Genomic DNA, 288,358 nt, shown 5'->3' with positions numbered 1-288,358 from the left:
TCAAGTTTCACAACATTCTTCCTAAAGGAGGGGGACCAGAATTGCACACAATCTTCCAAAACTGACCTAACCAATGTCCTGTACAGCTGCAATTTGACCTCCCAACTCCTTTACCCAATGCTCTGACCAATAAAGGAAAGTATATCAAATGCCTTCTTCATTATCCTATCTACCTGCGACTCCACTTTCAAGAAGCTATGAACCTGCTGTATGAGTCCTGCTAAGATTTGCTTTCCCAAAATGCAGCACCTCGCATTTATCAAAATTAAACTCCATCTACCACTCCTTGGCCCTTTGGCCCATCTGATCAAGAGTCTGCAGTGATTTTAAGGTCACATTTAATCTGATACAATGCTGAGCAGTATTATTTGCCTTTAATCGATTACATATTTGTTGGACTAGCTGGAAGTCAACGTTTCAATAAAATTGACCTAAGTTAAGACTATCTCCAAATATATGTAGATCCTGAGTCACAGAAATACTTGTTGATTATAACACATAAAGGAGAATTGAAATACAAGAGACTTTCATTTGGAATCACACCTGTACCTGTATTATTCCAATATGCCATGGATCAGATTTTAAATGGATTTTAGTGGATGCCTACACAGAATTTTAATCATGATGACAAATGAAAAAGAGCATCTCCAAAATTTAGACACCACTCTGCAGACATTTGAAAATTATGGCCGACGGGTGAGGAAAGAACAACTTGCTTGCTTTTTAAATCTTTCACTGAATATCTAGGCCATGTCATTGATGTTAAGAGATGAGGCAAGTCACTTGAAAAATAAAAGCCATAATTAGCATAAAAAATGTAAACCAACTACGATCAATTTTGGGCTTGCTAAATTACTATGGTAGATTTGTTCCAAATCCTGCAACCATTCTCAAGCTGGTTCACAACTTATTATGCCAAAACAAAATCGGAAATGGGAAGATCAATGTAAAAGAACTTTTACATAAGCCAAAGAATCTTTATTAAAGTCAGAAGTCCTGATACCATTTCACTCAAGGTTACCATTGCAAGAGGCAGTAATTTCTCACATATTTCCAATGAAGAGAAGCTGTTGCAATAAGATTGTTAAACAAAACAACAACGAACTGTGCACAGATAGAGAAAGAAGATCTCGGAATCATGTTTGGCATTCGATAATTCTACCAATACCTGTCGGGCTGGGAGTTTACCCTACCAACAGACCACAGGCTATTGACCACAATATTTGGGCCTCATTCAGGGATACCTTCTCTAGCTGCAAGCCATATGCAGGATTCATGTTGTTCTATCAGCTCATACTTACACAATTGAGTATAGGCATTCTGACTTATATGGGAATGCTGTGAGCTTGACAGATTACCTTTGCAAAGGAGTCAACTATAAATATCCTCATGTAGACATTTTCTACTTCAAACAAGTAGAGAACACTTGGTAATGGCATGTCAAGTTAAGAAGTACACTGGAAATATCCAATATCAAAAGTGGTGGACATGGTACTTCATGGAAAGATCACAGAACAATTCCAAAATTGAAAATGTACACCACAAAGAAGCAAGAACTATCCGTACAAGCAGGAAGTCTCCTGGAATGAGGGTCATCATTCCAGCAAAGGTAGGGAAACCAGAGTTTAATCAATTACATGAAGGACACCATGGCATTGTCAGAATGAAGCCAGAAGCTATATTTGGTGGCCTGGGCTTGACTCTGAAATTAAGAAAATGGGAATATGTGCAGCTTGCACAACAGTTCCCAACCTACCTCCATTAACACCAGTGCACCCATAGGAAGGTCAGAAAGACCATGGCAAAGAATCCACATTGACTAGGCCAGATATTTTGAAGAGGAAATGTTTTCCATTGTGGTTTACATATATGCTAAATGACCTAAAGTTGCCATTATGAAGACAACATCTTCAGAGAAAACAATTAAAAGATTGAGATTATGAGGTTTGGTTATCCAGAACAACCTGATCATGATAAAGGTCCATAATTATTATCACACAAACTTACTGACTATCTAAAGCAAAACAGAATTCAATATATCCAAATCAGCTCCCTATCAATCAGCACAAATGTTTGTTAAAAGATTTGTTCAGACAATGAAACATTTCTTAAGTGTAACTCAAGAACAAGGATCACTAACTCAAAGATTGAGCCAATGCTTGTTAGCGTCCCAGAATACAATCCACTCAACGACTGAAAGTTCTCTGGCATTTCTCGTGGTAAAGTGATGTGGAGGTGGCTGTGTTGGACTGGGGTGGAAGCTGAAAATGTGTTGCTGGAAAAGCGCAGCAGGTCAGGCAGCATCCAAGGAGCAGGAGAATCGACGTTTCGGGCATGAGCCCTTCTTCAGGAATCCAGAACTTCCCCAATATTGATTGGAACCTCCTTAGTGCAGATGGTCTAGATGGAGTCCATTTTGTCAAGTGTGTCCTGGAAGGATTCCTGGCTCAATATGAAGTTAGACCAACTAGAGGGGAGGCCATATTGGATTTGGTGCTAGGCAACGAGCCAAGCCAGGTGTCAGATCTCTCGATGGGAGAGCATTTTGGTGACAGTGACCGCATTAGCCTCACCTTTACCAGAGCCATGGATAGGGATAGAAACAAACAATATGGGAAGGTATTTAATTGGGGCAGGGGAAATTATACTGCTATTAGACAGGAGTTGTGGAGTATAAATTGGGAACAATTGTTCTATGGGAAATGAGCAACAGAAATGTGGAGGCTGTTTAAGGAGCGAGTGTTGGATAAGTTTATCCCACTGAGATAGGTAAGAAATGGTAAGGTGAAGGAGCCTTGGGTGACAAGAGAAGAGGAGCTTCTCGTCCAGAGGAAGAAAGAAGTTTGCTTAAAGTTGTGGAAGCAAGGATCTGGCACAGCTTTAGAAGATTAGATTAGATTACATTGCAGTGTGGAAACAGGCCCTTCGGCCCAACAAGTCCACACCGACCCGCCGAAGCGAACCCACCCATACCCCTACATTTACCCCTTCCTGAAGAAGGGCTTATGCCCGAAACGTTGATTCCCCTGCTCCTTGGATGCTGCCTGACCTGCTGCGCTTTTCCAGCAACACATTTTTCAGCTCTGATCTCCAGCATCTGCAATCCTCACTTTCTCCTCCCTTAAAGTTGTCACCCAAGTTGATAGGGTTGTTAAGAAGATGTATGGTGTTTTGGCTTTCATTAACGGGGGGATTGAGTTTAACAACCACAACATTTTGCTGCAGCTCTATAAAACCCTGGTTAGACCACATTTGGAATATTGTGTCCAGTTCTGGTTGCCTCATTATAGGAAGGATGAAGATTCTTTAGAGAGGGCACAGAGGAGATTTCCCCGGATACTGCCTGGATTGGGTGGTTGTCTTCTGAAGAGAGGTTGAGTGAGCTCAAGCTTTTCACACTGGAGAGAAGACAAAAGAGAGGTGACTTGATAGAGGTGTACAAGGTAATGAAAGGCATAAATAGCATAGATAGCCATTTTTGCCCTGGGGAAAAGTCTCTGGCTGTCACGAGGAGTCATAATTTTAAGGTGATTGGAGGTAGGTGTAGGGGAGATTTCAGAGGTAGGTTCTTTATGCAGAGAATGATGGGTGCGTGGAATGGTATTAGAGTCAGAGACATTCGAGACATTTAAGCGACTGCTGAACAAGCACATGGATGGCAGTAAATTGAGGTGTGTGTAGGTTAGGTTGATCTTAGATTAAGATAAATGATCAGCACAACATTGTGGGCAGAAAGACCTATATTATGCTGTACTTTCTATGTTTTATGTTCTAAGACTATCCTGGTTTCCTACATCATGCAGACGAGAGACAAAGTAATATGAAGAAGTCATGCAGATCAATATATGTACTTGGCAACCAAATCAAATGTGCCAGCAACATTAATTGAAGATCCACTAAATAACTGTGCCAAATGAAGACTAGAATATATCTGAGGAAGAATACTATCTAGAACATCTGAGGGAGACAGTATCTTAGTGGAGAATGTCACAACATTGTTCAAATCTCCAAACATTCAGTATTGTCAGGAAAAAACTGAATGATGACATCTTGAGTATACCTAAAGCATTAGAGTTTAAAGCCAACAAGAAAAATAAACAGATGCCTGAGATGTGCTGACAGCCTTACAGGAACAGACATCCTCTGGAATGTCTTGTGGACTGATTTGTATAAATGATTGCAAATATTGTGAAAGATTTCATTGCAGGAGCCTCTGATGTAAAGGGGAGGGATATTGTACATGTACTTGTGTGAGTAATGTGGACTGTCATTTTAAGAGTCTGATCACATGGCATAATAATGATGTCATCAACAATTTTGGGCAGGAAATGGCTTAGTCAAAGCTTGTTGCCTATAGAATGAACATCTCTGTCATAAAACTTATGTTGTTAACTCTTTGGCCTCTTGGAACTTGACAGACAGTCAATGTATTGAAATATTATTCTCAGTCACGTGAATTGCCTTTTGTTTTTAATAATCTCCACAAGTTTGACTGGACTGTTCTGCTTCTTGAACTACCACAACTGCTCCTCACCTTCTTAATTGTCCTTGTTCTTTATATCGTAGACAGATCATCACTTCCTGATTCTAACTGTGCATAAGGCACTAGTTTAGCCTTGCAAACTGTCAGCTGTACACAGTGATTCATTTTGAGTTCAGTTTTGTGATGTCTAATTTTAATTGCTTTTCTCACAGACTGGAAATAACTCAGCCCAGTTTAATTGTACCTTCTTGAGCTAATTATTTCTCTCTAATTATTGAGCTCCCTGTGTCTGTGTGGGTTCTCTCGTTTCCTCCAACAGCCCAAAGATGTGCAGGTTAGGAGCAATGGCCAAGCTAAATTGCCCATAGTGTCCAAGGATGTGCAGGTTAAATGGATTAGCCTGGGATAGGATAGGGTTACTGGGGTTGAATGTGAGTGCAGGGTTGAATGTGAGTCCCAAAATGCAGGGTTACTGGGATAGGATAGGGTAGGAGTGGTGAATGTGAGTGGGATGTTGTTCGAAGGGTCAGTGCGGACTCAATGGGTAGAATGGCCTGCTTCCATATTGTAGGGATTCTATGATTCAATTATTGTCAATGACAAGTAATTCCCAATACCAACCTCATCTAAAACTAAAATGCTGTCATGGAAATAATCAGTTGGTTTCTCACCAAATTAGTGCAAGGGAAGGTAACTTTGCAATTTCTTATACTCTCATTCAATAAAAGTAAGTTGTAAATCTCTGACTTGCATCTTGAAAATGAAAATAATCCTCAGCACTACAGGGTAGATGTTGAGAGTGGCGTGCCATTCCCAGCAGTGTAACTGAAAGTGTGTGGACCACTTCTCTCTCTTGCTTTTTCCTGTTTCCCAAATAATCACAATTAAAATTTAAAGCACTGGCTGTGTGCACAGGAGACAAGTCTGATTCATGTCGGTTTCTGAAAATATGGTGAAACTTGCTATCAGGTGAGAACACAACAGTTATAAGGGGGCCATAAAAAAGCATCCTGGTCAACCAGGGGGGGGGGCTGCATTGTGGCAAAAAGTATTCCTGTGAATTACATTGCAATTATCAAAGGATTTGAGAGCACAAAGATGGCACATGTGTCTTTCAGAATTTAATTTCACTGATTTCACATCTAGTTAAATATATTGGTACTGTAGTGTTCTGGTTTGCAATCAGTCATTTTCTGATTTTAGTTGGTCCGAATCATCACCAGATCCCTGGTTCTAGACTCTGGACTTTGAAATGAAGGAGTCAGTAGACAGGTATTTCAGGGGCAAAAAAATCTGTGTTTATTTAAATACAAAAAATAGGGAAATATAATACATGAAATACAAATAAAAGCAATAGACAAGGAAATGGACAATCAACTATACAGAAGTCATTAATACTATTAAATACATTACCAGCGAGATAAATACTACTAGAACTTAAAATCAACAGTTTTAATCACAGAAACTTTAACCAGGCTTCCTACCCTTAGGGTCCTAATGCACTGTCGCACCTGCCTTCCCCTCCCTGCTAGCTAGATCAGGAACATTTGGATCTCAGGAGTTTCAGTTCACCACTGAGGAAAACACAATTTGAAGTATAGCAGCTGTTCCCGCTCATCCCGGAGCCTGGATGAAGACTTTGGACTGCGGAGGCTTTTTGGTTTGGATCGAGACAACTGATGCAGTTATGTGTGTAGCAGATCTATTGAGTAAGTACTTGGTTTTTCTTACTTTCTACTGGTTTTGCTGGTCTGGTTTTCACCTCAGAATGTGTCTGAGGCCTGATGGTGTCAGTTGGGTTGGTGGTTTTCGGAGTTTGTTGGTTCTTGGATCTGCTGGTTGTGGTTGGTTGCTGTTGGTTCCCCTGGTTCAGAACAGGCCTGTGTTGGTAGCTCTTGGAATTGCTGTTGGCATCCCCCGTCTGGAGATAGCGCTTGGAAATATTCGCCAGAATAAGCTGTTGGAACTCTTCTTCTGGAGATAGCTCTTCGTAAAAAATGTGAGAAGCTGTACCTCTTACTTTATCTTGAAAGGACAAAATATTTTTAAAAAGTTTCATGTTCATTCATTGCATGCAAAGGTATTACATGGAGAATCCCACTACATGCCAATGTGAAGCACAACATACTGTAAACTTGCCCTCTGCATAGTAACGTGCAGGAAATTCAAATTTCACATCCCATCTAATTAAGTCAAAAGAACCTAAGAAATAGGACCTGAAGTAGGCCTTTTGGCCTATTGAGCCTGCTCTGCCATTCAATAAGAGCATGGTTGATGTCTTTGTGGACTTAGCTCCACTAACCCACCCACCACAACCCCTTATCTGCACCATTACTCTCATCTTCCATGTCCTGTTTACCTGCTCGATAACTTCAAAATTTCTGTTTCCATGTCTATCATATTTGCATCTGAGCATTTCCAGTCTCCTGAACTAGCTCAAGATCACAAGAGCTTGGCTGTAACTTGGAGCTTCATCACAACCTGGAGCATTACATGTAACCTGCGTGCTGACTAGAATCAACAAAATTTCCCAAGACATGACATTTTGACTGGGAATACAAGCATTTAATTAGTTGATGCCTACCATGGCAGCTGCCTTGCAATTTGCAGTTATTTTCTCTTGCCATTTTCATGGCTGCTGCCTCATCATAAGCCACTTTCCATGAGACTCCATTTCCTTTGCTTAGAAGCTTGGGTTTAATTATTCTGCCAGCCTCCTATGAAAACGTCTCTAAAGTTGATATTTAAGTAACTGCCTCAGCCAACAGTGACCACGACTTATCTTTAAATTGAGAACATAACCTGCAAAGAGCTGCTTTTGGAATGGCTTCCTGTGACAGAAAATAATTCTCAGTACAATTTCATCCTTAATCATGCTTTAACATGTGCACAAAACATAATTAATTTCAGCATATTCTATCAAACTGTGTTCTTTCAGATCCCATTTGTTAAGATCTACATCAAAAGCATTTGGCCTCATCATGGTCAGAAAAAATATTCTGCATCTTCAACTCCTATTTTATTCACTTTCAGCCAATGTAAAACTTTTAATTTTATAATTAAATTTATAAGGCTTTTTAAGGTTAAATCCTCCTTCAGGAGGATTTAAATGTACCTTCAGTGCCATTATTTTTCAATTATATTCTGTGCTAATACATTGTGCACCTAAACATGATGTGCACACAAAACGAAATCAAAGCAAAAAATGTGGCTCAAATTCAATGTATTAGAAAAAATTCAACCTATCCTCATCACCGTATTTCTGTTGTGTTCTGCACTGAATAAGATGAATATTTTGCCATGTGATTTGTGCTTACATGTAAGATTTGAGCTCAAAACAGACTGGTCAAGAAGGAGACAAGGTCAAGACCTGCCTCAGGCTTGGGCTTCTTTAGAGCTCTGTTAATTGTATATTAATACTGAAGACATTTACACAAAGTAATCTCTGAAAAAATAAGATTTTCAGCCCAGAGGGTTCAGAGAATAGTCTCTTAACAATGTAACAGTAAGATTAGTGCCAGGTATATCTCATAGAATCTTAGAAATTGTACAGTAGAGAAAAGGCCTTTTGACCCATCAAGTCTGTACAGCCAAAAAAACACTATGTTTGCAGCAGTCCCACTGTTCAGCTATAACACATTTCGTTAACGCAAATTCGTTGTAATGTGATTTACGAATCCAGTACACTATTTCTAAAGTGTGATATTTCTGTAATGCAAGATTGCACAAGAACGCAATCGTTGCATTATAGGAGAACTACCTGTAGGTCCATAACCTTGAATACTATGATACTTCAAGTGTTCATCCAAATACTTCTTAAAGGTTGTGAAGTTACCCACCAATCTCCCAGGCAGTGCATTCCAGACCTCCACCACCTTCTGGCTGAAAATTATTTTCCTCCAAACCCTCTAAACCTCCTGCCTTTCACCTCAAATTGTTTTTATCTCTTCAATTGAAGGCAACAGCAGCTTTCTATCCACCCTCTCTGTGCCTCTCATAATCTTATACACTACTAACCTGTTCCCCATCAACCTTTACTACTCCAAAGAGGAAACACGTGCTTATCCAGCCTCTCTGCATGGTTAAAGTGCTCCATTCCAAGCAAAATCCTGGTGAATCTCCTCTGCATCCCTCCAGTGCAGTCACATCCTTCCTACTCTGTGGTGACCAATACTGCATGAAGTACTCTAACTGTGGGCAAACCAAACTCCTGTAAAGCTCTGATATAACATTTAATCTGTGCCAAGGTTGCTAAATTCAAATGTCCCACATGCTTTCTTACTATTTTATTAACCTTCCCTTTTTTTAATATTCATTCATGGGATATGAGCGTCACTGGCTAGATCAGCATTTACTGCCCATCCTAATTGCCCAGAGTTAAGAGTCAACCACCTTGCTGTGGTTCTGCAGTCATGTGTAGGTCAGAACAGGTAAAGATGGCAGTTTCCTTCCCTAAAGGACATTAGTGAACCAGATGGGTTTTTTCAACAAATCGACAATGAACTCCCAATTCCACCATCTGCCATGGCATGATTCAAACCCAGGTCCCCAGAACTTTTCCTGAGTCCCAGGATTAACAGATCAGTGATAACACCACTAGGCCATGACCTCCACAAATCCCTGAAGGCGTCAGGAGTTACCAGGCATCCATGTCCCACTAAATGAGTATGCACTGCTCTTCATTCCACTGCAACCCTCACAGTAACCTGATGGGTAGCCATTGCTGACTGCTTCTCACCACTTGCCATGATGTCATCTCTCTCTATTCTCTGAAAGTCATTGAGTTATAGAGACGTACAACACAGAAACAGATTCTTCAGTCCAACTCGTCCATGTCGACTAGATGTTCTAACCTAATCTAGTCCCATTTCCAGCAGTTAGCCCATATCCCTCTAAAGGAGAAAGTGAGGTCTGCAGATGCTGGAGATCAGAGCTGAAAATGTGTTGCTGGAAAAGCGCAGCAGGTCAGGCAGCATCCAGGGAACAGGAGAATCGACGTTTCGGGCATAAGCCCTTCTTCAGGAATGAGGAAAGTTGTCCAGCAGGCTAAGATAAAAGGTAGGGAGGAGGGACTTGGGGGAGGGGCGTCGGAAATGTGATAGGTGGAAAGAGGTCAAGGTGAGGGTGATAGGTCAGACTGGGGTGGGGGCGGAGAGGTTGGGAAGAAGATTGCAGGTTAGGAAGGCGGTGCTGAATTCGATGGATTTGACTGAGACAGGATGGGGGGAGGGGAAATGAGGAAACTGGTGAAATCCGAGTTCATCCCTTGTGGTTGGAGGGTTCCTAGGCGGAAGATGAGGCGTTCTTCCTCCAACCGTCGTTTTGTTGTGGTCTGACGATGGAGGAGTCCAAAGACCTGCATATCCTTGGTGGAGTGGGAGGGGGAATTGAAATGTTGAGCCACAGGGTGGTTGGGTTGGTTGGTCCGGGTGTCCCAGAGGTGTTCTCTGAAACGCTCCGCAAGTAGCCGGCCTGTCTCCCCAATATAGAGGAGGCCACATCGGGTGCAGAGGATGCAATAGATAATGTGTGTGGAGGTGCAGGTGAATCTGTGGCGGATATGGAAGTTTCCTTTGAGGCCTTGGAGGGAGGTGAGGGGGGAGGTGTGGGCGCAAGACTTGCACCTCCTGCGGTTGCAGGGGAAGGTGCCGGGAGTGGAGGTTGGGTTGGTGGGGGGTGTGGATCTGATGAGGGAGTCATGGAGGGAGTGGTCTTTACGGAATGCTGATAGGGGAGGGGAGGGAAATATATCCTTGGTGGTGGGGTCTGTTTGGAGGTGGTGGAAATGATGGCGGATGATGCGCTGTACATGGAGATTGGTGGGGTGGTAGGTGAGGACCAGTGGGGTTCTGTCCTGGTGGTGGTTGGAGGGGCGGGGTTCAAGGGCGGAGGAGCGGGAAGTGGAAGAGATGCGGTGGAGGGCATCGTCGACCACGTCGGGGGGGAAATTGCGGTCCTTGAAGAAGGAGGCCATCTGGGTTGTGCGTTTTTGGAACTGGTCCTCCTGGGAGCAGATGCGGCGGAGTCGAAGGAATTGGGAGAATGGGATGGCGTTTTTACAGGGGGCAGGATGGGAGGAGGTGTAGTCCAGGTAGCTGTGGGAGTCGGTCGGTTTGTAGTAGATGTCCGTGTTGATTCGGTCGCCTGAGATAGAAATAGAAAGGTCGAGGAAGGGGAGGGAGGAATCTGAGACTGTCCAGGTGAATTTGAGGTCGGGGTGGAAGGTGTTGGTGAAGTGGATGAACTGTTCAACCTCCTCGTGGGAGCACGAGGCGGTGCCGATAAAGTCATCGATGTAGCGGAGGAAAAGGTGGGGGGTGGGGCCAGTGTAGTTGCGGAAGATGGATTGTTCCACATATCCCACGAAGAGGCAGGCATAGCTGGGGCCCATGCGGGTGCCCATGGCTACTCCTTTCGTTTGGAGGAAGTGGGAGGATTGGAAGGAGAAGTTGTTCAGGGTGAGGACCAGTTCAGTCAGTCGAAGGAGGGTGTCAGTGGAAGGGTACTGGTCGGTACGGCGGGAAAGAAAGAAGCGGAGGGCTTTGAGTCCTTCGTGATGGGGGATGGAGGTGTACAGGGACTGGTGAAAATAAGGCGTTGGGGACCGGGGAAGCGAAAATCATGGAGCAGGTGGAGGGCATGGGTGGTGTCCCGAACCCTCTAAACCCTTCCTATTTATTAAACCATCCAGATGCCTTTTAAATGCTGCAATTGTACCAGCTTCCACCACTTCCTCTGGCTGCTCATTCCATACATGCATCACCCTCTGTGTGAAAGTATTGCCCCTTAGGTCCCTTTTATATGTTTCCCCTCTCACCCTAAACCTATGCCCTCTAGTTCTGGATTCCCCCACATCATGGAAAAGACCTTGTCTATTTACCCTATTCATGCCCCTCATGATTTTATAAATCTCTATAAGGTCACCCCTCAGCCCCCGATGTTCCAGGGAAAACAGACCCAGCCTATTTAGCCTGTCCCTATCGCTCAAATCTTCCAACCCTGGCAACATCCTTGTAAATCTTTTCTGAACCCTTTCATGTTTCACAGTATCCTTCTGATAGGAAGGAGACCAGAATTGCACGCATTATGCCTAAAGTCCAATGTCCTGTACAGCCGCAACATGATCTCCCAATTCCTATACTCAATACTCTGACCAATAAAGGAAACCATCAGTATGTCTACCATGTCTGATGTAAAAAAGAGCTGACTCCTCCAGAAGTCTTGATCCCTGAGGCAAGAGTACTGAGGTAACAGAAAAAGTATTGGCCGGTTCCCTCCTGCAACCCTCACTAACCTAGATACTGACACCACAATGGGAACTTTGGGTTTCGAAGGTGTGAGAGTACATTGTGGTGAGCACCTCACAGTGACAGCTCTACTGCTGGCTGAGGAAGAAATTCCTAAGCTCTGGCACTCAAAGGACTGCTGGAGACCATGCACCTGATCAGCTTCAGGCAGGAGAGGACCCTCTGCTATCAGGGACTTCATCTGAATATCGAAGGAAGAGCAAGAATAACTGATAGGGATGTGGGACACACTGCCTTTTATTGCCCAGAGGTTTCAGCAGTGTAGTGAATCATGTTGTCATGTGTCGACCTCCATGGACTGGTTGGCAGCTGTTATGGAGAGCCAGGTTCAGCACTCTCAGAATCTACTGGAGAGGGCCACACACCTGAATTCCATCGCCCAAGCCACTGGTCCTCAGGACCAAATGCACAGCGCCCTCGGAACTATCCTTACAAGGAGTCAGGATGGTGCCAAGAGGCACACATACGGAGGAGGAACCGCTTGGAGGTCTCTGCTCAGAATACACTACAAAGGGTGAGACCCTCCACCTTCACCCTGCTGATGCCCTTCAACCCTTGAAAGATCACACTAAAAAAGATCCAAATTCCCCCGGAAAGAAGGCCCCCAACATGTCAGACTGTCCAAATACAAATGCCCCAGGAGTCACCCAACCAAACCTTCAGATTGCACAGCTGAGCAGTCTCACTGCACTCCTGCTGTGGAACCAAAGTGCCCACTAAGACATAATGGAAGGGAGATGAAGAAGAAAACTTATTGAGGACAGCTGGTGGCACAGGTGACAAAGTGCTGTGTATTATTTGGTACGTTTCTACAAATTGCACTGTTTGACCTTACATTTGGTTGTTTGTCTCTCTGTGTAACTCTGAATGTAACTTTGTCAGCATGATGCCTAACCTTATTGTCATACAAGATGTACCATGGATTAATGTCTGTCCTGAGATCCTGCTACAGCCTGTGGAAGCAGGTACAATTGACACCATTGTCATTCATCCTCTAAAATCCCTATCCTTTCCCTGGCCTCTGTGTTGAAATGTATTAGTGTAATGAGTAAGTCAGCAATGTCTAGGGCTGTGTGCAAAGATGGGGGAAATGAGCTAGGCCAGTCAAGGATTAGGATTCTTGCAGCTTTGTGTCCTGAACACTGCACGGGGTTGTGTGCAACATTTCCCTTTAAGGGTCCACCTATCTGTGGGTCCTGCAGCCCCCTACCTCACACTTGGAGTGACTCTGAAGGAATGGCAGTATAATTCCAAGTCAGGACGCTGAGCGGTTTGGAGGGGAACTTGTAGGTTCTAAGCTTGACATTCTGGATGGTAGTGGTGTGGATTTGGAAGGTGCAATTGAAGGAATGTTGGTTAAAAAAAAAGGAAAGAAGATTGTGCTGAGTATCAGTAGTTGGCTAATGTTATTTCTATATTTATTAAAGGGCAATGGAATAAATAAAGAATTGTAGACCAGAGGTTCAGTGGCAGAGGAAAATATGAAATCATTATTCAAAGATGTGAGGGAAAAACATTGTATTTCTGAAAAAATAATAACAGTCAGCAAGTTTTCTTAAGATCAGGATTCTTTTTTAGTACTAGAAAGGGTAGCCAAGGCTAATTCAGAACCTGTAACATATTTTGATTTACAAAGAGCCTTTACAAAGGTACCATACAGCAGAATTAGGAGCAAGAATAGGTCATGTGGGTCTTTTCAGACTACATTCCAGATGTGGGTTTTGCCTCCTGCAGGGAATCCTTACCTGGTGTAACAGTGCCTGGGTCACATGGTGTTGAAGGAATCCAGCAGGAATACAACTGCATATAACATACCAACATAGCATTCCTCAGGCTGGGTCAAGGCTAGTTTATCAGTTACAACAGAGCCACTTTCAATAGTGTGACATGCTTCAAATGATTCCCAAGTAAGATTCCATATTAGACCTTTATGCCCTATGAGCAGTCATGGTATCTTAACTATGTCTCAGAAAGGTACATTGATCATAAGACAAAACACAACATGTTCAGTTCAAGATCACCTACTCCTTTGATCCTAAAAACTCTTAGTTTACATTATTTTGAAAAGTCGATCTTGATCTTGAAGGCAAAGAGTATCTGAACTCTCTAGAATAGAGAATTCTGAAGATATTCAGTGAAGAAATTCAGTGAAGAAATATCTTCTTAACTCAATCTTAAGTTATCTCACCTCCTAGTTCTAGATCTGCTAGTCAGATTTATGGATGCTATCAGAATGTGTGGAGTTGTGCAGCAGCAGAATTAGTAATAAACCAGCTACAATACTTATTTACTACCACTGTGTTTCCTAATTGTCAAATAATAAACAGTTAGGATTGGTGCTGGAACCATTGTTACTCTCTATTTACAAAAATGATTTGGACTCAGGAATTAGCATACAATTGTAAAATTTGTAGATAAAATCAAATTGTTGGCCATAGTTAACACAGGAGGACAAAAGATATCAATTAATTTGCGGAATGGCAAATAATCAGCAAAGCAGCTTCAATAAATAGATACAGATAAATATGAGGTGATGTAAAACATTCTGTTACAAGAATAATGAGTATATTTGTGAATTTGTATTTAAATATGTTATAAGCACTGAGGGATCAGAGGTACAGATATGGACTAATGAAGTTGGAAAAAGCAATCAAAACACTGGTATTCCTTCTAAAGGGATAACATTTAATAGTCAAGTTACGATACACGTTTAAACCTTTGTTAGACTATATTTAGAAGTTAGTGAACTATTCTGATCTCCATATTTTGAAAATGATATAGCAGCACTGGAGAAAATCCAGAAAGATCTAATAAACTGAGACAGAACCATTGTTATATCCAGCAGGAGGAATAATCAGGCTAGAGATTTTCTTCAGAAAAGGGAAGACTGAAAGGTGACCTGATAGATTATGATATAAATAGAATAATGGCCAGTAGCAACATAGATGTAAAATTGGCTGAGTGGCAGGAAATAATAATGATTAATGGATGTTTTTCAGACTGAAATAGGTTTATAATGGAGTTTCCCAGGGGTCTTTGTTCTTTCTGATACATATTAATGACTTAAATCTTAGCATACAGGGCACAATTTCCACGTTTCCAGATAGCATTAAAGTTAAAAGCATTCTGAACTGAGAGAAGGATGGTGTACAGCTGCAAAGAAAAAGTTGATGGAATGGGCCGATGAAATTTAATGCAGAAAAGTGTGAAACGCTTCATTTTGGTCGGGAGAGAAAAAAATAAAAGATGCAACTCTAAAGTGGCTGAAGGAGCAGAGGGACTTGGGTGCATGTGTGTGTAAATAATTGAAAGTGCCAAGATAGATTGGTAGAGCAGTTAATAAAGAATATAGTTTAAGGTTTTATGAATAGAGACAGTGTACATGGGAAAAGGTATTATATTCAATTTGTATAATGCACTGGTTCAGCTTTAACTAGAATGTTATGTCCATTTATGGGCTCTGCATTTTAGAAATGATGTGAAGTACGAGAGAGAGTGTTTCCAAGGATGAGGAATTTCAACTACAAAGAGAAATTAGGATTGTTCATCTTGGGGAAGAGAAGGTCAAGGGGAGGTCAAGGGGATTCTATTAATCCTTTAGAGTGCATCAACTATGTTATACTGTTATGGCATGTGGAAAATGGAGAATGGAGAAATATGTACATAGTTTATCAGAATTTCAGAGCTAGGAGTCTAATATGTTGTTCCCTCACCTGCTCAAAGAAAATGCGAAGAGCGTCTTTTCTGGTTTTATGTAATAAATGATTTGGTGAGGTTGGTGATCTAAAGATGCTAACTTGTGTGAATGAAAGGGCTTGTAGGAGGAGCATGCAAGGAGGTTGTTGTGAAGCAGCAGTTGCCAAGTTAAGTCACCACAGTCTTACCAGACCATAGGGCTGCTGTTTTATTGGAGCGAGACAACTGGTGGAAATTTACCCTGAGGGCCACCATACTTCAAGTGAGGGAGAGAGGTTGAAAAGGCAAGTGCTTCATGTTAACATTAGCCAGGGTGGGAATTGGACCCACACTGCTTCGCAAACCATCCAGCAAACTGAGCTAAACTGACCCCCAAAGAAGCAGTTGTATGATGGTCAGTACAAGTATTCAATGAGCAACAGTTGCAAGGAATCCATTCTGATTTACTTGTCAGGAAGTTCTAGCATCCCCGGGAACATCTTGATGAGCTTCTTCTGTACCCCCTCTTGTGCTATCACATCCGTTCTATAGTGAGGTGACCATAACTGCACACAGAACTCCAGTTGTGGCCTGACCAACACTCTGTACAACTTTAACATTATCTCTCTGTTCTTGTACTCTATGCCACAACTGATGAAACCAAATATCCTCTATGCCATCTTACCTGTCCTATTCAAGTGCTCTGCTGACTTCAGGGACTTGTGTATAATTACCCTAAGATCCCTCTGTTCCTCTAAGCTACCGAGTGTCCTGTTTTCATTAAATACTCCCTCATCTTGTTTCTTCCAAAGTGCATCACTTTGCACTTATCAGGGTTAAATACCGTCTGCCAATCTGATCAACCCATCTATACCTTCCTGAAATTTACAACCATCTTCTTCTCTATTAATCACTCTGCCAACCTTCATGTCATCTGCAAATTTGCTTAACGTTGCCCCCCTCCCCCCCCACACACATTTTCATTTATATAATTTATATATATAAAATAAACAATTATAGTCCTAATACTGATCCCTGTGGTACACTGCGAGACACTGACCTCCATATACTCAAACAGCCTTCTACCACTACCCATTGTGTCCTGTTACTGAGCCGGTTTCTGATCCATCTTGTTAAGTTTCCCTCAATTCCATGTGCTGTAACCTTCTCAATCAGTCTCCCATTTAGGACCCACTCAAAAGTTTTGCTAAAATCTATATAAAGTGCATCAACTGAACTTCCCTCAACCACACGCTTGATCATATTTTCAAATAAATTCTAAAACTTTGTAAGGCAGGACATCCCTCGGCCAAAGCCATGCAGACTAACCCTAATTAAGCCATGCATTCCCAAATGGGTATTAATTTGCTCGTTCAGAATTTTCTCCAGTAGTTGCCCTATCACTGATGCGAGATTCACTGGTCCGAAATTTCCTGGTTTATCTCTGTCATCTTTCTTTAAAACGTGGAGCCAAATTAGCTGTCCTCCAGTCCTCAGGCAGTTTCCCTATTGCCAGAGAGGAATTAAATATCTGTGGCAGAGCCCCTGCAAATTCTTGCATCGCCTCCCCACAGCAGCCTGAGATGTGATTCATCCAGGCCAGGAGATTAGTCTGTTTATAAGCCTCCAATTATTCTCCATTTTCTATGTCAAACTGTACAAGTTCCTCAGTCCTTTTTCCTGAATTCCATATCTATCTTCTCCTTTTCCATTGTGAGGACAAAAGAGAAGTATTCATTCAACACCCTTCTAATATCCTGCCGCTTCCCCCTTGGTCCTAACGGACCCTACTCTTTCCTTGGTTAACATCTTTCCCTTTTATATACTTACAAAATATCTTAGGATTCTCCCAAATCCTGTTTGTAAGCCATTTTCCATGTCCCCTTTTTTGCTCTTCTAAATGATTTCTTAAGTTCCCTCCTGCACTTCCTATAGGGCCACAGCTGAATTGCTCCCTTTTACTTGTAAAAGCCCTACTCTTCTTCCTCATCCAGGGCTCTCTGAACTTATTGCTCCTACATTTCCCTCGACAGGATATGTGTACTCTTGAACCTGAACTCTCCCAGGACCTTTATGAATACTCCCATTACTCCAGTTATAGACAAGGAGCTGTTCCCAGTCTACTTTGGCCAGTTGCTGCTTTATTTTAATAAAATCTGCCTTCCCTCAGTGCCAAGCCCTCTTTTGCAGACCATCTTTTTTGTTGTCCAGAACAAATTTGAATCGGACTGTGTTGCGGTCACTATTACCAAAACACTCCCCCACTGTCACATTGGACACTTGTCTAGCTTCTATTGATACAATCTGTCTGATATGATCTGTTGATACTGTGCAGACATCAGAGAAATTAACATTTTTACAAATGACAATTCTTGAAGAATAAAATGGTGAAACAGGTGAAAGCTCTGAGTAGCACAGGCTTCACAATCTATTTGATATCATTATGTTGGCACAATGGTTCAAAGTTGTACAGTCTCTCTTAAAACAAATTACCAGTGGATGTGAGGCCAAAATGTGTTCCCCTTGCCATACAATCATAGATAATAAAGCTGTGTTTGCTGTATTTATAATATTGTAGCCTAAACTGTGAAGTGGAGGTTAGAAATTCTTTAACAAAACTTCCACTGTGTCTCAGTTAGCTAGTTGGTTGGATAGCTAGTTTGCAATGCAAAATGATGCCAATAGTGTGGGTTCAATTCCCATTGAAGCTCAGGTTCCCATGAAGGACTCTGATTCTCAACCCCTCCCCTTGCGTAAGCTGCAGTAACACTCAGGTTAAATCACTACCAGTCGTCTCCCCTCATGGGGGGAGCAGCCTTATCATCTGATTGGACCATGCAGTTTTTCTTGTGGTATATGGGGCAGCATGGTAACTCAGTTGGTGGGATGGCATGGTGGCTCTGTAGTTAACACTGTGCCAGGGACCTGGGTTCAATTCCAGTCTCAGACGACTGTGTGAAGTTTGCACATTCTCCTCGTGTCTGCTTGGGTTTCCTCTGGGTGTTACGGTTTCCTCCCACAATCCAAAGATGTGCAGATTAGGTGAATTGGCTGTGCTAAATTTCCCATAATGTTCAGGGATATGTAGGTTAGGTGCATTAATCGAGAATAAATGTCGAGTAATAGGGTAGGAAAATGAGTCTGGGTGGGATACTCTTCAGAGGGTCAGTGTGAGTTTGTTGGGTGAAATAACCTGTTTCCACACTATAGGGATTCTATGTTTGTAACATGTACTTCTCTTTAAATAAATTTGTTAGAAAATTCACACTCTCCATATGGTCATTGCTTAGCAGGCCTCTCTCCTCAAAGCAAATCTGGATGCACTATTTAGTTGCTTTCTTTGGTGTTTGGTGGTTTTGTCACTAAAAGTGAATTGGTTTCCCTCCTAGTTTGTGGTGTCTACTTTGACCAGAAACACTTTTGGATACAGACCTATCAAAATCGGGCGGCTGATCAGCATCCAAATCTAGATATAGTGCTCTAGTGACTGCTTCATTTGTGGGTATGATGTTCAGTGCTTAAAATCAACCATGTCTTTTTACAGATTACAGATTCGGCCCAACAAGTCCGCACCGACCCGCCGAAGCACAACTCACCCATACCCCTACATTTACCCCTTACCTTACACTACGGGCAATTTAGCATGGCCAATTCACCTGACCTGCACATCTTTGGACTGTGGGAGGAAACCGGAGCACCCGGAGGAAACCCACGCAGACACGGGGAGAACGTGCAAACTCCACACAGTCAGTTGCCTGAGGTGGGAATTGAACCCGGGTCTCTGGTGCTGTGAGGCAGCAGTGCTAACCACTGTGCCACCGTGCCGTCCACCGTGCCGTCTTCATGCAGGTCTGCTGTAATGTAGGGACTTTTTAGGTGACTGATTCAACACCACCCTCACTCCGACTGCTACAGCCCCTATTACTACTACTACTGGTGAATTGGCCATGCTAAATTGCCCGTAGTGTTAGGTAAGGGGTAGATGTAGGGGTATGGGTGGGTTGCGCTTCGGCGGGGCAGTGTGGACTTGTTGGGCCGAAGGGCCTGTTTCCACACTGTCAGTAATCTAATCTAATCTACTGGCATCATTCTTAGTACATGGAACTTCTTTCAGCTACTTGCTTTTTCCTTTTGATGTGTAGGACGATTGCTTCCAAACGTCTTATGTGAGAGTCTATAGTCCCTTTCATCTGCAGATTTCTTTGGTACTGTAGCTTTAACTTTAGTTTTCCCACCCAACTCTGGAGAGACAGCTGCTGTGCTCTCTCTCATTCTTTCAGGGGCTTGAGCCTCCCTCTGTCTGCTGAGCTACTGCCTGACCCTACCTTCCTCTGATTGGAAAAGCATTGCTAAAACCCATAGGTACTCCTTTTCATGTTTCTTTTGTGATCTTTCTTCCAGAAAACGTTTAAAAAAATACAAAATCGAAACATTTTCTCCAACTTTTTGATAAAATCCCTCACAACCTTGTATTTAATGCAGCAAATCTTTGCAATGTAAAATAAAGGATGATGCATGCACAAATGGGATCTCATTCTGGACACAGTTACAAAACAAAATATTCAAAAGACATGATGGAAGATACTTTGTCATATATCAGTACTGTAGAAGCCATCTCAAAGAGTAACAAATGTTCTAATGAAAGGTCATCAGCCTAAAATAACTTGTTTCACTTTATATGTACACTGTTAGACCGGAGAAGTTCCAGCATTTTCCACTTTTACTTCAGAGTTCCAATATCAGCTGTATCTTGCCTTTGTGAAAGAGTTACTACATTTCAGTTTACAAACTATCACGTAATTCCAAAAAGCAACAGAAGATTCTTTTAGTTTAGTTCGAGATCTTATGTCACATCAGAGGACTGGGTAAATGCATCATCAAATCACCATGTACATCATACAGAAAAGCTATTAAATTTAAAAGTGCACTACCTACTGAGAGTGGTGATAATGGTCACTTTAAGAGTATGCACTATCCTGCAATGGATAGTGTTGATTATAGTCTCCTCACTGTGAGTTTAACACGCTGCACACATTAAGCTCTTCATCTTACTATACCTTTTTTATTTCTGATGCTATATCAAATATTGTGTCAGGCTTGGGCCATTGCTTATGTAGACTGACAAAAATTGATTCCAGCATGTTATTACAGGTACACAATTCTTCATCTGAAATCTGGAAAGCTCCAAAGTTTCTTTCGGAAAGTTTTTTTTCCTGTATAACAAGGTTGTTTGGCATGCGAACAGGTGATCCAACTCCACACCCATTCGACCCACATCACTCAGATGTGAGGTGGCGGCGTGGCCCAGCACTGGCAGGCGTCAGTTGTGTCTCACCACTTGCACTAGTCACACGTGGGTCTGCTTTCGGTAAGACTTTTCTTATTTTACTGTGAAAATGTCATTTATTCTGAAATCTGAAAAGTTCCAAAATCCGAAAAACAACTGGCCCCAAGGATTTTGATTAAAGGATTGTGTACCTGTTATAACTGATGATTAAGAAAGTAAATCCTTTTAGACCTTGGGATCTCTCCTATTAACTATTGTTGCTTCTTCCATTTAAACACTGTAGTTGGTGCTCGACCAGAAAATGTTGCAACATTGCATCACGAGCAACAGAATATCAAAAACACAACTTTGAATATTTGGTTCATAATTTATATGCTTTAGAATTTTTTTAAAATTTTAGGATCCAGTGTTGAAACAATGAAGAGAAATAAGAAATTCATGAGGTTAGTAAAATACCTTTTTGAGCTGATCAGTAGTGAATGAACTGTAAAGATTTTGTAAGATGAGGAAATCGTTGGAGGGAAATAAAAAGTACAGCAGGGTTTTTCGCAGTCTTTATGAACCATGGTTAATTAAGGTTGCCTTATTTAATTTTTTTTAACATGGAACTTTGGTTTGGTCTAATTCTGTCAGTTAATTGCTGGTTGTTCAGATATCTTATCTAGCTGTTGAGTCCCTAACAGGATAATACTTGAATAATATCTTTTTATTGTTGATGTATTGGATGTACAAGAAGTTTGGCATTCATGAATCAACAAACTTTTTTCAAATTTCTTTGTCACTAACATTAATGTTAATTAACATAATCATAATCAACTGACATCAAAATTGATGCCTAATTGACTTTAAATAATTTTAAAAGCATAGCATACTACCTAGAATAACTTCATATTATTTTAAAATAGTAAATTAAACATCGCCAATTCAAAAAGTCTTTACACCAGTGGTTAAAAAGTCTTTAACCACTTAGTACTTTTGAAGTGTAGTCAGTGTTGTAATGTGGTGAAATCAAGAGGAATGCACTGGAAGAGACAAGACTAAAAGAACAGGTAGACATAAGTATCTTATTGAATGGTTCTGAGGAAAGATGAATCATTTTGACTTCCCTGGAGCAATATACTCCAATTCAATTCTTTCAGTTCAAGTTAATTAATAACCAGCCAACTGTTCATCATGGATCCACATGGAGTAGTGTACAATTACAGCTATCTAACTGCACTATAATTCAGGAAGCTTAATTAGGTGAATGAATAGCCATATAGACAACAGAATCTTAATGTTGGTTTTTCATTTGCTCTGCTAATAGAATGGTTGAATTGAATAGTTGAAATTGGCCTAATTTCTTTAGGATTATAGGGAAAAGAAAATGTTTTGGATTCCTGATGCTAACCAATATGTGATGACTTCTGCTGGAAGTTGCTGAGTTGGCAAGAAAGGAAGATGATATCAAGCTTAACTAAGATACTTCCCATCCAGTAAAGATTGTCGCTTATGGTTAAATGTATTTATATTGGGTTGTCCATATGGCTGCTGATCAATTCACTAGTGATCATGTGATATTTGACTGCACTTTTAATCATGTGACATTCCGGATGTTGAATGAGGAGCTCAGTAATACTTCTCTCTCACCTTTGTTTGTCTATTCTGAGTCAGTATTGTTTAGGAGGATGAGACTGTGCAACCCCTGATCTATTCACTGCTGACTTCACCACCAGTTCTAATTACATGACATTTGATCGCGTGAATTTGTTATGGAGAATGAGCAGCATTAACTCTTTGGAATAATGTAGTACAGTAACCCTTTGTGCCTGTGGTACAGTTAGTCCCATTCCATCTCTTGCCTTGTAGACCAACAATTACTTTTCCCTTCAAGTATTTATCCAACTTGCTTGAGCAATTATTTTAAATCTGACCCTTCTGTTTAACACCAGTTCTGACAGCTCATTTATCTATTGTTAGGAAGATACTTCCTCCTTAAGTATATCTTGACGAGTCATGTTTGAAGGATTGTGGGCAGTGTTCATTTAAAAAGGCTAAAGAGATGCATGAATACTTTGTTTAAAGGGGATCATAAAAGGACATTATGACTTTGTTAAAGACATTTCTTAGAAATCATATGGCTTAAGCTAAGTGATTGAATTTATTTATTGGAAATCGCAATTGGGATAGTGACTTTGTTTTGGATATTATTTGGAGTTCAGTTGGGATAGCCTGTCTATGTGTGCCAGGATCAAAAAGTGTGATGCTGCAAAATCACAATTGGTCAGGCAGCATCCGAGGAGCAGGAGAATCGACGTTTTGAGCATGAGCTCTTCATCAGGAATATGGGAGGGGCGGGGCCAAGAGGGTTGACAGATAAATGGGAGAGGGTGGGGCTGGGAGGAAGGTAGCTGGGAATGCGATAGGTAGATGAAGGTGGGGGAGTGATGATTACAGGTTGGAGTGAAGGGTAGAGTGGAATAGGTGGGAAGGAAGATGGACAGGTAGGGCAGTGCAAGAGGGTGGTGCCGAGTTGGAGGGTTGGATCTGGGATAACGTGAGGGGAGATGAGGAAACTGGTGAAATCGACATTGATTTTGTGAGGTTGGAGGCTCCCAAAGTGGAAAATGAGATGTTCTTCCTTCAGTCATCGGGTGGCTAGGATCTGGTGGTGGAGACGGCCCAGGACTTGCATGTTCTTGGCAGAGTGGGAGGAGAAGTTGCGAAATGTTTCAGAGAACATCTCTCTGGGACACACGCAGCAAACAACCCCACCACCCTGTGGCCAAACACTTCAACACCCCCTCCCACTCCGCCAAGGACAAGCAAGTCCTGGGCTTCCTCCACCAACAAATCCTAGCCACCCAATGCCTGGAGGAAGAACACCTCATTTTCCACCTTGTGACCCTCCAATCACATGGAATAAATGTTGATTTTACCAGTTTCCTCATTTCCCCTACCCCCACATTATCCCAGATCCAACCCTCCAACTGGGCACCGCCCTCTTGAACTGTCCTACCTGTCCAGCTTCCTTCCCACCTATCTGCTCCACCATCCTTTCCTAACTATCATCATCACCCCCACCTTCATCTATCTATCACATTCCTAGATACCAATCTCCCTGCCCCGCACCCCCTCCCATTTATCTCTCAGCCCCCTTGGGCACTCATACCCCTCACATTCCTGATGAAGAGCTTATGCTCGAAATGTTGACTCTCCTGCTCCTTGGATGCTGCCTGACCGGTTGTGCTTTTTCAGCGCCACACTTTTTGACTCTGATCTCCAGCATCTGCAGTCCTCACTTTCTCCAAAATGTGCCAGGGTGCAGAATGAAAGCCATTTTGAACATTTTGTAGCTTATCCTTTCTCTGTTCAAGAATGAACAATTATTGGCCAATGTTGTTTCTTCAAATTAATCTCTGCAGTGAATGTTTTTCTTTCTTTTAATTGGTATGTGTGTTCATTTTGTAAAAGTAAAGAGTGAAAGTTCATACTTTTCTATTTCAAACTGCGTTAATCAGCTTTACATTTTTGCCATGTAAGTCCAGTTTTCACAATAAATCAATAATTTTGTTCTTTATCAAAGAAATCAGGTAGATTTTTTAAAAAATCTAAACCTAATTTGGATAAATTTATATAACTGATGATAAGTTACGCATTTAAATTTATGTCATAACCTGAATAATATTAGGACTACAGAGTGACAGTGCACTCTCCCACTTTTGTTTTACACTATCGAAGTCATTTATGATTCTGGATATCTGTGAAACCTCTCTGAACCTTTGCTGCTCTATGGAAAACAGAAGAATTCTACAAGTATAATTCCACTCTCCTCCACTTTCCTCATCATTCTGCAAATTCTCATCTTCAGCTGCTTATCCAATTCCCTTTTGAAAGCCACAATTGAATCACAAACTCCTTAGGCAGTACAAACCACCTGATGAAGGAGCAACGCTCCGAAAGCGAGTGTGCTTCCAATTAAACCTGTTGGACTATAACCTGGTGTTGTGTGATTTTTAACTTTGTACACCCCAGTCCAACACTGGCATCTCTAAATCCTCAGGCAGTGCATTCCAATTTCTCATCATCCTCTGCATAAAAATATTTTCCTTTTGTGGCATCTTTGAAACTTTTGTTAATCACTTTAAATCAGTGTCCTCTGGATTTTCAACCCATCTGCGAAGGGAAATAGTTTCTGTCTTTTGCCTCTCTCTAATTTTCTCAGGATTTTGAGTATCTCTATCAAATGTCCTCTCAACCATGTCTTTCAGGAGAACAATGCGATCTTCTCCAACGTACCCTTGTGATTGAGGTCCCTCATCCCTGGAATCATTTTAGTAAATATTTTTTTAACCTTCTCCAAACCTTTTTCCACTTTCTTCGAAGTGCATTGACTGGAAATGACACAAGACTCCAGTTGAGACAACACTATTTTCTGATAATTTTCATCTTAACTTGCTTGCTTCTACACTGAATTACCCTATTTATTTTGCTCAGAAAACCAAATGTCTTCTAAATGCTTTCTCAACTGGCTCTCATATCTTCAGTGATTTATGCTGATATACCTCTGCGCCTCTCTGTTCCGACGACTCTGACAATTGGACTCGTTCTTTAGTTTCAATTGTCTCTCCCCATTTTTTGTGATCAAAATGTATCACCTTATAATCTTTGCATTTAAATTTTATGTGCCCACTCATGAACTAATCTTAACCAACCTATGTTCTCTTAAAATTTACCACAATCCACAATATAGCCAAGCTTTGAGACACCTGCCATTTTGACACAATGCCCTGGACATTCAAATCTATATCATTCATCTAGTACCAATTGCTGGGGAATATCATTGCAAATCTTCTTCAGCAAGGGGGATAATTGTCAAGATATGTCTTGTGCACAAAAAGCAGGACAAATCCAAACAGAGAATGACTTCCCTGTCGGGCTACTTGTGATCATCAGCAAAGTGGTGGAAAGGGTAGTTGACAGTACTATCAAGCAGTACTTACTCAGTAACAACCTGCTCACCAGTCAATGAAGGTAAGCATGCAGGTACAGCAGGTAGTGAAGAAGGCTAATAGCATGCTGGCCTTCATAACAAGAGGGATTGAGTATAGAAGCAAAGAGGTTCTTCTGCAGCTGTACAGGGCCTTGGTGAGACCACACCTGGAGTACTGTGTGCAGTTCTGGTCTCCAAATTTGAGGAAAGACATTCTGGCTATTGAGGGAGTGCAGCGTAGGTTCACGAGGTCAATTCCTGGAATGGCGGGACTACCTTACGCTGAAAGACTGGAGCGACTGGGCTTGTATACCCTTGAGTTTAGAAGACTGAGAGGGGATCTGATTGAGACATATAAGATTATTAAAGGATTGGACACTCTGGAGGCAGGAAACATGTTTCCGCTGATGGGTGAGTGCCGAATCAGACGACACAGCTTAAAAATACGGAGTAGACCATTTAGGACAGAGATGAGGAGAAACTTCTTCACCCAGAGAGTGGTGGCTGTGTGGAATGCTCTGCCCCAGAGGGCAGTGGAGGCCCAGTCTCTGGATTCAATTAAGAAAGAATTGGATAGAGCTCTCAAGGATAGTGGAATCAAGGGTTATGGAGATAAGGCAGAACCAGGATACTGATTAAGGATGATCAGGCCATGATCATATTGAATGGTGGTGCAGGCTCGAAGGGCAGAATGGCCTACTCCTGCACCTATTGCATATTGTCTATTGCTCATTAACTCTACTTGGGTTCTGCCTAGGCCATCCAGCTACTGAACTTATTACAGCCTTTTTCTAAATGCCGATGAAAAAGCTTCACATTCATACTGCCACTGTCCTTATTATTATTGTTATCCCATAATTCCTTCAACTTTCTATATTCTGTTCAAATTTGTTCTTCTATATCTTATCAGCCAGTAACTTAGAGAATACACTGAGTAAAGGCACCTCTATTGTGTCTTAAATGCAACCAAAGAGCTATTGACCTTGACAACTGCAGGATATTCTCTTTCCAAAAGTAATATTCCCCTTTCTATTGCCACACCTCATTGCATTCTTTCCATATCTTTACTGAACAACTTACATATTTGTACCTGTAGCTCATCAAAGCCACATTTTGGTATTTACATACAAGTGTAGATACCTGAATTAGTTCTAATTTCCTCCTGGTGTGATCTTATTTAATACATTATTACTTCTTACCAAAGTGCTATTTGTCTGAAAGGGGGAGTTGGAGGATGGGTAGCAATATTATTTTCTGGAAAGTGATCAGGATATGAAGTGATTCCATTATGCCTCAACAACTGGACCAAGTCAAGAAAGCATAATTTTGTATTTGCATGTCAAAAAGTCTAGTTGTTGATCTCAAGACTGCCCTATCTGAGTCTGTGCTACAGAGTTGTCCTTACTGCCACACTTGAGAGGGAGTGTGGGATCCCACCACCCGTCCCACAAGCCCACTCAAGTTTGGGTCACCCTGTACTACACCAGGGCTCCCAATTCCCTACTAAGTTATTCAAATTGCCCCAACAGCAAGAGAAAACCACCTTATAAGGACATTGGGCCCAACTCTGGTGAGATGGCACGTGATTTGTTTTGAGCAGGTCACACAGAATTGGTCCCAAAGACCTATGAATGGAAAGCTTTCCTAACTGCGCTGTTCTCTCAAATTATGCAGTCATCTCAAATGTACAAATTCAATACTAATTTGGAGTTCATTACTGTTGAAATCCTGCTTTTCTCTTGCGACCTTTCCAATTTTCCTCTGGGCCTCATTGACAGTAACAGACACTGGAGCAAGAATAGGAGCATTTAAAATCAATGACAGCTGCAAAAGAAAAGTACTATTCAGGAGCTATCCCTCCTTTGTTCTTTTGGACAGTTCGTTTTAGCTACATCTGATCTTCTCTAATGGGGTTCAGATGTAATCTAGGAGAAGGTGAGGATTGCAGATGCTGGAGATCAGAGCCATAAAGTGTGGTGCTGGAAAAGCACAGCTGGCCAGGCAGCATTCGAGGAGCAGGAGGACATTCCTGATGAAGAGCTTATAGTCTTCTGCTCCTGCTCCTCAGATACCTCCTGACTGGCTGTGCTTTTCCAGTGCCACATTTTTTTATTCAGATGTAATCTGCTAAATACAGTCACACAGCAGGAATGGATCCATTATAAAGGGAAAGGAATGCAAAATTAGATTTTCATGATGGGTTTCATTCTGTGTATACATGAGGGAAGAAACAATGATAATATTAAAGGTAAAAGATTCCAGGACTCATTAACAACTTTCAGGGGGAGGCAATGGCATAATGATATTATTGCTGGACTGTTAATCCAGAGACTCAGGTAATGTACTGGAGACACAGGCTTGAATCCTGCCATGGCAGATGGTGTAATTTGAATTCAATAACTGGAATTAACTAGCCTAATGATGACCATGAATCCATTGTCAACTGTCAGAAAGTAACATCTGGTTCACTAACATCCTTCAGGGAAGGAAACTGCCATACTTAACTGGTCTTGCTTACATGTGACTCCAGACCCACAACAATGTGGTTGACATTTAACTGCCATCTGGGCAGTTAGGGATGGGCAATAAATGCTGGCCTAGACAGTGATGCCCTTATTCCATAAATGGATAAACAAAAACCAAAAATGGCTCTTGTTAGTACTGAAAAAATTATTCTGTTGTAATTGTAGAAATGTATTGTACCAAAATTAAAATCATGTTTCAAATTGGAGAGGGAAAATTGGCAATGGGGTAAAGAACAAAGAAAATTGCTCAATGAAACCATGTCAAAGCTGGTGTTAAATTGCAGCTAATGCTTGAGCAATATATCCGGATGGCTGAGAGTCCTAGGAAGAGAAAGAGAGAAGTGTTTATCTCACAATACAACAGGAAAGTTGAATAATGTGTTTGGTTTCATTGCTTCATGATGGCGCACATAGTACAACAGATGTGACTCAACTATTTCATGTAAAACTGAGATCTGTGTCTATGGCCAGATCTTCTACCTAGACTGTTGCATGTAGGAATATTGGAGGGTTCCTCCTCCTGTGTCAGATCTCGCAATAGTTTTGTTCCTTTTCATAAAATTGGATTTCATTAGCATCATGTTCTTTACAATTGAGATGCAGTCTCTGTACAGATGGATTGGGAGCCAATGCGGCTTCACAAACATAGGGATAAAAGCCAATTAGAACTTGCTGCAAATCAGAATACAGCAGTCAAGTCTCCGGCTGAGCGTACAGCAATACAAACACTGCGGACAGAATAAGAGCCAATTTTAGATTGCAAGGGAGAAAATGACTCAATCTTGCCAACAAAACACAAGCAGCTCATGTTCGTGGATCCAATATCCAAAACAACATGAACAATTTCTGTCTGAGTTCAAACCATAATCCAGAGATTTGTGCATAATCCAGACTAACACTTCAGATGAGGGGAGGGCTGCAACTGTTTGAGTTGTCACCTTTTTTGTTTGAGATTTTTGACTCTCTGTCATTTTAGCTAATAGAAAAGTCCCATGACACAGTTTTAGAAAAGCAGAGAAGTGCCCAACATGACAAACAGATCCCCTGGTCATATATAATATCCCTTACTGTGGGACCTGCTGGCTGCAGTCTGTTGATATATCACAGTGACTTCAAATGTGTTTCATTCAATTAAGCATTATGAGCATGCTGAGGTCATGGAAGATGCTCCATTAGTAAAAGCTCTTTGCTATCATTATATTGGACGAAGTCCAATCAACTTAGTACTAGCTGGTCTACGTTGAATTTCAGTCAACCAAATTCTCATCCTAGTATTTAAACTTCTCCCAAACTACATGTATTTTTCTTAAAAACTCTTCATTCCTCCAACATCTCCCATTACCTGCACCACAAAAGGCTATGACCTCAACTATCTAGGCTCAAGCCCTGAAATTCCCATCTCAAATCTCTTGGCTTTACCATTTGTCTGTCTTTTTAAGACATGACTGAAAATTGAGCTCTTTGACCAAGAATTTGTACATCTGTCCTAATGTCGCCTTGTTTGATTAAGTCAATTTTTTCCTAATTACACACCTGTGGAGCTCCTTGTGATGTTTCAATCTGTCAAATGTATGAGTTGTCAGATAAACAAAATTCATTGCTCATCAATTACCATAATCAGTACAGAATAATCACGTAGGTGTGAATTCCAGAAAGTTATTTCATGCCTATGTAATAAGCATCACTCAAAACAATGATCCATATTTCTGAGGAGTATAATTATTGCAATTACTTGGCTGTTAAGAAAGTATTTGAGGATCATTCAAAGAAAATTGTTCAATGGTATTGCTAAAAAATTTTATTTCTGTTTAACCATACATTTGCACTGCATTTAATGGCTTCCCTAAGATGCTATTTGCTCATAAAATCTCTTAAGTTGGTCATCATTTGTTAGTCACTTATTTAATGAACATCCTCTTCTGTTTTCGGTCTCATGTTGATTCCATTAATTTTCCTCATGTTGAAGTTAGTACACGGTTCTGTACCATCTATTTCAAACACAGTGATTACTATTATTGCTTCCAATTCATGTAAGCTCCTCTACAATTTTTTTTAATGATCTTTTGCCCTCCCTTATCATTAAGAATACAGTACTGTATAGAGAAACTGAGGTTTCATCCCAGATTGTGTTGCAAATAAAATTTAGCCTAACTGAATTTAAATTTGAATGACCATTTCAGCCTGTATTTATTTAGGGACATGAATTCACTTTAGCAGAATAATGAATTTCATTTTGCACTCTTTGTCTCATATAACTTACTATGGGCAATACATGAGGAGTTCCAAAAGGATCCATTAATACCCATGTGCCACTGTGCTCTGATGTCACATTCCAGAAACTGATTTTGATACAGATGTAAAATAACCTTAACAATGCTAACTGCTTTCAGTTTCAATCAGACATTGGCAAGCACTTTCCGGACAGTTATGATCAGCCACACTCATACAAAACGGTGACATTTGTCACCTAAGTACATGGGCAGAAAGTAATTCTGTTGGTTGGTGATTTTAATAACAATTGAAGGATATATGCCTGAAGTGTCAAACTAGTTAATTTAAAGTAGTTTTAATGCAAAACATTATTGGAAAATAGAATGTTATTGCAAATGGTTAATTAAGGTAATTTAGTTCAATGTAAGTGGAACCTGGATATCTTGAAGCATATAGTAATTGTGAAGCAGGAGCAGTGAAGTAGAACAGGTCTGGAATGGAATTAACAGTGGAATAGTTACACTGGGCTCCTTCTGTGCTTACATTTTTATAATCGTAATTAGTATTTTTTTATTCAGCAATTCTAAATAATTTGCTGTTTGATACAGAAGCAAAACAAAGAAAATGTGTTTATTTTTCTTTGGTACGTTGTTTGGCTTTCAGTATAAAAACTGAACTTTCAAAATGCAAAATGTATTCGATATTGTAGACTATTGATTATTAAGCATTTGTTTCTGATTTGTTCTGACTCAAATAGTCCATTTTATGCCTGTTACATTGCTGGAAATAGAAGATAATCTGTAACTCAAAACATTGTGCTTCAAAGCTTCAAAAAAACGAGTGTAGCCTGGTTTGTGTTTTTAGTTGTTTTAAGAGACAATATTAAAGTTACAGTTATGTTCTTTGAAGCAATAGGTTAGTATTAGACAGAGAGAGAGAACCAAAGACAGACTGAGACACAGGCGACACAAATTTAAACAGTTAACTTTAGCACACTCTATCAATATTTTGTTAGCAATGTAAAGCAGTCTTTAAATATGGACTCTTAGACATACAAGTATTCAGATCTACGTTTGCTTGGACATAACAATTCGTAATCCATTAGTTGTTGTTGTCTATTTTGAGCATTGGCCTTTCTGGACAAAAGAGTTAAACAACCATGCACCAGATATGAGCCAACCATAGTGCCATGCACTAGAAAATATGTTATATTTATGTTTAGTATATATATTTTATGAACAATTTATTATAATTAGGAATGAAAAATGTTTTTAAAGGAACTAAACACTTCCTTGAAATTAAAAGGGAACTGAATCTAGTATAACTGCCTGATAATAGAAAGGTGAGTTTTGTATATGCTTTGGTTTTGCTCAGTTTACTTTTATTGTCACATTTCAATCTCTATTTATGTAATTCTCTTCAGTTGCACTTTGAAAATTTAATTATTATTTTAAAACAAATATATTGTTATGATGAAATAATATCCATTATGACTGGAAATTGAAGAAGGTATTGATGCTAGCCCTCCCACCATTGTTTGAGCTGCTGGAAAAAAGATACTGGAGAATCATATTTTTGATTCTGTATGGAAGGGAATGAGTGACTCCATACATGAAGTCTCACCAGATCACGTCTCTAACCAGCAGCTTTAATACAACATGGAATGACAGCATTACCTAGACTTCCCTAACAAGTGCACATAACATTCTCTCTGAGCTTGAGTGAGAACACACCCTTTTCATGTTCGACTAAAAGCACAAAGCAAACCAAACTATTAAAGTGGCCCTTTGATTGTTAATGTAATGTAGAAGCAGAGTGTTTCACAAAGCCAACCTTTGCAGTAAATTCTTGGTTATAAAATATAACACTTACCCCAGTCTGCTGAAGGCTTTTGGTGCTCCACATGATATATTTTCACTAGAAAATGTAGTTACAAGGCTTGATCCATAGTTGCTCCTGCTGAAAATTGAACATTTTTAACATAGTAATCCAAATGGGGTACTGGAAAATCACATCATGACCCTCACAGCAATGGGTACAAACTCTGATCCACAAACACTGAACGGCTTAGTTCCAGCTTGCATTTCTAACAGCTGTTACTTCATAGTGAAGTATTCACCACAACACTTCTCTTTACTAATGCTAGGGGAATAGTGCATTGTACCATGTGGCTAATGGCAATCTGAGTGGTTATCTTCGATGAGTTGTTGCAAATCAGGAAGTACAAAAAGCTATTAAGACCATGGAGAAGCAAGGCAATTTGTAGCAAAAGAACTGACATGTCCTCAAGTATCCACTTCCCACAGTATCAGTAGTTACTGGATTCTCCTGCACCTATGTTGCACTTTGTAAATAATGTGAATTGGAGAACTTAATGTAATCACTACAGGAAGTGACAGAGCAGATTTTTTTAAAAAGCTGCAGTGGCCTTGAATAATATGTGTTTCTTTAATATTTCTGCAGTACTGTGCACTAAAATACTGAAACCATTATCACAATAGGAAATTAAGCTGAGGGGATTTGGGAGATGTATGTTGACTTGTACTGTGCTTGATGGATGCTCATCACAGCCTCCAGTGGACATTCAAAAATGTTTTCTGTTCTTACAGATAGACAAATTCTACTGGGTCTTTTCAAATAGTAGGTTTGCTAATGCTCATATATCCTGTTACTTTTGATAACTCGGCCCAGTCAGAAATATCTATTTGCAATGAACACTATTGCAGATGTTGATTCATTTATTTTAATCTGCTGATGGTTGGTTAGTGTTCAGTCCTATTTGTAATTTGCAAGACCAGGGTAACATTTCTGTTTGGGTTGATAAATAGCAAATAATATCAAATGTCAGGCAATTACTACCTCCAATGAGAGTATTTAATCACCTCCCCTTCATTTTCAACAATATTACAATTGCTGAATTCTCCAACATCAGCATTTTGGGCTTACCATTATTGGCCAAAAAACTAACTGGATCAACCATAAAATAACTTTGTTACAAGAGGTGTCAAAATGTTGGAAACTCTCCAGCAGTTAACTGACCTCCTGGTTCCTCAACCTTTAGGTACAAGGCACAAGTCAGGACTGTAATGGAATATTCTCAATTTACATGGATAGCTGCAACTCCAACAATATTCAAGAAGCTGAACACCATTCAGGGCAATACAGCCTGCTTGCTTCGTGCCTGAATCACCAGCACATAAACAGCAGTTGGCACCAATCACAAGATATACTCCAATAACTCATCAAGGTTTGTCCAACAGCAAACTCTGCAACCTCTACCACCTTGAAGAACAAAGGCAGCTGGAACATGGGAACACATCCATCTGCAAGTTTCCATCCAAGCTGCAAATGATATTGCTGTTCCTTCACTGTCACTAGACCAAACTCCCGCAACTCCCACCTTAAAGTACCATGGATGTATCTATAGCAAGTGGACTGCAGTGGTTCAAGAAGCTCATCAACCATACCTTCTAAATGGCAGTTAGAAGTGAGCAATTAATGCTACCCTCGTAAGTGACACCAAAACTCCGCTGGTGAACAATAAAGCAAAACATTTACAAAAGGAAAAGGGAGCAATATACGGGGTGGAGTTTCCACAAGGTGTTGTTTTCACCAGAAAAGTTTACTCAGTTGGCAATTAATATAGAAGAAGAATTTCAGGTCATGTCTTGCACAAATCAAGTCTATATTGGTTTAAAGTGGATGGGTATAATTAGGCGAGAACAGAATATGCTGGAACAAGACAACTGACATGAGGATCCCATGTGATGCAATCTCCAAGATTACATCCATACACCCTAGTTGACATTAAGCATTGAGAGTTGTTGGGAGGTATTGGTGATTTGATGTTATGGGGGTGGGATGGGGTGCTAATTGTGTTGGTACACAAGACAGAGCAGAAAGAAATTAAATGGAACTGTTTTGAGGTCTAGTGCTTCTAACTTACATAAATGAGAAATTCAGAAACTCGGTGTAATTTGCTTACACTCAGAAATACTGTTACAGGGGAAGAGGACATTGACCTGAGTGAGCAACCAGTGATGTGTAACATATATTAAATAACTCTTATAAAAGGGCCAACAGTAATAGAAATGATGTAGCAGACATGTATTGTGCCAGAAAGTGTGGTATGTGTACCTCACGGCACTGTTGACATAGTTACAGTCAGAAGCAAATGCATACTATTCAACAATTGCCAATGTGCAGTGGCTGTTATCAAAGCAAGTAGAATTCTAAAATGGAATAGCATATATGAGCAACAGAGCATCAAATATCAACTGTGGCCCTCCAGTTGTACAACTGATTGATTGATTATTGTTCTGGGTACTGAGGAAATGAGGAGACAAACCCTAGAAGTGGCAGAGGGATGTGCATAAGACTGATTCTTAATGTAAATATTGAACTAATTTGGAGCAGTGGAGGCTGCAAGTGGTTTTCAGCATCATCTACTCAGCTATGCTAATTATGTCAGATTTTGAACTAATTTGACAGTTAGTTTGGTGGAAATGAGAACAACTGAGTCTGTGAATGGCGTAGATCATGTCCTTTTAGTTCTATTATTCAAATCGATGCTGTGCGGGTCAAATCCAAGACCAGCTTGAAAAGCCAAAACTGAATGAACATCGGTACAGATGCAGGCTCAGTTTTTGAAGACTGCATATTGGATTTCAAGTGTTCCTTGACATCATCCTGCTGGGTTTAATGGATTACAGAAAGGTTAACAAGAGAAATAAGAGCAGGATTAGGCAGTTAACTCCTGAAGTTTGCTTCATCATTCAATAAGATCATGGCTGATATGACCGGGACTTCAACTCCACTTTCCTGTCTACCCTGAAATTGTTAACTCCCCTTGAAGATCGCAGCAGGTCAGGTAGCATCCAAGGAGCAGGAGAATCGATGTTTCGGGCATAAACCCTTCTTCAGGAATGGTTTATGCCCGAAACGTCAATTCTCCTGCTCCTTGGATGCTGCCCGACCTGCTGCGCTTTTCCAGCAACACATTTTTGAGCTCTGATCTCCAGCATCTGCAGTCCTCACTTTCCCCTTGAAGATCAAAAATCTAATGTAGTCTTGAATGTATTCAATGATTTCACCTTCACTGCTTTCTGGAGAAAAGATTCCAAACACCAACATCCCTTTAAGAGAAGAGGTTTCATTTCATCTCCATCTTAAATGGGAGACTGTTTATTTTGAAACTATGGTCCCGAGATCTAGATTCCCTTAAGATAGGAAACATCCTCCCAACATTTATCCTGTCAAACTCCTTTAAGATCTTATGCTTCAATAAGAACATCGCTTTATTATTTTAAACTCCAATGAGTATAAAACCCATCTGCTCAGTTTTTCCTTTTAAGAAAGCCCTTTATTCCAGGAATGAGTATTGGTTGAGTCTTCTCTAAAGCATCCGCAATGAAAACATATCCTTCCTTGAATAATGAGGCCAAAACTATCCACACTACTCTAAAATGTGGTCTCACGAATGGTGCGTTCAATTGCAGCAAGACTTCCCTACTCCATGCTTCTTGTGAATGAGATCAGACATATTTTTATCGAATTCAGCTGTAAATTCATCCTTTTTTAAATGAATGGTAAGTGCATGCAGATACAAAGCCATCAATTTAATTCTCCCTCCCTTTCCCAGAGCCTTATCTGCAGGCACAATAAAACTGTATACTCTTGCTACCTGCTAAGTTCTGATTATCATTTACCTTACTTATACCATGCTCTCTTGTCTTGTCCCCTATTTTATCACATTCTCTCCAATTTGCTTCTTTACATTCATTATTTGGTACAAAGCTCTCTCCACCAACCTATTTATACAATTCACTAAAACACTAGTTCCCAGCATGGTTTAAGATAAGACTGAGTCAACGGTTCTGCTCTCATTTTCCCCATGAATTGAAAGCTATTGATTGTATCAATCTTTTAATTCCCTATTCTGGTTTACCCAATGGCAATTTGCATGTTGGGCAGGAATTAATATAGAATGTATTACCTTTTGAGAATCTGCTTTTTAAATGTATCCCCTAGGTGTATATACTTCCTCAGCAGAGCCTCTTTTTAGTTTTAACCATATTATTGGCACCTACATGGACCACAACTATTGGATATTCTCACCCTCCTACTGCAAGATATTCTCCTGCTCAGAGCAGATACCCTGCACTCTAGCATTGGTAAGCAACACAACCTTCTGAATTCTCTCTCACTCTTGGTTGCAGAGATCCGTGTCTATCTCCCTGACTATACTTAACCCCACCACCTGCATTTTTATTACTGCTCCCAAGTTGATAGCTTCCTGTACCCTCAGTTCGCTCCTCCATTCTGAAGCTGCAAGAATTTTGAATTTCTTGAACAATCTTGAGAGATTGGTGGTCAGATTTGAGTAAGGTGTCATGCCAGAGTTCCAAAGCAGTGGTCAGAGAATGAGTGGACCCCATGTGGAACCGCTTGGTCTGTGGACTCATCATGTTCTGAGAAAATTTAACATGTGATATCATAGGGAAACAATAGGTTTGTGAATACAGACTCTGCGAAGTATCAGGGAAGAGGCATGGTACATGGACACACCATTCCAAGAGGTAGTCACCTCCTTAAATAGGATCTTCCAATTTGTTCTCTGGTCAGTGATAAGAAGTACGACTATGAATGAGGCAAGTACAGGGATTGAGGGGGTAGAAGAGCCGGAGCCTTAAAAACTAAGCCACCCCAATACTCATTATTTCCCTGTGATATCACGTTCTGAATTTTCTTAGAAAGTGATGAGCACAGACCAAGCATTCACACGGGGTCCATTCATTCTCTGCCCAGTGTTTTTGAACTCTGGCATTACACCTGACCATCAACCTGTTAAGATTGGATGCACAAAGATGGTGTCCCAAGATTCCCCCACATTAACCAAAGTCACAGAAGCTTTTCCTGGGGTCCATTTGTCAAGTCCTGTGGCCATGGAGAATTGGCATTGGCAATAAGACTGTGAAAGTGGGATTTTCCAGTCGAGAACCTTCTTATGGACACCAAATACATGGAAGTTGTTGGACACCCGTGTTTGGGTAGAGGTGTCTTTTGGTAGTTACTGAACCCAAATGGGGAGTGCCTAGAGAAGGTGGCTGAAGAGCAGACAGTCACATTTTCTCTTTGTTGGGGAATACTGGCTGAGGAATCACTATCTTTTGTGCACAAAGAAAGAAATTCTAAATTTTGCAACTTGTAATGTGAAAACATTCATGAATGATCTTCAAGACTAACTATCCAAAAAGACAAACTGTAATTTGTATCATATTAGCCATCAAGATATTGCAGAATTGACATTGGCATTATCAGTGAGAACCATCCTCCTCGGGTGGGGAAGCTGAAAGAACAAGCAGAAGGATAAACCTTTGACTCGGAAAAAAAAAGGTTGACATCAAACTTTGTTCAATTTGTCAGCCAACTGGAATGGGATTTTGGATGCGCTGTCACAACCCCCCAATTGTACAAGTGAAAGAGAAGGGTTTTTCGTTTTAAAATGCTAGTGTCATCAACAATTAAGGATTGACTCAGGTGAAATGCAAACAAAAAGTCCTATTCTGACCTTGATGGATCCTCAGAGCCATTCCAAAAGAGGATAATCTTTCTACACACTTTAATGCTAGGGTTGGGTGGTTATCACTCTGATGCCTGGCGCAGAACAATGCAAATATTGCTCTCTTGGTGATGAAGTATGTTCCTGATGAAGGGCTTATGCCTGAAATGTTGACTTTCCTGCTCCTCAGAAGCTGCCTGACCCGCTTTGCTTTTCCAGTGCCACACTTTTCGACGATGAAGTGTGTTCAGCATGGCCTCAAATCTCAAACACACTTTATTGCTGGAAGGTCAAATACAAAATCACATGGAGGTATCTGACATCAAAACAATTTCATATCCTGACTAATGTCATTATTCAAGTCAAAGATCTATGTGATGGTTGTATCCCAAGTTCACGCAAGTGGCTGATGCCTGCTCGATAGATCTTTGATTTGTTAATCTGCAATGAGATCTGCCTTTCACCAAGACATTGCAACATCCAAAGGTTCAAAAGGAAATTTAAAAATTAATATTCTGTTGTAAAGTAGCCTGAACAAATGCAGCTCATGAGCAAACTTGAAAATCTATGCACACACAATTTTAAATCCAGAACAGTGTGATTGAATAAAATCAGCTGTACAAGACTCATTTGTCCAGACCTTTGGGTTGAATCACTGCTGTAAACAGGACTAGTTTGATGAAAACAATGTCAAATATGTGATATCTTAGAGGAAGAAAATAGCAGCTGATATTGCTTGGCAAAACAACCCAACATTGCAAAGCTGTAGCATCCCCACTGCTCAAGGCAAATGCCCAAAGTCAAATCCAGAAGACAAATGATATGTGTTTGGAAGAGAAAGCCCAAGATTTCCAAATATATGTTGACTATGATGACACACAAAGCATGTTTGAAACCATCAGGGCTTGCAGGGTGGTGTTTCTCTTTCTAAGTTTGAGAATTCCATCCTTCAACACTGGAAACGAGTAATTTCTCAATTGTGAATCCACAAAGACAGTTGATACTATTGACAAGATATTAATGTTTCATAATTGTCCACAGCATGATTTATCTCCCTGGCTGAAGATAGTTACAATTGTTGCATTCCCAAGTTGGAGGGGGATTTATTTTTCCTCCCAAATCCAGAGGAACAGTGTGGATGTGAAAAAAAACCCACCATCTTGGAAGTCTGCAGCTGGAATACAACACATCTGTGCACCCTTTTCACCACTCCCTCTGATTGGGGCTATCTGAGGTCCAAGCACTGATTCCTGCAGTTCCCCATTAGTCACTTGCTGCAACTTATTCCTATTCATTGTTTTCTGTCTGCCAAACAGTTCTCTATCCATGTCAGTATACTGTCCCCAATCCATACACTTTAATTTCACATGCTAAACTCTGATGTGGGGACTTTTTGGAAGTCTTCTAAAAACATCCCCTCTAATAATTTCTAACCATAGTTTATGTCAAATGATTTGACTTTGCCTGCCTTAACTCTAATTGAGTGTGTAATTGAGGTTTTGAAGGCTCAGGTAGTGGATTGGAAATCCATCCTTTTTTTTGCTAAAAGTAAATGTATAATTTCGCTGTTACTGATAAAATGAGGTGTGAATGACCTTTGTCCTAAGTAGTAGTCAGTCAGGTGAATTGGTGATTTGGGCAGCCTCAGTGGAATTTTATATATTTATACATTGCTTGTGAAACATTACAGTTCTTCCCAGTTCAGTTGTGCCACTCTTCAATTTGCAGATTTATGATATTTGGCCTGTTCTTTGATTATTGCCAAAACCAAAACTGTCATCAGCTTAATCAGCCAAATATTCCCAATCCCAAACATATTAAAGGACAGACTCTAGAATATGTTGAATTTTTCCCATTCCTTGACAGTCTCCTCTCTGAAAAGGCCACCAAAGATGAGGATGTCCAATGTCTGAGCAGCTTAGATTTCTTAACAGCTACGACAGGGGAGCCTTCAACAATAAAGAAAATCAACAAAACCGCTAGTGTACAGAGCAATTGACATCATTACACCGCTGCACTGCAAAGACAGCTGCACTATGTATCAGAGGCATACAGAGCAATTGAAAAATTCAGTGAGCAATCTCTCCACTGTACCCTCCAGATTCAACAGAGGACCACAGAAACACTAAGATCTTCCTTGAAAGCAGATCAACAAACATTTAGGTAAAACCCCTCACAAAATTATTCCAATGGATTGAGCCCATTTCTTGGATGGATGAAAAGGAGCTCTCTTATCCAGTCTTGTTTTCTCAGCTCTCAAATAGCCAAGAGTCCTTTGAAATGTTTTCTTTGTCCTCAAAGGCACTTTGAAATTCTCCAAGATGTTTTGACATTATAGAGATCTAATACTGGTTGGAGTTTGCGAGCAATCACTCAAAATGGCAGCCACCTCCATCAAAGTACATCATGCTTTAATTTATGATGTCTTAATGACAACACAGAGTTACTACAGAGAAGAAAAGGAAGTAAATCCAGCACTCTAATCTTGCTATCTTGGATGGCATCTTGCCAAACATGCTTAAAGATCTGTGGATTGAGAATTAGTCTGAAGATCTGCAGTAAAAACTCATACCCCCAAGTGGATTTTATTATCAAACTGAAGTATTACTTATGACTATATTCTTATTCCTAATTTCATCCTCTGAGAACAAAATTTACTTTGTTTGCACTCTCTTCCTTTTAAGTATGTATGTCAAACTACTACCGAATTGTTTATATCTTTGTTAATTTCACTGATCTCCAAATTCTCCCCTTATTAAAAAAAACCCATACTGTGTGCTTTTCTAAATGTTTTCTAATCTTCTGGCTGACTAGATTTTATTCAATTTGAAAGTTTTCTTAACTTCCTCAGTTAGCCATAAATTATGAATCCTTCCTGAGAGACTGTCTTTCTAAATAGAAAACTTTAAAATATCTCCTTGAAGTCCGCCACTAATTACTTACCATCTTTTTTTCTTTAAACATAATTTCATAATTCATGACAGTCAAGTCTTTCTTCATATTTCTGTTTTTGTCTTTATTTAAAATCAAGGCGACATTGTCATATAGAGTCATAGAATCATAGTGATGTACAGCATGGAAACAGACCCTTCGATCCAACTTGTCCATGCCGACCAAATATCCCAACCTAATCTAATCCCATTTTCCAGCACCCAAACCATATCCCTCCAATTCCTTCCTAATCATAAAACCATCCAGATGCCTTTTAATGTTGCAATTGTACTAGCCTCCACTACATCCTCTGGCAGCTCATTCCATACACGTACTACCTCTATGTGAAAACGTTGCCCCTTAGGTCTCTTTTATATATTTCCCCTCTCACCTTAAAACTATGCCCTTTAGTTCTGGACTCCCCCACCACTTTGTCTATATATACTATCCAAGCCCCTCATGAGCTAATAAACCTCTATAAGTTCACCCTTCAGCCTCCGGCACTCTGGAGAAAACAGCCCCTGCCTATTCAACCTCTCCCTATAGCTCAAATCCTCCAACCCTGGCAACATCCTTGTAAATCTTTTCTGAACCCTTTCAAGTTTCACAACATCCTTCTGATAGGAAGAAGACCAGAATTGCATGCAATATTCCAAAAGTTGCCAAACCAACGTCCTGTACAGCTGCAACATGATCTCCCAGCTCTTGTACTCAATACTCTGACCAATAAAGGAAAGTATACCAAATGCCTTCTTCACTATCCTATCTACCTGTGACTCCACTTTTAAGGAGCGATGAACATGCACTCCAAGGTCTCTTTGTTCAGCAACAGTCCTGACCTCCTTACCATTAAGTGTATAAGTTCTGCTAAGATTTGCTGTCCCAAGATGCAGCACCTTGCATTTATCAGAATTAAACTCTGTCTGCCGCTCCTCATCCCATTAGCCCATCTGATCAAGATCCCGTTGTAATCTGAGGTAACTTCTTTGCTGTCCACTACACCTCCAATTTTGGTGTCATCTGCGAACTTACTAACTACACCTCTTATGCTCACATCCAAATCATTGATATAGATGACGAAAAGCAGTGAACGCAGCATAGATCCTTGAGGCACTCCACTCGTCACAGGCCTCCAGTCTGAAAAGCAACCCTCCACCACCACCCTCTGTCTTCTACCTTTGAACCAGTTCTGTATCCAAATGGCTAGTTCAGAGGTGGGGAACCTTTTCATGTTGGAAGGACGCATTACGTTAGTTGTAATCGCATAAGGCCGCATCCAAGAAACTTCAATTATATATTCTTCAAAATTCATATTATTTTGTAAAAATCTAACTACTATGTACTAACGGAAAAAAGGAAAAAAGTTAATCTAAAGTTAACTAACCTTTTAATGACTTTGTTGTGACTGCTTTTTGTAGGAAAGCATTTGAATATTTGGTTGCAGCATGGAAGTCTGCAGTTTTACTCTCTGGTATTTTAAATACATTCATTTTAAGATTAAAATAAAAATAATAAAGGACAAAAAATATATTAATAAAAAATAAAAGATTTGTTCTGCAAAATTTGGATTCATTCAAAAGGCCACACACAATGGCCTAGAAGGCCACATGAGGCCTTAAGGCCGCAGGTTCCCCACCCCTGGGCTAGTTCTTCCCGCATTCCATGAGATCCAACATTGCTAACCAGCCTCCCATGGGGAACCTTGTCGAACGCCTTACTGAAGTCCATGTAGATCACATCTACCCCTCTACCCTCATTAATCCTCTTTATTGCTTCTTCAAAAACCTCATTCAAGTTTGTGAGACATGATTTCCCACGCACAAAGCCATATTGACTATCCCTAATCGGTCCTTGCCTTTCCAAATACATGTACATCCTGTCCCTCAAGATTCCCTCCAACAACCTGCCCACCACCGACATCTGGCTCACCAGCCTACAGTTCCTTGGCTTGTCCTTACCACTTTTCTTAAATAGTGGTACCACGTTAGCCAACCTCCAGTCTTCCGGCACCGCCCCTGTGAATATAGATGATACAAATATCTCAGCAAGGAACCCAGCAATCACTTCCCTAGCTTCACGCAGAGTTCTTGGGGACTCCTGATCAGGTCCTGGGGATTTATCTACTTTTATGTGTTTCAAGACATCCAGCACTTCCTCCTTTGTAATATGGACATTTTTCAAGATATCACCATTTATTTCCCTACATTTTATATCTTCTATGTCCTTTTCCATAGTAAACACTGTTGCAAAATACTTGTTTAGTATCTCCCCCATCTCCTGCGGCTCCACACAAAGGGCACCTTGCTGATCTTTGAGGGGCCTTTTCTCTCCCTAGTTATGTCCTTAGTGTATTTGTAAAAATTCCTTGTATTCTCCTTCACCATATTTGCCAAAGCTATCTCATGTCTCCTTTTTGCCCTCCTAATTTCCCTCTTAAGTATACTCCTACTGCCTTATACTCTTCTAAGGATTCACTCGATCTATCCTGCCTATACCTGGCATAAGCTTCCTTTTTTTTCTTAACCAAACCCTCAATTTCTCTCGTCATCCAGCATTCCCTACACCTATCAGCCTTTCCTTTCACCCTAACAGGAATATACTGTCTCTGGACTCTTGTTATCTCATTTCTGAAGGCTGCCTGTTTTTCAGCTGTCCCTTTACCTGCAAATATCTGTCCCCGATCAGCTTTAGAAAGTTCTTGCCTAATACTGTCAAAATTAGCCTTTCTCCAATTAGAACTTCAAATCTTAGATCTGGCCTAAGCAAGTCATATTAACTGTCATGCCCATCTTTATTATATTCTGAGTAAACTGTTATCATTTCAAGTTTTGAAATGCATTCAATGATAAGCTACTTAATATAACTGTAAATTAATTAAATCATAAATTTAATAAAGGTCTAAAATATTCTTAGTACTATATTTAAACTGGAGCATTTAGAATAGAAGGGAACATTAAAACTCACAAGCCAACAATTATCTGCTTGCATAATTATCCCACTTGAGGTCAGTTCTCAAGTCTCAAGGTTCCCCTCCTGCCCCACAGAAGCCTTCTCTTTTTTTTGGAAGACAAGCAGAGAAGAGCACCAGAAAGCAAACAGATGCAGCTGGAAGGAGCAGAGGAAGTGAGCTGGAGTGCGGTACCTCACTCCTGAAAAATTGATAGACTTGGTTTTTTTATAGAAAAAATTACTTGTGGTATGTGGGCATAGCTGACTAGCCAGCATTTATTGGCCATCCCTAGTTGCCCTTGAGAAGGTGTTAATGATCAGGGCAGGAAAGGGGGGGTGTCATTCCACACTAAATTGCAAACCCCAGTCTTTTCTATGTATCACTCTTCAGCACATCTTTTATATGAATCTATTCCTCTCTCTTGAGGCAGATCGGACATCTTAATGTGACCAGTTTTTGGTAATGAACCGGGACAAGTGATGGGCTTTGGTAACGAACCGGGACAAGTGATGGGCTTGTTAGTGGGTGAGCATTTTGGTGATGGTGACCACAATTCTGGGACTTTCACCTTGGTTATGGAGAGAGATAGGTGCGTGCAACAGGGTTTTACAACTGGGGGAAGGGTAAATACGATGCTGCAAGACAGGATCTGAGGAGCATACATTGCGAGCATAGGCTGTCAGGGAAGGATGTTGTTGAAATGTGGAACTTTTTCAAGGAACAGATAAGACGTGTCCTTGATATGTATGTCCCTGTCAGGTAGGAAAGAGATGGTCGTGTGAGGGAACCTTGGTACAAAACGAGGGAGGTTGAATGTCTAGTAAAGAGGAAGAAGGAGGCTTACATAAGGTTGAGGCAACAAGGTTCAGACGGAGGGATATAGGATAGCTAGGAGGGAGCTGAAGAAAGGGATTAGGAGAGCTAAGAGGGCATGAAAAATCTTTGGCGGGTAGGATCAAGGATAACCTCAAGGCCTTTTATGCGTATGTGAGAAACATGAGAATGACGAGAACGAGGGTAGGTCCGATCAAGGACAGTAGTGGGAGACTGTGTATTGAGTCGGAAGAGATAGAAGAGGTCTTGAATGAGTACTTTTCTTCAGTATTTACAAATGAGAGGGACCGTATTGTTGAAGAGGAGAGTATGAAACGGACTGGTAAGCTAGAGGAGATACTTGTTAGGAAGGAAGATATGTTGGGCAGTATAAAAAACTTGAGGATAGACAAGTCCCCCGGGCCTGACGGGATAAATCCTAGGATTATGTGGGAAGCCAGAGAGGAAATTGCAGAGCCGTTGGCAATGATCTTTTTGTCTTCACTGTCAACAGGGGTGGTACCAGGGGACTGGAGAGTGGCGAATGTTGTGCCCCTGTTCAAAAAAGGGAATAGGGATAACCCCAGGAATTACAGGCCAGTTAGTCTTACTTCGGTAGTAGGCAAAGTAATGGAAAGGGTACTGAGGGATAGGATTTATGAGTATCTGGAAATACACTGCTTGATTAGGGACAGCCAGCACGGATTTGTGAGGGGTAGGTCTTGCCTTACAAGTCTTATTGAATTCTTTGAGGAGGTGACCAAGCATGTGGATGAGGGTAGAGCAGTGGATGTAGTGTACGTGGATTTTAGTAAGGCATTTGATAAGGTTCCCCATAGTAGGCTTATGCGGAAAGTCAGGAGGCATGGGATAAGTGGGAAATTTGGCCAGTTGGAAAGAGAACTGGCTAACAGGTCAAAGTCAGAGAGTGGTGGTAGATGGTAAATATTCAGCCTGGAGCCCATTTACAAGTGGATTTCCGCAGGGATCAGTTCTGGGTCCTCTGCTGTTTGTAATTTTTATTAATGACTTGGAGGAGGGAGTCGAAGGGTGGGTCAGTAAATTTGCAGATGATACGAAGATTGGTGGAGTTGTGAATAGTGAGGAGGGCTGTTGTCGGCTGCAAAGGGACTTAGATATGATGCAGAGTTGGGCTGAGGAGTGGCAGATGGAGTTCAACCCTGTCAAGTGTGAGGTTGTCCATTTTGGAAGGACAAATAAGAATGCGGAATACAGAGTTAACGGGAAGGTTCTTAGTAAGGTGGAGGAGCAGAGGGATCTTGGGGTCTATGTTCATAGCTCTTTGAAAGTTGCCACTCAGGTGGATAGAGCTTGTAAGAAGGCCTCTGGTGTAATAGCGTTCATTAGCAGAGGGATTGAATTCAAGAGTCGTGAGGTGATGTTGCAGCTGTACAGGACCTTGGTAAGGCCACATTTGGAGTACTGCATGCAGTTCTGGTCACCTCACTTTAGGAAAGATGTGGAAGCTTTGGAGAGGGTGCAGAGGAGATTTACCAGGATGTTGCCTGGAATGGAAAATAGGTCGTACGAGGATAGGTTGAGAGTTCTAGGCCTTTTCTCATTAGAACGGCGAAGGATGAGGGGTGACTTGATGGAGGTTTATAAGATGATCAGAGGAATAGATACAGTAGACAGTCAGAGACATAAATTTAAGGTGAAGGATGGAAGGTATAGGGGGGATGTCAGGGGTAGGTTCTTTACCCAGAGAGTGGTGGGGGCATGGAATGCGCTGCCTGTGGGAGTGGCAGAGTCAGAATCATTGGTGGCCTTTAAGCGGCAATTCGATAGATACATGGATAGATGCTTAAGCTAGGACAAATGTTCGGCACAACATCGTGGGCCGAAGGGCCTGTTCTGTGCTGTATTGTTCTATGTTCTATGTTCAGTTACCGCATTTCATTGGAGGCATTTCAGAGAAGGTTCACCAGGATGATTCCGAGAATGGAGTGATTGTCTTATGTGCAAAGGTTAAACAGGTGGAGACTCTGCCCATTGGAGGTTAGAAGAATAAAAGGATTTCATTGAGAAATATAGAATTCTTTAGGGGCTTGATAGGGTAAATGCTGAGAGGATATTTCCCCCTCAAGGGAAAGTCTAGGAGTAGAGGACATAGTCTCAGAATGAAAGGGTGCCAATTTATGACTGAGATAAGAACAATTTCCTCTGTGTGGGTTGAGTGCCTTTGGAATGCCTTGCCACAGAGAGCTGTGCAGGTACAGTCCTTGTACATATTTAATGACAAGATAGCCCTTGATTCCCCAACTGATCAAGAATCTATGGAGAAAGGGTGGGAATGTAGACAAAGGAATGTAGGAACAACCACAATTCCATTGAATGGCAGAGTGGACTGAAGAGGTCAAATGGTGTACTCTGTTATCATTTCTTGTGGTTTTATAGTCTTTATGGTCTTATGACATTCACCTTCATCGTTCTACCATATCTCTGCCTCCAATTCCAAACATTCTATATTGGATATTAATAATCTTCTTTCCCTCTTTCAGGAAGAACATGTGTGCAACATCAGGGAGATTGTGAGTGTGGGGGAAGGGTGGTCCCCAAACATAGCCAACCTAATAATAGTAGAGCTGCAGCAGTGCATCCCCAGGTACCACTTTTTAAGAAACGTGGGCGAGGGAAAGCAGGAAATTATAGACCAGTGGTGGGAAAGATGCTGGAGTCTATTATAAAGGATGAAATTATGACACATCTGGATAATAGTAACAGGATAGGTCAGAGTCAGCATGGATTTATGAAGGGGAAATCATGCTTGACTAATCTTCTGGAATTTTTTGAGGATATAACTCTGAAGATGGACGAGGGAGATCCAGTAGATGTAGTGTACCTGGACTTTCAGAAAGTTTTTGATAAAGTCCCACATAGGAGGTTAGTGAGCAAAATTAGGGTGCATGGTATTGGGGGCAAAGTACGAACTTGGATTGAAAGTTGGTTGGCTGATAGGAAACAACGAGTAGTGATAAACGGCTCCATTTCGGAATGGCAGGCAGTGACCAGTGGGGTACCGCAGGGGTCAGTGCTGGGACTGCAGCTTTTTACAATATATATTAATGATATAGAAGATGGTATTAGTAATAACATTAGCAAATTTGCTGATGATACTAAGCTGGGTGGCAGGGTGAAATGTGAGGAGGATGTTAGGAAATTACAGGGTGACCTGGACAGGTTAGGTGAGTGGTCAGATGCATGGCAGATGCAGTTTAATGTGGATAAATGTATGGTTATCCACTTTGGTGGCAAGAACAGGAAGGCAGATTACTACCTAAATGGAATCAATTTAGGTAACGGGGCAGTACAAAGAGATCTGGGTGTTCTTGTACACCAGTCAATGAAGGTAAGCATGCAGGTACAGCAGGTAGTGAAGAAGGCTAATAGCATGCTGGCCTTCATAACAAGAGGGATTGAGTATAGAAGCAAAGAGGTTCTTCTGCAGCTGTACAAGGCCCTGGTGAGACCACACCTGGAGTACTGTGTGCAGTTCTGGTCTCCAAATTTGAGGAAAGACATTCTGGCTATTAAGGGAGTGCAGCGTAGGTTCACGAGGTCAATTCCTGGAATGGCGGGACTACCTTACGCTGAAAGACTGGAGCGACTGGGCTTGTATACCCTTGAGTTTAGAAGACTGAGAGGGGATCTGATTAAGACATATAAGATTATTAAAGGATTGGACACTCTGGAGGCAGGAAACATGTTTCCGCTGATGGGTGAGTGCCGAACCAGACGACACAGCTTAAAAATACGGGGTAGACCATTTAGGACAGAGATGAGAAGAAACTTCTTCACCCAGAGAGTGGTGGCTGTGTGGAATGCTCTGTCCCAGAGGGCAGTGGAGGCCCAGTCTCTGGATTCATTTAAGAAAGAATTGGATAGAGCTCTCAAGGATAGTGGAATCAAGGGTTATGGAGATAAGGTAGGAACCAGGATACTGATGAAGCATGATCAGCCATGATCATATTGAATGGTGGTGCAGGCTCGAAGGGCAGAATGGCCTACTCCTGCACCTATTATCTATTGTCTATTGTACCTGATGCTAGACCCTAAATATGACCCAGCCACATTAAGTGCAACAGTCATGAATGTTGATATGATTTCAGCACTGAAACATGACGATCTATACAATAATTGGAACTCCTCACCTTATTATTTCTATTAAAGTGTCCCTGAGCATGAACTGCCAGAGGAGGAAAATGACCCACCATCTTCAAGCTGGAGGAAGCTTTGCATGAGGGTTTTGACAGTTACTTTTCCATTATTGGCTTAATCTGAGGTATTTAGCCTTGAAAAGAACCACTCTTTTAGATTATAACGATTGCCAAGGTCATTGGAGGAAACGGAAATCAGAAAACCATTTAAAACAAAACCTCTAGCGAGACAAGGCACAAAGAATAAAGCTAGCAAAAAAAGCAGTTTAGGTTTCATTGGAAAGCTCTTCTCCATGTGGTTGATCATGTGAGAAATCCGTTTGTGGACAAGGATTTCAGGTCAAAACCCTGCAGCCAATTCGAAGGGAAATACCACAATGACGGTGGATACTTTACTTCCTTGTTTAAAACCTGTTACATATTTCACTTTTGCCAGTTCTGATAAAAGTTTAATTGACCTGAAAGCACATATTTCCTTTTCTTTTCACAGATTTAGTCTGATTTATGTAATTTCAATATTTCCAAATTGGTATCTATTTTATTGCAAAAAATAGATTTTAGAATAGAATATGCTTTATTGTCACATGTACTCCATTGTAGAAGTACAGTGAAAAGCTTTTACAACATCTGCCTCTTATGGCACCATCTTGGATACAAAAGAAGAATAAAAAGTAGTTGCATTACTTTATAGAGTTTAAAAAAGAAGTTTTAAATAAGACATCATTAAAGGATTAACATTACAGTCAGGTAAAAAAATTTCAAATAAACACATGTAGCAATTCAGGGCAGGTCCTTCGCGTGTGATGTGAACGCCTGCACCAGGTCCCAGTTCAACAGCTGTTCCTGCTCTGCTCCAAGCCTCCAGTCTGTTCTGTACTGGCATTCAGCTGCTCCAAGGTACATTCCAGGACTTGATCCCCTCATGCTGCTCCAGAACTCACTCCTCCAGGGCTACTTCCCCATGCGCAGCTCCAGGGCTCTCAGGCTCCAGGGAGAGACCATCATGACAGGTATAAGTGGAGTGTCCTTCTACACTTTGTGGTGCCTTCAATTGTGGTTTTTGGACACCAGCAAATATAAATACACTTGCAATATGTTTAGAAAGAAATTAAGAATGGACCAAGTGAAATAACAACGGGGGACATACTTGAGAAAGGATTACCAAATGGTGGTGTTCTAAAATGTGAAAGAAGTACAATACATACAGAAAGACTGAACCACCCTGTACACTTTAAAGGATATGTTTTTTAGGTACGGTTCCAAATCAATAACATTGAGGCGTACGTATGTTTTGGAATGGAAAAAGTTGAGTATTTTCCTTCTAAAAGATTAAACAACTATTTCTGCCCTGTAAGATTGGAACAAGTTTTGAGCTAAGGAATAATAAAATCAAAACTATCTGGAAATTCCACCAGCTTGATACAAACCTTTCTCGATAATTTGGATCATTAACTGGAAATCTAGTCAGTATATCTAAATTTTATTATACTTAGAGTCACTGCTAATGTAATACTAAGTTATCCTCCCACTTCCTCCAAACGAAAGGAGTAGCCATGGGCACCCGCATGGGCCCCAGCTATGCCTGCCTCTTCGTAGGGTATGTGGAACAATCCATCTTCCGCAACTACACTGGCCCCACCCCCCACCTTTTCCTCCGCTACATCGATGACTGTATCGGCGCCGCCTCGTGCTCCCACGAGGAAGTTGAACAGTTCATCCACTTCACCAACACCTTCCACCCCGACCTCAAATTCACCTGGACAGTCTCAGATTCCTCCCTCCCCTTCCTCGACCTTTCTATTTCCATCTCAGGCGACCGAATCAACACGGACATCTACTACAAACCGACCGACTCCCACAGCTACCTGGACTACACCTCCTCCCATCCTGCCCCCTGTAAAAACGCCATCCCATTCTCCCAATTCCTTCGACTCCGCCGCATCTGCTCCCAGGAGGACCAGTTCCAAAAACGCACAACCCAGATGGCCTCCTTCTTCAAGGACCGCAATTTCCCCCCCGACGTGGTCGACGATGCCCTCCACCGCATCTCTTCCACTTCCCGCTCCTCCGCCCTTGAACCCCGCCCCTCCAACCGCCACCAGGACAGAACCCCACTGGTCCTCACCTACCACCCCACCAATCTCCATGTACAGCGCATCATCCGCCGTCATTTCCGCTACCTCCAAACGGACCCCACCACCAAGGATATATTTCCCTCCCCTCCCCTATCAGCATTCCGTAAAGACCACTCCCTCCGTGACTCCCTCGTCAGATCCACACCCCCCACCAACCCAACCTCCACTCCCGGCACCTTCCCCTGCAACCGCAGGAGGTGCAAGACTTGCGCCCACACCTCCCCCCTCACCTCCCTCCAAGGCCCCAAAGGAAACTTCCATATCCGCCACAGATTCACCTGCACCTCCACACATATCATCTATTGCATCCTCTGCACCCGATGTGGCCTCCTCTATATTGGGGAGACAGGCCGGCTACTTGCGGAGCGTTTCAGAGAACACCTCTGGGACACCCGGACCAACCAACCCAACCACCCTGTAGCTCAACATTTCAATTCCCCCTCCCACTCCACCAAGGATATGCAGGTCTTTGGACTCCTCCATCGTCAGACCACAACAAAACGACGGTTAGAGGAAGAACGCCTCATCTTCCGGCTAGGAACCCTCCAACCACAAGGGATGAACTCGGATTTCACCAGTTTCCTCATTTCCCCTCCCCCCACCTTGTCTCAGTCAAATCCATCAAATTCAGCACCGCCTTCCTAACCTGAGATCTTCTTCCCGACCTCTCCGCCCCCAGCCCAGTCTGACCTATCACCCTCACCTTGACCTCTTTCCACCTATCGCATTTCCGATGCCCCTCTCCCAAGTCCCTCCTCCCTACCTTTTATCTTAGCCTGCTGGACAAACTTTCTCCATTCCTGAAGAAGGGCTTATGCCCGAAACGTCGATTCTCCTGTTCCCTGGATGCTACCTGACCTGCTGCGCTTTTCCAGCAACACATTTCCAGCTCTGATCTCCAGCATCTGCAGACCTCACTTTCTCCTCTGAAAAGTGTAAAACAAGTTTAAAAATATAAAAAGCTAGAGCCCTGTTTAAAACATGTTCATCCCTGGCCTGGTTGAGAAGCTTCTCCATCCTGAAGCTAATGCTATTAACATTTGATTCCTTCCTAATTAATCTCTCAAGGTAAACAATGAAGATGGAATAGCATTAATCCACACGGAAGACAATTTCAAAATAGCTTAAGTTCAGCCTTACCTGAACAATCACAAATGTGCTATCAGAAGTCAACTATTACATAATCACTGTAATGCAGAATTTTTAAAAACTGCTTTTTATACTTCTAAAAATGGCAATTTTCATTTCTATACAGTTATCAAGTGCAAATTTAATTTCTGATTTTTTTTTTGAAATTCAAATTTCAGAATTTAATTTTTCACCTGCTCTCCAGTATGACTCAAAAACAGAAAAAAAACATGTGGAGAAGGTAGGCAACATTTAAGCTGTAGCTCCTTCATGTAGTTTCTGCTTTTGCTTCAAATTTCCACTGTCTGTATTCTTTGCTGTTTGTTTGATATAAATATTGGGTTACGCAATGCACTTCAATTATTCCCTATGCAATTACACAATTATGGGAACTCAGAAATGCACTTAAGTGAAGTGCAATATATGTATGCTTAATGTGGTTTACTGTTCAGACGTATCTTCAGTAAAATCTATTTTCTATCTGTTTTCAGACTACCTCTACAATTTATTGTCATCAAAATGTTTACATTACCTATCAGCAACCAAAGATTAGAAGACTGATGGCAAAACTAATTGCTCAGTTATTTTACTTCTGGCAGAGATTCAGAGTGAAATCTGATCAGGGTCTGCGTAATGTGGGCTGTGGTGAGACTTGTGGCACAATCGAATGAAAACGCCAGTGAAACCCATCTCAACTTTGGGAGCATCTTGTTCCATCTTTTACGCTTTTGACAAGTGCTCGGCACGGGGTGTTGCCAAGTGACTGCGTGGTTATTGCTTGACATACACCTTGTTCATAGCACAGCATGTGACATTAATATTCAGCCTCCTATTTTACCAAGCAAGCTAGACGTTAGAGAAATTTGACATGAAAAATAGCGCATGTATCTAGTGGATTCAGCTCACCAGTTGCTCTGGACAAATTCCTACAATCCAATATTCAAACCACAGGCCCGGCATTATGCACAGGCATCAACTGCATGCTCTCTTCCTCCACACATGTTGACACCTGGCAACTGACAGCCCTCATGACCATCCTGGCATCTCTCCAAAGCACTGGCACACGGGCAACTACCATTGAAATGGTGTATCACAGGCACTTTGTGCAAAGGAACTAGTAACCAGCTTGCATGTTGGGCTAGGCTGGATCTGGATCTGCTTGCTTGCTCGCTCACTTAGCACTTCCCTATGCTCGTAGCTTTCATGTCTTGCTTTGCCTTGCTTTACCAATTAGAGCAGTCACATAACCAGGCAGCTTATTTTGTGAGTCAGTAGTCTTCAGGAAAGAGAATATACATTTTGCTCTACAGAAGCATGCAACATCTCTCACCCACACCATGTACCAGCAGATTATGGCAAACAAGCTGCATTTGCAGAAAGCAGATAGCCAGGTCTCTAAGTCTGAGGATAGAAATTCTCACTAAAATCCATGGAGACGTCCGTCAGCCAGGGGTCTTGGCATAGTAAGTGAAGGGCAACCTCTGATATCACTTCAGAGGATTGGCCATGATCAGGCATCTGGTCAGGGTATTGGTGCTTAGGTGTACTGGCAAAGGAGGACTTACCACTACCTTCCATCGTGCAGAAAGAAGGAAGTGCAATGAGGAAGAAAAATGGCTCTGGGCACCCTCAGAGTGGATGGGGTAAGTCACTCAATCAATGAGAGAGGAGGCTGCAGCAAACAACAAGTATGAGAAACAGGCCCTTCGGCCCAACAAGTCCACACCGCCCCGCCGAAGCACAACCCATCCATATCCCTACATTTACCCCTTACCTAACACTACGGGCAATTTAGCATGGCCAATTCACCTGACCTGCACATCTTTGGACTGTGGGAGGAAACCGGAGCACCCGGAGGAAACCCACGCAGACATGGGAAGAACGTGCAAACTCCACACAGTCAGTCGCCCGAGGCGGGAATTGAACCTGGGTCTCTGGCGCTGTGAGGCAGCCGTGCTAACCACTGTGCCACCGTGCCGCCCGGCTTTTGAAAGCAAAAGAACGTTGGTCACAGACCCATGGGCACATAGGCAGCTTATTTCCTGGCCATTTGGCAGCATTGACTGTCTCTTTGTGTTGCACCTTCTTGGCACAACCACTGCTGGATACTGCAATGTCTTTGTGCACAGAGGGGGCCAAACATGAGGGCTGTTTAATGAGGAGGATCAGAAGTATCATTATGACCCAATGCCATATTTAAGTGTTGTTCCCCTTCTTCCTGTGGAATTCTCTGCCACAGAAAGTGATTGATGCTGAAATGTTGAAGTTTTCAAGAAGGAATTCCTAGAACTAAATGGATCAAAGAGTATGGGAAGAAAGCAGGAAAAGAGAGACAGAAGAGAATAATTAGTCATGGTCCTATCGAATAGCAGAGCAGGTTCAATGGGCCAAGTGGCCTACCCCAGCTATTTTCTATGGTTCTGTGGTGCAGTAAGCTGTCAACATGGACTTCCATCCATGGACCATTAATTGTGGCCAATGAAGTGATACTGGATGGCGTGACAATGCATTTAGCACCTACTCAGAGACACTGTATGTTTGAGGCGCTAACATTTACACATAAGCAGACAGTCACATATGACCTACTGTCATCTTAATAAGGTTCTCTTAATATGTTTTCTGCTTCCTCTCTTTCCCAACACATCTTTGTGTACTCCCTGGTTCTGCAGCTGGGGTGGAGTGTGGCTGCTCGGCAGTGGACTTCGTTGGCCCTGAAGGTTTGGACTGGAGATCATGGAAGAACTTCTCTTGTCAGGCCCCACCCTCCTCAGTCTGCATTTCCAAGAATCAGAGAGGATCAGGTAAGGGAAAGTGAAAGGGCCAGAGAGCCTGTATGTGGATTCACAGCCTCTTCGCATGACCCTGTCTCCTTTTGAGGAAGGGGCACCCAGGATTGTAGTTAAGGCTCTCCATTTCCTTGTTGCTAAGCCTTTGATGGATCGTACATCTCACCAGCAGATCCTGAAGATGTAGGATCTATAAACAGGATTATTTTTGCTTTCAAAAAAAAAGTCAACCAACAGATTGACAAGTTAATTTGTCCCAAAATACTGTTTAATGTTAATCTGAAATAAGGCTCAGTTGGATACACAGAAGCAACTCTGTGAGTCTTTTACATTTTACTTTACAGTGGAAACACAAAGTGGTTTGCTATCTCTACAGCATTCCTAAATCAGGGATAGTAAAAGCACAAGTCTGGTCATGATCCCCTACTATTTGCGAACAGCTGAAGAGTGGTGCATCGAGTGAATTGTCCAATTTCTAACATGAACCATTGCTGCAATTTATTGGTGTAGTGTGGTTCGAAATATCTTTCAGTTCCCCACACTGAATGTCTGTACAACCACAACTCCTGTAGTCAACGCACTGACCAATAAAATAAGTGTACCAAATACCATCTTCACTATTCTGTCCAGTTGCAACTCCACTTTTAAGGAATTATAAACCTGCACCCTAAGGTCTCTCTGCTCAGTAACACTCCCTAGGACCTTACCATTAATTATACCAGTCCTGCCATGATTTGCTTTATCAAATAGCAGCACATCGCATTTACCGAGATTAAATTCCATCTGCCACTCCTCGGCCCATGATTTCTGAGCTGAAATTAAACCCAACACATGGAAGTGCAAAATCAGACTCCATCTCAGTAATTCCCACCTCCTGGAAATGAAACCTGGATTTGAACAGCATTTGTATTTATCTCGGACTGCATTTGTATTTGGGACATTTCATAGATTTGATTAGTGACAAAACATCATCCTGAGAAAGTCTGTTAATTTGAGATGGGGTGGGGAGGAAATGTGTCATTATTTTGATCAGCATTTTCATAGTTTTTTTTTATTTATCCAGTGTGAAAATATTTGTGGCAGAAGCATAAATTAGTTTAATAACCAAAGATACATTTTTGAAAAAGAGGGGATTGTTACTTCCTGAAGAAGGTATTGCATGACAAATGATCTTTGGTACCAGGATGGAGAGAAACCTTTTACAATCTTGAGTTTAATCCACCATTTTTGAAATAGATTTTTGTTATCGCTCCTAAAAGTGATGCTTACTTTATTTATGGAATAGTCACAGTTGGATCCCAGCACCTTAGACAGAGGTCACTCTGCACTGAAATAACTTGGATATAGTGAGTGTCTGGAGAGTATAAAACCACGGGAGGGATTTGATCTTCATCTCACATCAACCTTTTTTAACCCCTTCTGAATGGTTCCAGAATTAGTTGGTACACAGCAAACCCAGTAGCTAATTGCTCTCCCCCCACTGCCCCACCAAACTATTGAGACCTATTGAGAAGCTCCTTACTGCACTTGTGTGCTATTTCGGCAATGAGCAGGAAGTTGAAACGATCTCCTGATCAATATGGTACCATCAGGGTGAGCATTATTTATATGGTTACAAACTGATTTTTACCATCTATGGTTCATTACAGTCCAATGAAACTTACATTGGAACTGAAGTAGGTCATTCAGCCATTCGAGACTGTTCTGACACTCCATGAGATCATGACTGATCTGTGATCTAACTCCATACACCTGCCTTTGGCCCATATCCTTTAGTACCTTTAGTTTACCAAAACATTATTATCTGATTTAAAAATAACAATTGATCCCGCATCCATTGCCGTTTGTGGAGAGAGTTCCAAACATCTATGAGCCTTTTTTTGTAGAAGTTGTCAATATGGACTTCATCGAGGTGTTCGTCAAGATTCTCCATGGTAGACTCGTTAGCCAGGTTAGAGCACATGGAATATTGGGACAGCGATTCAGTTGGATATTAAATTGGCTTGATAGTAGGAGACAGAGGGTGGTGGTGGAAGTTGTTTTTCAGACTGGAGGCCTGTGACCAGCGGTGTGCTGCAAGGATCTGTGCTGGGTCCACTGCTTTTTGTCATTTATATAAATGATTTGGATGTGAATGTAGGAGGATGGTTAGTAAGTTTGCAGACAACGCCACAATTGGTGGTGTAGTGGACAATGAAGAAGGTTACCTCAGTACAACGGGACCTTGATCAGATGAGCAAATGGGCCGAGGAGTGGCAGATGGAATTTAATCTAGATAAATGCGAGGTGCTGCATTTTGATAAAGCAAATCAGGGCAGGACTGGTGCATATAATGGTAAGGTCCTGGGGAGTGCTCCTGAGTAAAGAGACTTTAGGATGCAGGTTTATAATTCCTTAGAAGTGGAGTTGCAGCTAGACAGGATAATGAAGAAGGTGTTTGGTACACTTGCTTTATCGGTCAGTGCGTTGACTACAGGACATTGGTTAAGTTACTTTTGGAATATTGCATTCAATTCTGGTCACGCTGCTACAGGAAGGATGTTGTGAAACTTGAAAGGGTTCAACAAAGATTTACAAGGGTATTGTCAGGGTTGGAGGATTTGAGCTATATGGAGAGGCTGAATAGGCTGGGGCTGTTTTCACTGGAGTATTGGAGGCTGAGGGATGACCTTATAGAGGTTTACAAAATCATGATAGACATGGATAGGGTGAATAGGAAGTCCAAAACTAGTGGGCATAGGTTTAAGGTGATGACAGGGGAAAGATTTGAAAGGGACCTAAGGGGCAATTTTTTCCACACAGAGATTGGCGCAAATGAGCTGACAGCAGAGGTGGTGGAGGCTGGTACAATACCAACATTTAAGGATATGGGCCAAGTGCTGGCAAATGGGTCTAGATCAGTTCAGAATATCTGGTCAGCATGGACAAGTTGGACCGGAGAGTCTGTTTCTGTGCTGTACATCTCTATGACTCTAATGTCACTCTTGAACAGTTTGCCCATAATTCTCAGATACATCTCCTGGTTCTAGAATCGTCAACCAGTGGAAATAATTTATCTAGCCCATCTTTTCCTGTTAATACCTTGAAGTCTTCAATCGGATCACTCCTTAACTTTCTAAATTTTATAGAAAACATGCCTAATCTGTATAATCTCTCCTCATAACAGATCATTTGCTAGAATTCTATGATGACATTACAAGCGTGATGGACAACAGAGACCTAGGGGATGTGGTGTATCTGGACTTCCAGAAGGCCACACAAGATAAAGGTGCACAGTGTTACAAGCAATGTATTGGCATGGATAGTGAATTAGTTAACTAACAGGAAGTAAAGAGTGGGGATAGGTGAGTGCTTTTCTGGTTGGTGATCAGTGACTAGTGGTGTGCCTCAGGGATCAGTGTTGGGACTGCAATTGTTTACAATCTACATAGATGATTTGAAGTTGCGGACCCCTTTTGGATGACGTTAGGATGAGTGGTAAAGCAAAGTGTGCAGAGTAATCAAAGTTTGCAGAGGGACATGGATAGTTTAAGTGGGCAAAGGTCTTGCAGATGGAGGACAATGTTGATTAATGTAAGGTCATCCATTTTGTTAGGAATAACAGATAAAAAGACTATTCTTTGAACGTTAAAAAATTGCAGCATGCTGCTGTGCAAAGGCACCTGGATATCCTTGTGCATGAATCACAGAAGGTTGGTTTGCAGATCTAATAGGTAATTAAGAAGGCAAATGGAATTTTGCTAAAGGGGTTGAGTTTAAAAGTAGGGAGGTTATGTTGCAGCTGTACAGAGTGCTGGTGAGGCCACACCTAGAGTACTGTGTGCAGTTTTGGAATCCTTATTTGAGAAAAGATGCAGTGCACTAGAGGGGGTACAGAGGAGGTTCACTAGGTTGATTCTGGAATTGAGGAGTTGGCTTATGAGAGATTGAGTAGGCTGGGATTATATTCATTGGAATTTAGAAGAATGAGCGAGGAATCTTATAGAAACATATGAAATTATGAAGGGAATAGTTAAAATAGAAAGAGGGAGTTTGTTTCTACTGGCTGGTGAAAATAAAACTAGAGGGCATAGCTTCAAAATTAGAGGGAGCAGACTTAGGACAGATTGGAGGAGGAACTTCATCACCCAGAGGGTTGTGAATTTGTGGAATTCCCTGGTTGAGGCTTCCTCATTGAATGCTTTTAAAGGTAAGATAGAAAGGAATTAAGGCTTATGGTGAGAGGTGGGTAAGTGGAGCTGAGGCCATGAAAAGATTAGCTATGGCCTAGTCCTGCTACTGGTTCTTATGTAAGCCCAGGTGTCATTCTTGTAAACTTACATTGTACTCCCTTCAAGACCAATAATATACTATTATAAGGTGTGATGCCAAAATCTGCTCAATACACTGCAAGGGAGTATAATTTCTGCATCCAGTGCACTGGGTATAAAAGCTAGCATTCCATTTCTTGATTATTTCCTGCTGCTGTTTATAGCATTTTAAAGATCGATTTGTCTGAACCCCCAGGTTGCTTTGGACATCCACTATATTTAACTTCATGCCATATAGAAAGTATTCTGGTTTACTCATCTCAATCCAAAATGCATAACTTCACACTTGCTAGCAATGAACCTCCACCATGTGACTCACAAAGGACATATATTAACTGCTGAATTCCCAAACTCTGAATCTCTCAGGACTAAAAGTAGGTCAAGAAATTCAACAGGAATTAACACTACTGAGATGTCATAGCAAATTTGTTCCATTTTACCATTCCAATGTGGCAATTGCAGGTTGGACTTAGAATAAAATATCATCTGTAAGAAAAAGATGGTTAAATCATGTTTGGTATACACATGCAAGTGAATACCCCATAAACAAGTTTTTTAAATTCATTACAGGATGAGGGCAATGCTGGCTAGACCAATATTTATTGTCCATCCCTCATTGCCCAGAGGGCAGGTTAAGAGTCAATCACATTGCTGTGAGCCTGGAGTCACATGTCAGCCAGACCAGATAAGGATAGCAGTTTCCTTCCCTAAGGGACATTAGTGAACCAGATGGGTTTTAGATTACTTACAGTGTGGAAACAGGCCCTTCGGCCCAACAAGTCCACACCGCCCCGCCGAAGCGCAACCCACCCATATCCCTACATTTACCCCTTACCTAACACTACGGGCAATTTAGCATGGCCAATTCACCTGACCTGCACATCTTTGGACTGTGGGAGGAAACCGGAGCACCCAGAGGAAACCCACACTGACACAGGGAGAACGTGCAAACTCCACAGAGTCAGTCGCCTGAGGCGGGAATTGAACCCAGGTCTCTGGCGCTGTGAGGCAGCAGTGCTAACCACTGTGCCACCGTGCTGCCCACACGGTTATTCCCCAACAATAGATTCATAGTCATCTTTAAACTCTTAATTCCAGATTTGTATTGAATTCAAATTTCACCCTCTGCCATAGCAAGGTTCAAACCCACAGGACATAACCTAGGTCTCTGGGTTATTAGTCTAGCAGCAATGCCAGTAGGCTGTCACCTCCCCTAGATGAATGCAGATTATGTACAAGAGGCTAAAACACAATAAGACTCTGTTGGTCAAACCAAGAGAAAAGTGGTGTAAATTATCCATGCACTTAAATTTGGGTCAAGTAGGATTTTTTTGAAGATTTTTTAAAAACAAAACGTGATGGAAATTCTAGGAAGGCCAGTCAGTTCATTGGTATGCATTGCCTCATTAGGTCTTCATGAATCAACTCAAGATATTCTTTGATGTTAAAATGTGTGATAAAAATATGTACAGCTAGAATGGTATGAAAATGTCAATATCCAAATAAGCATGAGAGGATGTGATTATGTACAAGTGAGTAGTCCCAGCAGCTGTCCTGCCTTGAAGTTAGTCCTGAGTACAGTCTGACAGGTTTCAGGTGTAGACCTGGACAGCAACAATGACCAGCTGCTTCAACACAACACCCTCAGGTTGCCCAAGGCTAACCCACCTAACCTGCACATCCATCAGTACTACAGGGCAATTTAGCATAGCCAATCCACCTAACCTGCACATCTTTGGACTGTGGGAGGAAACCGGAGCACCCAAAGAGCTGGAGATCAGAGTGGAGAGTGTGAGTCAGGATGAAGGGTTTATGCCTGAAATGTTGATTCTCCTGCTCCTCGGATGCTCCACCTGCTGTGCTTTTCGAGCACCACACTCTCGACAGAGACAGTTGTCCAAGGCTAGAATTAAATTCAGATTCCTGGTGCTGTGAGGTGGTAGTGCTAACCACTGAGCCACCATGCCACTGGATGCAGATGTGAATGTTGATATTTAGTCATTGAGCATCTTCAAAGTTGAGAGCATTAAATTTGTGGACACTGGGGAAATTACAGGGATAAGGTGTCAAAGTGAAAATGAATGCTGGAGTAGGTTTAAGGAGCTGGAGTGCCTACTGCCTCTCTATTTCTTATTTTCATAATCCACTAATTCCTATGTGGATGTCATAAGTATCAGAAATAGGCTGATTTTTCTTTTTCACTCTCCTCTCCAACCACTACCGGTTTGAGATAAATTTTGTCTGCACACCTCAAATAAATCAGTCAACTAGTGTGTGCCTCAAACCTGAAACTAACCCTGGGCATTTTTGAAAAATACAGATATTTTGCATGTGTCTCATTCGGCAAAATAATGGAATAATTTATAACAATTAATACAAAGGTTCTGAATCAGAAGGTAACCTCAGGTAATGCAAATTGACAGCATAACGTCTCTTCCACCCTCCATCTACACACACAATTAATTAAACAGACAAAACCTACAATCATGTAAATGTGCCTAATTTAAGAGACAGTCAATATTGACTTAACTATTGCTGTTCTTGCATTTAAACCATTAAGAAATTCAATTATATACTGTGAATATGTACATCTTATGCTACTTTAAAACATTTGCTTTGGAATGAATTCTGCTGAGGCACACTTGCACAAAAGCACATTGAGGCTCCAAGAAATTGCGTCACTATCAACTAATAGATCAAATACTTGGGCAAGATTCTGGAAATAGTACTAATTTTTACCCATTTCCTGGTACAAGGCACAATCCATGAAAATAGTTTGCAGTACAATGTAAATTACAATGAAGAAACTAAATGAGCAGGACATCAATTTCAAACATTGAAGTATGGATGTCGTAGAAGACCAAATAAATCCAAAATGACAGATGACCTTAATTGTGTAACAGTCAAAGATGGAGCTTCAGTAGAATAACTGTCCCATACTTAAAAGATATTAATCTAAACTAAGTCAGTTTCATTACATGTGGAAGGTCACATTAAGACAGTGTGCTCAGTTCATGATTTGCAACATCCGTGCAGATATTAACTGCTGTTTAAAGCAGCACTTTTTTGAAAATATAAGAATAATGGGACAAAGGGTGAAACTATTTGAGCTCTGAGATAAAGCTGCCAGGTGTTTTGGTCAAATGCCTGAAAAAAGAATACTTCAATAATATTCAATTGCCCATCGGGCACTTTACTGCTGAACTTAAAACAGTTCGATTTCACAGCGCATTAGTGCTTCAGATTGAAATCTGCTTCAAGCTACACATAACTTCTCTTTTTAAAAAAGAAAAGTGGATCAGTGTTTAGCAGTTCTTCATAATTCTTAATGTCATCAGTATTCTAACTTTTGTAATACTTGTTCAGTTAAAAACTGAACAAATGAGAGTTCAATATTGTAAATGTGCAGTATTGATTGCCTATGATTCTTTAGTGAGGTTACCCTAAATAAAATATTTATATCTTAACTTTTCTGTCAGTTGTAAATCAATATTGAAGAGATACCTTAACATAATCATCTTCAAGCCCTGAAATACTTTGCTAGCCTTTGCTGGATAATCGGTGGCACAGTGGTTAGCACTGCTGCCTCACAGCACCAGAGACCCAGGTTCAATTCCTGCCTCAGGTGACTGACTGTGTGGAGTTTGCACATTCTCCCCGTGTTTGCGTGGGTTTCCTCCGGATGCTCCGGTTTCCTCCCACAGACCAAAAATGTGCAGGTTAGGTGAATTGGCCATGCTAAATTGCCTGTAGTGTTAGGTGCAGGGATAAATATAGGGGAATGGGTCTGGGCGGGTTGCGCTTCGGTGGGTCGGTGTGGACTTGTTGGGCCGAAGGGCCTGTTTCCACACTGTAAGTAATCTAAGTAATCTAATCACAAAACAAAAAGTGTCAAGACATAGCAAATCAGAAGGGGTTAAATAAATCAAATAGGGAAGTAGCTAAAAACAAATTGCCAAACATTGGCTAAAGTGAGGAATTTCCTTTGGACTCCTTTCCATCACTGGAACTTCAGTGGAAGTTCAGTAGAGGTCCTATTTAGACATGCCATAAACTTAGAGAAAGAGGAAGAAGTTCCACTAAATCCACCAGTCTGTGTTATTGGAGGGGGTGTTCTTGATGATAAAATCTTCCTCCCATTTTGGATCCATTGAAGAGACAGTAGGTACCCAATCCCCAAGGTTATTCCAAGCCAAATATGGGGTGATACATTCTTGTAATCTTTCAGGGGGAATGGCTTGTGTTCACTGACCACTTCCCCCAGCTAAGGCTTAGAATTCACAATATTTAAAAGTGAACTTTTAACATTCCACTTCATAATAGCTCAAAAATGTCAGAATTTCACATGACAAACAAAACTTAAGTACTTTTATATGTTTTTTAAATGCATTCTTGGGATGTCACGGACTGGGCCAACATATGTTGCCCATCCCTAGAGATGGTGGTAAGCTGAACTAAACAGTAAAGGTTGCTTTCAAAGTGTAATATATATTTCCTCACAAAGATTGTGCATGTAGCTATAAAAAAATTATATTTAGAGTTGGCATTTATAGAATTTATGGTTAATACTTCAAAATATGCTATATGGAATGTGGGTATTGCTGACTGATCTAGCATTTTTACCTGTCTCCAGGTTGTCCTTGAGAAGGTAATGGTGAGCTGCTATGTTGAACTGCTGCAGTCCATTTGCTGTAGGTAAACTCACAATATTATTAGGGAGGGAGTTTCAGGTCATTGACCCAGCAACAGTGAAGGAAAGGTGATATGTTTCCAAGTCAGGATGATTATTGGCTTGGAATGGAATGGTATTTCCAAGTATCTGCTGCCCTTGTCCTTCTAGATAGAATTGATAGTGAGTTTGGAAGGTGCTGTCTAAGGTTATGAAATTATATCTTAATAATATGGGTGCAACTCCAAAAATGCATTCTGAATTTAACTAGACTTTCTATTTGCATTTCCACATAGTAGAATATATAGAAAACTAACTTCTGCGTAAGTGGGCATCTTCCAAATTAAATATTTTGGACAGATCAAAATCCCAATATTACAAACTACTATGTTCCAAAGGATGTTACAAAGTCCTGGGTGGGGTTCACTATTTTCAGTTGAAACGTTTTGTTGAGTGAAATTCATAGTTTCTAGTTCACCATGGCTCTGAATAACTTTTCTGATTCAATCTTCTAATCTTCACTTTGTTGATGATGCCAGTATCTCAATACATGTGACAATTTACTATTGTCACATGTATTGAGATACAGTGAAAAGTGTTGTACTGCATGCTATACAGGCAGATCATACCATACAATGTGCATCAGTGTAGCAGAACAGAGTGCAGAATACAGTGTTACAGCCACAGAGAAGGTGCAGAGAGCAAAAGAGAGATCTGAATTAATATTTGAGAGGCCCTTTCTCAAGGAATTGTGCAGCAAGAGGGCCAGAATTGCTTCCCACTGCCAGGACCTTGCATTAAACACAGCACCAGCAGTGTGGGCAAAGTATAGAACATCTAGCAAGTTTGTCAGAGGCCTTCAGTAAACTGGATTGAAGGAGGGAGGGGTCCATCAATATTATCAGCACTGTACTTACTCTAGCCTGAATGCATTTGCCTGTCCCCTTAGACAGGTTTGCAACTGCTATGTAGTTCAGGTCCAGCAAAAGTCTGCCAGATATATGCAGGGACCTGCACATCAGTGCTGTAGTCACAGTATCAATACCAAGGCAAGAGGAGGACATAGGCCTCAATCTACTCCAGGTGCCCTATCCTGTCAGGGTGGGACCTTTAGGCACCCATAGGGAGGAAGAGAGTCACTCACGGGACACTAATACTTTTCTCCTCATAATACTCCAGAGTGCACCTCTAGGTGCCCATTGGCCGTGGTCATAAAGCCGCTGGAATTTTAAGCTGAGAAGGGTAAGCCTACATTTGGCAAGGACACTCGCAGCAAACCTTAGACCTTTAAGCCTAAATACCCCCAGAAGCAGCCAGCCAAGTCTTTCAGAGCAGACTCCATCTACCTCAGAATCAATACAATGCAGAAGCAGGCCCATTAAGTCCACACCTACCCTCCCAAGGAGGACCCATCCAGATTCCACCCCCGTACCCTATCCCTGTAACTCTACATTTCTCATGGCCAATGCACCTAACCTGCACATCTTTGGACTGTGGGAGAAAACCCCTGAGATACAGAGAGAATGTGAGATGGGAATCAAACCTGGGTCCCTGGTGCTGTGAGGCAACAGTGCTAACCACTCAATATAAATTGCTCCATAGAATTCCTACAGTGTGAGGACAGACCATTTGGCCCAACAAGCCCACACTGACCCTCTGAAGAGTATCCCACCCAGACCCATTGCCCTACCCTATTACTTTACATTTCCCCTGACTAATGCACCTAACCTACACATCCCTGAACACTACGGACAATTTAGCACGGCCAATTCACCTAAGCTGCACATTTTTGGATTGTAGGAGGAAACCAGAGTACCCAGAGGAAATCCACACAATTCGACTCTGGAATCGAACCAGAGTCCCAGGCACTGTGAGGCAGCAGTGCTAACCACTGCGCCACCATGCCACCCCATCTGTTGTTGAAGGAGACTGGCATATGAAAAGCCTTGAAGGCCACAATAATATTCAAATTTATACCTGGTGATTTACAAGACCAGTGCTTTAAGTAAGTTAGGGAGTCAGTGGGCTGTGAAAGTCAGGGCTGCACTTAGCCATAATAGGAGTAAGGGGAAGAAGAGAACCTACTGAAGGAACATAGGTTACCCATCATTGTAAATAAGTTTGCATCTTACAAATAAATCTCGCTTGCACTCTTAACATTTCTGTTACAGCACATTTTTTGCTGTTATACCTAGTTACATCACATCTATGCAGGATGAGCAGCTTCTCCAGCCATCCCAAGGATGAAAGAAGTTACAATTTCCAAGAATTGCGCATCTCTGACAAGCTACTGCTTCCTTCACTGCAAAAAGCCTCAGACATCAGTGATCTTTGAACTATGAAGTTCATGATGTTCAGGAAGTTCAGCCATGGTATTTTCATATGTGATCTGTGAGCAGATAATCTATGAGGAAAGACTTCTTTTCCTGCAGAAACTCCTCAGCCATTGAAATGAAGCCTCATGTTATGCCCTCACACAGCATAGCACACAGGCTTCCTGTGTCATGTCTACAGAAGAACTCCTGAAGAATGTGACATTATTCACTTCTATTTTGCAAAGTTTTTGCTAAATTGAATGTAGAAATGTGCCAGTATGCCACTGTTACTACCAGTCACTTCTTTCACCAAAAGAAAATGTCCATTCCACATTGTAAAACTATGTCCTTGCATGCTTACATTTCAATGTGAGGATGTGACATCTGCAGAGTGCCATCTTTTTTAAGGAATGTGTTTGGGAAAAGAGAACTTCAGGTTCTGCTTTGAACTGCCTTTGCCTGACTTCAGCTGTTTTGTTGACATGACAAGGAAGACGTTAATCTTGAGAATGATGCCCCTGATTGCCTGAGGCCAAGATTTGGAATGTGCATTCCTGGACAGTGAATGTGTTGGCAATGAGTTCAAATTGAAGCCAGATGGGTGGTGCTGCTGTATTATTGGAGGCACAATTACTGTAATTCTCCCAAACAAGGCCTCCAAGTCAAACAGTTTTACACCAACCCAAAGGAAATGAGGTAACTTGCTTTGCCCATTTTGCAAGTGGTGTCAGCCATTTTAAGCAATTGACTTTCAATCCATCCTGGCAAGGTGCCAACCTTGTGTTCTGGAGGAAGAGTTGCATACTCCGTCTGAGATGCAAGACTTTTCCTGAAAACATGTTTCATTTTGTGTTGCTAACCTTGCTTCCATTGAATCCCTTTACATAACTATTACTATCCTCATTATAAATGTAGTCAAGTCAACGTGTTCAGAGATGTTATTACACAGTTCTAGAGCAGGTGAGGCTGGAACCAATGCCTGCTGGTCCAGAGGTAGGGATACTACTATTACACCAGAAGAACCCCCAGAATATCACTATTTAATCCCAGAGGCCAAGGCTTTGCACATTTCCATGCCCTTGATAGCCCTACACCCTCTTCCCCCCCCCCCATATAAAAAATTGGAGTGACTGTCACCTGTTAGAACGTCAGTCTCCTCGAACTCCAAGCTCCCTTCCATTATCTATGAACACAGAACAATACAGCACAGATGTGGAGGAGTCAGTGCTGGACAGGGGTGGGCAACAATCACACAACACCAGATTATAGTCCAACAGGTTTATTTGGAAGCACTAGCTTTCGGAGTGCTGCTCCTTCATCAGGTGGTTGTGGAATATAAGTTCATAAGTTCACAGAATTTATAGCATCTGTGTCTTATGATCTTATACTTCACACCCACCTAATAAAGGAGCAGTGCTCTGAAAGCAAGCTTCCAAATAAACCTGTTGGACTATAATCCCATGTGTGTGATTTTTAACTTAATTTAGCACAGGTATGGGGCCTGCAGCACACAATGTTGTGCCGAACATGACACCACATTAAACCAATCCCTTCTGCCTGCCCTTGATCCATCTCCCTCCATGCCAGAGAAGCCAGGGAACTATAGACTGGTGAGCTTGACATCGGTGGTGGGCAAGTTGTTGGAGGGAATCCTGACAGACAGGATTTACATGTATTTGGAAAGGCAAGGACTAATTAGAAATTATGTCTCATAACTTGATTAGTTTTTAAAAGACGTAACAAAGAGGATTGATGAGGGCAGAGCGGTGGACATGATCTATATGGACTTCAGTAAGGCATTTGACAAGGTTCCTCGTGGGAGATTGGTTAGCACGGTTAGATCTCATGGAATACAGGGAGAACTAGTCATTCGGATTCAGAACTGGCTTGAATTTAGAAGACGGAGGGTAGTGGTGGTGGGTTGCTTTTCAGGCTGGAGGCCTGTGCTCAGTGGTGTGCCACCAGGATCGGTGCTGGGTCCACTGTTTTTCATCATTGATATAATGATTTGGATGTGAACATTGGAGGTATAGTAGTAAGTTTGCAGATGACACCAAATTTGGAGGTGTAGTGGATAGCAAAGAAGGTTACCTCAGATTTCAACGGGATCTGGACCAGATGGGCCAATGGGCTGAGGAATGGCAGATGGAGTTTAATTTGGATAAATGTGAGGTGCTGCATTTTGGAAAAGCAAATCTTAGCAGGACTTTTACACTTAATGGCAAGGTCCTGGGGAGTGTTGCTGAACAAAGAGACTTTGAAGTGCAGGTTCATAGCTCCTTTGAAAGTAGAGTTGCATGTAGATAGGGTAGTGAAGGTGGCATTTGGTATGCTTTCCTTTATTGGCCAGAGTATTGAGTAAAGAGGTCAAGTTGCAGCTGTACATGACTTTGGTTAGACCACTTTTGGAATATTGTGTGCAATTCTGGTCTCCTTCCTACCAAAAAGATGTTGTGAAACTAGCATGGGTTCAGAAAAGATTTACAAGGATGTTGCCAGGGTTGGAGGATTTGAGCTATAAGGAGAGGCTGAGTAGGTTGGAGCTGTTTTCTCTGGAGCGTCGGAGGCTGAGGAGTGACCTTATAGAGGTATATAAAATCTTGAAGGGCATGGATAGGATAAACGGATAAAGTCTTTTCCCTGGGGTGGGGGAGTCCAGAACTAGAGGGCATAGGTACAGGGTGTTAGGGGAAAGGTATAAAATGGACCTAAGGGGCAACACTTACATGCAGAGGGTGGTACGTGTATGGAATGAGCTGCCAGAGGAAGTGGTGGAGGCTGGTACAATTGCAACATTTAAAAGGCATCTGGATGGGTATATGACTAGGGAAGGTTTAGAGGGATATGGGCCAAGTGCTGGCAAATGGAACTAGATTAGGTTAGGATATTTGGTCAGCATGGACGAGTTGGACCGAAGGGTATGTTTCTGTGCTGTACATCTCTATGACTTTATTTGTGTGCTTATCTAACAGTCTCTACAACACCTCGATCTTTCAATTGGGCATTGTCCCCTTTCACTGCAATCATTCCCACAGTGATATAGCGCAATGAATTGCATTTCCAGATGCGACTTGTCCACTTTCCCCAGACTCCATGGACTGACCCTGATAAGATCTTTGACCATGATTGCCCAAAACCCTAGGATTGACTATGGCCAAATAGCTGAACTGATTTGGCAGGACAGTACCAAATGAGCATGCCCATTCTCTGGACTGATATCTCCACAATACCCTAGCTAAACTACCTGTGATCCCCAGACTGGCTGCATTTGACCTGCTGGACTAACTGGGGCCCAAAATTCAGACTAGAAGGACACAGATCCCAGAACTCTAGACAGATGAGCCCCTGTCTGACTGTGGTTAACCCCCTTGACTGAGAATGACTGAGTATACCCTGACTAACCATAGTGCCTCTCATCCAACTAAATAATGCTCCCCTTTGATTTTCAGACATGACCATTTGTTTGAAGCACATGCATGTGTTTGCCATGTAAGCTGCTAACATTTGTTGGTGTGGCACTGACACAGCCCAGTGTCATACAGTAATATCTCCAATCCCAAGACTGTTCAATTCTCCCAAAATTCACAAGCTGCCAGCCTCTCTCCCTTTAAAAAGCAATTCAAGACACAAAGGCTGGCAGTCTGTAGGTCAATTCTGAAGTCAGTGAGTGTGCACAATGAGGTGTAGACAGGGGGTGACAGCTTCCTAGTGAAGCCCAAATCAAGTGAGCATGAATAAAGTTAGCTAAACACCACACAATATATCCTTTGTAGATACATGAGATATGCATCTGTCTCTTTACACAAAGATATCCGGCAGAACATTCAAGTTATACTGTTTCCAAAGTAAAATGCTGAAAGACTGCAGTGGAGTCTGAACTCATCGAAAAGGCAGCATGGTGATATTGTGATTTGCTGATGCAACTTGCGGGGACAACAAGTTGTGGAAATGGTAGCCATGGAGCATACCAGGACATTACGGTGGAGATATTTTGAGCAATAGTTGAGACAAACATTCAATGAATTAAAACCAGCAATTCGCCATTCTGACTGACTTGTTGGAAATTTGTGCCATCTTGTTTCTTGGCAAAGTAGAGGAGAATTGGAAGTGGTGGATAAATTAGGTGAGTTGGGTTATTAATGAAATGCAAATACATGAAAATAAGGTGGTCACCCCTCAATAATGAGAGTAAGTCTTTACTATTTAAAGCTCAAGGGAAAAATCAAGATAGAATTTCAAAGAGAGTATCAGAACTTCTCATTCTCTGTATTTTCCCCAACTTTCTGCCAATGCCATGTCACATCCAGTAGGGGAAATTCTACCCTTCAACTTACCAGAGCAAAATCAATGCAATTATTTCAGTTTGCTTAACATTATGGACATTATTACTCAGGGAAGCATATTTTTGCCTTCAAGGGACTATAATGAAAGCTCACTCAAGTTTAGAAGTCCAAGAAATGGTCTTATTGAAACACATCAAAAGTGTGAGAGGCTAGGCTGGGTAGATACTGAGAGCCCCTGGCTGAAGAGTTGAGACAAGAGGTTCTCAAACTTTCATGAGCCCTCATTCAGTGGTAAAAGTCACGTTTGTGGTCACAAGCATGCTTTCCGCTGAGCAGCGAAGATGATGGTGGAGAAGATGAAACAGTCTGGATGTTCTGGTGGAATAGCCCTAGGCACACTGCTGCAATGCTACAATTTGTCAAGTAACACATGACAAATGATGAGGCCAAAGCATTCTTTACTCACTTATCAGTGAATGCCAGGCAGGCCTGATATGATTGTGTGCCAACTTGGTGCATCCTGAGGCTGGCAAACGTAACTCAGAACATTATCCCTTTTCCTGCCGTATTAGTTGGAGATGAGTATGAGTTGGTAACTAACATGTGACATTGGTTCATAAAGAACTGAGAAAAAGACAAAGGTGAGTACCACCCCCTTCACTGATATCCTGGATGTGAAAGCCTGCTGGCCAAGCTTAGTCCTCCGGAGTATTGACTGATTGATTGAGACAATTGGTGGTATCCCTAAACACAATAGGCAGGTAGCCATGGTTTCTCAGTCTAGAAAACAGACCCATTTCTCACCACTTGGAGGCAGGAGATCAGTAAGGTGGTGACAGGAGGCCCTTACCTGGTCAGCAACAGTCCAGTTATGGGCCTTAGTTGCTGATCACCTTGGACCTTCATACTCACTTAATTGTAAATGCTGCAAGAGAGGGGTGTGTTTCACTCCAGGGCAAATTCATTCAAATATTTCACTCACCACATCCAGGGAGGGTGAAAAATATCACACACACAATTACTGATGGAAGGGGGGTAAAACACTAGGAAGTTATCGAGCTGAGCCAGGAACCTAGTTGATGGTTTCCAACTATGTCATCTCCCTGACTGCATCATAGACTCCTTACCCCAAAATAGCCATTTTTATTAGAATTGATTTTGTGGAACATGGGCATCACTGGTTGACCAGTATTTATTGCCCTTGAGAAGGTGGTGGCAGTTGTGGTAGGATTGCAGAGCTTAGATCTGATCTGTTGTTTATAGGATCACTTAGCTCTGTCTAGAATAAAAAGGAAGGATATAGGTCCAAAGTGAGGGAATATGTGGAAGGGGGTTTGGGAAGATGGACTTGTTTGCATATCTAGGATAGGGGAATGGGTCGAACAGCAAGGTGTGTGAACTGGGGATCAACAGGGAGGTTAATTCTGCACGTAAACATTTCTACAGGAGTTTAAGTACTCATCTTTTTTAGGGTGTTGTGATGACAAAAACAAGTTAAAACTAAGCTCAGCTCCTACATGCCTGGACTTGTTATTACAAATTAAAATACTGTACAAATGAGAAACAGGTTGAAATTTACATACAGCACTCGAGGAACATCATTTGGGCATTGGTAGCAAAAGGATTGAAAAACCATTTATTTTTACTTCTAGGGCCTTAGCTCAAATGTAGTGCAGATTAATGAAATCACTGTATTGTGCCAACTGTAATGAATTCTTAGATTTTTTAGGATATAAAATAGCAGAAGAATAACCACCACAACTCCCACATTAAGAAGATAGAAATTCTGCAAACTAACAGCAGAGGGCACTCTGAGGTTAGTGTTCGGCTAGACTGCTTTATAGCAGAACAGGGTGGACTAACAGCAAAATTGCTGACGAGTTAAATTATGAAATTGGGAGTCCTAAAACAATTGGAAAATGTTCAGTTCTCCAGCATGAGCTGTGATGAACACAGGTTAAAAGTAGCAGAAATCAAACTAGCATTTTAAGTTTAAGAATCAAATTGTCAACATTCAAAGCAAAGGATAAAAATCAAAATTTACCTAGAGATTTACACTGTCTAAATTTTGCTAGTCTACCTGTATTTTAGCTCATCGGGCTTACCATTCATTCCCGTACACAGACTTGAGCCTGCTTTAATAGAAGATGATCATTCAGGAACTCCTTTCAAAAGATAACATGTCGTAAGTAGTTGCTGAATAAGTTCTTAAATAATTTGGCATGTTAAAATATTTTAAGAGGGATTGACATCAATTATTTCAAGGTCAAAATGGAAGTTTACCATAATTGCTACTTGGGAGCTACAAACCAGAAGAGTATTTACATTCAGCAAGAGAAAAATGTACATGGGGCCACTGAAAAAGTTACTGAAGCATCACTGATGCCTGTGGAATACAGTTTACTGTTCCCTTAATTTCTCTGCACACTTCCCCTCCCCACCCCACCTTACCAATTCAAACCTAGCTCCCTGTGAACTGACTGCATTCCATGCTCTCACTTCCAACCCTGACTTTGTAATTAAGCTTGCTGACAAGGGTGGTGCTGTTGTTAACTGGTAGGCTGACCTCTATATTACAGAGGTTGAGTGCCAGCTCTCAGACAACTCCTCCTATGTCCCTCGGACCATGACTTCACTATTGAACACCAAGGTATTGAGTCTACAACAGTCACTAATCTCATTTCATCTGGTGATATTTCGTTGCACCCCCCTCATCACTGCCTCCAAGTGCATAGACCACCAATCCTGCACAGCTCGCTTCCACCTCCTTTTCCAAAATCCAGGAACAGGACAGCCCAGGTAGACCTATTGCCTTTGCCTGCTCCTGCCCAACAGAACTCCTGTCTTTCTACCTCAACTCAATTTTTTTCTCCCCTTGTCCAATTCCTTCCCAATGGCATCCACAACTCTTTGATGCTTTACATCAATTTTAAAAATTCCAGTTTGAAGCAACCACATCATCTCCTTTTCACCAAAGACACGCAATCCTTTTACATTTCCATTCCCCATCAGGAGTGTCTCAGGGCTCTCTGCTTCTTCCTAGAAAAAAGGCCTGAACTGTCCACGTCCACTAAAAACCTTCCTTCACCTGGCTGAGCTCATCCTCACTCTAAACAACTTCTCCTTTAACTCCTCTCACTATCTTCAAGTCAAACGGGTGGCTATGGGTACCCAAATAAGTCCCAGTTAAACCTATATCTTTGTGGAGTACATGGAACATTCCTTGTTTCAGTCCTACTGGGACCACATTCATAACAGCGAGAGAGGCCTCCTGGTCACCACTAACCACCCCATCAGCATTCACAACCACAGGCATTTTCTCCATCTTCAGTTGGTTGTCACTACTAGACACATATTCCCCTCCACTCCCAATATTCCCACACCACCATGGCATCTTCCCATGAAGGTGTAGCACCTGCCTGTTTACTCACCTTCCTCCCCCCCCCCCCCCCCACACTATCCAAGGCCCCAGACACACCTTCCAGGTGAAACAACAATTTACCTGCACTTCACTCAATCTAGTCTACTGTATTCACTGCTTACAATGTGATCTGTTCTATGTTGGGAAGATGAAACGCAGGCTGGGTGACCACATTGTGAAACAGAAGTCCTGTCCATAAAAATAATTGAGCTTCCTGTTGCATGCCACTTCAACATATGTTCCCTGGCCAACATTTTTCTCCAGTGAAGCTCAGCACAAGAACAGCGCTTTATTTTTTTGCTTGGTGAACCCTACAACCTTCTGAAATCAATATAGAGTTCAATAATTTTAGGGCCTGAACATCTTCTCCCATATCCATACCCCAACACCCACACACCAGACCTGGTCATCACATGGGCTGTTACCACAACCATCCATTGTCTGCCACAATGGTCACCATTAGTAGCTATTGATTCCCCCAGGCTGACCTTTGCCCATTCCTTGGTCTGTCCAAATATTGTTGTCTCTCTCTGGGCTCCATGTTCACCTTCTCCCACCACACCTTCAGTATATATAACAACCCTTTCCTAGCTACAACTAGTTCAGGAGAAGGATCATTGGACCTGAAATATTAACTCTGCTTTCTCACCACAGATGTGGCAGACCTACTGAGATTTCAGAGTAATTTATATTTGTGTTTCTGATTTCCAGCAACCATAACTCTTTTTCTGTTTTTCCAGTTTACTGTCATCTCATGAACAGTGAATACTAAGGAGAACCAAAAAAAAGTTAAGTTTTTTTTAATATAAAGGGAAAATGCACTTATCTGTGGAGATTAATGACCCAAATGAAGGTGAACCTTAATCTTTCATTTAACAAAAAAAAAGAGTCATCACAGCTTCCTTAGATCCAGTCCTCTGTTGAGTGAGAGCATCAATAGCGATCAGAAGTAGTCAGCTTGGCTAATACTTTCACTCCCATAACCTGGGACAGAGGCAAATTACTGCATTGTAGCAGTTTTTGTCTCTCTATCTGAAGTCAATTCAACTAATCAGGCTTGGGATTTTACTGGAATCCACTGCAAGCTGGCTGGTTGTCAGAACCACAATTATTGTGGGCAGGGAACGTTGAGATGGAGCAATAAGAACCTGAAGTAGTTTGAAAGCTGGAGGTTGTTTTTCTTATAGCAATATGTATTATGATATACAGCTGGAATTCTTGATGCTCTGAACACCAAAGATACTCAAATCTCATCTATACCAATGCTCCAGTTAATCAAAGCATAAGCATAGAAGTCTTCAAAAGCTTTACGTATGATTTGCAAAACAAATCACAATCTACAATTCTGAAGTATTCCATCTTCATTCCAGGCCCACAATGAAATGAACAGTAAATGGAAATAGTCAAAACCGTATCACTTGAAGTCTTTAGATCATTTCTATGTCATTATCAGAACAACACTTCAGCAGGTTAGCTATCACTGTTCATATAAATGCTGCTTAAATATAGATATTAAGTCTGTAATGCTGACACCTAAATCAGAGGTCATCCCTGGTATCAATCCCACAATTTGCTGGCTAATTCTTGATGGTAACCAAATGTTTTGATGATCCTGGATTAGCAACTGAAGGCTTGACTTCTATCATAGCAAATTGTGAAAATGATTCCAGCAATTCCTTTTACTTGTGGGCTGGCACCTGAAAACAAAAATTGACCACAAACATTGCTGGACTTACATAGCGTAACTGATGCTCAGAGAAGAGACCTGTTATCCTGATCTGGTTTGACCAATAAAATCATTCCATTGCCATCACAGTGAGATAATTCACTTAAAAGATTCTTGCTCTTGAAGTTTAAACAGCTAAGAAAATACAATTAATTAAAAAACAAAACGGCTTTTTTAAAATAAAAGTTTTAAGATAAATTTCCAATTCAATACAGAGGTAATAATACTTCACATAGCCCTGGAACAACTTCACTCACACATAGACAAATGAACTGACTGAGAACGTTTCAGTTAACTTAGAAACAGGAGTAGACCACTCAACCCTTCTGATATTCTATACACTCATGGCTGATCATCCAACTCAGTTAGAACTGTATCTAACTCCTTGTTGAAACCATTCAATATTTTAGCCTCAACTGCTTTTGCTGGCAAAGAATTCCACAGGTTCACTCTTCACTGGAGGACAAAATTCCTCTTCATCTCAGTCTTAAAAGGACTAACCTGTATTCTTAAACTATGACCTCTGCTTTTGGACTGACCAGTCATCAGGAACATCCTTTCTGCACTTACTTTGTCTGGTCCTGTTGGAATTTTAAGTTTCTATGAAATACTCTCTTATTCTTCTCAATTCCAGTGAATATAGTCTGAACCGGTCCAATCTCTAGTCAGACCTAACATCCCACAAATCCATTTGATAAATAATCGTTGCACGCCCTCCATAAACACATCACTAATTCTCAGATAAGGAGGCCAAAACTGCACACACTACTCCAGTTGGGGTGTCACCAAGGCCCTGTAAAATTGCAGCCAGTCAACACTGCTCCTGTACTGTAATCCTCTTGCTATGAAAACCGACATATCATTTGCCTTCTTCACCACCTGCATGCTTACTCTCAATGACTGTATAGCACCATCCAGGACTCATTGCACTTCCCCATTTATCAATTTACTGCCATTCAGATAACGATTTGCCTTCCTGTTTTTTTTCCCACCAATGTGGATAGCCTCACAGTTATCCACGTTATACTTCATCTACCAGGCACTTGTCCTCTTATAGAGATGTACAGCACAGAAACACACCCTTTGGTCCAACCTCTCCATGCCAACTAGATATCCCAACCTAATCTAGTCCCACCTTCCAGCACCCAGCCCATATCCCTCCAAAACCTTCCTATTCATATACACATCCAGATGCCTTTTAAATGTTGCAATTGTACTAGCCTCTCCCACTCTCTGGCAGCTCACTCCAAACACATAACCCCCTCTGCGTGAAACATTTGCCCCTTAGATCCTTTTATATCTTTCCCCTCTCACCCTAAACCTATGCCCTCTAGTTCTGGACTCCCCAACCCCAGGGAAAAGATTTTGCCTATTTACCCTATCCATGCCCCTCATGATTTTATAAACCTATATAAGGTCACCCCTCAGCCTCTGACATTCCAGGGAAAACAGCCCCGGCCTATTCAGCCTCTCCCTGTAGCTCAGATCCTCCAACCCTGGCAACATCCTTGTAAATCTTTTCTGAACCCTTTCAAGTTTCACAACATGTTTCCGATAGGAAGGAGACCAGAATTACACACAATATTCCAACATTGGCCTAACCAATGTCCTGTACAGCCGCAACATGACCTCCCAGCTCCTGTTCTCAATACTCTGACCAATAAAGGAAAGCATACCAAACTCCTTCTTCACTATCCTATCTACCTGCGACTCCACTTTCAACGAGCTATGAACCCGCATTCCAAGGTCTCTTTGTTCAGCAACACTGCCTAGGACCTTACCATTAAGTGTATAAGTCCTGCTAAGATTTGCTTTCCCAAAATGCAGCACCTTGCATTTATTTGAATTAACGTCCATCTGCCACTTCTCAACCCATTGGCCCATCTGATCAAGATCGCGTTATAATCAGAGGTAACTTTCTTCGCTGTCCACTACACCTCCAATTTTGGTGTCATCTGAAAACTTACTAACTATACCTCTTATGCTCACACCAAAATCATTTGTATAAATGATGAAAAGTAGTGGACACAGCACTGATCCTTGTGGCACTCCACTGGTCACAGGCCTCCAGCGTGAAAAACAACTCTCAACCACCACCCTCTGTCTAATACTTTTTCAGCCAGTTCTGTAACCAAATGGTTGGTTCTCCCTGTATTCTGAAATCTAACCTTGCTAACCAGTCTTCCATGGGGGATCCTGTTGAATGCCTTATTGAAGGCCATATAGATCATTTCCACTGCTCTGGCCCCATCACTCCTCTTTGTTACTTCTTCAAAAAACTCAAGTTTGTGAGACACGATTTCCCATGCACAAAGGCATATTGACTATTCCTAATCAGTCCTTGCTTTTCCAAATACATGTACATCCTGCTAGTCAGGATTCCCTCCAACAACTTGCCCATCATTGACATCAGGATGTCTACAGTTTGTTAGCTTGTCCTTATCACCCATCTTAAACAGTGGCACCATGTTAGCCAACCTCCAGTCTTCCAGCACCTGTGACTATCAATGATACAGATATCTCAGCAAGAGGCCCAGCAATCACTTCCCTAACTCCCACAGAGTTCTAGGGTACATCTGATCAGATCCTGGAGATTTATCCACTTTTATGCATTTCAAGACCTACAGCAACTTCTCCTCTGTAATATGGACTTTGTTCAAGATGTCACCATCTATTTCCCTACATTCTATATCTTCCATGTCCTTTTCCACAGTAAACACTGATGCAAAATATTCATTTAGTATCTCCCCCATCTCCTGCGGCTCCACACAAAGGCCACCTTGCTGATCTTTGAGGGGCCCTATTGTCTCCCTAGTTACCCTTTTGTCCTTAACATATTTGTAAAAATCCTTTGGATTTTCCTTAACTCTATTTGCCAAAGCTATCTCATGTCCCCTTTTTGTCCTCCTGATTTCCCTCTTAAGTATACTCTTACTGTCTTTATATTCTAAGGATTCACTCGATCTATTGTCTACACCTGATATATGCTGCCTTCTTTTTCTTAACCAGACCTTCAATTTCTTTAGTCATCCAGCACTTCCTATACCTACCAGCCTTTCCTTTCACCCTAACAGGAATATAGAGTCTCTGGACTCCCGTTAACTCATTTCTGAAGGCTTCCCATCTTCCAGCCATCCCCTTACCTGCGAACATCATGCTCCCCCCCCCCCCCCCCCCCCCACCACCACTCCTACTGTTTCTTGGCTGCCAACTAGTTCTCTGTCTATACCAGTATTCTACCCACAATCCCGCTTTACATTTTACACATTAATTCTTGTATGACCTTACTGAAAGCCTCCTGATAGTCCATGTAAACCATGTTTACTGACTCTTCCTTATTAGCTCTATTAGTTTTCATCCACAAAACGTTTCAGTCAAGCATGATTGCTTTTTTGTAATTTTAAGTTTCTAAGCAATACTCCCTTATTCTTCTAAATTACAGGGAGTGTCAGACTCTGTCCTATCCTGTCACTGTTTTTAAGTGTTTTGACAATGAACATTTTCCCTGCCATTGATGTCAGGCTAACCGGTCTCATTATTTGAGACAGTACCATTGTACTACATGAGCCCCTCAGTTCCTGATTTCTCTCCATCGCCCTTTTTAAATAACAGGGTTACAGTAGCTACCCTTTAACCTTAGAAACTGTTTTAGAGTCCATAGAAATCTGAAACATGAGTACTAATGCATCCACTATTTCTAGTGCCACTTCCTTAAATAGTCTTGGATGTAAATTATTAGGTGCCTGGGGATTTGTTGGCCTTTAATCCCAATTTTACCAAAACTATTTCCTTACTAATATAGATTTCCATCCTCTCATACCTGGTGTTCCCCAATATTTTTGGGATATTACTGGCATCCTCCTTTGTGAAGTCAGTCCTCTCCTCTTTGGAAAGTGTTCTTGAATGAAACCAGGATCAGGATCAGTTGTCATTATGAAGCTACACTCAATCCCCATGAATAAACTTGCATGAACAGCCAAGAGGGAAGAGAGAAAAGGTATCACATTAGAAATGCACTACACAGAACCAAGGGGACCTCAAGTCAATTATCCAAACTTTGGCAAGATTTTGCTGAATTATTAGTGTTGGAGGTTACCGTAATGCCATTGAGTGATTTATGGAAGGAGTAGAATTAAACACTAATTCCAATTATGCACCCATTACATTCAAAATGAATTTTCAGCCTAAACAATAATGAATGTTTGCCATCTCGCACAAGATTGATGAGTCATCAGTTTAGAAACTGTTGAGGCAAATGCAGAACAATTTCAATAGTTAGATAATATATTGATTACAAATGTTGCGAAGTCATTGCTTTTAAGAGTTTGTTTTTGGTAGAGTGAAAGTAAATGTTAACAAGGCCACGTTATTTTTGTACATTGGTCCTCCAATGTTTTAGTAATGTCCAAAACTAGATATCAATAGTCTCCAGGTCCAATTCCTTTAAATGGCAACTGCACCTGAGTAACATAGTAAATCATAAACTGTGTTCTTAGTGCGGGATTATTGCAGATAAATTATTTATAATCCCTCCTAACTGATGATTGGGAACTATACTTTATTTACTGCAGGCTCAAAGACTGCCTTCTTGTTCTTTTTTTAAATATCATTGCATGGTCAAAGTATGATTTTACTTTATTTAAGTCTTATTTAAAGTCAGAGCAGTCCTTCATGATTAACCATTTACAATTTGCAATCAAGCCATTAAATTATAGGATGACGGTCAGACGTAAACACTTGGAGGTCAGAAGCTTCAGAGAAATAAGATATTAGTAAATATGAACAACTGCCGCACTTCAACATTAATTTCAGTTTCACAGGTGCATGGATCTCTAACTTACAAACCATTGATATCTAGCATAAAGCGTAAGATGATAAAAAGATCAAACACATCATTTAGTTTAATTAATAATTAGAAATGCTCAATTCTAATTTTGAATCAACATTCTTTCTGCAACTGACTAACACAAACCATTCTCAATTTTGAATACACTGCAATTTTTGAGAAGATTTGTAGCTCAGGTTGAGGTTCTGGATGTAGGTTTGCTCACTGAGCTGGAAGGTTCATTTCCAGACATTTCATCACCCTACTAGGTAACATCTTCAGTGGGCCTCTGGGCAAAGCATTGCTGATAATTCTTGCTTTCTATTTATATATTTGGGTTTCTTTGGGTTGGTGATGTCATTTTCTGTTGTGATGTCATTTCCTGCCGCAATATGCAGCAGGTCCATCAGCATTCAGGAAGACAAATGGAATATTTCAGCCAGAGCTCCAAAATGTAGAAGTAGTCTAAGTGATCCCCTGTACACCTCCTCTCTCCTGTAAAAGTGAACTGCGTGCAGAAGTTAACCCCATGACTTTTGATCTGGAAAAACAACTTTTTGTGCATTTTGTGTGTAGAAGTCCACCATTGTTTTATAAGGATCAAAGTCTAAAAATTTCACCAAGGCATAATCCTGGAAATGTTAATGACTTCATTTCAGTGTACATGCAAAAATAACAGCATTTATAAATGTTGAATTTATTTATTCAAATTATGACCAGATTATGAAGGACAAATCAAAAATTAAATAATCATAGTTCATGTTTATTAACCATGATTTTAGTCTTATTTGGGTTTCACATGGACCCAAATCAGACATATAATTCACCCCCTACCTATAAAAACGAACCCCATAACTTGTGATCTGTAAACATTGTTCTCAAAAAAACTTTGACTTCTCCATATTTGAAAAAAGTCAGCATTTGCAGTTTCTCCCTTTATTAACCTCATCTCAACTGCTGCATATCTTGTAAATATGACAAACCATTTAGTTCTGAAATCTTTATTGTTCAAATATATTAGACTAAATTTCCAGGTACATGCCAAGAAGAAACATCAACTGTTGGTAATGCAGACTGCAGCATTAAAGGTAGTTAACATCTTTTTCACTGTCTGTACGGGAAGATTTGCACCAACAGTTCCCATTAAGAAAATGGCTCCTTGGCCAGTTTCCTCCATCAATATATCGAAATGATAAATGCAGGCAATGACTTGTAGACTATTAGTCATGTAATGGAACACCCAGATTTTTAATAAACACAATTTATTCTGCATCAGAAATTGAACCAGTGTAAGTGAATCTTGAGAACCAATTCTTTAGATGTTAGGGCATCTTCACCAAAATAACACAAAATGAAAAGTGACAATTTTTGAAAAGAAACTGCACCTTTAATCAGTAATCCTGCAAGTATTAACACCATGTTTTAAACAAAGTAATGTCACAGTTATTTACACTCTGCAATGTGTTAATGATATTTCCAAATGATATTTAAAATGCAAATCTATGTTTTAACTCCATAACTGCCTCATTTCTTTCAGCCCAAAATAAATGTGTATAGACACTGGCTCCCTGAAACATTTCCACTCCCCTTGTTCTAGAAATGAAATTTGTTGGGGAGATGTTTTTTTAAAAAAAAAAACACTATAGGCAGCCAGAAACTTTGCATATAAATATTTGTATGCCTTTCTTGTGCAAATTTTGCCAATTTAAGCAAAGGGGCATGTCACAGAACTCTTTCTATCAACACACGTATTACAAATTAGTTTATACACTGATAGCCGTGGTAGACCATTGAATATTGTACATTAATACAAGTTAAAAACAAAACCGTAAGGCATTTTTATATATATTTAAATACTCTATTAACATCCAAATAGTTGTAAATCTACACAATCCAGTAATCCAGATGAATCATTATCTATTTGGCAAGTAAACTGCACATGCAGGTTTGTGTCCCATTTAACTGCACTTCTAGGCTAAACCTTGAAATTCCCGATCATTAAAGTCACCACTATAGAGATGCACACCATTTTTCTTGACCAGATTTGTACAGATGTCTCATTTCATTACATGATGTATATTTCCATTCATATCACAGGAAATTGCCCAGATGCTCTGAACTAGAGCTCATTGGCTGAATGAGACAAACACTCCATACACTTAGTGTGCATTCCAAACTTTGGTTGAGATTATTTTTGTTTTATAAAATTTCTTTACGTATTTGTACAGTTCAATTACCTCACTGCTGAAGTAGCTGCACATTAAGCAGTGGAAAGGGAATAAGAATTTTTTTTAAAAGAAAAGTTTATTTTAGTCAGTTCTATCATCCATTGCATCTAGTTCCTCCAGAACAACATTTTGATTGTGGTCTTTATGAGCTGGGAATGAGCAGACATAGATCACAACTCAGGATAATCAATGACCTTCTGAGGAACTGAAATCTGAATATCGGATTTTCTTGATCACAGTTCTTCAGGTATCTTTGGCTAAAGAAAACAAAAACAAGTTGTCCATCAAATAACTTCCACATCCCTGATTCACACGCCTAGAAGCATCTGTCTTCAATAAACCAATAAAAAAAGAGACTGATATTTGACTTGGACTTAAAGCCAACTACAGACCAATTAAAACTGTTCAATAATGGCCCATATATGCAAAATAGACACAAGTACACAAAGGGAAAATAAGCAATTTATCCCAATTCTAAATTGGCAGCATTCCAAAATGAAAGCAAAACTAACACTATCTTCAGAACAGTCTCAATGAGAATGTGCCAAAGCTATCAAAAAAAGAGAAATCTAGCATCAAAAACTAAATATCGACAGGTTGCAAGATTAAATAAAACAATCTAAAGAGAAACATACAAGTATAAAACGTATCAAAATTTAGAACTTGCATGATGGTAGAATGAAATTTGCTCAGTCACCAAGTCCTGTGCAAAGCTGTTTCCAGTGGGTTGTACAGGGTTCAGCGCTAGGTCCTTTGCCTTCTTTTTGGGTGTATATCAATGACTTGGAGTTTAACAGTTTCAGGCATTTTCATGCAAAAATTTGTCACGAGAGGTAGGAGCTTTCAAACAATTTGAGGAGAAAGTATTCCATGCAGAGAGTAGAGAAGATTTCATTCCACTGCCTGAGAAGTTGCAAGGGTCAAAAAATCCTCAAAATGTAAAAATTACTTGAATATTCACTTGAAGTGCTGCAACCTATAAGGCAATGGCACTGGAAAGCAAAATGAGGCTGGATGGTTTCACAGCAGCTAGCCTTAAAATGTTGAATGGTCTCCTGCAGAGCTGAAATTTTCTATGATTTCACTCAAGTGATAATAGATACCAATGATTTTATTTTTAAAAAATGAAGTAGCACTAAAAATTTCAGAAATCGGAAAACTCAATCTAGCTTGGTACGTGATACCAGTTGAATATGTCCTTTAAGAGTTTCTCTGTCCCTTCGGAATGCACTGCATTAAAGATTTAGCTAACTAACAATGCACATACAACTTAGGTCAGTGGTCTGATAAATGTAAACATCAGTTCACTCATGAGATCATTCACACTTCCTTTGGATTATAACAAGGTTGCTCTATCAGTTAATCACAAGAGGGGCATTAAAGGTATTCAGAACAAATGGGTTGCTTGGGGAATCATGTATTACAAAGATTTTTATATACATATCCACATATCAAAGTAATTGCATTTGCAAAACAATGTACACCGTTGCCCTGCTTTCAGTTTCTGTAACAAGCAAAACATAATTTAATCTCCAATTCTACTTATTACTGAAGAAAAAATATGCAATTGCTACAAACATCAGTCGAGAGCTAATTTAGAAAGTCAATGCAAAATCCTTTTCCATTGTTCCGTTCATATACTCTAAGACTTAAAACCTGTGTCTAGGATCTCCAGAGGGAAAAAAAAACTGATGCAACTTTGCTGCACATTTATTAGGTGGTGTTATAAAATCAAACCAAATGGATAAAACACATTGCATTTATAATCTATTAACTCACTGCATAAGGCACAATTAACACGATTCTCTTGAGACATGTGCATTTTTACTCTGATGTTAAAAATTGACCAAGTGACACCTGTTGTATTTTTAATCAGTGATTGCATCACAAAATGAGTCAACACATAGCTTAGCATATTCCTCTCGGACACAAGTGTGAAATGAATGGCAAAAAACATAAAATTCATTGAGTTAATAGCTTAAATCTTGAAATCCAACTGACCGTTGAATGTGCTGATGAGCTTTTATCTGGTGAATGTCTGCTTTTTTGGGGTCTGTCTTGCTGATTAGGGAATACCACACTATTGAGAGGTTCAGGGCTGACAGAATACCTCCCGCTCACAGCCCTTCCAGAGTGTCTGCCAGCGGCTGGTTGAGAAATATGTGCTGCAGCACAATCTTCATTGATTGGTGGAATCCTATCATTGCTGAAGTATCTGTAGAGATAGTCACCCCCTGAAAGAGATTGCCATTTTTAGAACTGAAGTTAAGGAAACTTGGAGAGTAAACAAGTTAAATAATATAAAAATCTTACTAGATTCATACATTTTACTTTAGTTCACAAGTATTACTTTGACAACTCACTTCACATCCTTTTAAATCAATCAACACTTGGGAGTGTTGCAAGTATCCCTGCACATGCTGCAACCCAAACAGAGTTTCTGACTTTGAGCGCAGTTGTTTAAGTATGAGAGCATCAATATACCAGTCACAGTAAAACAAAAATCAGTCTGTTTTGAGGGTGCATGGCAGCAGCAATAGGCCATTTGGCCCTTTCAGTCTGCTTCCCCATTCAATATGATCATGGTGTGGTCTGATTGTGGTCTCAACTCCATCTCCCTGCTGTCCCCCATAAATCTAGACTCCTTTGCCAATCGAAAATTTACCAAACTCAGCCTTAGATAAATTCAAAGAACCTGCCTCCACTGCTCTCTGGATAATTGAGTTCCAGAGACTTGTAAACCTCAAAAATATTCGTCATTTCGTCTCAATTTTAAACTGGCACTCGAGCTCTGATATTAAAATAGGGAAAGTAAGTTGCAATGAAGAAATAAGAAACTTACAAATGATATGGATAGGTTAGATGAATGGGCTAAAATTTAGCAGTTGAAGTTTAACAAGTGTAAATGTGCAGTTATTCGTTTTAGTCAGATGAAGAGTAAGGCAAATTGAATGTTTAAATAAAGAAAAACTTCAGAAGGAGGATTTGGGTGTCTTCATACATGAATTGCAGAAAATGAATATGCAGGAACAACAGGTAATAATGAAGCCAAATGGAATTTTGGCATTTATTGCTAAAGGAAGAAAGTGATAAAATTAGGGACTTATTGCTGCAACGGTTCAAGGCATTAATTAGTGAGATCACACCTGGAGAATTGTGCACAATTTTGGTCCACTTATTTGAGGGCAACATATTGTATTGGGAGCACCATTGAAATACATGAAATAGCATAAAGTTCCTATACTTGACTGATAAATATTAAGTAAATTTGGGTGATGCACAGTTAAGGCATAACTATATTGTGCTTCTGGCTAGAACACTCTGCAACTGTTTTAAAAATCACAAACAAGTTGCACGAGATGGCAGTTAAGAGTCATTTGATGTGATCTGTGGGTCCAAAGCTGCTATGGTGCCTCAAAAGTAGACATTCCAGGCTAGAAGCATCAAAGAGAAATAGGCAGCTTTTACAAGTCTGTAGTCGGAAGCTTTGCACAGGCTTATTTTAAAAGGGTTGCATTGAAAGAGTCATCTAATTAAGAACTCACTAAAGCTCAAATCCTCATTTACTGAGTGAGCTAGGACCTTTGTTAGGACCGGACACAAGTAATCAACCTAGTGTGAATTGAATTACAATAGACTTCATAAGTTAAGTATCTCAGAGTTCAATGGAGGAAGACGAGAAGCATTTGGTGGTTTTTTGCCTAAACAAAGCAGTTGATTTTTGAGTATTTTTATTCTGTGAAGTGAAAAGAAGGTCTTCAGTTTGCCTTTAGTCTCCAGGCTTTTCCCATTTCTCTCTTTCTGGGAAAAAAAAATGATTAGAAGCACGATTTATAAAGAGTGTGGTAATAAAAAGAAGTAATACAATACACTCCAATGAACAGGGATACTGGAGTGACTAATAAATAATTTGAAGAGACACCAGGTCACATGATGTATTGCAACAGCATATGCTTGACACAAATCTGGTCTACAGCAAATATATTTGTTGCAAGCATTTGCAGTTAAAGCAATTTAAGTTTGGATTAGATTCACTACAGTGTGGAAATAGACCCTTCAGCCCAACATGTCCTCACCAACCCTCCAAAGAGTAACCCACCGAGACTCATTTTCCTCCGACAAATACACCTAACACTAGGTGTGTGGGAGGAAACTGCAGCACCTGGAGGAAACCCATGCAGACACGGGGAGAATGTGCAAACTCCACACATGGACAGTCACCTGAGGCTGGAATCGAATCTGGGTCTCTGACACTGTGAGGCAACAGTGCTAACCACACTGAGCCACTATGCCACCCCAAATTCTGGGAGTCCAAACTGCAGACATTGCACCACAACAGAAAAGGGCAAGTTAGCTGGAAACTTTGCTCCAGGTGGCATTCACATCGCTTAGATTAGGCATTTCAAACTCGATCTGTGATCAAAGATTAGGGAGCATGATTGTACATGAGGCACGTAAAGGGACAGCTCTAGAGCAGCCTTAGTCCCTGAAATTGTTTCACAGTCACAAGGTTCCCTTAACGCATGAGAATTAGAGTAGAGACTACAGGGAGGATTAGCGACATGACCACAAACAAGGAATACAGAGAACCATTCACTTGGAGGTAGAAATGTAGTAGTGGTAGAGGTAGTAATTAGGGAGATAGATCCTGTTCTCTACAGCTCTGAGTAGGAGTCCTAATGGCTGTGCTGCCTGCCTTAGCGTTAAAGATGTCTCGGAGCTGGAGGGTTCAGTTGTGGTTGTCAGCATTAATGCTAATGACACTAATAAGACTGGAAAGAAGGTTCTGCTGAAAGATTCTGAACAGTTAGTAGCTAAATAAAAATGAAGAACTTCCAAGGTGATAATCTCAGGATTATTATCAGAGCTATGGGCAAAATGGCACACGGTGAATAAAGCAAAGGAATTAAATGCATGGCTTAAAGATTGTGGTCAGCAGTGGGGGCAGGAAGAATGAAGAGTGTGCAGGGGGTGGGGAGGCGGTGGCAGTGGGGGGGGGGGGGGGGGGGGGGGGGGGGGGGTGGAGAGCAGGGCAGGAGTGCAAAAGGGGAAGGCAGCATTGCAGAGCAACTGTTTTGACAATGATGCCCAGGAGTGAGACAGAAAACACAAGCATGTAATAACAGTACTTGCATCTATGGCAGCTCCAGGGACCATTCTCCAGAACAGCTATTTACTGTGTGATTTAGAGTCATACAGTCAGAGATTTACAGTATGGAAATAGACCCTTCGGTCCAACCAGTCCATGCCGACCAGATATCCCAACTCAATCTAGTCCCACCTGCCAGCACCGGGCCCATATCCCTCCAAACCCTTCCTATTCATATACCCATCCAAATGCCTTTTAAATGTTACAATTATACCAGCCTCCACCATTTCCTCTAGCAGCTCATTCCATACCACCCTCTGTGTGAAAAAGTTGCCCCTTAGGTCTCTTTTATATCTTTGCCCTCTCACCCTAAACCTATGCCCTCTAGTTCTGGACTCCCCAACCCCAGGGAAAAGACTTTGTCTATTTATCCTATCCATGCCCCTTATAATTGTAAACCTCTATAAGGTCACCCCTCAGCCTCCGACGTTCCAGAAAAAACAGCCCCACCCTGTTCAACCTCTCCCTGTAGCTCAAATCCTCCAACCCTGGCAACATCCTTGTAAGTCTTTTCTGAACCGTTTCAAGTTTCACAACATCATTCCGATAGGAAGGAGACCAGAACTGCACGCAATATTCCAACAGTGGCCTAACCAACGTCCTGTACAACTGCAACATGATCTCTCAACTGTTGTACTCAATACTCTTGACCAATAAAGGAAAGCATATCAAACACCTTCTTCACTATCCTATCTACCTGCGACTCTACTTTCAAGGAGCTATGAACCTGGACTTCAAGGTCTCTTTGTTCAGCAACACTCCAGAGGACCTTACCATTAAGTGTATAAGTCCTGTTCAGATTTGCTTTCCCAAAATGCAGCACCTCGCATTTATCGGAATTAAACTCCATCTGCCACATCTCAGCCCACTGACCCATCTGATCAAAATTCCTGTTGTAATGTGAGGTAACCTTCTTCGCCTCCACTACACCTCCAATTTTGGCATCATCTGCAAACTTCCTGACTATACCTCTTATGCTCGCATCCAAATCATTTATATAAATGACAAAAAGTAGAAGATCCAGCACTGATTCTTGTGGCACCTCACTGGTCACAGGCCTCCAGTCTGAAAAACAACCCTCCACCACCACCCTCTGTCTTCTACCTTTGAGCCAGTTCTGTATCCAAATGGCTAGTTCTCCCTGTATTCCATGCGATCTAACCTTGCTAACCAGTCTCCCATGGGGAACCTTGTCGAACACCTTACTGAAGTCCATATAGATCACATCACATCTTGCCACAAGGCTTTTCAATAAAACAATTTTAATATTACTTGGACATCTGGAAACTCAAATATTCTGCACACATTAAGGAGACAGCCATAAACAACAACTGTATACTCGAGGAAAGACAAAGAGTTAACATTGAATCCAACGTGTTTCTTTTTTAGAGCATAACTGTAGACTTTTAACAAACCTTTCCTTCCTTCCACTCTGGGCCGTGAACAAGCTTCAACTGCAGCCATCCAGCTCCCACTCACCGGCATTGACAGAGGTCGTGGTCTTCCTGTTAATAGCAACATTTTAAATTTCTGAGCACACCACTTCCTGATAAGTCAAACATTCTCTCAAATTCTTTGACCAATCAAAGATTTTGCACTTGCAAAAAAGTTCAAGTATTAATTTACTCGTCTTTGAGAAAAATGGCAGGAATGAAACTATATGAAGTTACCCTGAGCTTAACTTAAGCTGGCTTTCACATTGATTTTAAAAGTGAGTTTTAAATAACACAACCCAACTACAAAACCACAGGCCAAACAGCTTGATACAAATCTTCAGAATTTATTGCAACTTTGAAACTAGCTCCCACACGTTCCATACTTTTTGAACGTGGTTTCTATGCTTTATTTTGGTAAGTCCTACATTTTAAAAAATACCAATAGACAGACTTTTTGAAGAGATTTGTACCTCAGGTTGAGGTTCTGGATGTAAGTTTGCTCGCTGAGCTGGAAGGTTCATTTTCAGACATTTCATCACCATACTAGGTAATATCATAAGTGAGCCTCCGGTGAAGGCTCCTAGTATGGTGACAAAATGTCTGAAAATGAACCTTCCAGCTCAGCGAGCAAACTTGCATCCAAAGACAGACTTGAAATAATGTAGTAGTTTTCACACACACAGGATGTTCCAAAGTGCTCTGCAACCAATGAAATACATATTGTTTTATACATAATAAGTTTTATAATATGGCAGCCAATTTGGCATAGCAAGGTTCTACTTGGTCATGAGATAGTGGCCAGGGTATCTACCTCAGGGATTTTTGTTAAGGGACATTTATTGACTAGACCATTGATGGAACTGTGCTGCTATGCAAAACAGCTCCAAAAGATTGTTTGTATCCATCTGAGAAGACTGAAGGTCCTCCGTTTAATGTCTCTCAAAAGTAGTCAGATTTGCATTTATGTAGCACTTTTCAGGCTATTCCAAAGTTAATTAAGCACTTCTGAAGTGTAATCACTACTATAAAGTAAAAGAAACAACAACCAAATTACACACAGCAAGCTCCCAAAATAACATGATAATGATTAGATGACACTATTTCGTTTGTGCTAAATGGGGATATATATTTGCTTGGACATCAAAATTAACTCTCCAGATCCTCATCTAATGTTTGGCATTGATTTTCAAAGTGCAAGCTGATCAGGTACACTCAATATCTGGTTCCTTGCAAATATCGCAAACGACATGCTTTTTGAAATAATCAGCCAGCCTTTAGGATGTATAAACTAAATATCTGGCATCATGTTGGTAATGACATTCATATGCAACATTGCATTTGTGTGATTAGCAAAACCTCTTTCTGGCTTGATAGCAACATATTGCATCAAACTGCATTATCTTTGTGAATTGCCAAGGAATTTGGCCACAAGCAACTGACCTACACTTGCAAAACTCACAATGTTCAACATTTCATCCAATTCTGCAATTTGGTGTTTGCTGGATAATCCGGAATGTGCAAAGAATTATGCTGACAATTTAGGATCGTCAGTCTGGCTCACAGTGTGGTGCACTTACATATACTGGAAGCTCCAGATGTTAACACACAAAGCCCTGTTCTTTGCATTGCACCTGTTTGAACTCAACAATATAGATTTCTCACTGCAATGCCCTAACCAAAGTCAATCAGTCTGGTTTAAAATTTAATAAGGCTGGGCAGTTAACTATCAATCAGCATTAACAGATGCATTCTTCATGACTATATTGTGACCATTTAAAGTACACTTGCCAATTAATCAGCACTCTCCTTTCATGCACTACAAATTCTGGCTTGCCACTTGAATTGATTTTCTTACAAAAAGATCCTGATGAATAAAAGATGAAATGCTTCAACAAAATGCATTGAACTTATTAATTTTTGAACCTTTGAAAAGCTGATTGTCACCGATTTAAAAATTGATCAATTACCATGTCACCTCTCTCCCCACCCCCCCTACCCCCAAATATTAATACAAATTTCTAAGGTATGGAGATGCCACTGTTGGACTGGGGTGGGCAAAGTCAGACGTCACACCTCACCAGGTTTATAGTCAGACAGGTTTATTTAAAATCACAAGCGTTTAGAGCGCTGCCTTTTCATCAGGTGGGAGTGGAGGTAAGCACACAGGCACAGAATTTATAGGCAGAGAGATAATGGCAAGATAATTATCTTGTCGAACTTTGACTTGGTGTCATGGGACTTCTAAAAAAAATTTTAAATATACAAATTGATAATCACATCTAATTTATCAAGGTATTAGATAACAATGAAAACAGAAACATAGGAACGGAAAGAGGAAAAAAGACCAAACATAGGGGCTTGCATTCAAATCACCTTGGTTGTTGTATAATACAAATTATAATGGAGCTGCAAACTAGCTATGCCAAACCAATCTACCAATTAATGCTAATATAGGAGCTCCCCTGAACAGCTTGGCTAGGCGCATGGCTAGTTCTGGAGCACAAGGTTTCAACGACCAGTAACCACCATGATTGCTGGAATTGCTTTTCTGACACACATCCTTCGAAGTATCTAGAGGCTTCAGCCATCTTTTTTAAAATCATAGAGTGAATCAAATTGGCTGAAGACAGACAGCTGAGACATTTGGGGGCTTCAGGGGAGATGGATCAGCAACTGGTCACTTCTGGCTGAAGACAGACCCATCTTTCGCATAGATATGAGAGGCTCCCCCACCAATGAGGATGGCAATAGATGTAGACCCTCATCCTATATGTTGATTGGCAATTAAATGTTCCTACTGGAAGGGTTAGGACTAGAGCTTAATGATTAGTTATGGGTTACTATATCTATCCAATACTGCTATCATTGTCTGAAATCCAAATATTCCTGATGCCATTGCTTCACCAAGTTAACATCACATTTTTAAGTATGCCTGATATTATTACTGCCCATGCCTTCTGGTACTCTTCATTGAGCAACCATAATGGCAGAGTGAGGGATATGCTAGGTCAAGAGATTGCAGATTGAGGGTTTAACACAATTCTGCCATTGCTAATGGCCTATAGTGTCTCTTGGGTGCCACAATGACTTATTGGATTTGTTCTGAATCTACCCCACTTAGCACGGTGGTTGTGCCATACAACATGATGGAGAGCATGCTCAATGTGAAGATGGGATTTCATCTCCACGAGCACAAAGAAGTGGTCATTCTTGCCTACAATCTGTCATGGACAGATGTATTTGTGATAGGGAAATTGGAAAGGTCAAGATATGATAACTTTTCTCCCTCAAGTTTACACAATTGCTCAATCTAACCCTTCACTCATTCTGGTTTCTTTCTTGTTTTTCCTTTCAATTGTTGCAGTATCTTTTGTGTAAAGCAGAAATGAGAGCAGTTGTAGAATTGTCAGGTAGATCTTCTGTGGGGAATCGTTCCCGGACTAACAAGATTTATAGTATTAAATGACATTTTTAAAAAGTCCTTCCAAATTTCCTTGGAAGAGCATTTACAGTAAATTGGTGGTTGCAAGCACAGAAATTTAGTTCCGCACATTTTAAAGACCACCTACACTAAGTCTGCAACATGCAATGTGCCTACAGAAAGGCCAGAGGTGGCACAGCTGCTGAGGTTTGCCCAAGCACAATGACAATAAATGGCCCATTCCATGGACTTCCACGGAGATCTGACACTTCACTTATGAAAGGACTGACAGGTGACAATTATGGGTTGCCATACTCAAAAATGCAATTGTAACAATGATTTAAAAAGTAACGGGATTCTTTCAGTAGTTTGAATTTCCAATAAATTCCAATATTGTTTTCATTCACTACCACCAACACCGTTGCATTTGCTTCAATTTTTCAGCAATCAGAACTACAGAATTTTTTTTGTGCACACATTTTCCTGCCAATGAGTTAAGTGCTTTTTGGAATTTTTTTGTCCGCATGTGAACCTTTCCAGTTCTCGAAAGTGAATTTCATTTGCTACATGTCAAATTTCAGGGAACATTCATATTTTCCATTTTGTTCAGGTTTAGAGTCTTCCATCTCCTTTCACTTTGTGTCATCTACAAATTCAGTCACTGCACTTTTTACTCCTAGCTCCAGATCACTTCTACTAATGAAGATTTTAAACACAAGTCCCAAAACAGGTCCCTGTAAAACTCCACTGGTAATATTCTTTCAACTAAATGTCAAACTCTTTAATGTTACCCTCTGTGCTCCTACATATCCATTTAAAAATATTTCTAAATATTTTCCACATTAGACTTTGCAGAGGAATGGCCTTAAGGGAAATTCAAAAATACTATAAGCTGCAATACTGCCAAACTTCTGTTGCCACACCCTCAAAGAAAACCAGCTTTTAAAATTTGCTGATGATTTAAAGATATTATCTGAATCCTATGTTGAGGAACATTAAAGACATCCTATGCAAATGACCTCAACCTTCAGTAACACTGTTGAAAACATGGATAAACTGTCCAATGAGCCAGGAATTTTGGAATTACTGGTTGCAAGGAGATTTGGAGAGTTAAGCAAAAATCAATCACAATTTCAGAAGACATGAAAAATAACAAACCATATTGCTGTGTCTTATCCCGCATCCTGGTGGGTTTAGGCACTTCAAATGCATATGGGGGCAATTGATCATATTCTGCAATGGTAAACCGCCGCCTCTGATATTCTTGATCAAGGAAAGAATTGGGTGACTCAGAACCCTTTGGTACAGGCCTGACTGGTCCATGCTTGCTGACCTCTTCATAATCCAGGTCACCCTGGTTATTTCTGAATGCGAGGATAAAACATCAACTTATTAACAATCTTTTTACATCCATGGTTGCATAAACAATTGCTGAAACAAAATAACACATTTTGTTTGATTACTAAAAATATCATTAGTTATACCTAATAAAAAAAATTAAGTGAAAAGGAAGAATGTACATTTTTAATTATATTGCCAGAAATAAGTGCTTCATCCACAAGAAATTACACTTTTAAAGTAATGTGGGTAAATATGGCACTCCCTGTGTTTTAACCCACAACTTTCACACACTAATTGCAGCTAACCTAACATGCAGTCTTTCAGATCAGGACAGATTTACAATTGAGCAAGCGCACCAAACTCATGGCTAGAGAGGACTCGTATAGCATGCATCAAGATGTTGTTCCAAAAATACGGCACAAATGCCCTTTTACAGCACCAAATTGAAAATCTTTACCATAACAGCACTGTTTGCCTTTGATTACTAATTTTCAGAAATTAGGGCAAGGGAATCCTCAGACTTTATTGGTAGTTGCTCATAAGGTAAAGTTTGAAAACCACAAACTAATGATGAAAAAATCTCTACACTCAGAAGCCAGGAATGTCAGTAACGTGACAGATATACTGGCAGATTAAAAATGTATAGAGTTTAATTACTTATCATACTGGGGGGCAAGATTAGACCAACATGCTGCATTAAATTATTAAGATTAAAATTAAAAGCTCTAAGCAGCAGACGTGACTTGTATTTTAAAGATGCAAAGTAGGTACATAATTTGCTAGAGAAAAGGGCACTCCAAATCAAAATTAGAAGCATAAAAAAACTACAGAAGAGATATCAATTACAGTTCAAAAAGCCAAGAGTTTTCAAGTTTCCCACTCTGTGCTGATTAGAACAGATTTCTAAAACATTGTTTCAAGGAAACATTGCCATGCTGAGAAAATGATAATCTTTGGACACAGTTTCGTTGGATAATATACCTATTGTAATACACTTGATATTCCTACCAAAAAATAAAGGACAACTCTACCTGCCTTTTAATTGCACAAGATGCTGAAAGTTCGTATCCAACTGAATTGGAATCACTGCCTCACTCTTGATTTAAACACTTAGGAAAGCCAATCTTCATCCACAAAACCAGACAGAAATCTGTTTGCAGAGTCAGCTATAACTGGTGGCCCATACAGGTAAATGTACAAAGTATCACCTTGCTTGCTGGCCTGAGGGTTCATTATAAGACATGTAATTCAATACATCTCTCCTATTGACGCTCGCCTAAAGAGGGAATTAGCAGACTGTATTCTCTGCTGGAGATGGAAGAATGAGTCTGACATGTTTTTACTCGAGTTCCTTAAAGGTAAATTCTTTCAAACAGATATCTTCATTTATCAGAACCAAGAGAGTTACGAATTTCAAATTCACACACGATTAGTCATTCTCTGGCAGGACAAGGGGGTTTGGTGGGGATATGCATCTTGAGAAGTTAGAAATCTGGTCCCCAAAGGTTAGCATGTACTGATTGTAAGTTTGCACATTGAGCTGGGAGGTTTGTTCTTAGACGTTTCATCACCATGCTAGATACCATCATTAGTGAGCCTCTGGTGAAGCGCTGGTGTTCTGTCCCGCTTTCTATTTGTGTTTCTCGGTCTGTTAATGTGGGTGATATCATTTCCAGTTTTTTTTCTCAGAGGCTGGTAAATGGGGTAAAAATCAATGTGTTCATTGATGGAGTTCTGGTTTGAATGCCAGGCTTCAAGGAATTCTCGCGCGTGTCTCGGTTTAGCCTGTCTTAGGATGGATGTGTTGCCCCAGTTGAAGTGGTGTCCTACTTAGTCTGTGTGTAAGGGTACTAATGATAGCTGGTCAAGGCTTTTGGTGGTTAGTTGGTGATTGTATCCTTGTGGCTAGTTTCCTGCCTGTCTGTCTGACGTAGTGTTGCAGTCCTTGCAGGGTATTTTGTATGACATTTGAGTTGCTGGTTGTTGGTACAGGGTCCTTTAGGTTCATCAGTAGCTGTTTCAGTGTGTTGGTAAGATTTGTGGGCTACCATGATGTCAAGGGGTCAGAGCAGCCTAGTAGTCATTTCCAAGATATCTTTGATGTATGGTAGTATGGCTAGAGTCTCTGGGCATGTTGTGTCTTCTTATCTGGGTTTGTTGTTTATGAATTGATGAACTGTGCTTATTGGGTACTTGTTGTTCTTGAACCAGAAGAGAGAGAGAGATCACACACCTTAACAGACCAAGACACATGAATAGAAAGCAGGACAAAACACCAGCGCTTCATCAGAGGCTCGCTGATGATGTTACCTAGCATGGTGACAAAACATCAGAGAACAAGTCTACCAGCTCAGAGAGCAAACTTACAATGTGAACCTCAACCTGAGCTATAAATTTTCTCAAAAATTGTTACATATACTCTTTGGCTGGCATGTACAAAGTATAATCTTGTCCATATACATTTTCCATGCAGCCCATACAGCTGCGGTAGGGTATCATAGCTTCTGCATAACTTTGCTGCTTTTGCACCCTTTCTCCTCTACTAATGAAGCCAAGGATCCTAAATGCATTTTTGCAAAAAAAATTCTCAACTTGACCTGTCACCTTCAAAGATTTATGTATGTACACCCCCCCCCTCGGTCTCTTTTCCTCAAGATTGTACCATTCATTTTAGATCACTTCACTTGTTCCTCCCAAAAAAAAATTTAGGGTTTTACAATCTGTTAAATTAGATTTAACCTTCATGTTTCTGGCTATTTCACCAGTTTACCTCATTGTTTAAAAAACTTGAATGCATTAATCAGTAATGTTTGTAACTAATCTCTGTAATACTCAAGTCAAGGTTTGTTGGGATTAGAAAGAACACGTGCCTCAATATGGACCTCTGAAAACAATACTGTGTACTTCCCTCACGTCTGAGAAATTAATCATTCAACACTACTCTCCACTTTCCGCCCCTCAGGTTTAATCATGCGTTACTTTGATCTAATGCCTTTTGAAAATCTATATGCCAAACAACACATCAACCCAGAACAGCCCTCTTAATTGAGTTATTTTTGGAATAACTAAGTTAGTCTAACACAATTTTGCTAAGAAGCCATCCTCCACAAGCAGCATAGACATCTCTCTCTGTTAGAGAGAGACAATTAATTATGCATGCATTTTGCCTACTTTGCTCTCAGCCGAGATGCCTCCTCCACACTAACTATTCCCCTTGACCCTCCTCTACCTTGGTCAAGTGTATAAAAAACTGCCATTTTCCAAACCCTTTCAGTTCTGAGGGACAGTCACATCAGACTGTAAATGTTTACTCTATTTCCCTCTTGACAGATGCAGTCAGACCAGCAGAATTTATGCAGCATTTTCCATGTTTGTTTCAGATCTGCAGCATTAGCAGCATCTTGCTTTTATTTGAGAATCAATAATAATCTCAGTGAACGTGCCCCAAGAAAACAGTGTTCATATCTGGTTTAATGTTTGAATGCAGTTTGAGGAAGAGAGGTGTGGACCAAAGACTACAATTCTAAGCATAAACAGGCACAATATGATGGCATGAAGATAGAGCCAGTTAGAATTTCAATGGCGAAATAGGCACATTAGTTAAATATTGTTTACCCACTAAATGTAACATTACTCACTGAATGAGACAGCAGTTATTGGAGAGAGGAGGGACCATCAAAAACTTGCTTCAAGTTGCCAGTTTTACATTATCTAATGCATTTTTTAATGGAGGAGTGAAAGAGATCTTTCCAGGTCATAGCATAGGGTTCTCATTCATTACTATATGGTATCATTGGCCCGAGATTACACATAAATGTTTGCTAAGAATGCTCCATTCTTGCTTACACACTACAGTAAAATGAAAGGATTGAATTCAAATCTGGCCATATTTCATTCTCTATGATTGAGTCAATAGCTTCTTTTTTAAAATCAGCATAAATTAAAAGCTATACACCCAAATGTTGAGCTAGTAGCATTTAACTGCAGAAACATTGTAAACAGAATGCATACATATTTTCCCATGCCTATTCCGAATTAACCACTCAGCGTCAAATCGGAAATATTCATTCTTCCTGTGTAGACTCATAAGCTCTCACTTAAAACTGTAATGATACAAGAAGCTTTTGTTGTGAGATTTCATGGATTATCATACCGTGGCGTATATGGAACAGCTGGTGGTGGTGGGATGTACAAATCCTTAATAGCAGGTTTTTCTTTCTTTTGAGACATCTCCATTGTGCTGGCTGTAGATGGAGTTGCAGTTTGTGACGGGCTGGTCTAGAGAGAAAGGAAAAGTAGTCAGAAACTATTTAAAGGTAATGTTTACTTCATATAAAGAGAGGGAATAGGGAGATACAGGGAATGCAATTAAAATGAGATCAATACCATGCAGCATGTTCCACGTCAATTCCTGATTGGATGACAGCCAAGGACAGGAAATATTTCATAGCTTTTTCCATATCTGTTGGACAGCTTTAAACATTCTGTTTTCTTTAGAACAATGCAAGATTTCTAAAACTTCTGTACTTTACCATAGGTTGAATGCAATTAATTTTAACTAATTTTCCCACACTACCATTTGATGAAAATTAAAACTGTGTACTTTCCAAAAACATCAGTTCTAGAAGTGCTGTACTTTGTTTTAGAAAGAACTTGGAAAGAGTTTTAGAAAGGCACCATCACCTTAGCAACTTGCCATGATCTCGCTACCTTAATGAGGCTGTACAGTTTTGGATTACTTGTTACTTTGGTTAGACCCTCAGCATGTAACTCTTGTACCTATCATGTCATTCCAGCCATTTGGTTTGTCTCCTGCAGCATCTTATTTTTATTTTTTGTAATTACCTCGCTGCCTCAATTGATCAGATTATAGGTCATCCTTTCAGTTACTATTCAGCTGGCGACACTTTATACTCACACCGTCTGACACTTTTGACCACCTGCATAGACTTGTTATTCAGCCTGTTGACACTCCACTCACACCACCTGTATTATCGTTTGATCTCTCTGCCTATACATTCTGTGCCTGTGTGCTTTTCTTCATTTCACTTGGCAAAAGAGCAGTGCTTCAAAAGCTTGTGATTTCAAATAAACCTGTTAGACTATAACTTGGTGTTATGTGACTTCTGACCTTGTCCACCCCAGTCCAACACAGGCCCCTCCATTATAGAAAGAGCTTCACATTGCTTTTAAAAAGTAGACATAAACTCTCCTAAACTCAAGAACAAACAAACATGTATTTTTTTCTTCAGGATGTTATGAAGAACTGCACAGCCAATGACTACATGTGAAGTACAATCAATATTGTAAACGTAGCAAATATATTAATTTGTACACTGCAGAACACCACAGACAGCAGTGCAACAGATGACTAGACCAGCGCTTAACTGATCTTGTGAGATAGTGCACCATTAAGAACAAGCACTGACAGATGCAAATACAACAATTGAGAAGTTGATCTATAAATTCCCAGCTGCCCTTTTATTACCTGAACAGCTGGTGGTTTCCAGCGCATATTCTTCAGAGGAGCAGGAGTAAAATTGCATGTGTTTGCTGGCCGTTTTTTCAACAAAAGCACAACACCTATAGGATCTTCGCGGAGCTTTCCAACAAGATTTTTCAACTGCCACCCAACCTTTTAAGACAGAAAAGAACATGGTCTGGTTTACAAATCAATTGGAGTTGCTTTTAATTATTTCAAGAGATGACATTAGAAACTCCAAACATTTAGGTTAATTATGACAAAACATGAAATATGTTACTTTATCAAAAATTTCATGCCATTAACATTTTTCAAGAATGCTGTGTGGAACGTTTAACATTTATTAGCCCTTATTTTCTTTCAATATATCCTTAAGATTAATTCATATGACAAAAACTAAACAAAAAAAATCCTGAATCCAGAAATGAAGTGTCCATTAAAAAAAGTTTTAAGTTCAGTAGCATGTTGAAATCTTAAGAAAAATCCTATGCAGATATCCTGCGATGGATTACTTCATTCATACATTTCACATAACTGGAAAAGGATAAAGTACAAAATCACATTTGCTAACTTATCTTACTTCCTCTGGTACCTACTGCATCAGAGAAATGTTACTAATAACCCCAAAAGTTGTTCTGCTCATGCCATATTCTTGAAGATGTTTGCAAATTAAGATCTCTAACAAGTAGCATGACGTCACGTAATTTTAATTCAGCTATTCATAGTCATAGGAAACAATGTTTCACCATCGGAGACAATTGGATTTAGATTGTAATATGCAGATACATTAATGAACAAATGATTGTGGCAAGGGCACTGCATGTAATATGCCTGGGCCACCAGTAAAGTAACGTGAATCCAACTAATGGTTTTTCCCAGGAATCCAATTGCTCAATCCACATACTTTCCAATAGCAAGACAGCAAATATAACAAATTCTCTTGGAATATGCAGCCCCAGTATATGTAACTGAGAAGGATCAAATAATCGCATAAAATTATGATCACAATCACCTTCAGTCACTGGCATGTCATGTGTGCCCTATAGATTAGATTAGATTAGATTACATTACAGTGTGGAAACAGGCCCTTCGGCCCAACAAGTCTACACCGACCTGCCGAAGCGCAACCCACCCATACCCCTACATTTACCCCTTACCTAACACTATGGGCAATTTAGCATGGCCAATTCACCTAACCTGCACATCTTTGGACTATGGGAGGAAACCGGAGCACCCGGAGGAAACCCACGCAGACACGGGGAGAACGTGCAATCTCCACATAGTCAGTCGCCTGAGGCGCGAATTGAACCCGGGTCTCTGGCGCTGTGAGGCAGCAGTGCTAACCACTGTGCCACCATGCTGCCCTATAATTCGTTTGCCAGATGGCAGAGTTCATCCAATTTCAGCAAGTGGAGCAGGAACATTTGACATACATCTTTTTCGTGGGACGAGAGCGTCACTGGTATAGCCATAGCTTGTTGCCAAACTCCAATTAGTCTCTCAGTGGGATGGTGAGCCGCTGTCTTGAACTGCTGCAGTTCATCTGACATAGATATATTCACTGTGCTTCTAGAAGAATACCTGGATTGTGACCCAGTGGCAGTGACAGAACTGCGTTACCATTCCAACTCAGGATGCTGTGGGGCTTGGGTGGGAACTTGCAGGGAGATGATTTTCCCATGCAATTAGTGCCCTTATCTTTCTAGATGGTAAAGGTCATAGCAGGTGGTAGAACTTGAATTCAGTAAAAAAATTTTGGAATTAAGAAACTAATAATGACCATGAATCCATTGTTGAAAAAACCCATCTGGTTCATTAATGTCCTTCAGGAAACTGCCATCTTTACCGGGTTTGGACTACATGTGACTCTAGACCCATAATGTGGCTATCTCTTAACTAACTGTTAGGATGTGAATAAATGCTAGCCTAGCCAGTAATATCCTCATCCCGTGATTGAATGTAAGAAAAACATCTTGTACAGGCTATGAACATTTGGTGGATTGCATGAATATTTAATGAGACAGGTAAGGTTTCTTTGAAACCACTTGAATCTTGCTGGAGCTGCACTCATCCAGGCAAGTGGAGAGTATTCTATCACACATCTGAACTTGTGCCTTGGTGATGGTGGACAGGCTTTGTGAGAGTGGAGGAGAATTACATGCTACAGATTTCTTAGCCACTGATATGTTCTGAGAAGGGTCAACAGACCCAAAACATTAACGCTGATTTCTCTCCACAGATGCTGCCAGAACTGCTGAGCGTTTCCAACACTTTCTGTTTTTATTATTGATATGTTCTTGCAGGGCACATAACTAAAATGTCTGGTTGAATTAGTTTTCTAGTCAAATTGTAACCCGTCAACATCCTAAAGTTTCTGTGGTGGTGATAATGCCATGAATACTAAAAGATGTTGGCCTCTTGTTGGAGATAGCAATTGTCTGGTATTTGGCTGTCACAAATGCTACTTTTCTTTCTACTTTGTGTCAAAGTTTGAAAGCTATCCAAGTGTTGTATGGAACACAGGCTGCTTCAATATCTGAGGAATTACAAATGGTACAGAGCACTCTTCAATTGTCACTGAATAAAAAAATTCAAATCTTATGAGGAAGTTTTCGATGAAACATCTGAAGACAGTTGGGCCTAGGCAACTACCCTGAGGAACATGAAGGCATTTATGGTTCAGTCTTAATGTCTCTGTCTGAATCAGAAGGCCTGCATTCAAGTCCCATTTGTTCCACAGGAGTGTAGTAACATCTCTGGACAGGTCAGTTATAAAATATCTTTCTTGACAGACACCTATAGCGATGTCCTGGGGCAATCATCTGGGATGATTGATTTCCAATAACCATATCCATGTTCCTTTATGCTCACTATGACTTCAACCAGTGGACGTGTTCCTGTTCCCCCAATTTCTATCAGAATGATTTTTGCTAGGAATCCTTTAACCCAGATAGTCAGAATAGTGGTGGCCTTGCCAAAAGAGCAATCACTAAGTTTGCCTCGATCACAGAGGCCTGGATAAACAATTGCTTTCAAAAGCTGGATGAGTATGGCTTTTCATCGACAGTTATTCTCTCGCTTCCTATTTGTTCCATCAGCTCCTTCACCAGTTTTGTTGCCTCTGTCCATTCAGCATCATGCTGTGGTCAAGGGTTTTAATAGCACTGCATGGGAACAAGTCATTCCGCAGACCTTTCCATCATAATAAAGCCCTTCAACATGTGCTGCACCTTCTAGATTTTAGTTATTTGAAACAACTGTGAAAGACATCCAACAGATATATCAATCAGGACAAGATGATGCCTTAAGCATGTCATTGCTTAGATCAGAACATCAGTGTATTTTCTGACATAGAACTTTTAATAACAGATGTTTTTCTTTTTAAAAAAGGACATATAGCCAAAAGATGACTGTGGGTTTAAATTCAGTGACTGTATGGAGAGAAACAACCTGGAATGTTACATCTGATGAGCTCTTAAGGAAGCTTCAAAGGGATGGAGACACAAGGGAGAATTGGACTACAAACTGAACTGTAATCTCTTGGGATTTATTTTAGACTGAACATGGGTAAAAAAAACTTAGTTAGAGACAAAACAAAAACTGCAGATGTTGGAATCCAAAGTAGACAGGCAAGAGGCTGGAAGAACACAGCAAGCCAGGCAGCATCAGGAGGGGGAGCAGGTGACATTTAAATGTCGACCTCCGCACCTCCTGATGCTGCCTGGGTCGCTGTGTTCTTCCAGCCTCCTGCCTGTCTACACAGGGTAAAAAAAGACAGGGGTCTTGGAAATACATGGTGAGAGACTTCTACTTTGAATAATAGAACAGGGAATAAAAGTGCATCCAACACTGATTTGCGCATTATAGTTTAAGAGTACACCAACGAGCTGGATTACTTGTACATAACAGCCTAAATCCGTGTACTAGTGTGCTATGAAGGTCACAGTAAAAAAAATCCAGCACGGCAATTAAAAAGATGCTGAAGAAAAGATAGACTTTCTCACATGTTGCCAGTCAAGCATGGGCAAAAAGGGAAACAATACAAAAAAAATTTCAAAACCAATAATCCCAAAATCGACTGTTCAACTATCAATGTTCCACCGTCTCCTCATGAATGTCCCACAGAAATTGATCTGTATATCTTTCAAATGTTTTTTGACTTATATCTCAATTCTAATCTGTGCCTATGGGTGATGTATAATTATTTCTTCTCATGTTTCATAACTTAATGAATTATTAACGCAAAACCTGGTTAAATCACCTCCTATTAAAGCATAATTCTTTTGGTCTGGGACAAAAAGGTAGCCCCACAAAGGTGGGAATCCTTTGTCAATTAACCTGATTGCAACTAACTGAGGAGACAGGTGAATAAAGGATGACCGCCAGTTCATCCCTCATCAGGGGGTTGTCAATTTTGGGGTATCCTGTCTAGAATTATAATTTGAAGAACCTTGCTCAAGGACTGGTTGACAGTTATGGATACATAATGGTTATGAGTGGTGCTCCCACGGCTTCAGAATGGTAGTACAGATTGAGGTCATGTGTGCAAATTTCTCATGGTGTTCCCTGCAAGTATGCTAACACAGTCAGCAAATAGCATCAGAAACCAGTGATGTAAGGAGCAAGAGGGTAATGAAAGAAAGAGTTGGCCCACTCATGGATAAAGGAGGAAATTTGTGCATGGAGTCAGAGAAAATGAGTGAGACTCTTAATGAGTACTTTGTCTCGGTACTCACTGAGGAGCGGGACATGGTGGATGCTGAGGTTAGGGATAGATCTTTGATTACTCCAGGTCAAGTCGGGATAAGAAAGGAGGAAGTGTTGGGTATTTTAAGAAGCATTAAAGGTGAATAAATCCGCATGTCTGGATGGGATCTATTCCACAGTACTGAGGGAAGCGAGAGAGGAAATAGCTGAGGCCTTAACAGATATCTTTGCAGCATCCTTGAATATGGGTGAAGTCCTGGAGGACTGATGAGTTGTTAATATTGACCCGGTGAACCTGATGTCAGTGGTAGTGAAGCTGCTTGAGAAGATACTGAGGGACAGGATCAATTTACATTTGGAAGAAAATGGGTTGATCAGTGATAGGCAACATGATTTTTAGCAGGGAAGGTCACATCTTACCAACTTAATAGATTTCTTTGAGGAAGTGACAAAGTTGATTGATGAGGGAAGGGCTGTAGATGTCATATATGTGGACTTTAGTAAGGCATTTGATAAGGTTCCCCATGGTAGGCTGATGGAGAAAATAAAGTTGCATGGGATCCAGAATGTACTAGCTAGATGAATAGAGAACTGGCTGGGCAACAGGAAACAGAGAGTAATAATGGAAGGGAGTTTCTCAAAATGGAGAACTGTAACCAGTGGTGTTCCACAGGGATCTGTGTTGAGACCACTGTTATGATAAATGATTTGGAGGAAGGTATCGGTGGTCTGATTAGCAAGTTTACAGATGACACTAAAAGTGGTGGAGTTGCTGATAGTGAAGGGGACCATTAGAAAATGCAGCAGAATATAGATAGATTGGAGAGTTCGGCTGAGAAATGGCAGATAGAGTTCAATCCAGGCAAATGTGAGGTGATGCATTTTGGAAGATCCAATTCTCGAGTGAACTATACGGTAAATGAAAAGGCCCTGGTGAAAAGGGGTGTACAGAGAGATCTGGTGTTCAGCTCCATTGTATCCTGAAGGTGGCAAGGCAGGTCTATAAAGTGGTCAAGGCGGCATACGGCATGTATTCCTTCATAAGACCGAGTATTGAGTACAAGAGTTGGCAGGTCACGTTACAGTTGTATAAGACTTTGGTTCGGCCACGTTTGGAATACCGCGTACAGTTGCCAAATACCAGAAGGATGTGGAGGCTTTGGAGAGGGTGTACAGGAGGTTCACCAGGATATTGCCTGTTATGGAGGGCGTTAGCTATTAAGAGAGATTAAGTAAATTAGGATTATTTTCATTAGAAAGTTAGAAAGACAGAGGTTGAGATGGGACCTGATCGAGGCCTACAAAATCATGAGGGGTATAGACAGGGTGAATAGCAAGAAGCTTTTTCCCAGACTGGGGGACCCAATTACTAGGAGTCACAAGTTCAAGGTTTAAGGGAAATATGCTTGGAAAGTTCTTTACGCAGAGGATGGTGGGTGCCTGGAATGCTTGCTAGCAGGGTGGTAGAGGTGGGCATGATAGCATTCTTGAAGACTTATTTGGACAGATAGATGAATGGGCAGGGAGCAGAGGGATACAGATCCTTGGAAAATAGGTGACAGGTTTAGATAGAGGATATGGATGGGTGCAGGCTCAGAGGGCCGCAGGGCCTGTCCCTGCGCTGTAATTCTTTGTTCTTATATGTCCCTGCATGCACATTAGGGACCGTTAGAGGTGAAATGGTGCCCAATATGCTGATATATTGGAGTTAAATTTTGCAGCCTATAAGTTCATGTCACAACACCATATTCATACACAACTGTCCCCAAGCTAAATGTTTCTCATACCACACAAGTCACTGAATAGCTTGAATCTCAAATTGGAGATGCACAAGTCCAAGGGACAATATAAACGTCTGGAGTGGAGCAGAATTGCAGTTGTGAAAACATTTTAAAACTTTGCTGAGCATTTTAGTTAAAATCAAGTTGCATACCAGTTTCCTATTTCTCTGTTGTGCAAGTCAACTTTAGAAAGTAATACAGCTTAACACTGCTATGGGGCACTCAGCACCCAAACTATTTAATTTTTATAAAATCAATAGCTCTGAACAGCAAAGAGAGATCATTAGCCAGTCACTTTCACTTCTTCTTCTCTCAGAGAGTGATCCCCACATTGTCCATGGTAAAGGCAGACTAGCTGCAAATCTGCACTGTTGCCCTACCATTAATTATTCCAGTTCAGATCAGAGCAGGAATTCTACCTTGGATCACATCATAAATGGCCCATTATTTAGGCAGTGGCTTCCAACTATTTCAGGTGACACAGTACTCTTCAATGAGATAAACAATCCCAAAGTTCACACACTTTTTACAGCTGAATTGATTGCTCCCAGATGTCACATTCACTTGCATTTACGAAGGTTAGGGTCTTACTTGAGAGATTTACAATAAACTAAAGGAGGATCAAATGCATTAATGTTTCAAGCTTTTTTTACACTGATTTTCATTACTTTTGTACAAAATTTCATGACAAACCAGCATACCACAGCATACTGGTTGAAAACCACTGATTTGAAGGTACTGTATTCCACATTACATTGGCAATTAAATGTGTTTTGTAAAATAATCCATTAAGCAGATATTTAAGTAAGCTAGCAATACCTAAAATGGCACAATGCAAGTTTGTGTCTGTAATGCAACGTTTAGTTTGTTCAAACTGTAAAAAAAATTCAATGAAGCAACTTCCTATATTTCGGTTAAAACAAGAGCTTGAGTAGCCAAATATTGTCTTGCTGCACCAGTAAGAAGCCAGGCAGGTTATCAACAGCATAACTTCTACTAAGATTAAATTTTGACTTTCTCCACGAGAAAACAATACATTTCACATAAAGCTAATCTTTACTATTCCACAAACTTGTAAAACAACAAAAGTTTGTAGGATAGCACAGGGCTCATGAATAGGATACTGGAGGTCATTTTGCTCTTTTTGCAAAGATGATATTACTTGTGCTTTTAGCCTTATTCACTGTTTTAATTCTATTTCGATTGTAAAACTAACACTGAAAACATTAAAACAATGAATTATTCAGACAGCAAAGTATCTTTCAGGTCCAGTGATAACGAAGTGTAAAATTAAGCGAGGAACCAGTGGTTATCAGTTTCAATGGGTCTCAATAAATATTTAATTTATCTATTGAGTACTTACCACAGTTTGCTGATTAACCTGAATCACCTCATCACCAGCGTGAATCTTACGCGATCGATCAGCAGGCGACTGCAAAACAGAATCACAATAGTTACAGTGTATGAGATGGCTATTATAACTATGCCAGCTCTCTGAATGAGTGACCTTAATTCTTCCCCTTCAGAAAACAGTCTAGTTCCCTTCTGAATTTTCCAATTAAACCTAACTCCACATTCAGGCTGTGCATTTCAGACCCTATTTGAAAAGATTTTCTTCACGTCCTTCTGCTTCTTTAACCAATTACTTTTTTATATGCACCATATTATTTTCAACCTTTGCACAAATAAGAAAAGTTTCTATCCAGCCAATCTGTCGAGACCCCTCTTGATTTTTAATACCTCAGTCAAGTCTCTTTGCAACCTTCTTTCCTCCAAGAAAAAAAAAGTCTCAACTTTTTCAATCTATCTTCATAACTGAAAATCCTCATTCTCATGATCCTCTTCGATTACATCATATTCTTTCTAAAATGCAGCGCCCTGGAACTAGATATTATACTTCTCCTCAGGTCAAATAAGTGTCCTGCAAGAATTCAGCATAATCTCCCTGTTCTTGTACTCTACACTCAAATAATAAAGCCTCGGATACTACATGCTTCCAGCAGTTCCATCAATCTGTCCTGCCAACTTTAATGATTAATGCACACATAGACCCAGGTTCATCTGCTAAATCATCCCTTCAGAATTGCACCCTCTACATATTTTATTGTCTATGCTCTTCCTCCCAAAATGAACCACGTCAAATTACTCCATATTGAATCACATCTCTCACTCAAACACCCCAAGTCACCAATTTGCATCATTTAGAAATTCTACATTATCCTCCTCACTATTCACAATGCTTTCATGTTGCATATCATCCACAAACTTCTGGTCTGTAAAGATCAATTTAGAAACTGTGCTTTACCTGACCTTATTATCCCAAGTGCTTTAATGTGGCTCACAAGTCTGTTGTGTGGCACAAGACCAAATTACCTTTTGGAATTCCACATACACATTAACTACACTGCCCTCATCCACCTACCACCTCTTCAAAACATTCAAATTAGTTAGTTGAACAATTAGCTGGCATTTATCCATGCAATGAATGATTTTGTCCCAAATTGTTGTTTCTATAAGCTTCCCCATAACAGAGATTCAACTGATTGATTTGTAGTTTCTGGATGTACTTTCACACGGTTATAGGGAAAGGAAAGGAAACAAACATCCATGAACAAATGAGTGTTTGGTATGGTCACAAAAATTACACACATTTTCAACATGCTAGAATTCTCAATTCTCCCTTCTATCCTTAGTTTAACTAGTTTTCAATTCAGTTCTTCACAATTATTAACATGTGGATATGCCAGCTCTGCAGACAAACAGATGCTAACCAGATGATGAAAACCAGAACAAAATGCGGATGCTGGAAACCAGAAACAAAAACAGAAGTTGCTGGAAAAGCTCAGCAGGTCTGGCAGCATCTGTGCAGAGAAATCGCAATTAATGTTTCAGGTCCGGTGTACCCTTCCTCAGAACTGATGGTAGCTAGGAATATATTGGTTTACATGCAGGAGATAGGGTGGGGTGAGGGGTGAGGAGTAAATACTAGGTGTGTATAGAGCCCAAAGAGAGAGAACAGTTAGATAGACGAAAGGAGTGGATAACGATCAGATTAGGAAGGTGAATAGCTGTTAATGGAGACTGTTGGTAGATAACAATAGGTAGTGTGTAATGGCAAACTAACCAGGTGATAGAAAATTCTGAGTTTATCCGATTAATGCCAAACATGTCAAGCCACTGGGTACCGAACAGGCATTTTTGTTTGATTGATAGAAGACAAATTTTTCTCTCCAATAATAATTTCTAAGTCATGTCATTCTGGACTCATATAACCAAACAGCCTTTACAAATGTTCAATTCCAAAACTGAATAGCGTTGTTAAAATTTCAAACTTTAAGCAAATGTGACAACACAAACAGATACTTAACTCCAATTCCCATAGACAGCATTAGCAACATTTTAATGTCAAGTCAGCTGGTTGCACAAAAGCTGTCCAACTGTAATATAGAGGGAAGAATTGGCAGACCCAGACAGAGACAGAGACAGGCCTAGCTACATCTTATTTCTTCCAAGTGCTATTTTTGCAAAGATGTAAGATTACTATGATGTCACTGAGACCTGGCATCAGGATCAATCCATCCCTCCTACGCCACCTCCCTTCAAAAGGCCTGAACCATCTGCATTTTTTTTAAAAAAAGGAGTGGGTTCTAGCATTCAGACAAATGGCAAAGAGTAATTTTGAACCATATGGACAGAGTGCTCCCTGGTTCATTCCCAGCTTTTTCTATTTAAATGATCTCAGCTGGATGGTGGTAGTGGTCCTACAATTGGATGAAGTGCTCCGGTGCTGAAAATACAAGGTTTGTGCTCATTGCCACCATTTTAAGAACCTTATTTTGTAAAAATGGATATTATCTTCTGGAATCAAAACAAATGCGAATAGTCAAAAATCAAGTAGGTACGTATTTCTTTCTTTGTAAGACAAATAGATTAAGCATCAAGTTCATTCTCTTTCAACCAAAAATTCCAGAAGTTTGAAGAATACTAAAAATTAAAAATATTTAAAATGAAACACATTTAACAAACTATTAAAATTAAAAGCAGTACAGTATATTTGTCTAATTAGAAAACCTGAAGATGGCAAACTATCTTAAATCAATTGTTTAACATACAGCACAGAATATATTATCCTGTTAACAAACTAGTCATCATTGCAACGTGAAGCTTTAAAAGAAGTGAGTTTTTGCTTCAATGATACCAGGTTACAGTCTTTTCTCCCAGCCAACAACCCAACAGAGAGATCAGTTACATCAAAACCTGCATATGGTTTCAAATTCTGCCATTAAGAGCAAAAAAACATTCCTGGCTCAGCAAGAACATCTGGGCAGGAATCATCAGCACAAAAAGGTACAAGTAGTCGAGTCAACAGAAAGTCAGAACTACCACTGCAACACAAAAGTTCTTCCATCCATAGGAATAAGCTTAATCAGCAATTGAAAAGAATTTTGCAGTTATATTTTGACAAAGGCTTGCAAATGAAATAAAACAATAGGATTTGTCAAATAGTTGTTTTAGTTGTGAATACAAAGATGCCTGTGAAAGACAGATGTTTATTCCCTGCAACAGTACAAAGAAATGAAAATGTAAAATTACTGTAATAAAGGGTTGGAGGGATATGGGTCAGGATCGGGGATCGGAAGGGTCTGTTTCCATACTGTACAACTCTATGACTCTATTGAAGAATGTTGGGCTAATGTTTATAAAACTCTGCACTACCCTGACATTAGGGATGTGTGAAACTTAAAAAGTTTTGCTTTTACCACATCACATCATCTCCCCACCCCCAAGTGAATCACACACACTGTTCCCCAAACTGTTTGGCATTTTCAAGGCATATGTCAGGAGTCTGATGGAATGCTCCTCACTTGCCTGACTGAATGCAGCTCTAACAACAGTCAAGAAGCTTGACACCATCCAGGACAATAGCGGTCCACTTGATTAGCACAACATCCTCAAACATTCAAGGCAGCAGCTCACTGCCACGTTCTAGAGCAATGTGGGACATGCAATAAATGCTAGCCTAACAAAGTCCATGTTCTGAATGAATCATTAAAAAAAGTGTTTGCACACGCAAGCAATAACTTGTAAAATTAGACATAGCTTTAAACGCTAAACTAAATTACAGTCAAGTTACCTAGTTAACAGAAAATGCTGATCAATAATAGTTAACTGCCAGTTATAAAATATAGGTGCTAATTACTTTGAACAGGAAGCTGAGCTAGCAGCTGGAACTTCAATGACGCTCAAACATTCATTGAAGTAAACAGCATCTGTTGTTACAGACAATGCTCATGGAGACAGTCTGATGTGAACAATGCAGTCAGGCATCTGGTGTGCAGGACAAAAAAAGATTCTGCTCTTTTTCATAAATCTTCAGGAGCTTTAGGTAGTAAATATTCAAACATTTTTGTCCAATGCATTGTGCAAAGTAGTGTGTACTAAAAAAAAAACCAAATTAAATACTAGTCCTGAACATTATAGTCAAAGCTATGGCAGATTAGGCTATGTACCTGGATTGCAGTATGTAGGGGTTTGTGGACTGTAAGAATGTGTAGAGGAAACAATTGCAGTAGATATCTTCCATCCTGGATCTCTCTAGCCCAGGGCCATTGAGCTACAAGGAGAGTTGGAGATGACAGGCTAGATCTTCTGAAGAGTGGCAATGACATGCAGGTTGCTACTCTGCTGCTTTCTTTCCCCCACACTACAAAGGATACATATTTTCTGACAGGAGATTCTATTCCGGGTTCGTTCACAAACACTGAGTTGTGCCTTCGTTCTGACAAGTGTCTCTGGAGCAGGACAAATTGGGGAAAGGCAAACCATAACCATTTTCACAGTAGTGAGTTTTGTATTCTGAAACTGAAAGGGTCAGCAATAAGCGATAGGCTGCTTAGAGTTGGTTCAGTTAGGGTTAAATGGTATTAGGGATATAAGATCAGGGTGTAAGACTGGGGTAGTCTAGGGGTGTCTCGGGTAGGTGCCAGATCAGTTGAATACATACTCTAGTTAGGCCAGGTATTTAATACCCAAGTCTTTCCTGAGTAATTTCCGGAGTAGTTCCCAAACCTAAATGGAATACATTATAGGTTCCAGAGGTAGAAGAATTGCCCAATGGAATCTTCAATTTCCAGGCAGTTCCTTCACAGTCTGTTGCTTGGGGATTCTGCTGGGTCACATGTGCAACACCCACCAATACTTCAGAAATGATCATCTGACCATCAGAATATCCAGGCCAATCAGATACTTAAAAACAATGAGGCAGCATCTGGAATATTGCTCCAGATTTTGGTCACAAAGGTCCAGCGTCAAATCAAGTGGAATGACCGACAGTGCAACAAAAGGGGCAGCTCAGGCAAGAGAGAATGACAAATCACAGAAACCTCAGTGCATGAAGCAGGAACTACTCACCATAAACTAAACAAATCTATTAATAGGTAAACCAACAAGTGGGAAGAATTTAATGTGACACAGTCTATACCTCTAAAGAGCAACAGTTCTACTTGCCAAAAAAAGACAGGCATGGATAACTAAAGACACAAGAAACAACATAAAACAAATCAAAAGCAGTAGAAATCTTGGCAAATAATCAATGAAAAAAGCAACAAAACAGACAGTAAAAGCTATAAAAGGGAATATGAAAAGGCTTTGTAAGGGATATCATAATCTACACAAAGACTCTTTCATATTTACGAGATAGAAAAAAAAGGGTTGTTAGAAACAATGCAGGCCCTTGAAATTAGATATGGTGATGTTGTCAATGATAAAAAGGAAGTGACAGACATGATGAGTAATTACTTTGCTTCAGTAATTACACTAGTTTAGCATGCTTGACATCTTAAAGAAACCATTATTAAACCAATGATATGGACATAACAACATCTAAGTAGGAAGATAACAGGTCCGAACAGCCTTAAGGAATGACAATTAAACAGGACCAGATGGCTCACTTTGCAGGATTTTAGAAACTGTTGTTTAAGTACATTGCAGTTTCAGCATCTGCAATTTTTCAGAGAATTAACTTGATTCAAGATGTATTCCCTAAGATTGGAAAATTTTGCACAAGATCGCATTTAAAGGAAGGCGATAGAGGAAATTAAGAGTTGGCATTTGTCATTAGAAAATGCAAGGGTCAATAATTAAGGATGGGCAACTGAACACTTTTTTTGAAGCTTAGATTATATTTAATTTTATTTTACTCTTGTCACACGTTCAGAGATATAGTGAAAAGCCTTTTTTGGATGCTATCCATATAAATCATACCACAAGTACATCAAGATAATAAAACAGAATGCAGAATATAGTGACACAGCTACAGAGAAGATGTAGAGAATTATCAACTTTAATACACGCGAGGTTCGTTCAAAAGTCTGATAGCAGTGGGGAAGAAGCAATTCTTGAACATGAGACTCCGTATGAATTTAAAATTTATAGATCTTGCCTGACAAGTCTGATTAATAATTAGAAAATTAACTGAAATTCATGAAGAGTAGTTTGAAATGAACTATTTTGGAAGAAAGAATGAGATAAGCAATTAAAAAGGGGGTAGGAACTGAGGGTATAAAGTCCATAAATCATCGAATGTCATGAGCCATTTTGAGAAAGGGGAGGAAAAGGCTTCCCAGATCCTGCTCTTTACAAATCGAAACAAAGTACAAAAGTAAACAAGTTACAACGAACCTTCATAAAACAGGGGTTCAGCTTCAATTGGGAGCAGTGTGTCCAATTCCAGTTATGGAACATCAGGAGGGTATGAAACAAAATTTTGCAACCAAGAATAAAGGCCTTTAGTTACAATGACAGACTGGAGTTCAGAGAGAAGATATACTATTAGATTATTTATAGTTATGAGGGATTCAGGAGAGTGCGATTGAGAGCGCGCGTGCACGAAAATGTTGTCTTTGCCAAGAATAGTGAGAGCCAGAGAATATAGATTTAAGATGATTGCCAAAGGAACCATGTGGTGAAATAAGGAAATAGTTATTATGCTAACAGTTAGGATCTGGAATGCACTAATAACACAGTGGAGCCAGATTCTACTGTGATTTTCAAAAGGGAATTTGATGAGCATCTGAAGTTGAGAATAAAGATTGCTCAACCAAACGCATAAAAGTGGATAATTCCCCAGGACTAGATCAGATGTAACTTAGAACTCTGTGGGAAGTTAGGGAAATGATTGCTAGACATTTTGCATAGATATTTCTATAATCGATAGTCACAGGTGAGGTGCCGGAAGACTGGAGGTTGGCTAACAGTGGTGCTACTGTTTAAGAAAGGTGTTAAGGAAAAGCCAGGGAACTATCGACCAGTGAGCCGGGCGTCGGTGGTGGGTACGTTGTAGGAGGGAATCCTGAGGGAGAGGATGCACATGCATTTGCAAAAGCAAGGACTGATTACGGATAGTCAACATGGCTTTGTGTGTGGGAAGTCATGTCACACAATCTTGATTGAGTTTTTTGAAGAAGTAATAAGGATTGTTACGAGGATTGACGAGGGCAGAACGGCAGATGTGATCTATATGGACTTTAGTAAGGCATTCAACAAGGTTCCCCATGGGAAACTGATTAGCAAGGTTAGATCTCATACAGGGACAACTAGCCATTTGGATATTGAACTGGCTCAAAGATAGAAGACAGAGGGTGGTGGTGGAGGGTTGTTTTTCAGACTGGAGGCCTCTGACCAGTAGAATGCCACAAGGACCAATGCTCGGTCCACTACTTTTCAACATATATATCAATGATTTAGATGCAAGCATAAGAGGTATATAGTTAGTAAGTTTGCAGATGACACCAAAATTGGAGGTGTAGTGGACAGTGAAGGAGGTTACCTCAGATTACAACAGGATCTTGATCAGATAGGCCAATGGACTAAAAAGTGGTAAATGGAGTTTAATTTAGATAAATGAGAGATGCTGCATTTTGGGAAAGCAAATCTTAGCAGGATTTATACACTTCATGGTAAGGTCCTAGGGAGTATTGCTGAACAAAGAGACCATGGAGTGCAGGTTCATAGCTCCTTAAAAGTGGAGTCACAGGTAGATAAGATAGTGAAGGCGGTGTTTGGTATGTTTTCTTTTATTGATCAGGGTATTGAGTACAGAAATTAGGAGGTTATGTTGTGGTTGTACAAGACATTGGTTAGGCTACTTTTGGAATACTGCATGTAATTCTGCTCTCCTTCCTATTGGAAGGGTGGTGCAACTTGAAAGGGTTCAGAAACGATTTACAAGGATGTTGCCAGGGTGGACGATTTGAGCTATAGGGAGAGGTTGAATAGGCTGGGACTGAATGGTACTAGATTAGGTTAGGATATCTGGTCGGCATGGACGAGTTGGATCAAAGGGTCTCTTTCCGTGCTGCATATCTCTATCACTCAATGACTTCAAGATATCTGCATTTGTCTTTACGAATCTTTTTCTCTTAGCGTATTTATACAAGTTTTAATGTTTGCTGCAATTTTACTTGCACATTTTTTCTCTCCTCTTGATTAGACATTTTATACATACCACTACCCCTTACTTGCTGTGTCCCTCACGTATAGAGTAAGTTTAGATTTTCAGGAAAGATCAGTAAAAGTACCTCAATTCCATCAATCCCGATGCTTCATGCTAAAACATGAGTCTTGGTTGGTTAACTTCACAAAAGAAACTCAAGAGATCATTGTTTTCAAAATATCATTTGAATATCATTGCTTCAATGATATCCATCAGTTTATCCATCAGAGTCTGTTCCAACAGCACAGTGACAGAATGACCAACATTCATGTTTAGCATTGAGCTTGGAATAGAATCCAACTTCTGTGAAATTGGATTTAGTTCTTCCAATGTGGATTTTATGTCAGCATCTCTAAAGATTTTCCTAACTTGTACGTCAGTACATTTGTTCTTAAGATTCAGTGCTGGGTTAATGCTAAAGTGATTCAATATTGAAATATTGGTACAGGGAGCCATTCAAGAGAGAGGAGAAGAGAGAAATATAGTTGTAATTGAAAGTAGTATAGCCAGGGGAATTGACACTATTCTCTGCTGCTAGGATCCCAAAGTGAAATTCTGTAAGTTTTGAGACTTGAAGGATAAGAATCACTTGCAACAGGACATAGACAGGCATGTATTTTGACAAGTGTGTAGGGAGAGGCAAGACATTTAAATGGCACTATTCTAAACAGTACATAGGGAGAGACAGACCTGAGGGGCTCATGTGTGCATAAAGATGGTAGGACACAGTTACAATGGTGGGCAAGGAACATGGGATGTATAAGCAGAGGCAGAGAGAGTACAAAAACAAGGAACTGCCCAGGAGGCCAGCAACAGCAAAAATGATAAAATTATTTAGAAAGGAAATTGGTGGACACTCGAGCAGAAATTAACTTACAGAACTACAGGGATGGGGATAGTGAGGACTGCAGATGCCGGAGAGCCAAAGTCAATAAAGTGTGGCGCTGGAAAAACCGCAATTTCCCCCCCGACGTGGTCGACGATGCCCTCCACCGCATCTCTTCCACTTCCCGCTCCTCCGCCCTTGAGCCCCGCCCCTCCAACCGCCACCAGGACAGAACCCCACTGGTCCTCACCTACCACCCCACCAATCTCCATGTACAGCGCATCATCCGCCGTCATTTCCGCTACCTCCAAACGGACCCCACCACCAAGGATATATATCCCTCCCCTCCCCTATCAGCATTCCGTAAAGACCACTCCCTCCGTGACTCCCTCGTCAGATCCACACCCCCCACCAACCCAACCTCCACTCCCGGCACCTTCCCCTGCAACCGCAGGAGGTGCAAGACTTGCGCCCACACCTCCCCCCTCACCTCCCTCCAAGGCCCCAAAGGAAACTTCCATATCCGCCACAGATTCACCTGCACCTCCACACACATCATCTATTGCATCCTCTGCACCCGTTGTGGCCTCCTCTATATTGGGGAGACAGGCTGGCTACTTGTGGAGCGTTTCAGAGAACACCTCTGGGACACCCGGACCAACCAACCCAACCACCCTGTGGCTCAACATTTCAATTCCCCCTCCCATTCCACCAAGGATATGCAGGTCTTTGGACTCCTCCATCGTCAGACCACAACAAAACGACGGTTGGAGGAAGAACGCCTCATCTTCCGCCTAGGAACCCTCCAACCACAAGGGATGAACTCGGACTTCACCAGTTTCCTCATTTCCCCTCCCCCCACCCTGTCTCAGTCAAATCCATCAAATTCAGCACCGCCTTCCTAACCTGCAATCTTCTTCCCGACCTCTCCACCCCCACCCCAGTCTGACCTATCACCCTCACCTTGACCTCTTTCCACCTATCACATTTCCGACGCCCCTCCCCCAAGTCCCTCCTCCCTACTTTTTATCTTAGCCTGCTGGACCAACTTTCCTCATTCCTGAAGAAGGGCTTATGCCCGAAACGTCGATTCTCCTGTTCCCTGGATGCTGCCTGACCTGCTGCGTTTTTCCAGCAACACATTTCCAGCTGGAAAAAGCACAGCAGGTCAGGCAGCATCCGAGGAGGAGGAGAGCCGACATTTCGGACAGGACCCTTCATTAGGGCTGATTGTACGGAAACAATAAGTCAAATGACCTGTCACACACCCCATTCCCCCAAGGAGGCATAGCTACTACAGTTCAAGAGATCCAGATGAATGGATTATTATTGAAAACTGGTTCAGCTACAAATGACAAAATCTGGCTAGACCATACAAAGATCTATTGGGTCCAGCTCTCTTCTCTCAAAACAGTTCACTCTTTCAGCATTATTCTGGAATGAAAAAAAGCTAATTTCCAGTTTTGTTTCTGTATTGCAACCTTCTCTTCATGTTACCTGCAACCTTACCCCCAACAAGCACAAGATGCTAATGGAATCTTCATCAAGGTCAGTAAGCTTCACACTGTCATGAAGGACAGATCCCTGTCCAGAGGAAGACACAGCACGAGCTAGTATACAGTTTGGGGAATTTGGAGGCAGCTTGGAAATTTGGTGCAGAGGGGAAGAGGTACTTTTTGGGTTATTTTTGACTTGTAGTTTGTCAGATTTTCATTTAAACTGGATAAATTTAAGCCCATGATCATGAATGGGGCCCTGCACTAAGGAGTAACATTCCAGGTAAATTAAGTTCATTGGTTGGCGATAGCTGCTATAACAGATTGCTTTCAGATTGAAGGCAAATAGAGGAAATATTTATAAGCTACAGATTAAAAGTATGAAAGTTCTAAATTTGATTTTCAAATATAAATAAAAGAGAGAAGCCAACTCGGGCAATGTGTTATACCCAATGTTATGGGAGCTGGTGGACCCCATTGTGGTGCATAGTGAGCACATTTGTAGCAAATGGTCACTTGAGGATCTCTGGAGTTGAAGCTTTGAACACAGAGCAGGGAGGGGCAGAATTACCTGGACCAGGAGGCTGTCACACCCACTAGATCAACTACCTCAAATTTGGTCAGCTGTTAGTTATAGGAGGATATTACCACAAACAAGGCAGGTAGAGGGATCCAAGAGGTAGTGAAGAAATCTCAGCCCTGGAACGAGCCAACAGGTTTGAGATTCTTGCTCCCTATCTGGATGTGTGTGGAGGCTGGAGGGAGGATGAGTAAACTGACCAGAGCACCATGGTACAGAGAGCCATTCAAAAGGAGGGGAAAGAAACAAAAACGTTATTATAATCGGGGGGGGGGGGGCGGGGGGGTAGTATAGTAAGGGAACAGACACTGTTCTGTGGCCAGGACAGAGAGTCCCAAAGGCTTTGTTACCTGCCTGGTGCCCCAGTTCAGGGTACCTCATCTGGGTTGCAGAGGAACTTGGAGTACAAGGGTAAAAAAATCTAGTTGTTATGGTCCACACAGACACCAACAATAACATTAGAAAGAATAAAGAAGTCCTGCTGAGGGAATATGAGCAGCTCGGGGCTAAATTATAAAGCAGAACCAAAAAAGGTAATACGCTCCAGATTACTCTCTGAACCATGAGAGAAATATCTATGTACCCTCCAGTAATTGACCACTGACCTAATTTGAGGGTCAACAAGATTAAAGAGGTAAACATATGGCCCAAAGATTGCAGTGGAAGAAACAAGTTTGAATTCATGTGACAGTACTTGGGAAGAGAGAGCTGTTCCAATTGGATGGGCTCCACTTGAGTCATGCTGGGACCAGAGTCTTGGTGAATCAAATAACTAGAGCTGCAGATAGGGCTTATAGGGGTTAACCTGCATGGAAAAGTATGGAAAAACTTAAGAGGATTGTGGGGGGAACTCAGGAGGGGTTATGAAAGTTGCCACATCAAATAACAGAGTGTGGAAAGGGTCAGGAATCTAACATCATCAGGCACAACAGATGAGGGGTGGTGGTCAATGCAGGACAGAGGGTGTTGTACTTAAATATATGCAGTACACAAAACAAGATGAATGAGCTTGTACTGCAGACTGAAACTGGCAGGCAGATGGGCAGAGAAGGTGGGGTTGTCTTGTCACTAAGAAACAAAATTAGATCAATAGCAAGGGATATGGAGTCCGAAGATATAGAACCTGCGCTGAGAGTGACGAGGAACCACAGAAGGGAAAAAAAAGCTCTATACAAGCCTCCTAGCAGTAGGTAGGATGTGGAGAACGGAAGAAGTCAGGCATAGAAAAGACATGTTGTGGTTCTGTTCGCCGAGCTGGGAATTTGTGTTGCAGACGTTTCGTCCCCTGTCTAGGTGACATCCTCAGTGCTTGGGAGCCTCCTGTGAAGCGCTTCTGTGATGTTTCCTCCAGCATTTATAGTGATTTGTATCTGCCGCTTCCGGTTGTCAGTTCCAGCTGTCCGCTGCAGTGACCGATATATTGGGTCCAGGTCGATGTGTTTGTTGATAGGATCTGTGGATGAGTGCCATGTCTCTAGGAATTCCCTGGCTGTTCTTTGTTTGGCTTGTCCTAAAATAGTAGTGTTGTCCCAGTCGAACTCATGTTGCTTGTCATCTGCGTGTGTGGCTACTAAGGATAGTTGGTCCTTAGTAGACAGAACCACAACAATGCAGGGCAGAGGGTGTTGTACTTAAATATATGCAGTACACAAAACAAGAGCTACAAATTCTTCTCACAAAGATAGAAAAGACATGTAAGAAATGCATTATTACAATAATCATAAGGGACTTCAATATGCAAATGGACTTGTGAAATCAGATCTTAGGAAAATGAATTTATGGAATGCCCCCGAGACTTTTTTTGGAGCAGCTTCTGGTAGAACACACCAGAGAACAGGTAATTCTGGATTTGGTGGTTGAGCGAATTTGAGACAAAGGAACCCAGTAAGGAGCAGTGACCATAATATGGTAGAGTTCACCCTGCAGTTTGAGATGGAGAAGCTGGAATCAGACAGAACGATATTACAACTGAGTAAAGGTAATTTCTAAAGACATGAGGGAGGAGCTGGCCAGAGTTGTTTGAAGCAGGAGACTGGCAGGGAAGATGGTAGAGCAGCAATGGTTGGAGTTGCGGAAGTAATTCGGGAGGCACAGCACAATCATCCCAAGGAAGAAATATTAAGGGGAGCACAAGGCACTGATAGCCAACAAGGCAAGTGAGGGACAGCATAAAAGTAAAAGCATACAAAGTGGTGACGTTTCATGAATTCCTGAGAAGCCTTTTAAAAACCAGCAGAGGATAACTGAAAAAAAAAGCAAAGGGCAATAGTGGTGGTTTGGAGGAGGGGGGGGCAGAGAGTAATTCTGTGGCTATTACTAAGGAGAAGGTGCTGGAGAAGTGGAAAGGTATCACCCATACTAGATGGACTACCTCTGAAGAAGGTAGTTGAGGAGATTGTAGAGGTATTAGTGGTGGCCTTTCAAGAATCACAAGTCAGGGATGGCCCCAGAGGACTGGAAAATGACTGATCTAGTACTCATGTTTAAGGGAGGCAGAACACAGGAAACCTTAGGCCTGACTTTGGTCATCGACAAGACTTTAGAGTCTGTTATTAAGAATGAGATTGTGGAATGCTTGGAAGTGCATGATAAAAATAGCTGAGCCAGTAGGGCTTTATCAAGGAGGGGTTATGGCTGACAAATCTATTAGAATTCTTTGAGGAACCAATGAGCAAATTAGACAAAGGAGAACCAGTGCATGTGATTTATTTGGATTTCAAGGAAGTGACAAAGGCTGCTAAATAAAATAACAGCTCATGGTGTTAGGGGCAAGGTTCTGGCACACAGAGGATTGGCTGACTAGCAGAAGGCAGGGAGTAGAGATAATGGGGTCTTTTTCAGAATGGCATCTGGTGACTGGTGGAGTTCTGCAGGGATCAGTGTCGGGACTACATCTATTCATGACGAAGGAACTGAGGGCATTGTTACTAAGTCTGTAGATGACACAAAGATGGAGGCATAGATAGTGTTGAGCAAGTGGGGAGGCTACAGAAGGATCTGGACAGGTTGGAGAGTGGGCAAAGTGGCAGATGGACTACAATGTGGGAAAGTGTGAGGTTATACACTTTAACAGGAGCAAAAGTGGCATAGTCTACTTTCTAAATGGGGATAGGCTTTGAAAATCTGAAGCACAAGTGGACTTGGGAGCCCTAGTTCAGGATTCTCTTATGGTTAACATGCATATTCAATTGGCAGTTAGGAAGTCAAATGCAATGTTAACATTCATTTCAAGAGAGTTAAAGCACAAGCGAAGAAAGGTACTGCAGAGGCTGTATAAGGTTCTAGTCAGACTGCATTTGGAATATTGTGAGCAGACCCCATATTGAAGGAAGGGTGTGCTGGTTTAGGAGGGGGATACCTCCACAATGCCCCCTATCCTAACCTCAATTTTGCACCTTCCTCTAGTTTCTTTCACCATGTCCTCTGATGCCTTGTTCAAGCTCTTGCCCAATTAGGTCCACTTCTTGCTCCTTTTATCCTACTTTCTATAAGATGCAAACTACCCAAATACCTTTGTGGTTCCATACCAACCAACGTTATGAATGGTGTTCTGAAGAAGAGTGAGGTAGTTGGTTAGCTCGTGGAGCAGCTAGGTTATTGTGCAGATGTTTCATTACCATACTGGGTATCATCATCAGTGAGACTTCCATGAAGTGTTGTTCTGTTTTCTGCTTGGTTTTTTATGTGGGGTCTGTTGGGGTGAGTGTCACTTCCAGGTCTTTTCTGTAGCAGTTTGTACACTGGGTCTATGCGTTTGTTGATTGCCTTTTTGATTGAAAACCAGATTTAAGAACACTCTGGCTCGTCTCTGATTAGCTTGTCCTAGAATGGTTACTTTGTCATAGTAGAATTGACGACCCTCTTGGTCCATCTTTACGGAGATGAGGGAGAGTGGATCATGTCGTTTAGTTGCTAATAGGTGTTTAAATGGATGGCTAATTTTCTTCCATTTTATCCAGTGTGGTGCTTGTTATGGTTGTTGCAAGGGAGTTTGTATACCTTCTTCTGAAGAAGAGTACTATTGCATTTAAAATGGTAACTCTGCTCTCCACAGATGCTGCCAGACCTGCTGTGTTTCTCCAGAACTCTCAGATTTCCAGCATTTTCATATATTTGCTTTTATTATGAATGGCACATTCACTGCAGATATTAGACCCCTCTTCCCATCCACTAGTATACGTCTTTCCTCTGAAAATAAAACCAAATTTGGCCCCTCTGTCCTTCAAAAACAGCCCCATTTCTAATCTCCGTTTTCTCTCTGAATTTCCAGGAGAGATGGTTGCCATTAAATGTATGTTCATCTTTTAAGCAGCTCCATTTTGGAATCTCTCCAGTCTGTTTTTGATCTCACCAAAATAATCTGTGTGCCAAACTTATAAATTACATCTTCTAGGAATATGACAATAGCTCCATGTTACTTGCTGAGATATTTATATCATCGATAGTTACAGGTGAGGTGTCAGAAGACTGGAGGTTGGCAAACGTGGTGCCACTGCTGAAGAAGGGCGGTAAGGACAATCCAGGGAACTATAGACCAGTGAGGTAAAAACAATGACTGCAGATGCTGGAAACCAGATTCTGGATTAGAGTGGTGCAGGAAAAGCACAGCAGTTCAGGCAGCATCCGAGGAGCAGGAGAACTGACGTTTCGGGCAAAAGCCCTTCATCAGGAATACCATGTATTTGGAAAGGCAAGGACTGATTAGGCATAGTCAACATGGCTTTGTGCGTGGGAAACCATGTCTCACAAACTTGATTGAGTATTTTGAAGAAGTAACAAAGAGGATTGATGAGGGCAGAGCAGTAGATGTGATCTATATGGACTTCAGTAAGACGTTCGACAAGGTTCCCCATGGGAGACTGATGAGCAAGGTTAGATTTCATGGAATATAAGGAGGAGAACTAGCCATTTGGATACAGAACTGGCTCAAAGGGTGGTGGTGGAGGGTTGTTTTTCAGACTGGAGGCCTGCGACCAGTGGAGTGCCACAAGGATCGCTGCTGGGTCTTCTACTTTTTGAGATTTACATAAATGATTTGGATGCGAGCATAAGAGGTACAGTTAGTAAGTTTGCAGATGACACCAAAATTGGAGGTGTAGTGGACAGCGAAGAGGTACCTCAGATTACAACAGGATCTTAACCAGATGGGCCAATGGGCTGAGAAGTGGCAGATGGAGTTTAGTTCAGATAAATGCGAGGTGCTGCATTTTGGGAAAGCAAATCTGAACAGGACTTATATATTTAATGGTAAGGTCCTTGGGAGTGTTGCTGAACAAAGAGACCTTGAAGTGCAAGTTCACAGCTCCTTGAAAGTGGAGTCGCAGGTAGATAGGTTTGGTATGCTTTCCTTTATTGGTCAGAGTATTGAGTACAGGAGTTGGGAGATCATGTTGCAGCTATACAGGACATTGGTTAGGCCACTGTTGGAATATTGCGTGCAATTCTGGTCTCCTTCCTATCGGAAAGATGTTGTGAAACTTGAAAGGGTTCAGAAAAGATTTACAAGGATGTTGCCAGAGTTGGAGGATTTGAGCTATAGGGAGAGGCTGAACAGGCTGGGGCTGTTTTCCCTGGAGTGGAGGCTAATTTTAAACAAAATTATGAGGGGGCATGGATAGGGTAAACAGGCAAAGTCTTTTCCCTGGGGTCAGGGAGTCCAGAACTAGAGGGCATAGGTTTAGGGTGAGAGGGGAAAGATATAAAAGAGACCTAAGGAGCAACCTTTTCACTCAGAGGGTGGTACGTGTATGGAATGAGCTACCTGAGAAAGTGGTGAAGACTGGTACAATTGCGACATTTAAGAGGCATTTGGATGGGTATAAGAATAGAAAGGGTTTGGAGGGATATGGGCCGGGATATGGGCCTAAAGCAGGAATACAGAATTGAATGCAGTATTTCAGAAGTATTTTGGAGGAGTGGGGAAATGTGACTACAGCTGTTTTCATTGGATTTCCAACAGCTTGCTTGCGTAGTCACATCTACCGCGTTTTTACTTGTAGTGTTGGTTTTCCTGGTGGGACTAAATTGGGTTGGGTTATGTGGTTGGCACGGACGGGTTGAACCGAAGAGTCTGTTTCCATGTTGTACATCTGTATGACTCTATGTCTTCAGGTCCTAACCTCAAATTTCTTTTCCCTTGCTACACTCTTTCCTCCTTTTAAACACATCTTAAACCCTATCTTTTTGACCAGGTCTTAGTCATCTGTCCTGATACCTCATGTGGCTCAATGATGTATTTTGCTTCATAATCCTCCTGTGAAGTCCCTTGTCACAAAAATACAGGTCATTAGAGTCATAGAGATGTACAGCATGGAAACAAACATTTCAGTCCAACTTGTCCATGCCAACTAGATATCCTAAATAAATCTAGTCGCAATTGCCAGCATTTGGCCCATATCCCTCTCAATCCTTCCTATTCACATACCCATCCAGATGCCTTTTAAATGCTGTAATCAGACCAGACTCCACTACATCCTCTGGCAGCTCATTCCATACACACACACTGCCCTCTGTGTGAAAAAGTTGCCCCTTAGGTCCCTTTTATATCTTTTCCATCTCACCTTAAACCTGTACCCTCTAACTCTGGACGCCCCCATTCTGGGGAAAAGACGTTGGCTATTCACCCTATCCATGCTCCTCATGATTTTATAAAAACCTTTATTAGGTCACCCCTTCAGCTTCTGATGCTCCAGGTAAAATAGTCCCAGCCTATTCAGCCTCTCTCTATAGCTCAAACCCTCTGACCCTGTCAACATTCTTGTAAGTCTTGTTCTGAACCCTTTCAAGTTTCACAACATCCACCCTAAAGCAGGAATACAGAATTGAATGCAGTATTTCAGAAGTATTTTGGGGGAGTGGGGAAATGTGACTACAGCTGTTTTCATTGGATTTCCAACAGCTTGCTTGCGTAGTCACATCTACCGCGTTTTTACTTGTAGTGTTGGTTTCCCTGGTAACAAAATGACAAAGGGTGCTCGATTTGATGGATCATTTGGCCGTTGCTAGAGCAGTACTCAAGTTGGGTCAGCGTGTACGACGACAGAAGGAATATGAGATGGCTGTCGACCTGTGTGCGTCACTTACCCTAGGATATTTAAAACAAAGCAAGAGGTGGAATAGCCCTCATGCCATTCTTTCCTGTATCCGGTTGGGTGGACAACCGGGTAAACAACCGCCTTGCACGCACGTTAGTGGCGACGCGTGTGCCAAATGTGTTAACCACAACAGGACGTCGTCGTCAGTGTATACACAAACAGATGAGACCCCTAGTTTGCTCCTTGTAGCAAGTGAGAGTTCCCAAATTTAAATTGCAACGAGAAAGGTGAGCGACCAAACAGAAAGTAACGAGGAGCAGTCCCTTCCCCACAATCCAGGTTTTATTAAATCTAAATTTTTTTTTTATAACTCCAACTATGGGGGTCCTTTGAATTTGAATAATGAGCAAGGAAGTGAGATGAAGTGTAATAACTTAATAGATCCCTGTGTTATGGTATCCAATGGCCAAAATAAAATTAAATGTTGATTTAGTATTTCGGTATCCCATAGATGTCTTTAATTGCCATCAATGCTTAAAATATATTTAATACAATGGGTCAGTATAGAAAACATGTTAAAAGCTGTAAAGGAGTTAAATCAATAAGAGCCACTTGCAGTCAGTGTGGATGGGAAGGAAGCTACTATGCGGTAGCGTGTCACTACTCTAAATGTAATAAGGATAATACAGTTAATTTAGAAGAGACTTTTCAATGCAAGTACTGTCCACTTAAATTTTCCACCAAGATAGGCCTTAGTCAGCATGAAAGGCATAAACACGCTGAAGAAAGAAATGAGAAAAGAAAACAGATGGCTAATATAAACCGTAAATAATGATGAATGTATAAGTAGACAAGGATGTTGGACTAAAGTAGTAGTAGATTTATTAGATAGGCTAGAAAAACAGTTTTCTGGCAGTAAACAAACTAATTGCAGAAGAACTAAAATCTAAAACCGCAAAGCAAATATCATAACCAATGTCCAGTATAGTTGTTAATATGCATTTATTGCTGTGACAATGTTGACAAACAGGGAACAGTCTATGAATTGTCTTGTTGTATTGCACATATAGATTCAGATATCAGCTTAATTAATCAATTTACCTTCACAGATGTATATGATGCACACTCTGATTTCCAAAGTGACTTTACTGCTGTCTCTTGTTGTATAAGGCATTAAGCTCTGAAAGGATTATCGCTGAGGAACGCATTAAGCACCACCCAATATGATCTGATCATATGGATCAGAGTAGAACAGCTCTGAGTCGCAAAGATAGACCTACCATCCTCAATCTCTCTCACTGACATTGGTTTGGTAGTATCAGAAACAATAACCTAAACAATTTTTATCACACAAACTACAATGTTGTTTAAGACAAGAAAATCTGCTCATTAGACTATAAGTGGCTTTCCTGTACTATACTACACCAGTCACACACTAATCCCAACCCAAGAGGAGGATGGTGACAGCAAATCTACCAGACACATCTTTCAAGGTAATGGTTGTCAGGACCCATCACACAACATCTATTACCCAAACACATACAGGACTCCACGGACTGTGGATATGCACAAAAGTATTTGAATAATCAATGTACAGCAAGCTTTATTTTAACCAGCACCTTATGAACTGGCATTCTCGATAAGTTATATACCTCAAACACCAGACGTTTACCATGTTTTTGTGATCACCATGAAGTCAGAGTAGTCAGTGGACGATGCAAGTGAGCAGGCTCTCTGCTGATAAATAATATAAGTTTGTCTTAAATAAAACTTAAGAGCTTGACACTAAGTAATGTATAACAGTGATGTCGATACCCTGTGCATTGGGCTTCTATTACATAGTGTGCATGTTTTTACATTGATTATGTGGACCTCTTGATCAGCCAGCACACCTCCAGTCCCATCAGGGCTGTTTAATTAAAAGTTTGCTGAAGTATAATTTATTTTTGGAAAAAGAACGTGAATTTGCATAATTGAAGACTTGTTAGCTTGCCATCTCTTGTAAGAGAGCTTCAAAGTTTTCAATTAATGCAAATTAGAAGAAAGAAAACACAACTAAAATAAGGCACAATGTACTCTGATTAAAAACCCAAAATCATAGATTTGCCATTCGAAGTTGAAATTATCAGCAAATTTCTTACTCACATTTTCTGTTGTACCAGTAACAACATGCAGTCCATCATATGTTGATTTAATATACATTCCCTAGGAAAAAGGATAAACATTTATTTATTAGAAAGAATAAAACAGGGAAATATCATTCCAGTACAATTACCCATTTAGAAAGCTCACTGTTGTGATTCTGAAATCCTATCTTCACATTTGGAATTTAATACTGTGTACCAAGTAACACACTGAGCCTTTAAATTTCAATGGTACAATTCTCAAATAGACATCTATACCTACTGGAGAAGAGACAAAGCATAATAGATGAACTGAGATAAATAAATAACTTGTGCAAATACTGAGAAAGTCCTACTAGCTGCAGCAATATGGAGATTTAGATGAACCAAATAAACCATAATATTTAGATCTACTTTGGGCATGTTTAAGTTTTTTTTAAATTGTCTAGAACTAACTTGCACTTAGGATGAATGTGGACAAAATTTGAAAGACCCTGTTTCTGAAAACTGTGTTCGGATTCTAAATATATTATTCAAAATATTGCAATTTTGGAGCTGCAGCAGCCCACGACTTTCACTCTCATCAACCTAATGACAATGTATACATACAGTAAGTTGCACAAACACAGCTCAGTTATGCAGCAAACTCAGGGAATAAGTTCATCACTGTACTTTGTTATAGGCCAAATCTCTATTACCCAGGCAAAGTTCAGTCATAAATGCTCAGGTGATGCTCAGTTTGGATTCCAACATCTATAATATTTAGATCTACTTTGGGCATGTTTAAGTTTTTTTTAAATTGTCTAGAACTAACTTGCACTTAGGATGAATGTGGACAAAATTTGAAAGACCCTGTTTCTGAAAACTGTGTTCGGATTCTAAATTGAAATTTAATATACAGGTAGTTCTCCTATAACGCCAAAGTTGTGTTCCAGCAAACCTCGCTTAATAGAAATAATGGGGCCTATGGGAAAAGTGACGTCCTGGGCAAACATCAGTCAGGATTGTTCAGTAATCATCAAACAGTGCAGCACAATGTAAAGCACAGCCTGAATGAAGGTTAACATCATATTTCATTAACACAATACATTCTTAAAAAAAAATGTAAGAAATCTGCACTCTACACATTACCTCTCATATAAAGCTGCTCTATCGGCAACTGACATTGGTGCATACACAGAATGGCTTGAAGACTGGTACTGAAAAACGTGTTGCTGGAAAAGCGCATGTCAAACAGCATCCAAGGAGCAGGAGAATCAACATTTCGGGCATAAGCCCTTCTTCAGTTTCTTGAAGAAGGGCTTATGCCCGAAATGTCGATTCTCCTGCTCCTTGGATGCTGCCTAACCTGCTGCGCTTTTCTAGCAACACATTTTTCAGCTCTGATCTCCCACATCTGCAGTCCTCACTTTCTCCTAGTTGAAGACCGGTACCAAAATCATCACGTGCGGACACTGGAGCATGTGCAGAACAAGAAGAAAATCGGCACATGCACAGAACCAACTGCGTAAACCAATCCCCGCTGGAATCATGTTATTGCAGATAGGAGGTAAGTGTTCTCCAAAATACCATTCCCTAATTCTTCAGTACCATTATAGATAGATTGTGCTGCCGAAATGTGTGTTCTACTGTGTGGAGTTTGCACATTCTCCCCGTGTCTGCGTGGGTTTCCTCCGGGTGCTCCGGTTTCCTCCCACAATCCAAAGATGTGCATATCAGGTGAATTGGCCATGCTAAATTGCCCGTAGTGTTAGGTAATGGGTAAATGTAAGGGTATGGGTGGGTTGCGCTTCGGCAGGTCGGTGTGGACTTGTTGGGCCGAAGGGCCTGTTTCCACACTGTAATGTAATCTAATCTAAAACTACCTGTACAAGAACTGTCCAGAGTTCCCCTCTCTTTTATGAAATAAAACACATAGTAAATAGACAAGTTCATTTACAATGGTTTCCTGGTCTGCAGATCTTGATTTGTTCTGTTGCTGCCTTCCAGATGTAGTCTAAATAGAGTTATCATGGGTGTTCTGCGAAGCAGTAACCTAGTCTGTGTTACATCGCCTCAATGTAGAAGAGACCACATTGTGAGCAGCAAGTAGAGGAGGCTAGATTGAAGTGCAGGTAAATTGCTGCTTCACCTGGAAATTGTGCCTGGGACATTGCACAGTGAGAAACTTATCAAACCTTGTAACAGTGAGAAGGTAAATGGACAAAGGTTTCACCTTTTTCAATTGCATAGAAAGGTACTATGGAAGTGTTGGGAGGAATAGGAGTGGAGCAGAAATGGACCAGAGAAGGTCCCAGAATAGCAGTCCTTGCAGAATGTGATCTCCTGTACATTTGGGAGGTAAATGCAGATTGGGTAACAGCTTTGGGGAACATCTATATTTGGTCTGTAAAAAATGATCTTGAACCTCCAGTTGCCTGTCACTGCAATACACCACCATCCTCCCTTACCAACATTTCTGACATAAGCCTGCTGCAGTGCTCCAACAAACTGGAGAAACATCATTTCATTTTCCTCATAGGTGGTTTATAGCTTTCAGAACTCCAACACTGAGTTGACCGTTTCAGAGTATGAAGATCCCAAGTCTTTGACTATTACCTATTCCCACAAATCCAGATCCTCTCATTAAATGTGCTGCTTTAATTGCTGCCATTAAGACCTATCTAGCTTTTCTTCTTCCCAGGCCAATTATCAACAATCCCTTCGTTTGCCTATCCTTTTCTCTCTCTCTCTCTCTCTCTCTCTGGGCTCCCCCTATCTGCTCACTCCTTTACTACCTCATCCTACATCATCAGTACAAAGACCTTACCTCGCTGATTAATAGTTCAGGAGGAGGTTCACAAGGCTTGAAATGTTAACTCTGCTTTCTCTTCACACATGCTACCAGATCTGCTGAATTTCTACAGCAATTTCTGTTTTTGTTTGCTTTTGACCATTATCCCTGCCAAACGGTGTAGAAATTATTTTGTTCTATAATGGTTTTTCTATTTACACTTCAAACAAAGACCACTAAGATCAAGCATTTTAGTTGCATTTTCATATGCAACCCCAAAGCGTGATTTTAATATTTTTTTAAAAACTGATGAAAATTGATTTATAGAACAAAATTTCCAAAACAAACACTAGCAGACCTTAAACTCTAAGCTCAACTGACACTTCTTGCTAAGAAAAGCATGATTTATTTCCTTTCGCTGATCAAAATGTTAATATATAGGCTGCACCGGGTCCTAAAAACACAAAACAGAAAATTGTCAAAATACCAGCATCATCGGTGAAAGAAATTGAGTTAAAGGTTGCAGATTGAATGTAAACATTTTTCAAAATGATTTCCTAATCTGGCTTTAGTTTCCTCAAATATAGGAAAGTTCATATTGTGAACAGTGTATCAACTTAAAAAGTATGTCAAAATTTCTGTTTCACTTTGAAGAATTGTTTTTTCTCTGTACAGGTGCTGTCAGACTTGAACATTTCCAGTACTTTGTTTTAATTCCAGATTTCTACTCTCTGCAAGTCTTTTGTTTTTGTTTCAGTGTATTCCGCCTTATCAAATGTAATGATAATCGAGAAGACTGTTTCAGATAAAATAAGCTATTCAACTCCTGAAGCAATTTCCTAAAAAGATTCTCTCTAAATAGGCAATCTTTTAATGATTTGCATCAGGCTGCAGGTCATGTGGTGAAGGTATCTGGGTAGAGAGTTCAATGTTTTTGGTCCATATTGTATGACTTGGGAGGGTAACTGAATTATGATTCCTGGACAACTATTAGTGGGACACTCAGAAATGTTACTGAATACCAATGGAAGGCAACTATGGTCTCTCTTGTTGAAGACCAGTGCGTAACATCTGTGATACAGGAATATTGTATGTGACCTCAATGTCACTTGCCACTTTTCAGTCCAGCACTGAATATTGCCAGATCTGTACAGGTAAACATGGGTTGATAAAATACCTGCACAAGCACAAATAGTGCTACTCAACACAATCAGCAACGAACAGCACCAACTCTGACATTACAAGTACTTTTTAATAAAAAGTTTGGACACGTTATCACACACCTCCATAGAAGGTCAGACCCAGACCTTCTGGCCATTTCCACTGCATCACAAGACCCATTCCTCTGAACTTGTATTGCAGATAAGTCATGGATTGAGCAGCTGAAGGTACATTCTCCAATTGCACACTTTCCTTTTGTGCTACTTGATAACATTGCAGATATCCTGAACAATTTTTCACATAGAACAAAACCCAACATTTGTTTTGAAACAATGAGCATAGCTACTTCTGCAGCATAGATCTTTAGCACAAGTGAGATATAAATCAGGGTCCACACCCTTGGGAGCGCCTAGGTACTTAGCAGCTCCCTGATGTCACATGCAACCAGTCAAATTGGCTGAAAACTAATATTTGTTAAGAATGCAAGGACCAGAGGTGGTGACAAATAGGAATCAACCATTCAGCATTTCTGGTTGCAGATTCATGCAAACACTTCAAGCTGAACTTCAAAAGCATCATATTCACAGATGATGTGGCATCTCGGCCTCCTATTTATTAATTGTCCACTAACATTCACATACGGATGTGACAGGGCCGAGGTCCTGATCTGATCCTCAATTTAGGATTGTTACACATTTATAGCGGGAAAATCGACATTTTGGGCAATAGATCTTCATCAGGAATGAGGCAGGGAGCTTCCTGTGTGGAGAGATAAATGGGAGGTGGGGGGGGTGCTGGGGCTGGGGAGAAGGTAGCTAAGAGTGCAATAGGTGGATGGAAATGGGGATGAAGGTGATTGGTCAGAGAGGAGGGTGGAGCGGATAGGTGGGAAGGAAGATTGGCAGGTAGGACAGGTCATGAGGATGTTGCTGAACTGGCAGGTTGGAAGTGGGGTAAGGTGGGGGTGAAAATAAGGAAACTGGTGAAGTTCCCCTTCCCCCCCCCCCCACCTTACCCTAGTTCCAACCAGCCAGCTCAGCAACATCCTCATGAACTGTCCTAACTGCCAATCTTCCTTCCCACCCACCTGTTCCAACTTATCACCTTCATCCTTACCTCCATCCACCTACTACACTCTCAGCTACCTTCTCCCCAGCCCCACTCCCCTCCTATTTATCTCTCCGCCCCGGAGTCTCCTCATAGTCCTGGTGAAGGGCTTTTGCCTGAAATGTCGATTTTCCTGCTCCTCGGATGCTGCCTGACCTGCTGTGCTTTTCCAGCACCACTCTAATCTAGACTCTGATCTCCAGCATCTGCAGCCTTCACTTTTGCCTCGACATTTATAGCATGCTGCTAACTCTCGAGTTGTCATATTGCCATATAGAAACTTCATTTTTGGGTGCATCTGGTGATGATCTGAGTGTGGCTCTACAACCCATTAAATCAGGCTGGTCATCTGGCTAAACTGCCATGAGAGATATGACATGCCACGAGGTAATATATTGTGAGGACATGCATTGCTCAGCATTGAGGCAGACAAGTTTTCACACTGTTCTATTCAGCCTTAATCCATCAGAGTTAGCATGGCACTACTGGAAAATACCAAACCAATGTACACAATGAAGCCTGTCAGTATCGAGGCATTGGGGTGCGGGTGGACATGCGTTAGGTTAGTTGATTACACAGCTAACATCTGCATCTGAATTCTCTACTTTTAGTGTAAATCCAATGTCTGCTCTTTTCCAGATATATTCAGAACCTGGCTCCCCAACCCAATAAAAATATCGTGGCATCTTATCTTGGTTCAGTGAATAATCGCCTAGGATCTGCCTTTGGGTCAAGAACTCAAAAGGCATAAATACAAGAATTAATCTGCATGAGGAATCTTTTGTGGACATTTCTACCAACATCACTGTTGATGCATCTGTGACAATTAGATTGGATAGGTTTAAGGTATGCCATTCCCACTTACTGGTTCTCCTACTACTCTTTGCCAACCCAGTATAGCACCAATATTTTTCTGGACTCAAGCAGCTAAGCCAGTCATAGTACTAGTGACCCACTGTTCTTAATATACATTGAAAGCTCCACGACCAGTATATGTTCCCTCTTCTTACTACACTCATAATCCACTGTTTCAACATGTTCAACAGGACCAATAATGATTCATCATTTGAGGGAGCAAGTTGGACAGTCAACAGCATGTTTTTCCATGTTTTGTCTGAAGCCACATGATTTCATGGGGCCTGGAGTCAATGCAGATAATACTATCCACTTTCCCTTACCTCTAAATCCCTGTACAAACTGACCCACTCCGTTTACCAATCCCCAATATCCTGATGGCACAATTCCTTCTTTTAAGTATGCAAAATTCATTTAAAATGTTACTGTAAATGGAATCTCACCACAAAACTAGAGAATAATCTATCCATAACCTATCTATAAGTATGTTCGATGAACACAAAGATCTTCCAGTTCAAGTGCATACCTTTCAACAATCACGTACAGTTGACATAATCAGATTTTAAATCTCCTAGGGAAGTAAAGAATCCAAGACAATGCATCTACAAATTTCTGCAAAATTCCAGGATAGCAATCTAAAATTACAATCTCCATTCTTTGGCCATGACTAAATGCATTCTACAGGATGGTATTTTCTATCCACTGTTTAACCTATGCATGAATCATTAACCTCTGTCGACCCAATAATTATTAACCAGCAATCCTCTTTAGATGTTTATTGACAAAGGAGAGAAAGAAAGTGAAATGCTAACCCTCTCCTTAACTTTCAGTTTGCAAAGGGAATACCAGATTTAATTTTACAGTATGTTCCTTCCTTAAAGCAACTTTTATTCCATGCTATTATCAGTTTCAATTGTCAAGTCCCAGAAAGCTTACTGAACTTGTGTGCAGCAAATTTGAACATGTAGTTCACTTCGCCAATTGTTGACACTGACCAAAATATGAATATTTTCTTGTCAGCTTCCCATACTCAGCTCACTTTAATGAGTACTTCAGAAACAAAACTTGTGGCTGCATTACCAAAATTCTTTCCCTGTAGAAGTCACTAACCCAATTCCCATCAAAAAGAATGGAAACATTACAGATTCCTGAAATTTTTTTCAGTCTATGATGCTGTAATCCCAGATGGCTATGATCTGGATCTTTCCCAAATACTTTCATACTGAGCGTCTGCTGACTCCTAGCACAGCTGTTAAACATCTTTCACACTCAGGTTAGCAGGGAAAGGCAGAATATCACTACTTCACATACAAACATCCAATTCAAGTAGAACTTGTGACAGCTCTGCAAATTGATTTCTCAAATCAATATACCAGCATTGCAAAATTGAAAATTGTTCAGTTTACAGTAGAGTTATCTTTCTTAACCAGCAATGCCTAAAGTTCACAGAGTTCAACTTCTACTATGCTGGCAAACAAATAATAATGGTAACAGAACTACTGATTAATAGTTATAATCAATCATTTTGTCCGTACCACACCTAGAACTCACAAGGTAAACTATTCTGGTGGATACCTTTAAGAATCATAGATCCCAGCCACCATTTCCCTTTCGAGTATTGTATACACACGTTATTTATTTTCCATTGTGTTTTTGGCCAGCTTCAAGAATATCTGCCATCAATAACTGATTTACTGAGCATTGTGTCTCCACTACTGTCATATGCACCAAGTCACAAGCTACAACTTATAATTAAGATTTCAAAGCCATTTGGAATATTTTTATATAAATTTAACACTAGCAGCTCTCCTGAAATACTGCTGATCCACAAAGCATATTGTTGCAGTCTATTGAAGCCAAGGTGTAGGATGGGAGAATCTGGATGGAGGCCACTGCTGAAGCTTGGCAAAAGCAGATGTTGCATTTCAGTCAGATTGCATTGGGGGTAATGGGTAATTGTTAAATTAAATACACAAATGAGGCATTGGAAGTAGTGGGTCATAATGCCTTAAAAACAAAATTAGAAACTTGAGAATGCTCATACAACTATACTAAAATGTGACAAATAGAATCGCAGGCCACTTCAAGATTCTTCCTACACTTCAAGACGGAACATTTAAAGTTGTCAACCAAGTAGAAGCAACAAAACAGCTAAAACGCAACTGTTTGTTGTGCAATGTAACTGAATAGATATGCAGTGAAATAGTACTAAGATTTTTGGGTTACATGAAAACTAAATAGCTAAATAAAAGTAATCAATTAGAAAGGAAAAACAAGTCACCACCATTACATGGATAAAAAACAAGAAATTGCATATGAAATATTAAATCAATTACTTACCAATCCTTCGCTTGGTTTGATGTTTCTCAACTGAACCTCCTCTAGACAAGCACTCTGGCTTAACAAAGGATCAGATGCAGATCTGATAGTCTGATCACAAATACCATTCAGAACTTTACACTGGGAAAGAAAAAGTTGCAAATTGAACATGTCAAGAATACAGGTCAATTATGTATTTGAATTGAAGAATTCTCTAAGGACACACTAAATTGAAACACATTATTACAATGTCTTCACATATTATATGTGCACTATATAATTAACACTATATAATGTGCTTTTTGTTTGCCATTCTCCAATAGAGTAAAAAATACAACTTTTTTTCTTAAAAAAATGAAAGCTTTATTTGAATGAACATAACATGCGAGACCAAATATTCAAGTCAAATGCTGCAAATTGTGAAATTAGTGGAATTATCTGGGTTACGGCAGCCAGTTCCAGATGCAGTGCAGTGTTAATGAGTTACCATACTCTATTACAATAGAAAAGATCTCCAAACTTAAACCAAAATTTAAAAATCAGTTTTAATTGCTTAGTAAGGGTGGAAGCAAGCAGACAAATTTGACTTTGGGCAAGTGTCGATTTAAAATTTAAAAATACCATAGACTTTAAAAAGGACTTTTGTATGAAATGTGCTCAAAGATTACACTGATCCATCAGAGATTTGAAAAACAGTGAATACATTCCCAATAGTAGAATCTTGCATTCAATTTATTACTAGAAATAGAACTACCCATTCTGGTTAGCAAAGAATGCTACACAAAGAACTGGTAATTTCTCATAAGCTAATTTTACTGGGTGGCTATAACTTTAATTAAAGTAAAGTAAACTAACACTTCAAACATTACACTCACATTGACTAGCACTTCACTGAAGAATGAAGTGCGTAAAAATTACTTAAGAACATATCTGAAGTTGTACTTAAAGTATCAAACATTTACTTTTAAGAACAACTCAAATCAACAGCTACAAAGCAATTCTTTAATGCTTCATTCTAACCCAGATGTCATTAATGGAGATTCAGTCTATTGATACAATATTGTTCAATTTAGGCATATAAGACAGTATTAGATGTATTTTCACTTAAAAATATTGTGTGAGGACATGGGGAGGAAGAGGAGATTAGTGGCAGATGATGATGTTCATTTAACAAGCCACAGCAGGCATAATGAACCAAATGGCTGCCTTCTGCACTATAACAATTCTGTGATACTGTGGATAAATGGATAAAAGTGACATGCTAAATTGGGAAATTTCTGACATTAACTCCCAAATCTATGCTATATGAGCTAATCTTAGCTGGAGCAGAGGTGTAATGAATCTCTAGCAATGGGAAGAATTACAAAGTTTATTTTACTAGCTAGGAATTTCAGCATTACTTAATGTACTCAAATGTAATGTCCTCTCCTTAAAGATGAAGGGTCTATCCACATTTGAGAAAAAAGCACACCAGTCATGGTAATCACTTTTTTCAATATTAGCCAAAATTGGTTTCAGGTTATGGAACGACAAGGGTGGAGGGGAGAAAATTATGTTGATAACTCGAGGTTATCATGCATACTTTTCCTCCCAATAATCGGAGTTCATGTTGATAAGCAACTGCTTCCTTTTCCCTGTCAATTGTCTCAACATGTAGCGTGTATTATAGAGTCATAGAGATGCACAGCACAGATACAGACCCTTCAGTCCAACTTGTCCATACCGACCAGATCCTAACCTAATCTAGGCTCATTTGCCAGCACTTGGCCTACATCCCTCTAAACCCTTCTTATTCATATACCCACCCAGATGCCTTTTACAAGTTGTAATTGTACCAAAATCCACCACTTCTTCTGGCGCTCATTCCATACACACACCACTTTCTGCGTGAAACAGTTGCCCCTTAGGTCCTTTTAAGTTTTTCTCCTCTAACCCTAAACCTGTGCCCTCTAGTTCTGGACACCCCACCCTAGGGAAAAGACCTTGTCTATTAACTTGATCCATGCTCCTAGTGATTTCATAAACCTCAATAAGGTCACCCCTCAGCCTCAGCCTATTCGGCCTCTCCCTATAGCTCAAGCCCTCCAACCCTGGCAACATCCTTGTAAATCTTTTCGGAATCCTTGCAAGTTTCACAACATCCTTCCGATAGGATGGAGAGGATTTAATTACTTTTCAGTTGATTAACATCTGTAACATTATCAAAAGTATAAAAACAAATGAGCACTTACAACATTAATAACACCATCTTCCATTTCAAGAACAGTGGAGTTCTGTCAATAAAAAAATTTGCAAATCAAAAATCAATTAGAGAACAATGAATTATAAAACACATTTTAGGTCACCTATAAGTTGCAAATAAATTCTAATAATGATTTAATAGAAATAGATAAACTATTAATTTTGTAATATTAAGATTACCACAGTGTCTTAATATAATCCTTAAGACAAGTTTTTGGATTTCTGTTGTTCTATTCATTATCATTCTTACTAATGTTGCATTTCCTGTTCATTTTCCTTTAATTAATCCAGATTATTTCCCTGATATCTTTGACATTTAATCACTCTTGTTCTCAATCCTAATTCAGATCTCCTCTTTTGTTCTTCCCATCACTCCTCACTATCAATGTCATATAACCCTCACATTTATACCCTCAATTCTGAAGTCCCAGTCAACACAAAATGTTAACTATTTCTCTCCATACAAATGATGCAAAACTTGAATATTTCCAGCACATGGTTTTTGTTTCAGATTTCCAACATGCATAATATTTTGTTTTTGTGGTTTTCTGATATTTCTGGTTTAACCTGCTGTGTGGTCTCTTCATTGTGATTCTAGAATGATTTTGATTACATGCCTCCCCGAGATTCATCATTCGAAGAATTTAACATTCTGTTGCACCAAGTTAGGCTCTAAACACTGATATATAACCATCTCCTGGAATTCTGCCAGTATTTTAGACATTCTTGCCGAATGATGTTAGCATCTTGTGTCAAAATTCTAATGTCAATGTCATTTCCACAATGCTGTTTTCATGGTTGGTGATCCTTTGTCATTACAATGGTTGGTTTTCCCCCCTTTCTTCAGAGGATAGTTCTTCTGTAAAGCTTGCCCATCAGCTGAGGACATCACTTTTCTCCAGTATTATTCTACCATCTTTTGTTTGGATGTAGTTGCTTCTAGTACAGTAGCTTTTTGAGCTGGTGATCTCCCTTGCTGTGTTATACATTTTTTCACTTTTTCCTTTAGCACTTCATTTTCTTCATCATTTGCTTTCTCCTTTTTTGACTTGCTACATTACATTCCTTTTGTATCAGTTTATCAATATTACATTTTGTGATACCTCTACTCTTGTATTGAAATGATGACAAAATGCAGACAAAGATTTCTTTAGTCATCTTTTTGTTTTATTGGAATACATTTGTGTACTAAGAGCTTTGTTGTACAGATTACACCAAAGCATTTGACAGACTGAGACAAGAACAGAATTTTTGCCATGTTGAAATAACCTGGACACAGAAAGGAAAGATTCACAATTATTTCAGAACTTAGACTGGGACCAAACAGTAGCAGAATAGATAAACCGATATACCAAAAGTGTGACTAGTTGCATTCTGCCTCCATATCTTTTCAATCTTTACAACGAAATGGTTAAGACATCCAGCAGAGTATCAGGATTTTCAATGGATTAACAAAATATAAATTAAGTTTGAGATGTCCAGAAGGCACAGCAAGTTTGGCAGATACAAAGGCTTCTAAACACAATGTTTTGTTGATTTATTCATTCAAGGGATGGGAGTATCGCTGCATAGGCCAAAAGGTACACCTACAATCCTTTGAGAAATGGTACTTTTTCAAAGTGTGTTGGTGGGAGTAAATGGGGAACGAATGACAATGGTGTTGGCCACTTTGTTCTGGATTATGTTGAGCTTTCATAATGCTTTTGGAACTGTGCAAACTCAGGCAAGTAGAGAGTATTCCATCTCACTCTGGACTTGCACCTCATAAGTTGTGGACAGTGTTAGGTGGCAAGTTAGAGTCATAGAGACGTACAGCACGAAAACAGACCCTTCGGTCCAACTCATCGATGCCAACCAGATATCCTAAACTGATCTAGTTCCATTTGCCAGCACTTGGCCTATACCCCACTAAATCCTTCTTATTCATATAACCATCAAGATAACTTTTAAAATGTTGCAATTTTACCAGCCTCCACCATTTCCTCTGGCTGCTCATTCCATACATGTACCACCCTGTGTGAAAATGTTGCCCCTTAGGTTTCTTTTCAATCTTTTCCCTATCACCCTAAACCTATGCCCTCTAGTTCTGGACTCCCCCACCCCAGGGAAAAGACTGTCTCTTTATCCTTTCCATGCCCCTCATGATTTTATAAATCTCTAAAGTCACCCCTCAGCCTCTGACGCTTCAGGGAAAACAGCCCCAGCCTGTTCAGCCTCTTTCTATAGCTCAAGTCCTCCAACCCTGGCAATATCCCTGTAAATCTTTTCTGAACCCTTTCAAGTTTCACAACATCCTTTTAATAGGAAGGAGACCAGAAGTGTGCGCAAAATGCAAAAGTGGCCTAACCAAAGTCCTGTACAGCCACAACATGACCTCCCAACTCCTATACTCAATGCTTTGACTAATAAAGGAAAGGATACCAAACGCCTTCTTCACTGTCCTATCTATCTAACTCCACTTTCAAGGAACTATGAACCTGCACTCTAAGGTCTCTTCGTTCAGCAACAGTCCCCAGGACCTTCCCACTACGTGTGGAAGTCCTACTCTGATTTGCTTTTCCAAAATGCAGTACCTTATAGCCTCTAGTAACAGGAGCAAGTCACAGTGTGTATATGACTGGTCCAGTTCCATTCCTTGTCAATGGTCATCGACGCCGGATGTTGGCATATGGAGATATAGCGTTATAATGACATTGAATGACATGGGGAGTTGATTAGATCATGTCTGGTTGTAGATGGTCATTGCCTGGCACAAGTGCTACTTGCTACATATCAGACTGAACCTGGCATTGTACATGTCTTATTGCAATATGGATATGTTTGTAACGGGAACAGATATGGGTTATCACTACATTGCGGTAGAACCATGTGTGGGGTAATAGCAAAGAAATGGACTGCCTGTATATGATGCATGACAAATATAAATTAATGGAAAATCTCAAAATATCCAGATCAAAGTTAGAAAAGGTGAGCAAATGGCCAATAATGATGTTTATCTTTAAAATGAAATGTATCCAAATACTTTTTGCTCTGATTCTGTTCTTTTTTTCCAACTATTTATTAAATGTGGGGAGTTATTTTCAACGTACTGGAGGTATAGTGACAGTAATCAGCAAATGGCACTGCAATAAATAAATTCAACATCTCAAAAAGGTAAAATTATTACCATTGCTCATAATTATGGGTGAACACAATTGGTAAAAAAAAATTTTGATAGTAGGGGCACAGCTGTGCTGAAAGAGGGGCTTTAAAAAAAAAGGTTGTGCCCTCAAGTGATATGGACTACACCTATCTACAAGCATCAGATGCAGCCTCCTCACACTGGCAAAAGTTTTGCTCAATTATTTTGTAAACTGCAATATGCCTCAGTTTTTAGCAATACAGATCAAAAGATGTGTTTCAAAACGACATTACTCCAGACATAGGGGGATAAAAAAAAAACTTAGTTTGGCCAAATCTTGAGTAATGGAGATTTCATGCAACAGGTGCTGAAAACGTTACAGCCATTTTGTCCAGCACCACTCATTTGATAAGCTGTTCAGCCTTCATGCTCCATCATTGGACAGTGAACCATTCCTAAACTAATGAATATGAAGCCAGCAGCTTAAATCATTCTCTCTTTCAGAAATCCAGTGACTTCAACTCTTGGCACAAAGTAAATGGAACATGTTAAAAATATGCTAAGAATATTTCATTCTCAAAATATGCTGGCTCTATTCATATCAATTCTTTTTCATTTATACATTGCCATTGGTTGAATTAATAATGCATTTTTGATGCTTATATGGAATCTTTGTTTCCACGGCCTTCGCTGTCCCCTTTTGTTTCCCCAAAGTGAAATCATGTGTTGGTCACAGGAGAGAATATGTTAAACAATACTTAGTTTCAATACAGTTTGATTACAAAATTAAAAAGAAACATTCCAGAAAATTAAGATTGGTTTTGTGTCTAATTCCTTGATCAAAGCTATTCCCACAATTAAGTAGTTGGGCAGATTTGGTGTCAGGCAACAGATAATGTTATAATATTTGCGATTTTGTGGTGGGTGGAGGAAAATGATCAAAGAAAAGAATCATGAGGGTACAATGTACAGTCAAATTGCTCATTGCTGGAAATGACAATGGATTCATAGTATTAAAGTGAACACAATGTCCACTTGCCATCCACTCAGGATGCAAATTGCAACACTATAAATTGGAAGATTTTTTTACTTCATTGAAGGAGTTCCAATAAACTGCAATCATGTGTTTAATCTTGAAACGTATAATAAATACAATTAATGGCAGCACTATTATAGGCAGTATTTTGAGGAAAAGATATGTGTTACAGACCAACTGTCAACCCTATCTCAGCAATCGATATCCTGTCATACCCTCCCCTCACATAATTAATGCCTGATCCCACTAAAAAGTATCCAAATCATTGTAGGAAATACACATTAACATACCAACATCAAATGAAAATAACCATAGGCAATTTCATCTTCGAACTTCCATTCATTAGCATAAAAGCTCCCTTAGTCACCAAGGAGTTAAAACTACAGGAGGGTACATCATGTAAAACTCAGTGGTCATTTTATGGACCCTGTTTATTAACAGTGTTGAACTTCAAACAGATTTCAAATCAGCTTCTTGGTATTGACATAGCGCTTAAGTTTAGCGGTCTCTGCAGCTAATAAATCTAGTAATACTAAATTATCCCCAGCTTCAAGCAACTTCAAAGGGATTTTCATGTCAACTGTAAAAGGAAGTTCATTTTGTTATTCTGCCCAATGAAGTTTGGCCCAATTACATTGAAAGAAGTCCATATGCAAATCTGTTTTTAAATACTAGAGACATTATACTCATGTGGGGCATAATTCTCCCCACCTAAAAAGATCCCATTAATCAAATTCCAGTTTCTTCTGAAACAACTAACATACAAGATTTGTAAAACAAAGTTGCCATATTGTAAGTCTCTTCTGCTGCTTTATCAACAATCCTTCATCAAACACAAGGTCATAAATGGGGATGTCTGATGATGATTGAAAAGCTTTCCAGTGTTCTTCAGAACAAAATAAGGGGTGCTTAGCTCTGTATAGCAAGGGGGAGGGATGTGGGGAACGAAATGCCCCTCCAACTATGAGGGGTTATAGTACTGTTCACCTCACAAATAGTGCTGACTCTTTTCCCCCTTATTTTTATTGTTATTCAGTCAGTCCATGAAAACATCAAGCTAGCCTTTTCCCATAAATTGTCTACATGCCAAAAGGGTGGCAAAATAATTTTGATGTATTTTTGCATTAAACAATATTCACTTGTGATTTGAGCATGGACATGGAAAATGGAACCTGCAAAATTATGTAACTGAACTGGGTACTTTCTCATGTACACATAATGCATGTTCATAAGACCACTTTGTATGATTCACATAATTAATGCCTGATCCCACTAAAAAGTCGATTAAATGTGAAATCTTGCAGTGACTCTTCCTTCATTGTGATCTGTAGAATTTGGTAAAAATTACATATTTGTTAATAAAATGATTTGGAAACATCAGGTCAGTAAAACTGTTCGTTAAGATACTTTTCTTTCAATGCCTTAGCTTTCAAAAGACCACAATTACAAGAACACATTAACAGGAACAGCAATAGACTATACAGCATGTCAAGCCTATTCCACCTTTCGATACAATCATGGCTGATCTTTGACTTCAATTCTACTTTCCTGCTTATTTCCCATACCCTTGATTCCCCAAGAGACCAAGAGTCTGTCTATCCCATTCTTTAATGCATTCAACTAGAGATACTCCAAAACAGTCTGGGACAGAGAATTGCAAAGATGTGCAACCCTTTGAGTGAAAAACATCATCTGACTTCTAAAGTAATCAGCCCCTTATCCCAAATCTGTGCCGAGTTTTAGAATGTGCAACCAGCAGAAACAATTTCTCAGCATCCATCCTACCAGAATCTTGCAATCTTCAATGAGACCATGTCTTGTTCTAAGCTCCAGAGAACAGAGACCTAATTTGCTCAGCTTATCATAGAACACCACCATTTTCCCAGGGCCATTTTTGTGAACTTATGCTGTCTCCAAACCAACTACATTTTCTTGGATGTGGAAACCAAATCTACATCAGTACTCTAGATGTGGTCTCACCAAAACCTTGTACAACTGTAACAAACCATTTTATGTCCATGCTTCAATCCACTTGCTTTAAAGGTCAACGTGCCCATTGACGACTTAATTGCTTGCTCTACGTGCATGCTGACTTTGTGAACCTTGCCTGCACACCCAAGTCCTTAACAAATTTGACAACTTTCAAAAACATTCTACCTTCCTAATCTTCTGACTGAAGAAAATAACTTCACATTTCCCTAGTTATAATCCATCTGTCATATTGGTGCCCATCGACTAAACCCATCTATACTCTATTTTCAGACTCCATGCTCTCCCCATAGCATATTTTTCCACTAAGCTCTGTATTATCAGCAAACTTAGATTATTTGAATGGATTTGATTGATTTATTGCCATGTGTTCCTATGTACAGTGAAAAGTTTTGTTTTCAAGCAGAACAGGCAGTTCATATAGTAAGCAAGGACATATAGATCTATAGGGTGAAAAAACACTAGATAGAGGCATACAATTTACATCTAACAGGGTGTGAGCTAGGCAAGATCAGCATTATTTGAAGTTAGAGAGGCCATTCATCAGGCTAATAATGACAGGGGAAAAAGCTGTTACTGAATCGTGTGTATCTGTGTTCAAGTTTCTGTATCTTTTGCCTGATGGAAAAGGTTGTAGGAGGTTGCTGGGATGCAAAGGGTCTTTGAGGATATTGGCAGCCTTTCTGTGGCCGTGTAAATGGAGTACATGGATGGAAGGTTGGCTTCCGTGATGGTCTGGGTTATACACATAACTTTCTGTAGTTTCTTACATTCCTGGGAACAGCAGTTGCATACCAGGCTTTTATGCACCCTGGACAGTATGCTTTAAATAGTGCATCTGTAAAAGTTGGCAAGGGTCCTTGCGGACATGCCGAATTTCCTGAGCCGCCCGAAGGAAGAAGTGCTACTGTGTCTTCTTGACCGTTGTATCTACGTGGAGAGTCCAGGACAGGTTGTCGGTTATCATCACTCCTTGGAACATAACACTCTCCACCCTCGGCTCTTGTGATGTTGATGGGGGCCTATTCTCCTCTCTTCTTTCTGAAGAAAATGATCAGTTCTTTAGTTTTACCAATGTTGAGAGAGAGGTTGTTCTCATTGCACCACATCACCAAGCCCTCTATTGCCTTTCTGTATTCTGACTCCTCATTGTTTGATATCTGGCTTACCATGGTGGTGTCATCAGCAAACTTGTAGATGGCATTCATTTGGAATTTGGTAATACATGTATGGGTGTACAGTAGGGGGCTGAGGTCCCCCGGTGTTGACTGTTAACATGGAGGAGGTCTATCTTCACCTGACTGCAGTCGGTGGATCAGAAAGCTGAGGATCCAGTTGTAGAAGGCGAAGTCAAGACCTAGGTGTTGGAGTTTTGCAACCAGTGGTGGGGATAATGGTGTTGAAGGCGGAGCTGTAGTGGATGTGTAGGAGCCTGACTTCAGTGTCCTTGTTGTCGAGATGTTCGAGGGACAAGTGTAGGGCTAGGGAAATGCTGTCCACTGTGGACTTGTTACTTCGATAGGCAAATTGTAGAGAAATCAAGGCAGGCTGAGAGACTAGAGTTTATGTGGGCGAACAGTAGCCTCTCAAAGCATTTCACGATAACGGAGATCAGAGCCACTGGGTGGTAGTCATTAAGGCACATTGCATACGTTTTCTCAGGCACTGGGATGGTGGTCTTCTTGAAGCAGGTGGGAACTTTGGCTTATTGGAGGGACAGATTGAAGATACCGGTGAATGCTTTCACCAATTGGTCTGCACAGGATCTAAGTGTTCGGCTGGAGACCCGGTCTGGGCCTGCCACGTTCCTTGGGTTGACTCCCAGGAAGGCCAATCTGACATTTGCAGCCGTGTCAGAGGGAACAGGTGCATCTGGGGCTGTCAGGGCACGTGACACCATGCCACTGGCATTCTGCTTAAACTGAGCATAGAAAGCATTGAGCTCATCAGGGAAAGATATGTCTTTGTCCGCTATCTCGCTCTGCTTCATTTTCTATCCCGTAATGTTCTTTAGAGTTGCCACAGGTGGCAGAAATCTCTATAGTTGGTTTGGGCCTCTAACTTTTTCCAGTACAGCCTCCGGGCCTCTCTGATAGCTTTTGTCTCTTCATTCTTATGACTTGAACAGACAACACAGATTGCAAATAACAGAGGTCAAGAACAAACTAATATTCCACTATTCACCTGCCAAATTCATGTCATCTCATTTTTGCCAACTTCCTGCTGAATGAATATTAAATCAATACTCTCATCCATGCTAAAATATTATCCACAAGTTTCTGGGGCTTTATCCCATCTCTTAATCTATTGTGCTGATCCTTAACCAATGCCTTTTGGAAATCTACTATATGACATCTACTGGTTCAGCTTTAAGACTTTTTTGATAATAAATCCCAGCATTTTTCCAAAAAGTGATGCTTGGCTAGCTAGCCCACAATTCTGTTTAGTTCATCCTTCCTTTCTTAAAAAGTGGTGCAACTTTTGTCAACATCCAATCTGATGGGACTGTTCCTTAATGGAAACGATTATGTACAATAATGGCTAGCAAAGCCACTATCTCTGCAAATATATTTATAATCTTTACATACATACTGTCGAGTCCAGGGACTTTTCATGTTTTAGCCCTTAGACTATCATCTATTTTGGAATGGAAAAAGTGTGCCTTCTGCAGTAAACAGAACATATTTGTTCAATGCATTTTCCATTGCCTCATTCCCCACACTAAGTTTCTCCTATCCCAAAGGGATTGGATTCTATAAAGCCTACAAGTCCACTACATGGCATTTGATAATCCTATCTTCCCTCCAGTTCATGAAATCAACACAACATGTATCCCTCCAACCATCCCATCTGTCAATCAATGAAAGCAGTCTCTTGAATTAATCATGCCAGTATCAAATGCACAAGGTAAATGACACTAGGTTATTGCATGTTTCTCAAATTGTTCCAACTATCTGATTCCATCATTCTGAAACCAATTTGTCCTGTTCATTGTCTTTTCAATAATAGAATAGAATAACATTTGTATCAACTGAAAATGTCTTTTTGATTTTCATTTTTATGTGGGGTAATTGTTTCAAATTAGGATCTGACAAATTAAAATTCCAATAGAGAATGGAAGAGTAGTGAGTGACTGAGTTAGACTGGGGCCTGTGGTAGCTGGTGAAGGAACTAATAAGAGGAAAGAGAATCGACTTGACCTCATCCTCACCAATCTGACCATGAGTATATTGGTAGAAGTGATCACTACATAGTGGATGTGGAAATTAATACTGCCCATCATGTTGCAATGACATCCTGCCTAGAAAGATACATTTTAAAGAGCTAATAGCTCAAAACTGGCATTTTGAGAGGTGCTGTAAGCCTTTGGCCATCATAGAATTGCATTCAACCATCATCTGTAACCTCACAGCCCAGCACACATTCTTTCTACCATTACCATCTAAACAAGTGAACAACTCTTGCTCAAATGAAAGAGTGTAGAAGGGCATATCAAGAACCACACAATGCACAACAAAACAACGAGGGGTCAACCTGGTGAACATACAATGCAGCATTACTTGCGTGCCAACAAGTAAATGCAGCATATGGTAGGAGTGGAGATACACTATCCCACAATCAAAGGATTAGATCCAAACTCTGCCATCCTATTGCATGCCATTGTGAATGGTGGTGGACAATTAAACAATTCAGTGGAGAAGGCGATTCTACAAATATTTCTGACCTCAGAGCCCAGCACATCAGCATTTGCAACCATCTTCAGTCAGAGTGCTGAGTAGATAATCCATCTTGGCCTCTTCCAGAGAACCCAGCAGGACAAATGCCAACCCTTGCCATCCAAGCGGCATTTGCCTGGTTGTTGCCTCAAGGAACCCGTAAAAGACTAGAGTCAGAGAATTGGGGAGGGACTTACTGCTGACTGGAATTATACCTAGCACAAAAGATGATTTGTGGGAGGGAATCCTGAGGGATAGGATTTACATGTATTTGGAAAGCAAGTACTGATCAGGGATAGTCAATGTGGCTTTGTGCATGGGAAATCATGTCTCAGGAATTTGAGTTTTTTTTGAAGAAGTAACAAAAAGGATTGATGAGGGCAGAGCAGTGGACATGATTAATATGGACTTCAGTAAGGCATTCAATAAGGTTCCTCATGGGAGACTGGTTAGCAAGGTTAGATCTCACGGAATACAGGGAGAACTAGCCATTTGGACACAGAAGTGGCTCGAAGGTAGAAAACAGAGGGTCGCTTTTCAGACTAAAGGCCTGTGACCAGTGGTGTGCCACAAGGATTGGTGCTGGGTCCACTGCTTTCTGTCATTTATATAAATGATTTGGAGTGAACATGGGCAATATAGTTAGCAAGTTTGCAGATGAAACCAAAATTGGAGGTGTAGTGGACAGTGAAGAAAGTTACCGGAGAGGAGAATGGGATCTTGATCAGATGAGCCAATGGGCTGAGGAGTGGCAGATGGAATTTAATTTAGATAAACGTGAGGTGCTGCATTTTGGAAAAGCAAATCGGAGCAAGCCTTAATGATAAGGTCCTGGAAAGTGTTGCTGAACAAAGAGACCTCTGAGCACAAGTTCATAGTTCCTTGAAAGTAGAGTCGCAGGTAGATAGGGTAGTGAAGGCAGTACTTGGTATGCTTTCCTTTATTGGTCAGAGGATGGAGTATAGGAGTTGGAAGGTCATGTTGCGGTTGTGCAGGACATTGGTTCAGGAGAACTGAAGGGTCTGTTTCTGTGATGTACAGCTCTGATTCTATGATGGTTATGATCGACTTCCAAAAAACCAGTCCCAGAACAGTTCTGCAGGAGCTCTTCAGGGTAATGCTGAAGGCTCAATCATCTTCAGATGTTTTACCAATGACCACGCTTTGATCATCAGGTCAGAAGTGCCGATGTTTATTGATTATTAAACAATGCTTAATAATTTTACAATTCCTCAGATAATGATGTAGTCAGTATGTACATGCAGAAAGATGTGGTCAACCTCCGGGTTTGGGCTGATAAGTGGTAAGTAACATTTGAGCCACATAAGTGCCAAGCAATGACCATCTGATGATCAAAGGCATTGCAATCACTGAATACCCCACTATCAACATCCTGGATGTTATTAATGACTAGAAACTGAACTGGGCCAGCCTATGAACACACTGGCTCATTCTGCAGGTGATAGCCTGGGAATTCTGCAGCAAATAACTCACTACCTGATTCCACAAATATCGTCCACCTTTAAAGGCACAAGTCAGGAGTCTGATGGAATTCTCTTCACTTGCCTAGATTAGTGCAGCTCCAACAACATTCAAAAAACTTGAATATAATAAAATAAATCAGCTTCCTCGATTAGAAGCATGTTTTCAGTATTCACTCTGCTATCTCTGTACACCAATGCTGCATAATCTGTAAAATTTACAAGATGTACTGCAGCAACTCACCAAGACGCCTTCAACAGCATCTTCCAAACAGTGACCTGTAACAACTAGAGGGACAAGGGGAGCAGATGCATGGCAACAGCACTACCAGTTGAAAATTCCCCTCTAAGCCACACACCATCCTGACTTGAAACTATAGTTCCATTCCTTCATTGTTGCGACACCAAAATCCTAGGACGCAGCCTTCCCCCCCCCCCCCCCCCCTAACAGTAATGTGGGCATACCGACACCATATGGACTGCAGAGGTGACCGAATAAAAAGGTTTTTATATAACCATGAGGGGCAGGGATAGGGTGAATAGGCAAGGTCTTTTTCCCAGGATGGCGGAGTCCAGAGTTAGAGGGTACAGGTTTAAGGTGAGATGGGAAAGATATGAAAGGGACCTTAGGGGCAACTTTATCACGGAGAGGATGGTGTGTGTATGGAATGAACTGCCAGAGGATGTAGTGGAGGCTGGTCTGATTACAGCATTTAAAAGGTATCTGGATGGATATTTAGTTGGCATGGACAAGTTGGACCGAAAGGTCTGTTTCCATGCTGTACAATCTCTATGACTAATTATGGATGAGTAGGTCATGATCTTTTTTCTTCCAATTCCTGCACCTTATGTGAACTTCAACACTTTTTGCCATTTGGGAGATGCTGTGATGGAAGGGTCTCCACCTCAGGATTTCCAAGCTCCAGAGACAGCTGGAGTCACTGTGCAGTGAATTTCCTGGATTGTCTGTTCTACAGGGCCACTTTTTTTTTTGTGAATCTTACCTGCAATCTAATATTTTTGCATTTCTCTTTTAATGTGGTCCCCAGAACTGAATGCAAAACGACAGCTGAAACCAAAAAGCATTTTGTACAAGCTCTTTTATTTTTAATCAAAGTGTATGGACATGCTAGCTCATCCAGCATTTATTACCCATCTCTAACTGTCCCTTGGAATTGTCCCAATTAATAAATCATAGGATGCTGCATGCTATTGAAATCCTGCTCTTTACCTGACCTGCCACCTTCAATGATTTATACACATATACACCAACGTCCCTCTGCTCCTGCATCCACTTGAAAATTCTTCTTGTTCACCCAGTGTTCTTCAAACTATAACACTTCACACCTGGCACGGTGGCTCAGTGGTTAGCACTGCAGCCTCACAGTGCCAGGGACCCGGGTTCAACTGTCTGTGTCTGTGTGGGTTTCCTCAGAGTGCTTCGGTTTCCTCCCACAGTCCAAAGATGTGCAGGTTAGGTGAATTGGTCATGCTAAATTGCTCATAGTGTTAGGTGAATTAGTAAATGTAGGGAATGGGTCTGGGTGGGTTGCTCTTCGGAGTGTCGATGTGGACTTGTTGGGCCGAAGGGCCTGTTTCCACAGTGTAGCTAACCTACCCTAACCTATCAGTATTGGGTTTCATGTACCCCACATTCCACTTTATCTATGCCTTTTCAAAGTTCTATACATTAACACAAACTATAAATCTAATTTTCAATAATAATTAATAGAAAATATATGCCAAACATACCTTTCTAAACTAAAATGCTTTCAAAATTTTAGACTTACCTGCTCAAAGGTCACAATATTTCAAAGTTCACTTGCCAATTTTGAAACCGACCATATTTATTTACCAGGAACAGCAAGTGCCCTAATACAGACTACCAGGAAAGACCATTACAAATCTTCCTTTAATCTTCTCAAAACATCCAGTAACCATTACAGTTTCTTGCTACGCAGACAATTTTATACCTATGTTGCTACTGTCCTTTTTATCCCCAAAGCTACAACTCAGCTCACAGGTTTGTTGTTGGCAGTCGATGTTCACCACTTCAACAATATTACCCTAATCAATCTTTGCTGTTACTTCCTCAAATACTCTAAACACAATTAGTTAAACACAATCGTTCCTTAAATTCATGCCGGTTTCCTTTAACGAACCTACATTTGCCCCAAAGTTGTGGTTCTGGATCTTTCCTGCCACAGACGGATTTGTACTTGCTGAAGAATGTTCTTGCTAGGGATGCAGTGCAGAGAATGCTTATCAAATTGATTCCTGGGATGACAAGACTGACTTATGTGGAGAGATTAGGTCGATTAGGATTGCATTCATGCAAGGCTAGAAGAATGGGGTGGAATGATCTCCGAAACACACAAAATTCTAACATGAATGTTCAATGCAGGAGGATCCAGAAATAGAAGTTAATAGTTTAAGGATAGGACTAAGTTGAATGGAACTTTCTTTATCCAGAGAGTGGTGAGCCTGTGGACTTCAGTGACTTGGTGATAGTGAAGCCAAAACAACATGTTTTCATGGAGGTGGTAGATATAGGAGGGAATGGCTAAAGGGATCAAGGAATATGGAGAGCTGGGGAAGGTAGGATTAGGATATTGAACTCCATGATCATTCATATTGAATGATAGAGCAGGCTTGAAGGGTCAAGTGGCCTACTCACGCCCTTATGATTCAATGTCATCTCCACACCTTTCTTGAACAACGATATAATAATTGGCAATTACACAGTCCTCTTATCACCTAGCCTGAGGAAAACTAGAAAATAAGAACTAGTATTTCAACAATTTCCATATTTGCTTCCTTCAGCACTTATGGATGCATCTTATCCTGACCTGGTGTTTTTATCAGCTTTAAGAACAGACAGTCTGTTCAATGCGTCACCTTCAATTTTAAAGTCTTCAAGTGTCTGAAGTGTCTCCTCTTTGCTTTGAATTGGGCAGTACCTTCTTATTTGGGTAAAGGAAGACATGAATGATTCATTTCAAACCTCAGTACGCAATGCCCCCACAAGCAAACCTCTAATCAGCTCTGCCCCTCCTCTTTCAGCCTTTTTACTATTTATATGTTTACTATATGAAAAAATTCTTTCAGCAGAACATTTTTGTTGATTTATGTGGTGGTCTTAAGCAGTTCCTTGGGATTCAAGGTGACTTGCTTCCAGTCCAGTTCCATGGATTTTCTCTGACTCCAGTCCAATTCACAATCTGCAGACTCTGCCATGTTGGGGCAAATGGTGTTTGAAGTAGCATTTGGAGACTTGCATTCTACCTCTGCTCAGAGCACCAAGGTAAGATTGAGATGTCAAAGTCTGTGACCACGGCCTTTCTGAACTAACCTTTTACACTTTCATCAGTCACAAGCCAGTGACTGCTGTGAATCAGAGAGTGTGCTTGATTTTTAGAAATATTCTTAAGGCATCCACAGCAATGTTTCCATTTATTCCTGCGATTTCCTGCCGTGAAAGCTGGAGCGCTGGCTAGAACAGTTTTTCAGATACCAGCAACCATATGAATGGCATGCCCCATCCAAAGTAGTGAATACTGCTGTTGGGCTGCCTTTCATGCCACCAAATTTGCAGAGGTAGTGTTGAACTGGTGCCGGAGGTATTTGCTGCAAGTTATCCAAGTTTCTGAAGCATTTAGGAGATGAGACTCTCTCCCGTCTGCTACAAGGAAAAATATTGCAAGGTCCTCCGGCCTACCAGTCAATTAAAAGTAAGGGATCCACAGTAATAAATATGGATTACACAGCATATTAAAGGAAAATCCCATGAACAGCATCAATTGCTGTTTAGCACCCCTACCAAACTCTTCCTACTCAAAAATACTTCCCATCGAGGATCAATTTGCCCACTTGCAGAAACTTATCTTCTGCCTACTCCACAACAATATGCAAACCATGACCTGATCCCCTCCAACAGAATTACCACGGACCTCATCTAAATGGGGATGGAATCAAACACGATTCTGTCATCACATCCTTTTCTTGCTGCAATACTGCACCTCAAATCCAGCAAAATAATCCACAGGCATAGGAATAATCTACAGAATACAGCATAAAATAGCCACTTTTGAGAAGATCTGTAGCTCAGGTCAATGATAAAAGTTTGCAAATTAGCTTGCTGAGCTTGAAGATTGGTTTTCAGATGCTTGTCACAATACTAGGCAATATCATCAGTGAGAGTCTCTGGTTAAGCACTGGTGGTATGTTCTGCATCTCTATTTATAGGTCTTAGTTTTTTTTCCAAAAGGTGGGTGATGTCATTTTTGGTTCCTTTTTTCCCCCCCAAGAGAAGGTAGATAGGATCTAAGTCAAAGTGTTTATTGATGGAGTTCTGGTTAGAATGCCATGCCTCGAAGAATTCCCGTGCATGTCTTTGTTTTGTCTGTTCTAGGATCTGTGTGTTGTCCCAGTTATATATCTTTGTCTATATGTATAGAAACTAGTGAGAGTGGGTCATGTCTTTTGGTGGCCAGTTAGTGTTCATGTATTCTGGTGGCAAATTTCCTGCTCGTTTGTCCGATGTAGCTTTTTTTTTTAAAAAAAAACAGTTCTTGTAAATGACATTAGTTTTGCTGGTGGTATCTTTAGGTTCATTAGTTGCTGTTTAAGTGTGTTGGTAGGTTTGTGGGCTACCATGATTCCAAGGGGTTTGGAAGTCATTTATGCTATGTCTTTGATGTAAGGTAAAGTGGCTATAGGTTTTGGTTGCATTGTCTGCTTGTTTGGGCTTGTTTCTGGGAAAATTGACGAATTGCGTTTACTGGGTACCCGTTTTCTTGTATAGATATTTTTCTTCTGCTTTTTGTAGTTCTTGGGTGCTGTAGTGTGATGTAGCTGATTGAAATAATGTCTTAATGCAGCTCCGTTTGTGGGTGTGGGGATGGTTTCTTCTGAAATATTTGGTCTGTATTTGCTGTTTTTCTGTAGAAGCTGGTTTGAAGCTCTGTTATGTTCAACTGTCACATCGAGGAATGGGAGTCTGTTGTCATTCTCCTCTTTTGTGAATTTTGCACCTGTCAGGATATTGTTGATGGTGCTGTATGTTTCCTCTAATTTGTTCTATTTTGTGGTGACAAAGGCGTCATCTACATAGCGGACCCAAAGTTTGGGTTGGATAGATGGGAGGGCAGCTTGTTCAAGTCTCTGCATTACTGCTTCTGCTGTGAGCCCTGACATTGGTGACCCCTTACGTGTTCTGCTGACTTATTTGCAGGTTTTGTTATTGAATATGAAGTGGATGGTGAGGCACAGGTCCACAGTTTCAGGATGTCGTCTTTGCTGATGAAGATGATGCTGTCTGGTGTTTGTGGTCCTGGTGCCAGTGTTTCTTTAGCCAGGTTGATGTTGCATTAAGACATTATTTCAAAGAGCTATGTCACACTGCAGCAACCAAGAATTACAAAAAGCATAAGAAAAGTATCTCAGCGAGCTAACTTACAGACTGCATAAACTGTTTAACTTAAAACTAAAATCACTTCAATTTGAATAACTGAAGTTCCAAATGCAGACGACATTTGTGGTCACTAGTTGTGGCTCCTTCTCCAAAGCACAGGTGAATGGGCCATTTTCTCCAAAAGCCCAGCATACTACAGTCTTCTTCCAACCAGTGGATATTTACTAGCTGTTGCGTGGGATGGTAAGTTCATTATACAAGAAGAGATTGGGCTGACTGGATCGGTGTTCAGAGTTCAGAAAACAGAGGGGCTCTGATTAACATAAAAAAATGTTGACAAGACCAGACAGATTGGAAACAGGCATGATGTATCCCCTGATAAGTAGGTCAGAGCAACAGGTTGCAATCTCAGGACGTGTGGCAGGCCATTTGGACTGAGATGAGGAGGCATTCCTTTCCTCAATGGAGAGTGAGCTTTTCAAATTCTCTACCACAGAAGGCTGTGAAGGCCAAGTCACTAAGTAGGTTTAAGAAACAGAAACAAAGAGCAAATGATGACTCATAACCTTATCCTGGGAGCCTCCTCTTAACGTAGGCAGGCAGTAATGATGAAATTTATTATCCAGTCAAAATGTGCCAGTTGTGACAATACTATGGCTTTGAGAGATGCATTTTGTCCTGTTTGTTTTTAAAATAGAGAAATTAAGAGTGGTCTGTTCCAAGCCAACAAAGTAAACAGCTTGAGAGACCTTTGTTTTTTTTTAATATAAAAGTTGAACAAATGGGTGGGGACAAGCTCCTCCAGAAGCAACATTTGAACTTTGGCTTTCAGTAGTTGTTGCAGTCTTGAAGCTGGATGTGGAAGCTTATTTCTTTGTTACAGCTAAAAGCCTGGGTTCTCTTCCTGCTGCTAGAATTGCAATCTATTTTACTTAACTTACCTTTGCCAAGGGTGTATTTACTGGATGTTGCTATATTGGAACAGTTGCTGTTTCATAGTTAAATAACCTATTACTCTGTTGAGTTTTCCAATAGAGTTAAGCTATTTAAATTCTTCTTTCTTTTGTTTGTATTTTAACTATATTGTAAGAATAAAGAGTAGTTTGACCAATCGAATTGCATCCGGAACATAATGCCTTACACTTGCCTTAAGAAAAAAGAAACAGCAGGGGTCTAGGCTATCTCTAATATAGGATGGGGGTGGGGGGGGGACAGAAGGGTGGTCTGCTCCATGACACAGTTCAGCCTCTAGGCAACCGAGAGCAAGAATATTTGAGAACCAGGTTGTCAAATACAAGATTACGGTCATGGTTTACGAGGTTGCAGTGATCCCCAAACTCTGACAGCTCCAGAGACTTGTACATCTGTGATTTTTGGAACATTGGTGTGGCACAGCTCAACATGACAAAAACAACATTTGTTCGCTGAACAGAGGAGACAGTTCCTTGGAAGGCTGTGGTAATGATTCAGAAAAGGAAATAAAGTTCTCTTCACATTCAGCTAAGAACTTTTTAAATCACTCAAAACAATTAAAAAATGTTGTCTTGCAACATTTCTTGAAAACTTTGTATTTGTTAATAGCAGGTACCTGGCCATGTACAATGCAATGCAATTCAACAACAACGTATGTAACAGCCAGTACACAACGATACGTTAGGAGCCATATGCTATTTGAACAAAATAATTTCTTCTTTCAGTGAAGAATATGTCAGGTTGTGAAACTTCGAAGGGTTTAGAAAAGATTTACAAGGATGTTGCCAGGGTTGGACGATTTGAGCTATAGGGAGAGGTTCAATAGGCTGGGGCTGTTTTCCCTGGAGCGTCAGAAGCTGAGGGGTGATCTTATCGAGGTTTATAAAACCATGAGGGTCATAGATAGGATAAATAGACAAGGTTTTTTCCCTGGGTTGGGGGGAGTCCAGAACTGGAGGGCATAGATTTAGGGTGAGGGGGGAAAGATATTTTTAAAAAAAGAGAGACATAAGGAGCAACTTTTTCACACAGAGGGTGGTTTGTGTATGGAATGAGCTGCCAGAGGAAATGCCAGTCGCTGGTGCAATTACAGCATTTAAAAGGCATCTGGATTGGTATATGAATAGGAAGGGTTTGGAGGGATATGGGCCGGGTGCTGGCAGGGGGGACTAGATTGGGTTGGGATATCTGGTAGGCATGGACAAGTTGGACCAAAGGGTCTGTTTCCATGCTGTACATCTCTATGACTATGACTCTAAGTGAAAATGAAAGTCATAAAAGAATGTATACACAAACCTGTTGAACAATTGTTGTTAAATTCAAGCACAGTTGTATAATCTTATTTTTCATCACTGAGTAATCACTGATCCCTGTAAATGGTGATCTGCAAAACAAAAATGTTTTAGAATAGTATGCATACATATTTAAACATGCAACTTGTTGGAAATGTTCTCATATGTGCATAGCTGTGCATGCGCCAAAATAGATGAAAACATTCTTTTAAAATAGATCAACTAAACATTCCACCTAGACAACGGAATTATTTGACCTAAATGAAATGTGAGTTCAATAACAATTTGAGTACATGCAACCAGTTCTTAAGCAGCAGTACGGTGAACTTTGCTGGGTAGGTTCAGAAAGACTTCTAGGGAAATCCTTCTCTTAAGTAAACCTTATTTCAGCACTCAATGTATATGACTCAGAATTGGATGGCTAGTACATTGAAAAGTTGGTTTGCCAGAATTTACCAACCCAGACTGGACAGACTCAGATACAGACGCATTCTTAACAGTCACAGGTTGACAACACTGAACTGTAACCCAGGTGATACATGATACCTGAGAAGCACATAATGATGTCATATTGGATACTTATTTTAGATGAAATCAGCCTACATCTAGCCTTGTTACATGTCACATAGAAGAGTTTAACAATTGCAATGCATGTCAGCAATTGAACCATGCAATTTTCTTGCTTTGGTTGATCAAATGGACAGAACTAAACAAAGAATGTGCACAACAGCTCATGAGAAATTGAGAGCAGTCAGATTACAGAATAACATCCAAGCAAAATCATGCATTATTCTGAATCTCTACAGTACTGATTTCCAATTAGGTACAAAAAGTGCAGAAATGAAACTTCATTCTTGTACTTTGAAGGGCAATTGTCACAGCATATCATTCTAAAATTTTTCCTTCAGTAAATTTGTTCCTTTTACTCAACATCACATATCTCCTTCTCCAACATTTTTATTTCCTGCGGCACACAATTCACAATTTTAAAAGGTGAGGTTCCTTGTAAAGATTTAAAAGGTTGAATCATAAAGTTTTAATGGTTGCATGCTCGGTCCAAAATACAAGTTGCTTCCTATACCTGCGCAGTACACCCAACACACTATACTGTGGAGTGTCAACGGTGCCCATAATATTTAAATGCCCTCTTCTCCATCCCACAACCTGTGATCCATTCCTTGCAAGACTGTAGGCAGCATATCAAGGTTGACTACCCAAGGCTAGTTTAATAAAATTTGTGCTACTAATGCAACTGATCCAGCATAATAGTTGTAAAACAAATGCATGGAACCCAAATTTCATGTATATTTGAGGTTCATAGTAACTGAACATAGGGAACTATGGTGAGAACTCAGAGGGGACAGTGACTATAAAATGATAGAATTCATCCTGTAGTTTGAGGGGGAGATGTTGGAGTCAAACATAATGGTTTTACAATTGTGCAAAGTTAACTACAAAGAAATGAGGGAGTTGGCCAGATCTAATTGGAACTGGAGCCCAGTGGGGAAGACAGTGCAGCAGGAGTTTCTGGGGGTAATTCAGGAGGCACAACAGAAATCCATCCTCAGGAAGAAACAATATACTAAGGGGAGGATTAAACAACCATGTCAGGGACAGCATTATAGTACAAGAAAATGCATACAACGTGATGAGGCATTGTATGAAGCCGTAGGACAGGGAAGCCTTTTTTAAAAAAAAGCAAGAGACAGAAAAGCAAGAGACAGAAATTGGAAAAGCAATAAGGGGGAGAAGAAGAAATGAGAGTAACCTAACTAGTAATATAAAAGAAGATTGCAAGAGTATGTTTAGATATCTGAAAGTTAAGAAAGGTGCAAGAGTGAATATTGGACCGATGGAAAAGTAGAGTAGTAAAGGAGATCAAAAACAGCAGAAGAATTGAATAGTACTTTGCATCTATTTTCACAACAGAAGACCACCGGCAACATACCAGAACTTCAAGAGATACTAGGTAAGTGCAGTGGCCATCACTAAGGACAAAGTGCTGGACAAGCTGAAAGATCTGAATGTGGGCAAGATGGAATATATCCCAGAGTTCTGAAGGAGCTAGCTCAGGAGATTATGAGGCATTGGTAGTGGTGATCTTTCAGCAGTCAGAAGACTGGAAAATAGTTAAACACTGTTTAAGAAGTGAGGCGGGGGATCCAAGATGGCAACGACCCAGCAAGTCTGAGTCTATAGTGCTCCTCCCAAGACTTGGGAAAAGCAGGCCACCCGCCTCCTCTACACTCACCAAATCACTTAAAATAGTTTTAATTAATGTCATTAGTTGCTCAGTACTGAATTTAAACAATCTAATCTCCTGTAAAAATGACTAAAGGGAAGGGAGCCCGCAGTTCTCAGCGGGCAGGAATCCCTCCCCCACCATCCCCAGCTGCAGCTGAAGAGTCCGCAGCCACCCCGGGGGACTTCCCTATGGTGGCGAGCCTCGTGGAAATAATCTCCAAACTTGACGTGAAGATCGACGCCTTTATTGAAGAGTCCCAGAGCCGATGGAATTCACCTCAGCCGCGCTACAAAAGCGCAGCAAAGAGGAAATCAAGCGCCAAGTCGGAGGAGCGGAGCTAAAGGCCGCGACCTCCGAGACTATAGCAGAATTGGATGTGAATCAGGTCCGGACTCTCGAACAGCGAGTCCGGACCTTAGAAAATCACATCGACGACCTCGAGAATTGAGGTCGTCGAAAAAACATTCATTTGCAGGGCCTTCCCGAACGGGAAGAGGAAGGTCAGCTTACAGCGTTTCTCGAATAGTGGCTTCCACAGCTTTTAAATCTGGAGGCTGGATCAGGCCAGGTAAGAGTGGAATGGGCCGATCGGGTTTCTGGCTCAAACCAGCGCACCCGCCTGGTCCTGTTCCGGCTGCAGAGCTATAAGGAGAGGCAGATACTCTTAGAAGCTTCCAGAAATCTTGGGAAAGGTCCCGAAGCCATGATTTATAAAGGATCCAAGATTATGTTATTCCAGGACTTTTCCCGAGTTCTGGTCCAAAAGAGGAAGATGTTTGATGAAGTGAAGAAATGTTTAAGGGACTTAAATATTCAGTACTACTTGTGCTACCCAGCGACGCTACGCTTTAGCCATGAAGAGTCCGTCTACAACTTTGGATTGCCGGAGAAGGCCAAGGAATTTTTGGACTCCCTTCGATAAATTGTAAGAGTTAATTGATGTTGTTTTGCTCTTCCCCCACCCCGGTTTACACCCCCTTTTTTTTTATATTAATCCCTTTCATCACCTTACTGTTTAATATTATTTTGGGGGGGTGGGAAGGGAGGTTTATTTATTTGTTCTCTACTTAGCGATTTTCTTTCCCCCCCCCCCTCTTTTTTTTTTAATATATATATAGGCTGGGGGGGGTCTAGGTAACGTAGGTGAGGGGAGGTGGTTACCTTATCCTATTTTGTTTGTCTTTAGGAACAGGGTTGTTTTCCCCTGTTATTTTGTATTACTATATTTAATTATTACTTGTTGAGGTGGAGTAATTTTATAGTTATATATGTTTATACATGGTATTAACACTACCAAATATATCCAGGTGTTGGTGTGGGTTGGGGGTGGGGGGGGGGGGGGGAGAGAAGGGGTAGAGTGCTCATAGTTAATTCTAGCTCTGTAGTATATTTGAATTTTCTTCATCCTATCGTAGGGTGCCTGGGTCAAGGGTGGGGCACTGGTTGGGAGACGATATGATGGGCTTTTGGAAAGGAAGTGATGCAACCTGGGAACAAGGGGGAAAATTTCCATTTAAATAAGTTTTTTTTATTTAGAAATAGTTTTTTTATTATATTAATGTGTGTATTAAAGAGCCTTTGTTTTTGTGAATTTTATATGCTCTACGCTCAGGATGTTTTGGATAGGGTTTCTTCTCCCGAGGGGTCTCGGACTTGCCCAGACGATTATGGTTATTCATTCGATTAAATGGTACATCTGGAATATCAAGGGGAGTAATTCACCAATCAAAAGGAAGAAAATATTATCAAACCTCAAGAAAGAAAGGGTTGATATAGCTCTCCTACAGGAGACACACTTATTGGATAAAGAACACTTGAAATTACGACAGGGTGGATTTGATCAGGCCTTCTTTTCTTCCTTCAACTCAAAAAGTAGGGGAGTTGTCACCCTTAATTGGAAGAATCTCCCTTTCAAAATCCTAAATCAGATGAAAGACGAATCTGGACGATATATTCTGATTAAAGCCCTTATAAATGGAGAGGAATATGGGATCTTAAATCTGTATTGTCCCCCGGCACATCCTTTTAAATTTATAACAGAAGGCTTCTCCAAATTGATGGCACTTGGTGCTTGTCATACAATTATAGGGGGAGATTTTAATTGTATTACGGACCCGGAAATTGATAGTATTCCCAAGAGTACTGCAGGTATATCTCCCAGATCCAGACAATTGGTGGATTTGAACAAAGAATTAGGACTGGTAGATGTGTGGAGATGCCTTCACCCACAGGGCAGAGATTTTTCTTTTTACTCCAATCCACATAAATGTCACACCAGAATTGATATGTTTTTTGCCCCGATTTTTAAAAATTCCATATCATCCTGTAAAATAGGTAGTATAACAATTTCTGATCACGCTGCTGTATATATGGAAATCAAGGCGAGGAACAATGAGACATCCCCCCAGCATTGGCGTATAGATTCCTTCCTGGTGAAAGATAGTAAATTTGTAAAGTACTTCTCTCAAGAATTTAAAACTTCTTTAGAAATTAATTCAGGTACAGCTAGCAACCCATCAATGATGTGGGAGACCATCAAAGCTTACGCGTGAGGTTTGATCATTTCATACTCGGTGACCCAGAAAAAATTAAAGGGAGAACAACAGCGTCTGCTTGAAGCTCGCTTAAAAGCAACTGAAACAGCATACAAACCTTCTATTATTAAATTACAAAGGATTACAGCCCTTAGGACAGCTCTAAACACCATGCTTACCCAAACGGCTAAGAGGGAAATATTATTTGCAAAACAAAGGTTATTTGAATTTGGCGATAAACCTGGTAGATACTTAGCATTCCTCGCAAAGAAAAAAAAAGCCCCTCAAACTATTAAGTCTATCAAGGAAAGTGCGGGTACTCTGACTCAAGATCGTAAAAGGATTAAACAATCTTTAGAAAATTTTATTCTGATTTATATAAATCACAGGATTGCGAAGACAGAGCTAGGGGGATGCAGTCATTTTTTAAAAACCTGACCTTTTCGGACCTAACTCCGGAACAGGTATCGGTCCTGAATGTCCCCCTAACAATCCAAGAAATACCTGACGCAATCAGGCAACTTCAGAGCAGTAAGGCACCTGGCCCAGATGGCTTTCAAGCTGAATCCTATAAAGAATTTACAGGAATATTGGGTGGTCCAATGATGGACATGTATAACTGCTCTTACAGTCAGGACTGTCTCCCGCCCTTCGCTGAAAGAGGCGAATATCTCTCATTCTCAAAAAAGGAAATGACCCAGAAGATTGCGCGTCATACAGACCAATATGCTTGCTAAATGTAGATTTTAAAATCCTTTCTAAAACATTAGCATTGAGACTAGAAAGGGTACTGCCACATATTATAAAGGAGGATCAGACGGGGTTTATTAAGGGCCGTAGATCATCCAATAATGTTTGAAGGGTTTTGAATGTGATTCAAGCCTGCCATCAGGGAAAGATACCAGGAGTAGTAGTCTCATTAGTCGTGGAAAAGGCATTCGACAGGATTGAGTGGTCATATCTGTTTTACACATTGGAAAGTTTTGGTGTTGGAAAGGTGTTTACCAAATGGGTCTCAACATTATATAATGATCCCAAAGCAGTTGTGATTACCAATGGATTAGGCTCACCGATAGCTTCAGTGTGGATAGGGACTGCCGGCAGGAATGTCCTCTTTTGCCATTGCTATTTACGCTAATAATTGAGGCACTGGCAGAAGCTATACGGGCTGACCCTAATATAACGGCCCCGAGGATTGGCACAGGTAAACACAAAATTACCCTTTATGCAGATGATGTTCTTCTATTTCTCAGTAATCCTTTGATGTCCATACCTCGTTTAATCCAAGTTATTAATACATTTAGTGCATTTTCAGGCTATAAAATTAATTTTTCAAAATCAGAGGCTATGCCAATGGGTGGCCTTGCTAGTATATCCCACCTATTAGATGGATCCCACTTACCCTTTCGGTGGTCCCTGGAGGGTTTCTTATATTTAGGCATTTTTATCAATCCAGTATTTGGTCAGTTATACAAGGCTAACTTTGTGCATTTATTGCAAAGAATAAGGCAGGACCTCCAGCGATGGGGAGACCTTCCAATTTCCTGGTTAGGCAGAATAGCATTAATTAAAGTGAATGTTCTGCCCCGTCTCCTATACCCTAGGAGAATGCTTCCGGTGATGCTGCCGAGGCTGGCACTACGTAAATTATATGGCTGGCTGGGTTCCTTTATCTGGAATCATAGACGGCCCCTCATTAAGCTGAAGCAGCTATAGCTTCCACAGGCAAGGGGAGGACTGGATTTCCCAGATTTTAGGAAATATCAGTTAAGTTCCCTATTAAGCTACATAGCCGGTTGGGTCTTGTCTGACCCGCAATCAATTTGGCTGAACATCGAGGCTTCTCAAGTAAAATGCCCACTTATTAACCTCTTGTTTTCAGACAAGAGGAAAATCATCACGGATCACTGTAAAATACTAAATACAATTAAAGCTTGGAATATAATGCGGTAAAATGAGGGCAACTCACATAAAACATCCCCCTATACTCCGAGAGTGGGAGCATGGGGGTTTCAACCAGGGCTTACCGATGCCACTTTTAAACTCTGGAGATCCTGGGGTATCTACTGTTTAGGGGATCTGTTTAAAGAAGGGGTCCTGATGTCTTTTGAATAGCTGCATCAGAAATTTGGATTACCCAATGTTGGTCTCTTTCGATACTTCCAAATTCGAGATTACATACACAAGACGACTATGCTATTAGATAGTCTTTATAAATCAGAGAATGTAGAGTGTTGTGGCCAATGGGGGTATCTTCAGTCAGCACTATTTATCATTTATTACATGATGAAGTATCGGGAGATATGGACAATCTGCTTAAAACATGGGATCAGGATTTGGGACTGGAAATCTCTATAGAAATGTAGAATGACATTTGGGAAAATGCCAGAAAAATCTCCATCTGCATCAGAACTCAGGCCATTCAGTTGAAGATACTTCATAGGGCCCATATAGCACCGGACCGATTGGCAAAATTTAAGGCAGGAGCATGTCCAATGTGTCCCAAATGTAAAATAGAGGTGGGCACTCTTGTGCATTGCTTATGGACCTGTCATAAGATCTGTAGATATTGGACTAAAGTAGCAAATGTTCTGACAGAAATCTTAGGAACGGAAATTAGAGTGGATCCAGTATCTCTCCTTTTGGGCTTTTCGAACTTACCCTCCCTGGATATGCAGGGGAAGAGATTATTTTCTATTCTCTCTTTCGGAGCAAGGAAAAATATATTTTGGTAAACTGGGTGGCTGAGGGCCCTCCTGGACTTTCGAATTGGCACAGATTGATCATGGAATGTATTCCTCTTGACTTCCTTACCAACATGGTGCACCGAAAGACCGAATTATTCCATAAAATATGAAAGCCCTTCTTGAATTACATAAATACAGATATTTCGGCCATCCTAACAAGGGCTTTTATTTAATTGAGATGGCGAACCTGGCTGGTCCGGGGCCCCTTGGGAGAGGAATCCTGGTCAAATACGGGTTGTGTTATGATTTGATGTTAACACATTCCGAGCATGTATCTCACTACCCAATTTCTGTTATCCGTCGGTTTTTTTCCCCCTGAATAATGCAAGGGACTTAATTATACATTCTGGTTAGTTGTAGGCTAGATTAGTTGTTAGTTGAGTTTTGTTTTTTTTTCTCTCGGTATCTCTTTTTTTTCTGTTTGATAAATTTTGGTTATTATTTATTTAAGATTCAATTGTATATTAAATGTTTATACTTGGTGTTTTTATTTGTAAACTTGTAAAAATGTTAAATTTTCAATAAAAATATCTATTAAATAAAAAAATTTTAAAAAAATAGTGAGGCAGAAGACAGTAAGTTACAGGCCTGTTAGCCTGACCTCTCAGATTTGCGAGTCCATTGTTAAGGATGAGATTGCGCAGTACTTGGAAGCGCATGATAAAACATGGCTGAGTCAACACAGCTGCATCAGCAGAGGTCATGCCTCACAATCTGTTAGAATTCTTTGTAACAAAAACAAAGAGAACAAGTGGAGATGATTTGTTAAGGGCTTTCTGGAAATCCAAATAAGTTGCCATACAGAAGGCTGCTAAATACGATAAAAGCTCATGGTGTTAGGGGCAAGGTTGTATTATCGTAGTCTTACCAGACCACAGGGCTGCTCTCTTATTAGAGAGACACAACTGGTGATGATTTAACTTAAGGGCCAACATACCTCAGGGAAGGAAGAGGTTGAGAGAAGAGTCCTTCATGATAACCTCCGCTGATAATGGGAACTGAACCCAAGTTGTAGGCATCACACTGCTTCACAAACCAACCAATTACCCATCAAAGGCATGGATAGATGATTGGCTGACTGGCAGAAGGCAGACAGTAGGAATAAAAGGGAGTTTTTCATGATGGCAACCAGTAACTAGTCATGTTCCAAATGGGTCAGTTTAGGACCACAACTATTCATATTATATAATAAAAATCCTAGACGAAGGAACTGAGGGGAATTGTTGCAAAGTTTTCAGATGACACAAAGATAGGTGGAAGGACAGGGAAGATGGAGGAAATGGGGAGGCTGGAGATGGAACTGGACAGACTAGGGAAGTGGGCAAGCAAGTGGCAGGTGCAATACAATGTAGCAAAGTGTGAGTTGAGCACTTTAGTACAAAGAATAGAGGCATAGACTATTTTCCAAATAAGGAAATGCTTCAGATATCTGAAGAATAAAGGGACTCAGGATTCCTGGTTCAGTGGCAGTTAGAGGCAAATGCAACGTTGATCTCTGGTCAGATTGCATTTGGAATATTATGAGCAGTTTTGAGCCCCGTATCCAAGGAAGGAGGTGCTGGCATTGGAGGGAGTTCCGAGAAGATTCATGAGAATGATCCTCAGGATGAAGGGCTTGTCATTTGAGGGGCAGTTGAGGACTGTGGGTCTATACTCGATTGAGTTTAGAAGGTTGAGAGATGATCTGATTGAAGCTTACAGAATACTAAGAGACCTGAATAGAGTGAACATGGAGATGTTTCCATTGGTAAGAGAGACAGGGGCCCCGAGGGCACAACCTCAGTGAAAGGACGACCTTTAGAACTGAAAGGAGGAGGAATTTCTTCAGACATACGGTAGTGAGTCTGGAACTCATTGTTACAGAAAATTGTGAAAGTCAAGTTATTGAGTTTATTTAAGACAGAGATATATACGTTCACCATTGGTAAGGGGATCATTGGTTGCAGGAGAAAAGGGAGGAAATGAGAAATACATCGGCCATGACTGAATGGTAGAGAAAACTTGATGACCCAAATGGCCTAATTATGCTCCTGGATCTCAAGACCTAAACTGCCCAAGGAACAAGAATGAAAATTTGTAGCTAGCATTAATTTGAGTGGTCATATACCACTGATTTTTAACTCCTGTAATATTTTACATCTATAATCAGGAGTCAATTTTTTTTCCCCCTTCAGAGCTATTTCCTCAGGAAAATGGCTGGATTTTTTCACTTCCAACAATAAGTGCACTAATGTTGCAGGCACAGCTACTAAAACTGATTGCTACTTTAATGACTCCTTTTTTTAAAGTTCATCCACTGAAGCCTTTGACAATCCAAACGCTGACAAGTCATTGTATCTGAAAACTTTTGACTGCATTCTACCAGGTTTTACATTTTCAAGAACAAAAAAGGCGCAAGATAAAATTTACTTTCATCTGAATAGATAGTGCATCATAATGAAAAACGTACAAGTATTTCAGTTGAAACATTGCTCACCTGTCCAACCATGCCAACAAGGCCTTAGCAGCTGCAATAAGGTCCACTACTGAGGTAAGGAAATCATTGGGAGGTTTGCGAGAAGTGCCATCATAAGCAGTGTTTTTTCTTCTACTGCTGATAAAATTCTGAAGGCCACTGGTAGAAGCCCGTAATTTCAGGGCCAACTTCTTCATGCTTTCTGTTTCCAATCCATAATTCTGCAATTAAAATCAAATTGTTAGAGTTGAAGTAAAAGCTTTGAACAACCTTCCAACTTGTTTATATGGAGGTAGAGGAGACTGGAGGATTAGTAACGTTGCACCATCTGATTAAAGGATGATAGGGTAACTGTCACCTGACATCAATCGTGGAGACTAAATTAGAGACGACAAGATGACAAATTGTTCAATGTTTAGAAAAGCATGAGTTAATAAATTAAAATCAGCACAGATCTGTCAGAGTTGAGCAAGTTATTCAATCAAGTAATGGAGAGATTAAAGGCTGTCATGCAGTTGGTGCTGTGCATGTTGGCTTTCAGAGGTGAATACATCACTCAAACAAGCAGATAACCCAAAGGCTTTAAGGGACAATGAAAATATCTGCACAAAATTGTCTAAGTGATAGAAAATTGCTTGTAATGAACAAGAGAGGAAAGAAAAATGTGATGCTCCTCTCGGATGTATTAATACTGTAGTTTAAACCGTTGATTTTGTGATGTATACATTCACAATCTGGAAACAGATATAAAAAGGACACAGTATCAAGTTAAGATGTGAAACTCAAATATATTTAGCAAAGAGAACAGAGCATAGCAACATCAGAAATAAAATTCCAGGCCATGGCTGGATTTCCCCCACAGTGCTATCATATCACTATGATATTATGGTCCTGAAGAAGGGCTTATGCCCGAAACGTCGATTCTCCTGTTCCCTGGATGCTGCCTGACCTGCTGCGCTTTTCCAGCGACACATTTTCAGCTATCATATCACTATCCCAATATCTCAACTTTCTTTTGAGAAAAATAAAGATCTACTTAATGTATTCAATGTTTGAGCATCCATCGCTCTCTGGGACAAAGGAGAATTCAGAGATACATGACACTTGAGTGAAGAAATTCCATCTCATCTCAATTTTAAAATGACAGGTCCATTATTTCGAGGTTATGGAATTCTTTAGATTTTCTTTCATGCAGGAGGTCAGGAATGATAAGAATGTGCAGAAATATTTGCACAAATTTCAAACTTATATTGTTTTCCTGACTCTGAACTATTTTTGCATGGCTTGCAGCTCACATTAACCTATTTTGGAACAGGGTCATCACTGGGAGCTCTATTGGATATTTGGATTTCTTCTCTGCTATTTGTGTGCCTCTATAGACTTTTGAAACATTAAAAATATAAAAAGGCCTTCTTGGAAAGCTCATGACAATTTGGGGAAGCATGCTGAGGAGTTGGGAATAGTCTGACGGGTAGTGTTCAATGTTTCAACACTTTATCACAGAGCATTTGATCATGATCGCAAGGTATATGTGACTTAACTGCAGCAATTCAAAGGGCTTAGTTCTGAAAAGGCAAATTGACCATTACATTGACCAGCACAAGGTGAGGGTTGAGAAGAATTACAGCACTTATGGTGGTAGTGCTAAGCATTCATAAACTGACAAAGACCGTGTTTGGAATTATACATGTAGTTATCTAAAGTAAACTGGGTGGCTGTTCATTATAACTGAAGTGGGATAATTGCGCCCACGTTTCTCCCATGGCTTGCTAATCGAGACCACTCTCTTCACATGTCAGATGAAAATGAGACAAGTATGGAGTTCTAGAGCCATGTTTGAGATTTGAAAATTCATAGCAGACTGACCTCTACTTCTTGAAAATATGCATCTGTGACAATGTTCTATGTTCCTCAGCTGGAGGGATATTTTCTCAGGATTGCCATTAAGAATATTTTATGTTTCAATATTTTGTGTTCTTCTAAATTCCAAATTGACTGGAGTGGACTGCAGCGGTTCAAAAGGGCAGCTCACCCTCACCTTCTCAAGGGTAACTAGTGACTGGCAACAAATGCTGGCCATCTAGTGACACCAACATCCCACGAATAAAAATGAATAAATTTTTTAAAAACATTGAGATTCCATGGAGGGGGGAGCGGAGACCTAGGTTTCAAGTTTCAAGATGAGTTTGTTTGGAATTATGGTGTTGAAGGCAGAGCTATAATCGATAAATACGAGCCAGAGACAAGTATGCTTGTTGTCCAGATAGCAGGGATAATTCAGGTCATTACAGACCTGTGAGCCTTACATCAGTGGTAGGGAAGCGACTGGACATGATACTAAGGGATAGGATATAAGCCCATTTTTTGCCAAATGGGTACATCAGTGATGGGCAGCATAGTTTTGAAGAGATGACAATGTTGATTGATGAGGGAAAGGATGTAGATGTCATATACATGGAATTTAGTGAGGTGTTTGATAATGTTCCCCATGGTAGGCTGATGGAGAAGGTGAGGTTGCATGGAGTCCAGGGTGTTCTAGCTAGATGGATAGAGAACTGGTTGGACAACATGAGACAGAGTAGTCGTGGAAGGGAGCTTCTCAAAAAGGAGACCAGTGACCAGTTGTGTCCCACAGGGATCAGTGCTGGAACCACTGTTGTTTGTGATATACATAAATGATTTGGAGGAAGGTGTAGGTTGCTTCATTAGCAAGTTTACAGATGACACTAAGATTGGTGGAGTAACAGATAGTGAAGGGGACTATCAGAGAATACAGAATATAGGTAGATTGGAGAGGTGGGCAGAGAAACGGCAGATGGACAAATGTGAGGTGATGCATTTTGGAAAATGCAGTTCAAGAGCGAACTATACAGTAAATGGAAAAGTCCTGGGGAAAATTGATGTATAGAGAGATCTGGGTGTTCAGGTCTGATTGTTCCCTGAAGGTGACAACGTAGGTCAGTAGAGTGTTCAAGTAGTCATATGGCATACTTTCCTTCATTGGACAGGGAATGGAGTACAAGAGTCGGCAGATCATGTTACAGTTATATAGGACTTTGGTTCGGCCACATTGGCATAAAGTTCTACTCGCCACATTACCAAAAGGATGTGGATGCTTTGGAGAAGGTGCAGAGGAGGTTCGCCAGGATGTTGGCCTGGTATGGAGGGTGCTAGCTATGAGGAGAGGTTGAGTTGATCAGGATTATTTTCATTGAAAAGAAGGTAGTTGGGGATGGGGGGCCTACAAAATCATGACAGGTGTAGATAGGGTGGATAGCAAGAAACTTTTTCCCCCAGAGATGACTCAATTACTAGGGGTCACGAGTTCAAAATGAGGGGAAAAGTTTAGGAGAGATATAGGTGAAAAGTTCTTTACGCAGAGCGTGATGAGTGCCTGGAATGCATTGTTAGTGGAGATGGTAGGGGCGGGAACAATAGCATCATTTAAGATGTATCTAGACAGATATATGAATGGACAGGGAGCAAAGGGATACAGATCCTTAGAAAATAGATGGCAGATTTAGATAGAAGATTTGGCTCAGGGCAGGCTCAGTGGGCCAAAGGGCCTGTTCCTGGACTGTAATGTTCTTTGTTCTTGTTCTAGAAAAATCGCACTGTGGAAACACTGCCTTAAGTGTTGACACTGTAATCACATTACAGCCAACACATGTTTTAAAAGCTTATGCTGTAGAAACAGCATCCCTAAATCAATCACATTACAGCAAGTTTGTGTTAACAAAACGGCCATTATAACGGAATGACCTGTAACTCTGTTCTCGTGCAATCTCACATTATAAGAAAATCGTGCATTAGATGTGCCATTTAAACTAATGGAGCCAGAATCACATTGCAGCCAAAACAGGCAAGGAAAGTTTGTGTTCTGCAAATAACAGTCTAAATTCTTCAATGGTGTTAAATCCAATTCGCATTGAAGATACACACATTATAGCAGAACCGACTGTACTAGCCCTCACTTCAATTTCTGCTTGTAAGCCAGGAGGAGCAGCACAGTGTTATGGTTCAATTTTCCAAAATGTGGCTGGGAGGTGAAGCGATAGGTACCTTTTATATTTATATATAAAAGGACACGGTAGCGAGTTTTGAGAAGATTTGTAGCTCAGGTTGAGGTTCTGGATGTAGGTTTGCTCGCTGAGCTGCAAGGTTTCAGACTTTTCATCACCATACTAGGTAACATTATCAGTGAGGAGAAAGTGAGGTCTGCAGATGCTGGAGATCAGAGCTGGAAATGTGTTGCTGGAAAAGCGCAGCAGGTCAGGCAGCATCCAGGGAACAGGAGAATCGACGTTTCGGGCATAAGCCCTTCTTCAGGAATGGGGAAAGTTTGTCCAGCAGGCTAAGATAAAAGGTAGGGAAGAGGGACTTGGGAGAGGGGCGTCGGAAATGTGATAGGTGGAAAGAGGTCAAGGTGAGGGTGATAGGTCAGACTGGGGTGGGGGCGGAGAGGTCGGGAAGAAGATCTCAGGTTAGGGAGGCGGTGCTGAATTTGATGGATTTGACTGAGACAGGGTAGGGGGAGGGGAAATGAGGAAACTGGTGAAATCAGAGTTCATCCCTTGTGGTTGGAGGGTTCCTAGCCGGAAGATGAGGCGTACTTCCTCCAACCGTCGTTTTGTTGTGGTCTGACGATGGAGGAGTCCAAAGACCTGCATATCCTTGGTGGAGTGGGAGGGGGAATTGAAATGTTGAGCTACAGGGTGGTTGGGTTGGTTGGTCCGGGTGTCCCAGAGGTGTTCTCTGAAACGCTCTGCAAGTAGCCGGCCTGTCTCCCCAATATAGAGGAGGCCACATCGGGTGCAGAGGATGCAATAGATGATATGTGTGGAGGTGCAGGTGAATCTGTGGCGGATATGGAAGTTTCCTTTGGGGCCTTGGAGGGAGGTGAGGGCGCAAGTCTTGCACCTCCTGCGGTTGATCAGGGATAACATCTAGAACCATCTCAGTCATCCAAGTCAAAGCGTTCTTTTAAAAAAAAACTTCCCACTGACTTTCATGTTCCCTCTTTCTAAACGTGTAACTTCTTGCCAGGTTATATGTTTCTGCATTATCTTATGCCAGTTCATGTAATTATTAACACTGACAGTTTGCAGGAGGCTGCTACTGAATGTAAGAGCATGGAGTATGATTTTCATTCTCACAAATGGAGCTGATCAACAAGTGATACTGAACTATAATAAACCTTGGGCCAGTTTTTCCCTTCATAAGGTGGTGAGGTCAACTGAAAAACTTTTATTGTTTCCTAGCACAGAACAGGCAAAATACATCAGATCTGCAAGGTTTACTTACCCTTAGTAAATCTGCTGATCTCAGTTGCATGAATGTTGGATATATGCCAAGTGGGGATCAGATGCCTGCTCACAGGAAGGAATACCGAAACATGCACACATTCAAAATGATAGCAAATGCAGAGTTTGACTTTACAATAATAACCTTCTGTCTCAGGCTTCTTCCCTTAGACTGCACCAGGAAAGAACAGCACATATGATTCTCAGCTTCAATTGTATGACTGCATTCTGGACACTCACGAAGTTTAAAAGCGCCCTAAAAGGAGGGGGTGTGCAGGAGGTTTTCAACGCAAATATCTGGGGTCTTAACTCGAGGCAGCACTGGCCACTGTGGAGACCTATACCCACCTCCCACACTCTCGTAACTCTTCACTTTCTGTCAACTGCTCTCAAGTCTTCTCACCACATCCTCCCACCTCTCAGTTTTTCACCAAGGTCATAATTTTCTGGATTTGCAGTGGGGTCAACAGTGGAGAGAAAGATGTTGAGCATGCGTAATGTTGTGGAATATAATCAGGAGACAAACCTCCTACCAAGCTATTCAGATTAGCTCCCTTGATAATAGCAGCCCACTCCAGGGGATTTTCTCCAAGGAGATGGGGTTACCAGAATGTAACATTCATTTATACCAGACTCCCAGCAAAATAAAAGTTGGATTTAACTACCCAAATATTAGTCACCTCTGTAGAATTAATTCCAAAACAGAAAACTGCACTTGGTTCTTTTCAAAATTCTTAACCATATATCAATAATTACAGGAGAGTAGGGGCATTTCTGCTGCCCTCTACATTGAATAATTTTATTTACCACTTGCCAGTAATGGCTGCCTACAGTCAAGGACTACGTTTTAGGAACACACAACTAAAAAGTGACAAGAATAGGATGGAATTTTTTTTAAAACCTTTCATTTGAATGGGGTCTGCTGGTCCTCAGTGCCATGGATTTTGATTAATTTTTACGATTGTGAGCTTCTCTGCAGGACTAGGAATGAAATTGCGCTGAGAGCAGGATTCCAGCAAAAGAAAACAGTTGCCAAGGAAGGCTGTTGCAGACTACATTCTCAAATTAAACAAATTCTCACTGTATTAAGGTGTGAACTAAATGTCAACATTACAGGCATGTTCACTAGAGGAGCAAAAGAACAATACAATCCCATAAAATCTTCTGAGCAAAGACAGTAATCAACTGAGAAACATGAATGAGGCTACATCCATGCAAGTCGTAGAAAGATAGATAGTGCTAGATCACAGAAATTATTTTATTGAGCCTACAGTCAATGTCCACAGATTTCACTGAAGTCAACTCAACAGCCAAATTCACTGTCACTGAATTAGAAAAGCATGTTACTGTTGCCATGGTAGAGAATCATTTAAATGCCCCATTTCCACTAAAAATACATTACTTGTGCATACTGGCTGGATAGGATTTACTTTTCCCACAGGTAAAGGAAAAAGTGAAGCTCCAGATCATAGCCATGCAGACATGGTAGATATGGAACTAGTTAAAGTGTCTGATACGTACATTAGAGGACCTCAAAGTTATGGAAACAGAATCAGATGGTATCTAATATGAAGATAGTCTACAAAATCAACCTAAGAGGACAGACTCGCCATAGGGGGAGTGCAATGCAGAGTCACATTAGGCAGATATTAGCGATGGCAGGACTGGTGTATTAAGAGTGTGATGCAACTGAACCTGTATTCTAGTCGAGAACGTGGTGAAGGTGGGAGGTCCGGCATGCAAAGCCAGCCCTCGCTGGAGTGGCATTTGATGGGGTGGGCTTTTCCTCACTGCCTCATGTTTTGTTTGGGAGGGAGGGCATATTGGCAGTTGCTGCCAGCAGCCTCTGCAAGATGGGTATTTGTTGTGGGAGATGGCTGGATGTCAGTGGATGGGTGGCAGGCAGGAGTGAAGTAGTTGTGTGGGGGAGGTGTTCCTCACTGATTACCTGGTGTCTCCACTCCTGTCACAGCACATTAAATGGAAAACATGATGCTTGTAAGCAATCACTTCAGCTGAGAAAAGTTGGTTTCTGTAAAATCATTTCTCTCACTGAAGTGTGCCTTGATACTGAAAAGGTTGGGAAGCACTGCTGCATTTACCAGAGTTTCGAAGGATCATTGCAGTTCTGACTGAAATGTGTAAAATTCAACAGGACTGGACAATCTAGATGCAGGTATTACATTTTACCTGGTTGGCAGTCTGGAACCATGGGTCATAGTTTCAGGATAGTGTGTAAGCCTTTTAGGTATGAGCCGAGAAATGTCTCTTCACTCAGGTGGTGATCAACTTGTAGAATTTGCCACCACAGAGGCCAAGTTACTAAATATGTTAAAAAAAAATTGATATATTTTTAGATATGAATGACATAAAGGAGTGTGGAGATTATGTGGGAATATGACATTGAGATAGAGGCTCAGAGATGATCAGATTGAATGGTGGAACAGGTTAACAGCTGTATGGCCTACTCCTGCTTTTAGCTCCTATGTTACTATCAGCTTGAAGACATAATTCCAGCATTCAGAGTAAAAACAAAAGCCCAAGATTCAAAACTTAGCTTTCATCAGTGATACAACTACAGCATGTCAGCTGTTTTCTTGGTAGGACAGTACAAGTTGTCCACAGGTCTCAACCCCTTTCGCAAAACTGGTCTGAAAGTGAGCAGTTACTCCAACAACAGAGTCTAGTGTTAAGGCAAATGAGGGTAAAATATGATGATGATTCGTGTTAATGCCAATGGTTCTGGTAAGATGAAAATCATCTCTGAGAAACATTTGGCATAAAATGATATGATAAACTGGGCGGAATTATCTACTGTAGGGATTGGTAAGAAAATCTGATGCTGACAAAGTTTTAAGAGAACATAGTCATCTTTCAGCAATGAGATCCAAAACAATAAAGTTCAGTGTCATAAGGCTGAAGTCAAGAAGAAGGACAATGTATAATGTACAACCGTCATTTTAAAAGCTAGGACAGTTATTTATTGCATTTAACTGTGCATAAGGTAACAGCTGAATAAGTTACAAAGATCTAAGGCTGTTAAGGAGGTGGAAAGTTGTGACATGTATCACAGAATGCAAAATAATCAAATCATACTTCCTTTCATTTTCATAGTCAAAGACAAGAAAATAGTGGGAATGAAGGAGTACATGCTGATTCCTTTGAAGGGAAAGAGGATTTGTTTTGATCGATAGCTATGGGAAGTGGATATGTTGAGTCTATGCTTCATACCAGTAGTGTCAAACCATTGAAATTGAAAAATTGGTTTGTGAGTTGTGTGTGTGTCTGATAATGGTCCACAGTTAAGAGTCAAATATTTCTGAGCAAAAATTGAGTTAAACACATACTAATATCATCATATTACCCAGCAGTAAATGATAATGTAGAAAGTAATACACAGATTGTGTTGAGGTTCTTTGCAGAATTAGTTGCCAGGTATTAAAATGGGTAGCAATTTCAGTGCTTCCTTAAACACAGACGAGACAATTTTTGGTTCTATTCCAAAAGAATCCCGCAATCTATAGCAAGGGTGCTCACCTGATATGTAAATGTTTAAAACACTCCCATGACAAGGCTGAGGTTTCTTAAGTCTGACAGCAATTACGAAGTAAGAAAACAGCAAGATGAAGTGAAGGTGAGTCATGATATATAAGGCACGACAGCGCTGGTCAGTAATCAGCAGGGTGATTAGTAGTCGTGTGTGACTATAGTTGTTGTAAAGAGCTGTATTCTATTTAACAGAGAGTGATTCTACCAGCATAGGTGTAAATAATTTGATTGAAAGACAAAAAGGAGAGAGAATGAGAAATGTCCTTCCATCCAAATTCCTCCAAAAAAAAAACCCTACAAATGTTTTGCTGCGATTAAAGAATCCACTGGTGGAGTAATCGGATTAGGATCTTTGATTAAGTCAAACCAATCACTACCAACCCCACTTAGCTGTGACGAAGTAAAAGGCGTGAAAGTCAGAATCATTGATGTAGTCAGGGAATAGAGTCAAGTTATTGAAAATGGAATGAAATGCCCAGACAAAAAGAAACAAAATATGTTAATTGACACTTTGAAGGAAGTAAGAAATATATTTTTTATTATTTCTGGTTAAAAAAATTTTTGTTAAATACATTAATATTAAGGAAAATAATTTTTAGCAAGTTACTCTGGCAGCTTCACATGTTTTGGCTGTGATAACACTTAAAAACAAATAAGGAACCCAACTTATTAAACTTTTAAGTCTGATTCAGATTGGTTTAGTTATATTGTATTCTTCTCTAGTTTTGTTTTTAGGTGGGGAGGGAGTGAGGTTTTAGGTGGTTTTAAATAGAATTCAATAATGGTTGCTTGCCATGAGTAGACAAGTCAGTTTTACTCAGTGCAATACGTAACTATAGCACTTGCAACTCAAGTCAGTAGATTGAGTTCAAACCCTACTCCCGAGATTTGTGAATACTAACTTATCTTTTTGTTATAGTGTTAATGGAGGACTCATTGTTGGAGTAAACATCTGTCAGATGCAATGTTAAGACAAGGACCAGTCTATTATCTTGGTTGGATAACAGATCTTTCAAGGTACAGTTTTGAGAAGCAAAGGAGTTCTTTTCCTGGGTTCTTGTCCAATATATATTGCTCAACCAACATCATTAAAGAGAGATCATCTGGCCATTCTCACATCATCGCTTGCAAAACTTTTCTGTGCACAGATTTGGTTGTGTACTGTTAAAAATAGAGCAATGAGCATAGATCAAAAGTATTTAGTTGGCTGTAAAAGTGTTTCAAGATTTCCTGAAATTATGAAAGTTGTTATAACAAGTTCAGTTACTTCATAGTTAACCTCAAAAGATAACAAACTGGATGGTCAAGATACAGAAATTACAAATCCCCACGACATGCTAATAAAAGGATGAATAATCAAGCACACAGACATACAATTAAGTAATTTGTGCTGACATGATTGCTTTCAAACTCGCCTCAGCTTGAAATCCATCTTGAGGTGAACTCACTTCATGTCAGCACCATTATAAAAGAACATAATAAATCATTCACACTGTTCCTGGAGTTCAGCTTCTAAATGCATTGCAAAATATTTAATACTCAAGCAACCAGTTTGCTTCATGAGCAAAATGTGCCAATAACTTCAATCTTCACAAACTACTCCAGGCTGCAATAAGCTACTATTTAAAATATAATTATTGCCAACAGAAGTCTGCCTGTTGGCGTAACACAATGGATAAATAATTTCCTGATACTTCACTACAGATTGTTCAATTGCAAATTTACATACTTTGAAGTGCAAAAGAAGAAAGAAGAGCATACTGTACGTAGCATTTATCATAAATGCTAGGAAAAAATAGTTATCCAAATTAACATCTTGGAATGCTGCAATGGATACATGTTGACGAACAACTTATCAGCCATCAATTTACTAACCGCAGGAAAAACAAAGTTGTTATAACAACTTTCAATATGTATGTAAGGATACAAGCGAGAGTGAGTCATCTCTTTTGGTGGCTATTCGGGTGTTTGTGTATCCTGGTGGCTAATTTTCTGCCTGTGTCCGATGTAGTGTTTGTTACAGTTCTTGCAGGGTATTTTGTAAATGACATTCATTTTCCTGGCTGTTGGTACAGGATCCTTTAGGTTCCTCAGGAGCTGTGCCAGTGTGTTGGTAAGTTTGTGGGCTACCATGATGCCAAGGGGTTGGAGTAGCTCGGTTGTCATCTCAGAGGGGTCTCTGATGTATGGTAGTGTGGCTTGGGTTTCTGGGTGTATTTGTGTCTACTTGTTTGGGTTTGTTGTTTAAGAATTGATGGGCTATGTTTATCAGGTACCCATTGTTCTTGAGTACGCTATAAGTATTTCTCTTGTGCCATTGTAGTTCTTGGGTGCTGCAGTATGTTGTGGCCTGTTTAAATAATGTCCTGCAAACCAGCAAAACCCAGCAGACCAGACAGCTTTTCACCAACACCAAGCAGGAAGGAAGAAAGGAAGGGAACACCCTCAACACAATGGAAAGCCTGAGAAAGACTGCGAGGTAGAGGAGGTGGTGGTTGTGATCTAATTGCAGAAGAGCTTGATGAAAACCCAAACATTGAGGAAAGGTATGCAGCACAAAGCAAGATGATGGTAGAAGATGTGTTTTGAAAACCTGAGATAATATTCCTAGCCAAGGAAAAATGCTCTGAAACAGTATTATGTAGCAACAGAGAGGAAACTAAAATTTTCCAGCTGAGAAAGGCCAATTCAGGGATGGGGGGCACACTAAATAAAAGATGATCAGTGTATGGCCTGAAACGGATGGTCTTGCTCTCCTGAGATTAAGCAATTGTGAAGTGCTGTGGTTTCAGAAATCATGTAATAAAGAGGCAACTGAAGGTTAAAGTCATTCAAATGCACCCTCTAATCAGTAGCAAGTGAGATCTGGTAGAACTATGGATAGTTAGATGTGTTCATGATTGGACTAAGTGGTAACATGTTACTCAAAGGAACCAGTCATTCATCCCTGTTACGAAGAACTAAACAAAAAGGATGGCCTGTAAGCAAGCTCCGATAGGTGGATGAAGAAAGATCCTTACCGGACTCTCGGATCCTCTAGAGAGGATAAAATCAATCCATAGAAGCAAAAATGGAGGACTAACAATTTCCCAAAGATCTTAAATCAACAATAAACCGGAAACTTATTCTCCTGTTACAGCACTTTCAACAATTTTGATGCCACAAATAGTGACTAGGATCTGAAATGTCAAGGAATCTTTGTTATTGACAATGTTCATCAGACCCTTTGGTTAATACAATTGTCCAAGTACTTTTTGACCGCAACGTAAGCCAAGATAGTTTCAGCAGAAAATAGTCAAGATACACCAACAGTGTAAAGGACTGTCAGCTTATTTGTCAGTACTGAAATTCACAGCACAGGGTATAGACAAAATAAAAGAGTTCACATCCACAAAGAACCCATGAAGAGAATAAGCAAAATTTGTGTTGCAGACATTTTGTCTCCTGTCTAGGTGACATCCTCAGTGCTTGGGAGCCTCCTGTGAAGCGCTTCTGTGATGTTTCCTCCGGCATTTATAGTGATTTGTATCTGCCGCTTCCGGTTGTCAGTTCCAGCTGTCCGCTGCAGTGGCCGGTATATTGGGTCCAGGTCGATGTGCTTATTGATTGAATCTGTGGATGAGTGCCATGCCTCTAGGAATTCCCTGGCTGTTCTCTGTTTGGCTTGTCCTATAATATTAGTGTTGTCCCAGTCGAACTCATGTTGCTTGTCAGCTGAGTGTGTGGCTACTAAGGATAGCTGGTCATGTCGTTTCATGGCTAGTTGATGTTCATGGATGCGGATCGTTAGCTGTCTTCCTGTTTGTCCTATGTAGTGTTTTGTGCAGTCCTTGCATGGGATTTTGTACACTACATTCGTCTTGCTCGTGCTGGGTATCGGAAACTACGAAAGCAACCACCCCAACACACACAAAAATTGCATCAAGACACTGTTCAAAAAGGGCCACAACACACTGCAGCACACCAGAACTGCAAAAAGAGGAAGAACACCTATACAGCGTATTCGCCAAAAATGGATACCCCCGCAATTTCATCAACAGATGCCTAAGGGAAAGGCAACGGAATGAGGTCATGCCACAACCCAAAGGACTAGCCACACTACCATACATCAAAAACATTTCTGAACTGACAGCCAGACTACTGCGACCACTATGACTCATAACAGCACACAAAATAACAGTCACTCTCAGACAACAACTCACCAGGACAAAGGATCCGATACCTAGCATGAGCAAAAGCAATGTAGTGTACAAAATCTATGAACATCAACTAGCCACAAAACGACATGACCAGCTATCCTTAGTAGCCACACACTCAGATGACAAGCAACATGAGTTCGACTGGGACAACACTAATATTATAGGACAAGCCAAACAGAGAACAGCCAGGGAATTCCTAGAGGCATGGCACTCATCCACAGATTCAATCAATAAGCACATCGACCTGGACCCAATATACCGGCCACTGCAGCGGACAGCTGGAACTGACAACCGGAAGCGGCAGATAAAAATCACTATAAATGCCGGAGGAAACATCACAGAAGCACTTCACAGGAGGCTTCCAAGCACTGAGGATGTCACCTAGACAGGGGACGAAACGTCTGCAACACAAATTCCCAGCTCGGCGAACAGAACCACAACAACGAGCACCCGAGCTACAAATCTTCGCACAAACTTTGAAAAATAAGCAAAGTTGGCATAAAAGATAGATGTTGAGAAATTTCCTTGATTTGATGCAATACACATGTTGTTTCATACTTTACATTAGAACACACAGAAAACCCACCAGAGCTGATGAAGGGAGATGCTGAACAGAGCAGAGTACTGATTTAGAACAGGGGAAGATTCAGCAAACTCAAAAAGTAGTAGAATGCAAGGACCTAAGTGAGCAGTCCTGATACAAAAGGCAAGACTTTTGCTCCAAAGCTCTAAAGTCAGCTGAGATGATGCATGCAAATATAGAAATGAGACCTTCTGGCAGCTGTATATTCATGTGCGAGATTCCAAACATAAATCTAGAAGTTCATAGTAGAAAACAAAAATCATGGTCACGATTTAATTCTGAAATCCGAAGGTAAGAAATGTTTTAAGCAGATGCCCTGCTCCAGTTGACACCACATGATAAACAGGGAATAAATGACGTAGGTCCATCCATAGTGAATGTGTTACCATTTAACCAAAGTTAAGGGCAGAAGATAAGATCAGAAAAGTTGATGACTTAAAGGAATTCCCCCTCAGCCATTGGCCTGATACCATATAGAAAACCAAGCCAGTAGGGTTGTTAAGAAGGCGTGCAGTGTTTTGGCCTTTATTAATAAAGGGATTGTGTTCCAGAACCAGGAGGTTATGCTGCAGCTGTACAAAGCTCTGGTACGGCCACACTTGGAGTATTGTGTACAGTTCTGGTCACTGCATTACAAGGAGGATGTGGAAGCTTTGGAAAGGGTGCAGAGGAGATTTACTAGGATGTTGCCTGGTATGGAAGGAATGTCTTACAAGGAAAGGCTGAGGGCCTTGAGGCTGATCTCGTTAGAGAGGTGGTTGAGAGGTGACTTAATAGAGACATACAAGATAATCAGAGGGTTAGATAGGGTGGACAGGGAGAGCCTTTTTCCAAGTATAGGGACGGCAAACATGAGGGGACACAACTTTAAAGTGAGGGGAGATAGATATAAGACAGATGTCAGAGGTAGTTCTTTACTCAGAGTAGTAAGGGTATGGAATGTTTTGCCTGCATCAGTAGATTCGCCAAGTTTAAGTGCATTTAAGTCGTCATTGGACAGGCAAATGGATGTACATGGAATAGTGTAGGTGGGATGGGCTTCAGATTAGTATGATAGGGCGGCGCAACATCGAGGGCCGAAGGGCCTGTACTACGCTGTAATGTTCTATGTTCTATAATATGGCTGTGCTCACCTGTCAGAAATTACATCTCACTAGAAGGTGATGCTCTGCTAGTCAGATCCAGCATTACCAAAACGATGCAGGAGGAAGACATGCGCAGGCCACATGGGAATGGAGGAGTACAAGGTCAGACAGATCAAATATGTACTGGATAGGCACATACAACATCTAAAACAATGTACTTCTATGCTGTATGTAGACACCAAAGAACAGAGCAGTACAGCACACAAACTGGCCCTTTAGCCAAACAAAACTTCTCTAATAAAGAGTCACCGTCGAGACTCAAAACTTTAGCTTGCTCTCTCTCCTTGGATGTGCCCGACCCACTGTGATCTGCAGCATTTGATGTTTTCTGCATTGACACAAGGTGCCTTTCTTAATTAAAAAAAGATTTCTCTCTATCCAGTAAGATCACCTCTATTCCCTGCTTATTCATACATTTGTCAAGATGCCTCTTAAATGTTGCTATTGTATCAGCTTCCACCACCTCCTCTGGCTGTGCATTATAAGCACTGAAAAAAAACCTGCTTCTCATCTCAAATTTATCCCTTTTTATCTTACACCCACACCCCCTCGTATTTGATATTTCTCCCTGGGGAAATGACTGACTATCCATGCCTATCAATTTTGTAAACTTCTCCCGGGTTATCCCTCATCCTTCCAAATTCAAGTGAAAACAAACTGAGTTTGTTCAATCGCTCCTCATAACTAATATTATCCAAACCGGAAAGCAACTGGTAAACCTTTTCTGCACCTTCTTCAAAGCCTTCACATCGTTCTGGAACTTTGGTGACAAGACCTGCACACAATATTCCAAATGTGGCCAAACTAAAGTTCTTTACAGCTGCAGTTTGACTTGCCAACTTTTATACTCCATGCCCAACCAATGAAGGCAAGCGTACCATCTGCTCTTGACCAACTTATCCACTTGTTTTGCCATTTTCAGGGAACTGTGTACCTGTACATCTGTATTTGTTGATGCTACTAAAGGTTGCGCCATTTACTGTACAATTCCCTCCTGAATTAGATCTCCCAAAATGCATCACCTCATATTTCTTAGAATCATAGAATCCATACAGTGCAAAAGTGGGCCATTTGGCTCATCAAGTCCACACCAATCCTCCAAAGAGTGTCCCACCCAGACCCAATTCCCCACATACCCTATCACCTTACCCTGTCATACTACTCATATTAAAACAAATACATCTCAAATCACCAGCCTTGCCACATTCAGTAACCTCTCAGTGTTGGTTCTTCCTCTTAGTCTTACTTCCCTTAGTCTCTGCACCCTCCTCAGTCATTTTTTAAAGTTGCTGACCTCCAGCTATGGTTCCTGCCCCCCTGCCACACAAGTCTAAACTCTCCTGAATGGCACTAGCAAACCTTCCTGCCGCGATATTGGTGCCCTTGCAGTTTCAGTGCAATTCATCCTTCTTGCACAGGTCTCACCTATCCAGAAATTAACCCAATGATCAACATACTTGAAGCCCTTCCTCCCACACCAGCTCTTTAGCCACGCATTTCACTATACTATCTTCCTATTCCTTGCTTTACTGGTGCCTTGCATAGGAAGTCGTCCAACACCACAACCTTACAGGTCCCATTTTCAATTTCCTATCTAACTCCATGAACTCCCTTTGCAGGATGTCATGTCTCTTTCTGCCTATGTCGTTGCAATCAGTATGGACCACAACCTCCGACTGCTCACCACTCCCCACCACCACCTTATAGAGTCATAGAGATGTACAGCATGGAAACAGACCCTTCGGTCCAACCCGTCCATACCAACCAGATATTCCAACCCAATCTAGTCCCACCTGCCAGCACCCGGCCCATATCAAATATCCTGCGCCTTCTCAGACATCCTTGACCCCAGCGCAAGGGAGGTACACAACATCCTAAAGTCTAGCTTCCAACCACAGAAACACTCATGTCCTCGACCACAAAATCCCCTACCACGAGTGCTTGCCTACATTTCAACCCTCTATACAACAGTGCCAGTCATAATCCCACTGCTTTAGCTCCTAATGCTGCTTTCGCCTGAGAGCCCATTTACCCCCACAACCAACTAAACAGTTTTCAAAAAGGTATACCTGTTTGAGGAAGGGGGGGGGGGGGGGGGGGGGGGGGGGGGGCGGGGGGTGAATGGTCAAACTGCCTGCCCATGCTTACTACTCTTCTTGCCGGTCGCCCAACTCTGTCTGCACAGCCCTTACTGGTGGTGTGACCAGTAATATGTACTGTCCACTATATTGAGTGCAGGAGTTGGGAGGTCATGTTGCGGCTGTACAGGACATTGGTTAGGCCACTGTTGGAATATTGCATGCAATTCTGGTCTCCTTTCTATTGGAAAGATGTTGTGAAAGTTGAAAGGGTTCAGAAAAGATTTACAAGGATGTTGCCAGGGTTGGAGGATCGGAGTTACAGAGAGAGGCTGAACAGGCTGGGGAATGTCGGAGGCTGAGGGGTGACCTTATAGAGGTTTACAAAATTATGAGGGGCATGGATAGGATAAATTGGCAAAGTCTTTTCCCTGGGGTTGGGGAGTCCAGAACTAGAGCGCATAGGTTTAGGGTGAGAGGGGAAAGATATAAAAGAGACCTAAGGGGCAACTGTTTCACGCATAGGGTGGTACGTATACAGAATAAGCTGCCAAAGGATGTGGTGAAGGCTGGTACAATTGCAACATTTAAGAGGCATTTGGATGAGTATATGAATAGGAAGGGTTTGGAGGGATATGGACCGGGTGCTGCCAGGTGGGACTAGATTGGGATATCTGGTCGACATGGACAGGTTGGACCGAAGGGTCTCTGTTTCCATGCTGTACATCTCTATGACTCTATGATTCTATATTCAACCTCAGAACTGCTCCATAGTGAATCCACCCACAGCTCCAACCACTCCATGTGGCATATTAAGAGCTGCAGCTGAACATTCTTCCTGCATACGTAGTCACCATGAACATTGGAAGTTCCCCAACTTTGCAAAATGTTGAGGGAGGAGCATTCCACAGTACCAAGTTCTCCTGCCATTTTAAACCTTATCGGTTAAATCAACCTTAACTAAAGACACAACCTTACCGACTCGTCAACAAACGCAGGTCTCTCACTCTTTGTTCACAGCAAACGACAATTACAAAATGTACCTCATCTCTCTCCATACACTACTCACCTGGTAAGTAAGACACAGATAAAAGAGGAGATGAAAGCTGAAGTAGGACGCAAACTATCATACATTGGAGCCAATTTCTTCACTAACAATCAAGAATGAGTAATAGTCTGCAACTGTAAAATACCAAAAGTATTCTTTTATCCAAAAGCTGCAACATTTGAGAACCACTAACACTTCAACAAGACTTTTGTTTGAAGAGATTTGTGAAATAATATGCGACAATGGCACTCAATCCACCTCTTCAAATCACTGAATAGCATGGACCCAACATCACAATTTCCAAAATGGACACATCCACAAGGAATCCCTCTCAAATACAGAAACATAAAAAGGAGGACTCAACCTTTGACTTACTGTCCCCCTAATCTAAACATCAAGGCTATCATAAAATCATCAGCAGAGCGGTTGAAGAGGTAAGTATGAGCCAATGCCACCAAATAAGATACTTCCTCCAAGTGACCAAGAGAATATGAAACAACCCGCTGAGGTGGAGGTCAACACTTAAACAGCCATGTTAAATGCCTGTCTTAATTGTTCTTGAAATCCAGTAATAATTGCTTGTAAAACAGATTTTCCAAGGTCACATATCACAGATGGAAACTATTATCATTTGCTTAACAGAGTCAATATTTATACTACACCCCTGGTAACTGGTGAGACAATATCACCAAGTGGCACAACATCAACCATGTCAGAAGTAACAACATTAGCAAGATTGACAAGACTAACAACAACACAAGGAGCAACATGCACACCATCAGTAACGTAGTATGCCTCCTTACGGCTGACTGTGATAATTGCCAAAGCTACAAGATGGTGGCATTAAAGCTTTGGTAGCACTTAAGAAAATGTTGAGAAAACAAAATAATCTATAATACACACCAAGTTCTGTTTAATGGATGCCATTCGTTAATTTGATTCAGAAAAAAAATTATTGGAACAGTTGAATTGATGTGGGTCATTAGTTTCTTTTAACGGAAGAAGGAAGATAGTTATATTATTTCTAAAAAGAGTGAGAAATGTACTGTCATGTAAATAGATATCCCAGGGCACCAGATTCACTGTTGCACTTGAGCAACAATCTCTCAGCCCAGCAGCCAGGTGCAAGAAACACACTGAAACTTTGCATCTCAGGTGTGATCATTTCTAACTATGGGAACCAGAACATAAAACAGGGTGCAACTTGCAAAGAAAAAAGAAACAGAATACATACAACACAGAAGGAAATCTTGAAGCCTTCAAGTCTATGCTTGCTTAATCTTAATCTTTAAATATGGCAATTTAAAAGAAGGATTAAAGATTTCGAGGAATGATGTCAATCCAACATTATATTGTTACACTTATGTATTATAATTTTTAAAAACTCAAAGCTGAAGACCTATTTTAAAGAAATACCAATTATAAATAATAAAGGTTTTAGAAGGCTGTTACAAACAATCGCAGTTTAATTCAATGTTCCCACAAAGGAAATTATTCTCAGGCATTTTCTAAATATAGTGTCTTTATGCAAGGCTGCCAAAAAGAGAAATGGAAAGTTACCACACACACTGCACTTAAACATACATGATGTACTATTTTGGTACATAGAAATAAACGTATTCTTCCTTTTATAAACAGAATTTTGCCAGTTCTTCCTGATATCAAATTATTTGATTTTCTACAGACAGCTGAGCAGGAGGCTGACTTGCTCATGAGTGCTGGCATGTTTTAGGCAAAGAAATCCAGAATTCTCTCTCCTAAATTGTTGTGCGTGCTGAGACAATTAGAGCTTTCAAAAGCAAAATTGGCAGGTGTGTCATGTCAAGGGATTGGAAGGAAGGTAGATTAATTAAATCAACAGTCAGTTGCAGTTCATTGTGAAAGGCTGGTCAGGTGCAAAGGGCCCTCTCCTGTTCGTACATTTAACAGTGATAGAATAGGAAACCCTATTAGACGCTCAGTATCCAATTAAAGAGCATTTATGTGTCATATTAAGTGAAAAATAGGAAGAAAAGCAAGGTAGGATAAAACAAAAATTCAAGAAATGATCGGGTCAGAGACCTTGCTTTTTCTCTTACAGGTCCCAACATTTGCATTCCTCTGCAACTTGAGAGAGAGAAAATCACGCTATGGAAAATAGCTATAGAAAAATTGCTATATCCGTTCGATAGAAAGTTTGCGTTATCCAAACAGCACCTACAATTCATCAATTGTGTTACAGCCAATTCGTGTTACAAAATGCATATTATACAAGAATGAACTATAATTCTTTTAAAATGAGATTACTGGATAGGCTAATATTATCACCTTCTCATTGGCAGCTGGGGTTTAGAATCATAGAATCCTTGCAGTGTGGAAGCAGGCCATGTCGCCCATTCAGTCCATACTGACCTGCCGAACAGCACTTCACCCAGACCCACTACCTCTCTCACCCCCCAACCCCACCCTATCCATGTAACCCTGCCTCTCCTATGGCTAATCCAGTCTGTACATCCCTGGACACCATAGGCAGTTTAACATGGCCAACCCATCGAACCTGCACATCTTTGGACTGACAGAATATGCAAACTCCGGGGATCCAGGTTCAATTCCACCCTTGGGCAACTATCTGTGTGGGAATTCACACATTCTCCCAGAGTCTGCATGGATTTCCGCATTCCTCCCACAATCCAAACATGTGCAGGTTAGGTGAATTAGCCATGCTAAATTGCTCACACGGTGCCCAGGGATGTGCAGCCTAGGTAGATTAGCCATGAGAAAGGCAGGGTTACAGGGATCAGAGGGTAAGTCTGGGTGGGATGCTCTTCAGTGTGTCGATGTGGACTCAATGGAGCGAGTGGCCTGTCTCCAAAACTGTAGGGATTCTAGGAATCCACACACAGATCATAACCCAAGGGTGGAATTGAACCACTCAGCCACCATGCTGCCCAGGGCAGAGCAATAATGAATCTTTTTGAAAGACAGCAATCCATCGGTTGGAAATACAATCACAGCACCATTAGAAATTGAGGTTCAGGATTTTGACTCAGTGAAGGAAAGGCAACATAGTTCCAAGTCAGGATGGTGAGAGACGTGGAGGGAACTTGTAAGTAGCAGTGTTCCTTTGCATTGGCTGTCCCTACACTTCTCATGGTAGTGTTCTAGTGTAGAAAGTATTATACAGGTACACAATCCTTTATCCAAAATTCAAAAATGTTTATTTCATCAAGTGTTTTTGGAGGGCAAACAGGTGACCCAACTTCACACCCACTTGACCCACATCACTCAGATTTGACATGGCACGTGGTCCAGCACTGACAGGCGTCAATTGTGTCTCACTGCTTGTACTAGTCGCACATGGGTCTGCCGCTCGGTAAGTTTTTTTTATTTCACTGTGAAAATGTAATTTATTCTGAAATCTGAAAAACAATTGGCCCCAAGGATTTCGGATAAAGGATTGGATACCGGTATTAATGTTTTAAGAGCTGTTTTGCTTCAACATCTTGATATGCTAATGGATCAAGGACAAGTACGCAAACTACGTGACCAACAGCCACATTCATTCAGTCATGCAGAAGTAATGCTTGTTGGTGGTTACACATTTCGCGACCTATAAATGCAAATGCTGTGTAAACTGTTAATAAACTTGTTTGAGTTTTTCAAGTAAATCCTGGCTACTCAAGCACAAAACATGACAGAAATTAATGAAATCCCAGTGACCTTCAAAGTAAACATTACTTGTCCTTCAACAGATGCTACTCAACCGGATAAGTATTTCTACCATTTTCAGTTTTTATTTCAGATTTCCAGCATATTTGGTGTTTTGCTTTCACACGTTAAAGTTATTTGCTTTATCCCCCCCCATCTTTTAATCATGCCACCTCACTTTAAATTTGGCTTGTAACTACCTAAACAATTCAGAACATTCCAGTATGAGCATAATTTTCCCAATTTGGCTCAGCACAACTTGACAGATTAGAAGCAAGACATATACACAAGCTACCATTCAAGTGCTTCAGCAGGGGACTTTGAATGTAGCAGTAAATTTACATTATGAAATAATTCGAAACTTCAGATGAACAACTGGCTGCTTAAATATTTCCACCTCTAACTACTTGGGCTCAAATGCCCACATTTAAGATGTAGTAGTCAGAGAGGGGAGGGAGAAAATAGGCAATCGAAGATGCACCATCCAGAATATAGTATACATCTTGCATGTTTTTTATAAGAAGCACATGTTAGTGGCATGGGTGGTGAAAGAAAATTTTTTTTTCCATAAAAACTAAAGCCAGGTAAAATTACAATAAGCCTGGTCTGATTTACCAACTGAATCAAGCTCAAAGCACAACTATCTTTCCTGCCATTTACTGGATGGCTGAAGTGGTAACAGTTAATTGAAAGCAAAATACTCGGATGCTGGAAACCTGAAATATAAACAAAAAATGTTGGGAAACCCAGCAGCTCTGGCAACATCTGTAGAGAGCGGAATACAGTCAAGTCTTTTCAAGATTCAAGTAATTTATTGTGGCAGACATTGTTATAGAGGTTATGAACAAGACCAAGATATTAAGACTGACTGCTTCAAGATCTTAAATGTTCTCCCTACCAAACCCACAATGGATGGCAATACAAGGCATTCCAAAGCATTACCCTTTCAGACCCTTATAAAACAGAGATGTCAACTTTTGCACAAGAAATTAATTGAGGGCCTGACAATTAGATTGAGCTAATAAATCCCATGGCCATAAGTTGTTGAGAGGTTCTCCTAATCTCCTGGCCCATACATATCCTTCAAGCACTAAGAACAATCTGGAAATTATAATACAGTTTTTGTGGGACTGGAAATGCAAATTGGTTTCTGCATTATTACAATAACGGCTCTTCAAAATTAGATGTAAAAGCAGTGAAAGCCACTACGTAAGCAACAGTCCCTTCTCTAACTCATTATTGTTAACCATCACCATTGTGTGTAAGGCAATTCAAAGCAAATATTACTATGCTCAGATATTAATCTTGTAGGTGCAATGGCCAGCAAGGTGTGAAAGACAGTCACCAGATCACATTTATGCTTTATCAGTTGGGATCAGAACAGTTCAAGAAAAAGCTCCACCCTGAAATATGGGTGGATAAAGGTCTCTGATATCTTATTTGATGCAAGATTTATTTAATCTGTAAACAGGTGGGTAAAAAAAAATCCATTAGTTAATATACAAAGCACAGATTTCACAATTGAATTAAAAACTTACTAATAGTTTGCAGGTACATTCTAATCAACCTGTTCAGAATGTTCTCATCCTCAGGGACAGAACTTGAACCCACATTTTCTGGCCCAGTGGTAGGAACACTACCACCATACAAGGGCCCTTTTGAAACCATGCTATTGACATCACTTTGTATTGCAACTGGCCATCCAGCAAACTTAACTAGCTGTGAAATGAGAATTTATCCAATTGCAAACATTGAACTGCATAAACTTAACACAAAGCTTTGGATATTGGAGCCACATTTTATAAGCAAAGAGTTTGTGTTTCAGTGCTTGCTAAAAATTGACATATTGTACAAATTAAGTGTTTGGATTTCTGAGGTACTTACATCAATGGAAAGTTTAAGCACTCTTAATGCTACACCTAGCTGGGTAGGAAATAAATTTTTGAAATTTGATGTGTCCTTAAAAGCAAGCCAACAAACAAAAAAAAACAGAACTTCTGGCAACTCTAGGTTTCATTTGCTTTTTCAATAACATAGCCATGCCATTTGTAACTTTAAAAATTCGAGAATTCGTTCTCAAATGTTTTATAACAATATATTGTACAGCCCCTCACAATTTCTCTTATTTTTCTTCATTTTATTCAGTAAAACTAAGATTTGAACTTTGAACAACTGTGTTTTATAAAAGGGAAATAAACAAACAGATGTTTATTGTTGGTGACTGTCCTGGAGATTGTGACTTAATTACTAATCGAAGCAACACAGAGCACTATCCAACTCCCAGGTTTGGCAGTTGCTTGCATGTTGCATCAGTTCTGAAGGGTCATTGGACCCAAACTGTTAACAGATTTATCTCCACAGATGCTGCCAGACCTACTGAGCTTTTCCAGCAATTTCTGTTTGTTGGTTGGATGTTGAGTTGGTTAATTGGGGAGGACGAGTGCTATCCAGCCAGCCACACAGAATATTGATCAAAAATGTAAAAGGAGGAAGTAAATAGGTCCTCACTTGATTTTGGCTGGTGCAAAGTGATTTTGAAAGCTTCAGGACTGGCTACTCTTTTTTTACTCTAGTTTCCTGTACAGTTAAAGAATTGACAAATGTTCTGACAAAAGAATCCCAGTCTGTAAGAAAAAAGTAAATAATTCTGGAAGTCAACTGAACTGTTCACATTCATTGGTAATTTTGAAAATTGATACCTAGTTATGTGACTATGAATAACCCATTATCCAAGGGTTGCATGTAGGTTTGGCATCCATCATTTGAAACTGTTTAATTGAACTAGAAAATTACAATATTTTATTTCCAATTTATTGCCTTCCTAACCTGCAATCTTCTTCCTGACCTCTCCGCCCCCACCCCAGTCTGACCTATCACCCTCACCTTGACCTCTTTCCACCTATCACATTTCCGACACCCCTCCCCCAAGTCCCTCCTCCCTACCTTTTATCTTAGCCTGCTGGACAAACTTTCCTCATTCCTGAAGAAGGGCTTATGCCCGAAATGTCGATTCTCCTGTTCCCTGGATGCTGCCTGACCTGCTGCGCTTTTCCAGCAACACATTTTCAGCTCTGATCTCCAGCATCTGCAGACCTCACTTTCTCCTCAAATATTTCCAATTTATCCCTTAGCTGTCTGTTTGTTGTAGAGAGATATGATCAAAGAAGATTGGGTATAAAATCAGATATTAATTAGATTACCTTGCTGTTTAGATTTGTCCTGTTACAGTATTAATAAATTTATTTTTAAGCTATAAACTTGGTGTTCAAGATCTGTTATTGAAACAGTCTGGTTAGGAAATTGGAAGATTTTGCGCATCATTGAATATTTTAATTCTACTGTGCTGCAAATCCAGTGATAATAAGGCTGATTTGGTTTGGCTTGCTATCCCTGATAACAATACTTTCTTCGGATCATACTTGTGTCACAATTAATTTTGTTTTTTAAAATAATGAGTAAACAGTCTGACGGCCTAAACATTATTTTTTTCTTCTCAGCTTGCAGAATTAAATGAAGCATTATTTCTGAAAATGCATCTGTTCTCTCAATATAAACAAACTGTTTGGTTCAGCCATGAGTATTTTTACACAGTGAATATGAACAAGAACTAAAATGGCAAGAACATTAAAACAGTTAAAAGTTTGTCATCACAACTATCTGCCTTCAGATTACATAGAGTAATTGCAGCCAAACTTAGAGGGGGACAATTTATAGCTGATAACATGTTACAAGACAAACAATGCAGATAAATTGCAAACAACACTGAATATGCTTACAGGGACTATTTTCCTAAGAGTTTCCAAACTCCCCCCTTTCTCCACAACAAAATGAAGTCATTCTATGTTCAAATCTTTCAAGCTGGAATAAGATATAATTTCAACAGTTAACAACTCAGGAGTTTCTCCAAACAGTTCCCTTTGGCGGAGCGGGGATGGGGGGGAAATCCAGGTTGGCCTCTGTTAACAAACCTCCTGCACCTCCTCAGTTGGACTTTCCTCAAACAGCATCTTTGCTGGCTTTCAACTGTCGTGTGTACACTTGGTATTTACAGATTCCAAGTGCTGTGTGTATACAATATTGAGACTCCACCTAGTTAGCCTACTTTGGATTTAGAAGTTGTCATACAGAAATTAGTTGGTTGTTGTATTTGCTAGATAGCTTTTCAAGTGTTTTACTGTTTTAGATAAGCAAATCCACAATTACTCAATCCCTAATAAATGATTAAATACTTGACTGTTGGCATTAACACTGCTTACAACTGTGTAACTCTACTGCTTCTCAATTCCAGGACCAAGAACTAGGGAGGGAGATAAAACGGCTGGTAAGGAAGTCTATACATACCCAACCAAGCTTAAAAAGGCATACCCATGTTTATCCATATGATGATGGAGGCAACTGTTACCAGAGCATAAATGCTTCTGGCAAGATAGACTTTTTCTCTGGGGTGGTTTTTCCCAGATAGCTAGCATATAGAGGAGTATGAACACTGGAGCCCAGGTTGCATTTTGCCTATTTTAGGGACTGTTCAGCTGCACTGCTTGTTTTCACAAACCTTTCTTAAGAATGGAGGAAAAGCAAAAGGCACTGGAGTTGCTCCAAATTCTGTTTTTAAGATTTGCTGATGTACTTTGTAACCACATCATTGTATATTTGAAATTTGCAAAAGGTATGCTCCGCTCTCAAAAAAGATAACTATAAAATATACTCCTGATTCAAATATCAAAAATATAATAGCTCAGTGTAAAACATGTACTTCAGATTTGGATTGAATCTTGTTTCGAAAATGGTGAAAAATGTACTTTAGGTTGACTGGCAAATGGCTTCTGAGGTAAAACTGCAAACTCAGATTGGAATTATGTTACCTATAAAATAACGTGGAAAATTAGTCCTAAACACTGCATAGTGAACCTCTGGAGGCAAAGAAGGGAACACTTGCTTTAACAATACAGTACAGCCTTGCTGCCATGCACTAGGCAGATCCACATGCACAAAAGTACTGTACACTATTTTGTTAGTGATTGTTATTGCAGATCAGGATTGACACATAGCTCAAAAGTTTGTTAAAAAAAATACATGGGTGGTGATTCACTGTGCAAGCATTTCTTCACAAATTAACCCCAGGCTCTTGTACAGCTTTTTTGGCAGATCAGTGACTAATAAGAATTTTAAACAATTCCCACCAAAGTAGCCAATTAAAAGACACACTATAACTTGCCTAAAAGGTAATAACAGACTAAAATGGGCCAATTTCTACAGGTTGTAAAACTTGCATACAATTGTAACGTGTCAGAACACAAGTCCTTCATTGCTGCAGGTTCAAGTCTCGAGATAGCAGGCATTTTCTGAACAGTAATGAAGTCAACAGCTGAACAGTAATTCAGCTCAGGTTTGCTATAGGGTCAGGGACACAAAAACAAAGAACAAAGTGCAAATTCCTCACAAGGTCAACAGAGTAAAAACTGAATTCCTAGGCAGGCATGCGCTTTAATAAAAAAGGACGCAGAGTTCATCTAGCATGTCCATTCAAATGATGATTGAACACTGAAATAGAAGACAAAAAGTACAGATATTACTGAAAGAAACTTGTACCAGTTAAGTATCGACAACTTTGCACATCTCATTTGATATTGACCAAGTCAAAAGCACACCAGAGTTATCACCGTACATATTCTTGCCATCCCACCACGCGTGGTCCCACATAAAATACACCACTCATTATATCAGACCTTAAGTATGCTCTTACATACTTGTATGTATGCTATTTACATACTTACAGTTCAGTGTATAAGGATAGCAGCACTGAGGCTTTGAGCAATGTTTGATGGCAGCTACGTGGCATAACTAAAATTGACAGACACCTGATTAATGCAATTGCCCCTAACTTGGCCTCATAAGAACCATGTTCACCTGTCCATGCAGACAAAATTACTCCAACAATTTTGAAAATGCTAGCTGCTATTTTGTTTCCTTGTTGCACAGTGGAGATTTGGTGAAAGATGGCACCTTACCTAGTTCTCATGAGGAATTTACAGTGTCCAATAGTCAGAGTTCATATCTCAGCATTCATCTTCCACAGTTTTTGTTGCTGTCCTTATCAATCCTAACTTTCAAGTTCCTGTCCAATCTTTCATTTGACTATAAATATCTTCCATTTTCTCCCTCAGCCCATTGCTTGCTGTATTGCCATGCCCATAAAAGCAATCCACTGTCCTTTAATCAAGTATGGCCCAAGCCCCAGACTGATATTTCCAAAGGACCTTGACTGATTTATCTATAATCCCCAGACTAGTTGGACTTGACCTACACCAACTGCAAAGACAATGACCCTTGCCCAGCAGTAGCTCCAATTGACTGAATGCAGCCAACCTTCTGTACTGTAATCAAACAAACTCCTGGAATGATTGTGATGACACCTACCTGACTAGTCTCCCTTGACCTCAATAAAGGTGTGCTGCCCTTTGATGTTCAGATATGGCCATTTGGTTAAAACACATGCAATGTGTTTGACGTGCAAGTTGCTGGCACATACTGCAGGTGTGATATTGACACAGTACTGCCAGACAACACATCCACCACCTTGGACTATTCATACTTCCAACAATGACAGCTAAGACCTGCCTTACCACTTATGCTCAAACCCAAAGCAAGCTAGGAGATGCTGAGAGCCTCAAAAAGTAAACAAAATGAGTGAGCACTAAGAAAGCAAGATTAGACATAACATGAATCATTGATAGAAGTGATGGGTATGTTACCCTATGCACAATGCACTTTGACAGTAGCATGCTGGGCATAAATGTTCCTGAGCTCCAAAGTGAAGTTCTGGAATGGTGCCCGAAAGCACCCATGAGGTCAGAAGGCTGGTGGCTTGGCAATGTCTATTTGTGTGACTCATTTGGGAAATGGTAGTTATAGTGCAACTAGATGATGGCTCTGAGAAGCAAGCTGTGAGCTATGGCAACAGGTAACTGCTCTGACCCTCACGTTGGGAGTTGGTGCCATCCGGTTTCTCAGGGAAGGGAGCATGGTGCTGGAAAAGCATAGCAGGTCAGGCAGCATCCGAGGAGCAAGAGAATCGACATTTCGGCCATAAGCCCTTCATCAGGAATGTCTGAAAAGAACACAATCTTATTCATAGAAAGTCAGAATCAGAAATACATAAGAGTCCCTTCAGCCCTTTGAGTCTGTGCCAGCAAAAATAAAGTAAATCGAAAGGTGCCCAATTACATAGCACTAGGCCCATTGCCTTGCCTTTGATAACATTTCAAGTACTCATCCAAGTACTTTTTAAAAGATTGAGAGGTTTTCCACATAAACCGTATGCCAACGCAGTGCATTCCAGACCCTTATCTTTCTTCGGGTGAAAACTCACCTTTAAATTCCTGTCTTTCAGCTTACAATTGTGCTCCCTTATTACTGACCCTATAACTAAGGAAAGCAGGTGCTTCATATCCACACTGTCCATGCTCTCAATCTTATATACCTCTATCTAAAAAAAAGCTTTTTCCAGCAAACCTCTCTGCTTTAAAGAAAACTTGAGAGAATCGACTCTCACTTTAAAGCTGAGCCTGGTGTTCATCCACTTTTCTTTTGTCTCTTTTTCCTCTTATTTTACTTACCTTGAGTTCAGCTGTGGCAATAGCATCGGCACCTGGTGCAGATTCATGGAGATGGCAACATCAGCAAGGTGGGCCAAAAGCAGACTCACATTTGGGCTGGTGCAGTACTCAGTGACATGTAGCGTCTGCATTGGCAAGGTCCAATGAAGACTGTGGCAAGGGCATCAATGGAGGCAAGATGGCAAAGAGTGGTGACTTTCATTCCAGCAGTATGGCAAAGGGACTCGCACTTTGACCACCAGGCCCATGGCAAGGTACTTGAGGACTGCAAAACTCTCTATTTTCCTGCCATTATATTCTATGTGGGGTTTTTTGTATTTTAAGGTGATGCCAGAGAATAGTGACACTATGCAATCATTTTTCACTGGGTCAATTTCCTTTGCATCTCCTCCAGGACAATCACATCCTTTCTATAGTATGACCAGAATTGCACACAGTACTCTAGCTGTGGCCTAACAGAAGACTTGTACAGCTCCAACATAATCTCCTTACTTAATGTATGCCTCAACCTGATAAAGGCATGTGTCCAATGTGCCTTCTTAACTATCCTATTATCTTAGGAGAAAGTGAGGACTGCAGATGCTGGAGATCAAAGTCAAAAAGAGTGTGGTGCTGTAAAAGCACAGCCAGTCAGGCAGCATCCGAGGAGCAGGAGAGTTGACACTTTGGGCATAAGCTCTTCATCAGGAAATCTGACCTGCTGTGCTTTTCCAGCAACACACTTTCAGTATTCTATTATCCTGCCCTATGTCAATGATCTGTGGACAACCACTCCAGATCCCTCTGTTCCTCTGAGCTTTCTTTTCAGAAACGCTTGACCTTAAATACTGTATTTTTAAAATAAAACTCATTAAGTCCAATTACATCAAGGGCAAATGGAGGGAGAGGATAAGGAAGAGAAAAAAAAGTTGCTTGCCAGATACTATAATGAGAATGCCAGGATTCAAACACTTTTTAAAGCTTGCTTTTTATAATGATTGACCAATGGGACTATTATTGGAATTAAGACTTATTGCTTCAGCTCAAAGCCATGTCTATATTTAAAAAAAAACTTTCCTTGATTTACGATCCAAACTGCAGCTCACCAACAGGAAAAATTTACCAATCTTTCCAACCACAGTGCTCCACTTAGCTCAGCAGACACCAAGTATCATACAGTCACACAGAGGCAAACATTTTCCCACAACAGATATGCATTTTATCAGTATATTTTATATATAATGCTCTGCTCAATGTGAATCAAACTTGGACCCATATAAAACTACAATGGCAGCACCTTGACAGAATTTCAATAACCTACTCAAACTAAACCCAAAAGTAGAAACTGATAAGCATTTACAAGTCTGTGGTCTAACCAAATTGCAGATTGCAAAAATTATATCAAGAAAACTTATTCCTAGGTACTTACTTTATTCATTTCACAAACTAGTCAATAACCATATATCTGAACAAATAGCAGAACGAATGTTTCCAGACAATTTCTGTTCATGCACTTTGTCAACTTGCAACAAAAATAGTAATACTCATTTTTGTAAACATTTCCCAGAACTTGGAGAAAATGAGGACTGCAGATGCTGGAGATCAAAGTCAAAAAGAGTTTGGTGCTGGAAAAGCACAGCCAGTCAGGGAGCATCCGAGGAGCAGGAGAGTTGACGTTTTGGGCATAAGCTCTTCATCAGGAAATCTGACGGGCTGTGCTTTTCCAGCACCACACATTTCCCAGAACTTATTTTATAAATTTCAAATTAAACATTTGAGAAACATAAATTACTGGTACAAGCAACAAGACAAACCATCACATCAGTCACAAAAAGGACCTGTAAATTCCAACACAAAATCAGATTTTGATCACTTGGTCTGTGCCATTCGGAGTATGAATAGTCAAGCAAATGGCCTTTTGTTGTCATTGCAAGCAAGAAACAGGTTTGCCCCACAGCCTAATGGGTAAAGACCACCAACAATAGCATAAAGCAATACAAATCCCCAAACGACAGTTATCAGATTTCTATTCCATTGAATCATGCAATTTTAGAATTATTACGATAGGTAGGGAACAGAAGATTAACACTTTTAAGCAAAGTATACATGACTTCCAAATGCTTCAATTGTACTCATCAAAACATCACAAGGCTTCAAAATGATAGCCAGCAATATAATAAGTTGTTAAAACCTAGGATATATGGCAAAAAATGAATGGCTACTTGTGAGAGTTTAGTGGGCAAACAGTAATTCTTGTCTGATACTTTGGGTGTCATTCCTTTCGCAATGAAACAGGCTACCTCAAGTTCGGATGATTTTTGGAATGAAAATTTACGACCTTTGACTGAAAGGCATAGAGCAAGGACATTTTCTCATTTCTTTTAAAATGTTTAGAATGCTTGAACAGGATTTTTAAAAGTTTGCATCAAGTTTCAAAAACAGATTAGTTGCAATTCCATTGGATCATAAATACTGTTCCATGTTCCCTAACTAGGAAGCTGTACTAAGAGGAAGGAAGTTAAGACAGAAGCTCTGTGGATAGGAGTCCTGCGACAAGTGCAGATTAGGCTGATCAAGCAGCTTGATCTGCTACTTAAGAAGCCACTTAAAACTACAGATGAAGGAAGAGAACATAAAAGTTAGGTTTTCAAAAGGACAGAAACCTGAAAACAGGATTACAGCAAAGACTGAAAAGTGACAATTCCACACCGATACTTCGGATTAGCCATCAAGATCATTTAACAACGTTTGCTACAGAAGTCAGATAAAGGAACTTCTGGGAAATCTGTGCCATTGAGATGATCATGAACCTAGCCGAGTAGATTCTGCAAGAGTGTATTGTTTAGGTGATGGCTGACTCTATGAAACTCCGTTGGAAATATAACTGATTGAAAATGCAACTTGAGGACTAAACTGATGAGTGTGAACCTATGGACCTGAGATGGAGTTAGAGATCTTTGAAGTTGTACTTGATGCCACACATCTGCGGGCAGTGATGCATATCTTTGTGGTTACACATGAAGCAGTTTTGCAGTGTCAACCTTATAAAGTGAAACTTAGCTTTTCATTTGAAGTATGATTTGTTTATTAATGTGTGTTTAATTTGCATTGGCTTTGCGTAATGTTATATTTTAATTTACAAGTGGAATCTGTTAGGTCACTTAGTAAATTTGATTAACCCTTTTCCCATAGGAATCAATCTCTATCGTCAATCATATTCTTTCAACCATTATTACTACTCTTATAACTAAAGTCAAATCATTCAACACAGAATAAATAGCTAAAAATCGGAATTGATTTAGGAGTCATCTGAAAGTAAAAGTATTGCTTTCAATAAAATTATAATGCAAATCATTTTTGGAGTAGCAGAATTACCCTTGCATCAAAAAGTAATACAGTTACTTCTTCCTCCTGCATAACTACGACCATAAACTATCATACTTATTAGCTGTCCTTCAATTCATTCTACGAAGTGAGCATTCTCAACTAACCCTACTCGAGTGGATGTAGGACCAATTGCTTCAAATACACTCATGCTTTCCACAGTCAACAGTCAGCACCACTGTACCATCCAAACAACTACAACATAAATTGAAAGTAATGCTCATATGCTTAGCTGAACACTACAAACTTTTTAATTTACTTTCTTCCTGAAATCTTAAACCTGCACATTACTTCAAACTGGTTTAGGCCAGCATAATTTATTTTGTAATTTTTGTGAATTTACACTGATTTAGCTGTATGAGTATTCATGCTATTAATAATTATGTTTAATTAAACATAATGGCCTGTTAATGGCCTCTTTGATTTTGTATGCAATTTCATTCTATTACATGAATGGCCTTCAGACATTATCACATATCTGGTCAATACAAATTCTATATTCCAGCTCTGTTAAAGTATAGCCTGAACGAATTCTAAGTAACATAATATCCTTCACACAGTCAGCATTAAGTTGCTACTGATCAGCAATTCCCAAAGCTGTATTTTATGGTAGAACATTATGTTTCCAGCAGTATTCCTCCATCAGCTAGCAGATGACAATCTTGGCCACAAATCTAGACAAATAATTAGCAAGAAATACTGGGGAGGAGTACATTTCTAGTGAGCGTTCAAGTTTTAACTCCAACAACTTATATTATCTCTTGTTACATAAGAAACTGGGTGTGGTATGAAGAATCTAGAACACATTTATTACAATCAAACATTACATTCCTCAGGTAAGTGTGTGTCTGAGCTAATATTAAAATGATCAGTTTACAGGGGAGCATACTTTCAATAAAGTATGTTATGCTTCAAATGATGCCAAGTAAGTTGGAGCAAGACACCTTTATATCCACAGATCCCTTGCAATGATAACGTTGATCCTGATACCATCACTGTAAGAGACATAAGTGATACCAATTTTTTCAAAATCTTCCCAAATATTCTTTAAGGGATGAAAAAGCTGCATGTACATTTTCTACTGAAAATTTGTGATCATAGGACGTGGTTCATATGCTGTGCTGAAATATTAAAATACAGACAGACTATTTAGTAGCAGAGTACTCAGAGTCATAGAGATGTACAGCATGGAAACAGAACCTCGGTCCAACCCGTCCATGCCGACCAGATATCCCAACCCAATTAATCCCACCTGCCAGCACCCGGCCCATATCTCTCCAAACCCTTTCTATTCATATACCCATCCAGAAGCCTTTTAAATGCTGTAATTGTGACAACCTCCTCTGGCAGCTCATTCCATACATGTACCACCCTCTACCTCTGGACTCCCGCACCCCAGGGAAGAAACCTTGACTATTTCCCCTATCCATGCTCCTCATGATTTTATAAACTTCTATAAAGGTCACCCCTCAGCCTCCGATGCTCCAGGGAAAACAGCCCCAGCCTATTCTTTTTATAAAAATATTTTTATTGAAAGAACACAGATTTTTAAATATTACAACAAATACAAATCAATATAATTTAAAACCATACCAAAAAGTAAAAAAAACCTAATCCACCTCATGTACAAATGTATAAATATATAGAAAAATGCAGAATAAAAAAATCCAACTAACTATTCAACTAAATAAATAATAACCAACAACATAAATAGTATTAACTCAACTCAGCCAAACAAGACACTCATACGTTCACAGTTCCTCGCCCCTAGATACTGGGCTCATTACAGCTATATAAAAGCCCTTACTGATGTGGCAGATAAATCTGTGTCCAGGTATTCCAAAAAGGGCTGCCGTGGAATAAAAATGCTCAGTTTTGTGGTGTACCAAACTTGTAAGAAAATTCCAGGGGATATGCTCCATAACAATCTTCCACCAATCCGATAGGCCCTGGGGCTTTTCGGATACCCAACCTAGCAAAATAATTTTTCTTGCACAAAAAGTGAGGATCATGAAAAGTTTTTATGCGCATCTGCGGGGAATGCACTGGGCAGGCCCAGAAGGAGAGATTGGATCCTTCTCCACCCTTACACCTAAAATCCTCTTGATTGCACCCACCACAGCACTCCAGTATGTTTGAAGCCTACCACAAGACCAGGATAATGGGTAAGAGTGCCTGTACAGACCTTGTGCTTGGGACACTTTGAAGATACCCCCGGTTTAAATTTTGACAAACAATCCAGAGCCAAGTGGACCCTGTGGAGAATCTTCAACTGTAAAGCATGGGTCCTATTGCAAATTGGTATCTTTCTTGCATTTTTCCCAAATATCTTCCTATGCCTCTGAGGAGACTTCAATGCTTCTTCCGCACCCAGCAGAGTCATCGAATTTATCTGAGGGGGTGCCCTCCAATTGATGATGTAAAGTGCTGACAGAAAATGCACGGAGCGCCCTCCTCTCTATGTCAGATTTGTAGTGATCAGTCAAAAGTGTAATCTTTTTTTGAATAAAATCCCTAACTTGAAAATAATAAAAGAGGTCAGTTAGGTAGCTTGTATTTCTGTGCTAACTGATCAAAGGGCTTCATTGTGTCTCTCTCAAATAAACCCCTCATGCAAGACACATCTATAGCTGTTGAAACATTATTGCTGGAACAGCACAGCAGGTCAGGCAGCATCCAGGGAACAGGAGATTCGACGTTTCGGGCACAGGCCCTGTGCCCGAAACGTCGAATCTCCTGTTCCCTGGATGCTGCCTGACCTGCTGTGCTGTTCCAGCAATAAAGTTTCAACTTTGATCTCCAGCATCTGCAGACCTCACTTTCTCCACATCTATAGCTGCCCAACGTTTGAATCCCCAGTTGAAAACCCGGCATCCCTCGAAAGGTGTAAAAGAGGATGTTTTGCCAACATTACCTTCCGGCTTTGGCAATATTCCCTAACTGTCCTCATTTTGTCCAGAAACAGCAAGCTGGTAAGGGTGCACCCTGCCTGGGAGGCTTTGATATCTAACCGTGGTGAAAGAAGGTCCCCACAAGCCCAGTCACTCACGTAGGATAAAAGCGAGCTTAGTTGGTAGCTTTCATTGCCCAGGAGGTCCACTCCCCCCAGTCTGAGAGGTAGATGCAGTTTAGCTAATTTAATGAGGGGCTGCTTACGATGCCAAATAAAAGGCGCTGAACTAGCCATTTAGACTCCTGAATATTTGCTTATTGAAAATCGGGGGAGCATACGTATAGGGTATAGCAAACGGAGGAGAATATTCATCTTAATAAGCACTATCCAACCCAACCACAAGACCAGAAGCGCCTCCCATCCTTGAAGGTCTTGTTTGATTTTGTCAAATAATTGAACAAAATTGGCCTTGAACAGCCGAACCAGAACTGGAGTAACGAATATGCCCAAATACACAAAACCCCCCTGTAACCACTTAAATGGGAATCGATATTCAACCTCAAGACCTTTTGTAAGACCACCCATAGGCATAGCCTCTGATTTAGCAAAATTAATCTTGTATCCTGAGAAGGTGCCAAATGTGCAGATGCATTATATCAGGTGAGGCACTGAAATTGCTGGATTTGATAAAAAAAACATTAGAACATCGTCTGCATACAACAAAATCTTATGTAATTTTGACTCAATTTCTGGAGCTGATATATTAGGATCCCTACGAATGACCTCCACCAATGGTTCAATCACCAATGTAAAAACCAGTGGTGAAATGGGGCAGCCGGCAAAAATGTTAAAATTACTTGATCATATCCCATTGGTGATGACCACAGTGAGGGGGCCACTGTGGAGAACCTTTACCTATTTTATTAGGATTTCACCCAAATCAAACTGCTCCAGAGTATAGAAAAGGTACAGCCACTCAACTCAGTCAAGTGCCTTCTCTGCATCTAGAGAAATCACCAATCCCTGTATTGACTGTTATTGACATGCTTGAATTACATTAAACAGCCTCCTAACAGTATTGGAGGATCTGTGGCTCTTTATGAAGCCCGTCTGGTGCACTTTAACAATAGAAGGTAACACAGTCTCCAGCCTTAACGGGAGAGTTTTAGAGAGGACTTTAAAGTCCACATTTAGGAGTGAAATGGGCCTGAACGAAGCACAGTCCTCTGGGACCTTCCCTTTTTTAAGAATAAGTGAAATATAGGCGTCTTTGATGGTGGGAGACCACCATGGCTGTTTGAGTCATTAAACATATTGAGCATCGAAACTTGACTAGATGCCTTTGGGGGGGTGGGGGAATGATTGGAATCCTTGTGCCATTCATTGTCAAGTGCCTTGGAGCAATGAACATAATGTTTCTGATGGCACACTTGCTTCTCATATTCTGAAGTGAATACCATATTTAGAGAACATGAAAATAAATGCACTAGATTTGGGTGGTACAAAACAGCCAAAACCTAAATTCATATCTGGACTCAGATAAAACGACAAGCACTTTCCAACAGCTTAAATATTGACCAATATCTTCTGCTGACAAGGGTGAAATCAATGGAATTGATTAGATTACATTACAGTGTGGAAACAGGCCCTTCGGCCCAACAAGTCCACACCGACCCGCCGAAGCGAAACCCACCCATACCACTACATTTACCCCTTACCTAACACTACGGGCAATTTAGCATGGCCAATTCACCTGACCCTGCACATCTTTTGGACTGTGGGAGGAAACCGGAGCACCCGGAGGAAACCCACGCAGACACGGGGAGAACGTGCAAACTCCACACAGTCAGTCACCTGAGGCGGGAATTGAACCCGGGTCTCAGGCGCTGTGAGGCAGCAGTGCTAACCACTGTGCCACCGTGCCGCCCAAAATGTTAAAATTACTTGATCATATCCCATTGGTGATGACCACAGTGAGGGGGCCACTGTGGATTACATAAGATTTTGTTGTATGCAGACGATGTTCTAATGTTTTTTTTTATCAAATCCAGCAATTTCAGTGCCTCACCTGATATAATGCATCTGCACATTTGGCACCTTCTCAGGATACAAGATTAATTTTGCTAAATCAGAGGCTATGCCTATGGGTGGTCTTACAAAAGGTCTTGAGGTCGAATATCGATTCCCATTTAAGTGGTTACAGGGGGGTTTTGTGTATTTGGGCATATTCGTTACTCCAGTTCTGGTTCGGTTGTTCAAGGCCAATTTTGTTCAATTGATTAGAATATTGCATAGAATTCAATGAATGGGGAAAAAAAAAAGATAGGGAACCCAAGATTTAAGGCTGTGCTCTAAACTAGAGAAATCTCAAAGAAATTCTCCACACAGAACAGGCCCTTCGGCCCTCGACGTTGCGCCAGCCTGTGGAACCAATCTGAGCCCATCTATCCTACACTTTCATTTTCATCCATATATTTATGCAATGACCATTTAAATGCCCTTAAAGTTGGTGAGTCTACTATTGTTGCAGGCAGTGCATTTCATGCCCCTACTACTCTGAGTAAAGAAACTACCTCTGACATCTGTCCTATATCCATCACCCCTCAATCTAAAGCTATGTCTCTTCAAGCTAGCCATCACCATCTGAGGAAAAAAGGCTCTCACTATCCACCCTATCTAACCCTCTGGTTATCTTGTGTCTCAATTAAGTCACCTCTCAACCTTCTCCTCTCTAACAAAAACAGCTTTAAGTCCCTCAGCTTTTCCTCATAAGACCTTCCCTCCAAACCAGGTAACATCCTAGTAAATCACCTCTGAACCCTTTCCAAAGCTTCCACAACTTTCCCATAAATGTGGTGACCAGAACTGTACACAAGTACGGCTGCAGATTTTTGTACAGCTGCAGCATGATCTTATGGTTCCGAAATATAATCCCTCTACCAATAAAAGATAACACGCTGCATGCCTTCTTAACAACCCTATTAACCTGGGTGGCAGATCACATAGCACTCAATTTTATGCCAATAGTCCCAACTGATGTAGCAAAGATAAGCAAATTCAAACATCTGGTTGAAAGAATTGTACTACTGGCATGTAATGTCCTAATTTGATACCTGATTTGTTTTACTCTGTTAGCTATTCCAACAGTTTTCATAGCCACACAAAAAGTGCACTTACATGGAAGTCTAAAAGGTGGAATTGAACTGGATTCCGATATTTTCGAAAATTCCAACTTGTAAAGCATTTTGCAGCCAATGAAGCAATGACTGAAGTATGAGGGAGTGGTACTCTAATGCCGACTAACTTGCATTATAGAACATTCTTCATGTTAAGATACAAAGAACTTCAGAACTAACAGTGTTGGTGAATCATAGTCACCATAGAAGTGTGAAAAACATCAACCAACTTATACAAAAAGGTCCGATGTGCAGAATAAAGATAAAATAAATAACCAGAAACATGTTTTTAGTAATTCTGGTTGAGGAATGAATTTGACCAGAACAACTTTCTGCTGTTCTTGGAGTAGTATTTTATGTTTGACATCTACTAGAGGCAACAGGAAATCAGTTTAACATTTCATCTGGGAGAATTGGCATCTCCAAAATTGCTGCACTCCCTCAGCATTGCACTGGAATTTCAACTGGATTATTCATTCAAGTCTCTGCAATTGAGTTTGAAACAAGGTTCTCTGACTCAAAGTTTGGGGAAAACAAAAAGGTCTTGACTTGAAATGTAAACTGCTTCTCACCTTTCAGACCCAGCATTTTCTATTAGATCAGATATCCAAAATATTTGTCCTTTGTTTTCCATCAGTTTTCAAAACAAAACTACAACAACAGAAAAGTGATATCTGTCCCTTATTCACAGTCACCCATGAAACTATCAAGGGCATGAAGGCATTTCTGTGGAAATTTTTAGATTTCATTATTAGTGGAAAATGTTTTTAAAAAATACAGCAAAACCCTTAGAGAATCCTACCATTTTCATTTTAAAATACAACTCTGTACATATTATACAGAATAGTGTTACATTAGGGGAATGGGAGTGCAAGTGCACACATGGAGGGGATGGGGGTGGTGGTGCTGGTCCTGGTCAAATGTCACCCCTCTTTTTCCAATTCTCATTTGATAATAGCAGGCTATTTTTAAGATATAACTGCCTATTCAGAGTTCAATTGTTAAGTGTTGTGACTGCAAAATACAGAGAGGTCTCCTTGTAAAAACATTTATTGTATTTAGCACCCGCTCAAAAGCAAAGGAACAAACATTTCTTGGACTCTCTCTCATACATTCAGGGCTTCCAACAAATTAGTAGAAAGACAGGTAAAATTGGCTTAAAGTCATCTAATAAAAGTCAATAGCATACGGATCTTGTGGATCAAAGACTTGTATGGTTCCAGACTGGACGTAGAGGCCTCTAGATTCACTGTTGACAGTTTAAAAGCTGTTGACGAACAACTTATCTTTTTCTTCTGCAAACAGTGGCTACTGAGTTGTTTTTTTTTTAAAAAGCATGCCTGCAGCATGTAGATGGTTAAGTAAAAGGCAAGCTATTCAATTAAAGATACTCCACAGGGTTCGTATAGCACCTGAATGACTTGCAAAATTTAAGGTAGGAGCATCCCCAATGTGTCCTAAATGCAAGACAGAAGTTGGCATTCTCACGCACTGTCTACGGACACGCCATAAGATCTGCAGGTTATGGGACAGAGTAGCGAATGCCTTGCCAGAGATCTTGGGTACGGAGATTAGACTGGATCCAGCATCTCTACTTTTGGGCTTTTCAGATTTTCCCTCCCTGGACGTGCATGGGAGGAAACAATTTTCCATTCTCTCCTTTTGTGCAAGGAAACATATTTTAGTGAATTGGCAGCTGAAGGCCATTCAGGACTTCTAAACTGGCACAGGTTAATCATGGAATATATCCCCCTTGACTTCATTACAAATATGGTGCACCAAACAACTGAATTATTCTATAAAACATGGCAGCCCTTTTTGAACTTTATCGACACAGATGTTTTGGCCATATTGTCCAGGGCTTTTGTCTGGCTGGTCCAGGGACCCCTGGGAGGAGGAATCCCATATAAATACGGGTTTTATTATGACTTTATGTAGATCTATTTTGAGCCTGTACTTAGTTAAATTAATTTTTTTTGTTTATCACTAGTAATGTATGATATCCTATTTTATGTTTTGGTTGTTTGTAGGATAGATCAGTAGTTAGTTGGGTTTTTCAACTTTTTTTGTTTGTCGTTTCGGTTATTTTTTATTTATTCTTATTTAATCTTATATTAGTGTTTATACTTGCTTGTATTACTTTTGTAAATTTTGTATATCTATAAAAATAATAGACAGGGCTTTAATTTGCAGACTGGATGGAACATTGCACACAGTATACTCATTCAGAAGTTGGTTTCTTTGTGCCTCCTCCTGCTGTGGTCTGCTGAAAAGCAGCTTCTGAAACATAAATGATGGGTTAATTGGCTCATCACATGATCCACTCTTGGCATCTGACCATACATCCAACCATAGTAACTGCAAGATGATTCTCAGCCTTTGATTTAAATATGTATAAATCATTTCCAATCCCTGTGGATTGCACAGACAATAGTCTACATGTTTTGTAAATAGGTCAGTCATTCAGGTGACTGTCTATGATCGGTTTTAGGGTGAGGCCAACTCATTTCATTGTCTTTAGACTTAAGCTATTGCGATTCAAATAGAGACAGATGTACAGCACGAATCAGACCCTTCAGGCCAACTCATTCATGCCATCCAGATATCCTAACCTAATCTAATCCCATTTGCCAGCACTTGGCCCATATCCCTCTAAACCCTTTTAAATATTACAATTGTACAGCCACCACAACCTCCTCTGGCAGTTCATTCCACATACGCACTACCCAGTGCTCGAAAAAGTTGACCCTTGGGTCCCTTTTATATCTTTCCCCTCTCATCCTCAACCTATGCCTTCTAGTTCTGGACTCCTCAATCCCAAGGAAAAGACCTTGTCTATTTATCCTATCCATGTCCCTCATGATTTTATAAACCTCTATAAGGTCACCCCTCAGTCTGACATTCCAGGGAAAACAGTCCCAGACAATTCAATCTCTCCCTGTAGCTCAAATCCTCCAATCCTGCCAACATCCTTGTAAAGCTTTTCTGAACCCTTTCAAGCTTCACACCATCCATCCGATAGAAAGGAAACCAAAACTGCACGCAATATTCCAAAAGTGGCCTAACCAATATCCTGTACAGCCACAACATGACCTCCCAACTCCTATACTCAATGCACTGACCAATAAAGGAAAGCATACCAAACGCCTTCTTCACTATCCTATCTACCTGCAACTCTACTTTCAAGGAACTATAAACTTGCACTCCAAGGTCTCTTTGTTCAGCAACACTCCCCAGGACCTTATCATTAAGTCCTGCTCTGAGTTGCCTTTCCACAATGCAGCACCTCGCATTTATCTAAATTGAACTCCATCTGCCACTCCTCAGCCCATTGGCCCATCTGATCAAGATCCTGTTGTACTCAGAGGTAAACTTCATGGTTCTCTACACCTCCAGTTTTGATGTCATCTGCAAACTTACCAACTATACCTACGTTCACATCCAAATCATTTATACAACCTTCAAGTCGGTTCTGTATCCAAATGGCTAGATCTCCCTGGATTCCATGAGATCTAACCTTGCTAACCAGTCTCCCTTGAGGATGTTAGCTGTTTTACCATTACTGGTTTGCTGGTTTGCATTACTAAAACGTCAGTGAATTTCAGCCCAATTATTACATAAAGCACTGCATTGTATCTAGCGATATTATAATTAGGTATACCAGTCCACTAAAGATTATTGTGTATTTGTGGGATAGGATGTGAAGTTTGGAAAATGTGCGAAAGAAACCTATTCATGTACAATGATTGCGTTTTGCCAGTTATGTATTGGGAAGTGCATTCAACTGCTTGTAAGAGTATTAGGAAGTCAATTACAACCAGCTATATGGCAAGAATAGAAAGTTAACCATTTCCATACAACTATTCGTATTTGTAATGTGGCATTAATCTCCACAATGCCTCACAGAACTAACTATGTTTGGCAGACAACACAAGGCAATACTAGGATGCAAGCTTTTTTTAAAAACCTAGTTTATTGATCAGTATTTTATAAGCGATGTGAGTGGGCCTTTCAGCCTGAGATTAAGGGAGAAATTTAAAACAGCTGAATGATTGGGTGGGGTAAATTAGGAATAAGAGGCCAAATTTCGAAGAGTGCAGAGATGTGGTAGACTTATATTCCAATGTTTCCACAAACTTTAATTCATCCAAAACCATGTTGGTCATGTCTTAATTTTCTCAAAATTCCATCACACATTACACCTGTGCTCAATGACATATGGCTCCTGAGAGGAGGACAAAAGTCCAAGTTAAAACTCCTGACTTTTAATTATTGTGGCCTCACTGCAATATTCCTTCTGTACTCTTCATTTGCGGTAGCAATAACAAATAGATGGATAAGAATTCCAGCAGTCAATGATAGACAGTATGGAGGATCTTGGTGGCAGAGAAGATATGGCTCCCAGCTCAGCTTAGTTGTGAATAGGATTCTGAAATTGTGAATACTGGTTTTACCTCAAACAATAGCCAAAAGCAAATGGGACAGGATCAATAGCTGAAAAAAAAAATGGTTTGTGCAAGGATACAAGACAACAGGATAAATTTTGCAGCCAACATCAAAAGCACAGTAAAAGCTTCTACAAAACATCCGGCAAATTTTCTGAATGATGGCTAGTACGACTGATAGATTATTTTCAGCATGGCATCCTCTCCAGTGGATCTAAACTGTCAATTGGAAACAAAATTTCAAGATTTCTCAAAAATCGGACAAAGGAACTCTTAAAGATAGATCTAAATCAGAGTATAAAATCATGTACAGAAAGCAAAATAAAGATGGGATCAAAATGAGATTTCTACACTTCCTGGTAATCTTTTATCTCCAACAAATTAAAGTGTGACAGAATGATACTTCACAATTGTAAAATTAACAATGTTTAACAAGTAACTTATTCCTGAATACAGCAGTCCCACATACCTCTGGTGTGTTTAATGCAATTACCCAGACTTTGCAAAGAAATCTATCAGCAAAGGTCTGAGGCGGCCAAGGGTATACCCAGTAGCAACTTCTGTTTTTTTTTTAAGGTGTAAATGCTACTGCTCAATTTACTCCTTACATTCTTAGAGTCACCATTTAGAGCAGCCCAGTGGCTCAGTGGCTAGCACTGCTGCCTCACAGCGCCACAGAACCTGGTTTCATTCCAGCTTTGGATGATTATCTGCATGGAGTTTGCATATTCTCCCAGTGTCCATGTGGGTATGCTTCAGTTTCCTCCCTCAGTCCAAAGACGTGCCGATGAGGTGGATTAGCCATGAGAAATGCAGGGTTACAGGGATAGATTAGGGAGTTGGGGCTAGGTAGGATGCTCTTTGGAGGGTTGGTGTAGACTCAATGGACTGAATGGCCTGCTTCCACAATGTAGGGGTTCTATGATTATGATTATTCTTCAAGCAAAACAGGGTGTGTGATAGTTTATTTGAAGAAGTCATTTCTGTGAATCCACCACGTGCCCAACAAGTAAAATGCTGAAAATGTGTTGCTGGAAAAGCGCAGCAGGTCAGGCAGCATCCAGGGAACAGGAGAATCGACGTTAATGACAAACCAATTGTAGCAACAAAGGTGATAGGAGAGGAAAATATCAAAAAAGGTGGATATCATCTTTACACAATTGGAATCCAATATTTTCAGATATTGATCTTATAGGCAGTCTGAAGACATGAATCAGAAGTGGCTAAGGATAGATCACACAGGGACTCTCAGGTGAAATGATCAAACTAAGGAAGACAAACCAGAGTAAGACACAGTATCTATGACTGAATAAATAGTAATTATTACAGTGGTGAGCTTTCAGAGGTTGTCTTTAATTAATGTGAGATGAAGAGGTTAGGGGGAGGAAAAAGGAAGTTTGAAATCTGCTTGACAGAAAGTGTGAGTGGTTTGATTGTTAGACATCAGAAAGGGGCCACAGACATTTTCAATGCTCGGGTGGTTATACTCAGACATTGGCAGCAATCGATGTCTAAGTCTCACAGTGGATAGACTATGGGCTTCCAAAGTTTGTGACAGACAGGCTGCAGATAGCTGTGCTTTAAACTAAACATTTTCAGATTGAAAAAAGGTTGGAGCTCTCAAGAAAAGCCAAATCAGTATTTCCATCCAGACGTGAGGCTCATTTGATTTTTGCAATCCATTTGATCATAAAAATAGGCTTTGACAGAAGTGTTTCTGAGGCCCATATCTATTACAAAGACTTCAGACAGATACAGAAACAAAAAGCAATGATTGACTGTGAACAGGAGGCACAGAAATGCTGTGATGTGACTTTGATAAGGACATTTTAAAGCTGCAGTGAGGAAACCCAACTGAAGAAATTAGGAGAAAACAGGCACGGTTTTGAGAAGCACATGGCCTTGCAATGTATATTCCAACATTATAGGCAAAATGTTTCTTGCAGAGTATCAGTCTACCACAGGGTTTGGATCTCAAGTTAACTTTGCATAGTTCTTGTCAGGCCTAAGGTGCTAAGGTGGCTGAACATTTCACTCGCCCTCCCATTCCACCAAGGACACGTAGGTCCTGCGCCTCCTCCATTGTCAAATCCTAACCACTCGACACCTGGAGGAAGAATGCCTCAGCTTCTGCCTTGGGACCCTGCAACCACATGGGATTAATATGGATTTCACTAGTTTCCACAACTCCCCCCACCTTATCCCAGTCCCAAGCCTCCAACTTGGCACTGCCCTCTTGACCTGTCCATCACCAGGGCAGCACAGTGGCTCAGTGGTTAGCACTGCTGCCTCACAACACCAGGGATCCGGGTTCGATTCCAGCCTTGGGCAACTGTCTGCATGGAGTTTGCACATTCTCCCAGTGTCTGCGTGGGTTTCCTCCCACAGTCCAAAGATGTGCAGGTCAGGTGAACTGGCTATGCTAAATTGCCCACAGTGATAGGTGCATTAGTAGGGAGTACAGGAATGGGTCTGGGTGGGTTACTCTTTGGAGGGTCAGTGTGGACTTGGAGGGCCAAAGGGCCTGTTTCCGCAATGTAGGGAATCTAATCTAAAAAAATCCTTTCCCATCTATTGGAAAATCTGGACTTTCTCCCTGTATCTGTACCTCGCCACCACTTTTTCTCCTACCCATTCATGGTCTAGCTTGCAATGCCCGCATCCCAACATTAAATGAAGTAACCGTGGTGACCTACCTTCCTTAGGTTTTTAGGTACTCTCAATGTGCTGTTATGAAGATAATTCCAGGGTCTTGACCTAGTGATAGTGACTGAACAGGAATCTAATTCCAAAATAGGACAGTGAGACACTTGGAGGAGAGTTACTTGCAGTTGTCGTGTTCTCAAGCATTTGCTGTCCTTATACTCTTAACTGCTTCTGTGAAGTGTTTTGGGATATTTTAACATGTTTAATATGTTTTATAAATTGAAGTTATAGAGTCATACAAGCGTACAGCACTGAAACAGACCCTTTGATCCAATTCATCCATGCCAACCAGATATCCTGACCTTGCTGCTATCATTCTTGAACAGTTCTATTTGACATTGAAACAAACAGTCATCAAGCAGTTAGGACCTTAGTTTAATGACTTATTTAAATCAGTAACTCCAAAAATATATGTATTTTTGTGATACCACAACTTAAACTAACGATAATCATTACACACCTCAACAGAATAGAGAATAGTCCATCTGAAAGCAGCAAGGGACAAATTAGGTGTGCAATAGTTAGCCTTATCTTCGAATGAAGAACCCATAATAGCGTTTCACCAACCCTAAAATGTATGATTCATACATAAAAGTCAAAACAGATGGAGAATGTAACAGCCTTCCCTCAGTAAGGCAATCAAGTTATAGGAAATTCAGGAGATGGCTGCCAAAAGACAAGGAATGTCTAAACTAACCAACTCCAGTAGCTGTAGATGTCCTAGTTCTTGAATAAAATTAGCTACAGTCTCAAACTCTTCACTAATCCTTAAGCAAAAAAAAAGATTGAATACGTCAACAAGTCCTATGAATCTCTCAAACATTATGTCAGAACTTATGCCAAGAACATAACTTTGTACAACCCTCCAAAGTTACTGATTTGACCATAGAACTCAAAGCCATTAATAACTAGGACCTACTATAACAGCATTCCTAGAGCATTTTTATTTTGTAAAATTAAAGCTCATTTTTCATCAAGGAAAATCAGTTGGGTAATAAATACATTACAAGTTAGATATTCTTAATGAAAAATGAATACCATGCAAGTTAAACGTATTCATGGAAAAGAGGACTGCATCATTGAAGAGATATATATGGGCACAGAGTACAAGATCCAAGTACCAATGGCAAATTTGAACAAAATGTACACTTATGCTAATATCTGAAGAAATTTAATGTTAAAGTATAACAATTCATCAGAATGTTGCCAAGGGGAGGTAACTAAAGTTTCAGTGAAGTAGACCCTGTTCCTTAACTGAAGTAAATTAACCTTTTTTAAAAAAAGGTGTCTTAAAATGTTGTGAATATGCATAGAAGATTATGTCCTTTGGAGATTCAGTGAGGATTGAATTAACAATTTATTGTTTTCATTAAAAGTAGGAGATACTAAGAACATTTTTATTTTAAATAAACAATTACTGGAAAATGGTACATGGTGTCACAAAGAACTCTTGAGGCAAAGATTACTGCATCTTTTAAAAGCAAAAACTGGATAAATAAAGGAAGACAGGTTTCAGGAGAGCCCAGGAGGTTGTAGCATTACTCTGGGACAATCTTAGCAATGAGCTGCCACATGCATAATAAAATGGACAACGTTCAATGGACCTGTAAAATAGAAAGAAATGCAAATCTCCTTTTATCCCCACATACACTGGGGTTGAACTTTCCCTGCCAAACATGGGCATGTTTGCATACAAGGAGTCAATTCCTGAAAGACAATGCTGGGCTTGATTCACAGTTCATCATTAGACTCACTTCATTCTGATGGGAAAGCAATTAAGACAATTAAGAAGTTTATTTAACTCTGCATTTTGACTTTGCAAGCAATGCATGGTTCCAAGATATTTTTTAAATCTTGTCAGGGTGAAGGAGACAAGTGCACAGCGGGAAGTTATTGATCAATGAGAACTGACCTGCTAGCAACAGTATGAAGGCTGAAATTAGTAAGCTTGTGGAAAGCCACAATGAAACGCTAGTATTTTCTGGATTTATTACATTTGCGTGAACGCATGATTTTCTAAGAACAGCAACTTTGTTCACAAATACCAAGTGCCCAAGTTCTCTGTGCTCCACTTCAACATCTTGTCTACAAGTATTTGTGATCAAAATGGGAACTACTTATTTCACTATCGTTTGAACACACTAAGAAGGAAATGCAGTTTGCTACAATCCAGTAGCCACAGTAACAGGAACAGCAACTTTAACAGCATTGGACTTTATAATAGTTGCATGCAGCCGTACACAGAGTTGCAATTCAAATGAAGGCAAAGGAATGGGATTTCTGAAGAGGATAATGTCATGCCGACTCACATTTTTTAAATAAAAAGACATACGGAGCTCCGCATTTCTAACAGGAGACTCCAATCAGGGCTCCTTCATAAATGCAGAGCCAAACAACATTGTGATAGATCCCTTGTAGAATAGAAAAGCCATGAGAAAGCAAATCATTTATTTTCCATAGTAGTCTGCTGCTGTACAGAGGAACCTCGATTATCCGAATACCAATTATCCGAAAATTGGATTACACGAAGGAGATCTCGAGTTCCGATGGAAACATTACAAAGACATGGTTTCCAACAGTGATCGCATCTTTTGTTTACAGTGATTAAACAGGCACCGTCTCCAAATGACAGCCTGCCTGCCCTCTCTCTCTCCTCACACTTTCCCTGGAGTTCTACAAAGGGGTGTACCCTAAAGCCTCCTTCCGCAGATAATCTCTCCAACGTTGTCCTGTACAGGGCAAAGGTGGAACCTGTCAAAAAGTTGCAGTAAAAAAGTTGTGTGGCTGTGTGCACACACACAATATGGAGACTTTCTCCACAAAGGCAACTGCAGCAGTCTTGTTGTTGGTGTCCAGTCCAGCTGCCCCGGAGAGGGGGTGGGGGTAGATGTTGCACGGTGTTGGGGGCAGGGGGCAGTGTTGCATGGGGTTGTGGGCAGGGGGAGGCATTGCACAGGGTTGGGGGCTGGGCCGCTGCAGTCTCCTGAACAAGGAGCAGACTTTAAAAGCTCCAAGCCCCAGAGGAATGCATTTAATCGGTTAACCGAACGAAAGAGTGCCCGCCCATCAAGTTCGGATAAATAGAGGTTCCCCTGTATTCTGAAAGTAAAGTTCCAGGCATCAGCGGCAGACACTTTGATGGTATAGGGAGGTGTCAGATCCAGCAGTGGAACAAGGGAGTTGTAGCCCACATGCGTCATGTACAATAAGTGACTCAAAACACCAGTATCTTATGCATTAGGGTTTCCAGTGATATTGGCTTTGACATGAATGAGGGCAGTTGGACCCAGAAAGCTGGTAACTTCACATAAATTTCCCTTTTTAAAAAAATTTAACCTATTTTTTTCTAATAAATCTAAACAGATATTATTACACATTTCTGAGCAAATTTCTTCAACTCAGGCCTCCACAAGTTCAGGTGTAGGGACACTACTGCTGCTCCACAAGAGGGTCTCACTTAATTTCCATTAGTCCAAGGGTGCCTTGATTTTAAGCAATCACTATCTGATGAGTCATTTGTCTTTGTTAACTGAAAAGGCTTCAAACGTGTTTATGTGCAGATGGTCTGTGGCCACCACAAGAGCATCATACATAGGTCTGCATCAGATATCAAGGGTGCTACCATGATTGTTTTATCCAACATTAGAATCTATAGATGTTCTCTCTATCAAGTAGCCTCAATGGCAGGACCCTAGAAAGCAGAGGATGGCCAATGACTGCTGACGCAGTGAGGAACTCAAAAGTATATAGAGATACAACAGGAACCAAATCACTACAGCATCATCAATGGAGCAAACCAATGCACTGATTAAGCTGAGGCCCCGCTGTCTAGATAGATTCAGAGATGTTCATCAATACGACTTTGGAAGAGGTTCGAAAATTGTCATATCCTGCTGTGCCCAGCACAAGGCACTGAAGAGGGGACTGAAGCTGTTGCGAGAGAGATGGAGAGCATCTTACAACCGCCAAAGAGAAACTTGATGTGTCATGGGAGCATAGAGATTTAACTGCCAGAGAAGTAAATAACAGACTCACCCAGCCAAGTTTCACCTGAAGTGCGTGGCAGCAATACTTACAAGCTTTCCGCCAAGATGCTCGTATAACTACCACACCTCAAATGGACCTCCTTATCACATTCACCCAGGAACCAATCGTAGTTACGAGCTGTCCTCAAAGCCGATTAGGGCGCATGGTGTTGGGGGCAAGGTACTAACTTGGATTGAAAGTTGGTTGGCTGATAGGAAACAAAGAGTAGTGATAAACGGCTCCATTTCGAATGGCAGGCACTGACCAGTGGGGTACCGCAGGGATCAGTGCTGGGACCACAGCTTTTTATAATATATGTTAATGATATAGAAGATGGTATTAGTAATAACATTAGCAAATTTGCTGATTTTACTAAGCTGGGTGGCAGGGTGAAACGTGAGGAGGATGTTAGGAGATTACAGGGTGACCTGGACAGGTTAGGTGAGTGGTCAGATGCATGGCAGATGCAGTTTAATGTGGATGAATGTATGGCTATCCACTTTGGTGGCAAGAACAGGAAGGCAGATTACCTAAATTGATTCCATTTAGGTAGTAAAGGGGCAGTACAAAGAGATCTGGGTGTTCTTGTACACCAGTCAATGAAAGTAAGCATGCAGGTACAGCAGGTAGTGAAGGCGGCTAATAGCATGCTGGCCTTCACAACAAGAGGGATTGAGTATAGAAGCAAAGAGGTTCTTCTGCAACTGTACAGGGCCCTGGCGAGACCACACCTGGAATACGGTGTGCAGTTCTGGTCTCCAAATTTGAGGAAAGACATTCTGGCTATTGAGGGAGTGCAGTGTAGGTTCACGAGGTCAATTCCTGGAATGGTGGGACTACCTTACGCTGAAAGACTGGAGCGACTGGGCTTGTATACCCTTGAGTTTAGAAGACTGAGAGGGGATCTGATTTAATAATCTTATGTCTCAAGGATTGGACACTCTGGAGGCAGGAAACATGTTTCTGCTGATGGGTCAGTGCCGAACCAGGGGACACAGCTTAAAAATACAGGGTAGATCATTTAGGACAGAGATGAGGAGAAACTTCTTCAGCCAGAGCGGGGTGGCTGTGTGGAATGCTCTGCCCTTTGGGTTCATTTAAGAGTTGGATAGAGCTCTCAAGGATAGTGGAATCAAGGGTTATGGAGATAAGGCAGGAACAGGATACTGATTAAGGATGATCAGCCATGATCATATTGAATGGTGGTGCAGGCTTGAAGGGCTGAATGACCTACTCCTGCACCTATTGTCTATTATCTATTCTATTTACCAGGATGAAACTGAGCCAGGCGAACGGGGTATGCAGCAGAGAGGAGGCACGAGAATGCCAAACTCAATCCTAAGCCTTCATTCAAATAAAAGACCACTTAGGAAAAGACACAGCTTTCAACCAAGAGCTGTGGATGACTCATTGTGAATTGCATCCACAATGTTGTCTTATTCAAGCAGTGGGGGCGGCACGGTAGACAAAATGGCTGAACTGTTTATGTAGCAAATTAAGAAACATCAGTCTGCAAACGAGTTTAAAAATCCTTAAATTTCTACATCCCTCCTGTATGGTGAAGTAACAAAAAGAAAATCTCCCGGTAAGAGTTCTGATTCAGCCTTCCTTCGTAAACTGCTCTCCCTTACTGAAAGGAAAGTGGAAATGACCCTGTGACACTAAAAAGAGCAAGTCAACAAGAGAACTGATGTACCCAAACCTTCATGTCCTCAAAATAATAAAAAAAAGTTGAAAGAAAACAATTCATCGACATTCATGATCCATGTTTACAACTAAGTGCATGAATGCTATCCACCTCGACCATTCCTTGTGGTAGCAAACCCTTACATTCTTGCCACTGTTTCTCCAGAATTCCATATTGAATTCACTCGTGATTATTTTATATTCAGAGCCTCTAGTTTTTGGACAACCCTGCAAATGAAAACACCTCTAGGTTTATACTCTCTAAAACCCTTTCTGATTTTAAAGATATCTATCACGTTTCTCCACAGCTTTCTCCTTCCGAAGATAAAAGGTTCAGTCCAAATCACCTTTATAAATTGTTGGTACTCTGGAGATCCACAAGCCTTTGGAGAATCTAGTCTAGAAGTTATTCCAATAAAATCATCAGACATGATGATTTTATTGGTGCTCCATAAGTAATGAAAAACAAACCTGTGTCATGGAAATCGTTTGTATCAAATGTTTAATCATATAGATAAAACAACAAATAATACATTAAAAAGATATGGTTACTCTTAAGAGCAAAATAGATTATGTTTTAAAAATTAGAAACCTAATGAATTGGCTACAGTGGAACGAACAATTTTGAAGAAAATAAAACAAAACCCTACCAAAGCACAAAGCAGATCCACAGCTTCCAGGATCAGTTCTTGGTGACCGATGCGAATTACTCCTAATTCTTCAAGGTCCTGGTGAGTAATCTGTAGGAGCTGCTCACCATTTATCTTCTCTCGCTCAAAGTTGCAAACGTAACACTGTAAGCAATCATCCAGCCCTACATAATAAAGTGAAGATATTAAATAATTAATAAGATTTATTTGTACAGGAAAGTTTATTTACCTTCAAAAGTACATGATTCATGCTGACTTGATGATGCAAAGCTCAGTTTTCAAAACAGTTTAATGACATGGACATAAACAAGCAACAACTTGTATTTGTAGAGCAACTTTAACAGTCAAACATAGAGATGCTTCACAGAAGCATGGGCAAACTATATTTCACAATAAGCAATATAAAAAGTGATAAGCAGCTGAAGCAGTAAAAGTAGGTCAAGTAGGACTCCTTTGAACTAGAAAAAGGCCAGAAGGTAGGCAAAGCAATGTAACATTTTCAATTTCCATCACATGCCAGCAGAACATTGAAAGGTGTGCAAGTGAATACTCAGGATCAAGTGACTGTGATGGCTACACAAATCATCCAACAGGTATTCAATGTTGGGCACTTGTGACAAGTTAAATGACCATCTGGGAAAAGTACTGGAGTGCTGTTGATATACCCGTTAATATTCAGCACCTAAAAGAGAAAAAAAATGGCAAGGAAAAAACAAAACGGTCTCAACAAGTGCTTGGCCCTGAAAACAAATTATAATTAACCTCAATCAATACAGAGACCTTGAATGAGAAATATAAAATGATCCCAGTTCAAAAGCAAAGGCTCCAGCAACATTTCCTTGAAGTGTACAACTTAAAAAAAAAGAAACACAGTGATGCATGTTCATAATTGGAATCAAGTATGTAGAAACACAAGACCACTCCTGGTTAGCCACCTCCTGAGCCTGGTTAAGATCACGGCTAACAGGATCAAAACAGTTAGCAGTCTAGGGGTCATTCATCCTTTGTTCAAAAAAGAAAACAGGGACAGGCCAGGTAATTACACAGACTACCTAGTCTGACGTCAATGGTAGGGAAATTATTGGAAAAATTTCTCAAAGATGAATTCGTCAATGCTTGGAAAGAAATTGATCAGGATGGTCAGTATTGGCTGGCCAGCATTTACTGCCTGTCCTTAGGTGCCTTAAGGTGGTGATGGTGGTGAGCTGCCTTCTTGAACCACTGCAGTCCACACACTGTAGGTTGACCCACAATTCCTTGCAGTTGGGAATTCCAGGAATTTGAATGTGGAAAGTGTAATTATAAGTTGGCAGATGGCATGAAAACTGAAGTGGAGTGAAGAGAATGGTCTCAGGCTACAAAAATAAAATTGATAGAAAAACTCAGCAGATCTGGCAGCAGCTGTGTTGAAAAATCAGAGTTAATGTTTCAGGTCAACTGACTTCCTCAGAACTTTGTGAAACTGGAGTTGTAAACTATATGGGATGAATCTGAGGTGGAGGCAGTAACTGAGGAATGCAATATGGGCTGTGGAAGAGAGTTTTAGCAAACACCTTGGTTGAACACCAGGAACAATAATGAAATTAAGGACGGTGGACAAGGAAAATGATTGGAAGAGAAATCCAGTCAGAGAGAGGAGCAGCACTTCAAAGGTGTTCATACCTAGAGTTCTGAGGAAGTGGTAACTCAACCTGAAATGTAAACTTAGATATCTCTTCACAGATGCTGCCAGACCTGCTGGAACTTTCCACTAATTTGTTTTTGTTTCTCATTTCCAACATCCACAGTTCTTTGAGTCTCAGGCTCCAGTCAGATATTGAACAGCTGGTAAATTGGGCAAAGCAATGGCAGATTGAATTTAATCCGGATAAGAGAGGAGTGATGCATTTTGGGACATCTAATAAAGGAAAGATATACACAATGAAGTGTAGGTCCCGAGGGAGTACTGAGGAACAGAGGGATCTTGGTGTACAAGTCCATAGATCCCTGAAGGTATCAGCACAATTAACCAGGGTGAAGGGATCATACAAGAAGATGCACTTCATTAGCCAGGACACTGAATATAGAAGCAAGGAAGTCATAGAATCATAGAGATGTACAGCATGGAAACAAACCCTTCAGTCCAACTCGTCCACGCCGACCAGGTAGCTCGACACTATCTAGCCCCACCTGCCAGCATCCACCCCATATCCCTCCAAACCCTTCCCATTCATATACCCATCCAAATCCCTCTTAAATGCTGCAATTGTACCAGCCTCCACCACTTCCTCTGGTAGCTCATCCCATACTCATACCACACTCGGCATGAAAAAGTTGCCCCTTAGGTCTCTTTTATATCTTTCCCCTCTCACCCTAAACCTATGCCCTCTAGTTCTGGACTCTCCAACCCCAGGAAAAAGACTTTTCCTATTTACCCTATCCATGCCCCTCAATTTTGTAAACCTCTATAAAGGTCACCCCTCAGCCTCCGACGTTCCAGGGAAAACAGCCCCAGCCTGTTCAGCCTCTCCCTATAGCTCAAATCCTCCAACACTGGCAACATCCTCGTAAATCTTTTCTGAGCCCTTTCAAGTTTCACAACATCCTTCAGATAGGGAAGGAGACCAGAATTGCTTGCAATATTCCAACAGTGGCCTAACCAAAGTCCTGTACAGCCGCAACATGACCTCCCAACTCATGTAGGAGGAGAAAGTGAGGTCTGCAGATGCTGGAGATCAGAGATGGAAATGTGTTGCTGGAAAAGCACAGCAGGTCAGGCAGCATCTAGGGAACAGGAGAATCGACGTTTTCGGGCATTCCTGAAGAAGGGCTAATGCCCGAAACGTCGATTCTCCTGTTCCCTAGATGCTGCCTGACCTGCTGTGCTTTTCCAGCAACACATTTCCATCTCCCAACTCATGTACTCAATACTCTGACCAAAGTTCTGGTTCCCATGCTATCAGAAGAATGTCATTGTATTAGAGGGTGCAGCGTAGATTCACTAGAACGTTGCCTGGGATAAAAAGTCTTAACACGGGAGGAGGAGACTGGATAGGCTGTGTTTCTTTTCGTTGGAGCAGAAAATGTTGAGGAGGTTGGGGAAGTGGGGGTGGAATTTGATGGAGGTATAGAAAATTATAAGCATAGACAGGAGTTAATCTTCCCCACGGCAGACATGTGCAAGACCAGAAAGCAAAGTTTAAAAAGGCAAGGAGCAAGTGGTTTGGGGAGATCCGAACAATTGTTTTTCTAACCAGAGTGCGGCAGATATGGAACATGTTGCCTGAGAGGGTGGAGGCAGGTACTCCTGCAACATTGAAGCAGCAGCTGGAGGAGTACTGAAAATGCCCAGGCGTAGGAGGCTGTGTACCAAGTATAGGTAAATTGGATTAACAGAGTTTGGTGCTTCTGGGTCGACATAGACATGGTGGACAGAAGATCCTGTTTTGATGACTGCATCAAATCCCCATATCCTTTAATACCCATCTCAATTTTAAATTAATTCATCACTAATTTAGAGTCAGATGTACAGCACGAAAACAGACCCTTCGGACCAACTCGTCTATGCCGATCAGATATCCTAACCTAATCTACTCCATTTTCCAGCACTTGGCCCATATTGGCCCATATTGCTCCAAACCCTTCCTATTCATATACCCATCCAGATGCCTTTTAAATGTTGCAATTGTACCAGCCTCCACCACTTCCTCTGGCAGCTCATTCCGTACAGACATCACCCTCTGAAAATGTTGCCACTTAGGTCCCTTTTAAATTTTTTCCCTCTCACCTAAACCTATGCCTTCCAGTTCTGGACTCAACCACCGCAGGAAAAAGACTGTCTATTTATCCTATCAATGCTCCCACATGACTTTATCAACCATTGTAAAAGGTCACTCCTCAGCTTCCGACACTCCAGGCAGAACAGCCCTGGCCTATTCAGCCTCTCCCTATAGCTCATATCCCTCCAACCCTGGCAACATCCTTGTAAACCTTTTCTGAACCCTTTCATGTTTTACAACATCTGTCCAATTGGATGGAGACCAGATTCACACGCAATATTCCAAAAGTGGCCTAACCAATGTCCTGTACAGCCGCAACATGACCTCCCAACTCATGTACTCAATACTCAATACTCTGATCAATAAAGGAAAGCATACCAAACGCCTTCTTCACTGTCCTGTCTAGCTGTGACTCCACTTTCAAGGAATTATGAACCTGCACTCCAAGGTCTCTTTGTTCAACAACACTCCCCAGGACCTTACCATAAAGTGTATAAGTCCTGCTAAGATTTGCTTTTTCCAAAATGCAGCACCTCACATTTATCGAAATTAAACTCCATCTGCCACTCCTCAACCCATTGGTCCACCTGATCAAGATCCCATTGTAATCTGAGGTAACCTTCTTCACTATCCACTACATTTCCAATTTTGGTGTCATCTGCAAACTTACCAACTATAACCTCTTATGCTCACATCCAAATCATTTATATAAAATGATGAAAAGTAGTGGACCCAGCACTGATCCTTGTGGCACTCCACTGGTCACAGGCCTCCAGTCTGAAAAGCAACCCTCCAACACCATCCTCTGTCTTCTACCTTCAATCTGTTCAGAATCGAAATGGCTAGGTTTCCCTGTATTCCATGTGATCTAACCTTGCTAATCACGGGGAACCTTGTCGAACGCCCTACTGAAGTACATATAGATCACGTCCACCACTCTACCCTCATCAATCCTTTGTTGCTTCTTCAAAAATCCCAATCAAGTTTGTGAGGCATGATTTTCCATGCACAAAACCATATTGCCTATCCCTAATCAATCCTTGCCTTTCCAAATACATGTAATTCCTGTCCCTCAGGATTCCCTCCAACTACTTAAGACCATAAGCCATAGGAGCGGAAGTAAAGCCATTCGGCCCAATGAGTCCACTCCGCCATTCAATCATGGTTGATGGGCATCTCAACTCCACTTACCCGCATTCTCCCCGTACTTGTCCACCACTGACATCAGGCTCACCTGTCTATAGTTCCCTGGCTTTTCTTTAACATCTTTCTTAAATAATGGCACCATGTTAGCTGACCTTCAGTCTTCTGGCACTTCATCTGTGACTATCGATGATACAACTATCTCAGCAAGGGACCCAGCAGTCACTTCGTTAGCTTCCCAGAGTTCTAGTGTACATCTGATCAGGTCCTGGGGATTTATCCATGTCTATGCATTTCAAGACATCCAGCACATCCTCCTCTGTAATATGGACATTTTTCAAGATGTCACCATCTATTTCTCCACATTCTATATCTTGCTCAGTAAACATGGATACAAAATACTAGTTTCGTATCTCCCCCATCTCCTGTGGCTCCACACATAGGCTGCCTTACTGATCTTTGAGGGACCCTATTCTACCCATAGTTGCCCTCTTGTCCTTAAAATGTGTTTATAAAATCTCTTTGGATTCTCCTTAACCCTATTTGCCAAAGCTATCTCATGTCCCCTTTTTGCCCTCCTGATTTCCCTCTTCAGTATAATCCTACTGCCTTTACACTCTAAAGATTCACTCAATCTATCCTGTCTATACCTGATATATGCTTCCTTCTTTTCCTTGACTAAAACCTAACATCTCTGGTCATCCAGCATTCCCTGCACCTACCAGCCTCTCCTTTCACCCAAACAAGAATATACTGTCTCTGGATGCTCGTTATCTCATTTCTGAAGGCTTCCCATTTTATAACCGTTCCTTTATCTGTGAACATCTGCCCCCAATTAACTTTTGAAAGTTCTTACATCAAGGAGCAGGAGAATTGACATTTCAGACATAAGCCCTTCATGAGGTTTATGCCTGAAACATCTTTTCTCCTTCTCCTTGGATGCTGCCTGACCTGCTGCGCTTTTCCAGCACCACACTCTTGACTCTGATCTTTAGCATCTGCAGCCCTCACTTTCTCCTTTTGAAAGCTCTTGCCTAATACAGTCAAAATTAGCCTTCCTCCAATTCAGAACTTCAACTTTTAGATCCTGCCATTACTGGAAGGGTGTTCGATACGTGAAAAGGTTCTATGTGCAATTGTATTTCTTAACTTTACTCTTGAAAGCCTTGGTTCTAGTTCAAGACTCCTTAACCAACAGAAAGACTTTGTCCCAAATTCTCTGTTCTGCTCCCCTTAATATTCTGCAAGATTGAGTCAATTTACCTCTTTATCTTATCTACAACCAACTTTGCCTTCTCAATTTAACCCTAGCAATCTAGGCATCATTTGGCTAAATAAATGTTGCACTCCATTTAAGGCCAATACATCCGTTTTAAGGTGTAGTGCTCAGCAGTGCTCTGAATACCTGATGTAGGTGTTAACCAGAGTTTTGTACTATTGAAGCATGACATTTTACCTCCACTGGAATTCCAGTTCTCTCCATGAAAAGAGGAGTATTCCATTTGGGTATAATAATTCCAATATTCAGTGCAAATCTCTTTGTGGAGCTGAATTTATTTTGTCACCTTGGCAATTCTTTGTATCTTTGAGTATCTGTGCTGTTGCATTTCTACAGTTGTAATTTGAAGTTTTATTCTGACTTGCTGTGGCTATCTTTTTGACAGGTGTTTGCACTCAAGGGTAGTGAATTTTTACTAATACTAAAATTTTCTTTAGAACACTTCCCATTATTTAACATCACTACCAGTAAGTGTTGCCCACTTTACTGCAGACAGGACTTCTTTCATCCCACCAAAGTTAGCTTTACTTAAATCAGGAATCTTAGTCATTGTTTCATGCTTCCTGCTTCCAAACAACTAAAGGGTGGGAAAATTCAGATCAACTAGAATCTGTTTCTCTGCAGAGTTCAGATTAATGGTCTTTCATCAGAAATGAACAGAAATACAAATTCAAGATTTAAGGCAGTAGTGGAGGAGAGAGCACAAAAAGAACAAAAGTAGAAAATGTGCCAAAGTAGAGGCCAGGGTAAATTAAAATAACAGAAGTTTTCACAATGAAACAGCTAAACATTAGTATGGACAGTGAAGAAACAAGGGTTGTGCCCAAGTCAGGTGCAAATTGCTTAATGTGAATTACTTAATTCACACTATACAAATGCAACATGCAGAAACAAATGGAAGGCAGAAAGATCAACCCAGCAAATAAAGGAAAGTACACAGAACAAAACGGAGGCAGGTCAATTGTCTTGTTTAATCATATCCTTATAATTATCAGGTAAATGTTCCTGCCCCATTCAGCTATTGACTAAATTTGGCTCGAGGATGTGTTGCTGCAGAAAATCTTCCAGACACACAGCAAATTCATCCCTTTCAAGGCACGTATTCAGACGCGTTGCAAACCACAAATAAAAAAAATTAAAAGTTCCCATCAAAATTGCAATGCTACATATCAGCTGACATATACACAAAGGCAAATGTCAATAGGAGTTTGATAAGGTCCTGGGGAATGCTGCCAAACAAAAAGACATTGGAGTGCAGGTTCATAGATCCTTGAAAATAAAGTTGCAGGAAAATAGGATAGCGAAGGCAGTATGCTTTCCTTTATTGGTCAGAGTAAAGAGTACAGGAGTTGGGAGGTCATGTTGCAGCTGTACAGGGCATTGGTTAGGCCACTTTTGGCATAATGCATGCAATTCTGGTCTCCCTCCTATCAGAAGGATGTTGTGAAACTTGAAAGGGCTGAGTAAAGGCTGTTGCTAGGGTTAGAGGATTTGAGCTAAAAAGGGAGAGGTTGAATAGGTTGGGGCTGTTTTCCCTGGAGTGTCAGAGGCTGAGGGGTGACCTGATAGAAGTTTATGAAATCATGTGGGGCATGGGTAGGATAAATAGGTAAAGTCTTCTCCCTGGGGGTGGGGGAGTCCAGAACAAGGCGGCAAAGGTTTAGGATGAGAGGGAAAAGATATAAAAAGGTACCCAAGGGGCAACTTTTTCAGACAGAGGGTGTTCAGTGTATGGAATAGGCTGCCAGAGAAAATGGTGGAGGCTGGTACAATTACAGCATTTAAAAAGGTGTTTGCATGGGTATGTGAACAGGGTTTAGGAGGGATATGGGCCAAGTGCTGGTAAATGGGACTAGATTAGGATATCTGGATGAATTGGACCGTGCATTCTGTTTCCGTGCTGTACATATCTATGACTAGTGTGTTAAGCTCCTAGTTTAATTCAATTTGCTAACGTGTGTCACAGAGCTGAGTCAGAGTCATAGAGTCAGCTGTACAGCATGGAAACAGACCCTCTAGTCCAACTCATCCATGCCAAACAAACGTGCTAAATTACTTTACTCCTATTTGCCAGCATTGGGCCTATATCCTTTTAAGCCTTTCCTATTCATATGCCTTTTACAAACATTGTAATTGTACCAGCCTCCACTACTTCCTCTTGCAGCTCATTCCATACAAGTACCACTCTCTGCGTGAAAACGTTACCCCTTAGGTCCTTTTTCTATCTTTCCCCTTTCACCTTAAATCTATGCCCTCTAGCTCTGGATTCCCCCATCAGAGGTAAAGACCTTGTCTGTTTACCCTATCCATGCCCCTCATGATTTTTAAAACCTCGATAAAAGGTCACCCTCAGCCTCCGACGCTCCAGGTAAAAATACTCCTAGCCTATTCAGCCTCGCCCTATAGCTCAAATCCTCCAACCCTGGCAACATCCTTGTAGATCTTTATTGAACCCTTACAACTTTCACAACATCTTTCCCAAAGCAGAGAAGCCAGAACTGCATGCAGTATTCCAAAAGTGGCCTAACATGTATAGCTGCAACATGACCATTAATGTCTACCATCTTATTCCCCACATGTTGCATTTGAGCACACAGTTCATTTACCTTGTTCCTGATACAGCAAGTTTATTTAGGGCACATCTCCACAACTGCGGCACTTGTGGCTTAGTGGTTAGCACTGCTGCCAGGGACCTGGGTTCAATTCCCACCTCAGATGGCTGTATGTGTGGAGTTTGCACATTCTCCCAGTTTGAGTGTTCTGGTTTCCTCCCACAATCCAAAGATGTGCAGGTCAGGTGACTTTGACCATACTAAATTGTCCATATTGTTGGGAGCATTAGTCAGGGGTAAATGTAGGGGAATGGGCCTGGACGAGTTACTCTTTGGAGGGTCGGTGTGGACTGGTTGGGCCAAATGGCCGGTTTCCACACTATAAGGAATTTAATCTAAACATGTACTTTTGCTCTAAATTTTACTCTGTTCATCTTATTTTTCTCTCCTAGTTTAATTACATTAAACTACTGTTAGTTGCCTCCATCTGTTGCACCTAAAGCACAATTTTAAAATGCTCAAATACCTTTATTGTTTGAACTGTTGTGGTTGTGTTCGCCGAGCTGGAAAGTTTTGTTGCAAACGTTTTGTCCCCTGTCTAGGTGACATCCTCAGTGCTTGGGAGCCTCCTGTGAAGCGCTTCTGTGGTGTTTCCTCCGGCATTCATAGTGGCCTGTCCCTGCCGCTTCCGGTTGTCAGTTTCAGCTGTCCGCTGTAGTGGCCGGTATATTGGGTCCAGGTCGATGTGTTTGTTGATGGAGTTTGTGGATGAGTGCTATGCTTCTAGGAATTCCCTGGCTGTTCTTTGTTTGGCTTGCCCTATAATGGTAGTGTTGTCCCAGTCGAATTCATGTTGCTTGTCGTCTGCGTGTGTGGCTGGTCGTGGCGTTTCGTGGCTAGTTGATGTTCATGGATGCGGATCATTAGCTGTCTTCCTGTTTGACCTATAGTGTTTTGTGCAGTCCTTGCATGGGACTTTGTACACTACATTAGTTTTGCTCATGTTGGGTATCGGGTCCTTCGTTCTGGTGAGTTGTTGTCTGAGAGTAGCTGTTGGTTTGTGTGCTGTTATAAGTCCTAGTGATCGCAGTAATCTGGCTGTCAGTTCTGAAATGCTCCTGATGTATGGTAGTGTGGCTAGTCCTTTGGGTTGTGGCATGTCCTCGTTCCGTTGTCTTTCTCTTAGGCATCTGTTGATGAAATTGCGCGGGTATCCGTTTTTGGCGAATACCTTGTACAGGTGTTCCTCTTCCTCTTTTTGCAGTTCTGGTGTACTGCAGTGTGTTGTGGCCCTTTTGAATAGTGTCTTGATGCAACTTCGTTTGTGTGTGTTGGGGTGGTTGCTTTCATAATTCTGGACTTGGTCTGTGTGTGTGGCTTTCCTGTATATTTCAGCTGTCCGCTGTAGTGGCCGGTATATTGGGTCCAGGTCGATGTGTTTGTTGATGGAGTTTGTGGATGAGTGCCATGCTTCTAGGAATTCCCTGGCTGTTCTTTGTTTGGCTTGCCCTATAATGGTAGTGTTGTCTCAGTCGAATTCATGTTGCTCGTCGTCTGCGTGAGTGGCTAAGGATAGCTGGTCGTGGCGTTTACTAAGGATAGCTGATCGTAGCCACACACGCAAACGACAAGCAACATGAATTCGACTGGGACAACACTACCATTATAGGACAAGCCAAACAGAGAACAGCCAGGGAATTCCTAGAAGCATGGCACTCATCCACAAACTCCATCAACAAACACATCGACCTGGACCCAATATACCGGCCACTACAGCGGACAGCTGAAACTGACAACCGGAAGCGGCAGGGACAGGCCACTATAAATGCCGGAGGAAACACCACAGAAGCGCTTCACAGGAGGCTCCCAAGCACTGAGGATGTCACCTAGACAGGGGACGAAACGTTTGCAACAAACATTTCCAGCTCGGCGAACAGAACCACAATAACGAGCACCTGAGCTACAAATCTTCACCCAAACTTTGAATTGTTTGAACTATTATCTATATTACCTTTTTGTCCAAGTTCATTTCTGCCATCAACCCAACAATTCTAACAATTTGTAAGTTCAGTCTTTCTGACTACCCTATCTATCCCCGATAGGACAAGGTTCCCATCCCAGTACAGCCACCTTGTTAAAGGGAATCCCTCATCTTACACTACTCTTTCAGGTATACTTCACCCACGAAAGGCAAATTGCACTTGACCCGATGTTGATAGGAGCAGGAGTTGACCCCTATGTTGACAGGAGCAGGAATTGGCAGTTTGGCCCCTTGTGCCTGCTCTGCCATTTAAGAACATCATGGCTGATCTGTTTGTAGCCCAAAATTTGTCTACACCTGATTACCTTTCCATGCCCTTACTTACAGCAATCACCTCTTTAAAAACATGCAGAGCTTCTGTTTCCGATGCTTCTCATTGGAAAAAGGAATTCATTTGTCCGAAATAGATGATCCTTTACTTTTAAAGCAGTGCTCCCTCTCCTAGTCTACATTCTCGCCCTCCACATCCGCTGTATAGAGAGCAAGAAACCTGTTCATCTATTCAACAATTTTTACATAAGATTCATACAGACATGATAGTTAGCTACAGGAGCATCAACAGCATGGTTTGCAGAATCAGTCAGGGCACAGTTTTAACCAAAATGGCAAAAGCAATGGAGACAAAGAAAAAATGTTTCATGCAAGGAGCATTTGGGATTTAGGATGGAGTGCCAGAGTGTGGTAGAAGTAAATAGATTCAATTGATTATTTAAAGGAGGAATTAGATTACCATCTGAAACATCGCATGTGCAGAGCTACAGCGAGTGGCATTAGATAAAGTGTTCCATTGGAGAGCCACTGTATGCTTGTCAAGCTGAATGGTGGATGCTATCACCATGATGATTCTGTGAAGGTCAAAGCACATTCATATCAGCAAAACTATCTTTTAGTTCTGAATTGTGGGGCAGCGAATAAAAACGGTGATACTGAGGGAGTGCCGCACTGTCGGAGCGTCAGTGCTGAGGGATTGGGCACTGTCGGAGGGTCAGTGCTGAGGGAGCGCCGCACTGTCGGAGTAAAACAGTCCACAATAAACAATTCTACTTGTGCTCAACTGGAACCAGCAAAGTCCATCCCTGCATTTGGGAGATCTGTTAATCTTGAAATTATTTTTAAGCCCCAATCTGGAGTTCACAAGAACCTAACAGGGTACCATTACCAAACAATTTGTGTGACAAAGGAAAATCAGGTGATGATCCCCAACGAACAATATAACAATAAAACTGAGCCAAAGACTGAAATAGCTGCACTCTTAGGTTTCTACAATTAACTTTGAACATATATAAAGTACTGAACATATAGATGATAAGAAACAACAACAAAATACTTTTTCATCTTGTATTATAAAAACTTGCCACAATTAAATCTGGGTATTTACAAGCGATAGACATTCTAGCCTGTGTTCAATAACAAGCTTTCAACTGGGGTTTCCCTTCATTCAGATGAGTCAAAGGAGTAATTGTACAACGTTTGGAAAACTAATGGGATTTAGATGATATAAACCTATGTCTAAGAATTTACTGTGCAGATCCTGCAATGTGTTTGTTCACGATATTTAAGAATGTTACTAAGTCTAAAAATAGATTGATTTGCAGGCTGTGTTTCAAATTTTCTAAGTGAATAATCCAGGAAATAGCTCTGACCACTTACAGGATCAGTAAAAAGCAAGTTATGGCACAGAAAAGAGGCCATTCAGCCCATTGAGTGGATGCAGAAACAACCTCGCCATCCATAGTAATCCTAATTTTCAACTTGGTCCACAGCAATTCAGGTACAGGTCTATATTTCTTTTAGAGAATTTCTGCCTCAAACATGAAACTGGACACTGAGTTCCAGCCCCACCATCCTGAGTGAACACATTTTTCCTCATGCCACTTCTAACCCTTTTATCATCAATCACCTTAAATATACACTCCTGCTATCTGACCTGTCCAGTAGGGGACAACAGGTCTTTACTATAACCTTTCTCCAAGTCCCACCATTATATTCTACACTTCAGCTAAGTACCCTTAGTCTCTTCAGTCCTAAAGAAAACAAATGTCAGCTTATGCAATCTTTCTTCAGGCCTGCAATTTTTAAGCCATGGTAAATTTCTTCTAAAACTCCTCTATTTTCTCTTGAGCAATTATGTCCTTCCTCTAATGACGTGACCAGAACTGCAGCTCCAGCTGTGGCCTCACCAAAGGTCGTCTACATCTTCACCATAAAGACCCCTTTTGTATCCAATATTTTAACCAACAAAAGGGAAGCATATTCCATACGCTTTCTCCTTTGCTACCTTACCTACCTGTCCTGCCTTCTTCAGGGACTCACAGGCATGCATTCCTAGGTCCCTCATTTCCTCCATCCTTCTCACTAACTCCTGTTCATTGTGCATTCCCTTGCTTTGTTTGGCCTTGCATATTATTATAAATTGGAAACAATGGACTGAATAGCCAAACAATAAAGGGCATCACATTTGTTGAAAGGAGAAAGTGGGGACCGCTGATGCTGGAGATCAGAATCGAAAAGGGTGGTGCTGGAAAACTCACAGCAGGTCAGGCAGCATTCGAGGAGCAGGACAGTTGACGTTTTGGGCGTACGTCCTTCACCAGGAAAGTAGGAGGTGGGTTGGAAAAGGGGGCTGAGAGATTAATAGGAGTGGGGAGCTGGGGAGATAGTTGGAAGGTGACAGGTAGATGCAGGTGGGGGATGATGATAATAGTTTGGAGGGAAGGGTGGAGCAGATACGTGGGAAGGAAGATAGACAGGTAGGACAGTTGAAGAGGGTGGTGCCAAGTTGGAGGATTGGATCTGGGATGAGGTGATGGAGGGGAGATTTGGAAACTGGTGAAATCGATGTTGATGCCATGTGACTGAAGAGCCTCAAGGCTGAAGATGAGGCGTTCTTCCACCACTCGTTGGGTGACTTGGATTTGGTGTTGGAGGCGGCACAGGACTTACATGTCCTTGGCGGAGTGGAAGGGGGAGTTGAAGTCGTCGGCCACAGAATGGTGGGGTTGCTTAGTGCTCAATCACACTGCATCAATAATCGACTTCATCCATTTCCAAATCTCCCCTCCAACCACCTCATCCCAGATCCAACCCTCCAACCCACCCACCCAACTTGTCCACTTTCCTTCCCACCTGTCCATTCTACCTTGCCCACCAACCTATCACAAATCACCCCCCATCTGCATCTACCTATTGCCTTTGCAGCTACCCTACTCCCACCCTCCCATTTATCTTTCAACCCCTTTTCCCCCCTCCCCAACATTCCTGATGAAGGGATTATGTCCAAAACATCGACTCTCCTCCTCCTTGGATGCTGCCTGACCTGCTTCCCTTTTTAACTCTGAAGTTGTTAAAGCCTCACGAATCACCACCATACCTCACTGGGGATAGCCCACTGAAAATCTAGTCCTGCTATTCCAGGAGCCATCACAAAAATTAATGATTTTTTAAAGTATGTGAAATTCCTCACTTTAACTGTCTTTCAGGCCCAGTTTGACAGAAAGCATGGAAAGGTTGCTGTACATCATAATTAATATTTATTACAAATAACTAGTTGCTAGCTACAATAATTTTGAACTGTCAATATATAATACATACAAACAAACAGAAAGAAAGAAAGGGGAAAAATAGATTGTGTGGATGAAGGGAAATACTGGGAAAGCAGTCGAATGTTGCAGGATCTGCTGGAGATGGTTCTTCTGTTGGTCAGAATGCTACTTCTCATGTCTTTCTTCTCCAGATGCTATGACTGGTTTGCAGGAAGTACAGGGCGGCATGTTCAGTTATATGTAAAATAAATCTCTGGTGTATTAAAAGTCACAGTTGACAGTAACTAGAGAATAAATTGTTCTTCTTCAGAATTAAAGCCGCTTTTACTGAAGAGACCACAGACAGCTCCTGACAGCTCCAAAACTGTTCAGCTACAAGAACACCAATCATTGTTGTTGGCTGGTAGAAACAAAAAACAGAAGTTGCTGGAAAAGCTCAGAAGGTCTGGCAGCATCTGAAAAGAAATTAGAGTTAATGTTTTGGGTCCAGTGATCCTTCTTCAGAAATGATGGAAAATGTTGGTTTATATGCAGAGGAGAGGGTGGGGAGAGGTGATAAGGAGTAAACAATAGGTGGGAATAGAACCCAAAGAGAGAGAAAAGCAGTTGGACCGATAAAGGAGTTAATAACGGTTTGGCTAGGATAGCTTCGGATAGCCGTTAATGGAGACTATTACTAGTTAACAAAAGATAATGTTTAATCGCAGACTGTGATAACAAGGCAGTGTGTGTGGGGTAGGTGGCGAGGACATGGGACATTTCCATGTTCTAAAATTATTGAACTCGATAGAATCCAGAGGGCTGCAGGGTCCCCAAGCGGAAAATGAGGTGTTGTGCTTCCAACTTGCACTGAGCTTCGCTGAAGCACTGCAGCAAACCAGAGACACAGATGTTGGCCAGGGAACAGGATGGTCCATTGAAGTAGCAGGGAACTGGAAGCTCAAGGTCTTTTTTGCAGACAGAATGTAAACTTCTGTGAAGCAGTCACCCAGTCTAAGCTTCATTTCCCCAACCTAGAGGAGATCACACTGAGCAGCAAATGCAGTAAACTAGATTGTGAAAGGTGTAGGTAAAATGCTGCTTCAGCTGGAAGGTATGTTTGGGGCCTTGGATATTGAAGGAGGAGGTGGTAAATGGGGGGTTGGGGGTGGCGGGGAGGGGGGTTCGGAGTGAAGCAAGAGTGGACCAGGGTGTTCCAGAGGGTCCCTGCTGACAAATATGGGGAGGGGAATGTGTGTCCGGTGGAGGCATGTCACTGGAGATGGCAGAAATGGTGGCTGATGATCCTCTGGATGTGGATACTGCTGGGATGGTAGGTAAGGACATGGGGAACTCTATTGCTGTTGCGGGAGAGAGGAGAGGGTGCGAGGGCAGAAATGCACGTCATGGCTCGATCCAGTTGAGGGCCTTGTTGACAACGGTGTTGGGGAATCCTTTGTTGTGGAAGAAGGTGGACATTTCAGAGGCTGTCTTGTCAAAGTTTGTCATCGAAAACTGGTCACTAGTTCACCGACCAATCAATTACCTGTTGCCAACTGACTCTCCATTTGTATGCATCCAGCTCATCTATACGTTTTCCTACTATTGCTTGAACCAGAAGCTGGGTAAACGGTACTTACAATATACATCAGGTTACTTGCTTTCAAAACATGGAGTCCTCCTTCAGGAATCCTTGGTTTTAAAATCCTTCTTTCCCCATTTCAATCCACATTCAAAAACACAAACCAAAAAGGCACATAAAGACAGTTTTAGCTCCATAGGAAATCCAGACATGCTGAAAATAAACTTCATGCACTGTAAACTGAAAAATTATTTTTAACTTTGGAGCCTAGTATGCATAGTTCTTTCATCGGATTAATGCCTTGTCAGCCCTTAAAACCACAAAATACATGTTAAAATAGATTATTAGATATGTACTCTTATAGGCTTTCACATTAGTGTGAGTTTAGTTGCTACATAAGTGCATACTAGATACTAATTTCAAATTCTAATCAGGAAAGACAGCCTCACATAATAGTACAAAAATACTATCTTGCAACAACAATCTGCAACCTGCTATTTGTAGTCTTCCTTATTTGCTACAAGAAGTCTATATCAAGGAATTTTAATGTATAAAAGCCAAGAATATAACGTTAAAAACCTACAGAAATATTTTGCTACTAGAAATGAACAATGCATTCTAACTGACAGGGAGTATTGGAGAGGTGGAGGAGCATTAATATAATATCTTAAACACAGAACAAACTGTTTTCTGAACAGTAAACAATTTTGAAGTACAGTCACTGTTATAATGCACGAAATGAAGTAGCCAATTTGTCTGCAAACTTCCACAAAGTATAGTACGACAATCAGATAAAGATAATCTTAAATTTATAGTGCTGATCGAGGGACAAAAAAAAAAGCCAACATGGCAAAGGTTACTCCACTGATTTTCTCTGAAATACACACAGTGTTGTACTGTGAGGTATTAATCCTGACTTTTAGGCTTGAATTCTGGAGTGGAACACAAAACCTTCATTCCCTTCAGCATGTTGACATTTGGTACTTGTATTTAAGAAAAAGCTAAACCTGTGAAATGAATGTTAAGGCTCAATCCACTTTGGATCATCTTATGAGTCTTTCTTGGAATCAACTATAAAATCCTCAATTGTGATAATGTAACCAATTTGTGCAGTACACACTAAAATATACATATCTCAAATATTATTCAATTGACTTTAATCACCACAGCAAATGTTAACCAACTCTGCACCATTTCCAGACACAAATGATATAAAATTGTAGTTCTAAAGGTCAATATAAAAAAAAACTAATGTTTGTTTCTAAGGATATGTATTCTACAGATGAGAGAATCTGTGGTAGGGTCAACATTTATTGTTGAGTTCTCCTAGGGAAAATAAAAAGTGATGTGCCTCTTATCAGGAATGCTGTAGGTCACATGAAGGTTCTCAGCTAATGTTGCGAACTAAAGAGGGGCTGGGGCATTCAGCACTGGTTAGTGTTGAGGCAGCTCAAGACAATTGATTCCACGTTTCTTCCCTGAGTGACTAATACAGCAAAGAACTGGAGCAAATTGATGGCTCCAAAAACCACAAATCTCTTGCAATGCTACTACCACCATGGAGACATTTGATTCTTTTGAATTATTTACAGCCTGATCTTCATGTGACAAATTATTTCAGTGGCGTTCTTGCATCTTTGTCAAATCTGATCCTAGCCTAACATTTACATGTTCAATTGCTGAACGTCTGAATAATTCAAATCGCTGTCCAATCTCTTGCTACCTGAGTCCAGAGTCCATGAATAAAAAAGGTCAAAGCCTGGAATATGTTGCACAGACAATTGTTTTGAATTCTGATTAGGAGTGTCTCCAGGTGATGGAGCTCCGGTTGGGGAATTTAGACATGTATCACTTTCATAGACTCACGTCAGCTTAATATAAAAAAGGGATATCCCACTGCTGGGAGGTGATGGCCTAGTGGTATTAAATCGCTGGCCTTGTTAATCCAGAGACCCAGATTGCATTCTGTGAATCTGGGATCAAATTCTGCCATGGCAGATGGCAGATTTAAAAAAAAAAAAATCAGGGATTAAGAGTCTAATGGCGATGTTGGAAAAACCTATCCAGAAACTGCCATCCTTAACTGGTCTGGCCTACATATGACTCCAGCTTCTCAGCAGTGTGGTTAACTGCGGTCTGGGCAATTTGGGAATGGGCAATAAGTGCTGGCTTAGCACTTTTTAAAATCAGCTCTGCATATCCTACACAATTAAATTTAATGAATAAGAAATAGCCAAATGCAAAACCATACATTCTTTGGAAACTCTTCTCCAACAAATCATTTCAAGACTACATTTTTAAAGTTTAGACCATTTAAAAATTAATACATTTACGTCTAAAATGGAAGAACTTTGACACGTTAGTTCACAGGTTGCAAGTGTCTACGTTTTTCTGAAAAATCTTTACCAACTAAAACTGCAAATAAAATTCAGTGAAGCACCAAAATGACTGTGCTGTAAAATAATAATTCATAGATTTTAAAAAAAATGCACAGTAAAGAAGAAACATAAACCCAAAGTGCTAGCCATTGCCTAACTTAGAGGGAAGTCCCCTGACAGAGACGTGAACAACAAACCAGAGCTAAATAACTCCAGCACAGGGTGGAGGCACATTTCTTTTTGCTGAATAAGGCATTAAAAACTGATGCTTTGTTTGCACACTCAAGTAGACTCTACATTACATTATGGAGCAGCAGGTTTCAACAAATATTTCTCCCTCAACTTTGACTTCCAGCATCTTCTGGTGTGTAACTCACCTGTTGCATCCCCAACACCACAATAGTGGCTGCAAAAAAGGCTTTGCGATATTCAGAGATAGTTAAAAAGGTGGTGTTATATAAATGCCAAGCTTTTTCAAACATTTCTCAGTACAGTTTACAGTACTATCACCAAAAGTAAGGTTCCTCAATCAGGCCATTTAGTGTTGGCAGAAGGATTTTTTTTCTACAAGCAAATATCCAAACATTGCATGATCTTGAAGATTTATTCCTTGCACTTGAGGTGGGGTAAACATTAGAAGCATATTTTTCTTTAGAAAAATAGCTGACATTTCATAGTTTTCAAGTTGAGACGAGTTTCATGTTTGACAAGTGCCCCCACACATAAATTCAACCCGAGTTTCTTGTCTGTGCCTTTGCAATTGATACTGAGCACACAATTAAAGTACAAAACTGGTCCAACCTGTTGCTTTAATAAGGAATGTCTATTACAGCTGCTGCACAAATCTGTTGAAAATACACCAAAGTACACTCAATATATAAACAATATAATTACTTCCTCCAAATCATCTGCATTATGGATCCAAACAACCAACAGGGTTAATCTCATATCTAAATTAGCTTCCATCATGATTTGGGTTAAAATGTGAGGTGCTGCATTTTGGAAAGGCAAATCAGGACAGGACTTATACACTTTATAATCCTGGGGAGTGCTGCTAAACAATGAGATCTTGGAGTGCAGTTTCATAGTTTCTTGAAAGTGGAGTTGCAAGTAGACGAGGTAGTGAAGAGGACATTTGGTTTGCTTGCCTTTATTGGGCAGTGCATTGAGTACAGGAGTTGGGAGGTAATGTTGCAGCTGTACAAGACATTGGTTAGGCCACTTTCAGAATACTGTGTTCAATTCTGGACTCCCTGCTACAGGAAGGATGTTGTGAAACTTGAAAGGGTTCAGGAAAAGATAAAAGTTTGTTGCCAGAGTTGGCGGATTTGAGCTATAGGGCGAGGCTGAATAGGCCAGAGCTATTTTCCCTGGAGTGTCGAAGGCTGAGGAGTGACCTTATAGAAGTTTATAAAATTATGAGGAGCATGGATAGGCTAAATAGACAAGGTTTATTCCCCAGGGTGTGGGTGGTCCAAAACTAGAGGACATAGGTTTAAGAGGGGAAAGATTTAAAAAGGGATCCAAAGGACAACTTTTTCAAGCAAAGGTTGGTGCATGTGTGGAATAAGCTGCCAGATGAACATCATTCAGTCAGGCATAAGTAAAGTTACTTACAAGTCAGATAAGTACCATGACATGCCAGAAATAAAGGCCTCAACGCTAACATTGGACATGGTTGGTGTAGAATGCAGGTGAGTAGATGGTGTGCAATATTGTAATCTAAATCTCCAGATGCTTTCAGAACCAAGTCAACGAGGAACAGTCTGCGGGAATAATACCTCACTGTGCTAATAATATATAGTGCCTTTGACTAAATAAGTGGAATCAAGTGGCAGGTTTAGAACAGTCAGAAAAAACAGACAGGGTTGAGGTTAGTGATTTTGATGATGTGATGCTCTATTTCGTGTACACTGGCTCACAATGTGCAAGACTGGTCACCTGACTCAGCTATTGTTCAGTGTTGTCCATTTGTCACTACTTCGCATCCCCAGCACCTCAGACCACAGAATAAATCAGTCAGTTCACTAACTGGCTCAAGGCACTGTAGTCTAAGCTACGCAATCATGTCCTTTTAAAACGTCTGTGAGTTTGTGTGTCAGATGATCTCTTGACATTAATTTGACCTGGTTCCTTTTAACCCACTAAGTTTACACCATTGACCTACAATTTCCAAATGCTTGAGATGCTGTAAATTAATTCTTCATGGAACTTTCTGCAGCTTCTGTTTTTTTTTTGCCAATACACTTCACATGATGAACAGTGAGAAATGCCCACGTAGATCACAGCTTCCAATGGGAAGGTGCAGGCTTTAGCACCCACTGAAGGAGGCATTAAACTTTGTCATTGACCCATTTGTGAAAAGTTCCCTCAAGACATCATCTCTGCTGTCTCCTTTTTTGAGATGCAGTAAAACTATCCCACACCAGCTGGATTCATATACTCTTAATGCATTCTCCTTAGATACAGCTTTCTCTATCAGTTCAAGTATGATGTTGGATTCCTGCAGCTTTTTTACTACCTTGAACTGCACACAGCTTCCTCTTTCTAGTACTGAGGTTGCTTTTCTTTATTCTTCTATCTACTGTGATTCTTTTTGCATCCCTATTCTGTTTGAACTAAACATTTATGGTCCTTACTTTGAGTCTGTATTTGTGCTTTGTGTTTGCATTTCTGGCTAGCGTATGCATCCATGTATGCTAGGTAAAGGTGAAGCCACTATAGTCCCTGAGAAGCAGAGGGCATTCGAGACAGCCAACTGAAAGTGAGGGCAATAACGGTTTTTAAAAATTACAACTTGAAAAGGAGCTCAGGGTCACCACCTCATGGTAACCCCAGTCAGTGTAGGAATCCAACCCATGCTGTTGAGTTAACTCTGCATCATAAACCAGCCATTAGGCCAAATGAGCTGATCATCTGTTAAACTACACATACCACAGAAAGAAATCATTGGGTTCAAGGTCCTATCCACTGTTGGTGCTCCACATGAACCTTTTCCCAACCCTATTGATTCAGCCCAAGCAACTATCCTTCTTTTCCTTTCTACCTGTGTACATAATTAGTTTCTCCCAAAATGCATCTTTGCTATTATCCTTACCAGTTTTTTTATGGTGGCAAGTTCCATATATTAAACATTTTCTCAGTAAAGAATTCTCTCCCAGATTTTTAGTGGATTTGAGTACCTTCTGTTTCTGGGCTGTAATTTCAAAATAAAACAATGTTTTGTATCCTGACCTGCAATATCCTTTAAACCATATGGACTGCTCTCAGCATCAGGAAAATGGTGTGCTTACTTACTGGAAAACACATCAGTTTGTGGCATAATGAGATGGATCTATTGTTTTACATTGTGCATTGCCGAGTTTGATGTACCTCCAACGAGCAAATCCCATTCCAAATAAATGGGAATCCTGGGCTTGTAAATTATGTGAGCAACATGCTGCTTTAGATAAATATCATTAATGGTGCAAATGTACAATTCTGTAACACTACACATTACAGACAAGGTCTTGTGTTTGCATAATAACTTGGTCTCGAGACAAACCATCTGTCCGTTGGTGATACAGTCAGATCTCCTAATTAAGAAGAATCCTGGCTCTCTCTCTCTCTCTTTTTGACTTTCTTCCTCTCTCTCTCTTCCCTCATTTTTTCTCTCTCTTTGCCAGTTTTTTGTGTCATCTAGAAATTATTATATTTGGTTCCCACATCCAAATGATTGATATACATCCTGCACAGCTGGTGCCCCAAGTACTTATCTTTGCGGTCCTCCAACTAGTCAGTCTACCAACATGAATATGACCCACTTATTCCTACTTTCTGCCTATTCACCAATCCTTAATCCATGTCAGTATGTTACTTACTACTTTATGTGCTTAAATTTTGTTAACTCACCTTTTGATGTTTTGTAAATCCAAGGACACTTAGTATAGTTGGTTTTGTTAGCAACACTGTCAAATAACTCTACCAAGTTTGCAACATGCAAAGCTAATAGGTCAGTAATTCGTTTTTTTTTCTCACTTCCATCTTAAATAGTGGCTAACACTTAGTACTTCTAACCCACAGAAATCATTCCAGAATCTGTAAAATTTTGGACGATGATCATTAATGCATCCAGTACCTCTACAGCCATCACCTTCACTCTTGAATTATCACTAATTCTTGGGGAATTATCAACTTTCAGCCTCATTAATTTTGCCAGTACAATCTTCTTATAAAAAGCTAAAAATTTTCTTCAACTCTTCATTCTGACAATCCATTTGGATCTCTAGTTGTGGGAAATTTCTAATATCTTCCTCAGTGAAAACAGAGGCAGAGTAATCATTTTGCTTCTCTGCCATTTTTCTAGTCGGCTGTATAAATTCTCGTGACTCTGCCTGTAATTGATCCACATGTATTTTGGCAAATATTTACTCTTGCATAACTATATAAACTTTTACAGACTGTTTATGATTTTTGCTAATTTACATTCACATTGAATTCTTTATCTCTATTAGTTTCTTGGTCGTCTTGCGCTGTATTCTAAAACCCTCCCAATTCTTGTGTTTCTGGCAACTTCGTAGACTCTTTCTTCTAACCTTATATAATTCTCAACTTCTTTATCATTCCAGCCACAGTCCTAACAAAATTCAAACCAAGGCATAAAAGTGCATGCCTAACCTTCACCCACAATTTGTGAAAAAGAACAAAAATGGGGGGGAAAAAAGAGAATCCTGGAAAATACACAAATGGTCTTCCAGATTACCATTGTCTACTCGCAAAGGAAACATTCCAAGACAAGAACTGAGCACTAAATTTCTCCCACACACTGGGTACACAGACATCTCTTCTGTAATGTAACATGTCACAATGCAACTATTTTTCAATAACAAAGCTTACTAAAACAGGCACTCCGGTTTCCCCTCAGTCCAAATATGTGCAGGTTAGGTGGCTTGGCCATGCTAAATTGCTCAATGTCCAGGGATGTATACACTAGATAGATTAGCCATGGGAAATGCAGAGTTACAGGGATAAAAGTAGGGGGGTTGGTCTGGGTGGGATGCTCTTCAGAAGATGTGGATCCAATGGGCAAAATGGCTGCTTCCATTCCTATGATAAAAACTGCACCTTACTTATTATTTCTACAGTTTATTCAAAAAATTGGAAAAAACAATACTCCCATTCGCTGAAAGCAACTTGTCAATTCTTCTAGCCAAAAATTGATCTTCAGTATGTAACTTACTGAAGGTCTATCCCTTGGATTTCTTTTAAACTACTGTGACATTAAGTTATGCAGATCGGAGGTATAATGATACAGGTGGGCAAGATCCACAGATAATCTTTAGCACTAAGTTTGGGCTGAGACGTTGCAGATGGAGTTTAATTTAGATAAATGTGAGGTGCTGCCTTTTGGGAAAGCAAATCTTCGCACAACTTATACACTTAATGGTAAGGTCCTACAGAGTGTTGCTGAACAAACAGACCTTGGAGTGCAGGTTCATAGCTCCTTGAAAGTGGAGTCGCAGGTAGGTAGGATAGTGAAGGCGGCATTTGGCATGCTTTCTTTTATTGGTCAGAGTATTGAGTACAGGAGTTGGGACGTCATGTTGCGACTAAGCAGGACATTTGGTTAGGCCACTGTTGGAATATTGCGTGCAGTTCGGGTCTCCTTCCAATCAGAAAGGGGGTGTGAAACTTGAAAGGGTTCAGAAAAGATTTATAAGGATGTTGCCAGGGTTGGAGGATTTGAGCTATAGGGAGAGGCTGAACAGGCTGGGGCTGTTTTCCCTGGAGCGTAGGAGGCTGAGGGGTGACCTTATAGAGGTTTATAAAATCATGAGAGGCATGGATAGGATAAATACACAAAATCTTTCCCCTGGGGTCGGGAAGTCCAGAACTAGAGGGCATAGGTTTAGGGTGAGAGGCAAAAGAGATAAAAGAGACCCTAAGGGGCAAATTTTTCATGCAGATGGTGGTACATGTATGGAATGAGCTGCCAGAGGATGTGGAGGAGGCTGGGACAATTGCAACATTTAAAAGGCATCTGGATGGGTATATGAATAGGAAGGGTTTGGAGGGATATGGGCCAGGTGCTAGCAGGTGGGATTAGATTGGGTTGGGATATCTGGGTCGGCATAACGAGTGGACTGAAGGGTCTGTTTTCATGCTGTACATCTCTATGACTCTAAGTGGTACAGGCTAGTACAATTAGAATATTTAAAAGGCGTCCAGATGGATATATAGAGAGGAAAGGTTTAGACGAGATTAGGATAGCTGGTTGGCACGGACTCTTGACATGCTGGCAAAATACAACCACTGCTTTAGAAGCAACAAAAAACTGTTTTCCTGAGATATAAATCATCAGTTCCCCCATATATTGATTGGAGAAGTGTCCAACATTAATGTAGTTAATTAAATTTATCATAGAAATATTGAAAAAGTAAACTTAAATCATGATAAAACAATTAAAGAATATCATAACAAAGTTAGTGTAATGTCTGTATACAACTCTTTCAAAATGAAGTTTGCAGATCACTGTAGGTTCAAATATCTTCAATATGTTCTGCTGAGGTTTGCAGAATTCATTTTAGATTGGCAGAAGGGGCTACATTCCACAAGTTACTATATGCAGCCTCTGGGGGAATATGATAAACTGGATATTTAAGTGATCTATTCTTAGAAGAATTGACAACAATTATAAAATCACATATGCCTGTTGCATATTAAAAATTTGCCCAAGTATAATTGATAAGCTGACAGAAGTTCTTAATTTAGGTATGCAAATATCCAAGTGATTTACCAATTATGTCATTTGGTTATAGACAATTGTGGGCATTCATGTGGTTAAGGGAAAAATTGAGAGAATGATAATTAATTGATTCTCTTGCCTAAAACTGAATATTGAATGGTCATGTTATGCCACTTCCAGCAGAGGCCAGGTATAACCCATCTTTTTATACAATTGGTATTGAAAAAGAGTGAACTCCCTTGACGATGTGGGGAGAAACAACTGACGTTGTCTCACTTGAAAGGTAGTCTTTCTAAAAAAAACACTAGTCCACTGAAACACAGCAGGGAATTCTCATGAGCAGATCAAAATCAATATCACTCCCTCAGACTACCTGCATACCTATGGGGTTTGGTGAATCTTGCCGTTGCCATGTTTACCGATACAACTGACTACATTCTGAAGCATTATGAATGTGGCCATTATAAAAAGAGAAAGATCTAAGTGGTTTTTTTGCAAAAAAAATAAAGCATTTACATATTATCTGCAATGTGCTATAGAATGTGGAGATTATGACAGACACAATGTAGTACTCTAGGGGTGTCGTTACAGTTGCAATAGAGAAATGAGGTAGTCAATTTGCACGTGACAATGTTCTTTAAACAACAATAAGACTAGTGGTGAGATAATCTGTTTGACAAAATAAATATTTTACATCCACCTAGTGGGGCCTCACTGTAATGTCTCATCCAAAAAAAGCACCTCAAATGCAGTACTCTTGCAAGTATTACACAACAGTTCCATCCAAGGTTGTGCCCTCAAGTTGCTGAAATATAGAATAGCACAGAAGTATGTTACCACTTAACTAATGCCAATAATGGTGAACAAAAGCTCTTTAGGATGTCTTGTGACACATTTGCTTCGTAGGACACGTATTGAAAACAAGAACCCACAATGATTAAAATGGTTGATAGTTGAATGGAAAATCAACTTCACTCATTTTAGAAGTTCCCCAAGATATGCAGTATCCCATGTTAAATACACACATCAGGGATCTCTCATCTCAGAAAATTTTTCATTAACAAGACAAGATTTATCAAAATGTTTTCAGCCATCTCTAGTTGCTGACATTTCACAAAATAGATCTCACCCTGTTTTACAAGTCTCCTTTCAAAGTATCATTATGGCAAAGAATAAGGCACACCATCAAGCAATGCTTTTAATGAAAAAAAAAGGGAAATTTGATTTTGTGAATGGACTAAAATTAAGGTTTACTGTGTTTTAGAAGTGTTAAATATTTTAAGATTATGCAATTGTTATAATGAAGAAAAGGAAAAAAGATACAAATTAAGTGATAACATTTAGTTGGAGCATAGGACATGGCAGGAAGGCCAGTGATGCAGGAAAATCCTTCATTTCTTTATTATACATCTTCTATTCAAGCTATGAAAAAGCTTCCACCCAAACTGGAAAGCTTTATAAACAAACAAACTGGACCTATTACACCTATCATTCCACCACTCCACACAGTTGAAGTTATAAACTTAGTCAAAATTTCACCACACAAATGTGCTACTGTCAGTCAATGAGGCACATAGAATATTGGGAAATAATGCATCTTTTCAAGTTGGCACATGAACTTGTAAGTAAAATCATATCATATCACTCAGAATAACATTCTTTTCAAGAACATAATTCTTCATAAAAGTAGGGTAAACTAGTTTGATGCATTTCTGTAAACTGCAGTAGAGTTGGAACTTGCCTGGAGCTGGAGACAAAAAACAAGAATTGTATTTTAGTCAGCCTCCATCAGGTATTTTTTGACAGATATTTGTGTTCACAAAGTTGCAGTTGGAAGGAAGCAGTGGCACGTGAAGTGTGAGAAAAGTCATCTTTCTACTTTGACAACCAACATCAACTGAGGTCAAAGTGCGAAATGGAAGAACTGGCACAAGATGTTTGAAAGCTCTTGAGGGTGGAGAGATCAGGTGTTTTTAAAAGTAACATTTGAGACGCTGTCAAGTTTAAACACTTCATTGATTAGTTTTAAAAACAGTGAAAGGATAGCATTGAAAAGGAGTGTCAAATTTCACTAGCAGCAGCAGTCCTTGAAGCCTTTATTAAAAGGACCTGAACAATAGGTAGCAGCAATCGCCAATCAGCTACACTAAAGCTTCAAACAATTGTCACTTGCCTCAGTTGGAAGTTAATAAGCATTGTTCAACAATCAACTGTAAAGTTGCTCACTAAATTACTTTATTGCCCCTCTTTCCACCCTTAGCCACAGATAAAACATATACCAGCATGGATTTCATCCTGCCACCCTCATTGATATTAAACTAATTAATACAAAATGGACAAACTGACTACCCAACAGTAGTATGAATCTATCTACTGAGCCAGTTGAAAGGTGGTCAAACCTTTGGCCAGATATTGTGGGCAACAGACTTGTTATACTTGTTTTCTGGTTAAAATGCTTTAAAACAATTTCCTGAAACTTAACTATGATTCAGTGTATAACAGGCAGCATCTTATGTCAGAAGATTGTCTCCAAGTGCTACTTGAACTGTCAAAGTCTGGGCTGATCATCCAAGCACAGAATTGTAGTATTGGTACAACACGATAGAAGAGGAGTCATGCTTTGGATTAGATACTAAACAAAGCAAAATATAAAAGTTCTATGTTAAATAGAACATCATTCTGACTTCCCAAATGCTGGGTAAATGATAGTCTCCAACAACAATAAAAGGAAAAGAAAATATAACCACAAAGACAGAAGTGGGGCTTTTAGAAAAAACATTCCCCGACATAGTCTTGCCAACCTGTATTCAGAGACATAAGCAGAATTATAGCTATTTAGAAACAATTTAGAAGCCCTAAGATCTCAATTATATCAATGTGCTCTGACACTGGGTGCAGAGACGAAAATTTAGACTTGGAACTTCCAGAAACGAAATCAGAAAAACACTTCGATGCACACAAAAAGAAACAAAACTTTGTAAATAGCAACTGATGCAAGATCAATTGTTGCTTTGAAGTCCAAGACAGATCCATTGTTGCTTACTAGAGTTACAACAGGAAGATGCGAAAAAAAAAAGGCTGGGACACAAAGGAATAAGTTGATGATGGATAGTCAACAGTTTTATGAAGGGTAGGTCGTGCCTCACAAACTTTATTGAGTTCTTTGAGAAGGTGGATGAGGGTAAAGCGATTGATGTAGTATATATGGATTTCAGTAAGGCATTTGATAAGGTTCCCCACAGTAGGCTATTGCACAAAATACGGAGGCATGGGATTGAGGGTGATTTAGCAGTTTGGATTAGAGGTTAGCTAGCTGAAAGATGACAGAGGGTGGTGGTTGATGGGAAATGTTCATCCTGGAGTTCAGTTACTCCTGGTGTATTGCAAGGATCTGTTTTGGGGTCGTTGCTGTTGGTCATTTCTAAAAGTGACCTGGATGAGGCCTTAGAAGGATGGGTTAGTATATTTGCAGATGACACCAAAGTCAGTGGAGTTATGGATAGTGCCAAAGGATGTTGCAAGTGACAGAGGGACATAGATAAGCTGCAGAGCTGGGCTCAGAGGTTTAATGCAGAAAAAGGTGGTGATTCACGTTGGAAGGAACAACAGGAATAAAGAATACTGGGCTAATGATAAGATTCTTGGTAGTGTAGACGAACAGAGAGATCTCGGTGTCCATGTGCATACATCCCTGAACATTACCACCCAGGTTTATAGGGTTGTTAAGTAGGTGTGTTAGCTTTTATTGGTAGAGGGATTGAGTTTCGGAGCTATGAGGTCAAATTGCAGCTTTACAAAACTCTGGTGCAGCCACACTTGTAGTACTGGGTACAGTTCTGGTCACGGCATTATAGGAAAGATGTGGAAACTTTGAAAAGGGTGCCGAGGAGATTTACTAGGATGTTGCCTGGTATGAAAGGAAGGTCTTCTGAGGAAAGGCTGAGAGACTTAAGGCGGTTTTCATTAGAAAGAAGGTTGAGAGATGTCTTAATAGAGACATACAAGATAATCAGAGGGTTAGATAGGGTGGACAGTGAGAGCCTGTTTCCTCGGATGGTGATGGCTAACACAGGGGAACATAGCTTTAAATTGAGGGGTGATAGATATAGGACGGATGTCAGAGGTAGTTTCTTTACTCAGAGTAGTAGGGGCGTGAAACGCACTGCCTGTAACAATAGTAGACTCACCCACTTTAAGGGCATTTAAATGGTCATTGATAAACATATGGATGAAAACGCAATAGTGTAGGAAAGACAGGCTTCAGCATGGTTCCACAGGTTGGTGCAACATTGAGGGCCAAAGGGCCTGTACTGCCCTGTAATGTTCTATAGCAGAGTAAGTCACATTTCGAGTGAATGATGAAACAGGCTCAAGTGTCTTAATAGACCCTGATCCTCAGACTATAGCACTACCACCACAAAGCATGAACCAACCCAGTTTATTCATATCTCATCCACCATCTCAGGCATACATTCCTTCAACCATCAACAAACCCTGGCAGAATTGCTCCCAATCCAGAAGTTGCACTGCAACAACTTCTAACAGTTTTAACAATATCTCCCAAACACACAATATTCACAAACCACAAAGACCAAACACCAGCACAAAGAATCAGCATCACCTTGAAGAGATTATTCAAGCTACACATGGTCTGGACTTAACATTTTCAAAAATCGATGAACTCCCTCCATTTTGATCACCACTGTGAAAGAAAAATTAGGGATGAGCAACAAATTTGAGTGCTAGTTATCTATACATCCTACGAATGAATAGAAAAAAACCTAAGTTCTCTTAACAACAATAGTCAGGCATTTCTGGTCAATATTTATTCCTCAAAAATCACAAGTTATCTGGTCATTAGCAACCACCATATGCAATCACCTCGTATCCTTGACAGCATATTCCACAATGTTTCAGGCCAATGATCAACAAACAAGAAACCTTGATACCATGCTACTTTTTAGACAGGACACCAAATGCTTTGCCAAACAGGTAGGACACAGGGATTTAGGAAACACTATTCAAAAGTTCAGAAACAGGTAGCTAAAAGCATAGCTGCCAACAGGATTAAAGAAACAGAGAAAGATTAAAAAAAAAGGAATGCACAGTGTACGCAGAGTTCCGAGGGGGCTGCACTACTCAGAGGTCACCCAGATGCCTTAAATATGTCACAGATGTACCTGCCTCTACCACTTCCTCTGGCAGCTCATTATATTCACGCTCCACCATCTGCATGAAAAAGTTGACCCTCCAGTCCCTTTTAGGTCTTCCTTCTCACCTTAAAGCTATGCCCTCTAGTTTTGGATTCCCCCACCCTAGGGAAAAGATCGAATCTATTCACCCTACCCATACACGCCCCTCATGATTTTATAAACTTCTAAGGTCACTCCTCAGCCTCCTACATTCCAGGAGAAAAAAGCTCCAACCTATTCAGCTCTCTCCCTATAGCTCAAACCCTCCAAACCCAACAGCATCCTTGAAAATCTTTTTTCTGAACCCTTACAAGTTTCACAATATCTTTTCTATAGCAGGGAGATCAGAATTGATTGTAGTATTCCAAAAGTGGCCGCACCAATGTCCTGTACATGACATGTCGACTCCTTTCCTCAACGCACTGACCAAATGGAGGCAAGCATGTCAAACACCTTCTTCACCACCCTGTCAACCTGCAACTCTACTGATGCATAGTTGCATAACTCTCAGAGTGGACAACATACATTGTCATAAACTTTTGTCTTGGCAATTTCATGCAAGAATGTCCCTGGAAAATACCAGCTTCAACTGGCAATAATCAAAGTACCAGCTGGGTCAGTGTAAAAACTAAAATCATGAAACAAAAATGTTTTTCTTATTACCTTACCTTACCTTACTCCATAACTTTGCAATTTTTTCAAATAGGGACAGTGTAATTTAAAGAAAATCACGTGAGAGAAATGACATGACCTAAAACAATTATGCAAATATAAAAGTCTCACCAAAAACAGTTTAGAAGAAAAGTTGAGGGTAGTAAGAGCCTTTGTTTAGTTTCAGTCTGTCTAGAGGGAAGGACATTACCAACAGCCTTCACACCGCAACACATTCAGGGATTTTAACAGATAGAACCTTACCCAATAGTTTTTTTTTTAAAAAACAACCTGCTCAGAGATGATATTGCAGGTGTCTGGAGCAAGTGGGACTTGAACATAGCTCTCCAGGTCCAGAGATAGGTTCTTATGCAGTGGCAGTGTCCCGTCACACAGCAAAACGATGACTTTCCCGAATCAATAAAACAACTATTGCTTTAAATGAGGATGAAGACGTACCATTATATCTGACCGAAATATTGGAAATTAACTTTAAGTTTTCAGAGAATGATTTGTACAGGAAGCCACAACAACACGATTGCGTCAACAATAAAAAGTATCAGCTTTCATGTTTTCAGAACCTCTTGCAACTGACTGGAGAAAACATACAATTCTGGTCATTTCTTAAAAAAGCAGTCTTCACCTTCCCCAGATAGATACTGTAAATTCAGGTTCCAAGCTGCTTACAGAATTTAAGAACTAGGATGGGAACTTATTTTTAGGCTACTTTAATTACATAAATCCAGAATGGACTCACCTCAGCAAAAATATTAATATTCCACACAATTAAACTGAGCTCATTAAACGCACGTTCCAGAATAACCATGCGTCAATTCTTAGCTACACCACAGGTGATGGAGGTAGAATAAAACACCAATACATTTCAGTGTAATTTTGTTTGTAAAGATGACCGTCAGCTAAGTTCAGTTTTTAAAAGCAATCTGGTTGGCTCCAAGCTTTGCCTTCAAAACGAACAGTACTAGTAATTTTAAAGACAAGCCATGCACGTGAAAACAGCTCATCCTTTACTATTGCCCTTCCCAGACACCTCCCTCCATTTGTGTTATCAAGAGTGTAATAAACCTAAGATTTCAGACAGACAATCTCTTCTGTTGATTAATAATACTAACAAATATTGAATTAGATCTACAACTAACTCAACTTCATCTATTTATCCAACACCCTGCCCTGTAAAGTTAATTTACTTCGGAATTTTTTACCGACTATTAAGATGCTAGCTATTTTAAATAGAAGACACAAGTATGATAAATGATTATTTTCTATGATCACAGAACGTCCCAAAGCACTTTGACTACACTTCAGAAGTACTTAATTGTTAGTACTATTCTAATTTAGGAATTGCAACAGCCAATTTGGGCACAGCAAACTCCTACAAATAGCAATACAACAGTGACCCAGATGATATGAGAGGGATAAATATTGGGCAAAATAGGGGATAACTACTTTTTTCCAAAATAGTATTATGGAGTATTTTACACCCGCCTGAAAAGGAAGTTGAGACATGATTTTAGATTATTCTGAAAGATGGCACCTTCAAGACTGCAGTGGTCCCTCAGTACTTAAAGCTTTAACCCAAAAACTTAGGTCATGTTTTTGAAATAAACAAACCAACCAATTTGTGCCTTTCCAACAGTGTGGAAGCAAAACAAATTAGAATCAAAGACTTTTTTTAAAAAAATGTCTTACAATTCCAGTAACCAAAAGGAGTGGAAACCAAATGATTCTTCATAATGAAGAGCAGTAGGTCACCCAGTATTTAGTTCCAAGTGCTAGCTCATGCCCAGGAATGATAAATAGAGCAAAAGAAAAACGAAGCTGCGCAACTACATCTGTCACATATTTGGTTGTATGTAAAATGTCTAACATTCTTCTCTTTCCAAATGTTGCAGGTTTGAGTATGGGTTTAACTTCTAAAATCAACATTCACTGTTCAGATATTCAATAATATTGTCAAACCACTACAACAGACCTTAAAAAGCCGGAAATACTATAATTTCCCCTTTTCATCTTTGGGCACAAATCCATCCAAAGTAATAAGGCACCCAGAAACAGATTGTACATATGGATTTACAAAGTGCTGAGTCAACAGAATCTGAAATATTTGTTTGAAGTAGATGCTGATAGTGTAATAGTGCAATGGTGCTGTCCCTGCCTTTGTTCCAGAAGGCCCAAGTCCCACTTATTCCAGAGGTGTGCAACAACATCTCTGAACAGGTTGATTAGAAAATATTTACAACAAAGCCATGCAATGGAAAGTTTAGTTCTTAAATACCCATATAAATTTTTAGAAGCCAGAAATAGCTAACAGGAAGGATTCAAGTGAAGTTTAAAAATATAGCGACTTCAATTTACATCCAGACGTTGTCAGCTGTTAATCAAATCTTTAAAGAACATGAGCTACAAATCAAAAATGCAAATTGTTCTCTCCCCTATTCTAGCTATAACTGGAAAAAAAAAACGTGACATAACATACATCCACAAGAGGGTCACCACTGTGTGGCATAAATGGTGCCTAGATTTAATTCTTGCTGCTGCCAAGCAGGTTAATCTCAGCTCAGACAGAATTTGGGCCTCAGACTTTGCAACCATGGCCTGAGGTGAAAACTGGAATGCCCACTTCTAATCAGTCAGTCATGCTGAAAAATGCAGGAGAGAGGACATGAGATGCCTACTGAGATGGCCCCTTGAATGCATTGACTTGTCAGTGCAGTAGATGAAAGCAGCAACATGAAATACGGGTGTTGGCATCAGGCAGAGGCACAAATGTCCACTAAAATCATGCATGAAGTGTTGTGTAATGGAATGAAGAAAATAAGAATGAACAAGACACACAACAGGGTTATCACATTAGGAAAAAAAGGTTAAAAGCAGCACATATGGAGTTCCTGAACAGAAAGAATCTCCACTAAAAAACACCTTAGAGGCACAATAATTAACGATTAAATGAACAGTCTGAATATAACAATCTTCCTTTCTATTTGTTAGATTAAAAAAACCCCTGAAAGACTGAAAACCTCGACATCCAGTTTTATATCTCTGCCTATTATGGTCACCAGATTGTGCAAGTGGAAGAAGCACAAAATCCACATGTATCTGGGTTTTAAGTTAGATTAAAAGGTTAGTAAAACTAAGAATAGGACTTTATTTGGAATTTAACTTTGTTGAACTGATCAGTTGAAAGTCAACAGCTCATGACCAGTCAATATTTCCTCGAAAATGAAAAGGTTAAGTTTTACCAATGGACATCAATCTTTGAGATGGGCAATTGAAGAGTTGCATCACCTTAAATTCCGATATTGGAATTACAAAGTCAAGTTACTCTCTGTACACATGCTAAAGGACTCAGTGCCAGACTTCCCTTTCTTCATTGTTCAACAACTTTTTTTTTTGAGTTAAAAGGAGAAAATTTTACCACTGAGTTGAAGAATTTCATAGTTACATTATCTACTCTTTACCAGATTTCTTAAGATCTTGACTGTTTCAGAAAAATAAACCCAATGCTGAATAAGTATCAATGGCCAAATAGTACCTCAGCATACCCAAGAAAACATTGAGAGGAAGACTCAGTGAAGAAGCCAGGCTCGAGCATATGCAAAACTTATTCCCAGGAAAAGCACAACACAGCTGACAAGAAACCTCCCTCTCGGTTTTGTCCTTGAAAAAAAATCTATCTTCAGGTCAGTTATTGCCCTAACCACAACAAACAAATCATTAATCGCAGACTAGTACCCAAGGTCCAAGTGATGAATTCAGAGTCACCAAAAAAGGCTAAATTAATATTTCACAAAAGCATTAAAAATAATTCACAAATGGGTCTCATGATGCAGTGGTACTGTCCCTACCTCGGGTAGGAGTCAAGATTCACAGAAGTGCACACAACACACCCAAATAGACGGACTGAAAACAAAATAAAAAAAACTATGAAACAAAAATTTTAAAAAATTAGTCCATAACTGTCTCGCTTAAAAACTCAAAGTTCTTAAGCTAATCCAATGGTACTTACAGCATGACTAAAATAGTGTAAAAGTATTGCTGTTCTCATACCATTTTGCTCTCACTTCTACCTACCAAAGCCATGATGGATTTCCTCACGTCCTCAACATCCACCCATTCCGTTACAACAAATCACCTGCCATTATTTTCCATCCCCCCCATGACAGCATGAAATACATTTTTCCCTTCCTTTCAGCATTCTCAAGAGACCAACTCCTTGGCGACACCCAGACCAACTGCTCAGTCATATCAAACACATCCATGTTTCCTATAGCATCTTTCAACTCTTGCCCAAAGTCCCAAATTTCCCATTGGAATACAGGGTAGTTACAATTTTAGTTCACAAAATGCGATTTTTTTTTCCCAAGTAACGTATTCATGAATATGTTTGTCTTAAGCATTCGGTTCTTAATTGAAAATTACAGTTTAAAATTTAGACAATTAGTATGAGCTCAACAAAAAAATCCCAATACCGGTGATCAAATACTATTATAGAATAATAGTTCATATTTACAATTCTCGAAAAACTTGATTTTAGCCAAATCTTCAGTGGAAATATTTCAAGGCGGTTAGCTTCATGGAGCAAGAAGTCTCTGTACATGATTAACCTTGAATTATTTGTTGACTCATGGAAAAGAGCTGCTCGAAAGCTTTCTTAGCCATACGCCGGCAATAGAAAGCAATATAAAATTTAAAATGCAGAAGTACATGAACTTTAACATTGGATGCATACTTTTGGGTAGGGAAAAAAATAATAGCATCACCACAGGAAATGACATCAACCACCTAAGAAAACCTAATCACAAATACTTACTCCAGTGCTTCACCGATGATGTTACCTAGTATGGTGATGAATCGTCTGAAAACGAACCTTCCAGCTCAGCGAACAAACTTGCATTCAATAGTATTAGAATTGAAGTCTAACTCCAGCTTGTGATCAGTTGGTGTCAGTTAAGGTAAAGCAAATAAAGAAAGCTGTAGCTTTGATCTGCATGTATTTAAGTCACCAGGGAAAACTGGCCCAAGTTCTACTGGATTAAATGAAAAAAAAAAACTTAAAAACATCCAGGTAGACAGATTCAAGCAACATCTCTTGCCTCAAAAACCTGTATACACACAGAAGACCTCCAACTGCACTCCTGATACATGGGTATGCAAAAGGTGTGCGCGAGGTGGCAAGGGGTGCTTGTAGTACACTAGTCATACTCCAGTTTAGGGCCCCAGGTTTAAGCCCCACCGGCTCGAACAGTGTAATAACAGCAGATTCATTAGAAAAAAGTAGTAGGGGAGCAAAAACTATTTCCTGCTCAAGTTTATGCTTAAAGGCTATTAGGCAGAGTCAAAGAAATAAATAGATGTAGAATATAAAGAAAGTAGTATAGATGATGGAGCAACTCAAGTATTGAGGTAGATCTCCCAGCAATACTAAAGACATTTGCTCCCAAATTGGTTGCCTCTCTAGCAAAAGCTGATCTGGTACAGCTACTACACTAGCACCTACCTGGCAATGTGGAAAATTGTCTAGTTATGACTAATGCATAAAAAAGTACAAGTTATTGCACACTTAGTCTATCCTCCAAAGAAATGAAGGGATCAACCACTGAGCTATCAAGTGTTACTTGTACAACAAGAATGAATACTCACTCACTCAGGGTCCTGATAGGGCCATTCTGCTCATGACCACATTACAGCCCTGGTCCAAATGGACAAATGAGCTCAAATCAAGGCAAGCGTGACTGGTCTTGCAATTAAGGCTACAATTGACTAAGTATGGCATCAAAGAACTCTAGCAAAACTGGGGTCAATGGAAATCAGGGCAAGAACTCTCCAAAGTCTTACTGAGCATAAGATAATGATTACTGTTGGAGGCAAGTCATCTCCACCACAGGATGTCAACAGGTGTTTCTCCAGGTAATGCCCCAAGCTGAATCATATTTAGTTGGTTTATCAATGGCCTTTCCTTTACCGTATGGTCAAAAGCTGACATTTGTGGATGATGTTCAGCACCATTCAAAACTCCCCAAATACTAAAACAGTCTTTCTGGAGTCAACACCAGGTCTTGCTGAGTTACAGTAACAGTGAAGCACAAGTGTGCTGGGCAATTATCATCTTCAGTGAGACATAATCAACTATCACCCTTAGACATGCAGTGACATTACCAACACTGAATACACCATTATATCCTGGATGTTACAATAAATCAACGATGGACTACACCAGTTGCTCATGGCAACAGGGCATACTACTTCAAGATGCACTGCAGAAACTCACCAAGTCTCCTGAGACAGCACCTGTGGGCCCTATCACAGGACAAGGGCGGCCAAATTTCCCTCCAAGCTACTCACGATCCTGATTTGGAAATATATCACTGCTCCTTCAGTGTCACTGGGTCAAAAACCCTGGAGCTCCCTCCCCTCTTGAAGCACTGTGGGTGTCCCTACAACACATAGGCTGCAATAATTCAAGGCAGCCCCTCACCACCTTCTCCAGAGGAACTAGAGAACAACAAATGCTGGCCTAGTCATGAACATACTCAATAATAACTTTTGACAAATTAATTAAACTAACATGATTGAAGCATTATCACATTTCCCCTTATACCCTGCCTACAGTTATTTCACTTATTTTGGAAAGCTAGATTTGGCAAATACATTTAATACTACATTCAAATGGCACAGAAATAAATCACAACAGAACTGCATTGAATATTAAAACAGGGGGATAAAATGCAAATAAAATTAGCTACCAAATAGGACTTTAAAGCTAATCATTCTAAAAAATCATTTTACTGTAAGTCAATCCAGTCTGCATTGCCCAGTATTAAGTTGCCTAACTTAGCAGGAGATTAAGAGGAGATAGCCTTTCAGCGGAGGAGATTTGGCCTTTCAAAAATTGGATGGCTATCAGTATAAGAAATGTGAGGGGGCACCATTGGAACACAATTGGACACATTAATTATAACTAAAGGTTTCCTAAACTGAACTAGTCCCATTTGCCCCATATCCCTCTAAACCTTTCCTCTAGTACCTATGCAAATGTATTTTAATTGTTGTAATTGTCCCCACCTCAACCACTCGTCTGTCAGCTTGTTTCATTAACACACAACCCTGTGAGAAACGGTTGCCCCTCAGGTCCCTTTTATATCCTTCCCCTCTCTCACCTTAAGCGTATGCCCTCTAGCTTTCAACTCTCTGCAGAAAGACCTTGACTATTCAACCTATGCTCATGATCTTTGAGATCTCCTACGCATCAGGGGAATAAGTCCCAACCTGTCCTTATAACTCAAACTCCCCCAGTCACAGTAACATCCTTATAAATCTTTTCTGCTTTCCATGCTGTACGACTATGACAAATAGACAAATCAGGTAGAAAGGGAGAAAAGGGTTGGGTAAACTATTAAACCTAGTTGCATCTGCTCATAAACTGCCCGGGAATAAATACTGGCAAATTTGTCAGTGCTGACAAAAAAAAGGTGAGGAAGAAGAGATGTGGAGAAGTAGTTTTTACAGAACCCTCACACCTATATATTTGCATATAGGATATAAGCAGGCAGGCAAGGAGGCAAAGAGTTAAGCTCTGAGTTTGTGAAACAAGAGGTTCCGCTAAGCATGACTCAGATCTGATAAGCACTTAGAGAGTTAACAATAGGGTGCTGGAGGCAAGGGTAATGGACTAACAAGGTGGAAAAGCATTCATTGTGTAGAGCTATTTAACAGGTGAAAACTATGAATTGTGTGAAGCCAGTTAAGATTAAGAACATTCATTGTATATCAGCAGATGGCTTAATCTTTGCTATTGACACTTACTGATTGTAATGGTTATGCAAATGATATGTATATTGCCTTATCTGGATGCTCCTCTCTGTAAAATGACTATATAATTAATTAAGAAACTGTTGTTCAAGAGAGAAGACCGAGATCTCATGTCTCTGTGCACATGGGTGATCGTTCTCTCTCTCTCCAGGGCCTGGAATAAAGGACGTAAAAGTATACTGTGTCTGAGTATTCTGCTTTGACTGAGGGGGGATAAAGAGGACAACAGAAGTGGATCCTCACAGTCGAAAAGAAGTCATAAGAATGCTCTGATTTCACAATATACTATCCTCTTTATGCAGAGATCACAAGTTTACCAACACTTGTGGTCTGTAACTGTACTTTTACTTTAAATTGGGGGGGGAAAGCTGAGACTTAATTTGGATTTAGCCACGCCTAACAAAAAAGTTCTCTCACCAGCAGGGTCTTGAAAAATAAACAAGAAGAAAAAAAAGTGCAATGCGATAAGTGATCTGTTCACAATCAACTAAAGTAGCTGTTTAGCGGAAAGTCCCTCAGAAACTTAGATTATTGAAAGGTTTATACATGTCATTTCATATCATCATCACAGCAGCGTCTCACATACTACATTACATTAGTCTGCATTTTAGGACAGAAGAGGTATATTCTACCCAATGAGCTGTTTTCTGTCTGATTAATGTAAGGCATAGTCATTCCAACCCTGATCAGGTGGTTTGGGCCATACTTACAGCACTGGTTACTGGATCATCAAGATTAGAAATTGTCAGTTTCTTCGTCTCTTCAACGTACAGTTTTAAGGCTAGAGTTGTTGTGTGCAGTGGTAGCTTCCCTACCTCTAAACCAGAAGGTTTGGGCTCATGTCCCACCTCTCCAGAGGTGTCAAAAATTGCAAGTTAAACAAAGTACACCAATTAAATGCAGCCACCTCAGTTGGTACTGACTGAATGCAGCACTGTGCATGGGGCTTTTAAATGACTTTTTCTGAGTGACCCTAAAATAAAAAACTAGGCAATCAAAATAAAATTTCAGCAATTTTAGGAATACCAATTTTGACGACAGGCTAACTACACTAGCCAAAATCAAAAGACAAAAATCAGAATGTGACAGAATGCCGCACATCACAACGTCCCATTTTGTGGGATGAATACAACCTCAAGAACACAAGCAGCTGTGAAACCCTCTGCTAGACTGAACCCTTTCCACTGCCTTCAATGTTCATTTCCTCTGCCATCGATACAGTGGCGTGAGTAGAATTTGCAGGATGCACTGCAGAAATGCATACAGATGCCTTGGACAGCATCTTCCAAGCCCACAACCTCCAACCACCTAGAAGGATAAAGACAACAGATGCATAGGAACATCACTATTTGCTGGGTTCCCCCACCAGCCAAACAACACTCAGATACGAAACTACATTGATATTCTTGCACTGCCACAGGTTCAAATTCCTGATCTTCCTTTCGACCACCACTATGGCTGCAGCTACACCAAATAGACTGCTTTGGTTCAAGACAACTGGTTCATTATCACACCAAGGGCATATGGTGTCAATCTTGCCAGCAATGCTCACATCTGATGAAAAAATGTTTTAATAAAAAAAGAGAGATGAGGCTGTTAAGTTTTTCACCAATTATGGCCAACTGATTACCTTGCAACAAAAAAAAAAGTGTTAACTGTTGTTCAATTGGTAGCACATTTTACCCAATTCACAAGGTTTTAGTCAGGTCCAACTCCATGGCCTGAGCAGAGAAATTTACATCAACACTCCAGCACAGTATGAACAGAGTGCTGCTTCATTCAAGGTGGCATTACTGTGACAAGACATGCAACCAAAAAAAGGTGCCACAAGCCTGTGTGGGTGGATTTAAGATATTCCATGGCATTATCTCAAAAGAAAAACAAGGGAGTTATCCCTCAAATCAACATTCCCAAAACATAAGTCATCATAGTAATTCAAATAAACAGCTATGTACAAGTTGGTTGCCATTTTCCCTATGCAACAGTAACCATACCAGTATACTTCATTGGTTACCCGTGTTTTCCAGTCAATGCTGATTAAAACAATGAATATAGTTTATCTTTTTAAAAAAGATGACCAGCACTTCAGTGATTTGCCAGAAACAGTTTTCAACCAATATGGATTGCTGTACAGTGTTCAAAAAGTGAAAAGAACACAAGCAAATAAAAATCCTTTGGTCTTGTGGAAGACCCAAAACCTGGATATAAACAAAACCCGGATGCACAAAACAGTGTGAGAATTGTCTGAGAAGTTTAAAACTTCAAATGGTCAATTCTCCTATGTGAGCATCTCCAAATCTGTGCTACAGTTAGAGACAAACAGATCCACAGTGTTTACTTAGATAAATTATCTCATCTAACCTCCAGGTAATTACTTTGCCATTTTATGCTGCTATTTTCAATGTATGCCCTTCTCAACAGCAGCAAACCCAAAATAAATTTGCCACATTCACATAGGTCAGAAAAAAAGCCTTAGCAGATCTAGCAAGGAGGTTATTACATCTTCGTGTATACATACACAGGAAGCCAGTGGTAGAAGCACATTACTTGTTCTGCTATAGGATTGATCTCACCTGGAGTATTTTGTTTACTTCTGATCTCCATGTCACAAATACAGATATAAACTCTTATCTAGAGTGAAGACAGTTTTTCCACCTCTCCCCCTCATCCCCAGACTCTAGACTCTTAAATCCAAGTCTGGCATCTGCTTCATCAGCCTTCCCAAAAACAGATACCAGAAGTCAATGTATGTTGCATCATTTCCCTTCAAACCAATATCCTATTTTGAAAACTTGCACCTAGATGCACAAAGTTTTACGGTTTGATTTATTTACAAATTCTTAACCATCAGCTCCCTTTAACACGTTGGCTTTGTGCATGGGAAATCATGTATCAAGCTTGATTGAATTTTTTGAAGTAGTAACAAAGAGGATTGATGAGGGCAGAGCAGTAGGCGTGCTCTATGGACTTCAGTTAAAAGTGTTCGACAAGGTTCCCCATGGGAGACTGGTGAGCAAGGTTAGATCTCGTGGAGTACAGGGAAACCTAGCCATTTGGATACAGAACAGGCTTGAAGGTACAAGACAGATGGTGGTGGTGGAGGGTTGTTTTTCAGACTGGAGGCCTGTGACCAGTGGAGTGCCATAAGGATCAGTGCTGGGTCCACTACTTTGCATCATTTTATATAAATGATTTGGATGGGAGCATAGGAGATGGTAAGTTTGCAGATGACACCAAAATTGAAGGTGTAGTGAACAGTGAAGAAGGTTACCTCAGTGTACAATGGATCTTGATCAGATGGGCCAATGGGCTGAGGAGTGGCAAATGGAGTTTAATTTAGATAAATGTGAGGTGCTACATTTTGGAAAAAGCAAAAAAGGTCCTGGGGAGTGTTGTTGAACAAAGGGACCTTGGAGTGCAGGTTCATAGCTCCTTGAAAGCAGAGTCACAGGTAGATAGGACAGTGAAGAAGGCATTTGGTATGCTTTCCTTTACTGGTCAGCATATTGAGTATATGAGTTGGGAGGTCATGTTGCGGCTGTACAGGACATTGGTTAGGCCAGTTTTTGAATATTGCTTGCAAATCTGACCTCCGTCCTATCGGACAGATGTTGTGAAACTTGAAAGGGTTCAGAAAAGATTTACAAGGATGAATAGGAAAGGTTTGGAGGGACATGGGCCGGGTGCTGGCAGGTGGGACTAGATTTGGTTGTTATATCTGGTCGGCATGGACAAGTTGGATCAAAAGGTCTGTTTCCGTGCTGTACATCTATGACATGTGCAAGTCCCAAGATTGTAAAACTAAATTCAAACTATACCCTTGTTTTAAAAAAGCAGTTTTTAAAAGTAAGATTGTTATTATTTTAGAAAACAAAGCCAGTATCAGTAAAATTGAGCACAAAGCTATCAAACTATGAAAACCAAACTGATTCAATAATGCCCTTTAGGGATAGAAACTATGTTGAACTTCAGTTCTGCAATCCACTCAAGTCACCCCATTGCATCCAAATGTTACGAAGAAAATCAGCAGCTCTTGAAGACCTTCTCGAAAAGGCAAGCAGAGATGGACAATAAATGCTGTGACATATATATTCCCAGATGCAATTTAAAAATGGCATTAGCGACACACTTTCAGCACCAGTTCCCCACATTTTGGACTTCACAACAACTGGCCTTCACAAATCTGGGAAATTTACGTTCAAGTTGCAGTCAGCTGCATGGAGACAGCTTCATGCATTGAGAGCCATCTGCTCAAGCATTCCTCGGAGACCAATATGAAAACAACAATTAACTTCAGTTAAGTCAGCTCAAAGTCTCTTCCTTTCCAAAGGACAATGAGCTCAATGTTCAATTAATCTTGCATTACAACCCAGCTTCACACAGTCAGGTATGACCTCAGGTGTTTATAATCTGCAGCACTGAACAATAATCAAAATGAACCAAACAGGCTTCATGGAGTTAAACGGTCCAACGTTCCAGGTAGGGTAGACTATAGAATGGGATTTCTTCTCCCAACACAAAACCAAGCAGAGCCGTGCATACAAATTTAGTTTTATTAAATGCCTCTCAAAATAAATCTTCAATTCCAACCAAAGGAACGCTTCCTTCTACTTTCCAAATTCAAGCAGTTATTTCTACATCATAATGCAATGCCATTTCCAAAACAAGGAGCATGAACACAACGTACCAGTCAATTTGTGCAATTCTAGAAAGTGCAACACTATCATTCGGTATTTATATTTAATCACAATGCAAAAATTACTCAATGCACCACCAGGGAGTAAAATATCTGCGAAACAAACAATTCGTGATTATACAAATCCTGGTGAGAGCCAGGAATATGGCTGAATAGAGTAACTGTTCTCGGATCATGGCTGATTTAGATGTTAATTCCATACCCTGTAAGAAGGTGCCAACATCATTTTGGTTATTTTCAATCCATGCAGCATCTACAGCCTGTTGTGGAAGAAAATGCCAGACAACATATTGCTCAGGAAATATTCTGTGCTGTACATTATTTTGTCTGAAAGCATGTAGAACAAAGATTCAAACAGTTAAAAATTAATGTTACAAAATTAATTTTTAAATGTAATTTTGAAATCTCAAGTTAACACACAGATGTTTTGCTTTTTCCAGGTCAGGAGTTTCAAGACTGTTTGTTTTGTTCTTTTTCCAAGATGTGAAACATCATTGAAAAATCAATTATGTGGCTCAGGGTAGAAACATTATTGTGGCAATTTGTCATTGATAAACATACAATTGGACGTTCAGGCAGATCACAGCATGCTTATTTTCAGTTATCAAATTTGCTTCGAAAACAAAATGCAGCTGCCAAGATAATGTATGCCCATAAATCACACTGCATATCCAAAATGGAAGATTCAGGTTCAGCCCTTCATTAATTTCTAGTTATTAAGGTGACATCAAAATTACACTTTGTAATTTTAGTGACCAGACACTTTCATTCTTGCATTTTAAGAAACCAGTATGATCTGTGAATGCTGACCTCAACCTGATATTAGGCCCAGTTCCATGACATTCAGTGAACAGCTGTTTGCACTCATGTTTCACTCTGTCCATCCCCGCCCCCCCAAAACAAACTTCAAAGAGAACTGAAAATTTAAAAAGTGGCAGTAGATGCAGTGGTACACATGAATAGCTCACTTCACTTCATGATGATCAAGTTAGTGTTTTATTCATTACTTATTAGTAATAGTTTTTTTTTTGTTAAATAGTACCCAGAGTTTCTGAAAGGGATATAATGGTGCATTATTTCTTGAAGCAATCTGTGACACTAATGCAGCAAGTTACATATTCTGACTGCCCACAATCAGACAATGGAAACAGAAACAAAAATAAACACAGAATAGGAGCAGGAGTAGGCCATTTGACAGTTTCATCATCCAGTTTAATAGCCTGTTCCTGCTTTTCCCCTAATTCCTTTGATTCCTTATCTCCAAAAGCTATATTTGATTCTTTCCCCTTAGACTGTGACCCCTGGTTCTGGACTGCCCTGCCATCAAGGACATCATTCCTGTATAGTCCCTATCTGGTCTTGTTTAATTTTATAGGTTTCTATGAATTTTCCACCCCAACATACTTCCAAACTCCAGCCAGCATAATCACAAACAACTCAACTTCATCTCTGATGGACGCCAAAACTGCACACAATATTCTACATATTAACTCACCAAGACCCTGTATCATTGCAACAAAACATCCCTGCTCATGTACTCTAAGACCAACACATCATTTGCCTTCTTTACTGCCTAATGCACCTGGATGCTCATCTTCAGTGGAAACTTCACTGAGCATTCATTTTTAATTTTAGCCAGCTAAATTAGCGTGGAAGGTAGAATATTAAAATAAAATCTTGTGCAAAACTGGTTGTCTACAATAGTATCAGCAGAGCCTGTTTCTTTTCAAAAATTAGATATTTGACAGCTTTGCATCAGTATTATTTAATATTTTCAATCCCAGTTTCTTCTGGATTGAAGTATTAAACTTCCATCTCAAATTTAGATGTTTGCCTACAGATGTAGAAACTGAATGAAGATGACCAATGACTTCTTCACCACTGGGTGATAAATCCAGGCATGAATCAGTCTGCTGCTTAGGTAGTTCTATTGCAAAACATAAGCTTTAATTTGGCATTATTTTGGTCATTTCATTCTGGAGACTCATAAAATTGGCTAATGCAGCAAAAGGAAAAGCTCCACTTTAGAACACTAAGTGTATTCGGAGGTCTTACAGTGAGAAATTTTCAATTGCACATATACCATGTCCAACTGCAGTGTGTTTAAGGTTATTAAATTATTAAAAGGTATCTCCATAGCTTAGCATGGGGGTCTTGCCACATGAGCAACAATTCACCTTTAGGTTAAATAGGTCCACACCTACGACAATCTTCTGCAATTTCCAATTAGTATCAAATTAGTCTGTTTGCATTACAATTCTGAATTCTAGCACAAATCCAGTTTTGCATAAACTGTGAATCCCACAACCACTTGGAAATAATGTTTTCATAAATACGATGAAATTAGCAACTGCTGAAATTTTTCCAAATTAAGGGGAATTCATCAGGAAATGGATTTGGAGATGCCGGTGTTGGACTGAGATAGACAAAGTTAAAAATCACAACTTCAAGTTATCGTCCAACAGGTTTATTTGGAGGCACTAGCTTTCGAGGCACTGCTTCTTCATCAGGTGGTTGTGAAGCAGGACCTTAAGACACAGAATTTATTGCAAAAGATTACAGTCTCAAGTAGGAGAAATGATTATATTGAACAAACCTAGATATCATTTCAGCTGCACGAAACTAATCTGTTGCTATAAATTCTGGGTCTTATGGTCCTGCTTCACAACCACCTGAAGAAGCTGTGCCTGGAAAGCTATTGCCTCCAAATAAACCTGTTGGACTATAACCTGGTATTGCAAGATTTTTAACTTCAATCAGGAAATGACCGCCTTGGCTGAAAGATGAGCAGGATTTGTAGCTCAATATTGGTCGGTTATAGGAAATTCTGACAAGGTAGAGAGGTAGATAGAAGTTGGGGGTTGCAATATTGATGAAGAAATCAATTACAGCAGTTAGGAAGGATGATATCTTGGAATGAGGTCATATGGATAAAAGTTAAAAAAAAACAAAGGCACAAATACACTGAGTGTTTATTAGAGACCCCAAGCAAGCAAAGAAGCAGAAGATCAAATTTCAGAGATATACAACAATAATTAGGCAGTAATAATAGGAGATTTTAACTACTCAAATATCAACTGGGACAGGTTTAGTGTGCAGGATTGGTAATGAGTAAAATTCTTGAATTATTCAGGAGAATGTTTTGTTTTAGGTAATACCTCGAAATCCCAATAAGGAAGTGGGCCATTCTGGATGTAATATTGTAAATCAGTCCAGGCCAGTGAAGACTTGCGTTCAGGAGTATTTTTTGAGTTAGTGACCATAACTCAATGAGATTTAGGGTGGTCACGCAAATAGACAAAGATGGGCTAGGAATAAAATTTCTAAACGGGTTTGCGGGTTTCTTTTAATTTGTTGGGTTTCGTGATAACAAAAGGTGTCACAAACACAAACAACATCCTTACCGGTATAAAGTTCACCAAAGAGGAAGCGAACAACAAGACTCCCTTTCCTAGACGTCACGGTAGAACGCAAAGCCAGTGGACAGCTACAGACCAGAGTTCACAGGAAACCAGATACTCAAATACAGGAGCAATCATCCCAACACCCACAAACAGAGATGCGTCAGGACATTATTTAAAATGAGCCACAACACACTGCAGCACCCAGGAACTAAAAGAAGCCAAGGAAAAACACCTATACAACGTATAGCATTCAGGAACAGATACACAATAAGCATAATCTGCTGATTCCTACACCATAGACCTAAACAAGATGACAACACACCCAGAAACTCTAGCCACCCTGCCATACACTAAAGACATCTTAGAGATGACGACCAGACTAGTCTGGCCCCTAGGCATCATGGTAACCCACAAAAGTACCACCACACTTAAACAGCTCCTGATGAATCTAAAGGATCCCGAACTAATAACGAGCAGAATGAACGTCATATATAAGAGACCCTGCAAGGACTGCGACAAACATTACATTGGACAGACGGGCAGGAAACCAGTCACCAGGATATACAAGCACCAACTAGCCACGAAAAGACATGACCAACTATCAGTGGCTCACACACAACACACATTCAACTGGGACAATACATCCATCCTGGGACAGGCTAAACAAAGACACACATGGGAAGTCTTAAGAAGGTTGGCATTCAAACCGGAACTCTATTAACAAACACATCGATTTGCACCCCATTTACCAACCTCTCAGAAACAGAACCGGAAGTGATATCACCCACCCCAACAGACCTAGACAGATAAATAGCAAGCAGGACAGAACACCAGCGCTTCATTGGAGGCTCACTGATGATGTTACCTAGCATGGTAATGAGACATCCGAGAACAAATCTACCAGCTCAGCAAGCAAACCTAAATCTGATCCACAACCTCAGCTACACATCTTCTCCAAAATTGCATTTTACCAAGGCTTTTGGTGAGGTCCTTTGTAGTAGACAGGTAAGAAATCACAAAGGTAAAAACAATGACTGCAGATGCTGGAAACCAGATTCTGGATCAGTGGTGCTGGAAGAGCACAGCAATTCAGGCAGCATCCGGTAAGAAATCACAGTCATAGTAACCAAAGCAAAGCAAAGTAACACACTGGATTTAAAATTGGCTTTGAAGAAAGATGCAAAGGTAATGGCAGATGTTTATTTCTGCAAACGAAAACCTGTGTGGAGTTCTGCAAACCTTGGAACTGGGGTACGTGCTGTTTGTGGTGTATGTCAGTGATTGAATTCAAAATGTCAGGAGTATGATCAAAAAGTTTAAGATGACGGGAAATTGGTCAGGTGCAAAATACTGAGGAACATATCAATAAAAAATGGTCAGGTGGGCAAAGCAGTGGCAAATGGAATTTAATTCGGGAAGGACAGAGGTAATGCATGTGGAAGAGTTAACAATGCAAGTGATTACACTGTTAATGGGTTAGGATCCCAGAAAATAGTGAAGATCAGAAGGACCTTGGTGTGCATATCCACAGATCTCAAAGTAATGAAAGATGATTAAGGCAGCTCACATTTATTAGCAAAGGCAGATTATGCTGAAACTGAAGAAAACACTGGTTAGGTCACAACTACAGTAGAGTGATGCACAAACACCTGATCACCACATCATTAGAAAGATGCAAGTGAAATAGAAACAGTGTAGAAGAGGTTTACCAGGACGCTGCCTGGCTTGGAAGATCTAAGCTCAAAGAAAATCTGAAGGCTAAGGTTACTTTCCTTGAAGCATGATTTGCAGGGAAGGTTGAGAGGAGCCTTGATAGCAGATGGATAACATTATGAAGAGGCACAAGTAGGGGTTAATTGGAAGACACTGTCAGTAAAATGGTTAATAACCAGGTAACATGAATTTAAGAGGTAGAGGCTAAGAAAGAGTGGAAATTGTTTTCACTCACAGGTTGGGGAGAGTCACAGCTTCAAAGGATGAGGGAGTCAGAACCTTTCAAAACATTTACGCAGTATTTATATTTTCATTTGCATTACAATAGCCTCCTGGCTATGGGCTAAAAGCTAGAAAATGGGATTAATGTAGTCAGATCTCTATCAACCAGCACAGGCATGATGGGCCAACTGACTTCCTTTTGTGCCATACATGTCTACAAGTCTGAGAAATGTACAGATAGTAGAAAATTTTGAAGAGGAGCTAAATTACTAATGTGGTTTGTCCAACAAGAATATACTATTCCCCCACTACTAGTAATCTAGGTTCAAATCCTACCATAGCAGAAGCTGGAATTTTGAGTTCTGAAGAAGAATCTCAGACTCAAATCATTTACTTTTTTTTTTAGTTTCCACAGATGCTGACAGGTCTTCTGGGTTTCTCCAGCATTTTGAGTGTTCGGTTCAATTTCCAACATTTGTGGCATTTTGCTTTTAGTACGCTAAGCAAAATCTTTGTATTTTCACTGGCAGGCTCTAAAATTTCACAATTCTTCAAGTAGAACACTGCTATCCCTAGCAAAACATTTATGCAATAATTGGCACTAGCAAAGCCAGAGGGTCCCAGCCTCATTCCTGATGAAGGGCTTTTACCCTAAACATCTATATTTCTGTTCCTCAGATGCTGCCTGATCTGCTGTGCTTTTCCAGCACTACTCTAATCTCCAGCATCTGCAGTACCCACTTTCACCTCCCAAATATAATTGCCTGGTGTGGCTTAGGAGTCCCATCTCCGGCATGACAATTGCATCTGCATATGCTGCAGCAGAAGGCATTGGGTTTAAGAGGAGGCAGGATTATGTTTGCTTTCTCTGGGCCACCTTATCAAGGAGAACAGCTGAGCAACACATAAATGGAAAATGGCTCCTACAGATATTAATTCTTTAAAAAAAATTAAATTTAAACGATTAGTTTCTTTGCAGATTTTATCACACAATCATGCATCATCAGTAGATTGCAAACTTCTAAAGACTTTGACAAATAGATATATTAGAAAAGTCTGAATATCCTTCTTATATATATTTGTTACATTATGTTTGAAGCGGTCTGTCATATTTCATGAAATACACAAGACAGAAACAGGACATTAGACCAATATTTTCATGCTGACTCTTATTGTGCCGGTCCACAAATGCTTAATCTCATCTCACCGCTTTAAACCTATTATTGTTAACCCTTATTCCCTTCAAATGTTTAGCAAAAAATATTTCAGATGCTGAAAATCTGAAGCAAAAAGGGTAAACCTTCAAGTCAGGCAGCACCTCTGGAGGGAAACAGTTAACATTTCAAGTTGATGACCTTTCATCAGGAAATGGAAAGAACAGTCAGCAACCAGAACCATTATGTTTCTCTCCACTGAAGTCATTGAACATGCTGAATATTTCAAGCACATTGTTTTTATTCCTTCCGTTTGCTTGTCCAGTTCTCTCTCAATTGCATACACAATATTCACTTCAACAACTCTGTGGTCACAAGTTGTAAAATTCAATGTTTTGCCATTTGTCAAATACCTGTACATTGTAGTCACTTCTGAATTCCCCATTAAAATTTCTCAGTAAATATTTTATACTGATGGCCTCTAGTCATGCCTTTCCCCAGTAAGTTCAATACAAGTGCCCTACATTTCAATTATTAAATAAATAATATTAAGTAAATAGGTAAATAAAATGTGGTGTTTAGTTTGCTTTATACCTTAACCAGTGGTGCTACTTTCAGTGAATGGTGAATTTGTGCTCCAAAATCCCTTTGCTCCTCTACTCCATCAAGACTTGCACCTTACAAGTAATACGTGACCTACCATTTCTTCCCATCAAATGTTCCGCCTCACATTTTCTATGTTTATCCTTGTCAGTCTATTCTACCAGTGGATGAAGTTGTCCTCAGATCTGACCGACTTCGTAAAACCGTACAGTCCATGCAAGATAGAATACCAAAAAATATTGGTGGATAGAAATATGCTGACATAGTGAGGCTATCTAAATATGTCAAAGTTCAAAAGGACAGGTAATCAGTTAGACTGTATTTTCTGCAGAAACAGATAAGTGCACAGTGAACATACTTTGGCTGCTGAATATCAATGCAAGACGAAAGAGGACAGCACCAAATACAAACCTTTTTCGATCAGCATTTTTAAAAATTGTTTTCTAAGTAGGTTAGGCTTCTCATCGATGGCGATGAAGAGAATGAGAGCAACCTTACTGAATCATGTAAGACTTAAGAGGGGACTTGATAGGTTAGATGCAGAGTGGTTGTTTCACCTTGTGGGAGAGTCTAGGTCCCACAAGGGTATAATCTCAGAAAAAAAAAGGGTCACTCATTTAAGGTGATGGTGAATCTGCAGTGAAGAGTGCCATTGTGTCATTAAGTATAGAGATGCACACCACGGAAAAAGAACCTTCAGTCCAATGCGTCTATGCTGTCCAGACATCCTAACCTAATCTAGTCCCATTTGCCAGCACTTGGCCCATATCCCTCTAAACCATTCCTATTCATATACCCATCCAGATGCCTTTTAAATGTTACAATTTTACCAGCCTCCACCACTTCCTCTGGTAGCTCATTCCATACACGCACCACCCCTCTGCATGAAAAAGTTGCCCCCTTGATCCCTTTTAAATCTTTCCACACTCACCCTAAACCCTCTAGTTCTGGACTCCCCCACCCCAGGGAAAAAGACTGTCTATTTACTCAACTGTGCCTCTCATGATTTTATAAATCTCTATACGGTCACCACTCAGCGTCCAATGCTTCGGGAAAACAGCCTCAGCCCATCCAACATCTCCCTATAGCTCAAATCCTCCAACCCTGGTAACATCCTTGTAAAAAACTTTTCTGAACCCTTTCAAGTTTCACAACATCCTTCCTATGGGAGGGAGACCAGAATTGGACACAATTTTCCAAAAGGGGCCTAACCAATATCCTGTACAGCTGAACTGACCTCCCAACTTCTATACTCAATATTCAGTCCTATAAAGGAAAGCATTCTAAATGCCTTTGTCACTATCCTATCAACCTGCAACTCTACTTTCAAAGGAACTATGAACCTGCAGTCCAAGGTCTCTTTGTTTAGCAACACTCCCCAAGACCTTACCATTAAGGGTATAAGTCCTGCCTTGATTTGCCTTTCCAAAATGTAGCTTCCCACATTTATCTAAATTAAACTCCATCTGCCACTCATCAGTCCATCTGATGAAGATCCCATTGTATTCTGAGGTAATCTCCTTCGCTGTCCACTACACCTTCAATTTTAGGGTCATCTGCAAACTTGCTAACAATACCTGTAAAGCTCACATCCAAATCATTTATATAACTGATTAAAAAGTAGTAGATCCAGCATCGATTCTTGGGGCACACCACTAGTCATAGCCCTCCAGTCTGAAAAACAACCATCCACCACCACCCTCTCTGTCCTTCGAGCTAGTTCTGTATCCAAATGGCTCATTCTCCCTGTATTCCATGAGATCAAATCTTGCTAATCAGTCTCCCATGGGGAACCTTGTTGAACACCTATATGTAAAAAGGTGGAAATGGACATATTTTTAAAATCAGAGTCAGGAACGCTGACCAGGAAAGTCCATCTGATTGATGAAGGGCTTATGCCCGAAACAGCAATTCTCCTGCTACTCAGATGCTACCTGACCTGCTGTGCTTTTCCAGCAACACGCACTTGACTCTGATCTATAGCATCTGCAATCCTCACTTTCTCCATATTTTTAGTTAAAAATCACAACGCCAGGTTATAGTCCAACAGGTTTAATTGGAAGCACTAGCTTTCGGAGCGACGCTCCTTCATCAGGTGATTGTCCTTCACCTGATGAAGGAGCGTCGCTCCGAAAGCTAGTGTGCTTCCAATTAAACCTGTTGGACTATAACCTGGTGTTGTGTGATTTTTAACTTTGTACACCCCAGTCCAACACCGGCATCTCCAAATCATGATCCATATTTTTAAATCACTAAGAGAATCAAGGGGTATGGGGAGAAAAGGCTGGAAAGTGAGAGTTACAGATTATCAGATCAACAATGATCTCATTGAGTGGTGGAGTGGGCTGGATGGACGGAATGACCTTCTTGTGCTCCTATGTTTTATGGTCTCAAAAATCCCCAAGCTGCCAGAAGGTAGAACACATTCTGTACATAAGTCGCCCTACGTGGCATCTTTTTTGCACTGTCTTTCTATGCTCCTGGTATTAGAACTAAAAGAGATTTTTCAGCCCGAACTGTAAAAAATGTTCAGCAATGGTTCACTTCAGCACAGCTCCAGCGTCTTCATCTCACCCAAATGGCCATCAATCACGTGCGAGGCCAAACACCAAATTTCAATGAACTATTCACCAAGACCATGTTAACAAGCCCGATCCCAGGAGGGCGCCCACATATTTGCATTAGTCTCCAGTTTACAGTAAACACTGGATGCACGGCGAATCCTCGCCAAAAGTCGAATAGAAGCGGCCGCTTCCTTTCCAGTCAGAAACTAGCTGACTCAGCACCTCTGTCCTTCCCCAGTTGGTATTCCAATGGAATATGAACTGTTTTTGTTTTAAAAAACCTTTAAAATAAATATTGAGCTCTGTCGAACGACGTCGAACAGAAACTCTGACATTTGAAAGCTTTACTTTAAAAAAAAGAGTTCGCGGGCACGTCCCATCGCTTTCAGCCGAAGTGAACTGGTCCACCGGGAGAAGTTGGATCGGTTGGATATTCTTCAATGTTCGGCTCAAACAGCGGTGACAGCGCTGAAAACCGAACAGTGCTCGGAGCTCGGACTGCAGCAGAGGCCGCCGACATCCTGCAAACGAGAGCAGCAGTAACCGGGATCCCCGGGAGATTCCCGAGCCAGTGAGTTGTCGGTCAACCACCGGCAGATAAGAAGAAAAAAAATAAATCTAATTCACAGACAACCAGGGATACTTTTTTTCCCCCCTTCCCCACAGCCACAGAAGGTGACGCGAGCAAGTTAAAGTTCGGGGGCAAAGAAAATACATTTGGTTTTCCAACAAAAGTAGCAATTAAATTATATAAACACTCGTGAGGAAGGAAACGAAACCCACCGAACTAATAATTAAAATGAAGAAAAATCCAAGTCCTGAATGGAGCCACAACACCAAACTAAGTTTTCGTTGAATCCGAACTCTGCTCCACATAATCACATCAGTTTTTGAAATGACTCAGAAGAACAATGTTGCTTTAAGTTGTAAGATACTGACTGACCGCCACTCCAGGAGTTGTCAAGTGCGCCGTTACAAACAGCACAAAGTTATTTACCTTTAATCCACTCCACCACTTGTTTCGGCGTCCACTTGGTGATAGGTTCCATTGGTTTGAGAGGTTGGGAAGATTATAGAAAGTTTGTATCCAGATGTATCTCTGTGTGTGTGTGTGTGTGTGGAGGTGATACTCAGTGCCCCTATTACTGTTGCGGTGTTCCCGTGCTCACATGCTGTTTGCGCTGGGCTCAGCTCCGGGCCGCTTTCCACCTCCTGTGTGTATCTGCAAACACAACCTCCCGCTCCAGGACCTCTGCATTTCACCAAGGGATCAGGTTGCATTCGCCACCACTTCCGTCGAAACTCCTTAAAGGGAAGGGACCACTCCACCCAGCGTGCTTTGCTTATTATGATGATTATTATTATTTGTATCTGCCGACTTTAAGAGCGCGCCAGACGTGAAAACAAATTCCTGTTGTCTTTATGCGTCAATAACTTTACAAGAGAGAAAAAAAGAAGGGGGATCTCGCGTTGATGTTCCTACTTTTTATAAAGTCCGGACCAAAAACCAAAGCCAAGCTCCGAGCGGTAGTTCATTTAAAGGGGTAGTGGAGAGATCAATTTGAATGTCTTTTGTGTGTATTTACAATGAGTATACATTATTCACAACACAGAGATAGAACTTCACAGTGGGACCTATTGATACAACCGAAAACAACGGTAAATCTTTCTTAACGCGTATTCTAGCTTCAACAGGTTAGTGTTAAAGACTAGTTTAAAACAATTTTATAGGCTAAAAGGAGAAACTGCAACATGGTGATAGTGGATCTTTTATGGTTCAAATCAAAAGCTTGAAATAATTCTGACAAAAAGAAATTTGTATTTATGCAGAGCTAAAGTCGCTGTAGGACAATACAGGAAGTTGCTGTATCAGAGAGAGAGAGAGAGAGACGGTGGTGGTTTGACCTGAGGGTCCGCAGGTGAGGGTACAGGTTGAGAAAAGTCCTTCATTGCTAACCTCAGTCAAAAAAGAATTGGAACCCATGCTGTTCACATCATACTGCATTGCAAACCAGCATCCACCAACCAACTGAGCGAACGAACAGTTTTACCTTATTTACATGATGTGGAGGTGCCGTTGTTGGACTGGGATGGGCCAACTCAAAAGTCACACAACACCAGATTTTAGTTCTGATGTGGAGATGTCGGTGTTGGACTGGGGTGTACAAAGTTAAAAATCACACAACACCAGGTTATAGTCCAACAGGTTTAATTGAAAGCACTAGCTTTTGGAGCGTCGCACCTGATGAAGGAGCAACGCTCCAAAAGCTAGTGTGCTTCCAATTAAACCTGTTGGACTATAACCTGGTGTTGTGTGATTTTTAGGTTTTAGTCCAACAGGGTTATTTGAAATCATAAGCTTTAGGAGGGCTGCCCCTTCATCAGGTGAAGGGAAGAGAAGCATACAGGCACAGCATTTATAATCAGAGAGATCAAAAGACCATGCAAATAGTGTGAGTGGAGTGTCAACAGGCTGAGTAATAGGTCTCTGCAGATGATCAAGACTGTCAACTGGTGTGAGTAAAGCGTCAATAACTGAATAACAAGTGAAGGAATGCTCTATAATCCGATTAATTGAGGCAAAAAGATATTTACAAAGAATTCAAAATAAGGTGGTGCTGGAGACAGGCCAAATGGCTGGAATGATATGGTTGGTATAAGAGGTGCATACGGAGGGTCTAACCAAAGTAACAAGTAATCCAAAACTGTACAAACTAATTAGATAGAGACATCACACCAAGTTGGATAAACTGGAGCTGGAAAAAAGCACAGCAGGTCAAGCAGCATCAGAGGAGGAGGGTAGTGAACATTTCAGGTCAGAACCTTTCATCACGACTGGGGGAGGGGAAGGGGGCTACAAAATAAATGGAAGGGGTGAGTTTGGGAGAAAAGGGGGTGGATTGGTTATAGGTGCATGCAGGTTGGAGGTGGCTGTGATTGGTCAGTGGGAAGCTTGGAGCGGATAGGTGGGAAGGCTCTCTTCAGATCATAACAAGCTATCAAGGTGATGGTGTCAAAACAGCTCAGTAAGGAAGAGTTTACAGAACAGTATGGTGGGTTCACATAGCGCAACGTGAACCCAAGAACATGGTTGAGACCAAATTCATGCGTATAGAACTTGGCCATCAGTTTCTGCTCGGCAATTCTGCATTGTTGTGGATCTCAAAGGCCGCCTTGGAGGACACTTACCGGAAGATCGGAGGGTGAATGTCCTTGACCAACTGGAAGGGAACATTCCTGTCTAGTGATCATTGTGCGGTGTCCATTCATCTGTTGTCTTAGTGTCTGCACGGCCTTGCCAATATACCATGCCTTGCGGCATCCTTGCCTGCAGGGTATGAGGTAGACAACATTGGCTGAGTCACATAGTATCTGCTGTGTACATGGTGGGTGGTGTTCCCACGTGTGATGGTAGTATCCATGTTGAAGATCTGGCATGTCTTGCAGATGTTGCCATGGCAGGGTGTGTGGTGTTGTGGTCAATGTCCTGATGGATGTGTGGTTTGCTGCAAACGATGGTCTGTTTAAGGTTTGGCGGTTATTTGAAGGCAAGAACTGGAGATGTAGGGATGATCTTGGCGAGATGTTTGTCATCATCAATGACATGTTGAAGGCTGTGAAGAACATGGCACAGTTTCTGCACACCAGCAAAGTACTAGAAGATGGAGGGTACTCTATCGGTCGTATCCTGTGTCTGTCTTCTGAGGAATTTGTTGAGGTTTTTTGCTGTGGCACATTGGAACTGGCAATCAGTGGGTTGAACATCATATCCCATTCTTATGAGGGCCTCTTTCAGCATCTTTAGGTGACCATAGCATTCCTCCTCATCTGTGCAGATAATGTGTATGCGCATCCTTTCACTTGTTATTCAGCTGTTGACATTTTACTCACACCATCTGACACTCTTGGTCCTCTGCAGAGTCCTATTATTCAGCCTGTTGACACTCCACTCAGACCAGTTGTATGAATGTTTGATCTCTCTGATTATAAGTTCTGTGCCATTATGCTCTCTTCACCTGACAAAAGGGCAGCATTAGGAAAGCTTATGATTTCAAATAAACCTGTTATAGCCAGGACTATAACCTAGTGTTGTGGGACTTTTGACCTTATCTTTTTTCTGTAGCACTGCTGTTAGGGACATTAATAAATGGAAAGCAACCCATTGTCACAAAACTATCTCTTGGTGTGCAAACATCAAAAATAAAGTATGCCAGTTAGTGTGAGTTTGAAATTTGGAAAATTCCTTTTGGACGCATTTAGGTGATCAAAACTAGGAATTTACTCATGGATCTAAATTTTGTGTGAGGTCATAATTTCCCCTTAGTAAGGACAGATCCAGATCAAACTTGAAGGAATTCAGCAAATTAGGTTTTACAACAAAAAATGTCAACTTGTTCCATGGATCATATATTCTCTGGCAAAGAATTATCTCCTAAACTATGATGACTGCCAATACATCCAATATTTTCAGGTCTACTTCCTTTTGTACTCTAGCATGTAGACTATCAGGCTGTGGTGATTTGTCAGCTTTTAATTCCATTAATTTATTAGATTACTTACAGTGTGGAAACAGGCCCAACAAGTCCACACCGACCCGCCGAAGCACAACCCACCCAGACCCATTCCCCTACATTTACCCTTGCACCTAACACTACGGGCAATTTAGCATGGCCAATTCACCTGACCTGCACATTTTTGGACTGTGGGAGGAAACCGGAGCACCCGGAGGAAACCCACGCAGACACGGGGAGAACGTGCAAACTCCACACAGTCAGTCACCTGAGGCGGGATTTGAACCCGGGTCTCTGGCGCTGTGCGGCAACAGTGCTAACCACTGTGCCACCATGCCGCCCACAAATTTCTTTTGCACAATTTTCTTACTAATATTGATTCCCTTTAGTTCTGCCCTCTCACTAGACCCTTGATTCCCTAGCACTCTGGGGAGTTATTTGTGTCATCTTTATTGAAAATAAAACCAAAGTAGGTGTTCAATCCTTCTGTTATTTCTTTGTTCCCTATTATTTGCCTACCTTCTGATTGTAAGGGACCTACATTTGTCATTAGCAATATTTATAGAATCTTTTATGGGCAATTTCTATGTTTCCTGCAATTTTGCTCTCATGTACTTTTCCTATCTTGATGAAACATTTTGTCTTCTTTTGCTGAATTCTGAAATTCTGTGAATCCTCAGGATCGCTGCTTTTTCTGGCAATTATATTTATCCGCTTGAATCTAATACTGTCCATTGTTTCTTTTGTAAGCCATGCTTGCACCACCTTATTTTTGTGTCAGACAGGATAGTCACTGTAATTGTTGTTTAAAAGTTACCCATTGCCTAGGAACTGTCAGCCCTTTCAGTAAAGTTCTCCAGTCCATCTTTGGCAATTAATTTGAGCCCTGCCAGGACCTAAGTTTTGGATGTGACTACTTCACTCCATGTTAATGAAGAATTCTATCATATGATTTTTTTTAGATTAGATACCCTACAGTATGGAAACAGACCATTTGGCCCAACAAGTCTGGACAGTAACCCAGCCAGACCCATTCCCCTACCCTATATTTACCTCTGACTAATGCACCTAACCTACACATCCCTGAACACTATGGGCAATTTAGCATGACCAATTCACCTAACCTGCACATCTTTGGACTGTGGGAGGAAACCAGAGCACCTGGAGGAAACCCACACAGACAGGGGGGGAATGTGCAAACTCCACTCAAACAGTCACCCAAGGCGGGAATCAAACCCAAGTCCCTGGTGCTGTGAGGCACCAGGGACATCCATTGATGAGGTTATCTACTTTAGGCAGGACTTATAAGGAATAGAACAAGAATTAATAGTTGAGCTAAAGCTATGCAAAGCCCCAAACAAAAGCAGAAGTTGCTGTAAAAGCTCATCAAGTTTGGCAGCATCTGTGAAAAGAAATCAGAGTTAACGTTTTGAGTCAAGTGACCCTTCTTCTGAACTGGATGATAGTGACTAGGCAATAGGCAATAGAGTATTTAAAAAAAAAGTGCATGAATTGCAGCAATTATCCTGACTGACACAAAATTAAGAGGAAAGGTGGTGCAAGCACAGCTTTTTACAAAAGAAACTATGGATAGTATTAGATTCAAAGAGGGGATGAATAAGCAGCAAAGCAGCAAACCTGAGGATTCAGAGAATTTCAGAATTCAGCAAAAAATGACAAAATGTTAACTCTCGGTCAATCAGGCATTAGTGAAGCTAGTTAGCTGGCCATACCCAGAATTAGGTCCTGGGAATGAAAGTTCTACCAAGTGAGAGATGCTGGTGAATTAGAGGAGAAAGTGAGGACTGCAGATGCTGGAGATCAAGAGCTAAAAATGTGTTGCTGGAAAAGCGCAGCAGGTCAGGCAGCATCCAAGGAGCAGGAGAATCAAAGTTTCGGGCATGAGCCCTTCTTCAGGAAAGAAAATTCCTGAAGAAGGGCTCATGCCCGAAACGTCGATTCTCCTGCTCCTTGGATGCTGCCTGACCTGCTGCGCTTTTCCAGCAACACATTTTCAGCTGGTGAATTAGAGGCTAGCAGTTCTTTCACTTATTAGTTCCATGGAGAAGGCTGTGGCTTCTGCTGAAGGAGCACTGACAGAGTATCAAGAAGAGACCTTGGAGTGCAGGTTCATAGCTTCTTGAAAGTTGGGTCACAGGTAGATAGGATAGTGAAGAAGGCGTTTGGAATGCTTTCCTTTATTGGTCAGAGCATTGCGCATAGAAGTTGGGTGGTCATGTTGTGGCTGTACAGGTATTTGTACAGGCCACTTTTGGAATATTGTGTGCAATTATGCTCTCCCTCCTATGATGTTGTGAAACTTGAAAAGGTTCAGAAAAGATTTACAAGGATGTTGCCAGGGTTGGAGGGTTTGAGCTATAGGGGGAGGCTGAATAGGCTGGGGTTGTTTCTCTGGAGCATCAGAAGCTGAGAGGTGACCTTATAGAGGTCTATAAAATCTTGAGGGGCATGGATAGGGTAAATAGACAAGACCTTTTTCCAGGATTGGGGAAGTCCAGAACTAGAGGGCTAGGTTTAGGGTGAGAGGGGAAAGATTTAAAAGGGACCTAAGGGACAACTTTTTCACACAGAGGGCATGTGTGTATGGAATGAGCTGCCAGAGGAACTGGTGGAGTCTGGTACAATTACAACATTTAAAAGGCACCTGGATGGTATATTTATAGGAAGGTTTAGATGGATATGGGCAAGTGCTGGCAAGTGGGACTAGATTAATTTAGGATGTCAAGTCGGCATGGATGAGATAGACCGAAGGGTCTGTTTCCATGGTGGACATCTCTATGACTCTATGATTCAGGTTATAGTTAAGTACATTGGAGAGCTGGCAGAGTGTTCTCAGCTTCAGGGACATGGAAAGTGGAGGAATTGAGATAGAGGAAGCCAGCAATAATGGCAGGAGAGTGGCTCATAGCAGGCACCTCCTTGCCAATGTCCAACCCTCAGTTGGACACTGATTGCCTTAAATCAAGGGAGCCCCTGAACAAGGTAACAAACTGCCCAAAGTATAGAAGCTGAACTATACAATTGTAGTTTATTCTAACTGCATTTAGTGCATCATATAATGTGACAACAGAAAAATGTCTATATCTTATCATGTATTAAGGAATGCTATCAAACACTTAAAGCATTTATTATGAGACATGGACGGGCTATCTTGCAGTTGGGTTATCCCACCAACTGCAGGGTGAGGTCCTTAAAAAGGTCTTTAATTAGCCACTTCAGGGTGGTAGACAGGAAGGTTGACCACAGGTCTTATTGTCCAGTAGTTAATTTCGGCATGAAGGCAGTACCCAGGTAGGCCACCACCCACCTAATTAAATGCCTGACCCAACTCAAACCACATTACCACTGGAAGCAGAATATTGCATTCGTAGAATCATCAAATAGATCAAATACAGAAGGAAGCCATTTGGCCCATTATAACCATACTGGCTCTATGCAAGATCAATTCACCTGATCTCCCGCAAACCTGCAGATTTCTGTCTTTTGAGGTAATTATCCAGTTCTCTTTTGAAAGTCATGGTTCAATATAACTTCATCACCGTCTCTGGCAGTGTGTTTCAGATCATAACCACTCACTGCATAAAAGAGTTTTGCCTCTTGTCGTCATTGCTGCTTTTGTCAGTCATCTTAAATTTGTGTCCCTTGCTTTTTGACTTTATCAGCAATGGGAACATGTTCTCCATTTTTTCACTCTGTCCAAAATCTCGTGATATTGAACAGATCTATCAAATGTCCTCTCAATCTTCTCTGAGGAGAACAGCTCCAGCTTTTTAATTTACACATGTTATCAAAGTTTCTCATCTGATAAATCTTTTATACACTCTCTTTGATGCTTTCCTATTCTTGCTAAAGTATAACATTTGGAATTGGACCAATATGCCAACTGAGGTTGAGCAAATATTTTCTAGATATTCATTGTAACCTTCTTGCTTTTGTGTGCTGCACTGAGTGTGGACCCAATGTATTTCTGAATCATTCTGTCAGATTTCTTCCAGAGTTACAATGGATGTCCACAGGGAAGGCCCCTTGATGCTGATGATGACAACAGGTTCACAACAATCAATGATGATTTCTGTGGAGGCCACTGATATTTACTACCTTGGTGCTTGTAATAGACTAGCCAGCTTCTTGCCTGTGAAGGTCACCGTGCAACATAACTTGTGACAAGAAAGTCCACACATCATAATGTGTTAGAAGGGCCATCATGCCCTTAAATCAGATGTCAGGCTGTGTTAACTTTCTGTGATCCACACCTTTACCAGCATTCTATACTTTTAAGTTTTATCTCCTCCAAAACTACCAAGCATTTTCAGCTCTGAGAATAGGCACATATATTTGGTACTGAGGGCAGTTGGCAAAGACGGATTTCTGCTGTTATGTGCAGACAAACCAAAGTGGTCATGGTTTTGGAGCTGATCTTGAGTGTGCTTAGTTTCTGTCCAACATCTCAGGGTTTGCACAGTTACCCTCATCCATGTTGTGGTCCTTGTCATTACCTCCTGTTGTTCTATCTGAATGCACCATATTCCAACACAGTCATTGTTGCTCCACTACATACCTCCTTTGTCACCATCACCCACGATTGAGCCCATCCTTGACAGGTATACAGTTACTCTCAGCATCATTTTCTGAATTTGTTGCAGCTTTCACCATTGGCTCTGTTACACTGTCTCAATTGCAACATTTAAGAGGCATTTGGATGGGTATATGAATAGGAAGGGTTTGGAGGGATATGGGCCGGGTGCTGGCAGATGGGACTAGATTGGGTTGGGATATCTGGTTGGCATGGACGGGTTGGACCAAAGGATCTGTTTCCATGCTGTACATCTCTATGACTCTATGTATTTATCTCAGCCTAACATTTCCTAGAGAATGACAATGGCTACACATCCAAATAGCTCCCTGGCCCTGAGGTATTTTGTGATACCGCACGGTTGTTAAAACGTTCTATATGAGTGCAAGTCATTACTTATTTCTTCCATAAAATAAAGCTATGACCTGGAACTGTCTTGGCACCATATTCTTTTAGACTCACCTTAAATCTCTCCTTCTTGCAAATCCTCATCTACCCTTCCAACAGCTCCTCTCTGGCCAGGTTGTTGGTCACCATTCTCCATCACTGATCCTCCCTTCTTTCACAGAAATAGTTTGGGACATTTATTAAGTTAAGGGCTCTTTATAACAGCATCAGGTGATGTGACAATGGTAAGGACACGGAAGCTTTGAAACAAATTCTGAGCAAAGTGATCTTTTTTGAAGCAATTAATTTAAGATTTTTGTTTTAACAGAGTGGCTGATATAACTATGCTGCTATTTATGTTAAAGGTTGTGTGTTAGTCACATGTAGTTATAGCATCAAGAAAATTGAAGGAATGCTAAAAGTTTAAAATAAATCCACAAATGAAGATATCAAGGGGCGATAATGCTAGTTACTATTTTAAAACAATGGATGTGAGTTCCATATTATATTCAAGAACAATGATATCACAAACCTATTTCTCTTCTGGAGTAAGGCTTTCATTCTTTTTAATCAAATTTCAATGACTGCAAGGGAGGGTCTGGGAACCTAATCTTTTCACAGCAGTTGCCACATATAGATTTGTAATCTGCAAACCAGAGAAAAGGTCACAATGATTAGTAGGCAAAATAAAACTACAGGTTGATCCAGTGAAATTTTCTTAAGTGGAATAACCATCTACAAATCAACAAGAAGAAAGATTGTGGATGCCAAGTATCTTGGTGAACAATGTAATGGGCCGAATTTTACAGTGGTCTGAATGGCCTTGGCTACAACATGACTCTTGTGGTAAAATCACCCAGAAAGCCCAGCAAGGCCTGTTTCAAAATCAGGAGCAACTCGCTGTATACTTTATGTATCTGCCAGGCAGTAAGGCGAATTTCACACTAGGCAGCAATGAGTTGCCGACTTTTGGGGGATAGTAGCCTGTTAAATATCTCACTAACAGCACAACTTACCTCATTAATATTCAGTTTCCCACCTTACCACCTGCATCAAACAAACTAGATGTCAAGAAATCTTAACAAGAATGTCAAAGCAGGTACCTGGCAATTTCAGTTTACCACTGGTTGTGAAAAGCATCCATGTTGCTCAGCATCAAACAGCATGTCATGAAACGATCCATGGCTGCCAGCTGTGCACACCCCAAACCAAGAACATTACATCCAATATTTACAAAGCCCTTATGATCCTCATGACGCATCTCCATCCACTTTACAGGATACTTTGGAACCACAGACCTTAATTGCACTGACAACTTGCATTGAAAAGCTGCTGCTGGACACCTTGCATGTATGGACAGGCACCAAGTTCACAGATTGAACCAGGTTGTATCCCAGGGTTACTTACTTGTTCTTTTAATACAAACCTGATTTCTCACAGCATCCCTGCCTTGTTTGCCATGCCTGTTAGCCTTTAGCCTGTGACTGAAGTGTTACGCGATATCAGTACTTTTTTGCATAGAGACACAGTCAGGCTGCTTGTCAGTGGGGATCTGACTGGGGTTAAGTACTGAGGTTGGTGGGTTCAGAATATCTTGCTGGACAGCACACTGAGACATCAATTTAACACTGTCTGCATGTGCCAGCTTCCTGTGCAGCAAACACATTGCACCTTCATTCAACCAAATAGCCATGTCGGAAAATGGGTGAGGCTGGTCCACAGTCCACTCAATGCAGGGCCAATATCGGTTAGGAGGTCGCAATATAGTCAGTCACAGGCATAGTCTGCACGTATGTGGTTCAGCCACATAAATGTCCCTGCTCAGGGATATGTCAGAGTATGTTATGAGTAGTTCGCAACAATCAGTACTGTAGGCCAGCACCAGCTGTCAGAGGTACTGTGTATTATCATCGAGGAACTGTATACATAGTCAGGAGCCTTGTCAGCCGTGTCTGGAACTACTTGAAGTCAATCAGAGCTCTGGGGCAAGTACAGTCTGGGGGTCCATGCATTGATATTTGAGGAGGATGCAAGGGTCGGCTGTATCAGTGTTACTGCCAAAGGTAAGGGAGTAGTCAGGCTGCGGTAAAGGAGATGTAAAGATAGTGAGAAGGACAGTGACAGGGAAACTCAAGGCATGTTGGGGGAAGGTGGTATAGCTTCAGGTGGGCTACGGGAAAAGAAGTCATTGGCAGGAACCAACACTATGGGCTTCACAGGCAGAACAGGGTGGACATCAATAAGGTGCAATGACTGGACCTCAGAAAGGATATTTGGAGAAAAAGTTTATTGTGGTGGATTTGCACAAGGGGGCTGGCTGGAAATGGACTGTCAGGATTGAGTGAGATGCAAAAGGCAACTGGAAAATGGCTGCGATAACATCCAGATGAGATGGTTGGCAGGATTGTCCGTTTGATGGGTGAAAGTGCAGGATCCATGTTAACGACATTGAAGGGGCAAACACATGAAGCAGATATTTCTAAACTTCAGCTGTGTTTTAATGCAAACATTTCTTCACTCAATTGCAATAAGTGGTGAGTGAACATGCTAAGGCTTCAAATGCTGATCAGAGGTGGAATTAAACATTGGCTCTCAATGATGAAGGAGTCGGCAGTGATTACTTGAAAAGAGTCAAATGCTACCAAAAGTGCCCCATCACTTATGAAAGTCAAGAAATATGGTCTTAAATATGAGATAGTAACTAAACTTCTTAACGCCGATTGATTAGAATAAATTACTATTACAAGAAGTAGGTGAGGCAAATAGTATATTGCATTTAAGAGTTATCTATAAAAACATAAAGAATGGACAATCGAGTTAAATAAAGCAGGAAGAGATTGGTTAAGACCAGTAGGATTAAGTTGACTGTTTATGTAAACTTTATGTAATTCTATGATAGCAATGTTATAATTGTACTGGAGAGTTCATACATGCTTATGTTAACTGAGAATTATACAAGAATTATGGCATAGAAACAGATTTATTCAACCAGTTTGTGTTTCTTATGATGTTTATTCTTCACATGACCAGTAGAATTAATTCTTTGAGTCCACTCCGTTCCTATATTCTTTTTTCTTTCAGTTATCGATCTCATCCATTTTTAAATGTAATGTTATCTGAAACAGAGCCTCATATGCACTGTGAAATAATATTTCTCCAGCTCTTTGAATTTACTGGAGAGCAACACTGAGATGGATTTGTAAAATGGTTGCTGATTTGTCACCTGCCATTTTACTCTTTCATCTCCCCTATTTGTATTTAGTTTTCATAATTTAATGCACTCCTTTAAGTATTCCTCAAATAATTTCTGTTTGAATGAAACAAGTTCAAATGTTCTATTATTTTTCAGTTTTGTATTTGCATTGGTCAGACAGTAACCAAATAAACCTGTGTCATACCCAATCAATTGTGTCCAAACTTTCCTACAGTTTGGTGCCCACACACTACCCTGACAATGATCTTACTAAGGCTTAGTAAAGATTTATCATGGTGTACTAATGTTTATGTTCTATAAAACCCAATACGTCTTTCACCATTTATAAGACTAATTGCTCAGGGTTAGAGTCAATGCTTAGGTTTGAGAGTTATTACAGCATATGAGGAGGCCATTCAGCCCAAAACCTATGCCCGCCTTACAGATCAATCCAATCCCAATCAGGCCAATTTCCACATTCCATCCCTTTCGCTCTCTAAGTTCATTTCCCTCAAATATCTATCCAATTTCCTTTTGAAATCTGTCCTCCCATCACCCTCGTAAACAGAAATTTACAGGTCATTACCACTTGTAGCCTCAAAAAATTATATCTTATATTCCTGTATCTAAAACCTAAAATCTGTGTCCCCTCATTCTTTTACAGTCAGCTAATGGGGACAGGTTTGGCTTGTCTACCTTGTCTAAAGCTGTCAAAATTTTATAAACCTTTGTTAGGTCTCCCTTCAATGTCTTATCTTCCAAAGAGAACAATGTCAGCATCTCAAATGGGTCAGCTCAATGTTCTGTTCTTATACTCAAAAGCTACACTTACGCAGCCCAAAATACCAAATTCTTTCTCAACCACATTCTCAATATGTCCTGCCACCTTAAAGATCTATGTACAAGAACTTCCAGATATCTTACATGCTCACTAGAATTGTGCCTTTAAATGATAGTGCCGATCACTATCCCCTCTGCTAAAATGCATCACTTTGCATTCAAGAATCATAGAGGCGTATAGCACAGAAACAGGCTCTTTTGCCCAACTCATCCACACTGACCAGGTTTCCAAAACTGATCGCATTCAATTTGCCTGTGTTTGGCCCATATCCCTTTAAAGCCTTCTTATCTTTTAAGTGTTGTAATTTAACTTCCCTGCATTAAATTCAATTTGCCACTTGTGTCTCCATTTTGTGTGCCTATCCATGTTCCATTGCAATCAATTTTCAGCACACCTAAGTTTGGTATCATCAGCAGATTTTGAAATTTAACTCTGGATCCTTCAGTCAAAATTATTTGCATGGATAAAGGAAAGTAGAATCCTATTATGGACCATATAACATCCTCCAGTTTAAAAGTTCATGAAGCCGAATGTAGCACTGTCTATCTGGCACTTCATATTAACTGGATATTCTCCTTTTGCAGCCATCATTCTAACAATCACAAACCATTCTTTTCCTTGAAACTTGGCAACACCAGTCTCTTCTATGGTGTAAGTGTTTCACCAGAATCATTACCCAAAATCCTATCAGCAACCATTTTTACAGACATGTTTTGTTTTTTTTCCAGGAGAAAGTGAGGTCTGCAGATGCTGGAGATCAGAGCTGAAAATGTGTTGCTGGAAAAGCGCAGCAGGTCAGGCAGCATCCAGGGAACAGGAGAATCGACGTTTCGGGCATAAGCCCTTCTTCAGGGCATAAGCCCTTTTCCAGCAACACATTTTCAGCTTGATTTTTTCCAGCAAATACGTATTTCAGCTTCTTGCAGTTAGAGTGCTGCTTTCTCTATGCTGAGCATGCTTCCTTTTCCTTCTTGTGTCTCCCATAGCATTTACATCCCATATTCTGGTCTTGATCTTTCTTCAGATACTTCTTTAAGTTTTCCTTCATTTTAATCATTAATATATGCTTGAGTGCCTAGACTTTCTATAAACAGGATAGTCTTCACCTGAACCAGAGACGTACCAATATCCTGGGGGGGGAATTTGCAAATGCTCTTCAGGTGGGTTTAAACTAATTCAGCAGGGGGATGGGAACCAAAATTGTAGTTTGAGTATATGGGAGATTGAGAGCAGTGAAGTCAGAAATAAAATTTCCAGATCACAAGAAGGCACCAGCAAGTAAGAAGTTGGTTTGAAGTGTGTCTACTTCAATGCCAGGAGCATCCGGAATAAGGTGGGGAACTTGCAGCATGGGTTGATACTTGGAATTTCGATGTTGTGGCCATTTCAGAGACATGGGTCAAGCAGGGACAGGAATGGTTGTTGCAGGTTCTGGAATTTAGATGGTTCAGTAAGAACAGAGAAAATGGTAAAAGAGGGGGTGGGTGTGGCACTGTTTGTCAAGGACAGTATTACGGTTACAGAAAGGACATTTGAGGATTTGTCTACTGAGGTAATATGGGCAGAGGTTAGAAACAAGAAAGGAGAAGTAATCCTGTTTGGAGTTTTCTATAGGCCTTCAAATAGTTCCAGAGATGTTGAGGATAAGATAGCAAAGATGATCCTGGAAATGAGTGAGAGTGAAAGGGTAGTTGTTATGGGGGACTTTACTTTTCCAAATATTGACTGGAAACACTATAGTTTAAGTACTTTAGATGGGTCAGTTTTTGTATGCAGTATGTAGATAGGCCAACAAGGGGCAAGGCCACATTGGATTTGGTACTGGGTAATGTGCCCGGCCAGATGTTAGATTTGGAGGTAGGTGCGCACTTTGGTGATAGTGACCCCAATTCGGTTATGTTTACTTTAGTGATGGAAAGGGATAGGTGTCTACCACAGGACAAAAGTTATAGCTGAGAGAAAGGCAATTATGATGTGATTAGGCAAGATTTAGGATGCATAGGATGGGGAAGGAAACTGGAGGGGATGGGCACCGTTGATATATGGTGCTTATTCAAGGACTAGCTAGTGCAGGAAGAGGAAGAAAAATGCTTATGTTAGGATGAGATGTGATGGCTCAGTTAGGGCACTTGACAGTTACAAGTTAGCCAGGAAAGATCTAAAGAGAGAGCTAATAAGAACCAGATAGGGACATGAGAAATCATTGGCAGATAAGATCAAGGAAAACCCTAAGGCTTTCTATAGGTATATCAGGAATATCTGGGCGGCACAGTGGCACAGTGGTTAGCACTGCTGCCTCACAGCGCCAGAGTCCCGGGTTCAATTCCCGCCTCAGGCGACTGACTGTGTGGAGTTTGCACATTCTCCCCGTGTCTGCGTGGGTTTCCTCCGGGTGCTCCGGTTTCCTCCCACCATCCAAAGATGTGCAGGGTCAGGTGAATTGGCCATACTAAATTGCCCCCTAGTGTTAGGTAAGGGGTAAATGTAGGGGTATGGGTGGGTTTCGCTTTGGCGGGTCGGTGTGGACTTGTTGGGCCGAAGGGCCTGTTTCCACACTGTAATCTAATCTAATCTAAAAAAAAAAGAATGACTTGAGTAAGGTTAGGGCCAATCAAGCATAGTGGTAGGAA

At 40.6% G+C, this 288,358-nt stretch overlaps 1 protein-coding gene across 4 annotated transcripts; it reads right to left on the bottom strand.

Moving 5' to 3' along the window:
* Window positions 1-82,121: 82,121 nt before the first annotated feature.
* cnksr3 (cnksr family member 3) lies at window positions 82,122-273,510 on the bottom strand. 4 transcript variants are annotated; one of them, XM_043696124.2, is made up of 14 exons: window positions 273,200-273,501; window positions 219,199-219,362; window positions 167,067-167,266; window positions 157,069-157,156; window positions 138,035-138,076; window positions 135,825-135,944; window positions 127,611-127,670; window positions 107,400-107,468; window positions 99,555-99,701; window positions 98,220-98,344; window positions 93,884-94,089; window positions 89,284-89,373; window positions 84,721-84,953; window positions 82,122-82,976 (listed from the first exon to the last, which is right to left on the bottom strand). In XM_043696124.2, the coding sequence occupies exons 1-14, from the start codon at window positions 273,249-273,251 to the stop codon at window positions 82,953-82,955; spliced, it is 1,620 nt and encodes a 539-aa protein (XP_043552059.1). In that variant the 5' UTR covers window positions 273,252-273,501; the 3' UTR covers window positions 82,122-82,952. The 4 variants fall into 4 exon arrangements, with proteins under 4 accessions (XP_043552059.1, XP_087847570.1, XP_087847572.1 ...); XM_087991444.1 differs by having other exon boundaries at window positions 82,122-84,953; window positions 273,200-273,504; XM_087991446.1 differs by lacking the exon at window positions 273,200-273,501 and adding an exon at window positions 272,986-273,121 and having other exon boundaries at window positions 82,122-84,953.
* Window positions 273,511-288,358: the final 14,848 nt, after the last annotated feature.

Source organism: Chiloscyllium plagiosum, unplaced genomic scaffold, assembly GCF_037043375.1.
Source record: "Chiloscyllium plagiosum isolate Xiang-an unplaced genomic scaffold, Cpla_swu_hap1 HiC_scaffold_10, whole genome shotgun sequence".
NCBI classification, from domain to species: Eukaryota; Metazoa; Chordata; class Chondrichthyes; order Orectolobiformes; family Hemiscylliidae; genus Chiloscyllium; species Chiloscyllium plagiosum.
Note: the sequence above shows the minus strand (reverse complement) of the source record. Positions and strands in the feature narration are given on the sequence as shown.

Bases quoted from the DNA above. Each gene is read 5' to 3' on its own strand.
- cnksr3 (XM_087991444.1), bottom strand. From the start codon at position 273,251: ATGGAACCTATCACCAAGTGGACGCCGAAACAAGTGGTGGAGTGGATT. The intron at 167,267-219,198 runs GTAGGGTTTTGT...TTTTAATTGCAG, and splicing joins TGGATCTGCTTTGTGCTTTG to AATTATGGATTGGAAACAGA. The intron at 84,954-89,283 runs GTTTGTTAAAAG...AATCTCTTTCAG, and splicing joins CAGAGTGGAAGGAAGGAAAG to GGGGTGACTATCTCTACAGA.